At 44.0% G+C, this 288,358-nt stretch overlaps 4 protein-coding genes across 11 annotated transcripts; 1 reads left to right on the top strand and 3 right to left on the bottom strand.

Moving 5' to 3' along the window:
* Positions 1–77,038: 77,038 nt before the first annotated feature.
* GDF6 (growth differentiation factor 6) lies at positions 77,039–228,800 on the bottom strand. 3 transcript variants are annotated; one of them, XR_013926684.1, is made up of 3 exons: positions 194,130–228,800; positions 179,053–184,367; positions 77,039–170,865 (listed from the first exon to the last, which is right to left on the bottom strand). XR_013926684.1 is itself a non-coding variant. In XM_080378944.1 (3 exons), the coding sequence occupies exons 2-3, from the start codon at positions 194,464–194,466 to the stop codon at positions 183,505–183,507; spliced, it is 1,200 nt and encodes a 399-aa protein (XP_080235070.1). In that variant the 5' UTR covers positions 194,467–222,204; positions 222,913–228,800; the 3' UTR covers positions 177,339–183,504. The 3 variants fall into 3 exon arrangements, 2 of the variants coding, with proteins under 2 accessions (XP_080235070.1, XP_080235069.1); XM_080378944.1 differs by lacking the exon at positions 77,039–170,865 and having other exon boundaries at positions 177,339–184,367; positions 194,130–222,204; positions 222,913–228,800; XM_080378943.1 differs by lacking the exon at positions 77,039–170,865 and having other exon boundaries at positions 177,339–184,367.
* A 133-nt stretch (positions 228,801–228,933) lies between these two features.
* On the bottom strand, positions 228,934–233,696 carry UQCRB (ubiquinol-cytochrome c reductase binding protein). Its single transcript, XM_080378948.1, has 4 exons — positions 233,609–233,696; positions 232,277–232,348; positions 230,354–230,520; positions 228,934–229,175 (listed from the first exon to the last, which is right to left on the bottom strand). The coding sequence occupies exons 1-4, from the start codon at positions 233,625–233,627 to the stop codon at positions 229,098–229,100; spliced, it is 336 nt and encodes a 111-aa protein (XP_080235074.1). The 5' UTR covers positions 233,628–233,696; the 3' UTR covers positions 228,934–229,097.
* Positions 233,697–236,846: 3,150 nt separating this feature from the next.
* MTERF3 (mitochondrial transcription termination factor 3) lies at positions 236,847–251,515 on the bottom strand. Of its 5 annotated transcripts, none has more exons than XM_080378938.1 (8): positions 251,401–251,515; positions 250,530–250,872; positions 248,052–248,204; positions 246,854–247,043; positions 243,554–243,701; positions 242,230–242,301; positions 239,291–239,452; positions 236,847–237,083 (listed from the first exon to the last, which is right to left on the bottom strand). In XM_080378938.1, the coding sequence occupies exons 2-8, from the start codon at positions 250,846–250,848 to the stop codon at positions 236,889–236,891; spliced, it is 1,239 nt and encodes a 412-aa protein (XP_080235064.1). In that variant the 5' UTR covers positions 250,849–250,872; positions 251,401–251,515; the 3' UTR covers positions 236,847–236,888. The 5 variants fall into 5 exon arrangements, with proteins under 5 accessions (XP_080235064.1, XP_080235067.1, XP_080235065.1 ...); XM_080378941.1 differs by having other exon boundaries at positions 250,530–250,869; XM_080378939.1 differs by lacking the exon at positions 251,401–251,515 and adding an exon at positions 250,986–251,368.
* A 112-nt stretch (positions 251,516–251,627) lies between these two features.
* Positions 251,628–284,353, top strand: PTDSS1 (phosphatidylserine synthase 1). 2 transcript variants are annotated; one of them, XM_080378937.1, is made up of 13 exons: positions 251,628–251,949; positions 257,309–257,400; positions 258,975–259,019; positions 261,264–261,388; positions 264,889–265,047; positions 268,501–268,652; positions 270,609–270,750; positions 271,647–271,759; positions 273,276–273,341; positions 277,634–277,733; positions 278,882–278,950; positions 279,486–279,555; positions 280,906–284,353. In XM_080378937.1, exons 1-13 carry the CDS (start codon positions 251,771–251,773, stop codon positions 281,013–281,015), a joined length of 1,422 nt encoding a protein of 473 aa, XP_080235063.1. In that variant the 5' UTR covers positions 251,628–251,770; the 3' UTR covers positions 281,016–284,353. The 2 variants fall into 2 exon arrangements, with proteins under 2 accessions (XP_080235063.1, XP_080235062.1); XM_080378936.1 differs by having other exon boundaries at positions 280,903–284,353.
* The last annotated feature ends 4,005 nt before the right edge of the window (positions 284,354–288,358 follow it).

Below are 288,358 nucleotides of genomic sequence, written 5' to 3'. Positions count from 1 at the left end.
GGTCCCCTGTGCTTGGCTCTGCTGTATATTGGCTCCCGTGGGTCACCACAAGACCTGCTTGGAGGGGGAACTTTCCCATTGCAGGGAATTGTAGTCTGGCCAAAGGGGGTCTGTAGTTGGGAGGGAAGGAAGCATGGGCCACCTGAGTTAAAAACTGTCATAATGGAAAGTGCTGCTGCTGGGAAATCAGAATAAAGCTGTGCTGACCCCCTAGAAAAAGTTGCTTTTGTCAGCTCAACAGACCAGAATGCGTTGAAAATGCTGAAGCAGTTTAAAATGACTACTTTAGTATTTTTTTCCAGTTTCACTGATGGAGAACTGAAGTGTTTCATGACATAAAAATCCTTTGAAAGATCATTTAGACAGAATCAAAATAACCAGCCCTACTTAAAAACAAGTTGCCTTGGATTATACAGCAGACGATATAGTAGGCTCATATGTAATCCACCAGACCACAGCACATCCCAGGAAAGTCATTAAGTCTGAATCCTGTTTCCGTGGAAGTTGATAGCAAAACTCCCACTGATTTTGCTAGCAGCAAAAGTTCACCTCTTGGATGCAGCTTTTACATTCCTGTAAGGGTGAACAAACCCCTCGGTTTTAACCATGAAAAAGCAGGACCACACCAGCACAAGCAAAGGTTCTCTGTGAAACTTCCATTGCCAAGTGAAGAAATAGTGTAATTTACCATGCTGATGAGTGCTGCTCAAAGTGCATTCCCTGGTTAACGTGCAAAAGAAGATGGAATGAGCTGGTTTGTCTCCTCTGAAGCATTTGTTACAATTATTTTTCTTACAATATTCCAGGCAAAAGAATTTATATAGTCTTTTGCATTTAATTTCTCAGGTTCCTTTGAAACCTAAAGAGAACTTTTTGTAGAAGATAGTGGAATAGTGTTTTCCTTGTTCTGAGTAAATGATCAGCTTAAAGTTCCCATTAAACAACATTTGATGTAAAGTATAAGGCAGGACTTCAGCAATATTCTAAATAATAGACTTCTCTGAAACCATCTGCATGCATAAATAAAGCCATACTTAAGTGTTTGCATTTATCTGAGTTTTCACTTCCCAGATAATGAAATTACAGGGAAAGTATTGACATCACTTAAACCTTTAAAAATAATAACAACAACAATAACGATAATAATAATAAATTATTGTTAATAAATTAATAGCAAAAGAAGTAATAATAAACATACATAAATAAAAATAACAAACATAAAGCAACAGAAGCCAGGGACTTTTACTGAAAATCAAACTTTTATTTTATTGTAATGGAATCTGAAAGAAATTTCTAGCAATGCTTCATGTCTCTTTGGGAACTGTAATAATCACACCTCTTGGCATTTTAGCTAAATTCCAGCACATCACAGTCCCACCAAATTTTCTTTTTTTTGTGTGTGGCCACGTAGTAAACTAAGCTTTGTACACAGTACCGTTTTTCTGAAAAAAATGTAAGTACTGAATTGTCTGCTTTGGCATGAGAAGTTTGGGTAATTCAGGTTTCATACAAGGGTTTTCCAGCACCGTTTGGAGTTACTGTGGAGGTGTGAAGGGCTAACTAGAGCTGATTAAAATTGAAATGGTGTACAAACCTCTTTCTGGTTCTTGCACCCAGTGAATTCTAACCAAAATTAATTTCCTTAAGCCACAGGTATTAGGACAGAGATCAGATACTTTGACTTTAAAATAAGTTCATATGTTTTGAAAAAAAATCCCAACCAACTTTCCAAATTAAAGCTTAAAGAAAATGAGGTATTGCCATTCACATTTTCCAGCCTACTGTCTTCAATATGCAGTGCAGCACTTGAGGAAGCATGTGCTGGAATTACCTTAATTAGCTGGGAGTGGAGTGTATAAAACAGCAGGGATGCCTTTCTGCAGTGGTGCTGCCAATATGATACTCCACTCAACAATGTCAAGAGCTTTTTGTTTTTCTGGACAACAGGGCAGCAGATCTCATGAGAGTGAAATGGGCAGCGTCTTACCATTTGGCAACACTTCTAAAATTACTAGAGGAGTAGCCAGTACCAACAGACTCAGAGGTAGTACACATAGTGCCCAAGAAAACAACCGTGCTTGCTTTCTTCTGCATTTACAAGGTTAAAGAGTGGTGTGTTGTGAAGTACCACAGAAAATTATCGAAGAAAGGATAATGGTGGTCCAAGGGGAAATGGCATGTAAAGGGTAAATTCTTACACTTTCCTTCTAGATGTAAAATTTGGGAGATTTCAGAGTCAACAGTGAAGCAAGACACCCTTTCTGTCCTAGCTTCTGCTCTCCCGCTGCTCTTGAGGCCATGTGAGCCATTATTTAAATTCTCTCAAACCTCATGGTTAATTGCACTGTCATACTCTTGTCAAATCCTTCTGTCCCAAATTTGCCCCTGCTCAGAAACACTCACTAGTTCGAAACACCCCCATAGCACACATGCTGAGACAGGGCAAACCTGAGAATGAAACAAGTATTTTACACCTTATAGAGACTTTTCAAGGTCTTAAATCTCCATCCCTTCATCACAACCTAAGCTCTACAGGAAGTACAAGATCTAGAACTGTCATCACCCCTTTTTCATAGATAAAAAAATTACTCAAGTTGAAAAAATCAAGTCCCTCCATTTTCAAGATGGAAATCCACATCTCTTGAACACCAGCTTTCTGTAGGAGTAAAAAAACCCCACCTCACCTCTTTAAATAGATGACAACCTCCTTTCAAGTCTTTTCCAGGATGTCTTGGTTTGAGCACTCGTCTTCATAGGGCACAATTTAAAATGGCACTTACGATGTTTCATTTAATTTACTGTAGTTTCTGAGCTTCCTTGTTCAAAGACCTACAGGATACCTTATTTCATTTGAGTCCTGAATGAAAGCAAGCATTCAGAAGTAACCGATTTGTCTTCAGTTTACCTACCTGAAGTTCCTGAGATCCCAGCATACAGAGCTTTACTTAATCTGACACCCTGTCACTCTTTACAGGTATCTGGGTACGAAATAGTGCACTGGAGGGCAATGAAGAGCTGAGACATTCTTGTCTTCTTAACCAGCCACTTACTTGTAGAAATTAATATGGATGGGACTGTGTGATGGGAGGGGGAAGGGAAGACAATTTAACATTTGTATAAGGAGCATCAGAGCATACCGATGCCTCCTCTTGAAAATCTGAAATAAAAATTGTTATGTATTACATATGGCCAAAGAGACTGAGAATGTACACAAAATGTGGTATCAAGGCTGGGATGTCATGTGAAGGAGAGATGCCTCATTCCATGCTGCACTATGGGATTGCTGGAATAAAACAGTGGAAGTGAAAAGTGTGTGTGGGGGGGGGAACAGAAAAATGAGAGACATTCAGAAAGCAATACAATTCCTGGAATTAAAGTATTCTGGTAGTGAAAAGTGCAATGCTACTGTAGAAGAGAGCAAAAGAGAGATGTAGATGTGGAGATAAGGAGAACAGAATGGGGGAGATAGAAGCAAAACCCAGAGATGATCTGGTATAAGATTCAAGTCAATGTGGAGAGGTACATTCCCAGATACCTGCTAGCTAACAGCAAAAATATTTTTTCTCTATTCACAAAATACTATGTGAATAGACTCCAGGTCCAGGAGTGCAGAGGTCTGTTTGCCTCAACGCACACAGCTCCTGATCCTGCTTCCCTCTGTAGAATTCATCCTGCATGCTCCTGAAGGCAGACATAGAGCTGAAAATGCACAGGATCTCTGAAGTGATGCTCAAATGCCAAAGACAACAGCTTCTTAGACAATGTGGAGAGAGCTGGCAGTCATCACAGGTTTGAGATCTGAAGGTTACGTGCTTAGTGTGTTCCCCTGTGCTCATGGTCTATGGATACTCCTCAGACATCTTTAAATTTAATTTTCCTACCAACAGCTTGCATGTGTAATGTTTAAAATAGCATGAGAAAAGAAGAAAAAAAACCCCAAAGTCTTGCAGGTAAACTCAAGGTTGTGTTCTTGGACAATTAGGAATGCCTCCATCTCAGCTTGCGTCATCTCCTTCTGCAGTCTGGTACCCCCTCTCCTGTGTTTGGTATTTTCAGGCTGCAGAGGGCACAGAGGCAACGGTGAAGATTTTTTTTTTTTCTTGAAACTGATCTATTGCTTGTTAAGTCAATCCATCTCCAGAGGGACACAGCTACCAGTCAGTCTTCTAAAACTCCATGGATTAGCAACAGATGTTTTCTCAGTTGTACAATGGAAAACATTTTTTTTCTCTTCTGAAGGAAGCGACATGTTTCTCTGGACTTGGTACAGTCTGCAATGGTTTGGGTATGGTCTTCATCCACAATAGCTTTGGTGACAACACATATAATATAAGACAACAATCTTGCCTTCAGTTATTTAAGAGAAACCTGACTCCACTCCCGAGACAATATAACTCTGGCCAAAGGAAGTTCAGTTGGCTTCTTTCTCTGAAAAACAGACCACACAATTGTGATGGATGAAAGAGTAGCCAAAAAATTAAGAGATCATTTTCAGACAAATATCTTTTTTTTTTTTTCAAATACGGTATTTTTTCCCAGTTGTCCCACTCTTGCGATATGAACTACTGCATATGCTTCATGAAATTACCATCTACTGCTCAGCTGTTTATTTTTGTAATTACTGGATTTTATTTCATTTGTTTGCCTTTTGACCCGGTTTTGATTATGGAGTTTTAATGATCAAGGGATCTCTAGATTAGAGTCTCTTTAATGCAATGTGCTTGCCATAGAAAATTGAAGGAATTTTACTGACAGTATTGATACTGTGATTTATCCCCACAGTCAGACAAGTACTGAAGTTACTACCAAGAGTTTTTGATTCCTCTGCTACTTTTCCTCCCTATACTGTATTTTTTTATCAGATCACTTGGTTAAATTAATTTGAAGCTTGAAACCGAATCATGCGGTTTATTTTAAATTTTTTTAAAATCTACCAACTTGGATTTTTCCAGTAACTTCATACCTAAGTCAGGTTTGTTGACCCCTGTAGCTGCTTTCTCTTAAACAGTCTGCTGGATTGTACAATGCACATCTGAGCAAAATGTTAGACTTGAAATGACACCAAGTAGATTTTATTTCTGAAATGTCCTGGTATTCTAAATCACTCAGTGATTTGAAAGTCAATGGAATGAAGCTCAGGAGAAATGAGAGAACTAGATTTACTGTTAATTTGATATTTGGAAGTGACATTTCATTCTGCATGTGGATGCTGAAAAAGCTGCCAAAACCAGACTTTGCTAAAACATCATAATTACTGGTTCCTCTAATCCCCAAATACAACATTGTTTGATGAAAACAATATATTCTTCACTCCTTTCACTCCACCATCTATTGTTCCATACCAGTTATTTATAAAAGGAAATATCTGACTTTTTAAAATGGAATGAATAGTTGGGTTGCTATTTGATTAATTTCTTCTCCCTCTGCATTATCAGTCTTGATTTAAGCAGCAGGTCATTGTGTTCTGATTATCTCATGTTTTAACCAGTCAACTCCTTTTGCTTTGGCCCTTTCTCTATCAAAATGAACCTCACTTTTCTTCCCCCCGCCCTCCCTGCTGTAAGAACCTCTATACTTGTTACGCTGTAAAAGTGACCCTTGTCCTGTTTGGCATACTGAGAGGAGCCATGGGCTAGCTGAGGCATGTCTGGGTGCAGATGTCCATGGCCAGACATGGTGTCTTGGTTAGAAGTCATTCCAGGCTGAGAAGTTCAACAGGTCACCCCCTTCATTAAGAGACTCAGTGCTAACTGATAGCACTGTGTGACAAGAGCTCCTGCCCAAGATGAAAATTGGTTCCAATCGACTTCTGCAAGATATTAGTAAAGGTAGATAAAGGTAGGCATTCTCTTTCTCCAGCTACTATAAAAATAACAACAAGCAAAGTGTAGATAATACAAAATGTCAGGCAGGCTACCAGGAGGCACAATGTAGCTAGCCTTTGGCGGCCATGCTGCTGGATGGAGAGCACTGTGCGCTGTTGTGGGACACAGCTGTCTGCATTAGGTTTTGCTGTTGCACATACAAGACTTTCTCAGATAAGAGTGCTGACTTCCCTGTACCTCAATTGTAGTTCTTCTCAGAAGTTCTAACCTGCTCCTGAATTGCAGGTATCTAAGGATATGACTGCTGTCTGTGATCAGTGTTACCTGCCAGAGAAGCAAGATCGTGCTGATACCAACAGCAGTGTCCAGGATGTGCCCTTTCAGCCCTGTGTACCAGTAACCAAAGCTGCCTTCTGCTATGCTTCTACTCAGCAGTTCTGGCCATCACGGTCTCTGAAACCAGACAGGACATTGATTCATCCAGTTGGATTATACATGAACTTTTTCAGACTGAGGACCTTCACATTTTTGTCACATGCTCCAGACTATTCCCAGGCTCACTGGGTTTGTGTTCAACTGTGAAACAGTGCTTGGAAGCTGGAGGAACCCAAGCTTTGTATGCTCTTGGTGAAGGGCTTGGCAGGGCATGATTTGTAACAGCAGTATATTGTTCTTGCTTGGCTTTAAATCTTAGTACTGCACTTCCTCAAGCAACTATCTGACACCCCAGAGCTTGGGAGGAAGGATGATGGCCCTTGGACATCTGATGGCAGCTTTTGGTAGTGGTCGCTGAACAGAGCTGACTGCTGTCCACTTTGGACTCACCTGCCGTGAAGGCACTGCACTGGCACCACGCTTAGAGGCACTGGTGAGTGTGCTGGGCATTTGGTGTGTGGGATTTAACAATATCAGTTTTCCAGACGGCTTGATAAGGTTTTTAAGCCATACATTTCTTTCCAGAGTTCACTATTACAACAAACCTGTCTACCCTCTGCTAGTTAGGGCAGGCATTTTAGTGACAGCCAACATACACTGAAATCTGTCTGCATGCTCTGCTGTTGAAACTTCTCCTCCAGGTGTATTATTTTAATTATATAGCATTCAGGTTACTGTTACTGTTTGTTTAACTTCTTTGTAGCAGATCTGGTTATTTCCAAACCCGCTTGGAGCCTATTGTCATGCTTTTTTACTGCTTTTCCTCATCTGTTTAGGTTTAAGCACTCTGAATATGATAAAAAATTGTTTTATTTTCGTGTAAAACACCTTGGATACTGAATACAGCCCATATGGCAGTTTGAGGAAACAGCATCTCCCAAAGAGGGTGTTGAATGTGCACAAATATGTGCTTGTTTTTTACTAAGGGCACCTGCCAGAACCCTGCTGACACATCAAGCGTAAAAAAATATTTGGCATCAGTCATCTCCTCCAAAATTTCCTTGTAGATATTGGAAAATATTCTCTTTTATGTGTTTATTCAATTCTGCATGATATTTCCTGGTCCTCATGGCCACATCTATACTGGAAAAGTAAACATGGCATGGCATGTTCTCTAGTGTTGAGGCCAACTGGAATGGATATGACCTGAGTCCATGCTAGTAAATTTGCTGTCCCTCAAAACAGTGACAAGTTAGCAAGGATGAGCTCTAGAATGATTTAATCCACTTATAGAAACATAATTTGAAAGGACTAAATCTGAAATCAGATTGTGCCCTATCTAGCTGCCTTAGAGCATAAGAGAGGTGGCAAGACCAAGAAGTCGGTAGGTGATGGCAGGAGGAAAAAGAGAAGAATAATAAAGATGTTCATCTAAGTGGCATCTTCTCCTTCCTGAGGGCAGGGAAAATCCAAGCATCACCCCAAGCATGCTTCTGCTGCAGGCTTATGGAGGGCTGGCCAGCTCTGCTGAGGGAACGCTCAACTCCGCTCTTCACCATGTCGGTCTGCTGTGCCCCGCAGCAGAGCACAGAGACCCATGGAGAGGGACAGGCATCCTGAGGCAGGAGCTGGTGGCACAGAGGGAATATTTTGCATGCAAAAAAAAGGTGCCTTCTGCCCATTCTTGCTTGCCCCATGGTGCTGTGTGTTGGCTGGGTCTGCACTGTTGCCTGTTCAATAATGTGAAACAGGGTGGGCTGGGCCGTGGTGGTTTTGTGGAGGGGGAAGAAGGAAACAGAATCAAACAGGCTGTTGCAGGAACCTCACGCAGTAGCTGCTAAAGGAGGCAGCATTTGCAGACCAGCTGCAGGCTAGCAGGTGCTGGGGCTGATCAGTCTCCCGGACTCATCCCTGAGTGGATGTTGGGCAGAATTGGTTCCCTGGCTGGGAGTGGTACTGGGTTGGCAGTGCTGGAGCAAGCACAGGGTGGGTGTCAGGGAATTGTTTCTGCAGGTGCCTGCCAGGGCAGTGCCTTATCTGACCCACCCAGGGGTGCCACATGGGACCACCACCACCACTGACCGCAGCGCTGCCTGGGACTTTGGGGTGACCTCAGAGGGGACTGGGTGCTCCCGGCTTTGCCGGCTGTTCCCAGAAAGCCTCCCTGATGAAACCCAGGGCAGGTCATGAAAGAGTTAGGCATATTCTGAATATTCATTAGGTACCATCAGGTCCACATAGTGATACCAGGGACAATATAGGATATAGACAATCTGGGGAATAAGCAAATTCAGCTCTTGCATTAACCCTTGTATTTATTTATAGCTAAGGGAACTTTCTTAGGGCCTGTTCTGTGATGCTTTTTCATCCTTATTTTACAACATAATGTCCTAGAACTTTTCCTTGATTTTCTAAGTATTTTGTCCTTTGGTATCTTGGTGAGGCAAGAATTTGGCATATTTTTAAGCCACTGAAAGTCTCACCAAAACATAACACGTCGCATTTAGATTTGATAATTTGTTTAAGCTGAAAAAGTAAAGGGTTCTGTTGTCAGTCTGAGTGCAACATTTTGCAATTTTCTTTTGTTTTATTTTATCTAAAAATGTATTCAAACCTAAAGTGCAGTCAAAACATTTCATGTTAGAACAGAATTTGTTTTCAAGTAGAAGGTTTGATCTAAAACATTTGTTATAGGGTTTTTTTTAAAAGTAACCTTGAACACTTTATGCAAGACTGACTAGAATGTGAATAGGCATTGATTTAAACATTAACTTGTTTCATTTTGTTTCTCTTTTGTACCTCTTCTTGTCTAAAGCTTCCATACAGATATTTATGCATATTGTTGGCGATTGCCAAGTAAGAATGTAAAACTACACACAACTGAGTTATAGTTGTTATCTGAAATTGGCTCCTTCTAGCAGTAATCATTTAAGAGTTAATAGCGTCTGCTATATCTAGCCATGTGATTATTTGGTATAGCCCCAAATGATGATATTCTGCACTTACATCCAAGCTGCTGGACGAACCGTACCCATGCAAGAGCACACACCAAGCCCATTGCATACAAGCAGCTGAATCCTTACCTAAGACAAGACCCTGAAGCCCAGCTTTGGTTTTGCAGCATCCAAAAATGTTGTGGAGTCAGTTGTCAGCACACTCTGAGCAGTGGGGTGGGTGAGGCTACTCCCAGGTCCACTGCGCCAGTCCCCCATTTCAGGGTGGAATCTCCTTTGTGCCGAGTGTGGGGATGCTCCTGGACCATGGCCCCACTCGGGGCTGCCTGTGTGCTTTACACAAGCTGAGTCCTGCCCCAGGTGCAGGCTTCTGGGGGACCACACATGGTCCCCCAGGACAGACACCTGCTGCAGTGGTGTTTAAGGTGGCATATGTTGTGCAAACACTGGGGCTGGGAGCATCATCCAGGAGTGACCTGATGGTAACAGGCTTGAATGGCACAGCCTGGTGTGCCAGGCTGGGTCAGCACCAGGGCTGTCACACCTGAACCATGGTCTGACACAGGACAATGACATGCCCAGTCCTTCACTCCTTTCCTTATGCCATGCTTCTTTTTCCCATGCATATTACTCATGAGGAGACATCATCTGTCTCTGAATAATATATGGAGCAATTTCAGCCTGGTTGGCTTAATGAATTCTTCATGGAGACCAAAGATTTCTCATTGAAATCCATATTGTGTTTTACCTAGTAAATCACAGATAAAAGGTTCAATACTGAGCAACTATCAGTACTGTCAGCTTTCCCTGGCCTGGAGTAATGTGAAGCAGGAATTTAATCTTCTCCTGCAAGCATGAGCTCCTCTTCAGCCTCATTACCTCCATCGCAGGCCTCCAGAACAGGCTGGTGAGCTGCAGCATGGTCCGCAGGTCTCCGCCTGGGTGTCTTGTGTAACTGACAGCATTCACTGACTGACACTCGTTCCATAACCCTCTGCAACACATTCAGCTCTTCTGCTTTTCTAGGCCCTAGTTGCTTTGATGATTTAGTGTCCTTTGATTCTGGCCCCAGGCTTGGAAAAGTGAATGCTGCCAACCTGCTTGGAGCCTACAGGGTATTTTACAATTAATAGCATCGCTATTGTTTCCTCAAAGACCACTTGGTATTTTCAGACATTATCATTGCCATTGTTTCATTTCCTCTTTGTTTCCCCTAACAGCCTGTTTTGATTTAACTCTATGTGGCCAGGCATGTCATAGATTAAAACGAGTTGTGTATAATATTTGAGAAGTGCACAAACAATTTTCTGTATGTGGTTGCAGTTTGCACACTGATACTTTCTTTGCCTATTACTCTTGCTGAATTGCCGTCAGACTGCACCTGCGGACTGGTTCTAGCTGGAAACCTGCTTATTTGCACCTCAAAGTGCCTGGCAGCAAGCAAAAAACTGAGTTAGTCAGTGCTGGGGCGGATGGCTTTATTTTAGTGCTTTTTCTCAAAGGAAAATTGGCTTTGGTCTAAACATTTTCTGGGAACGTCTGCTTTTCGAAGGGACTTTTATTGAAGTTTATTTTTCCCAGTTTTCACCACCATTACTGCTCACTTTCCAACCAATATTAATCACCCCAGCAAAAAATACTGACCTCAGCTCTTGAAAGCGTACCCCCTTAGGTGTCTTCTTTATGAGCTACAAAAGTCTGCATGAGGTTACCCAAACATATGTTTGTGTATTTAACATCTTTCAAAACCTGGCAGATGTTACCCGCTCTATCGTGTTACAGTGCAGAGTTTTCAGGTGTAATTCCTACGTCTGGAAAACTCTCCCCTGCACGAAGTGTGAGTTTGCAGCAGGCTGATCCTTTGCTCGCATGATCTGGTGCTAATCTCTTGGCCCATGGCCATGAAGCTGGCCAGATCGTGGAACCCCCTTCTCAGAGATGTATTTATTATTCTGTTTCTTTAGTGAGGAATAATTAATAGGCTTTGGATACCAGCCATTTGAGTGAATTGACAGGACTGCAGGAAACAGGGATGAGTAACACTGGAGTGAGAAGTTCTTAGAAAGTGAAGTCCTCTTCTGCCTTGACATTATTTTGGTTGCTTATCGCTTCTTGATGCACAGAAATTGACTTCCAAGTTATGATGCTAATAAAGAACTGATTTCTTTATTTTATTAATTTTTTTGTGTGCCTCTAGCTCCCCTGGCTTTTCCTGAGCTTCCACCAGGGATTAATTTGGCCCAAAGCATCCACTCACAACTTCTATGGTTGCGGGGGTAGGCAGGCTTTCTGGCATGTGCTATGCCGAGTCATTACAAATCCGGACTCTGGGACACAGCTGTGCTGGGGCTGCTGCTCTCTCTCACAGACACTTCATGCAGCCTCAGGCTGCTGACGCTGCTTGCCTCCGCGCTGCATTTCCACCTTGCCTTCCCTCGCTGGGCAAAAACACAGTTATCGCTCTGCTTTTCTCCCTGCCTTTCTTCGGCACCAGCAGCACAGATTGCCAGGCTTCAGCTCCCTGCCACCCTTGTGCCCCGCAGGCAGGTGGCTGCCGGCAGTCCTGCCTTCTGCTCCGTCATATGCAGCCTTCATCTGGGGACATCCTGGAGGCTGCTTCTTATAAAGCAGATGATGGAGTTGAAAGCAGCACTGCATGCCTGACTAATGCTTCTGGGGTCCCAGGTCTTCCTTTGACAGCACTAATATACAAGGAAGAACAGCATTCTAGTTTCACGTGTCTAGTTTCTGAGGCGCTCCTTTCCTAACATAATTATTTTTTATCTGGTAATCCAGATAAAAGAAAGATCTGATGGTTAGAAATAAGCCGGAATTTGAGCAATCTGTTTGCAGTACTGGCAGTTCTAGATTTTTTTTAAAAAAACACCCCAAAACCCCAACACAGAAATGTTTACTGCTATAGTAAACCTCAGTAATTCTTTGAGAAACAAATACCCTTTCAGTTTCTATCAAAACATTTTTGCCACTGGAGGTGAAAGAGGAAGGGGATGATAAGGGAAAGGTATGGCACTACAGACATCGATCCTGCATTTGGAACTGGGGTAGAAGGGAATTAAAATGAAACAAATCCTAAATTGTCTTGGTCTGGGGGTTTACATTAGCAAAACCAAAAGTTCTTGCCAATTTTTAAAAAATTTGCAAGTCCCCAATTTTATCTTCTTTTTCTTTTGTAACTTTTCCATCATAAAGCCAAATTTTGGTGGTAGAAGATAGATTACAGTGTTTCCCCCAGATTTTCTCATATGTGTAGATACCTGGAATTTAGTCCTGAACAGTCATGATAACACCCTTTGGACCAAACTGTGGGTTGTGGCTTATGATCCCCCCCAAGCAGCGGGTGTTAGTCACCACTCTATATTTGCATGTGAATTACACCAAACACAATTTATGCTACTGCTTTCTGCAGAGGTTATAGAAAAGAAAGAGGTGGCAGTCTGTGAACGTCTCCACTCCTTTCCTTTCCAGGGCAGCTCTGGAAAGAGGTAGCATTTCCCTTAGCCAAGACTTGTATGTGCCACCCTGCTTGTCCCCATTCTGAGTCACTGTCGTGGTTTAACCCCAGCCGGCAACCCAGCCCCACGCTGCAGCTCGCTCACTGCCCCCTCACCAGAGGGGTGGGGAGGAGAATCGGAAAGGAATGTAAAACTCGAGGGTTGAGAGAATAACAATTTAATAGGTAAAGCAAAAGCTGTGCAGGCAAGCAAAGCACAACAAGGAATTCATTCACTGCTTCCCACGGGCAGGTGTTCGGCCATCCCCAGGAGAGCAGGGCTCCGTCACAACTAACGGTTACTCGGGAAGACGGACGCCACAATGCCATATGTCCCCCTCTTCCTTCTTCTTCCCTGCAGTTTATACACTCAGCATGATGTCCCCTGGTATGGAATACCTCTTTGGCTAGCTTGGGTCACCTGTCCTGGCCGTGTCCCCTCCCAATGTCCCATGCCCCTCCAGCCCTCTGGCTGGCAGGGCCCAAGGAACTGAAAAGTCCTTGATTCAGTATAAACATCACCCAGCAACAACTAAAAGCATCAGTGTGAGAACAATATTGATGGCACACTGATGCTTTTAGTTGTTGCTGGGTGATGTTTATACTAAATCAAGGACCAGCGACTGAGAAGAAAATTAACTCTATCGCAGCTGAAACCAGGACAGTCACTAAGCAGTGGTGTCCTTCATGCAGGCAGGACACTATTAAACCTTCTGTGGCATCAGTAGGCTTTGCTACAAAACATCTTCTCTTAAATCTGTACCTGGATTTGAAATTCCATGCCAGCTGCCGGAACTAGTACCTCCACTTTGTGTTTTCACTTGACAGGTCCTGACCTATAGATGTTTTCTCCTTGCAGTTTATATAGCTGCAACACATCTAAAAGCCAAGCAGCCCCTACTTTTTCATGTACTTTTCACAGTGTATTTTTCTGTAAGGATCCTGGAGGCTTCTCTGCAATGTATTTGCCTTATAACACTATTTCATTCTCTTTCCTTTTCTTCCATGGAAAAAAGCAGAAGGTCCATGCAGCCCCAGCATAAATACCCATGGCACCATGCATAGGGGCTGCCCACGTGCCATCCCCAGCAGAAAGTGGCAGGTTGCATGCAGAGCAGCATGTTCTGTTTTCCTCATTTCTGCTGTGTAGAGGTTCTTTAAACACAGCCTGTGCCTCCAGAGTAAAACCTAAGATATGTCAGGCTAAGTTAATTTGTGGGCTAGACAAGCTTAACCGTATCCCTGTAAGGGTTTTGCACAGAATGTACTGGTGTCTCCAGACTTGGAAAGAGTTCGCTTTTCTGAGTCAGGCAGTGGGAGCCAAATTCAGATGTGAATCTGAGTTCTCCAGTTCTGGAGGGAGTCTGAGTTGGTGTATTTTACACCTTCTTCCGCCTCCCCTTGTCCCAGGAGCGCATTACGCTGACCTAGCTTCCCTCAGATTTAGTTTTCATTTATGTTCACTGAGATGCACTCAGGCTCACATCCACCAGCCACGGTATAAATCCCCCGCTTTTACATGAGCCCTGAACCTGGCCATCCAAAGCTGCATTTAAGGAATTTAAGGAAGTCTTAAGGTAGTTAATCCCCCACCAAAGGGCTGAGAAAGAGGAATGGAGCAAGAAGAGCAGCTAATAGGAGAGCATAAGTTGAAAATTGCCTTCTCCTTTTCTTTGCCTCCTGGCTCAGTTGCTTCTGACTGCTGGTGAGTCAATATTATTACCTGGCCTAAGATATTAACCTAAGGTACTCCTAAGAAGTATTGTAAGTTTACATTTATAATATGGAGTAGGGGAACTTTCTGACGTATTTTTGGGACCCTTGGTCTTTTTTTTTTTTTTGGTCTTGTGTTGACAAGCACCAAAGACCCCAGCCAATCCAGAGATGCAGAGGACAGTTCAATGTGTGATCTCCTCCCACTGTCTGAGCTAGGATGGGCATGGGTTACACTTGGGCCCACAGCTTAGTCAGAGATTAGGTCTTTGTGTGTGCCATACTAACGTATGTATGCTAGTATGCATCTCATTATCAACAATGTATTTATTAACAGTTTTCTCATTATCGATGGTATTATCATAAATTTAATTATCAACGTATATGCTCTTGATATCCTGAAGACAACTATTTATGACTTCAGAAGGTGAGAGATCTATTGAAGAGCATCTTTACATCTAAAAAAGTGTACGTCATCAAGAACATACCTTAGTTCCTATCCAACAGTGGCTAAACTTTGAGGCAGCTTAAATATTTTGATTCACATCCCCTAATGCTATTACCACATACTCTGAATCTTAGTTCCTGTGTCTTCACAGTTGTGTAATAACATTGTTGTGAATGGAGAGAAGAGTTGGGGTCTATGTACCTCTTGGCAGATAGAGGCTTTACAGCACAGATGACAGAAACTGCTCTATATAACTTTTAAATAAGAAGGGTTTCAGTATTAAAGCTTTACTGCAAAAGTTAAAGCCGTTTAACTTTTTTTAATTTATTAATTGTATATGTATAAAATTATATGTATATAAAAATAATAATATATTTTTAAAATGTAAAAAAACACATTTAACAGAATGTTAAAGCTGTTTGCTGATGGTAACATTTGAAGAAATAATCCTGAAAAGGCTGCTCTTGCACTTTATGTGAGATACAGCATATCCAGCTTCAAACACTTTGCATTGTAGCTAGCATGTGCCAAGGTTGTTTTTTTCTAGTATACAATGTCACTGTAGGATATGTCTCATTGACATATTTGACATGAAAACAAAAGCCACTTAGAAAGCTTCACCATCAAAATTGTCAGTTATGGTCACATTTGCTTTGTTCACATTTTGGCTTAACTGTTTTGATGGAAAAGACCTTACCTTTTTTTAGGCAACGATTTTTCAGGAACACTGGTGGGCACGATGCTGACAAAGTCCTCAGGGAGACTAAGAATTGTACATATCTTGTGGAAAGGAACAAGTTATTTGCCTGGGACAGTTTTCCCATCCACAGCAAATTTGATTGGCTTTGGTGATACTCCAAACTACGATTACCTGTGGTGTTCTTACTCTGGATGAATAACTTCCCTCAGTTTCCTGAGCTGCTGAGCTGGTACTTTTTCATCAGCACTAAACACACATTGAAAAGAAAAGGAAATGAAACCATCATACTTTAGTTAATGAAATGTGCCAAGAATGAAAGTGGCATAACCTTAATCCTTCCTCATGACAAAGGGACAGTTTTTGCAAGTTATACATGATAAAAGTATCGTTTTTCATTGAGTGTTACTGTTAGAGATATAGAAAAGATTTTGTAAAGGGTGTGATTTATTTATATAGTAGAAACAACTTCTCCTTTGAAACACGAATTAAAGTCAAGGTTGTATGTGCTTGCATTTAGACCAATTTCTTTTATAACATCTTCTTCCATTGCTTGCCAAAGTGTAAGAGACAGAAGGCTCCATGAAGAAAACATCTCTCAGCATCAGCCAAATTAGGGAACACATACTTTGAAATGAAGGAAAGGTGATCTCTCAGAGTAGTTTATTCCATCAACAATTTCCAGCATTCTCGGGACATCTGTAAGTAGTGTAATCTCAATTTCCTTTTCCTCAGCACTTTATAAAATCAAACATATGTGAAGCGAGAAAGAGGAAAGATAACTGATCATGTTTAGGTGTGATTACACTACCGCTGTGATTTAACAATTGAGTTAGAACAGGGCTCTGGAAATGGTGAAGACAGTCAACTCTCTTTTTTCCCCTTGCTTTAATGATTACCTCCACCAAAGATCAAGAAAAAATACAGTTTCCCTTAGCAAACAGCAGGCCTGATTTTCTGACTTTGAATTAAACAAAAGGATGAAATTCATAATTCAGCTATTCATTCTTCTCTTCTGATACTTTTTTGTTCCTTCTCCTCATATTCTTCTCTCTTTTAATTCTATACAAAAGGAGGAACTGCTCTGAAAACAAAAACATTACCAATGGTTTTACCTTTCTTTGCTCTTTTGAATGTCAGAGGAAGGATTAATTTGACATTTAGACGAACATGGAAATCAGGTACACATTCTGCCCAGCTTTGTGTTCTGTGACAGGTCATTTAAACTTCTAATGCTTCAGTTTCCTTTGCACAGAGGTTGTGTAGAGTCCTCAACTTGGACTACTCAACTGATATATGTTTCAGTCATCTCTGTGAAGCTGCAAAGAAACCTGTGAAGACCAGGGTATACAACTGTCATAAGCTGATGTGTCCTTCTTCTCTGAAGGTGGAGGGATGTTGTTCACAGGTGAGGAAGACATGAGTTAATATTGTGTACATGTAAGAGACACTACCTAGTGGCATCTGCCCAAAGTAGGCTTTTTAAACTTGGGTGCAGAGCTGCTTCCCTGCAGAGCTTTGTCCCTGCCACCAAGCTCAGATTGCACAATTGCTGCTCACAGCCCTAAACCTTTCCTGGTCTGAGATGTTTAACTGTTCCTGAGGATGGATCCTACAAGTGAAACTCAGCTGGGTGGGCAGAAGGGACTGTCATCTCCTGCTCTCTTCCCTTTCCAACTCTTCCTTCTCATCACCCCCTTCCTACAGATACTGCTGCCCCATTGGGTTTGCTGTTGGGGCTCCTTTGGTATGTTTTCTAACCTGTGTTAATCCAAATCTGCCAGACTACCTAAAACACTTAAAGGAGTAGTGTTTGCTAACCTGGATGAATCAGATGAGGCCATGCCCTTGGGAGCAGATCAGCCGGCAGACTTGAGTGGGACAGGAAAGATAGATGGGAATCCTTTTATACCCCATAGCAGATTCTACTACATATTTTGTTGATTCCTCTTTTTTTCCTCGCAAATGGGAACTGTAGAAAGAAAATCACACTGAAACAATTGGTGGTTGGATAGATTCTACAGAAACAGGCAGTAAAATGAGTAGTTGTAGTATATAGACAAGAGGTCATTTACACCCAAAACTACCAAAGGCAAGACCAGAGCAAGTTAATCTATTTCGTATCATGGTCTGTCTCTAGCTGGTTAGCAGCATAGCTTTCTTGGTCATTTCAGCCTCTGTTCTTGGTTATCTTGGTATCCGAAAGTTTTCCATAGGAAGTGGACTGCATTTCCCCACATTTAAGGAAGATAAAAACTTCTGGGCCCGGAGAAGATCCCTAACCAGAAATCAACATCAGAACAAACACAGCTGAGACAAGTTGCTTACTGACATGAGTTAATGTATAGTCACTGCTAGCCTGAGCAAAATTCACATCAATGGCCTGGTGCGTCAGGTGTGATTCTGCAATGTGCATACTCAAAGGTTTCTCTGTTCCCATTATCCATTCATTGGAAAAGTGAACAAACTGATGAAAATACAGAAACAAGGTTTGGATCCTGCATGAGAGGGTGTTTTTTGCTCCCTCACATCACTTTTCTCCCTTCACAACAATGTGGTGCCTCAGCTCCATACAGCAAATTATATGCAGATGACAATAAATGGAGTTTAGTTGCTGCAGCTCTGGATGCCAGGTTCTTCCCTTGCAAGAAAGCTTAATGAGCTATTAAAGGGCAAGAGAAGCCACAGAGCCCCAGTACAGCTGAGTCTGGGATTGCTGCCAGCAGTGGAAGCTGTAGTTAGTTGAAAGCTAACTAATCTGTCCAGACTTCATGAACAGCAACAGGTTGGGGTCAGACTCCAGAGACTCTGAAGCCCAATGTGAATTGTGGGGTCTTGATGGTTTGTATTGTGGCTGATTGGTCAATGTGCCCCTGAGAGCAGGCTCACACATGCAGCAAGAAATGGGTCAAAGCCTCCCACACATCCCTGCATTATGCATCTTTGTAGGTCCTTTAATCTTTTGCATCTCTGCCAGCTTCCTACAGTGGAAAGAATGATGCATCATGCATCATACATTTATCATCACTCATGCTTATGAGTAAGTGCTCTCCCCCTGCCTGTTATCAAGCAGGAGTTCAATACTAGGGCTTGAGTCATACGGACTCCAGTTCCTCCCAACCTGTTTAAATATCCAGTTCCAAATTTGCAGACTGAGCAGCCCCATCTGCTAGAACAGCAGTTTGGTCCTATCAGACTGCCATGTTGGTCCGACATGCTCTGAGTGCATGCAGCAGTGCTATGAGATCCACTCTTTTCTACCTGCTCTTAGATGCGAACCATGGTTAGAACTGTTTTCCACCATGAAGGTTTAGATACAAGTTTTAAAACTTTTCTTTTATTTCTTTATGTCTGTATTTTTGCTGTCTTCTTAGGGTTCAGCAACTGACGCAGTCATCGGTCTCAGCCTTTAACTACATCTGAAGATCTTGCACAGGAACACAGGACAAGAGAATGTGCAAAGATTGCTTTATTCTTCTTGGACTCCTTGACCTTGAGTTGCTTGGCTGGTGGCCCTTTGCACAAGTTTGAGTGAATACTAGTCCAATGTGTGCCATAGGGCCATCATTTGAAGAAATGTGTACCATATTCAAGGGCTTTTCCAGAGTTCAAGGAAATTGCATCATCCCACTCCTTTGATAAGTAGGAAATTAACTGCTTTAAGTTGGTTCCTCTGTTACCAGATGGTGTCTCTTCTTCTGTGAGTCAGTCCTCCTGTGAGCAGGTAAGGCAGCGTTAATTTTGTTTGGCACTTATCAGCTCCAGACAACTGTAGTCTGCTGAAGAGAAGCATTTAGCTAAGATGAGTGGTCAGTTCAGGAGTACTGATAGTTTCATCTGATTGATATTTTCAACCACTAAAATGCAGAATATGACCCGTATAAAAATAGTTCAGATGCAAAAAAGGCACGATGACCCATGCAAAAAAGGCAGACGAGGAGTCACCTAAATTGCTTTTCATCGAACATCTTATGTAAGATGAGGAAATAGATCAAACTGGTAGACTTTAGTAACAGCATTTTCCAGTTTTCAATTGGTGCATCCTTGCTCTAACTCACAGGAGAAATATGTTCTCAGCTGGAATGTGCACGTATCCTTATCCTCTGTGGTACAGCTCATTCTTGTATGAAGGTTTTCATGCACAAGCTGGGAATGGTCAGACTGGAAAGCTTCCAAGTGTGACACAGTCCAGGTTTTTCTTGTGGTGTGTCACTCTTTTCATCCTTTTTGATTGTACTGCCTACTTTTTCTAATGCTTTAATGAAGAAGAAGAAAGTAAAGGAGGAATTTTGTAATTTTGATCATGTCGGAACAAAATGATTCACATTTTCAGAATTCCACTTTCCTCCCCCGCGTTATGTGGCTGAAACAATTTGCTGAATTCAATCCAAACTCCCAAATAGCTTCAGTTGTCCTGCATTTTTTGGCAAGTAAACTATTTGTCTAAAAATTTTTGTGCAGCTCTAAAATATATCTCAAAGTTCTCATAAATGAGATTTAAAACAGAACAGTTGCCACTGCCTTATCTGGGGGGAAAAAATGGCTGGCCACCTGTGGCTGTAAGCATCGTGGAGCAGGGACCCCAAAAGCTTTGATGTTAAAGATGGTACTTCAGTCAAACGCAACATAAATAACTACAGGCTCCTTACTTATGTGTACTTGAATTTTCACTGACTTCTGTCCTCACATCCTCCTAAGTTGTGGCATTGCACTTCTGAATATGCCCTGTTTTCCATCTCAGAGGAGACTTACCGAATTTTTGTTATGCATCCTCTCTCTAGGTTGTGCAATATGTAATTAAACAATGCCTTTTAGGTGGTTTGGGGTCCATGGGTAAAAAACAGAAGAGAAATTCAAACTGTTGCTCTCAGGAAGTTTATTACTTTGTGTTCATGATATACTAACTTTGTAGACTTGACTTACATAAGTAATTTCGCTTTTTGTAACATCTCTAACTAATCACAGTTGCAGTACAACAGATCCAAATTGGACAGATGTTTCTTAAAAATGAAATGTCCAAAGGCAATAGTGTTGAAGTTGCCAATGAAAAAACAAAGACATCTGTACTTTTTAGCTAAATTTGAAAGGTTTTTTATTCCTTCTCCTACGTTTCTGTAATTTTAGGTCATGTTAGAATCAGTCTGTGTTACTGATTTGTAAAGTCTATTGTCTAGTGGTGTCAAAAACAGAGAACAAAATCTGTTTGATTTGGTATCACTCTGTGAGCTTCACTATGCTTTCCAAATATTTCTTCTTGGGGTGACAATCTCTCATGGGCTGTTAGACCAGCAAAAGCAGATTTCCTGCACTTTCATGTGTCTATCAACTTAAAGCACAATCCCTGTGAATCTCTTTTTCTTTTCTAACACTGGTGTTTATGAGATTAAAAAGATTGATGTGCGGTAGCCATGCTAACCCAGCCTCTGTATCTTAGGGAGATTTTATGATGTAATACTTCTGCATCACATTGCTTGCTTGTTACTTTATGGGTAGTGGTGGTATTTTTCTGAGCAATAGATCTGATGAAATCCTAACAGTGGTGTGGTGATCATTTTTAATATGGTAAAAAGGTCCCAGCAAGAGCCATATTACCTACCAGGATCAGGTTATCTTCTACTTTCCTTTGTCCCACTCTGCAATCAGGCTGATGTACTGGAAAATTCAAGTGATTGGTAAGTGTGGTAAAAAAGGCTAAGTAGAACAAGCTGTAGTGGGAGAGAAAGGAAAACAGAAGGAATATTTTTCCCACTCTGTATACACTTAATTTATTTGGGAAGGTGTTTCACTGAATTCAGAGTTGCGAGCTGTCACCCCTACAGAACAGCTCATTACCTTGCGGAATAAGACAGACAGCCAGGGGACAGTTCTACTGCAATGTAAAACATAAATTCCATATAATAAATGAATATCTTTCTCTTTTTTCTACCCATTCTAAAAAGACTAAGCTGAAGTTTATGTTCAGATTTCCCAATAAGCTGGAAAACAGGCAGGCCATTTTTCAGTGGTAGCCTAGCACTTTTTCACTATCATTTTTTCAAACAACAGGTGTTTTATTTTCATGTGAACATGATGCAATTTGCTTTTTCAGAGTCTGCCTTCCAGTTGTGCAAAGTCTGTGGTTCTGGGCACATGCGGACAGAGGGGCGGGTGCCCTTGCTCACAGAAGTTGTTGGTTTCTTGTATTATCAAAGCACCCAGACTGCTGGCTGGCTGAACTGGTGGAAGCGAACTGCAGTTGACCTTAAAGTATTATTTTTTTTTAAAGGAATTTAATTAATATGTCTCACAGTATAAATAAAATACATAGGTATTAATACAGCTTACTCAATACAGACCTGAATTTGTTTCCCTTCTTAAAGCTTCAGATAAATTATCCACATTTTCAAATACACAGTAGGCTTTCAAACTATGGCACTAAGATACATAGGGTTAATTTTACACTAAGATTTCAGTTATCATTAATTTTTTCAAAGATGAGTTGCTATTATTATCATTCTTGTTTAAGAAATCTTTAGGGATTGTCAATCAGATGCTTGGGTATTTTATGAAATCTTTGAGAATGGAAGCAACTAGTATGCTGCCTTCAAAAACATTAATGGGGTTGGACACAAAATGGTCTTATTTTATTTAATGAAGACTTAATTATTCTTAGATTAAGTATTTTTTAGTTTGAGTATTGTCATTAGGATATATTTAAAACCTCAGCATATTGTATTATCAAATTAATGTTATAAGTAAATGAGGCTTTGTAAAGATAATAGTAATTAGTTCATGACTACCTTTTACATGATGGTCTAATGTTTAATGAGATTTTATTGCTAATTAATCTAGTGTGAAAATGGGAAGTAAGAAAACATCTTAGGACAGTTATTGACCTGCTTATCAGCTACAAGAAAAACCTGAGGAAATTAAAGTGCATTTAATAAGTGCCATGCTACAGTGAAGACCCCATAGGTCATGGCCTTGTTGGTGGAACATCATTGGCCCTTGCAATAGTTACTGTAAGAGGCCCCAGACTGAACTGGGTCCTGCCTCTTCTGCCAACACGGAGGAGCAGGAATCTGAATTTTCCTTTTTCTCCTCCTATGTTATTTAAAGCAATTTCATACGCTCAAATAAGAAAGGTGACTTTTTAGACTACATTGTCTCCATGCATTGTACTGCTTCCTTGGTAGGATAACATCTTTAATTCCACTGAAGTTACTCTGCATTTATATTTATGTGGTGAAAGGAGCCTTCAGCAGTTCAAAGTATAGTAAATGCTGCTCATTTCATGGTCTATTTTCCTAAGCTCTATAATCTGAGACACATAGGGAAGGGCTGAAATAGAAGAGACATTAAAAGAAAAAAACAAAACAAAACCCACTAATAAATTACTCATATACCTGTATATCCATGTTGGAGATATAGAGAGAGATATATATATGTACACACACATATACACATGTATATATGTATATGTGTATAAACATACACACACACACGTATAACCTTTTTCTACTAAAGTTAATAACCAATGATTTAGCTTTAGTACCCAGCCACTGGTGAAAGTCCTGTCTATACTTAAAGGTAAGACTAAAGCTACTTCCAACTTTCACCAGGGCTTAACAGGTGGGAGGGATGCAGGCTTAGGGTTTTAGTTTAGCTAATGCCATAATGTGCACAGAGACCATTTGTTAGATTTGAACCTAGAGTCCAATTCCCCAAATCGTCAGGATTCTGATCTGAAATTGTGGCTTAAGCTCCACTTGAACTGCTTCATCACAAATGTAGCATTCAGCAAAGAATTATTTTCAGGTAATATCAACACTATATGCAAACATGCGTCTTTCTTTGGCTACATTGCTATTCTTTGTGTTGTTTCCCATGACACTTTTTGTTGCTATTGCATAAGGCTTTCCAAAGAGTTAAATGGTAGTATGTTTACTTGAAACTGATAGAAAATTTCTTTCAGGGCTCAAAAAGCATTTTTGTGTTTCTAGAGTCTTTCAAAATATGATGGCCAGAATATTTAAAATATGTGTCCTTGTGGTGATGTCATCCTCAAGGGAAACATACTTCTGATATGAAGTATTCCCATTAGGAATCTTGGAGATCTTACATCTGTATTCTTAACCTCAAGAGGTTATCAAATGATAATACTTAATTGTAAAATGGGATGTCATCTAGTGGAGTGCTGGCAGGCATGTTGGCCAGTAGTTATAGGTCATTGCACAAATATTTGTAGAGGAAGTGAAGGCTTCATTTGGCCTTAATAATCAGACATGTTAGACAAATATTCATGAATTGAATAATGTTCAGCTTCAGGCAGAACCAGAGCCTTGCTGGTTGTTTTGGGGAGGACAGATATGCATGCACACCAGACGGCAGGAAAACCCAGTGGCTGTAGCAGATCTCCGGGACTGAAGCCTGCGACGTTATTCCTGATATAGCAGTGACCCTTAGCTGCTAAGCACCAGCTACACTATATTGTCATCTTGACTGTCAGACTCACCATCTTTAGGAAATACTGACTGTCCTGTGCAAGGATTTGGGAAGTAGGAGTCTGCAGAAGGAGCCTGGTGAGCATGGAAGCCCAGTGCAGAGGGAACCTTGGACTCATCCACCCTGAAAAAGCTAGAAAGGAGGGCCCATGGGTGCATCTCCTTCCCTTCCTCCCTTGGCTGAGAAAATCGGACCCTGCAGGGGCAGCTTTGCTTCCCCCCTAAGAGGACCTTCTTGTTTCTCCACAGCAGTGGCAGACAGGGTCTCCTGTTTGAGGAGGCAGTGCCTCCTCTCCTGTGGCTGCCCTGGCACCCAGACGTTGTCGTACCTGGCTAAGGAGGCAGCTGGCGATAAACCTCTGATGAGAAGTGTTTTGAAGTGTTGACTTTCATCAGGAATAGTCTCCAGTGGCTGACCCTTTCCTGCTCCTTCAGCCTGTGGTGAGGAGCACCCCACCTCAGCACATGTTTTTCTCCTAGCACTGTGAGCAGCGAGGCAGTGGCAGATGCTATAACTGAGCTGGCCACCAGCAGGGCTCAAGCACAGAAGGTCCCGCAAGAAAGTTAATCCAAATTAACCAGAGGTGCAAAGCGGATTTACCAGCTGTAATAAAGCAGTCATCTTCAGCTTTAGCTTAACTCCATTATGAGTGGAATTAAGCTATGCTGAAATCAGGTCACTTTAATTCTGAATAATAACATGCCCACAAGAGTTTGATGGGGTGTAACTAATCCGTTTAAAGCTAATTCAGATTCCAGGTTTGTCCCCCTGCAGACAAGGCTATGCTGTATCTCACAGTTACTCCAGCAGTAGGGCTGACTGCAGGGAGCGGGTTCCTGCCCCGATATACCCCCTGCCTCCCCTGTGCAACTGAGTGTGGATGGAGGGACTGTGAGGGGGGGGCTGACTGAACCCAGCCCTAAAGGTTGTTTTCCTGAAGAAGCAGGTAGGAGCACTCAGGCCTGCCAGTGGCACTGTCCTCAAGCAATGGGAAGCACCACGGAACACAATACAGCTGTGCTGGAAGAATGCAAGCCCATGCTGTGTGGCGGCTGTGGGCTTGGCCACAGAGCCGGCTCATTCCCCGCTCGTTGGGGGCGATGACGGCCCCAGTGCGAACAGGATCCCCAGGGTGGCACCAGAATTCATATTCCTGCAATGAGTTGCTTAGCAGAGATATCAGACTGGCTCCAATTTCTGTGTGGTGCCAGCAGCTGACTGCGGGTCAGGGCAGAGGGGCTTGCACGGAGGAATTCAGCGCCACATGAGCCAGCTCCCTGGAAGAGACTGTGACTGCTCTGGGTCCTGCAGCAGAGCTGTGATCATAAAGTGGCAGGGAATAGCCTAGTTCCTGGTCAAAAGTTGTTGGTGATGAGCTCCTTTAGCATTTGCTTAGCCCGTCCTCAACCCTCATCTTAATTTTAAGGTGCAAGAATTGCATGGTAGATGAGACCCATGACCTGCAGCACAGTGCCTGCGGTGCTGAGCGTGCTTGCTCTGCTGGCAGGCAGGTCTTGGAACTGATTTTTTTGTGCAGAGCAAGACTCACCCCTCTGGCTCTCATCTTTTTCCCTGGTGGTCAGTCCATGCCTGATACATTTGCAGCACAGTGCCGTGGCCTCTCTCCAGCTCCATGAGATGCAGCTGGGATGCCTGAGTTATTGTGTGTCATGCATAACAACTGCCACAGCAAGCTGTTGGGGAAAACCTCCACGTTGTAAGGACCTCTGCTTGGCAGCACATCCCTTGGGCAGCTCAGCACCATTATCCTTATTTACTTTGTGCTCTGCCTGCCCCAGACCTGCATAGCAATAAATATAGGAAGGAGGCAGTCCCAACTTTGTGCCAACCCTTTACATCAGACCAGAGTTTCTGAGCAGTGGAGTCTGGAGACCCAACTAGCTCAGCTTGAAGTAGCTTTCCCAGCTGAAATCTGTCTGTCAGAGAGACAGAAATAACTTCTGTGGGTCTGCAGCACATAGTGCTTGAGACATCTTCATGTCTTTGCTGTGCAGGCCACGTTGGAAGATTTCCTGGTGTCTTCAGCAATCTCTTCTGCACTGCCAGAGAGGTGCAGGTGTGGTCACTGTGGAAGTAACAGGCTTAGCCTTGGACCTCTGTGGGATTTTTCCCAATTCTGAGGATAACCTAGTGAATTATACATCTTCCTAATTGGCAGGTATCATTCAGATATCTTAGCTCTGGCTCTGCAGAGAAGGTGACGCACATAAGGGTTTAAGAGGTTGGATCTGAACCTCAGATTGTTAAACCTCATGTTGTTGCCTTAGCAAGACATTTCAGTAGACAGAATGAAGAAGAATATTTCTTACCTTAGCTAAATAAGTGTATTACATGTAAGAAATAAAGAGGCAGAAAATATGGTGGTGGTGGTATTTCAGAAAGTTTATTCATATGAATCTAGAAGAACATCCTTTCAAAATCCTAACTGTAAGGAATTTTCTCCATTCTTCTTCACTTCTGAGATGCACACATGTTTTTTCACCTTGCTCAACAGACACTGATACTCAACAACATGTAGAGACTTACCCATATGGACTGAGACAAAAACCTTAAATAAATCAATGTACAATTGTTTTTTATATTGTAGACTCTAAAAACCAGCAAAACTTTGAATTGTCAAGACAGCTAAGACATATCTGAGGCTGATGCATCCAAAAGAACATGTAATGACTCGAGCTTGAGCTTTTTATATCCATTAAGAATAGCTAAAATATGCCTCAGCATCAGATGCTATAAATCTCTGCTGGAAGAAGGCCACAGAAATCACAGGTGAGTCATTTCACTAGTTCTGCACTACCATGGATGCTGAAACATCCATGCAGGTAGCCAAACTGCCATGTACAATGAGAAATTGACACTTAGACATTCTCCCAGACATTGATTATCCATAGGATCAGAGCCCAGTCTGTCTGACAACCAGAGTAGACAAGATGTTCCTTCCCTTCTCCCACATGAGTTACGAAAGATGCAGGGAGTGTCCTCTTATTGGGCATTTCATTTATCTACAATACGCACAGTTAAAAATAACCCGTAAGTAGTATTGCTGATTGTTGCCATCCCAGATGTAATCACTTAATTACTAATGATAGTGATATCAATAACAACATTGGGAAATCTATTTGTATTGTTTTCTCAGACTGGGAAAAAGTACAGAATAATGATGAATGCTCAAGAAGATGTGAGATTTTGAATTATGTCATTAAAGATGCCTTGTACTGTAAATATGCCACTAAAGGAGACCTTCAGAATCTAATGGGTTTGCCACAAGGTTGTCCAGCCTTTCGAAGGCTGGGCTATTACATGCCAGGTTGCATTTATGGCAGTCCGTGCTGTAAATACCAGGTGGTAGAGAGCATGTGAGGAGCTGCTTGGCTCTTGGATCTGTATGTTGCACCGATCTTACTCTCTGTTATTCCCAGCCCCAGACAGGGCCAGCAAAGAAGGCAGAGCTGCCTGTTATGCCAGACTCCATCTGATGGACACCAATGGGGCTTTTCTGACCTAGATAGTAGGACCAGGAATCCCTGAAGAGCAGAATGTATTTTCTTGATATAGAAAAGCAATTTACACAAAAAGAAACCACTTCTGAAAAGCATAAAAGGGTCAGGTCAAATTTCTGTATCTGGTAAGTAACAAAAAATTAAAAAGTGTATTTGTAGTCATATTCAATAAACCACTAAATGGTCTGGATTTGTAGCTGAGAGCTTAAGAATCACTCACACACAACTTGACTGGTGTCATTGCCATTACTTTCCAGAGGACTTCACTCTAGAAACTTACTTTCTTTATTCATGTTCCTTTCAAAAATTATATTTACCCCTTTTTGAGTTTATGCAGCAGAGCAACCTGCAAGTTGTACGTTAAGGGTTTTTTTTCTACACATATATATTATTAAAATAATGAGTAAAAGTCTGGCATTGTTTGGTTCTTTGGAGAATCACTGAAAAATGCAAGGAGTGTTTACTGTGAGTTGTAATAATTAGAAGGGTTTGACTCTTCCGTTTTCAATAAAGTCTTCTCTTCAAGATGGTAAAAGTGAAGCTAAATGGGAATCAAACACTTTATTAATCCCTCAGTCACTGCATCTTCTAGCCTGGTTGGAAATTGAACATCTAAGATTAAAAAAAAAAAATAAAAAAAAGAATTTATTTAAAAATCTGAGCCAAACTAGCCTGAAGTCTTAAGACCCTACAAATAAAATGGACAGAAACAAGAAATGAACAGAAGTTCCTTCTTTCATCTTTAATTCACTAGTACAGACATCTTTATGTTTTGGAAAAGGGCCGTTATTGTGTCCAGATTGATTTGTTCGTCTCCAGTTGCAACTTTTGTGATAGGTAAGAAGCGATAGAATGTGGTTCACCTCTCTCTTCAGTTCAGATGTTACTGCCCCCATCTCACTCTCACCTATTCAGAGAAGGAATGTCACGTACAGCATGCTATTATTTTTTGTTCAAGTGAAAGGACATGTTATTTATAAAACATACTTACTTTTCCACACCTAAAGGGCAAAACTAAGCCTTTTGACTTTCCACCTTTCCAGATGTGAAATTCCAGATCAGACACCAACCTAGAACAACCTTTTTTATGGGCCATCTCTTCACCTCTCTTCCATTCCTTTTCGCTGCCAATAAATTGCATGAAAAGCACTTCTGGCTGTCTGAGGACTCTGTCTCAGAAAGAGTGTAGCAAGTCTTGAGTGGCCTTTGACTTCTCTGTGTTTCTTGGTACAGAAAGATTTAGCGTCAATAAGGAAACATAAGAAAAATTAACAGATAAACTTTTTTCTAATTTACAGGGCAGTCTGATAAAGGAGCAAGTCATACCTGATCAACCCCCCATTAGAAGAAACCAGGTCCCATTGACCCAAAGTTTCTAATTTGAGATTGGGAATAGTTCTACTTACACCTCAAGCATTTTTATGATGTTGAAAGTCTTGTTCTGTCAGCTTGCCCATGTTATGCTGTCTGGCAGTATAAATCAATCAGTCTCCTACCAAAATTCCCTTCGTCATCTGTGGACATCCTGCAGTGGGTGCTTCATGTTATGGTCAGCTTCAATGATATCAGAAATAGGCACAGGTTCTACATTCTGATACCAGAAATAACATGTTGGTAGGCACAAAACAGGCAACAGACTTCTAGTTTTTGTTGGTTTTTTGAAGGACATATATTATCTTCTTCCTCCTAGTTTATTCAGGTTCCTCCTCACAGATGCACGTTTCTTTGAAATCAGGAAAAATGAAATTAATTAATATTTTGCAAAATCATGTGGATTGATCATATTTACCTTTGTCCACCTTCCTTTCCCTTGTTCTTCCCCTGTGGTGGTGCATGCCCTTGTTCTGTGTGGCAGGCACTTTAGGACAGTAACATGATGTGTTCTGTGAACTCCCCAGAAAAGGGTGTCCTTGCATAAAAACAGCAAATGAAAACTAAGGGCTCCAGAATCTCCTGCTATTGCTGCCGTTGGTATCTTCACTTCAGAGTGTCTTGTTCTGTGGTGATTTCCACTGATTTCAGCTAAGAGCAGGCAGTTAGTTTTGATCACTAAAGACAGTGGACACTCCACGTTGTCCACCTTTCAAGGAAACATCTCATGGTGACACAATATGGAAAGTCTTTTGGAAATAGATTTACCTTGTTTCAAAGCCACAAAACACCCACAGTGGGAAGAGTGAAAAGCAAGTTCTGAATGTTGTTAAGTGTTGAGTATTGAAAAGTATTGAGTATGTTAAATAATGAAAGTTATTCAAACTTTGATCCATTGTAGGAAGAAGATTAAAACTCACAGCTAAGTGAGGAAACAGTGGTTGTGGGTGGAAAGAAAATATTTCAGGGTAATAGGAACAAGAAATGCCTGGGGAATGTTAAAAAACAGTGAAGGGAAGCCTTCCTCAAGTATCGGTACACCAAAGCATAGTCTGGGAAACAAGCAGGAAGAAGTAGGGTTCCATGTGTATTTACAAAGCAACAGCATCATTGGAATAACTTGGATGTGATGGGGCAGGCTTATATGATGGCAGTGCTACAACAGATAACAGCGTCTTCAGGAGAGACAGGGAAGATGAGGGTGGCTTGTTCTCTATGTGAAGGAGCAGTCTTAATATATGGAGCTCTTGTATGGGAAGGATGATAAGCTAGGTGAGATCTTGTGTGTCAGGGTCAGAAGAAAGTTAAGTGTGGATGGCATTGTGGTAGGCTTGTGTTACAGACCACCCGAACAGGGTGAGGATGTGGCTGAAGCCTCCTTTAAACAACTCTAGAAAGTCCTTGGATCAGAAACCCTGGTATTCATGGTGTATTTCAACCTCCTGACATTTTCTGGAGGAGCAGCCATGTGGGATGCAAACAGTCAAAGAGGTTTCTGGATGGGATCTTGGATAGCTTCTTCATAGAAGTATTCAATGGACCAGCCAGGGTTAGATCTGCTATTATAAACAAGGAAGCAATGGTTGGGAATGTGATTATTAGTGGCAACTGCTATTTCAGTACCTATGAAATAGTGGAGTTGGAGATCCTGAGGGGAGCAAGGAGGGAGAATAGTTGGGTACAGTCCTTTTAGGAAATGGGCAGATGGAATCCCATGGGAGCAGTTCGGAAGGTAAAGAGCTCGGGAAACATGGCAAGGACAAGAGAGAGCAGACAATAATGTTTTCAAAGAAATGGAAATATGTGAGTTTCCAATGGGGTAATAGGAGAAACTTTTTCCCGTGAGGACAACTGAGCAGGGGAACAAGTTGCTCAGAGAGAGGTTGTACAATCTCATCCTTGGAGGTTTTCAAGACCTGACTGAATAAAGGCCTGAGTAACCTAGGCTGACCTGAAAGCTGACCATGCTTGGAGCAACAGGTTGGGTTAAAAGCCCCATGAGGTCCCTTCACACCTGAATTACCCTGTAATGCTATGAACATGGTAGCAGTCTGGTGGAATCAGTTGGCTGTGAGAAGATCTAACATTAAAAATGTCAGGTCTGTTCACCCTGACTCCAAATATTCATCTTGATCCAGCTTTCTGGCAGAATAGCGGGATACAAATAATTCACTTTTATAGATGACATGTGGATCTTAAAAGCAAAGAGGTGGTAGGAAAGAATTGGTTGGACTTCTCTTATGGAGATTACAGGTGAAATTCAGCACTTGATTGATGGGTAGATACTGTGACCACTAGACTCTTCTCACAAGGGCTGTTGAAGGCAGTTTATACACACTACTCCAGGACAGGGTGAACCAGCTACCAGGGAGAAAACTGTATCTCTGGCTTTCACAGTATTATGTGTTCATATACCTGTTCATATGTGTTCACAATATTATGCGTTCATATACTGTTTCACAGTATTATGTGTTCATATACCTTCATTATCACTGTTAGCTTAGCAAGTGATTGTGTTATTAACCTGCAAACAATGGGTCAATGGGTTGAGAGTTTCAGTTCCAGACCATCTCACCATTGCATTTTTATATGTGGAGGTTTTTGGATCTTACAGTGACTCACCACCTGTAAAAGCAGACAACCTAATGGAAAAAAAGAGCAACCCTTAAAAATTTGTTTTTCTCCACAGCTCTGTGGCATGAAGAAAGGTTTTTTGTTCCATTAACTCTTTCCTCTGCCATCACAAAGACATTTTTAAAGCACAATTGGAGACAGGCTAAAGAAATTTGACGTGTTGTGTTTTTAAACGTCACACCAGCAAGCTAACAGTCAGTCTTCCCTGCTTGTTTGCTGGAGTCACATCCACAGTGAATTCAGCATCATCAGTGAAGCAGGGACAAATGATTCCTGAGCACTGAACTCAGACAAAGGCTGAGGTTAGGGGGTTGCTGATTTAAATTGTGTTGTTGAACACTCCCACTCTGGAGTTCTAGGGGGACTGGTGTCAAGCAGCAAGAGTCTAACAGGTGGAGATAAATAAATCTGAAAAGAAGAGAAAGGAACTTCTGAAAAAAACAGGCTTCTTAGCTTCTTCTTAGTGTCTCAACAGTGTGCAAGGCTACAGAGAAAAACTTGGAAAGAATAGGCAAAGATGGGGGCAAACAAAAGGTAGAATAAAGTACAACACAGTTATAACAAAAGTGGATCAAACCAGACTTCAGGTGATACCTTCTTCTGTGACATAATGCGTATCTAGAACAAGGAAAATGCATGTGATATGCTTGTTATCTGCTCCAAAACCACTAGGATGGAGATTCTTTTTTGTAAAAACATGTGGGTTTTTGTGCTAAATCTATAAAAACTCTTTAAGCAGAGAAGGTAATTGCTGGTGGTATTAAAACTGACTGGGAAGACAGAGTACATGAAGGATATTTTTTAACTGATCTTACAAAATGTTTTAATGAATTGCTTTAACACAGAGAGAAGTAAGTGTATTAATGGCACTTGCTGTTGATATCAAGCTGGGAAGCATCACCAGCTCAGAGGTCTGCAATAACAGCAAGAAGTTAAAATAACACAGTTCTCATGGTTATCTGCAAAGTGCAAGATTTTTCTGGTGTGTTAAGAGTTCACTACGATGAAACGACAGAAGGAAGATCAGGGAGTACTGGTCTGCTATAGGGTATCTGTGAGCCTTCACTGTGATACACATGAAAAAGGTTTATCTGATCTTAGGAGGTGCCAGGTATTTTCAGTAGTGAGAGGGAGCTGCTGGCAAAACTTCCTGCAAAGACTGCGTGCAAGTCCTCTCCAGCCAGAAGGGTTGCAATGGCTGGAGGAGAGAGTGCTTCTTGTGTGAAATGAGATTTGGACAGTTCAATCTCCTTAGCTCAGCAGAATGAAGCATGAGAAGGGATATAACTAATCCATAGAAATACATCACAGGAACGTCAAAGAAGGAAACACTGTCGGAGGACATTGTTCATGCAATAACAAGGGGGAATACACTGCATCCATATAAACACTGGGTGGAAATGAGAAGAAATTTCTCTGTAACAGGGATACGTTGGAACAGACATCCAAGCATAGTAACAGAGGCAGATGGCTGGTCTAGTTTTATATTTCAATAAATGTGCTTCTCAATCAGTGTTATGTGCTCAAGTTAGAGACGTACATAGATTAGTGGGTTTACAGAGATAATTGCCCGTGGTGGGTGCTTATAGAAGCCTTTCTGACCAGTTATGCCCCTTTCTGTCACCTCCTATTCTAAATAATTTAGAGCAGTGACATGGCATTTATTCTACCAGATTTCAAGTCAATGACCAAACTACAAGACAGGCTGCTGTAGCTGTAGGTATTTTCTTGTTTTCCATTGCTCTTCCTTTTCAATTCAGAAAGTCTTATTTTCCCCTCTTGTGAAAGAATAGAGAAAAATTAAAACTTCCACAGCAGCACAGGTGGGACTGTAAACCTGCTTCCTACCCTGAGAATTACTGCTGGTCTCAGAGCGCTTCCACTCCACCTGTTAATGGAATATGGGAACACTGCTTAATTACCTGGGGAGTGCTGCGTGACTGCCATTGCTGAGGTGGGACACTGGGGAACCACACACAGCACTGCTGACAGATTCTGTTGGGTTTTATCCAGCAACTCTCCCATCCTTTAGAACTAGTGTGCCTTGGATGATCCTTGCACATCACAGCCAACGAGCCACCTCGTTAAGGTCTGAATTTGTTCCAGTTGAAGCTTAGGGTAAAATTTTCACAGTGACCTTTAAAAGCTGGTAAGCTGATAAGAAAAATCTATAAGGCCTTATTCCAGAAAAGTATGTTTATCCTTTCAGTCAACAGCAGTATCTCATTCAATAACATGCAAGCTTTAGGAGCTTCCTACAAGTTTTTCTTTTTTTGTTGATGTGTGATTTTGTTTTGATCTCATTTTAAGTATCTTCTGGAAAATTTTGTAGTATAAACAGCAGAAAGAAAAAAAAAAGTCTTATCATCAGAATCAGGGAGAGTGAAAAATGAGATCTAGGGAACAGAAAATTAGACTGACTCTCTTTTACAAGATACTGAAGAATTTGTGAAAATGCACAGAAAGCTCTCACAACTTTCCACTGTCTGACCTACCAACTTAAACTTTCACTCATAGCTAGGCTCCGATTTCTGCAGATAATTAAGCTAACTGATTTCCCCAAAAAGATCAGCCAGCCCTAGGGAATGTGTAAGGCTCACAGTATTTCTAAAGCATTTTTTTAAAAATTAAAACTATTTTAAAATCTGTCCAATGAATTTAAGTGCCCACACAGTATTATGACTGCTTGGTAAATCCAGCTCCAGCTGTGCTGTTAACACCCTTTGCATCTGATTCTTCACTGCATCAGAGGGCACCACGATGAACTGCTCAAGTAAAAAAACTTGGTTTAGGTAAAGTATAAATTCCATCCGGGTTCCATGTCACAAAAAAATGTGTATAACTTTACGACTCTGATCTCTTTTGGTCCGACATTACCTACCACTGTGTGCCGTCCAAGACCGCGCTGTTGAGTTATGGCATTCTGTTACTGATGTTGGTCCAGGATTCCAGCTCAGCTATAAATTAGTCATCAGCGGAGAGTCATTATATTGAAATAATCCTGCAGGCATTCACCCTGTAACATCACTGGGAAATAAAAGTGTTTGCTGAAAGTCAATCTCCACTTTAAAATTTATAGTATCATTTCACTTTTTATATTCCTGTTAAAGGTGTGGATTATTATTTTTTTCTACATTCAAATGAATCTCTGCTGAGGCTAAAGCTGGCAAAATTTACGGCAATGGGTGCCTGACAGCAAATATTAACAGTAGCTAGAAAGCAGGAATAATTTGTTAGGAGTGAATCCGTGTCAGTCACAGATTTCCCCTGGAGAAACACAGCCTTTATATCAGCTATATATTTTTATTACACCCGATTTCAGTTTTCTTGTTAAAAGAAGGTCTTCTTAAGCCCTTGCATTTCTCCTGCTCCATTCCCCATGGTTCACAAGTACAATAGTCAATGTAAGCTACAATAAAAAGGTCATTTTCTTCTTTCAGCAACAGTAACACAAGTGGCTGCATTTCCTGATTCTGGATTAAGTTCAAGATTTCAAATACGACTGGGCTCGTTTCTGATTAGAAAGTTTGATATTTATCACAGACTTTCCTGTCTTCCATATCCAGTGTGAGTGAGATTGTAAAAAGGTAAACTGAAAGGAACCATTCTTTTATTCAGCAATTAACCCCATCTGAGTAAATAATACGGTGTTGTGCACTTGAGCTTTCGCTGTTATGCACTGAATTCAGAATTCAAAACGGCTTCAAAGCCGCGTTCGTGAAATGATGACAAGATGCTGCAGAAACAGCTTTTCATGTGGAATATAATGCAAGTATTGTGTTACATAGTACAGTAACAAATAGAGTATAGTTGTAATGATATAGCAGATAAAGTGTCTGGAAGTACTTACCTGAGGGAAACTCAATCTTATTTTACTTCAGGGCCTGAGGCTTATAAACACAGTGTATGGTCTTGAAACTTAAATATTAGAGGAATAATTTTATTCAGGGGTGGGAGGGTGGGGGGAGAAGGTAATGTTTCTTATTACAGACAAATAAAATCTTTGCCCAAATACAAGACAGAAATAGCCCAGATTCCTTCAGATGGTGTCTTACCTTGACTTTTTTTCTGCAGCAGGCCACAAAGTCTAAGAGAAGTAAGATAACGTTGCTAGCAGTGCTGGCAGCAGAATGGCACAGATGGGCACGAGATGCAGCAGAGAGACCCACAGCAAGGGGTGGATTGTGCACTCTGCCACGGGGCACACAGAGACGCCGGGGGGGTGGAAAAGGGGGTCCTGCCTGCGGGGAGGTCTCTAGGTCCTACCTGTGCATCCTCTGCCAGAGCCACAGCATCTGTGGGGGTACCCTCATGGCTGTAAATAACCTGCTTCAGGGTGTGGGGGCAGCTTAAACACAACACAGAGCAGCAGGAGTGGCAGCTCTGTCTATTGTAGTAAATAAAGCAGGACCAGGGTACAGACTCACAACTGCATGAATCATATGTGTGTGCATCCTGGAGTGGCTTTTGACCTGTTCTGTCCAGTCCTGTCCTGGGCACTGCCAGGGCATGGTTCAAGGCTCACACACCAGTGGCTGTTGCTGAGAGATGCTCTGGGCACAGCTGTTCTGTGCTGGGGGTGAGATGGAGCAGCCATATGGGGTGTGAGTGAAGATCACATGGGTGCTGCCCACCAAACACACTAACCTCACCGGGCTGGTTCATTTAATAACAGAAGTGAGGCTCGAGTGCCACCTTTTCCCTGTCCCTCTTGTGTCTGTATCAAGCCAGCCTGAAAGGAAAAAAAAAAAACAATTGAGAAAGTGCAAAAGCTGTTATACCTGCTTTGAGTCTGAAGAGAAGCAGAAAGGCACTGCTTGTTTATTTGGATATTTTCAGGATACCTCCACAACTGCATGCATTTATGAGACTGACAGAGCCTGACAGAAAACCCTGCTGGGATTTCTTCTGCAGCTTTCACAGACTCTGAGTCAGGCCCTGGGGTATCTCGGGGTGGTGTGTGTCTCTTGTGGCCCAACTGGGACTACTATGTTTCCCTCCACAGAAGAAGAAAGGACACCTACCCACAGCTTGGAACATTGTCCATGCAAGCAGAACATGCCCTGTCCCCTTGCACGCACAGGCAGCAGCTGGCCGTCTCCCGGGGCAGGCATCATCATGGCTGAGGGCTTTGATAGACCAACACCGGGCAATCCAACTGCAGGAGCAAAGACATAACAGCCCCAGCTGACTCTTACTCCCTTTCCTCCATGCTCTGCTGGGTTTTCCTCCCACCTGGTTGATCAGCAGATTGAAGCACACAGCTTAACAAAGCCACAGTTTTGTTGGCAGAGGCCACATGTGGGCTGCTGGAACTCAGGCTTACTGGGGAGGCTGTACCTGTGCAGGTTGATGGCCAGTGTTGTCTAGGATAGCTTTGGTCTCTGCATCAGTCGTATCATCCTTCTCCAGTCCTGGATGCTACCCGTGGAAAATATGCTAAACCACTTTGTCTGCAAACTGAACCCTTGGCACCTGAAACTTGGCACCTACACAGCAAGTTGAGCAGAATCAATGGATACTTTTCAAAATACAGGTATGGCATGCAAAGTTTTAGACATACAACTTGAATGGTTCACACTGTTTTGAAGTCTCCCATGCATATAGTTCCCTTAGAGACAGATATAGGAACATCTCAAAAAGGAAAGGGTGAGTTTGAGGACAGCATAGGAAGCCCAGCCAGGTGGAGCTGTGTAGGAATGTTCTGTGACCATTGTCACACCAGGATCCCCTGCAGACACTTGGAAGAGTTCTCCTGCTGTGCATTTATCAGCTTCACCCAGAACACTGATCTGGCATGCTGACCTCCTTTGGCTGAAGCAACAAAGCAGCTTCAAGGTAATTGAAATCATAGAATTGTTTAGGTTGGAAAAGACCCTTAAGATCATTGAGTCCAACCGTAAATCTAGCACTGCCAATCCCACCACTAAACCATGTGCCTAAGCATCACATCTATAGGTCTTTTAAATACCTCTAGGGATGGTGACTCCAGCACTTCCCTGGGCAGCCTGTTCCAATACTTGACAAACCTTTCAGTGAAGAAATTTTTCCTAATATCCAGTCTGAACTTCCCATGACACAACTTGAGGCAGTTTCCTCTTGTCCTGACATCCTGACCTGCTTTGGTTGAAAAACAAAGCAACTCCAAGGTAATTAGTATACACATGTGACACAGCTGTGGGACACCAAGCAGCTCCTGGCTTTAGGTTATCTGATGCTGCCAAGCTGCTTGCTGGATCTCTTTGAAGTGCTCTGGATCTCTCTGAAGGGAAGGAGAACTCTGGCAAAATGCACAAGCAGAAGAAGAGCAAGTTGTGAGGACCAGAGCATTGGTATGAGGAGTGGTGGGATTGCACTGGGCTTACAAACTACAAGGTACTAACTGTGATCTGCAGAGGCACGAAGGTATGACTGACCGTGCTTAGTTATCCAAGTATCTTCAGCATCACATGGCTTTTCTCAGAGAGGGAGTAATTTCTCAAGATGTTGATGTTTGGACTCGTCCTCATGTGTTTCACAGCTTTTGTTTCTCCTGAAGAGCTTTCTGCTTCCTCTGCCAACCACATAGGCCATCTGCTCACTTAGTCTGGGCTAGAGCTGGTCTGGGGTATCAAGGCTTTTAGAGGTTGCACCAGCTTAAGCATACATCATCATAAGCAGTCTGGGGCTAAGACCAAATTGCTATTAATTGAGTTCAAAGTAATTTGTTCTGGAGGAAAAGAATGTGATGCATTTCTTCTCTGTTATCTGATGCTTGATATATTGCATGAGTGACGGAAACGGCTGAATCACCTCGGTTACATTCCTCGTTTGTCTTTGCATAGAACAGTCTACCACCATAGATGTTTCAGACAACTGAATAGTCACTAGTTACAGGATTAAATATTCAGTGAAATATGTGTTTTTCCCCTCAAGTCATTTTCTGGTTTGAAATGTGAGGATTTCTACACCTGGTAGGATTAAGAAAAATATATGTAACAGAACTGTAAAGGTTCTTAATATCTGTGTATTTATCTGATCACATCTTTTAAGCCTGTTAAATCCTTGACATCTTTGCAGCGAAGCAATGTTAGATGTACTAAGTGCCTTAGAAATACCAAGAAAAAGACTGCACCACTTATTTGTGTATGGAATATTATGTCATGAATGGATCCAAGCAAATAAGTCAGAAAGAAAAACATACTCAACAAACACAGAAAGAGAAATTCCATTACCTCGGACTTCTTGTGAATTCATTTTTTCCCATTAATTTTTTTAAATAGTTTGTTTTAGTCTGTAAATTGAACATGAATTCAAGTGTTAAATCAGATTCCTTGTTTTTGATTTGTCATTCATCACATCAGGGTTTTTCCTTCCAGAAACATGCGTGATTTGACTTTGAACTTTCATTTCCTAAGATATTTTTCTATTAAGACTTAAGCACTACACTTTTTGTAATATACAGACAGAAAGGATTGAATGCAGCCAAAATAATTTAATGACATGTGATCAAATTATGAAGAGAGCATAAACTCTTTTCCCAGAGTTTCTTAGGATTTTGAAATATGGTTCCAGTTTGAAATGAAAAAAATCTGTGAGGGAAGGAAAATTCTCGGTAATTGAAACTTTTTAAAAATAAAATTAGAAGTTTTCACTTATTTTTAATTTGAAAAATATTTTAAATTGAAAAATAAGAAAGGATTCACTCAGAAAGTAGCAAACCAGTCACTTTTAGCATTCTTAGAACAATTTCTTCTTTTAATTCCTACCAAAAGTTTCAAGAAAGCTCAAACAGTTCCATGAAACCTTCCAGTTCTAACAGACCTTCATTTTCCCATGGAAACTGTGTCCATCCGTATTTCCTTAATAACCCTAACCTGACCAAGGATTCACAGGGAATTGCATTTTGTTATTTGATTTTGGGTAGCAGATAAGTCATGCTATGGTCTTTGCCACAGTCCATTGGTCTGAATCTGGTCAATCCACACATATAGTCTACAGTTGTAGTCAGTAATTATGCAGACTTGTCTCTGAACAGAAAATAAACACTACACTACTATTTTTTTTTTTTTTTTTTTTTTTGTCCAGGCAGCACAGAGCAGTTATTCTAGTGCTGACTTAGTGCTGTGATCAACTCTGGTCTGGAGGAATGAGAGCATTTTCATTCCATACTTGTTCTCTCCAGTGAAGTTATTGAAAAGGTGTTGGAGAGCGACTGTGAGCAATTCTCCAAAACCTGAATAAACATCACCAGGGTTTATTTCCTGCACTCCAGAGACAGCATGCCTGTGAGCCATCAGACAATAACAGCATTATCTCATTTTTGGATAAAAACAGGCTTCAAGGAAGGACTTCAATGAAAATTCAACACATCTAGCTATCAGTCCTTGAGCCACGCAGCCACTGGTATCTGGATCTGTTTTGCGACTTCACTTGATTTTGCAGAGAAGGACTCAGACCTCTCATCCTTCAAAAGTCCAGATGTGGAAATCACAGGTGTGCTTAACAAATAAATGTGTTTAAAACAGAAATATCAAAATAAGATCCTCTATGTATATGAAATAATTCTACCCAGATTTCCAAGGTGGTTTGGTTATTCTTTTATATGCTTACATTGTTGGCCAATATTTTACTTCCCTTTTATCACTTGTCCAACAGCTGCTGGGGACCCAGAGGAGGTGAAAATACAGAACTCCCAGGAGAACACCAGTAAAGCTGGCAGCAGAATGCCTTGCAGATGAAGGCATAGCACACTATGAAGGCTGGAAGCTGATGCTAAGTGAATTTGAAGTAGGAATAGGCTGAAAAGCTTTAGCAAAAGCAAGCAGAGAGGCACCTCAGTTCTGCACAGCGACAAATACACACACCCTTGCAGGGAGATGCTTGTGGGGAGGCAGAACGAGGGAAGACCTAGCTCTGCTCCCTACCAGAGCAGCCACTTGCTGTGTAAATTTAAGGAAATAGTTTCTCCTCTTTCACTTCACAGTATTTATCCCACTCTTTTGTAGAGACTCTGTGCTTCCCACCTTCCACTCACTGGATACAGCTTACAGCATCTGGCTGCAGTTCACCCTTTTGAGGACCAACCATGGCACAGATCAGCGTGGTGTGACTGCAGCAGTGGTCGGTACAGAAGTGCTGCCAGAGTGATGGTGACTACCACTGCACAGGCAGGTAGTTAACAAAATGACATGGGCTGCCTTCTGGTGCGGGAGTTTAGTTTTGGGGTTTGCATCCTTCCCGGAGGGCTGTTGTCTGACTCCTCTGAGGCAAAAACAGTGAACTGTGAGGTCGAGCTACAATAAATGAAATGTTAGGATTTTGAATGATTGGAGTCAGGGTTTATAAGGGGGTAAACCTCTTATCAGACAGTTTCAGCTGAACAAATTCCATAGGAGACAAAACTATTATGTGCACTGCCCCAGTCAGGGTGCATCCACCAGGCATACTGGTGAAATGTATGGATAGCCAATCAGTATTTTAGTGCTGTAATTTAAGTTCACATGAAAAAATGCCTATGCATTTTGAGGAAGAAATATGAGGAATATGTCTCTATCAGTACTGTAAGAATCCTCCCATTTTTTATGAGGTTACTTCTACATTCCCAGTGAACTGGAGAACTCATGTCATACTGAGAACACATCTGGTCAGAGACCCGTAGAATCATTAGGAAAAGTTAAAACATATATAACTTGTGCCAAGGAGTACCTCAGCATGTACAAATCACAGACTACTTGCCCAACTGGGGGTGTTGGCAAAGGAGTTTAGCAAGGTCCAGAAGTGAAATTTCCATATTTTCTGCAACTTTCTCTCATACTCAGTTCCACTGCTACTGCCACAAACACCCACACGGCTTTGGTGTGCTCTGATACAGCTGGTACTGAAACTGCGGAGTCTTTGCTGAAGTGAGCAGGAGGCTTGTTCTGTTTCACAGGGAGCTTCATGGAAAAAGGCAAGCACAGGCAGTGAGGTGGGAAGAAGCAGAAGTAGAGAATGCCTGGTGACAGGACAAGGGGCAAAGGGCACAAAGTGCAACACAGGAAGTTCCACCTGAATAGGAGGAAAGACTTCTTTACTTTGAGGGTGACAGAGCACTGGAACAGTCTGCCCAGAGAGGGTGTGGAGTCCTCTTTTCTGGAGACATTCAGCACCTGACTGGATGCGTTTCTGTGCAGCCTGCTCTAGGCGAACCTGCTTTAGCAGAGGGTTGGGCTAGATGATCTGCACACACCCCTTCCAACCCCCACCATGCTGCAATTCTGTTATTTGTGACTACAGACTTTGAAAAATACATTTTGTCATGGCTTCTTGTAACCACGGGGGCTTTTTTCGACTACGAGCATGTGAAACCACATTCACCCTCTTTTTGTGTTGGCTGTGGGACATCTCAGGCTTACTTGTATTTCTTTCAAACCACTTCTAGCTCGGTGTAAAACAGCTCACAATCTCTGCAAGGAAAAAGGGCATTTTTCCTCTCAGAGTCTAACTGGCAAACGTACAGTCTTCAGAGCTCATGGAGATGTTTTGCTTTCCCCTAAAGCACAATAGACCAACTGCAGCCAGCAGCGGGGAGGCAGAAGGGGCACACGTGCTTTGAGATGGTATTGAAGTTTCTCAGCCTAAACCTTGACTTCTTGCTCATCAGATTAATACTGATCCACAAACTGGGATTAGGTCAGGATTCCCACTTCTCAGCTTGGCAGAGGTGCTCTGGGAGGTGAGGGGTTTCCTCAAAGTTCCTGTGCTGGAGCTCTTTTGGCATATCTCATCTCTTGGGTTTCTAGATACTGGGAATCTCAACCTCACCTCTTTGCTTGCAGCTTTGCCTGTTAAGCTACCTGAAGAATGAAATTACCTAGTTTAATCAGTCTTTGATCCTAAAGAATAAGAAAGTATTTGTGACATCCTATAGCTTATGAAGAAGCAGAAGTCAGACTTGTTGATGTAATAATTCCTTTTGATCCAAAATCCCAATAAGAAAAATGTCAGGGGCTGCAGTTCCCCTCCTGTGTAAAGTCAGAGTCCCTGAAAAATATAATTCAAGGTATATGCTGTCAGCTGTGTGGAGCAGGGGGTTGCACAGAGCTGGATTGTCCCCCTGGGCTTAGAGAAGGGGATCCACATGCAGGTGTACCCTGGAGAGGAGTAGCAGGCTGAGCCAGTATCTCTGCCATAGCATTATTTCATTTCCAGCACTAAACGCACCCTCACTTTCTGGAGGACTGGGGAGGCAATAAGGACATCCCACTCTCCTCTGGACTTACATTTGCTCTCCTTTTCTACACCTCCACTGCCTTCCAGGTTGCAAATTGCACTGCCTTGCTCTCTTGCCATGCATTAGCCTCCTGTGCCTGGCTGGAAGGATGAATTTCTTACCAACTGCTTGGTCTTGTGACCATGCAAGGATCACAAAACCTTTCAATGCACATGAAGAAGGAAAAGACTTACAGGTTCTTCTCCAACACTTTATTTCCTAAAGCAGGGGGTGTCTGACCTGTAATCATAAATGCTGCTGACCCACCTGTCCTCTCTTGGTGCCAACCTTCAGATATTTGCACTTCACTGTTTGGTTTTATACCTTCCTGAGAGGTGCTCTACTAGGTAAGTCCTGTTTTACTCCAGCGTTCAATGCTCTTAGAGCTGTCCTCTTACAGATACGCAGCACTCTGCAACATGTTCAAGCTCATCACTATTACTTCCACGAAAGTGTCACCAGGGGACAATGAGGAGGGCTAAATCCTAGTTTGATACTTGCGTGGAAGTTGAATTTTGAGCTCATCCCTGGCCACTAGTGATTAAAAAGATCTAGCTGAAGGAACAATGATATAATGCTTTTCATTGTGACACTGGCAGGCCATTTGTAAAACAAGGATAATGATAATTCAACCTTTGCAATGCACACAGGGATCTTTGCATGAAATGCAATTTATACATACAAAGTATTTTTATTACTAGTAGAATATACAGTTCTGTCGAACGCTGGAGCAGACCATTCTTGTTTTCCTTCTGTGCTGATGGGGAATTGCTGACTCTGATGGCATTAGGATGAGTGATTATGATTTCAATGTGTTTGTTGCACACGTAAACTTAGAGTTAATGCTTGGCTTGGAAACAGGAGAACAGCCATGTCACAGACCTTGATTTTTGAAAAATGAAAGTAACATTTCATTTTCAAATTATGTTTGAAAGATACACTACAAACAATGGCAAGACTGAACATTTGCTTGTTGTTTTGTTATGGTTTGTCATAAAATGAACACAGAAACAGAATAATGGCAATAGGCAATGATAAATTCTTCCTCTGCAATGTGGGATCCAGGAGTGTTTCTCCTGCTGGGACGAAACTCAGATGTGCACCGTTTCCAGGCAATTCTGGCTAGTTCTGCAGAGGAAACCCAGGCTCGAAGTTGAGGGAGCTTCAAAATGCTCCAGGAGCATCCCAAAGCAACCTCTCAGGGGACCAAAGCTGCGGAGGACACCTGCCATGCAATACAGGTCCCGCCAATATGACCAAAGAGAAGCTGTATTTGCATTGCCTGGATTTGGCAAAAATTGCATATCGCTTGACTGAAAATATCATTATCTCGAATATAAAAGTATTAGTGTTTGGAACATTCCCAAGTGATCGTGCTTAATGACAAACCTTGGCAGTCTTTAGCAGACATAACATTTTAGCAGTGACCCTTCGCTGCTAGGACAGCATAATTAAAGAAACAAAGTTTGTGTATGATTTTTCTTGAATGTCATGAAAGAATTAGCTTTTGGTAAAGAAAAGTGTGCAAAAAGCAACACTTTCAGCTATTTCTTACCTGGAACCTGATTCTTCTCCCATGCAAGTTGATGGCAAAGCCCCGTTGACTTATATGGGAGCAGATGATGCACCAATTTATCCAGGCCACAGGAACTCAGTGTTGCTAGCATGAAGGAAATGGCAAGTTGTTGCTTATACAAACAGTCACATTTGGCCAAACAACGGACACAGGCTTACAGATTGTTTTAACGTCAAAACAAATTATGGTAATAATTAAAACCCACATCCCATGATAAATCACTGTTGGAGCTCCTTGCAAGAGCAGCAGAAATAGGAAAGAATTTTGCAGCCACTGAAAGGAATTCTGCTTCTACTTGGGGAAGAAATTACATTCTTCACAGATAGAGGAATGAAACACAGGCTTGGCAGGGAATAGCTAAGAGATAAAGATATTATGAGGTAACCAGGCAGTAATGCTTCAAAGGAATATTTTTTAAAAAATACATTATTTCCTTTTTATTGTGATTAAATGCTTGTAATAACAGGATTGTTTTAACCTTGCCAATATGCTGTCAGTGTCAATTTTATTTAAAAGAAGGAAATAAACCAAAAGCTATTATTACAAGGAATCCAAGCTGAAATGTTGACGCTTTATTGCTTATATGATTGTATTTAAAATTAAAGGTTGTATGTCAAAGTGAAATCCTGGCACACACTCACACATTTCATAAGAGCTTTTGGACTTGACATATGTACCCCTGTGACAATAATATCATCAAATAATGGAAATATTGTATATCTATTAGAGAATGGCAATTTAGTAACAAATTTATATAGACTTATTACAGATTGTCAGAAACAAGAATAATGGACATAGTACAAATCCAAAACATATGTTCCATGAAAGAGTATGTCCTTCCAGCATTTTTTAAAGCTATAAATTATCTATCACACTACCAATAAAATACTGTAGAGGTAAGGTCACTGACCCTGAAGCACTGACATTTGGTTCAAGATCCAACCCCTGCAGCTTAGCACTTCATCCAGATTTCCAAATGTGGAGGGGAACTCTTTTTTCCTTTTCCTGTGATGTTTTCCCACAGGCCACTCTGCTTGCTGATGTTTCCATGATAATATTCTTTGCATTCTGTCAATTTACATTTAGTAGCTCTACTACAGCAACAGGAAACTTTTAGATCATCTCCTCTGTGCATATGTACATGCGCTGTATATGCTCTGTGTCCTCATAAGGATTCACTTGGCTGGACCAGTGGAAAATTGCCCCACTCTCAGCTAGCTAAACATGACAGTCTGGGGGTAGTGGTGCCCCAGGTCCCGTCTTCATATGTGAGGGAGAGAACTGTATGGAATGGCTTTCCTTCAGAAAGGAAATAATTGTATATCTTTATATCTATATTATATGTAAATATATATATATATATCAGAATAAGGAGCAGAGTGGCCCAAGGGCTAGGCTCTGCACAGGGACCCAGGTCCGCCCGAGGCTGAACACCTACAAAAATGTTGCATCAATACCACGCAAGCAGGAGCAAGCAACGTACCCAATCAGCAAAGACAAGCAAAGTAAAAAATAATAACAATGGAAAAAAAGGGGTGGGAGGGGGAATAGAAAAGAAAGACACTAAAAGAAACTGCAAAAGTCTGAAAGCAATTTTTCATTAAATGCAGAAGAGGTTGTGGTAACTTTGCTACCATTGCTTTTTATTTGTGCTCATCTTGCTACTTCCTAGTTCTAGCCAAATCCACCTGTGACAGATTATGGATCACATTCTCAGGTGGAGGAAATCAGCCTAGCTCCATTGGGCCCAGATGGTGATACCACTCCCCGTAGCTGTTATTACCGTGCCATGTGCCAGTAGCGTGGTCAGCCAGCTCTGAGGCACAATAACTGCAAAATAGAAACTGCTGGTTTCAGCATACCCTCTGACTTTAAAAAAGTCCTGCTTTCCAAAGACTTGAGCCTTGCTGTTACAGTAACCCTGTTTGCTCCTCATTTCAAATATTTCTGCATTATGCATTACACTGGAACAACACTGGGCAAACAGGCTGTGAGTTGAATAAGAAACATAAACAAGGGAACAGAGAGGGAAGCATCCAGGATAATATTGCTTTGAGACTCTACAGTTAAGAGACTTTTCTGTACCTCACATGATATCAGTCTCTTTCCTCTCTCCAGGCTTCTTAGTTTACCGACAAGCCGGATGACCTATACTCTCAGAACTTCTTTGCATATGAGAATTGCAGAAGGGCACCCCGCACATTTTTTTCTACTCTGCTTGAATTTTTAAAAACCTCCCTGAAGCAGCTATTTGTGTGTGGAATCATGGATTTGCCATTCTTGCACTGGTACTGATCCATCACACTCAGTGCGATGAAGGAAAGCCCTTCCACCCCAGAAGCAGCTGTCAATTCGCATCTGAATGTGTGCCCCCTCCTGTTAGACAAAGCAAAACTGTCAACCCCATCCAGCTAGTTATTTACTCACAATGTTATGTAGTTTTCCTGTGGCTATAGATGGCCTCTTGTGGGAATGACTTGTTTTTTCCTCCTGACTGTTACTGCACGCGATTACTGCAGTTTGCGTTCCAGGTCAGGAATGCTCCAGGGGTAGCTCTGAGAACAGTTCTCCAGCTCGCTAACGGGATCATCACTTACATGCAAAATGCTCTGCAGAGATTTTGCTATTCCTTTATTTTTCCCTTCTTGGTTAAAATATGGGAACCTCTGATTAATGCAACCTTTGGAAGGTTTGTTTGGGGCAACTATAACTCTGCCAGAGAGGTGCCTCTTGAGGACTTTGGGAGCTGGACACATTCAGCTTTGTTTCTCATTCCTGAAGTCCAATTATTCACAAAGGCACCATTCGCACAGAGTTATGATACCCATCTGCACATTTTTCTTTCTTCGGGTGAAGGGGGAGAAACTTAGATGCGAGAAGCTGAAGGGAAGGTCAGAGACAGACACGGCGAAGAGGACTGAGATGAGTAAAGGCCCATCCATCCTTTGCACTGACCCCCTTTGTGCCACCTTGGCCCATGCTTGCTCCTGCTGGGTGACTTTTTTACCTTGACAGAACAGTAGAAAGAGGGATAAGTGTAATGCTGGCAAATTTATTTATAATTACTTGATTACTTCAAATTTTTCTTTCTTGTTGCTGGTTGTGCTATGAATGCAGATCATCTGTAACCATTTTTCTGAAGAAAAAAATCTTTTATTGTTATTTTATCTGGGAATATCCTCTCCATTTCATATTAGAACTAAATTCAGGTGGCTTAGTACAGCCTGGTTTGGTCTGATTTGAGCTGCCATGGAAGCCTTAGGATCATCTCAGGGGTTTGTAATTCAGATTACACAGAAGCAGATGTGCCTAAAGCCTTTCAGCAGATTCTGCGGGAGCTACAAATTGGGTAGTTTTGACACAAACAGTAAGCAAGCCAATATTTCTACATTTTTCATGACGAGTGGTCTCACAGTTGTTGGTGGGACAAGCTTACAGCTCTCAGTACAGTGGGATCAGTAGGAACTCAGCACCTCTGCAACAAGGGCACAAGAAGACAGACACTCAGGTCCTGGTCTTGCCCAGAGATTTCTTGATGAATAACAGGCAAACAGCTCATACATCCTAATGCATAGAAAATATTCATATAAATAAACCAGACCCATATATAGTGAAAAGGTTGATGAATAATTTTTGTCAATTGCAGCTCTCTCACGCTTGTTTTAGGTTTCAGCAGAGCTGCCAAAAATTCAGTCTTCACAGGAGTTCATGGGAACATTTTATTTGGTTTTGATCTGTGTGAGTTTCAACCCGGTAAACTTCTGAATACTTCAAAAATCACAGAATGAAATCTATTCAGAACTCTTGAACTCCACTCATTTTCCAAACTGAAGCTGACCCAAGCTGGAAATGTCATAAGTATGTTCATTCAGAGCTAGAAAATAACCCAGGCTCTTCTCAAAGCCTCTGGGGTCCAGCAGAACATCTTGATCATTGTGACCAAACTTTTTGGGCATGTTTAACCAAAGTTGTGGCCTAAAGCACTCTAAATAGTTTTAAGGTCGCCTGAAAAAAAAATTTAATTCCATAAGGTAGCTGTATTCCTCAGCAATGGCCTTCTGAAATGTTTTGGCAGTCTAGAAAGGGAATAATTATTCATTACTTAAATAAATCCTACTACTTTCTACTCCTACACTAAACACCTCCTGTGTGATGGGGAACAATTGGGTAAATCTTTTTCACTGTCTCATATACAGGCTGTTTAATTTTTCAAAATTTGATAAATTACAGGAGATATGTACTTTTTGTTAAGATTTCTCTTGGAGATTAAAAGATGCATTGATCCTGACTACCAGAGAAAATATTCTTCAAATCATTATTATTGTGTATAGCAGCGAAGATTTTTTTTGGTTTTAATAGCAAATCACTTGTTTGCCAACAATGCAATTTCAGAGCAACCAAAGTGATGTATGAATTGTGTAAAAAAAAGAAGTGTATGTGTTTGCATGTGTGTGTATGTGATAGAAATCTTAAAGCAGATCGCTGCAGTATCTGGATGGTTTCACTGTAATATCTCACTGATGAGAGCACTTGGTAAATTCTTTGCTATTAGACTCAGAAGTGTTTACATGGACATGAACTTTATTATGTGGATTGAAAACTGAATAAAAGATTGGAAACAAATGTTAATGGTAAACAGCAATACATTGAATTGGAGGGAAGTCTGCAGGGATTATAACTGTTCCTGATCTTATTTAATGACTTTATTTACACTATTAAAGGATTATTTTTTTTTAATTTAAAAGCCCAGCATGTTGAAGTAGTTAACAGCATTTTCTTAAATTGCTGGAGGTTGATAATGCATTACGAGCTGTCCCGTCCCTCTGTCTCAGGGATCAGTGCTGTTCTGCATGCATGCTTGCTACCGATTTCCCACTGCAAGCTGCTCCGTGCATGTGAAATTAATGGGACCTGAGAACTGAGAACCTTTATTATTTTTCTCCTTCCTGTATTTCTGCCCTGGGTGCTTGCTTAGTCTTCCTCACGTGTAGACAGGTGAAGACACAGAAATCCTTTCTCCAAAGGGACTTTCAAGGTTGGAAATACATGCAAGAAACAGCACAATTAGATTCAACTGAGAAAACAGCACAAACATATCTCGGCACAAATCATCCTACCCGCATAATCGGCAGGCAGGAAATATTTGGAAGTCATTGAATTTGTAAAGATTTAGGGAAGGTAATAGGTAACAAATCAGATATGACCTAGCAATAGCTTGTCACAGCAAAGGTGCAGTTGTGTTTGTGAATTGTGTACGCAGAGGCATCTTGTCAGTTCTCAAGGAGGTGATTTTCCCTCTGGAAGTGCTGCAAGAGGCTCTCTTCCAGGATAAGATGCTCAGCACAGTCCTGGCTTCCCTGGTTTGAGAGTCAAGTCCCTACCTACCTCAGCAACAAGCCAGAGACTTAACTGAGGTTATAGACAGAAACTGTAAAGTTTCAGAGAGCTAAATACATGTTTTAGCAAAGCAAAGACTACACATGATGGAGAGAGCTGAGGCAGAGAAGGATACGTGAAGCCACTTCAAACAACTGCAGTGCTTACTACAAAGTCACTCACTTTTTCAACTTGAATGCTCATCTCAATGCTTGGGATGTTTCTCTCTCCTCTCACACCTGTCCTGACCTCCTGGGCTTTGTTTCTTTATGGTGAAAGTGATTGCACCAGTATTCAGGGTAAAGGACTGGACTTCTTATGACATTACACCAGTTTCTGCCTGACTTACATTGGAATGGGATTTCTACTCATTGATCAATCTGGTCAGTGTTGGCCAAGAACTATGAATAAAGGGAGGTGGTAGGGGGGTGGGGTTGGAGGGGTGGGGGGTATTCCCTACTGTAACAAGAGAAAAGAAACAAATACATTCAGTCATACCGACACCATCCTGGAAAAGATCTGTGAGGTTTTGTTCTTCCTGCCAAAATAGTTACAAAGCTTGTGTTCTAGCCCATGCGGCTGGGTTGGAAATAGCAAATGCTGCACAAGTGCTATCTAAGATCTCTTAAAACCACAGGATTAGCAGCGATGTTTGGGCTGGCCCTGGACCCACGCTGAATGCACGGAGGAATGGAGCCCTTTATCACTGCTCAAGGGAGTCTAGTGGTTGCTGCCTAGGATCACAATGAAACCTTTGGAAAATCAGTGACAAGTGGAGTAAAAAGAGAAACGTCCTAGCAGTGAGGTCTCCTGGAATGATGCCTGAGGAGAAGCCATCAGATCTATCATTTGGTAAACTGTGAAAATCATTACACCCTTGGAAGTATCACAGAGGAAGGCAGTTTTTATTTCTAACCTATCCTCCCTAAGAGAAAGGAGACACCACAAATATCTTCCTTGTACTCTGCCAGGTGTCAGTGTGAGGGTGGATGGAGGGATGTGTTGAGGGTGTGCTGAAATAAAACATGCCCCAGCAGCCTTGGCTGTGGCTTCTTGTCTTTGCTAACCCACATTCCCTGTTTCTGCCATTTTGAAGAAGTCTGCCCTGGCAGGGGTGGGGTGAAGGTTACCTTTTCTTTCCTTTTACTACGCCTTTCACATGGACTTTCTACTGTTTACTCCCTAATGTGTCAATATTACATTTATAACATGTACTGCTAATATGGTAGATGAAGTTTACATAACTGTAAATATCACAAGTTTCATGTTCTTTCAACACGGATACTGAGTTAGCAATTTCCCACATATTCCAGCCTAGAGCTATGCATTTAAGATCAAATGCACATTGTGCTGCTAAGGTGTATGTCTAATATTAATATCATTGTGCATTTCCAAGCCAGTCTGTGACTGGAAATGGCAAGGACTGCATAAGAAGTAGATGCTGTCAATGATACATTGAAATTAATGTGTGAAGATCTGACCACAGAGAAATACCAGAGATTAAGATAAAAATCCAAGGAAACTGATAAGGACCCAACACACAGGTTTTTTAAGGAGTCCCAGTTATGGTTATTTTATGGATTTTCCTGGTGATAATCTCAAAAGTGTTGTAATACTGAAAATTGCCAATGTAATATGTGTGTGTGCATATATGTGTTGTATACTCTGGTCAAACCCAGGACTAGATGGCATTCAGCATTTCCTAACATCTAATTCTCTTTCTGCACTTAATATTTAAACTGCCGTGATCTCATGGGAAAGGAGTCCCCACATGAATATTTGGGCTGGACTGAGTCTCCTAACATCCTTGAACAGGCCAGAAGTGTTTTTCCAGCTCACAGTGACATGTTGGGGTGCTGATCTGACACTGAGAGCCATTCCAGAAGTTGCTGTGCAGTGTCGGTGACTTTCTCTTGTAACGCTGAGGTCCACAAGACAGCAGCCAGGAGTTTGGCATTGTCCTGTTTGGATTGGTATGTGTTGTGCTGTTCAAATCAGAGTAACCCCTGGAGCATTCAGAGGAGGTGGGATAAGGAGGTGGGTAAAAGAGACAGGCAAACGTTAGGAAAAATGTAATGTCATTGCTCCCCTTTGCAGGGGAAATCTAGGAACCAAAAGCTCATTTTCAGCAGAGTTTGGCATATGGTCTGTGTGGTTTCTTCAGACTCCTTTAAAATTCCAGCTAAAGAGACATTTTAGCTTTCAGAGTTAACCCCACCTGAAGGCAGCTGAAGACAGAAGGGCTAGATAACTCTGGAAAACAGGACTGTGGCAATTTGTCTGAGTTACATAGAAATTCTGAATTGCACCATGCGTATGTACCTGTATGCACTTGATCTGGGATATACGTGTTGCATTGCTTGTATATGACACAGCATGCTTCCATGGAGAAACTTTATCCGGCACACTTAGAACATTTGCAGTATCTCTTCAAATGCTCATCTCTGCAAAATGGTGCTGATTTAAATAAAGCATTTCAGTTACAAGAAATTACACTGCCAATTAAACTGCACTATTTTCCTCTACTGACTCTGAGAATATACATTACTTCAACAGTAAATACGGGTTTGAAAGTGTTTAAACAAATGTGCACTTCAGTTGAAAGCAGTTTGCGATAACTAGATTCAATAAAAAATTCTAATTGTAGGCCTCATGTTAAGTCCTGAAACACATTTTTTGGTCCCCATGTGCCTTGTTTCCAAGATGGTAGCACCTGGAAAAACATGCAGTTTGATTTTTGTAATAGATGTTGAGCTGTGACAGTCAGGACTGCACTGCACAGACTGCTTTAGAAGTAGTGGCAATATTGCTGCAGTTTAAGTGGATGTCTTTTATGCAAGGGAATAGGAACTTGTTGGGCTATGAAAAACACTGGCCTTACACAGTTTCCATGCAACAAAGTGAAGAAACTACAAGTGTCTCTCAATAGCCAAGCCAAAACTTTGGGAATATTGTGCCAGCAAAATGCTGTTTCTTTCCCTAAGCCTGCTTTTTACTAACTGTCCCTCCAGTTGCATCTATTGATTCCTTCAAGGAGAAGAATGGGAAAAACAGGGTAGTGCTTTTTAGTACCTTCCCAAGTCTGCTGCCATTCTTGCTGAAAAAAATGCAGTCCTTAAGGTGAATTGAAGTTTTAACAAGATTTGACTAATTTCCTCATGAAGATTGCCTTTTGCTTCACATCATTTCCTGTGGTGAAAATAATCTCAGTGGTCCGTGACCTCTGCTTCCTCATCACTCAAAGCTTAAAGCAAAATCAAGTACAAAATGTGAGAAGTTAATCCTTACATGTGTAGTATTTTCATGTTTGGTTTTGGGTTTGCTTTTTTTTTTTTTTGAGAACCATTCTGCATTATTGTGTTTGCTGCTTCTGGTGGCAGTAAAGGCAAATGAGATGAAACGAGAGATGTGCAGCTCCTTCATGAAGTGCAGGTGAGGGGCAATGCCCCTGCTGGGGCACAATGGGCCGTAGGAAGTTCACAAGCCATTCTTGCAGCAGTGAATCTGCAGCTGTCCTCTGCAGTAAATTAGTGCAATGTTCGTATTCTGTTTGCTTGCACAGCCCCTCTGCAACCAAACCACATGTGATAATTAAACCGGACAATTAATAAATGATGAGCATGGAGTGACTGGGGTCAGTGCTTAGCCATAAAAAACAAGAAGCACCAAAAGCGCTGAGAAAAACGAGCAGTAACAGGCAGACCCCAGGCAAGCTTTCCCACAAAGCTCTGCCAATATGCCTCAGCCCTGATTTATGGCACTCCCGCGGCTTCCCTCCGAGCCTCCTCTGCTCCAGAAACTGTCAGTGGTGTGAAACAGCTTTAGGAGTTTTTGCAGGTGGACTCTTCTCCGCTCAGGGCTGTACTCAAGTCTTACGTGTCTCTGGACTATAACATTAAAGGCAGAGCAGGGGGAAAGCAAACATGTCTCGCAGGAGCTGATCCTGCTCTCCGCTTTGCTACAGGCTTCCTGAGTGGGTCTGGATAAGCTTTGTCGTCTCGCTGTCTAAATTCCTTATCTGTATCCCGGGGACGGTAAGAGCAATATTACCTACCTGTTGCCTGGCAGGGAGTGTGCTGGTTAATTACTGAATGTTTATACAGTGGGGTCAGCAGAGAGAGTGCTATATGATAGCTAAATATTAGTATGAAATCACAGAAGATAACTGCACTATCCTCCCTCACACAGCATGGTGATATTTTATCTACTTGTTATTTCAGCCACATTCTCCAAAAGCTGAAAATACTTAGTGTCTGTTTAAAAGAAATATTTCAAAGAACACATGCTGGTTTGGGTTGTTTCCCACTGTGCATAGCACCTGCACACAACTGACACTGGTGAGCTCTTTGCTTTAATAGAAAAGGTAAAATGAAGTGTTACTTCTCTTTAGGCTCTGTTAAAGGGAACACTATTAAAAATACTTGTTCCCGAGCCAAGTTTCCCCCCCCTCTTTTTTTCTGCAGTTGTATCTGCTTTGGTGTACATCTGTGCCTGCATGCATTCCTCTTGTCTTTGTGCCCTGACAGATATCTCCCACCAGAGCCAAGAGAGGAAGGTTTATGAGACATGTGCCACTTCATTTTGGGAGGGGGAGAAAGGTTTTCATAAAAGATGGGGCCAGTTTCAGTTGTCATTACAACTGACGTAGTGAGTGCCTGCAGGCAGGGACGGCTGCGATGCAGCCAGGGTGGGTGACTCAGGGTTGATGGGTCCTAAGCTGACTGCACGGATCTAGAGGTGATAAACACTTTTTATCACACAGCTTGAAGCACTGTTCAGGGTGGAAAGCAGGGTGGCAGCAGGTCCTGCAGCGGTGTTTTCCTTGATGCCCCCAGCAGCATGCCAGCCACCCCGGCGTGGCAGCACCGGGGCAGTTTCCCCAAGCAGGGCAGTGCGTGTTGCAAGGTGCAGGAGGGCATGATGGCAAGACTGTCACGTCTCACTGGGGCTGGCACCTGGGCCTTGCAGCTGCCAGCTACAGTGTGGTGCTGCACAGACCATCCTGCTTCAGGGGCAAGGATTGCCTGAGGAGATTTTCTTCAAAAGCAAAGATCAAGGGAGACGGTGCTTTATTACTGACATGGGAAGGGGCTCACGGATCCAAACCAAATGCATGTAGCAACCCTTAGAGGTATAGAGCCTTGGGGGATAATATTACCAGCAAAACAGAGGGGACAAGACCAGGCTGTTTTCTGTCTTAGACACTAAGGGCATCTGGTGAAACAGCAGCTTGGAGACGTGTGGTGAGGGGAAGAAAGTGCTGCATGCAGTTGTTTGAAGAACTCATCACCACCTGCAGAAGAAAAGACAGGATGCTCTGCCCTACAGCTGATAGAAGTCAAGGAATTATAATATCAGACCAAAACTGTCCACGCTGGAGACACCATGTGGAAATGGTGTCCATGGGGGTTGGTTTGCCACTGATTCCCTGCCCCTGCCTGGCATTAATTCTGTGGAGAAAGCATGGAACAAAGTTTGGGAGTAAGTCTCCTTGGGATGATAGCTCTTCTCCTTATCTAGTGGGGGGAAGACTTAGTAGGACCCAGACATGCGGGGGCTTGTGGCATGGTACCAAGAAGAGCCCTAGTTTCCTCTTGGTGTTGGAGATCTGGCACCTGCAGGAAGGGCCTGGAAGGGTCTGTTAAGTTCTACAGCAGGTGTGGGCACAACAGGGGGTCCTGGTCCCTGTCAAGGTGGGGCTCACGCAGAACCCCTGGGGACAGACATCTTACTAACACATCCATGAGAAGTGCCACCAAACAGTGCCCCATCTCTCAAAAAATTTCATTTCCCACATGCACAGTCAGCCTGCTGGGTTCTCTACAAAGGACCTCCCAGAATACCTTATCTCCTGGAAAGTTTGCCTTCTCTCACTCATAAAAAGATGTTTTCTTCGAGTCTGGATGCATGTCAGCCTTCATTCAGACTTGGGTTTCTGCAATACCTCTGTCACTGGGGCAGCAGCCACTGCATACGCATGGCCTTTTGAAAATCAGTAGTGTCCTGAGTGCACTACTCCTATGCGGAAAGAAGGGCACAGCACTCCTCCTGGATCCATGTTGTCCTCCCAGGAGACAGGCTGGGGGCCACTGGGCACTGCTATGAATAAGAAGGCTGTGCCTACTGCCTGAGCCACAGGTTTTGGACTAATACATGATATCCGCAAGCAGACTGCTGAATCGACTCAGAAAGGTAGGCAGAGGAAGGCTAGGGACAGGTACCAGAAGAGATGTAGTACAGCCTTTCCACCAACACCCATCTGAGGTAGAAGATGAACCCCAGTTCCATCTTGCTCAGGTTCCTCGTGGTTGCTGGCTGCAATATTTACTGGTTTGAGCGGTCTCCAGAAGCAATGCTGAACTATAACAGATAAATGAATTCCAGGCAGTGCAGAAGCTGAGTTGGGCTCCCCAAGCATCCCCGTGTTGGGCGGACATTCCCAACTTCCTCCTTGTGATGGACCTCCATTCCCTTCCCTCCCTCCTCCCCCTCTCCCCTGCTGCCTGGTGGGACCTCTTGGCACACAGGCAAGGGACATAGAGCACTTCTGGCTGCTGTTTACACCCCTTGGAAGCGGCAGCTCTCAGCCTGATTTAGAACAGTGAATAAAGCCTGGGAAGTAGTAACTTGCCCACAGATGATCCGCAAAAAAGGGCTGCATTCCCCCAGCACACTCTGACCAGCATGCAGCAGTCTAGACCAGGCACAACAGTGTGTTTGAAAACATTACTGGCAATGCAGCATCCTGCTCCAGGCCACGTTTTTCTTATTTGTCTATTCACGGGAAGGTATAGGAGGTAGGAGTGAAACCACCTGAGCACATCAGAGTTGGGCTGCAGCCATCTGGCAAGGCTGGGTGTGTGATGTACGTGGGATTTGCAAAGACCAGAGGACAGAAGGCGGCAGTGATGGCAGTGGGAGCAATCTGGCCAAATGCTTTAGTTCATTGAACCAAGGAAGCCCTTAACCTGCCAGGGATTACCCCCACCTGTCATTAGCATACTTCTATATTCAGCCTGAAACATCACTAACCCTAAACAGCCATCCAAGTAGCTTCACATGAAGGAGGGATGGTCCTTGGTGAGACCCATGCTGGAATATTCTCCCCAGCTTTGCTGAGCACTTTTTAAAGAAGTTCTTAAAACCTGGCAAGCATAGAAAATCAGAGAAATTGCTGAAGGTCTGGGGAAAGATTCCTTACAGTGAGAAACCTGCAGAGATGGGTTGTCCAGTCTGTTAGTGGGGAGAAGGAACTACATTGCCCACCATGACAGCAGGCTGGAGTCAGTGGCCTTGGAGAGCCTGGGAGTGCTCTCCTCAGGGCTGAAGGTCATTAGAGCCAAGGTCTGAGAACGGCAGGCAGACTAAAACCAGCAGCAAAGGCACAGATATTCAAGCGGGAGGGATGTCTGGCTGCTCTGGCAAACAGACAATGCAAACGGGTGTTTCTTCTCCTGGTGCCCTTCAAGCAAATCAGATACACTTTGGAAATGTCTTTTTAACCATGCAAAGGTTGCTGGAACAGGTGTAATAGCAAAATTCAAAGGCTTGTGATATACAGAAACAGAACTAGATATGCTCGTAACTTTAATATACATAAAACTAAAAATGTAAAGAAATGCAACTCTCTCGAAGTCGAGGTACGTGAGAAACTTACAAAATGTGTCAGTCTAAGGCAATGTCTCACCTGAGGTTGTCTCTTTCTCCACAGAAAATGTATAATAACTTTGTACCTTTTTTGGTGAAGGATATTTTATTGAGGGATAAACTCAGTCATATTATCTAAGAGGTGCAGCAAGGTAGAAATACCTACACAGACTGTTACTACTAGTCAGCTGGCACAAGATAACTTACTTATTCATCATGCACATGACAGCAATGCTTGGTTGTGTTCCCCAGACATCTGTGGAAGGGTTCAACCCAGTCACCTGGGCTGGCAGAGCAAGGAGGCTGGCAGAAGAAACCTGCTGATGGTGCCGTCACCTCCCCTCTGCAAGCCCAAGGGTGGATTTGGCCAGACTGAACACCTTTGTGCCAGGACATATGCACCAGTTCAGGCCACGTCTCTGCCAAGAACATGAGCTGTGATCCTCTAAGATACTAGATAGTTTTCAAAACTGCTGCCATGGCATAAAAACCTGCCTTACCAGAACTGCTTCACTGAGCTCCAAAGAAGCCAAGAGCAAGTGTCTCCATCGCAACCAGGGATGCAGATCCACAGGACCCAGTGTCTAGGAGTAAATAAAACACAAAGCACACATAGAAAACACTTATCACAATAGCTACTTATAAAGTTTGTCTTGCATGTTCCAATAGAGAATTTTGCTCAGCTGTGAGTAGATGTGTATTAATGGCTGGATTTTACACGGCTAAGCTCAGACAGATCACAAATGTATTTTGGCAATGTAATCCACAAAGTAATACTTATGACAGAGTATTCACAATAACACTAATATTTCAAGAGGGCTTTAGAAAGAGTTGAGAATTACTAGTTGAGAATGAGAAATAAGATTTGATATTTAAATGTACAGGGACTTAAACATTTGGATGAGGAGGTAGGAGTAATACTGTGAAAGGTTTGGAAAGTTCAAAATGAAAGAATCCTGCAGTCAGCTTTTAGCAGGATACACTGAAATGAATTATGTACGCTCATGCAATTACAGCAATTTCTGTACATGTGCAGGAAGTCAAGCTGCTGCTTGTGTGCGCTTGTGGTCAGTTGCAGCTTTTGCTGGTAGCAAATTTTTTGATTGTTCTCAGTACCTCAAAGACACTGGTATGAACAACTTTATGGCTGCAGTGGAGTTACCTCTTAAGTAGCAATGAGATTATCAGTCCCAGCTAGGTTGAAGTCCATATGGATTAGATGGCATCAGTAGAGAATCTGATCACTAGCTGAACAGGCAAAATCTTTAAGCCCCAGTACAGAAGGCAAGTAGTGTCATCTTTTTGGAGATATGAAGGCTAGAAGTGGCTAGAGGGACAAGCCAGGATGAAGTCCAGCCACAGAGTCATAGGGCTAAGTTAAGATTAGAAGAGTTTATGTCAACAGAACTATGCAAATGGTAATGGTATTTTGAGATGTATTCATGGTTAGTAGCATGTAAAAGAAATTAACTTATCCTTTGAGATAATTGCCCTTAAAAACTAGAGAAACAGACCTCCAAAAAAGAGAAACTTTTATATATATATATTTTGAATTGGGTTTAACAAGCCTGAGCAACTGCTGCAAGACATATTATTCAAATCTTTGTCTGAAATTTCTGCTGTCTTGTTATTATAAGCACACACTTCTGTGTTGCCAGCAGATATTGTATGGAAAAGATTGACTAGCAAGCGCTTTCATGGAAATAATGAATGTTGCTGTGTCTGCAGCTACCCAGAAGAATTAGTGTATGTGTTACAGCCTGGATACATTCCACCTAAATTTAGGCAACTAGCCTGAAGTTTCTTAGTTAAGGGTTCAGCTTCACTAGTTGACCTCAGTTCCCAGTGAAGGGATGGATTATTCTAGAAAACAGTTTACCTAAAACTTGAATAGCTCTGAGCACATGGCTCTTTCTCACATACGTGAATGCAGGGGATCTCTGTGTAACTGAGCAGCAGGAAAATTTCCTGACTCACAGTGGGTCTGGTCCTTCAGTTGCCCACACCAGGGAATGGCTGTAACACACTTGTCTCCCTTCTGCATACCGGGAAGTGTCCCACAGCCATGGGTTGAACACCACCAGCATTTCTAACTTTGGGATCTTAGCCCAATACCTAACATGAGATGTAACGATGCTTCAGTGTCCCTTACTCCAAGAGCTACCTCCTTCCAGATCGGATCATCTTGGCACTTGTTCCAACTTAATTCACCTCATTACACGTTTGTATTTTGCTTCTTGTGGCCCCAGTAAAACCACCCACGGGCAGGTGGAGTGCCAAGAGGTATTCCCAGGTCTTGATTAGCAAATCATTTTGATTACAGATTAACATATAGGAAATTCTAAACACAGAAAATCTGCAAAAGAGCATTAGAAGTGAATTTCATCTAAAGAGGTTGCTCAGCTTGAACTATTCTCTTCCCTCTAGACTTTACAGTGCCAAGGTGAGCAGAGCCACACACCACAGACAAGAGGTCCTCAAGTGCAGCAGGAGAGGAATTCCATCCTAAACAAATACCTTCCCAGGGGCTTGTGAAAGATTAGAAGCCCTCAAGCTAGGCAGAGCTTGAAGGAGTGGCCTTTGGCTAGCTCTCACCATTGAGTTTTGAAGGAAGCAAGAGTGAAAATGAATGATGCCTCTACTGATAATCATAGGCAGGCGTTCACATCTGCAGGGACTAGGAAACGTGGGCATGGTACGTGTGATTAGGAAGAGGCAGCAATAAGCCAGCATGCATGGGTGGTCAGGGTACCATTGTAAATGCTTTAAAAGGATTCAGTAAGACAACAAAATAGAAACTGTAACTTTACTAGAGACGGCCAATATGGTTTTATGAAGTATGTGTCATACTTAGCTGAGTGACTGATTATTTTTCAAAGATATAGTTGCCACAGCAACTATGGAAAAGCAGGGATATTTTACAGGTTAATTTTCAAAGACATTCGGTAAAGTAATTTCTCAGAATATTAATGACTGTTTTGAAAATAGCCCATTCAGAAGAAAACTGGGTCAAAAGGGTAAGATTTTTTTGTAAATAATCCATTTGCTGGCTATTTTTGGGTACATACAGCTTCTCACAGTTCAGAAACGCAGCTTCACATTTTCAACTTGTTCATATTCTCTCTGAATATTGTGCAGGCATGTAGAGGAATGAAGCTGGGTTAATTAACATTGATAACATACAGCTGTGGGCTGGCTTCAGGGGCGGTGGGTTGGCAGATGTGGATAAGGTGCAGCTGTGGCTGGTTCTGTTAAGGGACTGGGCAGCCAGTGAAGAGGGAGCAGCCAAGGAAGAGAGAGGAGGAAGAAGCAAAGAGAAGAGAGAGAGAACGCCTGCCCTGGGTGAGGAAAGACTAGGAGCAGGCAGCAGAGGTACTGGCATGAAGAGTATGTTGGTATGTCATGGTAAAAGACCTTGTTGCAGCCGGCTAGCTTGGAGAGTGCTGCGACACAGGCACAGATATTTTACACAGCTAACGTCAACAGGAAAAGGAGAGAGGGTTTCAGAGTGTAATAATCAGGAGACACCCCAACTCTGGGTTTTGCTCCTGTGCTGAGATGAATCTGCCCACATTTCTCACATCCTGGTGCTCCCATTGCCTACAGTGTGTGAACACTAATTAGTCATCAGCTTCACTCTGTGGTGAAGTAATGCCCCCGGTAGGAAGCTGAGGTCCAAATGAGAAGTTGTGTTGAGCAGTACCCAAGTGAGATGGTCTTTGCTTGTGGTGCAGGCTTTTTCCCAGCTTTGAGAGATGGTACAGATGTGGCTTATGAGCCTCTGGGTCACTCCTTACAGTGAAACTTTGAGCTATAAGAATATAGCTCTACTGCAGAAATAATATGCAATTTCAGTATATATTATTTTTATTATATTCATTTTATATGAATATTATAACAAGTATATAATTTAACCTTGTGCTAAGTGGATATTTAAAGAAAGTGGTCAGTATGAAAATGAAAAAAATGAATCAAGACTATGGAATTTAATAACAGCCACTTTTCCTTGCTTTTACTTTGAACTTTGCCTTGAATGGTAGCCACTTTCCAAAGTACTGGGCAGAAAGTTTCCTTCCTGTCATTTATTTTATATCTGGTTTTCTAGTCTTAGAAAACTACAGATTTTTAATGTCCAATTCTATAATGATTCCCCACCTGACTGACATTTTACAATATTGGCTAGCAAGAAGTAGATCAGCTTTTTTGTTTTTATTAAAGAGTCTCTCTGTCAAATCAAGAAGAAAACCTTATGAAAGACTGTTGAATGGTAAAAGGCAGGAAAAGGGAAAATATAATCCCCCTTCTCTAAAATTCTAACAACATTTGGAAAATATTAGGAAATATAAAATTTGGAAATATTTTATAATGCTCCAGACCATGGGAAATAGGTGGATTTGGAACTGGTAAAAGCTAATGTAGCTCTCACAAATTACTCCAAATTTGTGACATATGATGATCTGGCCCAGAGGTAATAGCTTCTAAATAATATTTTTTCATATTTCTGTCTATGCTGATGAAGTCACTGCTCTGCGCCAAAGTATCAGTGTGTTTTGAAATGAATCCTTCACTTCAAGGGAGGATACATTCCTTGTTACATTAGCCCTCCAGATTCCCGTAAAGCATTACACTTTGCATTTCAAATTGAAGGGTGGATTCGGACACCACCTTTCTGCTTGCCATTTTATTTGACAAGCTGTGCCAGTCTATTATGCCGATCTGACAGAGTATCAAAATTATGAACAATAATTTTACAGACAGGACAGACTGTAATGTTTATTTAAAGAACCACTTCCAGAGATATACCCCTGGCTGGGAATTTCCCTGCTGTCGGTGCTGGGCTCCTTCCCAGCCTGCTGTGAGCCAGCTCTGTCCGAGATGGGAGGAGGAAGCACAAACCATCTGGCAAGGCAGCTTCTCCAGCAGAAGAGGCATTTTGAATGTAGGGGTTAGTGTAAGTACAGTTGCTGGGCAATCCTGGTCCTCTCACATCTACTACACGCTCAAGAAATGAGCAGAGAGGTAATTTTTTTGCAATGTGATTTGCATACCACACTGGTCTGTTGTGGGGGGAAATAAACTTCATTTCACATTTTCCTCTAGCTACTCGGTTAAAGCATTGTAAGTTTTTCCCATTTGCACCTGTGTTGCACAACTGCAGCAGAAATGCAGCTCTCCCACACCTGCCCCCACCTGCTCATGTCATTCTCCCCACTGCTTGCTGTGCTTCCATTTACCCTGGCGATCCCACCAGTGCTGGCTGTATTTACCAAGAGGCTGGATGTCCCTTATCTTCAAGCCTGTCAGAAATTGTTGGGTTTAGGTAAGTGCAAAAATCCAGGAGGAAAGGATTTGGGGAAAATGTAATAATATTGTAAACTGAAGTAGGGAAGCATTTACGTACATAATAAAACCTCCAAGTGGGAACAGTCAAGAAGTGCATCAGGTTGCCGGAGAGGCTGTGCAGTCTCCATTCTGGGAGGTGTCCAGACCCAGCTGTGGTGAAGCCCTGAGAAACCTGGTCTGAATATGGTGATCACCTTGCTTTGGCAAGGCCTTGGCAAACCAGGACCCTTTCCCACTTGAATTATTCTGTAATTACATGAGAATCTCTTGAAAGCCTGTGATAAATAATCAATAAAAATCACATTCTGCTCCTCAAAGGAGAGACTCCAGCACACACAGCCCTGAAGGCACTATGCCTGGGTGGCATGTAAACAAGTTTAGATAAAGTAATGATGGTTTCAAGGGTCTTTCCAAAGTTTCACGTATGCACCAGAAATCTAACAAGTCTGCTCTAAAAAGATGTTTTGCATTTGTGTGTGTTCTCTTTAGGTGCTATCTATTAATTAATATTAATGGGATAGCTGCTAAGACTGAGCACACATCGCTGGCTACACTTAAATCTTTTCACAACCATTATTTCTCACAGGCATACAGGCTAAGCATAGCAGAAGTTTGCCAATATTTCACAATATTCTTGTTCACACGATCAGGTAATGCAGTTAGACTACATCTAGACTAGTCATTTGAAAAGAGGTAGGAATTCTACCTTTAGCTTCTGAGGAGATACTAATCACTTCATTCTAAGCACGGACTACAGGCTGGAAGAGGGCACCATTTAATAACATAGGTTCAGAAATTTTGCAAATAGTACTAACAACATGCAGAGGGTGGGATGGGGAGAAATGATACCAAGGTCAGTAGTACAGAATCCATAGTCAGTTATTCAGCATTAAGTAGCCTGTGAAAGCTGGGAGCTTATGAAATAGATGTAACATCAGACAAGGACAATGTATTAGTTCCGTAATAATTACAATGCACTAAAGTAATAACAGCATGAAAAAGGTAAAGGTGAGGCATCTACAGGAGCGGTGTGAAATGCTGTTACGCTGCACAGGTGTCTGCAAGTCTTCATCTGAGAGGACACACACTGCTCGCCTGCATGATCAGGGATCATGCATTAAGACCAAAACAGGGGCAGAGGAGACCTGCTAAGAGGACAAAGACAGATAGCACAAGAGAAGTCTTAGAACATGTTTTTCAGACCATTAAAAAAAAAAACTGAAGGAGGATGGAAAATTGTTTATAAAGGGCCATAAGGTAGAAGGGAGAGAAGCTCATTTACATAATAGTCTGTACTGATTTGAGAATCAACGGCTATAAATTGGTGCTGAATGAACACAGAATTTGTAAACATAAATGGGCAGGTTGGTTATAGCCATGAAGGTGGGGAGGTTCTGGAAGAGCCCCTCTGTAGGTGTTGTGGGGGTGGCAGCTCAGGTGGATGTTGATAGGCTCATGGCGGGGTCCTAGAGGGAAATAACTCAGTGACTCATTCAGTCTCATGTTCCTGTTTTCTCCAAGTTAAAGATATCCCTTAGCTAAGATACTACCAAGTAACTGTAAAAATTGAGATGTTAGGATATTTAAATTCTACACTATGTTGTCAAAGTAAAGCTGCTGCTACGGCACCTAACCTAATTCATCCCTAGGGTAAATTCTTTGTTGCTGCTGGGCTGGTCTGTGGCTGCTGCTGCACGAGATCCAGCAGCTAAGGAATGACGCGAAGCTGAGGAGCAGTTCCCCCTGTAAGGCAGGTATAGTGGTACATCAAGCCCCTCACCCCCTCCAACAAAAAAAAACGCAGCACAGGGGATGCCACTGGGATAAGAGGCTCACATGGGCTTGACACTGCAGAAGCTCTGAGCTACAGAAAAAGCAGCAAGTGGCATGGATAAGAGTTACATATGTCAGCATGAGCCCTTGCTTAACACCTTGAGTAAAGCAGAAGCCAATGGCATCTAAGTGTTGCAAGCTCTGCTTTGTTTCTCTCTGGTTTCATGTTTCCCCTTAATGCCCACTGATCCTGTCCAGTGAAGCTAACCTAAGAGCAATTTGTGTTTATTCCTGTTGACACTGCTATACTTTAATTTTTATCTGTTCAGCTTTAACGTAATTTCTAGTACTTGCCATGTTAAAAGGGGTGGTTATCTCACATACTGATGTGAAAAAACATTTGAGAAATATAACTTGGTTTCAGTACTGTGTAGGGCTGTTTTAATGGGAGGAAGGAGGACACAGCAATACGGGCCTTCAGACATGAAAAGGGCTAGGACATAAATCTTTAGCTGTTACCGCGTAGACCTTAACCTGTGTTACAGAGTTCAGCTCATACCACTCTTTGTGAAACTTCACGTTTGAAATCTTTCAGACAGCACTTATACTCAGTGATGCCAGTGTAAATCTCTAGTAAATATATTTATTTCAGTGGATTTGCTTGTTCCACAGTGATACAGGAATATTTAAGATGACGTGAGATGTCTGTACAGACTTATGATACAGGTAATTCCGAGTAAACTATGCCACCTCTTCCTTCAGTAATTTTGAGATGACCTAAATGAACTGCCATTCTGAAAATGGTAAGCAAGGTTTGACAAAACCAGTTGAGATGACGCTGACTGCTGCAAATCCATCTAGCCAACACAGCTTGCTGTTTTGTATTTCACTCATCTGATTCCTCCACCCCCCACCTTCCTGCTTTTACTCACAGCCATTATGTTTCCCCTCACAAGTCAACTCTGATTTTGGTCTTATTTATGTTGTACTCATAACAGCTCAACTCTTGACTCCACGGTGAGATATGGCCATTCACACATTATGCAGCAGATCTATGGACCTCATGAAGTCCCAGTGGTATCTTGATAGCTGAAGAAAGAAAAGGAATTTTTAAATGTGCTTTCTCAGACAGCAAATCTTTTAAATTACCCAGACACAAACCCTCTGTGATTCAACAGGGTAACCGTTCCCCCTGCTCAATTTGGAAAGAAGAGTCTTCTGCAACACTCACGCCTGTTTGTTTTTGGGGTTTTTTTCTTCTTTTTTGCAGTTGTAGCATCCCACTTTATCTGTCAAGAGCCAACTTGTCAGTGATACAGTGACATTCCTGGAAAGCTGTAGGCAAAGGAAAGTCTGAGAGTTCTCTTTTGGCTGAGACACTACTCAAGCATCATGGTTCTACCACAGAAAGAGGACAAGAATTCAAAGCCAGGTGCCATTTTAAGGGTGAACATGTGGGTTTGGAAATAGAATTGCCCCTCTGGCTACGTGCTTACACTGCTGTAGATTTTCAAAGTCCTGAAGAAACTGAAGTTTTTGCTGGACTGGAAAGCTATACTGACTTATCAGCTGGGACAGGGACCATGTATCCAGGCTCAGTTAGGGGATTTGGTTTGCCAGGAGTGAACAGATTTTTCACTTTAACTTCAGGATGTGCAAAGGTACACTAGGTCTCCCTTACTAACAGAGTCACAACCACATATACAGTGGAAAGATTATTTTCAAAGCTTGATGGCATACAGTGGGTTGGTTTCTATCTGTGACTTGTTTCTAATGCTCAACTGCTGCATGAAAAGGAATACTCAGTCCTTAAAAGTGAAAAAAATATCCAACAAAGCCACCCAGCTCGTTTCATCATACAGATACTTGTTATCTACATCATCCCAGGATGCTGACTGCCAGTCTGAAACTTGGGCACGCTTCCTATGATAAACTTAAGACCAAAATGAAATGTGTAAGACTGGAAGTGACCTATGGGAAAAAAGACACAGCTATTCTAGGTATTTAAGTTCCTTTCTTCTTCCTGTTTCTTAAACTCAGCTCTTTAAAACATCCTATGTCACATATATTTGGAGAGCTGTTCTAAAGAGGACAAGGTAATATTACAGTAAGACAGACCAGGCTTTGCATTTTACCCTCAACCATTTTGCTTTCCCAATGAATATCATGGCTGAAAGGAATGTGGTTTTCTCCAAGAGCCATGTTCATTTTCAGGCCTTTGCTTTACTAATGCACACAGCTGCAACCAGTCCATCCCTTCATGTTTGTGCCTGCACTCAGGGATGCACCCTGAGGACTACTGGTCTTCTCGGGCAGGATCTTGTTTTGGGCAGCAGCTTCCGACTGCTTCTGTTCTTACTATGTAAAGAGGAGCTTAATTGCTACTTGCATTTAACACAAGTGAAAACTAATTTGCATGCCTAGGACTGGTCTCTAAAATTAGACCATATGTTTAACAACTGCCATTAGCTGTTTTCAGCAGAGTAATGGGGTAGTTGAGGCAAGGTCTGGAGAGGGAGAAACCATGTTACAGGGAAGGAAGGAGTGTCCTTGAGTGCCTCTACGTCCTATATTGACTAATTTATGGGTTATGCATGTTTAAGAGAGCGCTGCGCTGCTGGGAAGAGCAGGGCTGCATGTCCAGAGTAACAGTGGTGTCAGGGTGTGCTTCCCAGGACAAAGACCTGATGAGACTGTGGTGGGCTTTTCCAGCCCAGGGAACCAGATAGTGCCTGTGTGAGGGCAGCACCATGAGGATACATCCCCTCCACATGCACTTGTGGCCCCAGGGAGCTGGGAGCAAGCCTGCAGGGAACAGGGAATTTTTTGATCTGGGACCAGCTCTGATCCATAAGAAGGAAAGTTCAGTATTTTGGACCTGTTCTGGACTTCGTGCAGCCAGAAGGTTTTCTGAAGGGGGTAAAACTTGCCCTGGTGTTTTCCCTTTTTTTCCCTCTCAGGCCTTTGCATTGAAGAAGAGGCAATGAAAACTGATGGACATGGAGAAAGAAACAACCCCATGACCTCATGAAGGAAAATGTTATGTTGGTATCAGTCTCTGGGCTTTACTGCTTTGCTCTGCACAGCAGAGAAAACAACCTGCAGATCCCGTGCCCTGGGGAGTCCCCTTGCTTGGAGGCACAGTAGCGCAGGGGTCCCTTCGCTGTCACGAGCGCAGAGGGAGAAGTCTCCTTCGGCAGCAATCTGCTCTGCCAGTGCCAGAGGGGCGAGGAGCAGCTGTGCGAGGGATGCACAGACACCATTGTGTGGAGAGGTGGGAGAGGGGCCTCGGTCCATGCGGCAGAACACAGGCTCATGCACCCGTTACTGCTTCTTGATAAGTTATTCAGCTCAGCGGTGCCCCAGTAGCCGCCTGTCTGCACATTTCCAGTGCCCAGCTAATGCAATGTAAGTCAAGTTATCTTTGCTCACACTCAGAGATCTCTTGTAAGCAATCAGCTCTCCTTCCCTTTGCTCTGGGTTAGCAACACATCTGTCAGCAGCTCCTGCTGTTCAGCTGATGCGTGGTGACTTGCTAATCTGTGACTCTTGGGTGACTCCAACGGTCTCTGTGCAATGATGTTCATCCTGCTCCAGGAACCATGCGGCACAGAGGCAGCAGGGAGTAGCAAGCCAGACCTTAAATACAAGCACTTTCATTAGTTTATACATACAGATATGCAAATGCATTTATTTTTATGCTATATTTATACAGTATATCTATGCTTATGTATGTTTACACATGCTCACTCTGTGTGTACATATGTATGTATGTGTGTAGGCGTATGTAGAGATATATATGTACACCTGTATGGCACATGAACTAGGTGTTCAAATTCAGAGTATTTGGATTCAAAGCACTTGTGCTGGGGTTGAATTAGATGAGGATCAACAGCTTCGTGACTACCCCTTTGCCATAGGAATGAGAGCAGTGTTTGGCTAGAACAACTAGGGTTAACTAAGCTGACAGCTCCTCTGAGAAAATCTCAAGCCAAAGTCAAAAGGTAGTGGAGGGATGGAGGGGAAGATATATGAATGATTAAAGTATCTAAAAGGAAATCAGTAATTTTGAAACCCTGGACCTGGAAGCAATTAGTGGCTAGCTGGCAACTCGCAAGAATCAGTAAAAGAAGGATGCGATTTCTAATAACTCAAAAATAAAATCTGCTGATAGGTTAAGAAGGAGCTATAGGGGGAAAAAAGAGGTGAATAGGAAACTAAATCTGTTAACAATTATTGTCAGTGCCAACAGTGCCTTGGAAGAGTCACGTTTGTTCTACCACCTCCACCCGGCCAATTATAACAATATGTATTCACCAGGCTCTCATGACAGCAGCACCCACCAATCCCACTAGCGCTAAGGAGCTGCTGGCATTTGTTTTTATTTTAATTTATCACTCAGCTGTTTCGAATCACATAAAGCTAAAACTTGGCTTACGAGTTGTCAGTTCCAATGCTAATCTTTTGTGCTTACTGCATATGTGCCTGTGTGATATGTATATTTTCTGAATTGTAAAACTGCCATGGAAATTTCCCAGTCCATGTATGAAATCTCCTCTCCGGTCCTTTACTGTAAAGATTGGTCATGTTAAAGCTATTGACATATGTTTAGTCCCCAAACAGGAGCCTGTCAGATAATGCAAACTAGCTGGGATAGTTCACTATCCCTTTACACAAGTTTAACAAGGTAACGTGTAGCAGTTGGTCAGATTGTATGTGCGTAGCGTTGTCTTATGCAAAATGATGATATCCATGTGATTTCCTTAATTTCTCTAACCAGGTGATAAACAGCACAGGCATGTGAGAAATTACATTTATTTTTCACCTTTTGACCTCCTCACTTGTTCTCTGCCCACTAATCCATTTCTGCTGGGACCACTTCTGACATTACAAACCTTTGAGCGGCACTCAAACAGCCAATGCCTGAAAAAAGCCCTGTCACAGACATTTTCCTTCTTTCCTTTGTAAACATGGAGTTTCCCTTTTTATCCTCCTCCCTCAAATTACACTAGTCCAGAACAGAGACCAGTGGCAGGTACAGATGTTGTAGCTGGGGGTCTGGCTCATCAGCCAGAGCTGGATGTGCCCATTTGAGGTCCTTGGGTTGGGGTTACGGTTATTCTATATAAATGGTAAATATCTTGTGAAGTGCTTTCTCCAGAACATGGCAGAAACAAGATATATGGTGGCTTGCTCTGGTATAAATATTATGTTACAAAAATCACTCATGTCTTCAGTGCTTTGGAAGAATTTTGCTGGTTTTGGCCCAAATCCTGTAAAGTGCTCTGTATGGGCAAGAAGTCCTTCCTCGTGGACTAACTGAAAGACTGAAGCTGTATTTGGACTGTACAGTTGAAAGCATTCAGCTGCTTCTCAGCACTGATGAGTTGCTTTTCATTTACAACTAACTTAATTAAGCAAGTTCCATTGTAACTAATACACTGGGGATTTGCATCCTGTTTGCTCTAAGACATAAATGTGACCACACTGGGGTCTCAGAGCTCAGGGCAGAGCTAGGAATGAGCTGTGAGCCCCTGGTTTCTTTCTTCCAGTGTCATACCCTGAATCATTTGCATCCTGCCCAACTTAAGGCTGTTCATCTCTTGATCCTGATATACCTGTTCTAGGTGAACCGGCTTTGGCAGGGGGTTGAACTAGATGATCTCCAGAGGTCCCTTCCAACCCTGACCATTCTGTGATTCTGTGACAAGGGAATCATTGCAGTAATATGAACTTGCAACAAATCATTGCATGCTCTGCTAGGATGATGAGTAATTACAGTACGCTAGGTGCCAGTGTCATTGCAAGTGCCGGGTATGGTTTAGGTCCTGACCCCAGCAGGAGAGGCTTCTAAGAAAAGGCAACTGCTGCACAGTCCATATGCTGGTGGAGAAACTGCATGTATACGACTGGTGTGCAAGAGCTCAGAAGATTTTCCACCACCTGGACCTACACTACGTGCAGCAAACCCAGGTCCTCTCTCACACCCTGAGAGAGCCCAGATTCCGTATGACATCTGTTGTGAGCCGAGACCTTGGACTTCATGTACACTGAGGCTGACTTCACATCACACGTTGTGAGTCCGCACACACTACGGCCAAGAGGTACAGGACTCTGCCCATCTTGTGCCCAGGTGAATGTAATTTCTTAAATAAGCTGATAAACTCAAATATTTTATTCTGATACAACCAATATTTTTTTTATTATTTTGGGGAATCAATCTATACTGATCTGCATAGCACACGCACATGCTTTGAAAGGGTTTTTGAAAGAATCACACACCAATCACTCCTTCAGTAGCCCAAGTAAAAAAGCAGTACTAAACTAATTGCACCAACATTTCCCCACCCTTTTTTCCTCCACACTCCTTAGCAGCTTCTGGAATTAGATTCAAGCGTTCATTCTGGAACGTGGCTTCTCCTTTAAACTATAGGCTGCAGTTTTCTGTCTCCCTCAGCTGTTTCCACAGTAAGACCAGACCTTTCACCATGTACGGCTTCAGCCTCATCAGTTGTCACACTGACGTCTTTGTTCTTCAATTCTGTTCTCTGCCATTTTCCTGTAGAAATCCTGGAGAACAGTGGCTACACCTTGCATACATCCAGCTGATTTTCCCATGTTGCTTCTGTCTGAATGGTGGCATCTTACTCCCGCGGTTTCTGGGTTGGGGGTTGGGTTATGCCACAGGCAGCCCTAGCAGGGTGAGGCTGAGTCTACCTAACTCTTGTCATACAAAGGAGCAATATTTTTGTAAGGTGACCTGTTATAAGGATTTACTCATGCAGGCTCCCAACCAGAACAGCACCAATTCTTGTTACACTTAGGGGAAGTTTTCATGAGGCTGCAAAGTTACAGCATTTTCCTACCTACCTCTAGGTAGGAGCACATTAAGGGGAGGAAATACAGGCACTGACCTATAAGGGCTTTGTTTAGCTCTGATTTATTAAAGGTCGCTCAGCATGAAACAATTAAAAAAATAGCTCATGTCTGATAAGTGTATTTGGAATCTTGGAGGTACGTTAACCTAGCTGGACAGACATAATTTCTTTGGGTTTCAGGAATGCATTTAGGGCTGTACCACACATCAGTGCAATCTCAGTAAGTCCAAAAGTATTAAAGGGATGGCGATGCAGGAACTGTCAAAGGGAACAGTTCAGCAGCAGGTCGAGGCACCAAGAACCTGCAGAATACAAGCAAAAGGGTGAGATATTCACACCTTTCATTTCTTTTAACTGTGCAAATGTTCAAAACCCGCCTATAGCTCAAGATTTGGAAAAGAAGTTTTGGAAACCTGGACCAAACAGAGATTTCCTGTATGCTTGCACTGTGCAGGATAAAAGTGTGAGGTGCTGCCTGGCTCCCCAGGTGAGTGACTTGTGTTGCTGGAGCTTGTCAGAGCTTCAGGGGGGACTGCAGAGCCTGCTGGCCTTGTCCCCATGCTCCTCCGGCCAGCGCCGGGGCAGCCAGGGAGCGATGGTATCCCAGCCGAGTGGTTTCTCTCCCACGCTTCAGAGGGGAAGTATCAGATTGTCAGGCTCAGTCCGGTCAACACCGCGCTCCTGGGATAGTGCAGCCACACACTGTCCTTATTTGGGCTGGATTGCAGGGTTACGAGCCAGTCCTTGGACTTTTTTTGCCTTTTAACAAGTTTGTTTTGGTGAGAGGCTTTTTTTTCCCCTGTAAGGAAAAACCCCACAAATATTTTTAGAGCTGGTTAAATTATTTGTTATGAACAGATTGTCCAATGAATTCTGGCCTTTTTCTGAACATGAGTCAGTCACAACCTTACTTCAGTGGATGTATTAGTTATTCATAAATACTAAAGGAATAGTTTATGCAAAGGAACTTCAGTCTCCAGATTATTCCAGAACTGCTTTTCCTGGTCCAAGATTGTTTACCTAGTCTATGAAGCAGCGTAACTTCACTGTAAATAGTAAAAAAGTAGTTTAAACAGGTGAATAGCATCTAAAACAATCTGAAGGAACAGAATATCAAAACAAACTACTACTTGCGGTAAAAGCATGTTAACATTTGGCTTCAGATGTTTTGGCAGGTATGGCTGTGGTCATTGAAACTATTGCAAACACAGAGCAGATTCAGTCAACAAATCACATCAGGGAAAAAAGATTGGCATATGTAGACAAAAAAAGACTGAGTTGTGGGCTCAGCAAAGGACCTGGACACCCAAAGTTTCTCCAGGACAAGGGAGATTAACTTGGGTGCAGTGCGTGGACTCACTCTACATAATCTTGTTTGTGTTAGTTTTCTAGATCAGTGAAGTTTTCTACTTCCTTCTACCTAGATGGCTTGGTCTGAGCAGGTTGGTGCTTGCTTCTGCCATAACTTAATAAACTGGATCAGCAGTTAGGGTTAGGGTATGATTTAGGTTCCAAATAACTAGGTCTGGTACGCCGAGTTAACTGCTGGACCATGGCATGTCCTCAAGGTTATTATGAAGATGGGGCAACCCCTGGTATCAATACAGGCTGGGAGATGATGGGATTGAGAGCAGCCCTGTGGAGAAGGACATGGGGGTACTGGCAGATGAAAAACTGGACATGAGCTGGCAACATGCACTCACAGCCCAGAAAGCCAACCGTATCCTGGACCGTATCACAAGAAGTGTGGCCAGCAAGTTGAGGAAGGTAATTTTGCCCCTCTATTTGGCTCTGGTGAGCCTCCACCTGGAGTCCTGCGTCCAGCTCTGGGGTCCTCAGCACAGGAAAGACATGGACCTGATGGAGTGGGTCCAGAGGAGGGCCACAAAAATGATCAGAGGGATGAAACACTTCTCCTTGAAGAAAGGCTGAGAGGGATGGGGTTGTTCAGAATGAAGAAGAAAAGGCTCTGGTGAGACCTTTTTGCAGCCTTTCAATACTTAAAGGAGGCTTATAAGAAAGATGGGGACAGAGGGACAGACCTTTTAGCAGGGCCTGTTGCAATGAGACAAGGGGTAATGGGTTTAGACTAAAAGAGGGTAGATTTAGACTAGATACATAGAAGAAATTTTTTACAATGAGGGTGGTGAAGCAGTGGAACAGGTTGCCTAGAAAGGTGGTAGATGCCTCATCCCTGGAAACATTCAGGGTCAATCTGGATGGGGCTCTGAGCAACCTGGTCTAGTTGAAGATGTCCTTGTTCATTGCATGGGGTGGGGGTGGACTAGATGACCTTTAAAGGTCCCCTTCGACCCAAACTATTCCATGATTCTATGTCAGCAGGGGCAAGCACATGTGTTTTTACAAAGTGTTGGTGGGTTACAGTTAGAGCTACTGTTTGGGGCGTTGGGAGCTGCAGACCTATTTTATGTGCCAGAGCCTACATGGAGATGTGTGAGATACAGCAGTGACTCTATCTCCATCACCCATACTGCCAAAAATGCCAGTGGTCACCTTCGGCTAAAGCAGATTCCAGTAATCCCTACCGACCTCTGTCAGCAGAGACCTTGTAGAGACTGTAGGCTTTTGCAGTAAAAGTATTCCTTTGGTGCTTGGTGTCTCAAATCCTATTTTAATTCCTAATCCTGACCTTAGCCATCCCAGAAAGCCCTAGCAATTCAGTGAATCACACCGACCACTTCAGACTCCAGGACTGAAATGAGGTTTGTGAACACCCTACAATTAGCAATTACTTCAGCTTTTCAGATCCTGCTTTCATAAACGCTACACGCAAACTATTGCATTACCCACTTCAATTAACAAAAGTAAATCACAGTACCCCCTTTTGAAACTCCCTTCAGTGTAGCTCGGTGGAGCAGGTGAGATCCATCTACAGAGATAGCCATATTGCAAATATCCTCCAGCAATACTTCAGTTCAAATACTGGCAATAAGATTTGAAAGCAATACCTTTGAAAGCTACCCTCCAGCATGAACAAGGCATAGCTTCTAAGTGCTAATTAAATTACCTCATGTTTACTCTTTCAAACTGTTTTTCATTGCTTATTTTTAATCATATATTCTATAGAGGTTAAAAATCTGAAAGACAAATAACCTTTTATAAACCTAAATTTTTTTAAAAGATACTTGAAACCATATATTTTATACAGTTAAAAATAAAAAAAACCTTAGAATTATTTTTTTTTTATCCTAAAGTATTGTATAATAATTTATGGCTTGAATTTCATTGATTAAACTTGACTTACTAATTTATACATAGACTGTTCTTCCTTTCCAAGGAATTATATGTGGAGAATTTCAGCTAGGATTAAATTGTTTTACATGTTCTCATCTTCCTGTCCTGTATTCAATCAGACCTCATATTTCCCTCTCTCATGACTAAATATAATTTTCTTGGTAGGTTAGAGAAGGCAAACACTAAAGAAAGGTGGAAGAGGTGTAGGAGTGTGCCTTCATAATTTGGAGAAATAGCTGGGAAACTGGGTTTGATGAAGAAAAATACACTGGAAATAGGTTTAATCTTTAGGCCACCTAGTAGACATCAGAAACTGAAAGCATCAATCAATGTGCACCTAATTTTCCAATTAGGGAATGACCATATATGAATTATTATTAAATTTTAATAGCATTATAGCATCATTGATGCCCCTCAAACAGTGCCCTCAAGGCACACTGTCTTGCCCTAATCAGTTCAAGGGAACATAGTGAAAAGAAAGACAAGAAATATGGATGGCTAGTAAAAACGCTGAGCAAAACTCTTCATTATGTCAATTCTCCTCATATTTGGAGTCTGCCTAAACTAAAAAGCCTAAACTAGAAAAAAGAAGTCTCACCTTCTTGGGACCTGGGAGTTCAGCACTGAAATTATTGAAAAAGTAATGCAGTTACTGCAACATTTGGCCTTATATGAAGGTTTGCATTCCAGAAAACCTCAAATCTCCTCCTTTGGCAAGCCTTCTTGTCATATTGTTCAGCCCAGATGAGTGACAGCCTTCAACATTATGCTTAATTCCAGGACACTACTTGTTTTCTGCTTCCTTGTTTTCCTCCTCCGCAATGAGGCGCACGGCAGGCTACCCATGACAGCTCTCTGAGCTGAGCCCTTGCTTGCAACGTGTGGTATGTTCTTTTTCAGATAGATTATTCCTAATGCATATTTTCTCCTACCACTGTTAAACGTCTTTTTGCTAGAAACCATCCAGTAAAGCAGACCTGTAGCGTTTCAACTTACATGTTGGCATTTAATCATGTATCAGATAGCAATTTCATGTACCACATTGGCTAGTATTTCATCCTGCCAGAAATACATCGCCTGACTTCTCTAAACCAAGCAGATAGACACTTAATACTTACCATTTTATGTCTCACTTTAACAGGTACCAGTAACAGTCAGATCTTCAGTACTCCCTCGGCGATACCATTTGTGTATATCACAAGTGGGCAGACGCCAGAACAAAGATAGGTGTACAAGTCAAATTACCTGACATACCCGCAGCCTCTGACACGCTTATCTTATGACATATTTGCAGGTCTGAAATTCTGCTGAACCCACCGCTACACCAAATAAATCTTCAGCGTTGCAAGTAATATCATTACTACAGCACACAGATCTTGCTTAATACATTTAGAAATTTGTGTCTGACTGCTTTAAAGTAGGGTTTGGATGTTTTCCAGGTGACCCGTGTACATGCATATAAATGTATATGTCTCTTTAAAGAGTACCTTAGACCGTGAAGCTGACCAGAGAATCTGCGAAAATGTTAAATTTATTAAGAGTGGGTTGACTGCTCTCTTTAGCTATGTGAAACTTTTATGGATGATCCTTCAAGTCTGGCTGCTGGTTGGATTCCAGGTATTATATGTAGCTATGTATGGTTATAATAATACTGCTACGGGATTTGCTATAGGAGATATCGAGGAGGTGGTTGTGTATGATTGCACACACGTGTGTCAGGTCTGCAGCAGTACGGAGGGCCACAGCCAGGTCCAAATTCTGAACCAGTTCTCGGCCATAAACCTGCAACATCACAGATTCAAGGCAAAATACAATAAACTGGGAGACAGTGTTTAGGGTTTGTCTCATATGCCTTTAACGCTTTTGTCATTTCAATAATCTTAATGCACTTTAAAGTACTGAAATGTACTAAATCTCTTCAGACTGAAGGGTTTTACGAAGCAGACTAACATCAGTAGTCCCAGAGTATACCCCTGTGGAAGCAGCATGCAGAAGTCTTTCTGAGAACACAGCCATTGTGCAACAGCCTGGAAGGAAGCCATGCACTGGGTTAGGTTAAGACCTAAGGGCATCGTATATGCCTGGGAGTTATGGTGACTTAAGTAGAAAGACAGTACCAGAATCACCTCTCCCAAGATAATGCTGCTAACACCTGATTGCACAGACTCATTAAATCACAAAGGTGAAGAAAAAAACCCTAATAGTTTCTAATTTTCATTATTTATGTGAACCTCTGAATGCCTGGGTATGTTGTGGTAGGGCTTGAGTCAGGACTGTATATCTAGAATACTTATTTATGAATGCAAACTAAGATGCTATATTAAAAATACATTTCTTGGTCATAAAATACTTCATTTTACTTAGGGATCAAAGGGGTTCTTTTAGCCTGTATTCTAACTAACTGTAATGTTTAGGCAATTCTCATTTCTCCCCGTCTACTTGCTTTACTAAAATTGTGACATAATTTCAGTAATTTCTCGAAGAAGCACTTGAAAGTCATTATGTCACAGAGCAGAAGTTAAAAATATTTTGGTATTGCGAGGTACTGAAATGATATAGTGAAATCTCGTGAAAGGTTAATTTTTAAGTTCTGAAAAAATGGGCGATAATTGCCTAATTAACTGGAGTATAATAGAAAAAGTGAGACAATAACTTTCATTGTTGAAGTTCCTTGAAAGTCAAAATGTAAAAGTAAATAAATAAAATTTGAATTTAGATATTTTTTTCAGTAGGTAATGAAACAAAAAGTTCTCTTTGCTGTCAATAAAAAGACAATCTGAGAATGATTCTGTTCCTAGTTATACCAGGTCCCTCACTTGTGTTAGTTCTGATCTTCAAAATGTTAATGACAAGAGGCAAAAGTCTTGTGTTATGGGAAAAATTCCAGATTTGAGATTCAGATTTTATTGCCTAGCAGCATAATTTGTACAATAGAAACCTCCACTGGGTGCTTCTGGTGAACCTTCAGCAATTCCTCCCAGTTCTGATGTGAAGCATATCTATCTTCAAGCTCTAAGTGCTGGACACAAATTTCTGAAGAGTTGAATGTGGAAAGATACTCTACAGCTTAAACAACAAAGCTTGATTAATTGCGATCACATAGTGTAGATCTTTAGTAATAGCTTCACTGATCTTTACAAATAATTTAAGAAGACAGAAAAGAGGCAAAAAGTATGTCAGAAAGATTTTAGCTAACATTTTTTCCTCATGAAGTTACTAAATATACGTTACTAAAAGAAACTAAATGAAATAAAAAAAAAATACATGAAAATACTAAATATACTAAGTATATGTTACTAGAGCTTTCTGAGTTCAGAGATAATGTGTGGGGTTTGTGTCTTCTCAGAAGCATCTAGTGTCTCATACCCACCATACAAAGCAAAGCTGCTCCTACTCTGCTTCAGACCCCCTTCCCCCCCAGTTTTTTTGAACATACTGAGTACACTGGCCACAAAGTGAGAAAATTTTTAATTCTTCTTTTCCTGACTTGAATTCCCCTGACGCCTGTTTGTAGTGAAAACATGAAAAGGCAAACACACATTTTCCCTTAAGCAGGACTTGAAGTGAGGAGTGAACCAGGGTTACCCTTTGCACTGGAGTTTCATTTGCAGTTTCTGGGGGAGGCTGATATACCAGCACAGTGGTCCCGGGAAGGTGAGCTGGAGAGCCTCCACCTCTTGGACCCGAGTGAGCATGTCAGAACAACCGCAGTGTGTGGTCTGTGGTCTACGGTCTCCTCCCTGCTAACACGCACTAGTAAGATTGGGCTGCGCTCAAATGCTTTTTAAATAAGCTGTCACATAACTCGGAGGGACTTCACATACACTGGAGGACAGGACTGGCATTCTGGAAGGACTGGAGTTTGAGTCTGGAAAAGGTAGGAAGCTATCAAACATGTAGTATTTTAAGATGCTTTAAACAGGTAGCATTGTGAAATGCTTTTCATAATGCCAACCAGCTGCTGAAATGCCTCTGGGGAACAACTTGCTTGACAGCTCTTCTGCAGGAAAGGACCTTGCCTGCAGTGGATCGCAGGGTCCTTGCTAGTGGATCACGCACTGAGTGGGCACACTGGGTTGTGACGATCCGGTGCTGCACCCAGAAACACAAACAGTGACCACCATTACCAGGCTGCCTTTACCAGACTTTCTAACAAAGTCCTCTTTCTGCTACTCTCAGTTTTGGCAAAGCCTCTGCTGGACTGCTGCCTCCCATTGCAGTACCATGCTTCAAGGTTGATGTGGATTAACCAGGAACTCCATCCCGAGAAAGATCAAGTCTGGAAAACAGGACAGGAAAGGAAGACTCAGTAAGCTGGTGTTACTTGCCCTGAAGGAGGAAAGCTTGAGACTAAAATATGACAGCAAATATCAAAGATAAAAAAGGCTTCTGTCAACCACAAGGGAATAATTTCTTCTTTCTGTCTGTTGTGGTTGGGACAAGAAGTAATGGACTTAAATTGCAGCAAGAAAAGGTTTGGTTAGAGAGAACAAAATGTTTCTGTCGGCAAGGCAGTGAAGCCTTGTAACAGATTACTTGGGACGGCTACAGAACGTCTCTTGCTGGGGGCGATTTAAGGATATCCCAAACCAACATCCATCAGGATGACAAAGGTACGTATTTCTGCCTGTGTTGGAGCTTTGGACTGGAGTACATCCCCTCTGGAAGGCCTTTTCAAGCTTCTGAGTGTACCCAGGAGGGCGGAGACCTCTGTGTGAACACATTTGTCTGGGCTTTCCAGCTGTCTTCTGTGTTAGCTGTGGCACTGGGCAGGGAGCACTCCACTGTGCAATGCATAGGGCACTCGTGCTGGTCAGACTAGCCTTGGTCCCTCTAGCCCTTCTCCCAGACCTGTTTCTCAGTATTACTCTGCACAAATGCCTGAGTATGGAATTTCCATTGCAAACAAAGAGCCCCAGGGCTGAACTCCCAGCAGACAAAGCCAAGGAGTTGCTCTCGCTTCCTCCCTCCCCACAGCAGATGGACAAGTCTTCTGACCAGCAACATGGCCTTGGCATGTGAGATAGTGCATGCCTGCCATCCCATGACCCAGCCTGCCCTGTAAGAAAGATGAGATCTGAACCTTGGCATCCCTCAGCTGCAGAGAGAATTAAACCTTGAGCTCCCACTTGTCAGATGAACTCTCTAAACGCTGCACTAGATCACCAGGCCATTTTTACCCTCGGTAACTTGGATGGATTCAGATATGGACTATGACAATGTTTATTAAATATATAGCACTACATACAATCTCTGAAAGTGCCTTTCTTTCTTAGAATACTCTTCTATGAAGTAAACCTATATCACTTCCCACCTATATGAAAATAGACCTTTCAGAAGTTTTCCCAAGTTCCTTTTCTACCTGTGAACTGAGCGCACTGTGGCCAGGGCTAGGGGTCTGGCTTCGGTGCTTGCGGTTTCCCTTCTCCCCAGGCAGCCTGGGTTCTGCACCACCTAGCCTTGAAGGTTTGAGGGTAAGCAGCTTAGATGTCTAAATAATGTATGGATCAGCGTACAGGGCCTTTCATGTAGTCTCTGTTGCAGGCAACAGTAGCAGTCTAACGCAGGCATTCAGGAATTCTGGGTTTGCTCATGTCTGCTGCTTTGCTTGTTGCCTTTGTGTGATTGTGTGGGATTTTCCTTGGCAGAGCACGCCGTGTTAAAGATGATGTATGAGCGATGATGCAACTTCTTCAATCATTTGAAAAAAATCCCTGAAATTCTTGCCCTTATCTAGTATAGCACCCGATACGTTTCAGCAAAGAGCTCCTGGAAGAGGAGGGTAGGTTTGTAGCTGGGTGTTGGCGTGTTTCTGAGGGCAAGCATCCAAGGCAAGGCGTTCTTCCTCCCTGTGACTGCACAGAGCCGTGTCAAAGGAGCCCCTTAATTCTGGCCTCAGGTCAAGATGCCACTTAAATGCATACCTCAGTGTAACAAAATTCCTGGATTTTGTCCCAAATCTGGATGGAATAGTCATTTAATGCTAAAAACATGGTCATTAATATCAAGAAAGTTTATCTAGGAAGAAAGTTTATCTGGGAAGAATGTCCAGTCCTTCCATACATCCACATATTTCACTGTGGACATATTTCCTGGACCCAACACTTTCTTCTGTCAAGCTCCACTTCACTTCAGAAGTTAGTAACTATGAAAACCATCTACCTTTCCCCCAGCCTTTTTCACAAGGCAGGGAATTCCTAGGGCTATTTTTTTACTTGCTTTCCATTCTGACAGCATGATTTATGCCAATATTTTCACACTAAATAAGCCATGGGTCCAAATCCCACCCACCACTGCCAACGTGAAATGGTGTGAGTACAGGGGGAAATTAACCAGTGAGATGAGTAAACGGTGGCGATGCTCATGATGCTTTCACAAAGGCAAAACATGACTCTTGAGAGGACAACTGCATATCTGAAGTTGAAGTGTGCTGAGTAAAAAGACTCTTTTGAAACCATGCAACGCTTACTGCAAATATGGGGTGTGACACAGTAGCAAAGGTGATACAGGATCATCTTTTTCATGTCCAAAAAAAGTAGTGGTGACAAAAATATCTATCTTTTTAATATAATTAATGGTCTTTGTTCTTCTTTGTAGCTATGATTATTAAAATAAATCAGGTAAATTAAAAATGTTTTATTTGTATTGTTCACTGTTTGAAAGCAAGATACAGAAGAGAATGCAAGGGCAGAATAATAAAAAACCCTTTTGAAACCTAAATATGAGCACATGCAAGGTTTCTGCTGACTTGAGGTCAGCTAGTCAAAATCAGCCTTGCTATAAAGAAGCACAGGGGGTGGAGGGCATGTGTTTGAGAGCACATAATCTGATCTCCAACATTTTTTCATCTGAGAAATATGAAACTGGAACAAGTGACAACCTCCTGACAACAGATCCATCATACCACATTTGCAGTGTTATCAATGAAGAAGCGGGGTAAGAATGTTAATACATAACAGAAAGGACAAGGTAGGAAGTGAAACCTGTTTAGCATACCCATTACTAGCAAGTGTAATAGTTGGCTTAGTTTTAAACCCACAAATTTAGAAAAATGAGTCATGACAGTTTTAACAATGAACATAAAATGCCCTTTCATGGTAAGAGAAAATATTTAAAACACTTAGATACAGTAATGCAGTCTGTCATCTTGATTCTTAAGTTTTGCCGTGTAACTCAGACTTGCCTCTGGATGTACAAAGGCAGTGTCAGCCAGCTGGTCTGGATGGGAGCAGCAGGAGGCAGAGCCTCAGGGTTATAGCAGAGAAATGCGCTTCCAGTGAGCTGCAGCTTGCTCCAGTAAGGGAGCCTGAGGATCAGCCCCCAGTTCTGCATTGCATTTAGAATGCAGACCTTCCACTAGCACTCTGCTGATGCCCCTCACCGGTTCTATGCTGATTGATGGGCATGGGCTAATGATAATATCTGCTCCAAAGATGTCTGGAACCCCCGGATATATCTCAGCAGATCCACTCTTCTCTGGTTCAGTTTTGCTGTCTGAACCAAAGGCTCCTGTACCCCAGGAGATCCTGCTGCCTTCCTAGTTATGTCTGTTTTCATCTCCTTGAAGGGCCAAGTCTGCTCTAGGAATGATTTGGGGTTTTGGTGGCTCAAGGATAACAAAGGGTGGTCTGGACAAATGCTTCCACCTGAGATTCTAGGGGGCTGGAGGATTCACGGTTACAAGGATATCGCGGCTTACTGGCTTAGGAGGCTCTCAGAGAAGGTGTAGAAATGTTAGACACCAAATACCTGGATAAAAATCGGTGAGTGGCATGCTCCTTCCTTTTGTTGATTGGTATGTATGAGCTGTAGCATTATGCACAGGCAGAAAACAGTTGCTTCCACAGGCTTTTGTAGGTAGATCTGTATCACATAAATGTCACATTTGGGACATCAATGTCAGTCATAGACTGACACACCTCTCTGCACTTACCAACACATCTTGAATGTATGAAGCTCTGTGGTTCATGACAGTTCTTTAAAATATACCTTTTAAATTAGAAAAAATAAGAAATTAGTATAAAATTATTGTATGTAAGGTTTAAAGAAAATTACATTACTGACATAACCCAAAGGCTTTTCACAGGCAAATGTCAAAGCATTTTGCAACATGTAATTGTACCCATCGTTCTGTCTTCTGAATTCTTTTTCTAAAGAATCAGTTCAAGCCCTTATAATGTATTTATCGTGATTGATAATCAATACAAGATGACATCTTCAACGAGGAAAAAGCACTTCCCATCTGGTAGGAGGAGAGAAAATATACTGTTTGACTAAAAAATATCTTGTAGTCACTCCCATAGACATGTATGCAGTAAAACAGGAGAAAACACTTCCTAATGGAAATAAGAGCAGAATTCTGGGTAGAAGTGATTTCAAGTGCACACACCTCCAGCAAACATGTTCTTGATTTATAGAATATAGACCACATTTATTAATATTGCCAAGTGCAATAAATTGTGAGGGATTTCATGCCGATTTGTTAAATGTAGCATATTTTAAATAGCATTTAATGATATTTTTATTTATGCAAGGCTGAGTGAAATGGAGATCTGGTTCTCCTTTTGGCTGTGGCAGTCACAGCAAGAGTCGGAGGCATGCATACAAATCAACAGCAAAGAAACCACTGATGGGGTGCTTTCCTGCCTGAAGATGTGAATCTGTTCGTGCTCATAAGAGTCAAATTAAAGTAATAGCACATTGAAGTTTGGCCACAAGCACAGCTGCACTGTGAGTGCATTTTCGAGTTCTTGTTTACAGTTCAGAAATGATGCAGTGATATGCGGGAGGGCTTGTTGTAATCCAAGCTAGAGGTTCCCCAGGCTGAGCCAGACTGGGTAGCACCACAGCAGAAGAGAAAAATGAACAGGATTTAAAATATTTTTTTTCTTTCATTTGAAGAGCTGTGGCAACACTGGAGTTGTTGAAGGACTGCTGCTTTTCAGTATGTAAGATCCAGAAATTAACGAGAGTTTGTTAAGAATGTTTTATTTATTTATTTATTTATTAGTTTAAGAAAGAGAACTCTTTCCTTTGTTTTTTTTGAATGATGAAACACAAAAGCAGAGTTACAAACCCTCAAGGGTGCAGCAAGAATAACTCCAGATAAAACGTTATGTCAAACCTGGTTTTAGAATACATAAAAGCAGAGAAAGTTACATGAAAGATGTGTCTTGACTGTTTTCCATTGACATATTTTGAATTGCATACATACAAATAGATGTGAACTTCTTCAGAACATATTACATTCTACTGCGTGTGGCACATTTTACGTGGTGAAGTGTACTGCAAACCTACTACACAGCTGACAGCTCACAGAGTTACTGGCTGAACTCTCAAACAGATGCAATTTGACTGTGCTAGGGTAAATCTTGTGCCGAGTGGCTAGGAAAATCCAGCATTTTAGGGCCAATGTGGATGGAAACCCAGGTAGATCAGGCCTTGATTATGGAAAAGATTTTGCAATGGGCACAACCAGGAGACCACGCTTTATTTTCATGTCGAGCTCTGATGCAGATGGCATTTCCAAACCGAGCTGACAGTGGTAGATCTTTGCTAACCCGGCAGTTAGAAATGACCTCTCAGTTCAGTGATAAAACTGTGAAGCTGCAGTCACGTCCCAGCGAGATGGAACCACGTTTGCTGTTCTTATTTGAGTGCAGCTGCAGCTAGTATCCATAATTCAAACTAAGTGCTATTTAGGAGGGTGTTTGGAAACCCGATTAGTGTTCCAGCACTAAGATTTATTGTTTCCAGATTGGTGGAGACTTTTCTTTTATAGTTTTAATGATTTAGAGTAATTGAGAGAAAACATCAAGTGGAGAATTTAGTATTTTAAAATGTCTGGATAGAACAAGTAACAGAAGTCAAGTTTACTTGATTAAGCCTGACTTTGCAAGTTCACCTATTTACTGACTTTTCAAGTTCCTTTTTTGCAGTGTGACAATGGCTGCCCACATTTTCCTCAGGGGGCTCAAGGGTGTACCTCTCTGCAGAACGATTGATGAACTGGAACTTGGGAGGCTGGCTCATGATCTGGGCTGTCCTGGTGCCATGCCCACCTTTCACACACACCTCTCATCCAATTGTGGGCAAGCCATGAGGGGCAGGAGTCATCTCACCTCCTTTTACCCATCTAGAAGGTAGCCATGTAGTCTAAACTGGACACTAAAACAAGACAGGCACTTCCAAGCAAAGACTTTGAGCCATCCTCTGGTAGCTGTCTGAGACAGGCACAATCAGTCACTCTTGAAACAACTGCCACATGAGCCAAGTCTAACTTACGCCAGAATTTACTCTTCAAGATAGCCAAAGACCAAGCCTGAAAGTCTTGATTTTCCCATATGGAGCAAGATGACCAGCCATCTCCTGCACAGGTTAATCCACTCTTTGCTACAAAGACAGTGTCCTGTTCTTAAATTTTACAGCATCTGTGTCAAAGGGCTGTTGTAGCTTGGACCTCTAGACAGGATAAGCGAGTGTGAATGCAGATAGTAAGAATGAAAGTATTTGCTGAAAGTAAATTGTTTGGGTGAAAGGCATGCAAAATCAGGTGGCAGTTGCCAAATCTGTGTAGGCAATGCAAGGGCTTTGCTGAGGAGTTGGAAAAACATCTTGCCACACTTGTGGTCACGACATGGTGTTTAGTCAATGGAATGAGCCACGTTCCTCCACATGTGCTGTGGGTCCCAGAAAGAAAATTGGGAAAGGGGCTCCAGGTACAGATTTACAGATGATACAAACAGACATCCTGGTGAGTGTCCTCCCAGCAGTCAAACCCTCTGTGCATCTGCTGAGGGTAACATGTCCTGAGGAAGCAGAAGCCAGCAAACAGACATAAGGAAGAAAAGCTATTATATATTCCAAAACAAATAAACAGAGGTCTCTACTGCAGCCAGAAAGAAGAAACAAATAAAAGCAGATTCCCTTCTTTCTGTGATCTGTGCTTATTCAGGAAAGATGGAAAAAGATGGAAACATTAAAGGAGGCCAGTTTGGATCAAAATCTGGCTACACTGGAGATGAATTATAATTGCAAAATGTGTATTTCTGTGGTTCATTCCTTGCCCTCCTTGAAAACAATTTAGAAAGTAAATGTGTTGTAATTTCTAAAGAAGACAATGCAAGCAAAAGATGATTAGAAAAAATCACTGTTATTTTTTTCCACAGTGACCTTGGGCTGCAACGGTCAATGATATTGTATAAATATTTGTTTGTCAGATTAACATCTTCGGCTGATTTGCAGCCCCATCTGATAGTGGGGGAGAGGGAGTCTCAGCACACTCTCCAGCACTGTTTGCCCAGGAAACAAAGCCCTTTGTTCTGACCGGGATTATTCATTAGCAGATTGTGACTGCTGGCTGGTGTTTACCAGCCAAAGGCTTGAGAAGAGGATGTTATTGTGGGGCTAGGGTCCTGCATGAGAGCACAGAGGAGGGGTGGAGTGGCCAAGAGGTGGGTATAGGTCTTCATGATACTCTGTCTTGGTTTGCATGTGCACAGCTCTGACCAGCTTTGCCAAAATCTTTGCTCATGGGTATACCAGAGGTAGGTAGCACACCCACACTGTGCAAGCCAAATGCTTTTGAGCTGTCACCTCCATCTCTCGCGGTGGAGGTGCACCTGCAACTATTTGCTGGTTTATTTTCCAGGGTAAGTTGCCATCTTCCTAAGTAACACACAACTTCCCATTTGTGCTCTCTGCCTCGTGACGGAAACTTCAAGATAAAGGGGAGAAGACACAGCCCAGCACACAGAGCCCTCTCTGCCAGTACCTGCACATGGGAACACATACATGCACATCCACAGCAGCCACTCCCCACACATCTCTGCAAACAGAAACCCTTTGGCACAAGCTTTTATGAAAGCAAATAAAAAAGCTAAATCACACTTAAGCAAAGCGGCTTTAAGTGTTGAGACAGGGCTGGAACGAACCTTGCTGGGCTACTAAGTTGAGCCTCCTCAAGGTTACTGGCAACTACTTGTCATAACTCCTTTCTCAGCTTAAAAAAGATCAGTTTTGAAAGGCTACATTTATAACCATCCACTATGCCTGCTAGAAGTGCTTTCTAGAGCATCTTTCTTCTGTTCATACCACTAGCAATGGTCACAAATACTCTCTAGGATTTTTCAAACTCTGCTGAGGAGTTACTTGAAAGACAGTTACTTTAAATATGTTTTCTTACTTGACCAGATTGTATTTCCTCCTAGTCTTCATGCAAGATTCCCCACTGATTTTGCCTTCACTACTTCTGTAAAGACAACAGAATAGAGTATTTTAGGCTAGAAATAATCTTTCCTCTTTTTAGTAGTTCCTTTCCATTGCAGAAGAGACTTGTTCCTGTTGTGCTGGCTAGCAGTCATGCCAGCTGTAATTTCCCCTGGAAGCAAAACCACAGAAAAGCTCCCACCTCTATAGAGAAACTTTCTCTACTTACTTGCTAGCAGGGGAGATGCTTTTGACTTGCAAACAGAAATTGAAATGATCTCTTAGAACAGCTGTGTTGCGAGTAGTGAGGATGGCTCTCAGGAGAGGCTGGAGTATGAAGGGATGCTCAAGGTCTTTTAGGTGTGCTGCTTGGAAGGGGCTGCACCCCTCATACAATCTCACATTCCCGTAAATCTAGAAACAATGCTATTGCTGCAGACTCAATTTAGCTTAAATTCATATGCAGATTTCATTAGTTAGCCTAGCTAAAATGACCTGTTGGTAAATATTTCAAGGACTAGATCATAGTGGAAAGAATACTAAAGGCATATTTTGATTTTATAAAGCTGCCTAATTTTCCATCATTTAATGAGTATCTTCTTTATCTCACAACTTCTGTTGTTCATCAAGTAATTCATGACATTATTTACTGGGAAGTAATGGTACCATTTGCCAGAAAGCTAGTTTAATCTGCTATTCATTGTTTTCATCCATTATATAAAATCGACCTTTCATCTTTAGCATTGTGCCTTTCATGAAGCCTTGCCAGAGGAACAAGAAATCTATCTGATCAGACAGCTGTGAGGCATCCAATACAAGTAAAGGGTGGTGGTATCATCAACATCACATTCAGTGATAGATGAGTCCATTTCACAAAACTACAGAGCTAGTGCTGTTTGCACAGAGCCAACAGCATATAAATGAATGAGGGAGGCTCGTGTCCCGGCTTGGAGTTCATTTAGTTTGCTGTATATCTGAAAAGGGTGATGGGGAAACATTCAAGGACAGCGTAATGAAATCACACAAATCTGAAATTTGTCCTGCAGGGCTTGAATATGATTGCAGATAGGTATTGCCCCAGAAAATCTGCACAGTTGGGGACATCTCCACCTCCTTGGAAGAGCCCAAGTCAACAGACCAAACCATCCACTGCCCTTCTCTGAAGCAAGGGAAATCAGAGAAAGTAGGAGAAACTGCCAAATCAGCATGGCAGCTTTTATAATCATCTGACAAAGCAGGGCATTTGACTCCATTGCCTGGAGGGCAACGTGCTTCAAAAGGATGAGAGGGCAGGTTTTACTTTCCTTCTCTACTACAGCTAAATTCTTGTCAACGCATGAACCACAGTTTCCATGTGGCACGATGTAAGCATGAGCCTCTGTTGATAACTTGGCTTAGAAACAAAGCATGAGCAGAAGAAATGGCAGCACTGCAAAAAGGTTGACCTCAGCCCTGGCGAAGTCAGTGAAAGGCTCAGGGATTTCTGGACTGTGAATCCACCTCCATGTGGGCAGGCCTTCGTTAAGTCATCCAAGAACCTTGGCAGCTGTCTCATTAAGAGAGAACTTCATGGCTTTTACATTTTCCGTTGGTTTAGTTTAGTCTTTGTCTGAGCTAAACTAAATTTCAAATATTAACCATTTTCATTTCAGTCAGGAGTTTGAATTTTTCTGCAAATGGAGGAGCGTACTTGTCCCAGTTGCTGGAAATCAAAAGCTTGGGTTTAGCAGCAACTGCAAAAAATCCAAACCCCAAAAGGTAAGAAAACATTACAGTAAATGTGAATTGAGTTGTTAATCTTTTGAAAGATATTAGTGTATAGAAACAGGATTTGGCATGTCATCTGTCCTATAGACAGCTGCCACATCTATTCAACTACAGTAGACATAGCAAATAACTGGGTCGTTCATTGCTTGTCTTATGTTGGAGAAAAGATCTCTAGATCAGATTGCTGATACAAATCAGAAAATACTAGCCAGGTACCATCATTTTAATGTAGTTGTAACCTGCAGAGCCACATCCAGGTGTGAGTGACAGAGGGGCTGTGCAGCTGCATGGTCACTGCCTGCTCATATCACATGGAGCACGTATTACAGCAAGCAGGCACAACAGGGCTGGGAAGGGTGGGATAGTCTTATTAAGCCCTTTCCAGAGTGAAGTTATAAATAATTTTCTTGTAATTAGAAACAAAATCTGTCCTGCAATCAGACTGTATATTGCAATTGGCTCCAAGAGTTTATGAAGACACCTGCTGTCTCCACGATAAAGGCTTTCCAATATTTCTTTCTGGATAAACAGTACTGATGAAATATTAAGAATGCTCAAAGTCATGTTTTTCAGAAATTGCATGCATTTATTATTTCTAGTTTTGTTACGAGCCTAAGTAAACATTTCATTAGATCATAAGTGCACACCTCAGAACTTGATATTTTAATTTTCATTGGGAAATGCAAAATCATTATTTTTACAACTGACCAGAGAGATACAGTTCAATTATTACTGTTTGGGGAGCATTTTTTGTAATGTTGATTTCCTTACTGAAATCCCTGTAGCTATTTTCAGGAGGCATTTTCAGACTTTTAATTGAAGCAGGTTAGCTTTGTGTGGTATAAAGCACTTGCAATATAAACAGTATTTGGTCACAAAGTATAGCATGATGTGTGAAAATTTTGGAGGACTTTTAATTTTTAAATTTGGTTGGCCAGGTGAACTGCGTGTACAGTTATTGACTATTTGTACTTTGTACTCTATATACTTTAAGAAACCTTAATTAAAATATTTGCTCCATTTACTCCAGTTTGCATTTTCTGATTTTGTGTGCAAACATAATTCAGTTGAACAGTTCCCAACAAAAGAGTAAGGCAAGATGGCAGACACATGGAGCATGGCGTATGTTTTAAAATAACCTAAGGCTCTTAAAGAGTGTTGCTTTTGTTAAACAGTCATCCTTCCTGGTTTTAGGCTCACTGAGTGGTTAGTGCTTTAATACCTCTCCGTGTAGAAATATAGCATTGACTACAGATACATTAACAAGTATTGCTTTGCTCTGCTGTAATTTTCCAGGTCATCAGGAGAATTTTCCTATCCTGTGGATGACAGAACAGTAGTACTACTGCTACTGCATCAGTGTCGGATGCCAGCTGGCATAGGCTCTGTAAGTTATCTCTGGAGACAGAAGAAACTGAGGGCAATTCAGACTCCTGCTCTGACTCACCCTCTGAATCATGTGCTTTGACTAACCTGAGATCCATGAAATAAAAGGCAAATCCAGAAAGGTAAAAGGTGTGTATGTCAGGTCTCCATCAGCAAAAGATCTTGTGCAATCCAAACACATGGTGCCATATGGTGGTAAATGTGTCAATCAATGGAGCAGACAATAACAATCAATAAAGATCAAAGATCAACCAACCCTAAAGATCAAAGAAGAAAATCCTGAAAAGATCTGAAGTGAAATCCAAGTCCTCGTTCTCTTTGAAAAATGTACCTAAGTTTTGAACACAGCCACTGGGACCAAGTTTGGGACTAGAAAGTGGTAATACCTCAATGGTTTTGATCAGGTACCCGAGTACAGGAGGCTAGTGGTGTGGATTGTCTTTCTCTATTAATCTAGAGCTGGAATTATGTCTTTTGCCATGGCTGGTGGTGCCAGGACCAAGTATTTTTAAACCAAAAGCAGCATCTGAGTGAAAGCAGTGACTGCCACAAAGAGCTGGGACAGATCTGACTGCATGAGCATCTGGGACTTCAGAGATTCCTTCTCTGGAGCTTTTAGTCCAACCAGCTGCTTGCTTGAGTACGGCTACCGGAAAGCAATTCACAAGAATTTAGTTTGAGAAGCACGCGTTATCCCTGGTGCTAGGCAGAATAACACTTTCTTTACAGTCCTTTAGGACGTGGATCCAAGTGGAAATTGGCTCGACATCCCCTCAGATCACATAATGAATTATATTTTGAAACTGTCTTTAAAAACAAGCAAAACTACTCTGAGGGTGGGAGTACTTACAGACTCATACTTTAATATATTAATTACATTCATTTGTCATCACTTGAACCTAAATACCCTTGGACTTCATTAAAGTTGCCAGAATCCCATTCCCCTCTCACAGCTGAATGTCCAGAAGTCATCTATTTAAAGGAAAATGAAGTGAGAGACTTTTGGAGTCCCACAAGATTGTGGGGCAACAAAGGTGAAGAGGGGGAGTGACTGCAGTAGGACTTTGATGCACGAAATTACTGCAGGGCTGCAGAAACAGGAGCGGTAAAGTTAGGCTGAGATGCACTGTTAGTGCCTGCAGGAGAGCAGTGCCAGTCAGCGCTATGGGACCAGGGCAAAACTCGTGCCAGGTACCATGCATGGGACAACAGGTTCTTGCAATGCTGAAACTGTTGCACAGAGCACACATGCAAGATTCCTCATCAGCTTTTGTCAAATCATTTACCAGCTGACACACTACCTATGCCTATTCTTTCTCTGACCCCAGTATTTTCCACTTTTGGCCCTGTAAAAGTGTCTGATACTGGACTAACTTGCCATGTAGCTGCTGGGGAACCTACTCTGCCACTGTCCTTTAGCATATGAAAAAGTGGCCACCAAAGCCATTAGGCTATTAAATGCAGGCAAACTACTGCTTTGGCACTTAGTAAGTAAACCACCTGGGGTAAGCCCTTTCCCGTAGCTTTATTTGGAAGCTTTGCCCATGTTTGCCTGAAAGGGTCTGGGGCAAACACAAAGGATCTGGCTGTGTGCATGTGCGTCTGTGTTTCTCTCCTTGCCCCTACCCCTGGCACTGAAACTCAGCACACTGCTGGGAGGGCCCCACATGCGCTGATTTGGGTAAGGGGCTGTCCCACTCCCAGCGACATCACCCTCCTCTCACAGGCCACCTTGCTTCCCACCATACCCAGAAAATTTCCCAGGGCAGATCCCTTCTCATGTCTCCATGTCTTCAGCCTGGTAAACTCATGTTCCTCCGTAAGTCCAACAGCGCAATACCTACCAAATTTTTCTGAGCAGTGTTTATGGCTTTAGCACTGGCCTCAAGTACACAGACGGAGCTGGAAAGGCAAAACTGCGCGCCTGCGGATTTTCTGTAGGAGTTCATCAAGGCTTTGCAGAAGGGATAGCTCTGATAAGGACGTTTGCACATTGCTGCCTCTTGTACACATTGAAACGTGCTGTACGTACACGAGCCTCCAGCTTACAGAGAACCACCTTCTCAGCTCTTTTGTCTCTGTCCCTCTTTGTTTAGTCAAGTATCTAGCAAAGAGTGTCCCATAAATAGTCTGTGCACCATCGTGTTGCTCAGCTCATATTTTACTTATGCCATATTCATATTGCATATGTATCATCTTAATTGTTTCATAATGTTTATAAATTGGCCAGTATAATCAGCAATGCTGGATTGCATTAAGCAAAGTCTTTTTGACATATACTGAAATATTAGTTCCATATGATAACATCCATAAAATACAATCTAGATGCCAATGAGATTAGGAAAATGGGCTCTTTTCCACTTACCTAAATACTGGAAAGACACACAAGTTATTAGCTTTATAACAAACCAATGATCCCTTGAGGTTCTGGTGAAAGACTTAGGAAGCGGGTAAAAATAAGTAAGTAATATATAAAGAGACACAGTCTCACCTCCTACCCTTGCACACTCCTGATTACACAAACACACCCTCTGAAGAGCACTGAAACTTTCTGAGGTCAAGGCACAAAAGTCCCAGTGAAAAGCACCAGGTGCATTAACACTGTGGCTGTTCATCAGCGCCCGCATGAACTCTGCACTGGCATCCCCAGCCCAGGGTGGTCGCAGCTTCACGAGCTGCTCAGCTACACAGTTTTGCTGTATAATTCTGAATTTTCAAATATTCACTGAGGAGAGGGATTGGAGGCAATATGAAGGGGCAGAGTGGCAAGAAAAAAAATACCTTGTGCCTGATGCATCTGGTCCTGATGAAATGAAGTGCCCCTGGCCAAAACAAGCCTGAAAGACACAGGTACTGTTTGACACTCTCTCATTGCTCCTGATCCTCCCATGCGGATAGGGGAAGAACAGCTTCATGCCTCCCATGCACGCACACCAAGCAGCAGGTCTGGCTGGAAGGATTAAAAAGCAGATGAGATACAGTGGCAAAGTGCCCTGCTCACTGACTCATTCCTGTACCTCTCAGGGTGGCAAAATGACCCCTACCCACCAGACTTCATTTCTTCTATCCTGGGCAAGCACTCCTCTAACCATTACATAAGCTCATAACAAGATTAATAATTGAGAACTTTATAAATTATGATTGCTGAGGTTTCAGCTCTGGAACCCAAGGATCTTTCTGTGTATCCCCTCTGAAAGAGCCCAAACTGGCATTTCTTTGAAAGTTGCACGAGCTGGCTTGACCAGCAAGAGAATTCTACTATTGGTTTTGTTGAAAAAGTGAGATATTAATAGGTTTGGGTTATAAATACAAAATTGTACGAGCGCCTTCCTCCTAGTGGAAGAATGAGGCTGAGAAAATTCAGCTGGTGAACAAAAGTTATAAAAAGGAAGGCAGGGGAAAAGTCTGACTACTTGTAACAGATTTGTTGAGAAACATGTAAATTTCAGGAAACATTTTTAAAAATGAAGATTTTTCACTTCATTCAAAATAGATGATGCAGAAGAGAAATCGATTCCAGCCCCTTGGCTTTCCTACAATGACAGGAGTAAAAAGCTATTTTTGTCCTCAGTCTGCAGAAATGAGTCAGTGCATTCAAGGAATAGCTCTGCTGAGGCAGCCTGGGCCAGTTTCACATGGTTACCTCTTTAAGCAGAATTCATTGTTGTTCAAAAGTAACTATTATTCCAGTATTGAGTAACTGAGATCATAGGTTCACCTTGAAGGAAAATTCAGTTAGGAGAAACTAAATGCCACTTTTTTTTTCATTCTGGGCCATTTAGAGAAAATTGTGCAGTGTAAATATTGCATCTTCATGGGGATCTCAGGTTCTAGAATACATTCAGGACCAACTTCAATATTGACCCTTAGGCTGATTTTTTAAAAGTATAAATACACACCAGATAGAATTCAAGTCCCTCCATTCTAGCAAGAATAATTTCCTTTTAGATGAGAAATATAATTAGTGTTGCTAGCCCAGCTGGGCTCTCAAAATATGAGCTGCATATAGATAATTCTGTGAAAACACTACTGGAAATTCAAATACTTATCTAATCTTTACGTCTGGCAACCTACACTACATTACTGATTGTTGGTACCAGTGAAGCATAGTATAGCTTTTACTTCCAAAGGAAATTAAGCCAAGAAAAAGAGTGCCATTTAGTTCAGAGGAAAGATGTACATACATTTTTATACTTTAAATGACTCCATTTGAGAGCTTGGAAAATTAAAAGGGCACTTGGCCAAAAATAGCTCAATGTAATTCTACTGAATGCAGGCTAAATAAGGATCAGCCTTATCTAACTTCTCAGAGGTACATTAACCAGAGACACTGTATAAAGTTCCAAAACTATCATATGCCTAAAAGGGATTAGGGGATAACTAAAGTGAAGAAAACCAATTTATTCATAATGGGAAACAACAGGTCATAGAAACTAGTGCAAGATAGTTCCAAGAGAGAAAGCAAGAGCAAAACAAAAGTGGAGTCCATTTGTTTAAAGAGGGAAGAAATAGCTTTATGTTGAATCACTGGACAAAATGCTCTGGTTTAAGCTGAAACTATTTCCAGGTGTATAATTTACGTAGGGAAAGGCAATTCTAATAATCTGCTTTTAGTAAGGAACAAAAGGGAACTCGGATCCATTCCCTTACCACTAATAACCCACCAAGGGGGGGAGCCAAACATCACACGTTCATGTGTTTGGTCCCCCAGAGCAAGGCTGGAGGAGAACTTGGCTGGCACTGGAGCCCACCAGGTTGCTCTCATGCCTGCCCATTTCATTCTCACACCAGCGCCTCTGAATTGCTCTCCTTCCTTTAACCTGCAATCTCAGACTGCGTATGAGCTGTTCATTTGCCACAGGCTTCCTAACTTTACTAATTCTCTAGTGATTCCTCTTCTGGACAGAAGACAACAAGGTATTTTGTTGAGCTGTCTAAGATTCAGCTTTTGCAGGTAGGAGATTTTCCATGAAAAATACCAGTTTCTTTAATGCTTTTCTGTGCACTGATTTAATGTTCAGTTTCCACCTGGAGAAAATGATTACTTTGATACTGACAATGACAACTTGCTACTGTTCTTACATTTTCTTTGTGAAAGCCATGTTTGCCCCCAAAGGATCAAGATTTCACTTGCTTGGGCTTTTAGACTGACCCATCCCCATATGAGAAAACGATCTGGTTTAACTCAAAGAAATAATTAGGGAGCCATTTGCTGAGTTCCAACAAAATAGGGAAGCAAGGGAAGTGTGATAAGCATCACATTCCCTAATGCATAAACAGCACACTATTAAGTTTTTCTTTGTGAAAGGTCAGATATCAAAAGATAAAAGGATACTCTGTGGGCAAAAATGTTTAGTTTATGGGCAAAAAAGGGTCAAAATGAAGATTCAGAAACACTTTAGGAGGCATTACCGTATAGAATATGACTCCCAAGTATTGATAATAATTTATGTAGAAACAGCATGAAGTCACTAGGATTATCTTTTCAACCCTATCTGCAGTGTTATTCCCCATCCCTGTAGCACTGTGTGTTCACAAACTGTCTAACATGGCAGGTCTGTAAATTCAAAAAGTTTGGAAACATTTTATAAATTTTTCTTGTACAATGCATAAGTTGACAATCAAGAATTAATGTAATTTCTAATGATCAGAAATATAGCAAAAGTTGCACATGCAGCAGTGATTTTATTTAGAAAAAAATGCAAGCTTTAAAAGCAAAAGCACCTTTAGTATTTAGTCTGATCTATGTATGCATGTCTGAGAATTTCAAAGTATCATTTCAGAAAGCAAAAAACCCCTGGATAAACAAAGGTGTCTCTCGTATTAAGATGCTTTTATTTAAAGACTTCAAGATCCATCACGTGCCTAGGTCAGTGTTAGCAATTCCTTATAATCCCTTTTAAAAAATGTTTTCATTGGTTTCTTTTTTCATTGGTTGAATGTGCCTAGACTCAGTTTCCAACAAATGGATAATTCAGTATGAAAAATCACATCTCCACTTGGCAGTTGCAAACCATGTAGGTTTTGTTTAATCATGCCATGGTTACATTTGATCTTCTAGCTACAGCTCATATGCAATCATTTACCTGATCCCTATTTCTTTTTCACTGTATCAGTCAAATATTATTAGATATCATTTAATATTAGTTAACATGAAGTAGAAACTATAAAGAGGAAGGCGTTTTTCTCCTTGAAATGCATGAGAGATCTTCACTTCTGAACAGAATAGGAGGTTTCCCACTGTTTTTCATGAGGCAGAATTTAAACTTTTTTTATACATATGCAAAGGAGAGCAAGGTTGAGCTGCAGAGGAGAGCTCTACGAGGCCAGACATAGATTTGTGAGATCAAATGGTTACAGAATTTTGCCAACCATAGCAAATGCCATAACTGTGCGTTTCTTGTTATCCAAAGTCTTGATAGTCTCTGTTAACAGGATGCAACAGAGTTACAGCAGTGAAGAAATAACTTCAGTTTTTGGTGACTCCAAGTCCAACAGAAGACCAGTGAAGTAAGTGTGAAAGCAAGTGCAACCCTTTTGGACTACAGTGCTAACTGATACATTCAAAAGGCTTAGGAAGCATTTGGGGTTTTGATGCCAATGATGATACAAGCAGGCTTTGCTGGCTAAGAAGTCAGCTGAACACAAGATAGATAGATCCGATTGCGTTCCCATGGTTCTTCAACATATGACTAGAAGTATTCACAGGGCCGTCAAAAAAACTTGACTTCTTATATATAGAAATATATTCAGAGAAAGTTGCTTTCTCTGGAACAGTGACAATCAGTAACACTGAATCTGCAGTGACCTAAGGTTTTTCCTTAGCCAAATCTACCTGTTAATGGATCAGGCAAACTGTAACCTTGGGGTCACTGCAACATCCTCAATGTGCTTTACTAGACAGTGAAACCTAAGAGCTCCAGTAATTTTCGTTTTCATAAAAATGAAATTGAAATAATATTCTTTCAGAAATGTTTTTGATTCCTGTCTAGTCCAAAGGGACCTCAGCTGGTTGAGTGAATAATGCCCATTTGGCCTAGAGAGTGATATAGGCAATTAAGGAGAAGTGGAATGGAGCAGAAATCATGGATCCAGCTCCTGCCAAACCAATTAAAAGAAAAAGCAGACATCTGAGATTAACTTTAAATGGATCCCCTGACTTCAAAAAGAAAGATCTACTTCCTTTTGAAATTGCAAGACCTGTTTTAAAATCCCTTTTAAAATTTTTAAAGATGACATTTCAAATAGAAAATATTGTTCTGAAACCAAATGCTTAATTTCACAAATATCTCAACCAAATAAATCATTGTAATGTTCTCAAACCTATTCTTCCCTTTTTTTTTTTTTAATCCAACAGGAACTAAATTCAACCCAAACTCCCAAATAGCTGAGTACCTTCCTAATTTACTCTTAATTTAAAAATGGCTTCATTTTAACCCTAAATATTTTAGTGCTGTGTAAACAGGGAAGAAGGGAGTGATTGTTCTTCCTCCCTGCTCCACAGGGGGAAAGCAAGTGGCAGTGAATAACCTGCTTTTGCTGTTCCAGGGCCTGTGAAAAAGAGGTCTTTTCTCACTCGGTATAAATAGGCTCTGACCCCTCCTGGGAGGCTGGACTTTGCAGGGGTTCATTAGTTTATTGGTTGTGACCATACTTCTGGCTGATTAGGATTTGGATGCAACCTCCTACCACCACTCACCACTCACTAGATACATAATTTACAGTGCAGATGAAAGACAAGCCAAGAATATTCCTTCCTGGCACTCCTGAATTTACACAGGGTTTTCTGTTCATGGGAATAAAATTCCCTCCTCCTTTGGTGTCAGATCTCATGTGGAGCAGCTGCCTTGGCAGAAACACTCAGCCTCCTGGGCAACAGAGCAGAAGAGCAGTTGGAGACTCCAGGCAGGGATGAGGGGGGAACATCAGCCGCAGCCGTGTAGGATCACATTGTCATGGGACAGAGATCTACCAGGGAATCAAACCCAGCCCTTCACGAGGACAAGACGGTTGCCTGCACAGTGGACTCCAGAGGGCTTTCTTTGAGGTCTGCCTTCCTCTGTAGCCCTCTTCTCCACACGGTCAGAGGAACAGCTGGATGAACAGAGGCCAAAATTATGGGAAATCTGTAGGGAGACTGAGTCAGTTCAATGTGCACTGTTATCTGGCTTTCTTCAACACGTGCATTGAGCGAGCTCAGAATCTCTTTTGGTTATCTTGCACTGGTACAAGCTGTGGCCAAACATTACCTCCTTCAACTACAGGTGCCATGGGGGAAGGTATTGCCCTGCCAAGGTGCCCTTCATTGCTTACCTACTGGTGGCTGCTTCCCCTACAGGTCTGCCAGTGGATAGATTGGTTTGAGACCTAGGGCAAAACTAATACTCCAGCGAGTTCTGTGTGAGGCAACCTGCCTGCTTTTCCTAGAAGTAGGCATCAATGTTCTACCTCAAGCTGTTCCTCTTCCCAGGAGTAGTGAAGAACAGCCGAGCAGCAGCAGAGCCTCCAATGAGCAGTTGCCTACTGAGGGGATGTCTGTCCACGACGACAGAGATGCACAGAGAGGTGTGATCCAGCAGGGAGCTGAGGGGGGCTGGTTTCTCTCCTCTTCCTCACTGTCAGCCTTGATCCACTCAACTCTTCCACTACTGAGTGACGTGATCCCCATGCAGTGCCCAGCATCTCTCTCTGGTGCCACCACAGGCCTGCACAGCACCCTGTCACATCTCAGGTCCCATCCTGCAGCTCTAAGCAGGAGAGAAAGGAGCCCTATTCTGCACACCTGACTGCACACACCTGTATTCCTCTCTGCGCTTCATCCACCTGAGATTAAGCCACATATATTATCATTACTTAAAATATTATGACAATACTCAAACATGCTAGGGTCCCTGGGTGCCCATTGTAACTTTTGCCCTGTCATCATCCCTGGGCCCCACACAGCGGTCAGCTCTGGAAAGCTTTCAGGGACAAGCGAAAGCTGCATCAAGAGGACAGTACTACTCAGGAAATTGTTCATTTCTGCAGAGATCCTGTGAACTCCTGGTGCAGGAGTGGTACCAGATGGGAACACAGATACTCCAGCCCCACTGGTTCGGCTGCCAGCATCTGATGAGAAACCAAGGGTCTCAGTTGCAGTGGTAAGTGGGAGGAACTGATGGGAGGCAAACATGAAAAAACAGCTCCTTGCTATGCACATCTCCATTTGAAGTATCAAGCTGGATTCCAATCTCTGATTCATTTTTTTCCCCCCGTGTCTTCAGTCTGAAATTGTGCCTATAGAGGAGCATATGATAGTTCTTAAAATATACCCCAGAACAGAAATAGCTATGTTTCAGGTACACAACCTGCTTCTCAGATCTCATTAAATAAGTACTCCAAGAAAGTATAACAAGATGCTCAGGCAGCTAGCCTATCTGACAGCCTGTGCAAGGGGAAGGGCTGTATCCCGCCCTCAGCCACGGGAGAGGGGGGGAGGACAGAGAAGAAAAAGCCCACTCCATGCCAGTGGGAAAGGTTCCGCTTCACAGACTTGTTCTTATGTTACTTGTGTGGCAGGATAGCGTGTACTGCTGCTATCCTGCAGTAAATAGGTTTTTGACAGGTAGACTGCAAGCTATGCCTGTGAATGTGTGGTATCATGTATCTGCTCAGCGCCGCAGCTGACACCCACCGTGAGAAAGGGATCAAACCCTCTGCATTCAGGTGAGCTGAGGTGTCCCCTTCCCTTTTAAACTGGAAAACAGATCAGGTACCAGCACAGACCTACATCAAAAATTACCTCTTCCAGCTTTCAATCACATCATGATGTACCACTTCGGCATCTGATGGAGCCAGAGCTCAGGCACTCCCCTGCCTCCATCTTAGCTCTGAGCTATCCGTCATCATGAGTGCTCAGGGATTTTTATGGAATAGCTGAATATCATGTCAGAAGGGTGATGGAGAAGGGAAAGTGCTAAACCGAACGTGATGGACTGGCAGTCATCACAAAGGATTAATGTTGTAGTCAGAGTCCAACTCAGCTGGCCTCACATGAGGCACCAATTGTTGCAGCACAAACCAACCAGCCGGCTACAACAAGGCTTTTACCATCAGTCAGATTCTACTATCCATGCTGTTTCTCCTTCCTCCAGAGGTCAGACCACACTGCTGCTGCTCCTCCATCCAACCCCCTCTCCTACAATCCTCAGTGCTATTTAACTACTTAGTGGAACGAGCTACAGCTGCACATCATCCATGTCAATCAACCCACTGCCTTAATTCCTCTACAGATTACGGTCTCTAAAAGCAAGTTGTGTCTCATTATTAAAGCGGTTGTGTTGAGTGGGGACATGGTTTTCAGTAGAGTCAAAGTCTGAAAACTACTCTTGCAACATTTGAAATGGAAAAAGCCACCTTGTATAGGTCTCTTGGTCTTCCTTGTCCTCCAGTTCCCGTGGCTGTATACATTCATAGTGCCTGTCTCACAGCCAGCCCCGCACAGACCCATGGCAATGCTTAGGACCAACGCTGAATCACAAAGGAGGTGCTGAGCACTGCAGAAGCCTGGCTGCCAACCTGCAGGAGATTGACTTGCTGTTCTGGTATCTCTGGTGCTGCAAACCCTGTGAAAATACACATCAGAGGAGGAAAGGCAAAAGCAACAGATCAAAATTCAGTACAAGACAGTTGCTGGTGGTCCCTGTGGTCTCTGCCGATGTGAGGCTGAAAATGGCTTTTAGCAGGGGTTTTATTTTCTTAATGCTAGGAGGGCTACAGCTGAAAGCCACTACATTTAATATTAACATTGAGGCTAGAGGCTCCATATTGTAGTGATTAGTAGCAGGAACTTCAGAGACGGTAGCGTGCAAGCCAGAGGGAACATGCAGATTGGGTGTAAGGAGACTGCAAGAATCACAGGTCAGCTCTAAGTAATGGAATTTGGTTTTTTAAAATGCATTTCCTTTCTGGTTAGTTTCTGAAATACAAACAAAATCTCACAGGATTTAGGCTTTCTCCTTCCTTGGGTTTTGGCTCACGAAAGTCTTTTGCCTTCCTTGACTGGTCTAAATTGGATTATATACAATACATAATCCAAAGTGGGAAGCAATGTCAACCACATTGATGCTTTGGTTTTGCTTGTTTAAAAATTACATTTCCATTCTCAGGGTTCAGTTTACAGTCTTCTGTCATGCAAGTTTCCCCTTGTCTCCAGGGAACTATGTCTAAGTGAAGATGACACTTGAGAAACCTTGTAGGACTGGGCCTCTAGTTGCTTAGGTTTCTTGAGGAAAGTGGGCAAAATCCTAACTATTTAGCAGAAAAATATTTTTTTTCTCTTGTAAAAGAAAAATAGGCCAAAATAAACGTGCCAGTGTAAGTAAATTTTAGTGCTGATTTTTTATGCCAGAGCCAAACCCCAAGGAATTTGTGCAGAGAAAAGGGAAACAGAAAACATACAGACACAGGACCAGACTCAGATATCCTTCCTCACTCTATGAGTTCATACTTTGAATTAAAATTGCTGTTATGGAATATTTTTTATGAGGCAGGCAACAATGGTAAGAGGAATAGGCATGGTACCATACCTATAAATTTTCCTAGAAATAGATTCAGATGTCAGTTTTTGAAATTGTAATAATGGATGGTACATATAATACAGACTCAGCTGAGACTTTTTGGGGTAGTGGAGATTGCCATTGCTCCATCTATACTAACAGCATATTTTTTCAGTGGTTTGAGGCCTCATGCAAGAAGGGAAAATGTGTATTTTCCACTAAATTAGAGAGAAATGGGCTTGATGGATGGACTGTTAAATGGATAAGGAATTGGCTGGATGGACTCTTTCAAAGGGTTACAGTCAACAGCTTAATGTCCAAATGGAGACTGGCTACAAACAGTGTCCCTCAAGGGTCCATACTGGGACCAATACTATTTAATATCTTCATCAGTGACATAGACATTGGGATTGAGTGCACCTCAGAAAATTTGCAGATGACACCAAGCTGAGCTGTGTGGTAGACATGCCTGAGGGACAGGATGCCATCCAGAGGGACTTGGACAAGCTCGAGAAGTGGGCTTATCTGAACCTCATAAAGTTCAACAAGGCCAAGTGCAAGGTCCTACACCTGGGCTGAGACAAACCCCAGTATCAGTACAGGCTGGGGGATGAAGGGATTGACAGCAGCCCTGCAGCAAAGGACTTGGGGCTACTGGTGGATGAGAAACTACATGAGCTGGTAACGTGTGCTCACAGCCCAGAAAGCCAGGTATATCCTGGGCTGCATCAAAAGAAGTGTGGTCAGTAGGTCAAGGGAGGTGATTCTGCCCCTCTACTCAGCTCTGGTGAGCCCCCACCTGGAGTCCTTCGTCCAGCTCTGGAGACCTCAGCACAGGAAAGACAGGAACCTGTTGAATTGGATCCAGAGGAGGGCCACAAAAATGGTCAGAGGTGTGGAACACCTCGCCTGTGAAGAAATGCTGAGAGAGTTGGGGTTATTCATCCTGGAGAAGAGATGGCTCCAGGAAGACCTTTTTGCAGCCTTTCAATATATAAAGAGGATTTATAAGAAAGGCTAAGAATACTTTTTATTAAGGCCTGTAGTGACAGGACAAGGGATAATGATTTTAAACTGAAGGAGGGTAGATTTAGGTTGGTTATAAGACATTTTTTTAGAAATGAGCATGGTAAGACACTGGAACAAGTTGCCCAGAGATATTGTGGATGTCCCATCGTTGGAAGAGTTCAAGGTCAGGGTGGATGGGGCTCTGAGCAACCTGATCTAGTTGGAGATGCTCCTGCCTACTATTCTGTGAGTCTGTGAATCTATGATTCCACATTTCAGTGCAGAGATGAGCCAAAATCGCTCAGCTGCTGTGTAGCTCTAGAGATGCCTGAAGTTCATACATGCCTGACTTGGAAAACCTCAGGTTCTGTAGATGCCAAAACTTCCATCCCTATGAGTGCCCAGGGCTGCCCCTGTTTGCCAGATCTGAGCGTACCATATGTAAATACCACCCTCAGGTACCTGGGATGGTTCAAGCTACTTGACCTCCACTTCCATCAGAGGAAAAGGAACAGCAACTCTGTGAGATACCAGCCTGGTGAGCAGGAAACCTGCTTGGGCTGTGGAAAAGCCATGGTGAATAAGATCGAGGCATGTCCAAGAGGCATGGGAGCTGGAGGAGGACATGCATGCCTGAGCCTCAGGACCATGTCCTCAGATCCATTGAAGACATAATGGAGCAAGAGAAGAAACGTGACTTTGTGGCAGTGCTCTACTGCTTAGGGCATTTTCTGCAAAAATGAAGCAAAAGCATGTTACAAACCATGCGAAAGACTGTTTATGTGAAACAAAACGAGGGCTGTGTGCCTTGGTAGTGGTGCAGCATGACCCACCTCCCCACGCACTGACAGGAGGAAGGGACTCCTGCCAGCTCTGAAACAGAGGTTGTAACACCTTCCTGCAGGAGACTCAGGACGGCAGCTAACTCCTGGACAGCCACATGAAAGGGGCCAGATTTGTAACACACCTCTACCCTTCGTGTTTCCTCTTGGCCAACTCCTGGCAGCTATTTGCTGAGCAAGTAGATTTTAAAGCTGTTCCCCAAGCAGTGATCCTGGATCATACTGTGCAGCAGCCAGCTGTACGCAGAGCCTAGAGGTGTAAGAGGGACTGCACCTGGTGATGTGAGTCAAGGGCATGAACCATCCTGTTGTAAAAAGAAGTCAGCAGCGGTATGAGTTGAACCTCCACAAATCGATGGAGTCTTTAAACATCTGATCCTCCAAACTCATCAACGCTGCCAGTTAAGGCATTAGGCTTAATAAGACTGGTCATTAGACTTAATGTTAACAGTGCTGTAGGTTTTTTTACTTGAACAAATTACATGCTTCAAAATCACTGTGCTTGAATTGAAGATGTTAGTGATCTGGTGAACAACTAACTCTGTTACCACACCTGATCTCTCAAGATATAAGTTTAAACAGATGTAAGCTTCCTTTTCAAATGCTTTGCCTAAAGTTATAAATGGCCTCAACCATACTGTGCTTACCCCATTATCAGCTGCAGGGATTCTGTTTTGACACGTAACCACCATAGGCTGCATATGCTCATGTCAAATAATCCCTGCGGGCATTGCTGGGAGGTTAGTCACTCTCATGGATAATTGTTTTATAAACCCAAATGCCAAGTGTTGGTCTTGGATTTTTCTAACAAATTCAGAAAATCACAAATCTTTGTCAAATTATGGTTTGTACTAAATCTGAAGTGGTTTAATCAAGATGCCTTCATGGATTCAGCCACAAGCCACTTCAGGCCCCAGTTCTGGAGCTGGAGCTGTGGTTGTGGTCAGCAGGAGCTGGAGTCCCATTGGTATCAATTAAGCTGAAGTTGCTGCAGGCAGGCATGTGCTCAGAGAAAGTGGGAGAGGAGAAAACCGGCTGAGCAGAGCTTTGTTGCTCTCAGGGATTCCCCATCTACCTCAAGTGGCGCAGCAAGCAACCAGAAATACCCCCTCCCTCCCCTATATCAAAAGGAAGTCAGGTGGACAATCTTCTTCAAGGTGATGTACACAGCTAATTCAAAAAGTGACTTGGTAAAACTGGCTGTGGCAAAGATTCAGTGAGGACTGTCATGTGTGGAAAAGCTCAACAAATGCCTTTTGGTGACGAGGCTTGGAGCTGCGCATTGTCACCCCAACTCCTGAAAATGCAATACCCCATGCAAAAGCCCTCCTGGCTTCAGAGGAGGTGGTATTTTCCACAAATGTCTAAGCTCTGAAATGGGGTGGTAGAAGAATCTTTGCACAGAGGAAAAGCATAGCATCAGAGTGACAGAAAAAGGGTGAATCACCAAAGCCTGCACACCAGAAAACCAAGCAAAACAAACTTCTTTTTTTTTTCTTTTTTTTTTTAAATCAGACCAGTTCCATAACTGTTTGAGTTATATGCCTTGGCAAGGCTGCAACAGTGTTTACTCATGAGTATGTGGTTCCTGAGTTCAGCTGCAGCCTTCCAGCTGAGGATATATCCCGTGGCCAGCCGCATAACTGTGCTGGTGCCGAGGATGTAGGGACCCACATCCCTGGTTACTGGAGGAGGTGAGTCAGCCAGAGCTGCTGCAGCCAACTGTGCGAGGGCTCACCGAGGCGAGGGGCTGTACCGAGCCCAGGCTTATCCAGAAACAGAAATGCTGGAGACTAGTTCTCGTCTTCCACTTGTGAATTACCCCTGGACTTCACCATCCCAATAAGGCCTCCGAGAGCTGTGCTAGATGTCTTGGGACACTGCCATATGGAGATTTTGGTACAAGGTTCCCATGAACAAGAAGGCTTTTGGTGATAGTTAAAAATTACCTATTACCACTAAAGGCCAGATGTGTTGGTAAAGATGAGGGCAACAGGAAGGGACCTGAAACTACTGTTTGAGCTTTCTTCATGCACTATAGTGGAAAAAGAAGACACAAAGGCAATAGATCCCCCTCCGAGGCCATTTTAACACCGCCCACTGTGAGCATGGCTAGCATCTCTTTGCTAGTTTACTGAGAACTCACTGCAAGTGCCCTTCTAAATTTCCCAGTTTTGTTAATGTTTACTGAGTTGCCACAGTGCTCTCCATGACTTATACAGCTGTCGTCTTACACTCTGCTGGCTTTTCAAGGTTTTTGTGATCTTTCTCCACTCTTAATACAGCAGTGACATATTGTATGCAAATGACAGTGCCATGTGTTCTGTGTATCCTCAGTGTGTACAACCCAGCTAACAGATGTTTTTAAACCACAGGATACAATGTATATTCAGTTCATGCAAAAGAACCCTGCAATCATTCCTTGTTTTGATTCAGAAGTTGCTAGTGTTTGGATTGTGTAATTGCTGTTTTGGAAAGATCTCCCAACTACTAAATAGCTGGTATTACTGTGGGCAAGTAGGAAATGCCTAGATTACCTTCTTAGAATAGATGGCTAACAGTGACAGCATTAAAATAAAGTGAGGTCAATGGCACTGTAGACCAAGTATCTTGCAGTACACTTGATCAACTCTTAGTGTAAGTAACCCATATTTGCATCGCACTTCCAAAATAATGACTAAGGAATTTTTACCCTGCAGTTATTCAAGACATAAGAAGACAAGAAAGGCAAAGAGAACCTCCATGGAAAGCTAAAGAAAGGAATATAGCCTATGAGAAAGGAAAAGCAATTGCTGAATCAAGCAGAGACATCACTAGTTTCAAAGAAAGAAGAGGAAAAGTTACAGAAGGTGTCTGTAATGGAGTGCTTGTGACCATTTTGGACTTACAGATGCTGTGAGCTTGAAGAAGCTGACTCTGCATGACCACTGAGGCACACCACCAGTCCCTGCTCCCAAACATCTGTCCAGTGGATGCTGAAGTTCTGGCAGAGGACACTCCATACATCTGCTTTGTTCCATATAGGTGTGTGTATATCCCACACAGAGTGGAATATGCCTGTCAGAGGATAGATTTTCTGTCTGGGTTGCTGACTGCTGAACTGCCTTGCACCCCCCTGTTATCCCTTTGCTGACACCATCATGATTCATTAGTTTAGGATCCCTGAAAGTTAGCAGAAGGGGGCATCCCTGCATGAAGTATCCTGATTCATCCTGTAGAAGACCTATTGACTGTACATGTGGTTTGAGCATTAACTTAAGTGTTTAAGTTAATAACAGGCACAGGTTTGCTGTCAGAAAGAAAAGAGGTCTCAGTCCTCCCTTGAGCCTCTTAATCAGCTATCACAGGCTGGAGCATCCCCACCGGGTCTGTGCCAGCCACACACAAGTGTCTCTGTTGTGGTGTGTTGCTAAAGCAGGGGCTGGGCTCCAGCTGTTGGTTGGGGATTGGAGAAAGAGGAGGACCTGCACCCACCCCATAATGTAGAACTTGCATGTGAGCAGGCGGGGCTTCAGCCCCTCCACCTGTGTCATGGCTGCATGGCACAAGAAAGAATTCCTTAGGAAAAGGTGTACGCAATAGTGTACTGGAGGTTACCTGGTATGTATGAGCGCAGGGCAGATCAACAATTCAGCAGCAACTTTAATTCTAGTGTTTCCTAACTTTCAGATTCCTGACATTCCAGTGTTGATAGTGTTGTTCTAAACTATCTTACCTGCAGTACAGATACAGAGAAGATGCAGCTTTTATTCATATGGATGTGTAGTGTTCCAGAAAGAATACAAATTTCAGAGCAGTCAAATTGAACAGAGGAAACGTCAGGGGTTAATTTGATGGAAGAATGAGTCTCAGGGCAGCATGAATTCTGGCCTGGCTGAATTAATAGCCCATTTTGCCTTGGGTTGCTTTAACTTGGCAACTTAATCTATAAGAGTTTGCTATCCTATAAACATTTGTTCATCATTGTCTTTGAAAATGCATTTCTTCACTTCTAATTGGATTCAGTTTTATTGCTGTAAGAAAAAAACGCAACACTTAGCACCAGTCAAACAGAATTCATTTTCCAGTAACTCAGAGCACTCTCTTTGAAGGTGAGCTTGCTTTGCCAAATCTTTGAAGTCTGCCATATGTACCAATCCCGCTGCCAAATGCGGTGATGTGATTACAGACACACAGCTTTGGCAAATTTTCACTAAGACTTTGTCTTGATCAGAGATGTCTAAAGCTTGCCAGAAGCATGTAGAAACACGTAGACTGCTAATGGGTTGAGCTCCTAATAGGTGGACTGGGAATTATTTGAGAATACTATTTCCAAAGGAAGAAAAAGGATTCTTTTCATTCAGCCTTAAAATAGAAGAAGGCAACCCTGACAGAGCATGCTGATCCATCATATCTGGATTCTCACATCTTCTTCTTAAAGCTGGTTCTTCACCATCCTCCTGTTCCCGGTTAGTGTGGGGATGTTCCCAGGAAGCAGTTGTGACAGTGATGGTGTCAGGAAGAACTGCTTGCTAAATTCCCTCTTCATCTATATGGAAAAGCCCAAGTCCCCCGTGGATGTAACAGCTCAGATATTGGCTGTGAAAACATCATCTCTGGGTTTGGCTGGTTTTGAGATAGAATTTGCTAATTAACCAAAATTTACCTGAATAAAATCCAGTTGGTCAGTTGTCTTGAAGCTGTTCCAGAGAAAAGCATAAGCGGACTGTCCCAGGACTGAGGACCCCTGATGAAAAAGAAGCCCTCCCTAGCCCTGGCCAGGTTTCCCCAGCTGAGCCATCCTGTCTCTGAGCTTCAGTGCCAAGAGGTCCTGGTGTCTGCTGGTAAAATCCTGCCCATGCCAGGCCATAAATAGATGACACTTGAGTTTGGGGGATATCAGGCTGAACACAGTGGCTGCAGTCTGCCCTGCCTCAGTGTCCCTAATCGCAAATGAGACTGACGACACTTCTCAGGAGATAGGTGTGCTCGGGGTCCTCCCTGCTGGTATGACCTGCTGAGATATTTACACATGTGGTTAATTCTTTCACACCAAATCACACTTTAATACCAATGTCAAAGAAAAAAAAGAAAAAAAAAAACAAAAACATGTTAACTAGTACTTCAATTAATCTGTGAAAGGGACTACATTTTGTTATTACTGCGCAGATGCCACATGTAAAAGGAAGAAAACTGCTAGACTTCATGCACAAGGCAAGTGGTTAATTTTGGCCTTGTATTTCTAGTGGCATCTCCTGTCCAGCACAAATATTTCCCTTCTCAGGCTGGCTTATCCACCTCCTCTCTTAATTCCCTCAGGAAGAACAGCACAACTTTCTGCTGCAAGGTTTGCACCTCTCCTTGGCAGCCAAACCGGAGTAGAAGAAGATGTTTCTTCTGCCAATCTCCCCTCCTGCCTGGCAGGAAAATGAGGATGGATCCTGCCACCCGAGAGGCCCTGCAAGTGCAAGCACCAGCCCTGAGCAGGAAGTCACCCAAAGTGGCCAGCACACGTGCCAGATGGATGAGGCACAGCTTGAGTCACGGGCCTCGAGCTGAGGATTATTGCTCCAAAATGGGCATATGTCAGCAGTGCTCAAGAAACCCAAGCTCCATTCTGACCTGCTTACCTTGGAGCTGAGAGTCCTGATGTGCTGGATTATGGGAATTGCTCCTTACGGCTGCTGGAGCCTGGCAGGAATGAAAACGCAGCAGGAATTGCAGGTGCCTGTGCGGAGCCGGGCCAGCTCTCAGCAGCCCTGCAGAGCCGTCAGCGACAGCAAGGGCTGGCTGCATAGCCACTAATGCAATGTATCTTGGGGTGTCTCTCTCCAGATCCTAAGAGGATAAAGGAAAGGCAGGTGACCCAGTCTGGACACAGGAAAATACTACTTTTACTGTGTTGTCTCCTTGTTTATTTCCAGCTAATGGCCATTTTTTTTTTTTTTTTTTTTTTTGTATTTTCTCTAGTGCTGCAGTTTAAAAAGCTTGGACAGTTCTTGGGCCAAGTATGAGAAGTTAGGGCTGTTTCAGTCTTAGGAGGTGATCTCCGGCAGCATAGTCCTGGGCTTGCCCTCGTTCTCATTTGCTGGACATCTGAATTCAGGGTGAGGTTCCTACTAAAGTCTTCTATGGGGGTGCAATTCATTTCTTTGATTTCTGCCTGAAGTCTTATTCTGTGTGTCTGTATCCTTTTAAGGAGAGATTGCTAAAAAGGGGGTTTGCTGCAAAACCCAGCCCAGACAGCTTCTAGTTGGTGAGGTCCACGTGAACAGTGCTTCTGGCACAGGCGTCAGTCCCTTGTGTTGACTCCCAGGGAACCACTGGGAGATACCACCCAGGCCGTGAAGACCTTGCAGGGAATGCAAGGAGTTTTTTTCTTAGGCTATCTCAACTGAGCGACAAATGCAGCTCTTGACCAAGCAGAGTCCAGTTGTGGGACCTGGCCAGCTGTGCCACTGCTCCATTCTGCCCGTGTTCTGCAACCTGACACTGGGGCACATCCAGGTTTCAGACTGATACTGGGGTGGGTCAGGGCCCCGACTGAGCTGGTCCACCAGCTCAGACATGGCCTAACTTATCTTGGGGAACGGAAGTCAGGTGTGACACAAACGGTTTTTGAGGCTAAGCATCATTGCTAAGGAGAAGGTTTACATCTAAAGCTACAACAAGGTGTTTGATTAGTGTTAATGGCTGAAAGCTGACACTCCCTGTTGCTCACTCTGTGTTTCTGGGAGCACAAGTATACACAGGAGGCACGACCCTGCGTCCTGTCAGCTCTCCAGTCCACCAAGACGTTGAAGGATTTTCACTGGCTTGATACTCACCCATTGCCACCCACCTGTGTCAGCAGCCCCCAAGCAACTCTGCACGTGAGCTCCTCCCCAGGCTCAGGTTTACCAATAAAACCACCTATGCCGAGCACTTCATCTGCCATAAGGCTGCAAGAAAAGGCAGCACCAGAAAAAGAAACTAAATTGTTATCTTTCTGCTCTTCTGTTTCTCCTTTTAGATGATTTTTAGGACTTTTTACAATTTCAAGGAAATAAGACTGAGTCAAAAAACTAGATTCTGCTCTTGCCAGCTAACTTGTCTTTTCTCTTAGAATTGTCCTTTCAAAAGCCATCTGAATTACTCTCAAGCCAGGAGTTTTCCCAGGCATACTTTAGAGCTAAAAGGACAAAGAACAGTCCTTCCATTGCAAGCCTTATTTAGTCATTTACATGTGAGTTTTTGAATTGTTTTCCTTTCTTTTGCTATAGCATTAGTAAGAAATAGTTCACAGTGCTCATTATGGTGAAAGCAGACTGGTAATATTTTGACACAGAATCCAAGACCATTTTTAACCATCTGACACTGTTTTAACCATCCAACACTTGACTGTTCAAAACATGCAGCAGGATCCAGCATTGTGCAGCAATGAACTCTGAAGTTTTGGGTCAGATTGGGACAATTCGTCAAAGCAGATTATTTCGGTACCAGTTTTTCATATCAGACGGGGAGGGAAGACAGAAGAGGAAGATGAGAAAGCAGAGACTGTGATCCAACCTAGGTTAGCTTGCCCCAGTCCATCCTGTTTCCCAAAACACCGTCTGGACAGTGGGAGGTAGCTGAAGACCTCTGTGCTTCAAGCGTTAGTCCTGCCCTGTTCCTTCCTGACTGACTCCTGTCAGGACAGCAGGTCCTGGAAGGCTAGGAGCATTAGAGGCAATCTTCGTCAGGGTGTCTGGGACATTTCTGGCCTACCTAATCTTTGCAAAGGTGCAAGAGGGCAGAGCAGAACCTGTGCTCCCGCAGCACTATTGTAACTCACCCTCCATTCCAGACTGGTATTTGGCTGTGGGGCCCATAAAACCCAATACCTTTAATCTGAAAATGAGGCAGAGGCATTAAGCTGACACCTGAACAGCAACAAAACACAAACTGGTTCCCAGCAAACATTTCCAAATTAATTTTCAGTCAGCTGAGCCTCAAAAAATGCTGTGTTTGTCTTTCTGTACATTCAGTCATTTAAAATATTATAATAGGAGACACTTTTGGATTACAGCTCCTTTTGGAAGCAAATCAAACCTCTTTGCTATTTAAAAATAAATGCTGAATTGTTTCAAAGACATTAATAATATTATGTCCAGTGGAGATGTGCTACACTTTTTGAGATGCCTAGTTTGTACTGACAACAGTTCAAATATATTTATGTTGTCCCATCAAAAACTCTATAGTTTCGACTTTCAAGAGGATGTTTTTTAAACATCTTGGGTAAATGGAGAATTTGACTTTCTGCCCGGGACACCCTGAGAGCTGCTTCTTACAAAAAAAGGGGAGAAAAAAAGCAACTAATAGGATAATAAATCCCAAAATTTTTCTCTAAACAAGAGTTGTTTTAGTTAAACTAGCATTCACTTCATTTATAATAGCACCCTACGTTTCTTTGGGATATTGTATTTAATAAAAAAACTCTGGACTCATCCATCATTATACACACTTTACTGATTTCATTTCAAACATTGCTGACTAAAACTTCCATTTATCAAGCCTGTTTGCCTAGAAGTTGCAGGCTAATTTATTTTCACTTTGAAAGATTTGGTATCGTTGCGTTGCAGTGAACACAGTGTTTGTCAGATTCACACTGTGGCGATCGAGCCCTGGTGAAATCAGTGTGCCCATCCACCACATGTGAACACAAATTGCCATATCTTAGGAGCCACGAAAAGTCATGGAGGGAGCCTGAGTGGCCACTGGGTTGGAGGACGGATGATGCTTTGCACCGTACCATGCTGCAGCAGCTGCGGGCAGAGGCAGAGTATGGCTCTCAGGGGAGACAAGAATGCACAGGGAGAGACCAGAGAGTCTCAAATCTGGCATAAAAGGGTTGTAAGGAAGAAAACCAAGAACAGGTAAGTATTTGTAAGGATTATAGTACATTTTGAACCTTGCCAGTCCCATGCAAAAAGAAATTCTAAATACAACATTATAAGCCAGACTTGGCTAACCAGACCAACAAAGAGTAGGATGTTTTCCTGAGCTCAGAGATCTCTTGGACTAGCCTGAAAGATGTTTTACTTCTCCCATATGCAAATGTCGAATCATCCTTCACTGTTATCTGTACAACACGGTTTCTACAGCAGCAGACAAGATAAACTCCAGTGAGAAAACACATGAAAGGAAGAAGTTTCAGAAAACTTCCTCCAGGTTTGTTCCATCAAAAGCAGGACACAGGCCATAAAGAAATCCCTGCTTTTGGCAGCCCAGCAAGGGGAGCCTTGTGTTCCCTCCTCCCCACCATTCTGAGAAGAGAGCAAATGATGAGCAAAACCACAGCTATATCGGGATGGATGTAAGAGCAGGAACAGGGAGAGGCTGTATTGTTGCAACAAAGTAAGGGGTTAGCTGGTATACTGAAGGGGGTGTGATGTACGTGTTCAGCCCTTACCAATCCACTCAGCAGCATCTGGCTGGGTAGCCTTTGCAAGTCATCTACTGCAGGCTGAAAAACTTCAGTAATTTCATTGGACCCAGCACTGTAAAGAAAGGCTTTAATTGCATAAAGCCAGCATTAACTGAGTTATAACTCTGCCTCACCTCAAAATTATTACTTCTCATAGGTTTTTCCACACACACATTTGAATTAGGTTGACCGAACCATTTCAAACATCTTCTGAAAAGCAGAGGATGGTTACATATGAGAGGAAACCAGCGCAGCATTAATCAGGCTCTGCAGCTCTGCTTTGCCATTGGATTGCTGCATGTGATGGGGAGGAGGGGGGCTGCCAGAAAACTTTGTTAAAAAGTCATTCTTATCAACACCATCAGCCATTTATCAGGTTTCTGGTGTACCATATTCATCCAGAAGCTTGGTGTTCTTTTATTTTCTTTCATAAATTTCCAATCTGACAATTAGTTTATTGACTAACTCCTTGAACTGCTGGAAGTTTGCTTTCCTAAAATGCAGAGTCCTGACTTTACTCTTCACCTGACCCACATCCCTCAGGACTGCGAACTCCACTAGTGCATGATCACTGCAGCCCAGGCTGCCTCCAGTCTTGATGTCACCCATTAGCTCACTTGCATTGATGACCAACAGGTCCAGTATCACATTCCCTCTGGTAGGACTGTTTATTACCTGGCTTAAGAAGTTATCCTTAATGCACTCCAGGAGTCTCAGGCTGCTTTTCCAGCAGATGTTGGGGCTGTTCAAGTTCCCCAGCAGAAGGAGGGCCTATGAGTGTGGTGTTTCTTGTAGCTGGAGTAAGAAAGTTTCATCAATAGGCTCCTCTTGATCAGGAGGCCTGTAGTAGACACCAGCCACAAGGTTCCCTTTGTTGCTTCGGTCTCTAGTTCTTACCCTTCTTACCCATAAACTTTCAACCTGTTTGTAGCTATTCTTCAGATACCTCTTCACACTCTATCCATTTCTTAATGTAGAGGGCAACTCCTCCAACTCTCCTTCCTTGCCTGTCCCTTCTGAACACCAGTAGCCATCAATAGCCACACTTCAGTCATGGGATTCATTCCATAAAGTTTCAATAATGGCAGCTAGGTTGTAGCTTTCTAGTAGCATGGTGACCTCCAACACCTGTTTGCTGCCCGAGCTGCATGCATTGGTGTAAAGGCACCTCAGCTGGGCTGTTGGCCGTGTCACTGCAAGAGGAGCGATGTGGAGGAAGGTCAGTCTCCTTGCTCCAGTGCTTTGGGGTTTTAGGCACTTCTCCACAGCTCATGGATGCTTTCTGATGTAGGGAGGGAACAGGCAGACAAACAGGCCAACAAATGTCTGTCTTCAGAGGATGTTACCCAATACAGTTATTTTTCCCTCCTAAAATTTTTGCTAGAAAGTTTCACCCATGGAGGAAGAAAAGCACACAGCAAGTAGTGGATTTGAACAATCCAGTAGTTTCTTACACAGGTTGTTATGCAGCCTCTGATTAGCAGATTCTCATAGACACACACAGAGGACTGCAATCAGTGAGTACAGGGGGAAAAAAGCCAACAACAACTCTATTCCAAGGAAAAGAGTCTTTCCCCTTCTCAGTCAGCAGCTGGGATATGCACAGAATTGTGAAGCCCTATGCACAGGAGTAAGTATTAAGTATTACTTACTGTATTAAGCAGTATTAAGCACTTGGGGTTATGCTAAGTATCCATATCAGTGTGTAATCTTCCATTTTTTTCAAATTGCACTAATTTTGTGGCCTTGTGGCAGTGAGATGTAAAGATTAAAGATGCACAGAATTAAAAAGAAATTATTTTCCTGGCTTGGCTTTCAATATAATATAACAACAACTATATGTTTAATTTTTTGGCAACTTTCCTGGAGAACCTCTTTCTGTTTTGCTCAGTGACAAAAATAGACAAACAAGGGTACATGACTTACCTTTTTTTCTTTTCTCCCATCATCATTTACCCTTCTAGCAGGTGCCATTTTACTCTCTCTTTTTAATAACCAAATAGCCACAAACCTTTAAAATCTCTCTTTTCCTTCTGTTTCCATTACTCCTTTGGACTATGTCAGCCACCTGGCAGAAGAAGAAGTGACCAGAAGTGAATGTGAAATCCTACATTTTTGGTTTAGTTACGTTCTAATACTTCAGCATTATTTTTCATTACTTTCCTTCTGGGTCCTAATATTTTGTTTTCACTCCACACCTCTGCTGTCTGCTAAACTGAAGTGTTCATTGAGCTGTCCACAATGGTGCTAGGATATTTTGGGGGGGGGAGTAGTAGCTCTTGGTTTAGGATATTGTCATGGGTCTGAAAGGTTTAAGGTATTTGCCTCTAGCATGTGTTTGTATGTTATTCTGCCTCTGGCTGCCTTGAGTTTCATCTCCTAGTGAATTGACAGATTCTGTGGGTTCTCCCCAAATACCAGCCAACCTATATAAAACAACTGTAAGTTGCCAAGTTTGTCCTGTCACCTTTCTCCTTTTTCCAGGGCATTAATCAATCTGATGATAAATTGTATCAGCCCAGTTTAGCAAAGAGGTTAAATATATGCTTGTTTGTTCTGTTCAGAGGGATGCTTGAGTGCATGTCTGGCTCTGGGCCAATTCATACAGTGGGACTGAAGAATGTGCTTAAAGTTAAGCATATGCTTAATTGTTCTGCTGAACAGAAGTGGGGTGGGCCTTAATAGCACAGACACTTTTCGTGGTCCATCTTCCCACCATGTCAAAAACTTGATTCTTCTCTTTGTTTCATTGTTTCATATACATTTCCATAACAGTATCTTCATATTATTAGCAAGATTTCTAAATTTCCATAACAGTTTGTATGGCAAGTTTTCAACAATCTTCTCAAAAGAGATCTCCTCTAATCTTTACTTATTTCTAATCTTTATTTTGTCACTGAGAGCAGAGAAATACAGAGAATTCAGAGGTGAGCACAAGTGAAGCTGCAAGAAACAAACCTGAAAAATTGACAACAAGGAAGTTTGTTATTCAAACCACTCATATTTTAACTTTTTTTTTTAAGAACGTTTTTAGTTTCAGTTTTTAGTGAATGAATTTTAAAATTGATATTGGGATTTAAACTCCAAAAAGCAATGTAATTTTTTTAGAGAATTCTGAGCACACCAAGGCGTCCCCAGCTCTGCCAGAGCAGACTCAGCTGATACCCTGCAGCCCTTTCTAAGGTAAACTAACAAAGGAGATAGGAAAATGACCTCTTCAAGAGGGCTTTTTCTATGTATCTTTAGATTTTGCAAAGCCCCACAATAGCCTAACTCCAATTTCCATTTAATCCTTTGCCAACCAACGTACTTATTATTGAGAAGCTAACTGGTTTTTATCACCTCTCCCCAGCATATCTGTGAGATTGGAGAGTCATTATTTCTTAAAAGACACTAGTGTAAAGGCAGTGCTGTTGAGCTCCTTCTCTCAAGAGTGCCTGACTCTGTGGTTCCTATGCACACAAACACTCCTAGTTACGCTGGTGACAGCAGGCTCATCAGTGCCTGAGGTCAATAGCTCATGCAAGTCTTCTCTGCTAGATCAGTTTTGTCTGGTTTTCACCACCCTGTGATAGAATGACAGCAATGAAAGAAAATGGTTGCATACGCATGCTTACACCAGCCTTTCAGTCAAGCCTGGGAAGACTCTAGCTGGAGCCGTTTATTGTGCGTGTGACTTGGGCGTTTACATGGTCGTGACTGCAAAGCAGAAATGGTGATATTTTAGATATGGATTTTGTATGGGGGAGTTCCTCCCAAAAGCCAAAGAGTTGTATCAAGGGGAGCTGCTCAGAAAAGAGAGATTTCTACATCTGGCAATATTGAATTTCATATCTGTAAAGCAAAAATGATATTATGCACATAACAAAACATAAACACGTTGTAAAATGCATTCAGCCCAGATTCCAAACACATTGAACACTGCGTGATTTAATGACGGATAAACTCAGAAAAATATCCCAGTGGGGGGAACTGCAGACTCCAAAATGACAGCTGCTATCATTCCAAAACAAGTAATTGTTTAGAAATTAATATTTTTCATGATAAATTATTGAATTACATGAAAATCAGATGACTGCCTGCTGCCAAATTTGTTTTCAGTTTCACAAGACAGAATGGAATGCGCTGCAGACGGTGAGTGAAATCAAAAGCTGCTGGTCTTTTCCCACAAAGGGCTGATATTTTCCCCTTAGAAATTCCCAGTATCTCATAAACCTGCAAAATAGTGGTCCTGGGAAATGGTTATCTAGCTAGATATCCAAAATATTTTAGATATATAGGATTTCAGGGAATCTCTGCCTAATCTGAGCCAGTTGTAGTGTAAGTTGCTATTTCATATTCATCTTGCGTTGATTTCTAGTTCAAACCCACAGAGCCCCAGTATCTGTGAGAACCACTAGCTCTTGCAGTGGCTCGGCATAATTTTAACCATTGATTTTCTCCTTTTTTATTCTCTCTTCTTTGCATTTGAATCATTTGAAAGTACACTTTTTCTTTCTTTGTTTTGGTTTTGTCCAAGTTGGTAAGTCCTTGCCTTCCCCTGTGTTTTGAACAGAGGTGAAAATGACCTAAAGTGACAGTTTCAGCTGAATCACACCTTGACGTCTTTGCTGGAATAAAGCTTCCAACACAGCTAGACTGAGTTTTCTGGGAGCAAGATGGTCAAGACCACAGGGTCCAGCTGATCTTTAACAGCATTTTCAGTCTGCAAAGTCTCCAAGTTCTCAGGCATCTTGTCCATGCATAGTTAACACTGGTGGCACAAGCTTTCTGATGGGAGCAAAATGCCATGTGTAACCTATCTTGTCCCAGAAAGCCACTGGGGCAGCTGAGCCAAGTCCCATAATTGCAGCCTTGGCATCAGATCTGAATTTTTAAAGGCAGCACAATGGTATCACATTTCTTTACACAGCCTCACGTAGCTCCCTGACTGATGCAGCATCTGGTTCTTCATTGCATCCTGCTGTCAGGTAAGCCAAGTGACAATAAAGCCATGAGCATGTCCTTGTTTTCCCCCCGCTGTATTTGCCAACAGTCAAAATCACCATGGTTGCTACTGCAGACAGCATGATGAACAATAGAAAACCAGGTCAGGTAGTAATGGGAAATTAATGTAATATCCACAAGCTTACTACCAAGAGATCAAAAATCCCCATCTCTGACATCTAACTGGCATTCACAGAAGAAAAATCAAATGCACTGGAGGCTTTCAAATGTGCATGAGCGTGGTTGCGGATTCCTCCTAGCTTTAATGACCAAAAGCTGAGGTCTTTTAGCCACTTCTCTCCCCCTCCTTTTTCCCTTTTTACTTCTTTTTTCCCCATTTTTTTTCTACATTAAATTGCACGGAAGATCACTTTCTAGAGCATGGTCATGCCATAAGTGAATTCTGATGTTATTATGTCAGACCCTGGTGATACAAATCTTTTCACAATTCAAGCATTCACCACTTGAATAGTTTTTGATCAACGAGAGCTTGTATGTGATGACCTTGCCTGTCAGTTGCTTCTGGGTATAGCGTTCGGCTCCTTTTGATGTTTTTTTCTCAGAGCCATTTGAAAAGATCACCTTGTGATGAGCTTCAGATTTGGGTAAACCCACTGGCTTTCACTGATAAAGGCAGCGGGCCCCAAGCAAACAGATTCCTGCCAGACTGTGCAGTACAGGACTGGGTAAAGGGGGCTTAATTTCTTCATCGGGAAGTGAAGCACAGAAGTGGAGCGAGGTTTTTAGTCTTTCTGATCCATAGATAAGAGCCTCACAAAGCCTAGTCAAGGTTATCCACCTTGCATTATCAAGAAAAAGAGCATCTTCAGAGCCAGAGATAATCAGACCCAAGGATAACCTTAAAGCAAGTGATGACTAGAAGAAAGTCCTATTACTGAACTGCAGTGGGCCAGGGGCTGTAGGAGTTGTACGTTTCGCATTCGGATACTTTCACCTTTCCATGACGACACACGGTTCACTCCAGCCAGGTTGTGGAATGTTAATTTGTGCCTCATCAATATTAATGGACCAGGAATTATGACATGTTTTATATTATCATTCATTTAAAACAGATAGTTTAGATTTCAGCCACAAGCTAAAGTTTATATATATTGTATTTATTACAAACAACAGTGAACACTTAAGAGCCATTATTTTAAATCTAAATGACATTGTGTTTAGTATCCATTTCCTCCAGCTCTGAAATGTGCAGCCTGTGGAGTCTGTCATCTTTCCCTGGAGTTCTCCTGGATGTGAAGTGACAACTCCTCACAAGTTACCAGAAACAGGAGAAAATGCGGAGCCCCGCTCCGATGAACTGTTTTACATTACAAGGATTTACAATGAGCATCTGACAGAAGAAAAGCAATGGAGCTTGAGAAGGGAATATCATGCAATGAATTGTTAGCTATTATCAGCGTTGAAGAAACAGGGTGGGGATGATGGTATTTAAACAGAAAGCACAGGAGGAAACACACTGGACCAGTGAGTGAGCCCCTCGTGTACCAAAATTGAATGGTGCTTCTGAAAATCTTGCCAATGTCCATTATATAGACGATATTGCATCTGGAGACACAGCTTGTGCAAGGAGCAGCAGATGGCTATAGCAGCAGAGAGAAGGGACTCTGGTTCCTCTTCCACTCCCATCACCATCCATGGATAATTTCCAGGTGAGCCCATGCAGCAAAAAAGTGCTGCTGCTTCCCCAGCCTCTGCTGCACCATGGCTGAGTGCATGCAGGTGCAGAGGAGACCAAACCATCATGTCCTTGTGTGCTGGCAGAGAACCGTGTTTGCAGCCCTGGCACAGCCCCACCAGCCATGATCACCATCAGACTCCACGAGCAAAGGCATGAAGTGGGACACCATGTCTCCGTCCTGTCATCTCACTGCTACTTGCCTTTCCAGTAACAGAACACCTGGCTAAAAACTTCCAGCTTACCTGCTTGCCAAAACCCAGTCAACCTGCCTTCCACAGCCGATACTCTCTCCTCAAGGGCCATAGGTGCTACCAGGAGAGGAACATGTTACCTACCTCCACTTCACAGATGCCTGACCAGTGAAAACAAACCCTGAATTATCCTTAGTTTAATGACTTCTTTGAAGAAGGGCAGTAGTGGGTTGTCCCCACCAGTGCGGCAGAGCTCTTGTGCTAGGGAAGTTGAGCAGTCCTTGCCCCCTTGATGTTCACAATATGAAGAAGTGTAAATGAACTGCAATACAATAGGTCTCAGTATGCCTCTTCCAGTGGAAACACAGCAAGCAACTTAAAGAGTTTTCAGGTGCTTCATATTTTCATTTTCAGCTTTCTACACAAATAAAAAGGCTTAAATTATTATTCATTCTCCACTAGGAGTATAATTTTGACATTCAGAAATCTGATTTTGTGATCAGAAACACATGTAGAATAGCATTTAGAAGTCAGCAAAGACTCCAAGCATGATTTTATTGGGAGCTTGGGTATGCCCTTCAGAGTAATTGGGACGTGGAATGTGGAAGTAGTTTTTACAGGAAAATAGGGATAAGGCCTCCTGTAGCCAGCCTCAGGCAACAGAGCAAGTAAAATATCAAGAAGAATTCACATTCAGCTTGATAATAAGGTTTCTGAGCATGTTAATTAAATGAAGTCTCACGTCCCCAGCCCTGTTGTTTTAAACATTTTAAGACATTAACATTACACAATAGAAACATAATTTCCCCTCCCTCCAGATGCCTATACTCATTTGATTTTCCTAGCTATTAGCTTTAAACTTTCTATGAACGTGAAAACCTACTCCTTCACAGAGCTGTTGTATTTTTCCCTTTCATTCTTCCCCAATACTCATTTTGGGTACTAATTGGCAACAGTGGTTTTTAAAAAGAAATTCTTCAAATGGGACAGCTTTACTGTTTATCCTCTCCTGAGGCACCGTTTTCCCACAGCCCGGCTTTGAAAGAAAACAATGGGAAAATGGCATCTACTTGGTCCTGAGGGTCTGAACCTTCCCGGCTAGCAAGGAGGAGATTTAGAGCACGAGGTACAGCTGGAGGAAACCTCATAAATCACATCCCATCTTTCTGCTCTTTAAAGCACTGGTTTAACTGGGAGTAAGTTGCTAAAATCCTTTGGGGATGCAAGAATGCACACCTCCTTCCAACGATGGAGGCCCATGCAGCAGCTCAGGTGTGGACTGAGGGACGGTGACTCGCCAAGGGCAGTTGGGTGTATGGGTTGCGGGTATGCGTATCTGCTGGCAAAAAGCCCCCGTAGAAATGTGATAACTGGAGCTGTGCTGTGGTTATGTATCTACTGAGAAAAAGCTCTGCAGCTGGTGGGGAAGATACCAAGATCCCCTGCACTCAACCAATTTGCTCAGGTATTTCTCCAGAACGTGGACAAAGAGAACATCCTGAAGATCAAAGTCTGCAGATTCAGGGCTCATCTCAAAGCCAGTGGCTGAAAAGTCCCGCTACCAGTTTATGGCCAGGAAAACTTTTTACACATGGAATGATTTTGGAGACAGAGGAAAACCTTTCACTGGCAAAACCCACATCATCTTTGTTAAGATAAAAAAAAAAAACAAACAGTTTAAAGACTGTAAGCGTATATACTGTTCTGTCCTGAGTAGCCCAGAGTGTCTTGGTTCTCTCACAGGAACAAGATCATTCTAGTGATACACAGGCCAGGATTCCCATACTAGATTTAGTTGGGATAGAGTTAATTTTCTTCATTATAGCTTGTATAGGGCTATGTTTTGGATCTGTGATGAAAAAAACAGTGGTGATAACACAGGTATGTTTTAGTTATTGCTGAGAAATGCTTGCACAGCAAGTGTTCCTTGTTTTGCGCACTGCCTTGCCAGAGTGTAGGCTGGGGATCTGCAAGAAGTTGGAAGGGGACACAGCTGGGACAGCTGACCCAGCTGACCAAAGGGACATCCCGTACCATATGACATCATGCTCAGCAATAAAACTGGGAGTGTGGAGGTCAGCAGGGGCTGCTGTTGCTTGGGGACTGGTGAAGCATCAGCTGGTTGGTAGTGAGAAATTGATTTCTTTTGCATCACTTGTTTTTGGTGTTTGGGTTTGTGGGGTTTTTTTCCCCTCTCTCTGTCTTTGTTGATTTTTTCCTTCCTTTTTTTTATTAGACTGTCTTTATCTCAACCCATGAGTTTTCTCACTTTTACTCTTCTCCCCATACCACTGGGGGGATGGGGTTGTGGGGGTGAGCAAGCAGCTGTGTGATAATTAGCTGCCTGCCAGGGTTAAACCATGACAATCCCCAAAATTAAGCTACATTAATAAAAGAAGCCAGAAGCTTAACCATGAACCACGCTCTTTAGTTATCTGCAATCTTCAGTTGGTACCATTCTCCCTGGTACATATTTGGCCTGTGCTACCCTATTTTAGTGAGAAAGTATTTTTCTCTATGGGTGTGAGCCATTCCACATAGGATGACCTCAGAAGCAGAACCAGATCCCCTAGCCATGCTATTTGTTTCTGTAGTTTCAGCTACAGCTTCAGTCCTAGATTCATTTCCATCCCAGAGGGTGGGATCCCAAAAACTTCATTGTCACCTCCAACCCGTGAATGCTTCTGGAGCTCGCTTTTCTCTTAGCTATCCAAGGACCTGAGAAAAGAAACATTCAATAACTGAGATCAAGGGATCTCTCCTCCTAATTCTGTACTTTGTGCAGAAAACCTGGCCAAAGTTTCCCTCTGAGTGTTACACATGGCTAACATGAACCAAACTTTACACTGAACCATCTGTCTGTCCATAACTCTTGATGGCTTTTGTGCAGGCTCAGGACCTGAAGTGCCCATGGTCTGGCACTGATTTGTTGTGGTTCAAAAGTATTTTAAAGTATTAGCCCTGTATCCCTTCCCCAAAATCTTAATTATAAGAAGAGCCCTGTTTGCTTCATTTCTGAGCCAGCCCATACTGGAAGAACTACACCAAAGTTTTCAGGGGGGAATTGCTAGGAGCTTTTCAGGCATGTTTCAGATGAGATGCAGACATATTTTACTTCTGAATACTAATATGAATAAGATAGTTACATGGGAGGCCCTGTTCTCCCACTGAAGTCAGAACTAAAATCTTCCCTAATATATAAGGTTGCAGGTTTGATTTATACTTTATTTGGAATGGCTATGAAAGCCAGGTAGTGATCTGTCTCATTACGAATCAGGTCAGTAGCAAAACCCAGTTTCAGTCCCCTGGGTTTCAAATTTTTTCAATCCCCTCCTCAAATGGGCTTAAACTTTAACAGCCGGTCTGAAAGTGGTATGGGCTCACATGAGTAACTTTTTCCCAGCCTAGGTAAACTCTTCAAAGAGAGCTCAGCAGCAAGAGTCACACTTGCAGCATTCAAAAGGGTACTGAGTTCAGATATGAGGTGTGGAAAGTCATATTTCTGAGAGACTTGTTGCTAAAATAAGATGGGAACACACAGTTAATGATAATGCTGTCTTTAGAGGGATTGGAGAGTTTCTCACACAGTACACAGGACTACAGGCATAACCTTATTAGCATTTTTAAACCCATAAATCTGCTTGGTCTCAGTGAAAGGAAGGAGTAAATTCCTTCCACTGTGGTGGTAAATGTTTCATTAAATGGATAAGGAAAGCCAAAGCCCATTGACAGCTGGATCTGGTGATGGAGGCAATGGGCAGCAAGAAGGGCTTCTGCAGGCATTCCAACAGCAAAAGGAAGACTAGGGAAAAAGTAGGCTCAGTGCGGAATAGGTTAGGGAATATGGTGACAATGAACATGGAGAAAGCTGGAGTACTCAATGGTTTCTTCACCTTAGTCTTAACTGGTAAGACCACTCTTCAGGAATGCCAGGTTCCTGAGACAGTGGGAAAGTCTGGAGCAAAGAAGACTTATCCTCAGTGAAAGACAATCAAATTAAGGAGCACTGTAAGAAACGGAAGATACACACCCGTGGGATCTGATGGGATGCATCTGTGACTGGTAAGTGAGCTGGCTAATGTCTTTGCAAGGCCATTCTTTATTACCTTTGAAATACAGGGGAGATTCCTGCAGAGTGGAAAAGACCAAAATGTCACTACTATACTGAAGGGCAAAAAGGAGGATCCAGGGAACCACAGGCTAGTCATCCTCACCTCAGTCACCAGGAAGGTGATGGAGCAGTCCAAACATATGAAGGACAAGATGGTGATTTGGAGTCATCAGCACAGATTTACAAAGGGGTAATCCTGCCTGACTGTCCCAATAACCTTTTATGATGAGATGATTGGCTCATTGGATGAGAGGAGAGCAAAAGGTGTTGTTTGTCAACACTGTCTCCTGTAACACCCTTACAGACAAACAGATTAAGTATGAGCTAGATAAATGGTGGTCACTGAAAACAGGTTGAACTGTTGAGCTCAAAGTGTTATGGTTAGCAGCATAACGTCCAGCTGGAGGCCAGTCACTAGAGGTGTATCCCAGGATGAATACTGGGTTCTACACTCCTAAATATTTTCATTAGTGTCCTGGGTGATGGGGCAGAGTGCACCCACAGAAAATTGTCAGATGAGACAAAACTGGGAGGAGCGGCTGATAAACCAGACAGTTGTGCTGACATCCAGAGGGATCTGGACAGGCTCGAGAACTGGGCCAACAGGCATCTCAAATTCAAGAAGGAGAAATGCAAAGTCCTGCATCCAGGGGGCAATAACCCCCAGGCACCAGGAAGCACTGGAGGCTCACCCACTGGGAAGCATCTTTGTAGAAAAGGCCCTGAGAGTCTGAGTGTACACCAAGTTGACCATGAGCCAGCAAAGTGCCCTTGTGACAAATAAAGGCAAACAGCCTCCTGAGTGGTGTCAGAAAGCGTGTTGCCAGCAGGTTGAAGAAGTTGATCCTTCCCTTCTGCTCCACACTGATGAGACACATTTGGGTGGTGTGCCCAGGTCTGGACTCCCCAATACAACAGAGACACAGATGTATGGGAGCAGGTTCACTAAGGTGTTTAAGGAACTGGCTCATTTGTCATACAACAAGACACTGAGAGAGATGGCAAGTGTTTACCTTAGAGAAGAGAAGGCTCAGGGGGCATCTCATCAAAGCGACAGGACACAGCAGAGCTTTTCTATATTGCTTTTCTCACTTGGCACAGCATTGCACCGTTTGGAACAAGCCCTATATTATGGGTAGACTTTCTCTACTGAAAAGATACTGATTTTGGACAAAGAATACTTTGATTGTGCGGGAGTCCACGTGTATCTTCTCTATAAGTGTTTCTCGATATATAATTTGAGACACAAAGCCTAAGAATACAACAGAGAACATGATAATGCAGAATATGGAAAAAAGCTGTTGATTACCATTTGTATTTCTAGTCTCCTCACTTCAGGAGAATGCCAAAAGCAAACTCCAGCAATCATATCCAACTGCATTATTCCTCACAAGAGTTTCACAAACCAGATTAAGAATCATAGTTTATGTTGCTGCATAAAATTGCTAAAATTGTATAGAAATCTGTATTGTGGTTAATGCAAAAACTCCAAGCTTTCTTTTTTTTCCACTTTGCCTCTTTAAGCTACTGGGCAAGTTGATGCATGAGTAAATATTTCCTTCCTCTGAAACTGTGTAATATTAAATGCTGTGTTGTTGGTATAAAATATAAATTGGTCAGACAGATTATTATTCTGACAACAGCATACACAGTGGTGTTGTACATTGAATTCCAGTGTGTAATATGTTATAATGGTAATATGTTAATATGTAATGGGCACAAACTGAAAGACAGGAAAGTCCATTTAGATATAAGACAAGAACTTGTTTACTGTGAGGGTGGTTGAACACTGGCACAGATTGCCCAGAGGGTTCATGGAGTCTTTGTCCTTGGAGTTATTCAAAACCAAGGTGGACATAGCCCTGAGCAACCTGCTATAGCTGACCCTGTTTTGAGCACAGATTTTGACTAGATAATTGACAGATTTTGATTAAAGGAACTCCAGAGTTTCCTTTCAAGCTCAGCTATTTTGTGATTCCATTAAATGGAATAGTAGACTACAGCAATATCTGAAGGAAGGAGAGGTTACCTGCAAATCTGTGCTCCCATCACCCAGAGCCAGCTGTGTGCCAGGACCCAGGCTGCTTCCTGGGAGCTGAGGAACCTCAGAGTTTCTGAACTGCTATGGCTGGAAGTGCTCGGATGAGACCCAGGCACACACTGCCTTGGTTTCTGCGGAAAGGGACGTAGGACACAGTGCAAAACAAACCATGGCTTGACCCAGTGAGTGATCACTTGGAGTTAATGAAGGAACCAGATCACTGGGGACATCATAGCAGAGTGCAGATGCACCTACAGAGTCCTATCATATCCCTACAGCTCCAAAGATCCCTTCTGGACTGCTACAATTACCTGTGTGCCATTCAGCATAGCCCTATTAGATTTGGGGTGGGAACTGAAGATCAGAGTGAAAACTGTGCAGTTTCCCTTCCTGGAGGCTTTCAACTGCCTCAGACTGGATATGGTCTGATCTCAGAGTTGACCCTGTTTTCAGTAAAAAGTTGGTCTAGAGACCCTCTGAGGTGCCTTCCAGGAGTTACCCTGTAGTCCTAGAACAGTCCCTCTCACAATTCCCCGGGATGCTGGATGAATTGCAGAGGTACCCAGCAGTGTCCCCAGCTGATGCCCTGAGAAGTCAGCAGTATGTTCAAGCACCATGATGCTGGCACTCACCTCAGGTTTTCCTCTGGGCTTTGGGGCATGCTGGCAGTGACAGGGACAGCTACCCTGTGGGGAGTGAGACTGAAGGTCCAAGGACTAAACATTTGCTTTTTAGGAGCACTATTCATATCGAACTGCTAATTACTTGCTGGATTTGTGTTGCTCACCAAAGGGTGGGCACGTATGTAAGCCTCCACCCCAGGTCTGAGCACGGTGCTGCCCAGCAAGATCCATCTTGAGGAATGTTTCACCAAAGTGGTTGTCTCCTGCTGGCTTGTCTGGGCCTGCAAGGTGAGTCCTGCTGACCTGCTAGTACCCACAAAGGCCTGCCTGTGATTTTTTTTTTTTTTTTGTCTGGGAAAGTGACTTGCATTGTCTCATCTTATTTATTTATTTCTTCCAAATGAGCGTTTCACTTTCAGTTCTGGTCGTAAGTCAGAAAGGAAGCTTTTTAGCTTTTCCCACCAAAAAGCTTGGGCTGCGTTCCCTGGTGGACAACAGCAGATGGCTTTCTAAAGATTTAATCCATTTTAAATTAGTTTAATCGAAGTTATTATGTGAATCCTTCTCACCCCACAGCCTGCTCCGTTCTTTTACACAAGCAGATAGTGTTATGTGTTCAGAACAAGCCTCAGTAGAAGGTTATATTGATATAATCACCATTCTTCCTCCTAGGACTTCACCAGGAGCCAGAGCTTATGTGTTTTTTCCTCATTCAGAATTCCTCCTTAAACCCTCAAGAGTTTCGTGTGAACAAAATCAAGTCCCAAAGATTCTTAAGAAAGTAGTTTCATTTCCACATGCTTGTGTGTGTGTGTGTGTAATCAGAGCTTTTAAAATTGGTTTGAGATGCCGGACAAAATGTTCCTCACTAATAACTGGTCTTACACAGCAGAGGTTTCTTTTGAAGTACTAAGCATGGATACATGATCCTATTTAATGACAGCACTTTAAATTACAGGCCGGTTAATTCTATGTGAATTCTTCTCATCTGTTTCGTATTTCTCATACACATTACTGTAAAACAAGCTGTACTCATTTCTGTCAGTGAAACCACTGTCCTAATCTACCATTTTTCTTAGAATCTGATAATAATGGTTAACTTTACCTCAAGAGAAAAACCTACAGGCAAACATGTCACACATAGCACAGTTTGACTAAGAACAGATACATGCCACTGCTCATAAAGGGTAAACACTTAAGACATTTAACCCAGCTGAGCGGTACTAAATGGAAGGCAGTGGTCATCTGGCTTTTGAATCACCTAATTGACATGTCAGAAAATAAGCATTTTATTGACAGAAGGTGATTGCAGAGAAAAGTAATTTTTCATTTAAATGGCCAGATACTTCCCTTCCTCCTTCTCTTTGTATTTGTGGGGACACACACACACGTTTTGTTAAGAAAGCAAAACCACAGTGCCCCGACCATTTGTTACATTATTTTTGCCCACACAGCTACCTTCTGATAGTCATTTTCTTGACTGCAATCATCTGCAGAGGATTCCAGCACGGAATAGTTTCCAATTTATGTTTGCTCTCAATATTTCTAATTTTGGATGCCTTTTGAACCATGTTAGGATTCAACTATCCCTGCAGAAGCCACTTGGATCTCATGCAATGCAGTGGTAATTCTTGTGCAGAGAAATCACCCGGTCCTCAGCATAAACCAGGAGTAATTCCATTGGAGTTACTTTCAGGTAACCTTCCAGGTTCTCTTTGGTATCAGTTGCTGCTGGGTGATGGGGAGAAAAGGGGTTCAAAGCAGTAACTGATTCTTATGAAACCCCAGTCCCAAAAGCAGTTTCAGGACTATCCCAGTCAGAGGCTGTGAGGTTTGGTTTGGGCTGTATGCACCAGAGCTTCCTTCCTCAGCTCTCCTCAGCCATAGCAACACCCTCCTATCAGGATAGAAGGTAGAAGATAAATACACTCGAAAGCTGCTATCAGCCCTGCCAGGGTCTCCTCAAGGACCAGCTGCCGACACTGGGGACATGTGTCAACACTCTCCCTGTGCCAAAAAACCACTTGTCTGGATCTTTAGCCAGATTACCCTGAGGACAGGCAAGGTTGAGCACAAAGGGGGAAAGCCATCCCTGTGGGCTTCAGTGCTTGTCTCAGGACCCAGATTTACACCACATCATCCTGGACACTCAGACCTTTATCTGCTCAAAGGGGAAAGACAACCCACCAGAGACCATTAGGCAGGAGAATCTGGTCCATGGGTCCACTGCTGAAAGACAGGTGACCCTGTCTGCCATGGCGCTGCCTCCCCCACCACCAGGGTCTAGGGCAGCCCTGTATCTTGACAGGTCACCAGGCTTGCCAGATGTGGTCTCTGTTGCTTGCCCCACTTCAGGTGTCCATGCCACATGGGATACCTCCACCCATGGTGGCAACAACCATCCTTTGGAGGACAGCTAGATCCATGGTGAGCCAGACCTTTATTTTTGTGTCTCAGGAGCCTTTGGTGGCTGTCCATGGGAAGAGCACCATGGAGTGGCAGCTACCATGGGAGAAGGCTGAAAGTGAGGACAGGGCATGAATGTGATCTCAGAGAGGCACATCCCATTTTTGCCTGGGTGGAAGGTAGCTGGGGGACACTGGGGCAAGGCAGCTGAGGGAGCAGAGGCTGCCTGGCTGCAGCCCTCTGTGCAGCTCCTCTTCCCTGCCACAGCACAGCTCCAGCTGTTTATAAGCCCCTGGTTTATGAGGTTGAAGGCACAGAGATCTAAGTTTATACTGCTGGGAGGGCACTGTTCAGTGCAGTCAGCCTGAAGAGTCTCTCGCTGCGAAGATAAAGGACTGCTCACTCATACTCTGAGCCAAATTTTGCAGGTCTGGATCTGCACAGGGTCTTTCTTGAACAGTACTGGGAAGAGTCTCCACTGATAAGGAAAGGTAAACTGTGTTTTACCCTTCACATCTAGTCATGACGACCCAACACGACACCTCTGCTTTTGTGCCGTGGTTTAACGCCAGCTAGAAACTAAGCACCGCACAGCCACTCACTCACTCACACTCCCTGCCCAGTGGGAGGGGGAAGAGAATCAGGAAAAAGGTAAAACTTGTGGATTGAGATAAGAACAATTTAATAATGAAAATAAAACATTATAACAACAATAATAGTGACAACAACAGTTGTAATGAGAAAGAGAAAATAAAACCCAAGGGGAAAAAAACTAAGTGATGCACGCTACAATTGCTTACCACCTGCTGACCGATGCCCAGCCAGTCCCCCCGCAGCAATTGGCACCCCCTGGCTAACTCCCACCAGTTTATATACTGAGCATGATGATCTGTGGTATGGAACATCCCTGCGGCTAGTTCGGGTCAGCTGCCCTGGCTCTGCTCCCTCCCAGCTTCTCGTGCACCTCTCTGCTGACAAAGCATGGGGAACTTGAAAGGTCCTTAATTTACAATAAACATTACTTAGCGACAGCTAAAACATCAGTGTGTTATCAACATTACTCTTATACTAAATCCAAAATACAGCAATGTACCAGCTAATAAGAAGAAAATTAATTCTGTCCCAGCCAAACCCAGCGCATTGTGGAAGATGCAATGAAGATCAGCTAAAATGCTTTGCCACACCATAGAGCAAGCCCTGTCATTTGTGCGCTATCCAGATTGGGTCTGTGGCATTCATAACCTTTCTTGCCCCTGAAGTTCCTAAGACATCAATCAACTTTGGGCTTTTTTACTTTTATACACAAGGAAAATAAAATAATAGAACTCTACGCATGTTTATAGAGACCAAACTCATCCTTTGACTCCATAGGAAAATATTCTTAGAGATGAAATGTGAGATTTTTACATGTGTAGTATTAGACCACTGGTCCCACAAGCTTTGTTTAAAAGATGAAGAGGAGTTATTAGGGCTATCACCATTCTCCCTGCTCCTTGCAAGGCTTGTTTTATAATGTGCTGACTCAGAAAGGGACTTAAATATGTGCTCAGTGGGAATCAAGTGAGACAGTAGCCATGCTGGCTTCGGCACAGCAACTTATTTTCAGGATTAGGGTATTAAGCATGAGTTTTATTTTCAGAAGAAACATCCAATAATAGAAATGGCTGTCATTTTTCTATTCCCTTCGAATTCATCTAGCAAAAACAGAAATGTGATGAGTATCTGAACCAATTTCTATTTTAAGAAGCACTTAAGGAAGTTTTTCAGCTAGACAAAATACAAGGTTCAAGTCAGTGCCAAAGGCGTATGGACAAAGAAATAAACAATCATTGCCAAGGTAAAATGTTACCATATATAATAGAGGAAAAGCCCTTTAAAACATCAGCCTACTACTTATTACTAATATTCATTGTTAAGAATATAACACAGTTCTGCTAGGTGATTTACTCAGCAAATATCTAGATGATCACCCTGCCCTGGAGAGCTTTGACTCTACACGCTCTCAAGGTTTCCTCTGGAAACAATATATTTTCTGAACTGGACAGGGAGTTAGACTATTCATCCTCTTCCCACCCAACCATAATTCTTCTCCAAAATATGTTATAGTCACTCATAAGGAGAAACTTAAACAACAGGTATGTTGGACTGTCACCATAGCTATCTGTGTCCTGGAACAGGATCTCTCCTCAGGGCACTTCCTATGCAAATAGAGATCTGAACGAGCCCGGGGGGCTATAACGAGAGCTCTCAGAACAAAGATAAGTTGATTATGTGTTCCAGATTTGAAACCCCGCAATGACATCACGCCCCCACTTCCCAAGATCATTTGGTGTAACATCTGTGTGTAATGTTAGTGCGGTCTTGATAGTCACTGGAGCAAAATCTCAAGTAACATCTGTGGCCTCATTAAGAACCAGGCCTGTTTGCCTTCCTTTAAAAACTACTTTTGGCTTGTGTCACCCGCTGATTTGTGACTTGTGTCTGTACTCGCTCCATTCCCAGTGTTTTCAGTAAGTTGAAAAGTGTTCACCATCACTCAGCCCCATAGATTTCTGCCCCATCTCAGATCTCTTCTGACCTGAGCAAAAGTAGAAAGAAAGGCTTACTGACCCAAATCCAAAAGTGTGTGATTTCTACAGTTGTTCTAGAATATCTCTGCTTGCATTTCAGTCCCATATGTAGCAGGGAAAAACAGCCTGGGCAGTGTTTTCCTGGAACTAATTATACCAAATTCTCAGAGGCATCTGGGGATCTAATTCCCATTGATTTCCCAGGATGTCTAAAGCTCTTTGTGAATGTATGTCTCTCAATCTAAGGATGAACATCTATTCTTTTATTACCAGTCCTCCGGGAGATGTCCAACAGGAACCATAGGTTTTGCTCACTTACGAACTGGCAAGCATCAAGGCATCTCGTTCAGTTTCACTCATTACTTTCAAATAAATCACACTTTTCTCTAAAAGTCGGCTCCATTCAAAGAGGTCTTGTGTCTAAACACCCAAATGGCTCATCCTTACCTTGTCTCCTGTAAAATATTTCCACTGCATTTTCAGGAGACAGAGCTAGATGATTATGACTCCGTGTCATGGACTGTCCCCTCTATTTCCACCTTTGCCTTCCCCACCACAGGCAACACATATCTCCAGTTCTCTACCCGATGCTATGTCCCTACACGCCAGCCAAACACAGAGTATGAAAACCCAGGCTTGTTAATAATTTTCCAGTATCTTCCCTTTCTTTGCTTTTTCCATCTGACGACTGTTGGAGCTTCCAGTGTGGCCCACGCTTGGAGCCTGGGATAGAAATAAATGCTGATTGGGAACCTCCAGGTGACTAGCACCAGCCCCCTGTGTCTCACCAGAACAAAAGGCATCTTAAATATCTCTGCCTATGCAGGCTTCTGAAATGAGAGGGTTAGACCTGGTAATTTCTCAAAACATTAATTCAGTGTACAGCTAGGAAGAGGTTTGTATCTGATACTACATGGCATAGCAGGACAGTGTATTTGCATGTGTCATATAGACACAGGTTTGGGCACAGATTCCTTATCAGAAATATAATCATGTAGGGAGAGGAAAATGTCTTTTATTAGAAGAAATTAAATAATCTGAAACCAAACATGTTTTCACCTACCCTCATGTTCAGGTGCTTCTGTTATTAGTTAACCACCGTTTCTGCCAGTTTATTTCAATCTGCCAGAGTATTTAAAACTACACCTCACACACCACTGTACAGGGTCACAGGCAGCCCTGCCCCAGGCTCTGGATGGGGACATTAGGCTCCCCAAAAATGGGGAACAAGACTCATGTGAGGGATGCAGCAACAGTGGAGATGAATCTTCACTGTATCTCTGGTGTCAGTCAGATGGAAACCAAGGCAGTGCATGGGGAAGGTACCTGTGCTGCAGCAGACAGGCAAAAACCTTCTGCCCCTTTCCTCCTTTCCACCCTCCCTCAAGAAAATCTAAGCCTGTATCACAGGCTTGGCACGAAACCTGGGCCTGATTTTCAGCCTGTTAATACGTAACACGGCCCTCTTGATACCTCACTGAAATCAAAGGCAACGGTTGCTTAGACATGTTAGAAATTACCTATGGTGCAAGCAAGTCTTTTAAAAACTATACACTTTGTGTAGTACATCCCATATACACAGCCCACTGTCCAGTATTCCCAAAGATGATCATCCTTGAAAAGAAAGCAAGCTCTGCAAAATACTGTCTATATACACAACATAAGGAAAAAATGGGTTATTCCGTTAAAGGGATAGTCTGCCTTCACTGTAGCTGGTCATATGAAATCTGGGAACCAAGTGGCAGGCATCCAGAAATATATTGGGAGATTTAATCCTGTTTGTGAAAAAAATCCACTGAAGATAGAATGCAGTATCAGAGGTAATTCAAATTATGCAGAATTAAGCTATTTCAAATCCCATTGTGAGGAACAACTCCAGAAACACTGCATTATTGCTATTCCAACCTGTGTGATTTCAATAAGCATTGTCAGTATGTCAACAACAGACTTGTCCCTGATTTCTTATGTCTCAGTATTGGTTCAGAGTCTGAATAACATATTTAGAGGGGTTGGTAAACATAGATTCATAGAATCACACAATCATTTGTTGCTATTTCCAACACAGGCCAGGATGCTGTGGGCCCCCTTGCCCCCCCGGGCACACTGCTGGCTCCTGCCCAGCCGGCCGTCACCCAGCTCCCCCAGGGCCTTCTCCCCCAGGCAGCTTCCCAGCCGCTCTGCCCCAGCCTGCAGCGCTGCCTGGGGCTGCTGTGACCCGAGGGCAGGGCCCGGCACTGAGCCTGGTTGAACCTCCTACAGCTGGGCTCGGCCCATCGGTCCAGCCTGCCCAGATCCCTCTGCAGAGCCTCCTGCCCCCCAGCAGAGCAACACTCCCCCCCAACTTAGTGTCACCTGCAAACTCACTGAGGGTGCACTTGATCCCCTTGTCCAGATTGTCGATAAAGATATTAAACAGGACTGCACCCAGAACTGAGCCCTGGGGAACAGCACTTGTGACCAGCCACCGACTGGACGTAACTCCATCCACCACCACTCTTCGGGCTCGGCCAGCCAGCCAGCTCTCAGCATAGAGTGCACCCATCCCAGCCATGAGCAGCCCGTTTCTCCAGGAGAATGCTTTGGGAGACAGTATCAAAGGCTTAACTAAGGTCCAGGTAGGCAACATCCACAGCCTGTCCCTCATCCACTAGGCAGGTCATCTTGTCACAGAAGGAGATCAGGTCAGTCCAGCAGGACCTGCCTTTCATAACCCCATGCTGGCTGGGCCTGATCCTCAGTTGTCCTGCACATGCTGTGATGGCGCTCAGGATGACCTGCTCCACAACCTTCCCTGGCACCGGGGTCAGGCTGACAGGCCTGTAGCTCTCCCCAATTCCTCCTTCCAGCCCTTCTTCTAGATGGGTATCATGTTGGCTGACCTCCCGTCTTCTGGGACCTCTCCAGTTACCCAGGACTGTTGACAAATGATGGAGAGCGGCTTGGCAAGCTCCTTCACCAGCTCCCTCAGTACCCTTGAGTGGTTACCACCCGGCCCCATAGACTTGTGTGTGTCCAAGGGGAGCAGCAGGTAGCTGACTGTTTCCTCCTGGACTTTTGGGACTTCATTCTGCTTCTCGTCCCCATCTTCCAGCTCAGGGGGCTGAGTAGCCTGAGGGTAACATGAAAGGGGAAGACTTGGTCCAGCATGGAGTTTGCACTGGATCCCCGCAAGTAGGCACCTGGCAGCTGAGCCCAGCTCCCTGCCACCAGGGCCTCTGAGAATGGGTCAGTTTCAGGTTTGGTTTTATAAAAAATGCCCAACACATTATCTTGACTTTCAACATGCCTGCTCTAAACCAAGCACATCAGGCTTTATAATCAGCTTTGTTAGCTGGATTGGAGAACACGCTGCGGTGGGGGGCAGGTCTGGACAAGAAGCCAAATTAAGCAAAACAAGTAGGAACTTCGTAATTTCTGGGAAAAATCCCATTAGACAATTTTTCCCACTTTTTGTGGAGCTAGTGCAGAATTCTCACTCCATGTAGTGAGTTATGAACTACACTAGTTTGGTGAGCGTGCTGGCACGGAGCTGCAGAATCAGCTAGTTTTTCACTTTTGAAGTGACTACTGACTAATTTCTAAAAATGTCCACTTGGAGCATGTAATAAGCACGTAGAAAGGAGTTCTTCTTTCCAGGCCCGTGGAAATGTTTACTCTCCCTTTTCTGCCTAAAATAAAAATTATAGAGCAAGTTCCTGGCTGGTGAAGTTCAGTGTGACACCTTTGAATTTTTTGGCATTTTTCCACCTTCTGCCAACTGAGAACCTGGGCACCCTCAGCTTTTCAGCCAAGTCACCAGCATCAGGAGGCAAAAGAGCGTGGTTCCCAGCTACCAACTGCAAACATTTCTGAGCTGTTCTCGTTAAAAAGCAAGCTGCCTTAAAAAGATGAAAAACAGGCTGTTACTTATGGTTTCAGCCTGCAAATAGGAGCGTGTGGCCACAAGACTCCACACAGGAAAACTCAATTCCGAAATCTGGACCTGATAATGCAATTAATAAATAAATACATCTACAGTATATAGTTGGTCAAATTATTAGTTCCAGCAAACCGGTATCAGAATTATAAAATTCCTCTCAAACTCCAGTAACACATATTCATATATACACATGGATCTACTTGTGTAGAGTTTAGATAAATAAATACCTACCATTTAGAGCAATGAAACCCCAAACAGTTTAAACCTATACATTTCCAGGGAATTCCTGAAGTTCCTATTAGAATAATATATTTTCTCGCCTGTGGGATAGATAGAAACTAAAATTCTATGCCTATGCAATATACAGGCAAATAGACACATGTATGGGTGTGTTTATCGCACATGATCTTCTTAAGACATTTTGTTTCATATATTGTATACAGTTACGCACTGATTATACCTTAAAAGAACATAATGCTGCAAAGCCAATGAGCTAAAGGTTAAGAAATGCTAGAATTAAGAACTCCACTGGAAAAAAAAAAAAAAAAAAAAAAAAAAGATTGTCCAGCATTAAAAAACCTCATTATTTCAAATATTTATCCCACTTTGGAACAACAGCAACAAGAAGACATTTCCTATCACTGGACTTTCTTGCAGGCTGGGAATACTGGCTTCTCATTAGCTTTTGCCAAACATTTCACTTGCCAGAAGGAGAGCATGCAAAAGCAAAATCCAAAGGTCTAGAGAAAATAGGTGCTCTAGTGTGTAGGAGACACTTCACTATCTTCATCCTTCCTGCCTCCTCAGTCTGGGTTTGCTCCAGCCCCCGCTTCCGAACCACCCACCAGAATGAATTCTGTCCAGCTGCTCGTTCCCACTCTCCAATGTCTATGTTCCTCTCTGCCAGTTTTGCATCACCACCACCACCCCTCCAGGCGTCTGCTGGGGCATTAACTGGGAGGCACTGGAAGCACGAGAGAGATGCTTTCTGCTTTCCATGCCATCCCTGGGGTCACAGCAAGCACCAGGACCTGAAGAAACAGTTTCAGGAAAAGCCCTACTCAGTCCCTACCTGCTCGAGCTGAGCTGTGCTCAGGGCAGGCAGAACATTTGGGGTAACAGCCACCAAACTTTAGGCAAAACCTACTGAGATGTGACAAAGTGAACTTTTTCAGGAGCTCACAGCTTCATCAAATTTGACTACCTTTTCATGGGAACAGGAAAAGGCACATTCTGAACCCTTAGGCCATTTTCAGACACAAGGGCCAAACACAACAGTGGTAGAGTCCATCCAGGAGTGGGCAATAAAGCTTCTCTTGGTTTTAACATGAGCAAAGACTGTTATTTTTCTTTCTTGTAACTCAATATATATTGTTATATATGTATATATATATATATATATAATTCAACATGTCACGGGAACTCCAGCCCAAACATTTAGGTTCAGTTCAGTTGTGTGTGGAAGACAAACTTAGGTGGGAAATCTTTAAGTGGAAATCACACCAACTCTTCCTAGGAAAACGTGTAGATGTCCCGCACTACTGCCTGATGGAAAAAGACTGAGGAAGAATTTAAGAAGAAATTTGTGATCAACTGTATGATATACTTAGAAATAGTAACAACAGGTAGTAACTGACTATGCCTGGAGACTGTAGGAAGGGGCCTTGTCTCTGCATGCAGCAGGCATCTGGTCCTGCTTGTGTGTGTGCTCTTGAGTGACTCCTAGTGCTCCATCAGTCTTCAGCCAGGACCTGGGACACCAGTTCCTCCTTCCCACCTGGGGGCTCAGCAGTCCTTCTCATCCAGCAGCACAACCCCTCGCTCAGTGTGCCCCACTCGGTCCCTACCTCTTCACGCCACCCACCTAGCCCACATCCACTCTCTTAAGAGGGGCAGAGTTGCTGTCAATTAGAAGGCAAAAAGAGCTGAGAACGGAAAAGATCCTCTTTTCTCTGTAACAGCATCTCAGCACAGCAATGCCAATGTGGAGAGACAAGTCTCCTCTCACCAAAGCTGCAAATACGGGGCTCCCAGAGGGTGCTATGAGTGTAAAGAGATTAAACCTTGCCCTTTGGGCATGGCCAGGCTATGTGCATCTAGGTATGGTGAACATTAGCAAAAAAAGAAAGCAGAGGAAAGAAGTATTTGAATTTTTCAGTCCAGTGGAACTTACCACAATGCTCTATGACTTTGTGGCTCAGGTACTCTATCAATCCCAAGGAGGTGCTGTGGGAAGGGGGAATTTATTTGGGTGACAGCAACCCTAGGAGGCATCACCAAGGTTTTCAGGAAAGAGCTTGATTTGGGTATTCTGCTGATGGACTTTGCTGTAGTGATGCACACTGAAGTCAATTGGACAGTGTCTGATTTACTGCAACAAGGAGACGAGATCTTGCCTCAGGGGCTATAGGCTAAACAGTGGTAATGGGGTTGGCTTCCATCTTACACCACAAAAAAGATCAAGAGATGAGGAGACATTACACTCCTCGGGTATGACAAGCAAACTCAGCCTCGAGCAACAGCGGGGTGAGAGAGGCATGGCGGGGAAACAGCAGGGACTGGTCATCATGGAGGAGCACCCTCAGTGGATATCCCAGCCTGCACAGTGCAATTGAAAAAGGCAGGAAGGCCTGGATCAGAAACAACAGCTGAAAACGCAGGGGTTTAACTACTGGTTTCTGCAGGAAGAGGGAAGAGGATGGCTGTGGTTACAGTTTGATAGTCTCGTAACGGCCTGCCACTTTCTCAAATAACACGGAGTGTGCTCCGTCAAGCAGGAGCCACCGAGCACCTGCTTACCCCACGCCCCGCATCGGGAGGCTTGGCTGAACATAAACATGCAGGTGAAGAGGTTGAGATGATGAAAGACAATAGACTGTTACTAGGGACTTAATGGTGTTGTAAAGGAGATAAATGTCTTTGAAGTAGCACCCTTAAAACATGTGACCTTTGGGCTGACCTTTCCTTTCAGATTATGGTATGTAGATTGTTTTATACTGGCCAGTGCAAACAAAGCAAGCAGAGCCAGCATTTCAGCCCCTGTGCTAGGAAAGTACTTGGACATCATATCCACCTAGATAGCCCATTGTTTACTTTAGCTTACCAAGAGTAAAACTCTGCCATAATTACTGCCTTTCAAGACACATCTCACACACTCCAAATAAAGGAAGTTTATTATTTCCACCTGAATTCCATTAATAAGACTAAATCCTGAAGGATGAGAGCCAAACCCAAATCATCCCTCCAGCGAGCGTAGGCTTTCTCTGTGCTAGAAAAGCACTGTTATGATTGCATGTCGCTCCAGCGGGACTGTCCGGAGGATGTATGCCCTACTAAGTATTGTATTCACCAGCAAGGGACATGACTGAGATGGATCTGAAGGGTTCACCACTGCAAACAGCAGAGATGCTGGAAGCACAGTGCGTGAGGCTGTGATTGAGGCTACGAGAAGATAAGCAGAGCTTATCCATTTCTCTTTTTCCAGCTGGGAGTATGCCAGCATGAATTAGCACTTTTTCTATGTACCATCACAGCACTGATTTATGCTATTTAGGCGGCAAGCTGTTCTAGCCACTGGCAATCTTTCTGTTCTGTGTTTGCATGGTGCTTGGCATAATGGTGCTCCAAGCCATGACTGGAGCCAAACACATAATAAATAAGGGTAAGAAGAAAGCTGCAAACGTTATTTGAAAGGTTGCATCCTCCCAGTCTTTGCTCCTTTATACCACTGAGAAAAACCAGAAAACTGGGAGTTTTTCTGAATCCAGACACAGGCAGCTATCTCAGGTCTGCAGAGGTGAAGGCAAGCACTGCTGGGTGAGGAGAGAACAAATAATGGCAAGTGAGGACCCTCACCCATTTTAGCCCCCCTGTAAAACAACCAAGTCAGCCTTAAATAAAAAGGTCTGAAAATCTAAGCCAGCCTAGAGCTGTCTGCCCGGGTGGATGGGGCACCGCACGTGCAAGCAGTTGCTGGTGCTTGGAGAAACAGGGCTGCTCTGTGCTGTCCCACACACAGCTTGTGGGGCACTGCTAGGGACAGTGCCGGGACAGTGGATGAAAATGGGACACCTGGTGGGCTGGGCAAGTGGTGGTGCACCCACAGCAGCCGCAGAGCAGGCACCCATGGCACATCTTGTAAGCATCATAAGTGTTGTGGAGAATGGGGCTTATAGCCCTGGGCACCAAAGTCTGATCTGCTGCTGTGCCTCTTGCCCTAGTTGTCGTCACATGTCCCACAAGCAACTCCCAGCATCTCTGACCCCGCTCCTGGAGCTATGCGATGAGGCATGAACTCCTGCACCTATTTGCAGCCACATGAATGCAAAACTCGAGAACGCGCCCCGTGAGTAAGTGCCGCTCGAGCCAGGGAGCTTCCTGAAATAATATTCTACATTGTTGTCCCACCTTCCTTGCCGGGGCTGAGGACGTGTTACAGCCTGCTCCATCCAGCTGGCCTGGGGTCATGCAGGGCCCTGGGGCAGGGCAGCCCCGCAGGGGAGACTGCGGGTGTCTCTGTGTCTTTGCCATCTTTCATTCAGCCCTGATTTTGTGGTCACTCAGTGGGCTGCAGAAGAGCCTCAGCACCAGGGCAATTCTGGTTACCCCCTTTAGAAAAACTCCTGTGTTTCCAGTTGGGTGAATCAAAGGGAAGGTGATGGGTAGGGCCCCCACGTGGGTCCAACCTCAAAACCTTTTGAAGGGAGTAGAAAAGCAACTGTTTAATTACAAATGGACTTTGGTGTTAAATTAGAGCCTGATCTAAGTAAAGGAAATCTAACAGCTTTCTATGAAAGAAATAAGGGTGCTACACGGATTTGTGTGTCCCAAGGAATAGATCTGTAATTATTGCGTGATGGGCATGGGGGAGTTCTAAGCTAGATTTTATTTTCTCAAGGCTTGCCATTTAAATACGTCTGAGCTGCAAACAGTCAGAGGTTAGGGGAGTGCTTGGAATATGGCACCACATCTGCTTCCCTATATTTACGCTGTTCTCTAAACTGTTGCTTTGGGATACAGAGTTGGGATATCGAGATGAATCTTTGCTTTAGTGAGCTTATCTACTCTTGGGTACTTATAATAAATACGTCCTAAGTCTGCATGTCATGGATTTCAAATGGGTTTGGGTGGGACTTTGGTTTGGTTTGTGCTTTAACTAGCTTCAATCTTAAGTATGCAGCAAAGCCAGTGGTATTTGCCCATGATGCAAACTCCACCAACAGACAGAACTTGTTACCGCTTTTAACTTTCGCTATCACCGGAAAGTTTGCTCTGTTTGTGCCATAGTTGGAATCAGAGGCGGGGTGAGCATGGGGAGTGAGTGGGGGGCAGACAGGCATCCTTCAAGGAGGGCACCTGGGCTGGGGTATTTGCTCCTCCAGAACACAAACAGAGCTCAGCACTGGCATGTTTTTGACTCTGTGCCACAAGCATTTGCTCTCCACAGTGCTTTCTTAATTTGGCTAAATGGTATTTATCCCCTCCTTGGGAGAGACGGCTGAGACTCCAGGCAGTTTGATTTATACCAGTTGTTCAATTTGTGACAACTGCTGTCAACAGTTGTTCATTTTAATTACTGTTCTTGGGCCCAGATGTCTCAAAGATGAGCTCAGTGCCACATAAATACAATAAATACAGATAATATTAGCAACTCAGCTTCCTTTCTAGGGGAGGAGTGTGGAGCAACCGATGGCCCTTTCTTCCCAACATGTCTCCCCTGCCTGCCCGTCTTCAGCACAGCACTGGAGGGAGCGGTGGAAAGGCGACGTGGATTGCCTTCCCCTCCTCTTTGCCGGTGCACTGCTCATCACCCATGCTTTCATGCTAAAATCACATCTTGACTTGTTCACAGTGTGGGTATGTATCTCTACCCAGACCACCCCAGAGCAAGCCTTCTGGCCTCCACGGCAGAGGTGCACCTGGTACTCCAGGCTTTTGGTTCAAACAGGAGCCAAGGCAGAGATGGCAGAACTTTCTGCCCATCTCTGTTCTCCACAGTATTACCAGAGATCATCATACCAAAAGGGAAACTACAATTCTAAAAACTTCTTAGTAAAACCACCTTCCCAAGGCCTTTGCTCCCTAGCTGAATATACAGCTTGCTATATAGACGGGCTGTTTCACAACAGCTTCAGTGGCTCCCCTGACCCCAGCTGCAGCAATAGCACATGGGCTTGGAGAAGTGGCCTTAAGGTGATTATTAGTCCCAGTTCATGGCTCACCGTCATTTGTGCTGGATGCCCCATCACTCCTACAGGCTGCAGTTCAGTGCTTTTTGGGAAAGGTCACAGGGATGGGGACTTTGGCAAAACTCAAGAGGGATAAACACAACCTTACATCCCTCCCCAGCTGTGGAAAGGCTCATCCCATCCCTCTTCCTCCAGGGTAGTGGATGTTATTCACTAAAACTTGCATAAAAATGTATCAAAAGCCACAACTTGGTTTCCAGTGCCTGGACATAATTAATCAGCAATATGGGTAATTTAAAGTCATTATTCTAATTCTAAGCTCAAATTAGGAATCCTACCAAGAGCATCAAGCCACTTAGGCAGCATTAAAACCTCAGCATATTATGAACAAGGTTGTTTCCCTTGTGAAACCTGTTGTCTGTTAATGGAGGGTCCTGTTTGTTCCTTGGCGCTTCCTTAATTTTCTGCCATTGACTCACGCTAATGAATTTTCCAGTGTAATTGCAGAAAGCACATCAGACAGCTCCTGCCTCCAGCAATTCCCTCCCCTTGCTCGAGGCTGCACCGCCAGGCAGCAGGGGCTTTCCCTGCGCCTGGCTGCCCACCGGCTCAGGGGCAGCCCCCGGCAGCCCGCCGGGCAGTGCAGCCCACCCCCCAGGCAGGGCACACACCCCCGTAGCCCCCCGGGCAGCCCTTTGGGCGCACGAAAGCTGCCAGGCAGCCCCTGCAGCACGGGATAAATGAAAGCATGAAGTCCATCTGAAGAAATCCAGTTGCGTTGGGAGCCCGTATTGACCCCAGGCACTTTTTGGCAGGGTTGGTGGCACTTCCCATCCTAGGTGGCCGGGGCTGGGCTCGGAGATGGCATGCGGCTCCCCATGGGTGATAACCATCCTGCATCCCTTCCCCCAGCCCTCCCACCTCACCACCATCAGTGCACACATTCAGCAGATAAAACCTGGAATGTGACACCCCAGGGTGCTGGGCCAGCTGGAGGCGGGAGGACAGAGCCGGGGGTGCGTTATGATGCTTGTAATCGCGCTGGACACATACGGTTATATTTAAGTGCTGGATGTCTGCTGGCTGAGGAGGCTGAGGCAAGACTGGACTTGATTAGACATAATGACAAAAATGGACCAACTGTTGCTGAGAAAGCCTCTGCAGCAAAGTATTAGCTCTTTGTATTGAGATATTACTGTCTGAGGCTTCACTGCTTTCAACTCCCCATCGTTATCTTTACAGACTTCCACTGCACTTTAAATAGGTTCCCAAGTTCAGCTTTTTGCCCTCGGCCATAAATTTCACATACTAAATATTTTCATCTGCTGTGGAACACACCACGCTGTGGAACTTGTTACCTTATGGAAAATAAGTACGACTTAAAACCAGGACACATTTCTGAAAATGTTTTTTTAAAGTATAACCCTTTTCACCCTAACAATGCCAAAAAATGGCATTTTTGTTTTACAGTGTCTGAGTTAATGTATACTTTTTTATATCTTTGATTATACAATGAGTGTTGACTATACCCCTCCACATCTAAACCTAATGGATAAAAAACCTAACACATTTAAATCAATATTCAAATATATATTTAATTTATTTACTTGCCAATAAAAGATGCAATAAATGCAATTATTTTGGGGGGGTTCATTTAATGTAATGTTTTTGTACATGATTGCATTTATCTGCTTGTGTTCATACCCAAATAATACACGAATGTATTTTCTGTTGTGATTAAATAAACTTCTATATTGTCTCTAATATGCTGGAGTTATTCTGTTTGCTGAAAGTTACCAGAAAAAAGTGGATTTCCATGCAAAATTTTATACAGAACTAAATAATCCTATGTTATATGAATAGCTATAATGTGCAACTTAATTCTTTGATCAAATTAATGGAGTTTTTACTTTATAGTGACCCTGAGAGTCTTGCCTTTATTGGTGACTGTAGTAGCTTTTCATCTTTATGCTTTAGCTGAAAACCTGCTGAGGACTCTGTACCTCCACAGCTGAGCTTCCTTAGATTTATGGAGGCAGAGGTAGAACAGGCAAGAAGGAACATGCCTGTATCTAATGGCTAGGGGACTTCACTGAGGGATTTTACATGAAACAGTAGCTGGATAAAAACCAGTGATAGAAACATAGAATCACAGAATCATTTAGCTTTGAAGATACCTCTGGAGGTCATCTAGTCCAACCCCTGCTCAAAGCAGGACGAACTTCAAAGTGAAATCCAGCCTCAAGTTAGATCAGGTAGTGCAGGGTCATAACCAGCTGAGGTATGAATATCTCCATGGACAGAGATGCTCTTGGGTGCAGACACCAGGGCAGCCCCCATCCAGCTGAGTACCCTACAAAAGTCATGCTTTTCGCTCAGTCGCCTACCAGCCCTGTGATCCCTGGCTGTGCAACGCTGCAGTTTCTACAGGGACCTACAGGCCAGAGAGAGATGAGGGTACTTGCCTGAAATGTGGGAATGTGGTTTAAAATCCCCTCAGGCAGAGGAAGCCTCAAACCCTTCCTTGAATGGTGGTCCATCTGCTGTGGCCAGAAATGCCGCCGACCACAGGCTTTCTTGTATTATTGATTCAAGTCCTGTGTCTGTTGCTAAAAGCATACGGATGCTGCTTCATCCCCTTCCAGCAGCTGTACCCACTCAGGGAAGCACCCCAGCCCTGTCCCTGCCCCTATCCCTGCCTGGGGGCCCTCGCAGGCCAATGCTGCTTCTTCCCATGGGCTTTTCACATCACTTTGCCAGCGGGTCTCTGCAGCAGGCTTGGACTGGTGCAGGCAAGGCAAAAGGCCCCCACTCAGAAGGGGCTGCTCCTCTCTATTTCTCAGTCAAAAAGATGGTCCCTCTGATTTTAATCACTGAGGAAGGGGGCTCAGCCAGCAGCGGGAATGCTTTGGGACAAGAGGGCTTTGGCTGCTGGGTTTGGGGATGGACCCCCACTCAGCTCGCGACGCCTGCTGGAGAGTGTGCTGCCCTCCAAGCAGGGGAGACAACAGGGTCCAGCCATGGTCCTGGGGCACTTCTAGGGGAAAGCAGTGGTGTAGGCCCAGGGGAACCAGATATCTCCTTACAACCCCACCACCGCCATCTGCTCAGAGCAGGTTCCACTCTGGGGGTAAAGAGCAGCCAGCAGCTTCCACCCCTGCTCCAGCAGCGGAGCCAGAGCAGCGCAGCCAGCTCCTCAGTCCAATGGACTCGTGCAGTAGCAGGGCTTTAATTAGAGGAGATGACGCTGGAGTGACTTTGGTCCTCTCAGCCGTACCTCCAATAAGCAACACCTACTGGGCCACCAGGATAATCCCATTAATTTTGAGAGGTCTCCTCATATTTGCACAAGACCGATCCTGCTGTGAGCGCTGCTCCCATCATTGCTATATGGAGTTTGGCTTTCAGCATCTGGTGGGCCTAAATTGCCCCCATCGCTCTTGTGGCTAAGGCTAGAACAGCCTCAGGGCCGCTGAACAGCCTCACAAGGTGGCCAAGGAGCCTCCGTCCCTCTTGTCATGGCTGTGAGTGGAAGGTGCTGAACCTTGCACCAGGCACACACAAAAGATCATTATCCTTTGAAATGTTATTACACTGTAAAACATTACTAACCGCAAGCTCTTAAAAAAGGTAGCATATTATATCACCTTTACTTTTACATGTTGCTTTGCTTAATTTACTACTTGGTTTAGAGCAAGTCTTTGGGAAAAAAAATCACAGAAATAACTTCCAAATGTCCATATCTGTTGCAATACTACCCTTAAAATGCCCATTAACACCTTTCACTTGTCACTCAGGATCTCAGGGTCACACTTCTGGTACGAATACTGTTTAGAAACCAGCGGGATTACTGCTTATGCATCTTAAAAAAGAATTAGAAGGCAGTCAATAGAGAAAACAGGTTCACTAAGAGACTTGCAGAATGCAAAATATTTTTAATGTTTGAAAATTTTTGTTCAATATTTGTTTGAATATTTTTATTTGAATATTCAATATTTGTTTGAATAGTTTTAAAGTTTGACCATCACATAATCCTGTGCCCTACCCAGATCCTGATGCTGGCAGCAGTATTTGCTGGACTGACCTTCCCTCTACAGACCCCACAGTAGCCAAGGCTGGAGCACCTATGCAAGTCTTTTTTCCCCCCTACATTTTTCCCACATTTTCCACAATGAGTGGTGGGACCACAATTGTCCCCACAATGACTTGTACATGCCCACCTGATATGGATCTTCACACCTTCTCTTGCTCCGATCTACACCCCCTACCTCTGCATCAGGCAGAAGTCAGGTCCTGGCTTGGCCAACCTGACACCTTCCCCTGCAGCTCAGGTTTTGTCCTGTGGCATTTAACTGGTGCCTGAGCACAGAGCAAAGGCACATCTAGGGCCAGGCCCATGTCCTCCTCCCGCACAGTCACCCGCTTTGGATATCAGCACTGTTGTGATGGTGGTGGAGAACAAGACTCCAGGCAGACAAAGGTAGACTCCAGGGAGAGACAAAGTAGGTGGTTCCCGCAGCTGCCCCCAATGTCAGCAAGCATGACTGCACATGCACTGTGCTCCCTCTGAGGAGAGGGCCCCAAGGGGTAATGTTATGTAGGTGTTTTACAGGTATTAGGTACAATTACAGAGGTATACACCATATTATATATTATAATTATAATTTGCTATGTTACTTATATGTAAATATGCATTTATATGAATACATGCCTGTATGCATAGAAAGTGTAATTGTTAAATAGCTAATACTGTGTAGGTATGTAATATTACACATATTCTTGTGGAGGTGACAGGGACTGAGCCAGGTCTTTCTGAACCTGGCCCATATTCTTCTCGTCGTGCCTCAGCCCAGCAGAGTTGCTCAGGCCACGATCCTGCTGTTAGGAATTGATCTGCAGGGTTCATTCATAAGAGAAGGCAGAGCCTTTGCAGAAAGAAACACTCTCCTGGGGCACGGAGTGGTGCCTTTCTCTTCTGCGGGATCGCAGGCTAGAGGCTAGGCTTTTTGTGCCTGGCTACAGGGTAATTTTCCTGTGGGACACCTCAGAAGGTGCTTCAGTTGGTCAGAGATGGGCAGATGTGCTCCTTGCCACCTAGGGCATTGTGCAAGCCCCTGCTTTTGGGTTTGGGTTGGGTTGGGCTGGGTTTTGGGTGTTTTTTTGTTTGGGTTTTTTTTGCATCTGCTTGTGTGGAGTTGTTGGGATGCCCCATAGGGAAGAAATCAGTGAAACAGAATGAAGGTTCTCCTGTGTACAACTGGTTTTATTTATGCTTGAACTTCCAACAGTGGTAGCTGAAATGGCGTTGAGGTGGTCCCCATCTCGGAAGCTGGGGCTGGCAAGGCAGTGCTCAGTCCCGGGAGGGCTTGACCCAGGGTCTGCATTGGACCAGGTAGGGATGAAGGGAGAGAGCAAACCACCCCAGCACCCTCGTCCCACAGAGAAACCCCACAACGTCCCTTCAAAGCCTGTGCAGTGGTCACAGTCACACAAATAGTGTGCACAATAGCACCATCTGGTGACTTCGGCCATCGGATTGGATTTCCATGGCACCATATTACCCAGGGGACAACCTCCCCTCCAGCGCTGGGCTGCCGTGCTCCATACTGTCTTCAGCCATAAAATCAATGGCTTCAGTTCTTCTGCAGAATAAAAAATAGCAGACATGACAGATTCTTTCAAAACCACTCCCGCCAAAATCCCACCTTGTTGCTGGTACGACCCAGTATTTTAACACTCCCATGCTTCAGTAAATTTGGGTTTACATTCCTTTTTTCAGGTATTTGTTAGGTATTTGGCACATAAGGCACTACCTACCAAATGCTAGGAGAGCTCTCACAGCCCAGTTATGAAACGAAGCATTTTTCTGGCTTTCTTGGAGGTTTGTTTCCTATTCCTTGGAGGCAATGCATCTCTGCACTAACACACATTTCTTCAGGTCAATGATCACACCCTGATCATGCTCCACTGCTTCTTCTACTGCCACTAACACAATATTTCCAAAAAAAATCCTCCACTCAAGAGCAGGCTTTGTGGGAAGCCAACCACGCTGCCATCCTTCTTGGCTGGCACATATAAAAGGCTTGAAACAAGCAGTAAGAAGGCAGAAACACAGCCCAGCATTACCGTGAAGTACAGGTGCCCAAAGCATGTCCTGTTTCCTCTGCCTTGACTTTCTTTTCCTTGTTGCAGGAGAAAACAAGCAGTGATAAGAAAGCACTTTTTCATGCTTCAGAGAGGATTCCCAGGCTCTTGGTTGGATTGAGGCAGCACTGAGGTACAGCATAACCACATGAGCCTAGAAAACCTCCCTTGCTCCACATTTCACTGTAACCAAAGAAGAAGAGATTATATGTACAGATTCCTCTTTTCCACCAGCTGAGAGAGAGATGCTTCCTTATGGCTCTCTCCACAACTTGCCTCTCCTTTGCTCCCTGCCCGTGCCTGCACGTCACACCACAGCCGTGCCAGTGACAAAGGTGCCCCATGTGCCCCTTCCACCGCGCCCTGAAAACACCTCGCAACTTTTTGCCCTGAGACAGCTGGCTTGTGGACACAGAGCTGCTGGAGTCCCTAGCAATGCACCTTTCCCCAAGCAGTGCAAAAGGCAAGCCAGCTCCAGACTTTAAGCAACCTTTAGAGCTTTGGCCAGCTCTCTGTGTGGTTGGTCTGTGCCACAGGAGGAAATTCATGGGCACTCCCACTGTGGTGTATCCACTCTATACCGTCCTTGCAATCTCATCTTACAAGGATGTCTAATATTATAAAGTCAAGTCATCATTATGATTAAAAACATTACTGAGTACCTGCTCAGCTATTCTGAAACACCATCAGGTGCAACTGAAATGGTGCCGTGTTTCCTTTGTGATGAATGAAACATGTTTTGAGATCTGTCTTCTCTGCTGTTTTTACCTTTACCTAGAGTCTGATTGCCGGAGCAGAAGGATTTGCAAGAAATCAGCCAGCAATTAATGCCAAGCTGCAGAGTTTCCCATCTGATTATATATGCTGGATGTGATCAAAGGGCAGGGACATTCTTCATGACCAGTTTGTTGTCTCTGTGTTTTTGGGATGCACTGATCCCCTGAAGACCTCACTCACCACATACACAGTGCAGATCAGTGTCACCAATTTAGGGTTACTCTGGCCTCTTGCCAGAAATCCTCAGACAGAAATCTGTGCCTTCTTCTCACAGCTGTGATTTTGTCCTGTGCTGAACCATCCATGGACAAGCAGGCTACATCTGTTCTAGCAAACTAAACATAGCTGAGGCAGAGCTCCAGCACCAGCACATGGGGACCCATATCGATCTTTGTCAGCACAGGGCTGGCTGGGCCCCGCACCCTTTCCCAGGCCTGGAAGCTTTCCCCTTCTCTGACTATGCTGTGAACAAGGCTAGAATTCTCACAGTTTAATGTGAAAAAAATATTTTAAAATTATGGTGATTTTCATTTTGTGAACTTTAATTCTGAAGCAGTAAGATCTTCACTGGACTTCTTATGGGTGAGTGCACAAATGCCTTCCAGTTGTGCATTTTATTAAATAATTCTTCCTTGTAAGTGCCACTGTAATCTAAGTTGCAAGATGAAGTGTGCATCCTATTTGGCTATAGTAGCAGCAAGCCTCCACTGCAGAAAAAAATTCCCTGGGTGTCTGTTTTTGTCAACTTATTTTATATGAGTCATTAAACGAGTTTCACATTCATTGTTCGTTAGTAGGTAAGGCAATCATTCAAATGCATTTATTTTCTTGTATAATATTTTAAAATGAGATCACTTATGTATTTTGCCTGTAAAACAGCTGTTGCTTTGCAACATTTAAATGACCCATGCAGAATTGTACATAGCACCAGTAGTGTCAAACACCCTGGGCAAATTGCACTCCAGCGATGGCTAATAAAGGCAATTATCTAACACCTCCGTTTTGCATAACATATTGAAAGACCCAGCAAAATCAACAGAAAGACTCATTTTGACTTCAGCCGCATTGTGGTTCTCTGTACGAGTCCTACGGTTGTGAGAAAAATTCTTCACAGCTTTTTAATACCCCTGTCCCCAAGTACTTTTGTGAGTTTGGTAGTGCTGTTATCTCCATTTCACTGACAATATTTGGATGCATGGCAGGGTTAAGGGCAAAGAGCTAAGATCCATAAAACCCCTGGTTTGATGACAAAATACCAAGCATGGTCCACTTCACTTTTAGGTTTTGTCTGCTGGAGGTGGAATGCAGAGCCAGCAGCGGGTGCCCAGCCCGGTCCTCTGCAGCATGCTGAGGAGGAAGGGCACTTCAGGGAGAGACCCCAAACCATCAGCACTTTCCACTGCAGCTGGCCAGTGGGGAAAGCTGGAAATAAAGCCATCTCCATAAACCCATTCTCCCCACATAGGCATCATGCCCAGGTGCACTTTACCAGCATCCTCTCCTGCAGGGAAGACTGCTAAGAGGGGCAAGAAAGAACACCTGGCTGTGAAATATTATCTGATTCAGCCCCCCTGTATTTCCTAAGTGTGTGCTTCTTTTCAAAGTCTGAGGAAAAGTCAGCTTTTCACTGGGAAAAAAAGCCTGAGAAGGTGCTCTTGGTGATGGTGGTCAATAGACAGATGAGTGGTAAGATGTCTCCCCCAAATGCCTCCTGGCTTGGAGCTTACCTCTTCCTGCAAGGACTCAAACTGCAGCAGTTTCCAGAGAGAAAAGACAAGCAACACCAGCCCCTCCTGCCAAAACTGCTCCACTTGGCAAGGAGTCATTAAAGATCATTTGGACCACAGGGAGAGAGCAAGCAAGAGTGCTCCCAACCTCTGAACTCAATCGCTTGCCCAGAGCGGGACACCAGTGGTCTCATTCTTGCTCCAGCATGTATTTGTGTAGTTCCTGAAATGGCTATTTAACATACAACAATTAACTGGTCATCAGAGCACCACTGTGAACCTCCTTCTCTGGCCAAACTCCTGCAGAGCACCACATCAGACACAGACAGAGCTGGCTCAACGCCCCCGGGCCACATAGCTAGAAGAACATCCAGTTTAGGAGAGGTGCTGAGTTTTTGTAGGCTGCCAAATGGAGGTGCTCCTCAACAGGCAGTGCAGTTTCAGGCACCTCAGGGCTAGGCAGGCTGTACAGAGGGGTCACAGTTTTGGAATTAGGCCAAGAGGTCTTTACACAGCATTAACAATGCTCTGAGATCTTTGGCATCAGGATTTCAAGCCCAAGGCAGTGGCTTAGGGAGGCAACAGCCTGACACAGCCGAGCGCTGTACTGGCCACCAGTGCATGAGCAGCTCCACGGAACCACACCAACACTGCTGTCTCCTCCCAAACCTCTGCCAGACCCTCGTTTCTCAAGTCAAGCCCAGTCCCTCAGCCCCAGGTCCCTCACCATTTCCGTGCCCTGTTTGAAGAAGGCTGCACAGCAATGACATGTCTGGAGGAAGCCCTAAACGAGAACCTCTGGCCTCGTCCCCTACCTCTCCCTACAGCTGGGGGACCTCTGTAAGCAGACCGCCTGTCCCACTCTTACTGCCTGAAGCCACCATGGCAGCCAGGGAGGGATATCCCACCTCTTCCAGCCCATGCTGAAGCTCAAGCCCAAGTGCCTCAGTAGAAGAGGTCAGTGACCATACAGGTACCTCTGGCAGCAATGAATGGTCTCCCTACCCCAGACAGCAAATTTCACTGTATGCTGTCATTAGCACAGTGCCAGTGCTATGGAAATCAAGACAGAAAGTGTGCCTGCTAGGGCTGCCCCATCACCAGCTGGAGTCGGTAATACATTGGTCTAAGGAGGCTAATTCATGATGTGATTCAAACAAGAGCTAAACACTTTATTAAATCTTCTCTGTCAAAATAATGTCTCTAAGGGTGTTTTTTCCTTTGCAGAAAAGTGGGTCTAGAAAATAAATGGAGCTTAAATGCATATTTTCTGCCCTATTTTTGTCTGCCATTTTTGATAAGACATTTCAGCGGTGGTAGGTAACAACAGAGGCATGACACCCGTGGGTTCCAGTGCCCCGGCCAGGCTAGAGCCTACCCCTGTGCCCATCATGGCTCTGACCATTTCCCAGTCCCACACACACTGTTGCCCTCATTTCTAGCCTCCCTTCTCCATGATGCTTCCTTCCCTTCACTGCTGGACCCTGCCTCTCTGCCCTGCCCTCGGGCAGCAGAGACACAACTGCTGAACAGGAGTCAGTGAAACCCTGCCCCAGGTCCTCTCATCGTCTTGTCACACCTTGTTTGTTATCTGCTTCACCTCCTGCTGGCCTCCATGGGGCTCACAGGGCTGCTGTGATCCTGCCTCAGAGGAGATGCAGGTTTTTGGAGGATTTTTTGCTAAAGTGTATTTGATAGCATGGCTGTTTTGGAGGAAAGGGTGCAGAGCAGAAAAGTCCATATTTGACTGCATGCTTTCTAGTTTGTTTTGTGAGTCTGACAGAAAGAATATCTAAAAGGGACCGCAGAAATCAGTCACGAGAAGTAGAAGAAGACAGGACACCAGCAGAACAATTTTGAGGAGCACTGGAAGGAAATGCGAGATGTAGAGAGGAAGACATTTTTTTGGTGCAAGCAAGATGGTCCTCATTGTGGAATCACTGATGAACATGTACGAATGGTTCGATGTGAGACACACAACCCTGGAAGTATATTCACCTTCATACATTCCTCTGACCTTCTTCAAGGACTCTGAAAGGCAAGAATTGTCTCCCCCTATCCCTGTGTGCTAGGAGAGCTGTGGCTCAGCTAAAAGCCTGAACGGAGGCTCAGCCATCAAATCCTATCTTGTCTTTACACTTTGCTCTTAAACAAATGGATAAGCAGAAGTTTGTTTCATGACAAGAAGCAGCTTTCAGCTCATTTGTTCTTGCATGCAGAACTGATGTGGGTAAAGTGCTCTGGTTTAACTGCACTTTCTCCTTACCATACCATACAGGACTGCTGATCCCAGCACAACTGGTCCATCCACAGTCCAAGAAAGACCAAAAAGAGCTGATGGCAGGACACTCCTGGTGGGGTTCTCAGCTTATTTAAATGCACACCTCCTTGGAGCCAAAACAGGCAGATACATAGTCCTTAAAGTTGGCAACAAGACCCACCTCATCCTTGAGATTTGGGCAGGGAGGACATGGAGTGGTTGCTGGGGTGGTGGCATGCAGCAACCTGAGCTTTGAGGGCAGCCTGATGTGTCTGTGGCCCGGACTGGAGCAAGGGGATTGCCTCCTGCTGCTCAGGTTTTATTCTGGGAGAAGAGCTGATGGGTGTGCTCCTGCTGGTACACTGTGGCTGCATTTTTGGTGTGTGCCAAGGGCCCTGCATAGCTCTGCTCTTTTTTCTACTTTTGTTATTTTTTTTCTTCTTTTTTGTTTTGTTTTGGATGGGTGGGGTTTCAGGGTTTTTTCCCCTTCCCTTCCCTTCCCTTCCCTTCCCTTCCCTTCCCTTCCCTTCCCTTCCCTTCCCTTCCCTTCCCTTCCCTTCCCTTCCCTTCCCTTCCCTTCCCTTCCCTTCCCTTCCCTTCCCTTCCCTTCCCTTCCCTTCCCTTCCCTTCCCTTCCCTTCCCTTTTTTTGCCTTTTCATGTATCTAAGAGAAAAGTTTTCAAAAGAAGCTGAAAACTGAAGCAGGGAAATGATGCAAAGCAGAAAGTTCACAGAAAAATCAGGGCAATGATGAAGACTTGATTGAGTGAGAACCCATGACCAAGTAAAGGATTTTACCCCCGAGTTACACCTGAGTTTCACACCCGAGTTACCTCTGCAACAGCAGAGGTTTGTCTGAGGGAAGGAGGCAGCCTGGTTTCCCCAGCAAGGAGGCTGCAGCAGGGGCAGAGCCATCTCTCCTGGCACTGGGTGTCCCCAGGGCGCAGCCTGTCCCCCCCAGCAGCACCTCAGGAAGGTCCGAGGTGCCTTTCCCAGGAGCAGAAATTCTAGATCCTAGCCGTGGAACAGGGGCAAAGGGACAGAGGAGAAAGGCTTGTCCATGAGAAGATAGAAACGGGTCGCTTCTCTTTATGTTTCTGCTCCCGCAAGAGTGTCTAGTGAAAAATACTGGGTTACACTAAGCGCTCACCTTTTCTGTAGCTATTAACAGAAAAAGCAAATTCTTGGGGTTTGCTTGCAAACCAAAGTGAGTTCTTTTACACTGCACATTTTTGACTAGTCAGGAAAATGTAGCTTTTATCTAACGAACATCCCCCACTCCCCACCCCCCACCCCACCCCGTGTGCTGTACATACCTTCTGAATCCCAGACAACTCACAGATATATGTACAAAGATGAAGGTAAAATAGTCATTACCTACATGGCTAGGGGGCATCTGATGTAAAGTGCATTCCCTGGGTTTTGGCTTATGGTTTGTAAAAGAGTGCAGAACACTTTCATCTCCCCTTTCAGCCCATCTGTGGCTTCAGCTGACAGGACAAAATGCAGCATAACAGAGCCAGACAATAAACTATTGTACAGTGGAACAGGAAGCAACAGGTAATGTTTAGAGGAATTAAATTATTTTTAGATCTGATACTGATAATCAGTCGAAGCGAGGGGTATCCAGTGCAAGTTTATCCAATGTTTTTTAAAAACTGTGAGCACTCAAGAAGCAGATAAAGTGCAGTATAAATGAACCATTCATGAACTCCGAGTCTTCCTTGCCTGCATACAAAGCACATGAGAGCAGACCTTGTTGCCTCTTATCCTGGACTTTTTTTAATTAACAGTTGTAAGCCATTCTTGCACAGTATGTCTGATACCGGGGAGAGAGCTTTATGCCTTTTGCAGAGGAACAGAGAACATATTAACATGAAATTCCTGGAAGTACAGAAAAGTACTGGATATCATTCCATCTTCAAATATCTGAATTTCATCCAAATGATAATGTGAAACCTTCATATGATATTCATCTATTAAAAACTGAGGCACTGCAAGTCAGGCCGATGCACAGCTATTTAAAACAGCTGCTAGAGCAATGCTTATTTAATTAAGCTAAGCTTTGTGACAACCTAGATGCCTGTGGACTGGTTCCCATCCAAAGCCATGCCACTTCTCAAGAGTGGCCACTGGAGTGATCCAAACAAATATGAACCAGAGCTCCCATCACCTGTTCTAGGCAAAAAAATGCTGGAATAACAAGAGTGTCGGCTGGTGCAGCACTCTGCTCTTATGGTGTATGTTTACGTAGGAAATACCTGGGTTCTGCAACCCTCTCCACAGGTCTGCTTGGCAGGACCCCTTCTCTGCAAGGCTGTGCCGGGCCCTGTCACCGGCCAGGCAGCTGGAGGGGAAGCAGCACCGATGCTTCCTTTCTAAGAGGGCAGGGGAAAGAAAGAAAGCAGGCTCCCCCCCTTATCTGGTAGAAGCAATAAAGCCCCTTCTACAGCTGTCAGGATGACCCAAGGAGATCTACCAGACAGCATCAGCTCAATCCTGTTTTCTGTCCCAAAGCCAAACAGTTGACACGTCAAAACCTTGCTGCCAATGCCTGCATCAGCCCAAGTCTCCGTGGGGGCTGATCCTGAAAGGTGCTGAGCATCCCCAAACAGAAGGCTAGAAACCTTTTTGTACTGACAACAAAATGCATTAGAAATTATTATTTGCAGTAAGTGGGGCACAAAATCAACTGCCATTTCCATTGCTGCTGTTTCCACTGTTGCTCTGCAGCGTTTGCATTTCATGTACATTTATTTTCTACGGGGTGGTGCTTATCTGAGGTGCCCTGTCATCCACTCAAGGCAAAGCATTAACCTGGAACTATGTAACCAGACATTGGCTGGTGTGAGGAGCAGCTCCAGCATCTTTTCCTCACATAGCTCAAAACAGCTATTGCAAATAAGGGAAATATTTGTGTGTGTGTGCTGTTTTCAGCTGGCCTGGCTCTAAAATATTATCAGTGCATGTATGTGGAGGATGTGGAGGAAGTTTGTCAGAACTGATCTTATGCTGTTTGGGAATCTGAGAAACGAGGGGAAATCAGGGAGAATTTTTAACAGATGCAGACTGAAAACAAAGGGTATTTTTTTATAAGAATGCAGAGAAAAAATCAATTATTTTCTGAGGATCTCTTGTGCAATGTCTGAAGGCATCCAAGTGTAAGACAACGAGTTTTAATTCTACTTCAAGTGAAAATCTTGACTCAAACTTTAACATGGAGCTGCTACCGACATCTTCATTTTATAACATGTAAAGCACACATGCAACCACAGAGCTATTAATTTCCATGCACAGAAACTTTTGAAGGCACAACACCAGCTGCTTAAATATGTCTATAATTATTCACGCATTAACACCTACTGAATTAGCAGCATTAGCACCTACTGAATCATCTTGTACACATTTAAATAAATTAAGGCTGGGATTTGGTGGCCCTGGCCCAGGAGGCTGTTGTTGCTGGGGTTACGGATGTGGTGCTGCTTGACCTACCAGGCCTGCAAAGGAGGTGAAAGATGTTGCAAATGCCTTCTTAAAAAAGTCTGCCCTCTAATCGGTGGCAGTGGTGTAACCCCTCAGATGACAGTGGTTGGCACAGGAATTCACTCCCTCTGATTCCTTGGTTTTGTTTCAATTGAGGAAGATTCTTACTGCCTTTTTTTTTTTTTTTCCTCCTGCACTCTTCTTACTAGGCCCCATTAGGAAACTCACATTTCTCCATCTGTCTCAGAGCTTATTTTATGTGGAAATATTTCAAAACTCACGCAGCTCTTGTTCAGTCCCATGCAATTGAAAGAAGTTCAAAGTTGGGCAGGGCACCAAGTCAGCAGACATTAATAACATTACTTGCAACCATTCAAAACCTGTCATTTGTTAAGTCTGTCCCTCTCTCATTCCAGCAGGCATAAATCATGTGTATAAATGAGCTCCTATCCACAAAGGAGAGCTGATTTTAACATCTAAGGCTGCGCTGTCACCATCAGGAATTCTTTCTTTTTTTCACTGTTTTTATTTTTGAGTCCAAAACCAGAAGGGAGGCGACTCAATGCAAATACACCTCAGAAGCGTGTTGGCAAAAGGAGATAAGCAATTTCTGCATGAAAACCTCAGACCTCCGCAGCCCTTCCCACTCAGATCCCACATACACATGCAGCACAGCAGAAGCATCCTCCACATCCCACCATCAGCACCTGCATCAGCCCGGCAGGGAGAGGGGCTGCCCAAGGGAGGGCAGTGGGTGTCCGCGCTGCCCCAGCAATGACGGGGCTCTGGAGGGACCATCCACCCCCACAGCCTCTTCTGCTCTTGGCAACTGCTCTTCTGGCACTGAAATGTCTGTGTCTGGTGGTGTCCTTCTGCAAAAGTCTCACCAGACCCAAAGAGACAGCAAATCTTCACATCACCACACAAAATTGTCATGGGGATGGGGGTTGCAGGAGTCACAGGAGAGGTTCCCACCCACCAGGCAGCCCCTCGTCCCTTCCCTCACCCGCCTCCTGCAGGCACCAACCTGCTGCTTCCTATGAGATAGCCTCCCAGGCACTGTGGACTGACCTCACAAACTGGAACACAAGAAATTTGACTTAATAAGAGAAAAACTCTTTTACAGTGAGGGCGGTCAAGCACCAGCACAGGCTGACCAGAGGCGTTGTAAAGTCCCATCCTTGGAGATACTCAAAGCCTGACTGGGCACGGGCCTGGGCGACCTGCTGCAGCTGACCTTGCTTGAGCAGGGTTGGACCAGACAATCTCCAGAGGTGCCTGCCTCAGTTACTTTGTCACACTGTAACTGTGCCTTCCAGCTACCCTCAGACACTGTCTTACTGCTGTTGCTCCCACCTCTAATGCAACGTTTCACCTCTAGTCCAAACCATCCTGCTGTGGCCAGAAAATGTCCTCTACTGTACTGTGAGGCAACATCCCTAAGAGCACATTTCCCCAGGCAGGAGTGCCTGCTGTCCTGCAGGTCACGGGAAGAGAGGAACCATCCTTCCCTTTTCATGCATTTGTGTATACTCCAACCCCTTGCTCACCTCTGGTGCCCACAGCTAGAGCCTGGAGTCCAGGCACCAGCACGACCTGGTGCCCAGGGCTGTGCACAGCTACAGCTCTGCAGCACTCCTGTTTTCCCTCACAGCCTCTGAGCAGCACATATGGTTGCAGACAGATCATGGCAAGTGCTGTCCTAACCACAAGCTTCCTGCCAGGAGAAATGTAGTGACTAGGAAATCATGGGTTTCTGGGACAAACCATTGCAAAGCAGCTCTTAGAGCCTACTTGAGTCTTTTATACACCAGTAGGTCTGAATCACTCTGCCTGGCCACTTGAAAGGCACTTCAAACTGCCCTTTTTGTTCATACTCTCAGCCATGAATTTGGGGATTTGAATTTTTTCTTGATCTGCAAAATCACCTAAGCATGATTTTTGCTTCAGCAAGTATTGTGGACTCTCCCTCCTTACAGATATTCTTTTTTATGTCATTGGAGCTAGGCAAGCTGACTTCTCAGAGCTCTAGTTAAAGTGCTAAAAAACATCCTATTTATCACAGTACAACTGAGGTACTATATGACGACTGTGACATCCAGCATCCTTCTCAGAGCCATAATGCACCCTCCGGAGTCCTCACTTCAGGTTCATTCAGTTACAAGTTGCTTGAGGTCCTTCCTTTTAGCAGAAAATCTCCACATGGAATATAACAATTACGTTACCAAGAACCTCAGCAAAGCCTTTGCAAACTAAAAGTTATGCACCTGGGCAGCTTCCCAAAGCGGGCTAATGCTTTGTAGATGCTGCCTTCAACAATTTCCTATCTAAGGCTTGTCCCTTTGCCTTTTTGGGAAACTTCCAGACACTGGTCTCATTTTTTTTGCAAAGCCTCCAGCTCATATTTTATGCCCTCTTTTAATTCCTTCTCTCATGTCTCCCCAGCTGCTCCAAGTCCTAATCCCAACTGCAAAGTCCATGGGTCTTGTTTTAAACCTCATCTATGATTTCTTCAGGTCTTTTCCTAACTCCAGCCAAACCATTTAGATATCTCCATCATTTGGTTCTTCTCAGTTCAATAAGACCACCAGCTCACAGTCCCTTTGCCAGGATTGCTTTTCTGCCTGACTCCATGGTTTTGCTTCCCAACCCACGCAGCACTGGGAGGTCTCCTGCTCATTTCTGTTAAGAAAAGTAGATGGCAGAATCAGGGATTTCATGGATATAATCCCACTCAGTTACAAAAATAAAAAGAGAAAACATGTTCTACAAATACCTTTGGATTCAAAGTGGCAAGATACAATTTCTTAGTTATTACTAGCCCCATTCCCAGTATGCTACTCCCGTCTCCCTCAGGATCACATTACAAACACTTCCCTCTGGCTGTCTAGCTGCACTTTCTGACTACTTTTCTGGTGATCTGGCTTCATTTTTCATGTCATCATTCTACCACAGGTAACACCCGGTCACTGGTTACCTGCCCCCAGTGAAACCTCTCCACCCACACAGCTTCCCTCCCACAAGCCCTGCCTGCTGCCTATTGTTCCATCAATTAATTTTTTTTATTCTGCTTATTACATACTTACAATGAACTTCATTTCTTAGAAGTAATGTATGGGATGATTCGTGGGTTTTGTGTTATGAGTAAGCCTAGGAAGTGTCCCTGGGTGACCAGTACCTTTGCTATCAAACAGCTGTACCCAAGATGACTTCTTTCCTACCACGCCAAAAAGGGAGAACTGAAGGACACTCCTACTCAAAGGTAGCAGTGGTGTCATTGCCTTTTCTCAGCCATTTAGCCTTTTCTACCCCCACTTCCTTTCTGAAGTTCTCAGGTCCCTGAAATGGAATTAATATGTGGCCAGAAGTAACTGAGACAAGGGATAGAGATACAGAGGAGAGGAGGTGCGAGGATGGAGTCACCAATCATTGTTGATGATGTCCATGCCAGCTTTCAAAGGAATCTTCTATCCCGGCTTTTGTGGCTATGGGCTGTGTTTGGCCAGTCTGGGTCCAGCCAGTCCTGGGGCATGGCATGGCTGGGGGGAGTGCAATGGGGATGGCACTTGCTTCTCAGGGGCAGACTGTCAGGTGCTGGGATAACAAGGGCACCTTCCATGAGAAACCACTTCAGCTGAGCCACCCTGTGCCCACCACCCTCAAGGGTCACCTAATGATGCTTCTTGTCACGATCTGCAGCAGAGTTTGGGCTTGCGCTTGCTTGGGTCTACCTTGGGCAGCAGCACCAGCTCCCAGCTCTTCACCCAGGCTATATACATGCAATCCCGGAGTCTCAAATCAGGCTCTGTCCTCCCCATCCTCCTACTGCCTTCCACCAAGGTGGGACCCCAAATCCATGCCCTACACTTGTCCCACTCACTGTCCCTGGAAGGTAGGAGCACACCTCACCTTACCCCCCACCTCCTGATGACTGTACTCTGTGCTTTAGCTTCTGAATTCAATCAGTCCTTCTCCTCAGCCTAATATATAAATACCTGCAAAGGTCAAGGCAGCAGCACCAGCTCTGGACTCTGTCAAGGCACCAGCTTTCACTGGAGATAAAAGACACCTGCCCCACAGCATCTGTAAAAGCCCGTATCAGAGCTAGCAGCATCCGTTGCCCCTGGCTCTGGATATGCTGCTTTGAAGTGATTTGGGGTCAATGAGGGACCAGTTTGGGACACCCTGCTTCCCAGCAACCTATTTGCAAGTCTTTCAAAGATCTTCCCATAGCCAGATGTACATAGTTTTTACAATACCTGCATTTTTGCTTTACCCTATACCCCGTTCCTACAATCCCAAAAGATTAAAAGTTGACTGCTACTGTCCAGTGAAACCAGAAGCTGACTGCAGACCAGTGAGAAGCCAGTTTTTTCTTTTCTTCTGAGCCATCAGGAACAAAGCATTGAGTTTTGCATGGCTGCGAGAGTACCAGAGAAACAGTATCAGATGCATACAGATCTTAAACACCCCTCTTCCATCCACCCAGAGCAGAGACCAGGAGGAACAATAAAAAGCGCTGTAGAAATATTTAAGCTATAGCTCAGCTCTGCGCTGACTTACGGGACAGTTGCCCGTGTTGCTTCTCTGCAGGGGCCTGTGAAACGTTGCCTGTAGCAGCCAAGCAGGCTGATAAAACCCTGTCCGTTCCTGCAGGGTTGGAAGGACTCAGCACAGCGCTTCTCGCAGCCAGCCAGCACCACAACTCCATATTGACATTGGCAGGGCTGCATGGGTCCTTCAGAGGGAAACTGGTGACATCATGCAGCCTTCATCCTTCCACAGTGACCCACATCAAAGGCAATTTAATCACTGCCCAGAGGAATGGACATTCTGTAACACACAATGAATCACGTTTTGAAGTCCTTGGAGGTCAGACACAGCTCCTGGCAAACCCAGAGGAGGAAGATGATGTGGATGACAACCCTTTACAGTAGATCCCAGAGGGACTGCTACTCTGATGGTGAAGTAGCCCCCTCAAAGGGTTAGCCCTTGCATGCTGTAATGGCTGGTTAACATGGGGTTATCAGTAGCTCTGTGAGGACACTGATACACACACACATCCTGGCTATCCCAAGTGTTAACACAGCTCAAGAAGAGACTCTTACTGTAAATATTCTTGGTCAGAAATTATTAGGACAGTTAAATCAGTTGAAGATCCAAGTGTTCTCATGTAGCTGAGCACAGCTTGGTATCACAGTGATGCTCTATGCTGCCTTTCCAGTCCTGTGAATCCAGGTCTGCTGGGCAAAAGCATGGTCTTTTAGACACGCTTTCCATCAGCAGCCGGCTTCCCTTGCTTGCCTTGCTTCAGCAGTACTTCTGCACCAGCAAGGGTATGATGGAGGTCCATCCCTTGCCTGGGCCCATCATGCTGCAAAGATGAGACTTTAGAGGTTGTATGCTGCAGTCAGTGCATATCTAAATGGTTATCAGCATCTTGTAGCAAGTCCACCTGGCAAAGCCAGAAGATTTGGCCTAGCAGCTTTAAAAGAGGTAAGGAAACCAAAGACTTTGGCCAGATATAGCCACAAAAGCTCATGACATCTTCATGTTTTTGTTAATAAAGAACACGTCTCTGAAAGGTTATCTAGCACTGATCAAGTTAAAGGTTGCTGTATCCCTGCTCTAGAAGATCAACGGTATAATGTCTAACTGTATCTCAAGGCTAACTTGAAGTTACATATGGCCATTTACATACCATTCAGTTCTGACCACTTTTACATATATGAACTTTTACTGAAATGTTTAGACATGCACACACCCATATATATACATATACAAATAATGTATTCTTTATGGTTGGATAGCAAAAAAATATAAATTAAAATGTTAAGAAACTCCCTGGTATTTCTAGATCTGTAAAATATTAATTAAAAAATTGCAAAATGTCCAAAATATGCAGGGGAATATAGTATCCCTAAAATTCAGTCTTATTACTCACTACTAGCTAGGCCTGTTCAGAAAACCAGAACTCTATGTCGTGCAAAACATGAAGGTTATCGTATTACATTTCTCTGTAGAATGAAATCAAAATACTACCTTGTCCATGAAAGTTTTCGTGAAAAAACAGACTCACAGGACATCTGGTGGCCCCACAGGGTGACCTGGACTCTCTAGCTTGGCTGAGGGACTTGGATCTCAGTCTCTGGTATCCCAGGCTCTTTCCAAGGAAGGCGAAATTCCTTCTGTATGTGACGAATTTACTCAGCAGCTTCATTTAGGTACTGCTGTGTTTTAGCAAAATGTTCCACAATGGTATTTTTCGACAAATCTGTGATTTTGTGAAGCATTTCACAAGGCTTTTAAGCCTTGTTCAGCTGGACTGCAAATGCTTTATTCTGGTTAGTTCTTTAGATGAACTCATTGGAGTCACACTTTTTCTGTCCATGGGTACCACCTCCACATCTACTTTAGTACATCTCTGGGAGGAAAGATCATAAACACAAGAAAGACGCAATGGGAGTTTCTGGACGTCTGAATTCAATTGAACGTGTGTGGGAATCTCTTAGGTTCCAAGTGGATCTGCTTGCTGGTGCAACTAGCTCTCTCAGGTCCAACCTCTGCAAGGCCAAGGAGACGGTTCATTGGCCATGCACTGCCACCGTGGACCTCCAAGCCCCACCAGCTGAAGGCGCTCAGCATCTGACAAAATGTTAAGTTGCAGGTACTTCGATATTTTGTACATAGTAAAAAGCAGGACATTTATGAACAGCTGCTTTGGGGGACAGAGGTGTGTGGAGACCTTTGGGTTTTTTGGGTTTTGTTTGGGTTTTTTTTTTGTGAGTATATTGCAGCTGCTGGCAGGTCTCTGTTCACAGTTGACAAAGGAGCAGAGGAAAACAGAGGTCGTTGCTTACAGAGGGGAGGAGGCCTGTGTCTGCATCTGCAAGGGATTGGGAATCCAGAGATTATTCACCACAGCTGCAGGCTTCATCATGGGCAACTTCAGCAGAAAGAGTTTTCCTACTTGCCAAAAAGATCATCTCAGAGTGTTTAGCTGTCCCTAGCTGTACAGAGCAAAGCAGAAATGTCATGATTTCTTTGATCAACAGTTCAAAGGATTACTCGAAATGCTGAGGTTGCTTGCAGACTCATTTTGAGCTGAACCTAGAGAAGACGGTAAGGGCAGAGCTTGTCCAGAAGTGATAGCTACCATGTGGTGATCTGCTCTCCTAACAAGCTTCCAGACAGAAAAGTGAGGATTTTCTCTAAAAACCAGCCAAGTCACAGCTCCCCTAAGTCAAGTGAGAGAGCTTCCATTTGCATAAACCTCTTTGGAAGTCCTTCTGTGTGTGAAGAGGGTTTTTTCCTGGTCTGAATCTGACCAAATAAGAGCATTGCAATTGCTGAACAGACTCACTCAAATTCCTCTGGCCATCTCAAAGGCAAAGCTGTTTGTTTGAGAGGAGCTAGGACAGATTTCTCATTGACATCACTTTTCTGGCTGTGACAGGAAACCACAACGTCTTTATTGTTCAGGTGTTTAATGCAGTCAGAGCAGTCAGTAATAAAAAATAATGACTCTGTGTATGTATCACAGACCAAAATCCAGTGATATGCAATCCTGTGCAGTCCTCAGGCTCCCTCCATGCGCTGTTGTCAGTCATGCACCTCTGCTGTGCAATTCTAAAATACAACTTTTTTTCTATGAAATGTAACTGCCTGCAGCTTTTCCTGAAGACAGCTGGAAGATTTCTTCTGTTTACCGTGGGGTTCACCTCTCTAAGGACCTCCACAAAAAGTGGAACATTGCAAAACAAGAGTACAGGACTATGCTGCCTCCAGGGACTCCAAATCACACCTACCTGCTGCCTTCACTGAAGTACCTTCTCAGAGCTCCTGTCTTTTACTACCACTGCTAGTGGGAACCCTCCCAACCTTTCTTCTTTGCCGTGTGATTTAGCTAGCTTTTTTAGAAAGGCAGGTTTGCAAACAGTTGTACTTCTGAGGGCATGCTTGCACTCCTGGTTAGACCTAGACCTAGTCCTAAGGCCTGCAGACAATACTATCCATATTGCAAGACCGGATCTACTGTGGGACTGGCCCCACAGTACCTCTGTCACTAGCCCCCTTGGACATGCCCTGGGCAATGACCAGCACTGTGCCAGGAAGCCCTCTGCAGTCATGGAAAACCACCTTAGCTCCCTTTTGGAGATACACCGAGTAGGATGTATGTTCACATTAAGAAAGATGTAATTGCCTCAGCACTGGTGTTTAGGGCTACTGGGCTGTTTGAGATGCTCCAGCCAGTCCCACCTGACCCCAAGCAGCTGGAGAGTACAGCTTCCCATAAAGCCTCTCCCCATCAACCACCAGCAGATGCCTTAGTGTGTCAGGACCTCTCAAATGGCACCAGACACCTACAGCTGGGAAACTGCACTGAGCAGGTTGGTGCCTTCCCTAGGAAACTCCCAAGGGGTTGGGTAGATCACACGTCTAAATGCTTAAATAGCAACCCATGGGTTAAGGCTAGGCTACTCCTTTTCTAAAATGGTTTGGAAGAGATTTTGTTGTCTGACTTGATTTGTAAATACAGACAGTAGTCAGTGCATCAGCTTACGTGTATTTTGTTCTCTGTCTGTGTGTCCATCAGTGAGTGTGTGCATACCAGTCCCAGCCCACGGATGACACTCAACGAGCACCAAAAGCAGGTGAAGAAACTGCAGATGGCTTGGCTTTAGATCTAGATCCCAGTTCCTTCAAAATCAAGAGGTGTTGGGATCTGAGTTTTTGCAGCAGACAGAGCCCTGCAAACCTCCGCTTCACCCGCTGCCCTCCGCCGCTCCCACCATGGAGCGGCAGAGGAAAGCAGGCAAAGCTGACTTTGCCAACTGGGCACAACCATGCACGAGGGGAAAATTCCTCCCTGGTCTCTGCAGGGGAGTTCATGTGTATGCTGGTGCAAGAGGTCTGCTTACCTCAATCTTTGCTTGCCCAGCTCCAAGTGTAATTAATTGACATAAAATTATCCAGCCATTTTTCAAATCCTGACACATTATTTGAATCAGTGACCTCCTGTAGCACCAAATTCCACAGGTTGACTACATACTGTGTGAAGTAATATTTCTATCCATTTACTAGCCATTAATTTCTGGCCTTTGGGAAATCTGAAATATGTATGATCATGTGAAGGATCTTGAGCCATTCATAGTTGTATGTTGTGCGAAACACATTTGCTCGTTTAACTAATTCCCAAGCTCATTTGGCCCTGACGAGCACCAGGCAAGACAAATCAGCACAAAAAGCGAGAGGAATAGCAAGAAGCAAGCTGCCAGCTGTTAGATGAGCAAATGGGGAGCTACAGAGATTCCCAGAGCCAAATTCTTATCTTATTTATGCTAGCATAAATCTAAAGTAACTGCACTGAATTATTCTGGATTTGCCCTTCTGTAAAAGAGATCAGAATCTGACACTCGCCTTGGAAACTTCTTTCCTCCGATTTCCATTCTTCCTAGAAACAGAATGAGACAGAATTGTGCCACAGCTTTTTCAAATATTTCTTTACAGAAAAGGATCAAATAACCAACGGTTCTGAGGAAAAAAAACAACAAAAACACCAAACTTGCAAAACTTTCAATAATCAAAAGAAATCTCACAGTTTTACAAATCCAGAGGCTTCAATGCCAAGAGAACTAGCCATAATTAATTTTTTAAATATTATTTGCCTCTTTGGCCCCTACAACTATTTGCTTTAAAGTCCAGTTGCGGGTCTCAGTTCACCCTAGCTGTGGAGCTGGATTTGATGAGTGGGAAACACAAAAAGAGAGCAGGAATGGAAATGTTGCAGATGAAAGGGAAAGAGTTGCAAGCAGGTTTGAATGTGTACTGTAATTCAAGAGCCCCCTTTGCTTTTTTCCCTCTTCTCATTGTCCCTTGCAATCGTATCACAAGGCTGCTGCGAGAGAGAATCAAAACACAAATGTTGCAAAAGAAATATGGAACGAGCTGTAGTGCTGGCTTATGTAATAACATGTTGTTACAAACCAGACTGTCCTGAAAAGAATATTACTGCTTCCCTCATTTCTAGTAAAGCCCCCAGCTTCATTTTTCTGACACATACTGTTTTATTGCCAGGGTGTTTTATGCAATATGTGCCTGACTTGCAAAAGTAGTTCTGAAACGTTTCTTAAAATGATTACCTTGCAAAACATTCTGGGACATTCAATTGAAATGGCATCACCCTGTTTTAAAACATTGCAGTGTTAAATAAACTTGACCTGTAGCACCAAAGTACTCATTTTTCTCCAGCTACGTCATACCCTTGAAATGCATATGTACGTATATAACACCCTGACTTCTCCAGCTGAAAGACAAATGCAAGCCCCCATTTACAAATAGTGATGTTCCCACCTTCCCTCTTGTCACAGAGACTAATGGAGGAAGGGGCTCTAAGAAAGAAGTGGCTTGATCTTAATTACAAATGGAAAATGAGGTTGAAGGAGACAGGTATTCCAAGCATACGCTCCCACATCTGCAGCTACAGAGCCCTCCCTGCCTGCAGCCCCCGGCTGGCACTCGGCTCTGCCCGCTGGTGACCAGGGACAGGGAGGGCAGGAGTTGGGTAGGGTGTCACACCGGGACGTGTGGTCAGAGCATCCCTGGGGCCGTGGAGGTCTCAAGCTGCCTGCCAGGAGCCAAGCTACAGCCCTCACAAAGCTTGGCAGGGCACAGTCCCTCACCTCTGCCCCCTCTGCAGACCCTGCTGGCCGGCCCTCCTTCAGTGCGCTTTTTTGGGTGTCAGAACTAAAAGAAGAGGAAGGCGCAGCTCAGCGCAGTTACCCAAATCACATAACTGTGCTGTGACGACCAATAAAACTATTAGCTTCTGGCATCAAGCCAAGAATCCATTAATGACAGACTGGTATCTTTCCAGGAATGTAAAATGTTTTACTAAATAAACATTAAAAGCAGGAAGCATTCAACTTCTGTCACTAAGTAAAACTCCATTGTGATTCTGTCCCAGGGAGGAATAGCCAGGAGGTGAGCAAGAAAACTTTATTTCACTGATAAAAAAACTACTTAGTACCAGGAGGAGCTGGTGAGATGTGTTTTATAGTGCCTTACAAAGTGTGATGAATGAAGCTCGATGCTTTCATGGGATCAACACGCTGATTATATAGAAGGGAAAGGCAGGCAGCAGTCTGTGCAGGCAGAAGGCTCCATCATCCAGGATGATGCCCAGAAATCAGCTCACCAGATCTTGCAACTTTTTCTGGCTATACAAGCAGAACTGAGCATGAATGAAAGTAGAAAGTTTGCTAAAAGTCCATTAGGCTGTTTTTTCTTTTTTTTGTGTGGGTTGTTTTTTTTTTTCATTGGAGGATCACATGTGCTTGTAATGTTACACATGGGAAACAGAATGAAAAAAATATACAACTTAACATTCCCTTCCCTCAGCACATGAAATCAAATACCGGATGGCCTGTATCAAGGTCCTCCCAGTGCTAAAGTGCGAGATCTCCATTTGAGGACAGAAATGACTGTTCTTTAAGCCAGCTGTCCACTCTGGACCCCAAAGAAGGTCCATGCCAAAGGCAGAGCACTGTGGCATCACTGTGCTCTTATTTGAAGTTTTCCAGTGAAAGAGACTGGAAATTGGAAATATGGAGTTTTCAACAGTTCACAAGGAGGCAACTTACCGCCACATACCTGAGGCACAAAAGGAATCCATCTCCTGGAATTCATAAGGAAAAGAGAAAGCATGGTTAGATGGCTACTTCCTACAGGTTATGCAATTGGAAGGATTATGGTGTATGGCAGGTGGAACGCAGGGTAGATATTAATAGGGCCAAGAGGAGACTTAAACGGTGGGCAGCTAAAGAGAAAAATACACAGCAAGAAATTTTAAAGACTATCAGTGGCAACACACTTGCAAGAAAACCTGTGGCTCTTCTAAACTCATGCGGAGCCAAAGTCATCGCAGGGAAGTCAAAAAATATGTATATGTTGTCAGCTACAGCACTGCGTAGAGGTAAGAGAGCTCCAAGTGTGTTGTGATGGCCCGTGCAAGCTAATAGCACCCTTCTTGGAAAAAGAGTAGGATTTCCCACACCAGTTGAAGTCTGTGGTGGCAATACCAAGTGTAGTCTCAGTGCTGGCCAGGGGACACCCAGCTTCAGGAGTCCCACCAAGTGCTTCATACCCTGTGCAGCCCTGTCTGCATAGAGCCTGCGGAGCAGAGTTTCTCTTGCCCTGCAGCCTGGGACACAAGCTGTCTGTCTGACAGCAGGTGCCCCAGATGTATGCAGCCTCTTCCATCCAGGTCTGCCGCAGAGAAAGGACGTCTTTGGTAAGCTCAGAGCCCCAAACTCTTAAATTCTCAGTCGAGATCTGAAACTACTCCTGCAGCCTTGACAAAGTCTTCTAAATCATCTTTTTACACCAAGTGATAGCGTCTTGGTCTTCCCATGCAAACCTGAAATTAGAGACTGCATAGAAAATGATCTGAGGTTGAAGCAGGTGGATATGGTCTCACCAGCAGGCTGTGTATGAAAGCCACCTCCAGCACACTTCCACCCAGCCTCCAAAGCCAGCCCAAGAGCCTGTCTGAGGAATGTACTCAAGACACAAGAAGGCAGAAGGAGCTACTCTGCTAAGGGGGAATGCAGACTGCCATCCCCAAAGGCAGCTTGCTGCTGCCAGGAGCAAGGGGAGGAGCTGCTGCTGAGCACAGGTTGAGAGGCAGTGGCTTGGGTGGCTATTTGCAAGGGGACAGGGAGGAAAAGACCCAGAGGGGGAGCAGCGCATAGTCTAGATCAAGTCCTGTGGCTATTGAGATGGGACCATCCAGAGCTAGAGAGCGCTACAAGGTGCAGATCACTTTGGTGCTCTTTAGGCTAGGGGCAGAGGTTAGCTGAATGCTGACATTCAGTGCTTGAAATTTTGCTCCCCCATTTGCTATCTGCTGGCTTTTACACAGGATGCTCATCTGCACAGACGTGTACCTGTTGGCTTGACTACAGCTACATCTATGAGGGAAGAACACAGTTTAGAGCCAGATCCTCAGCTGCGGTAAATCAAGCAGCTGTGGACTCAGGCCAGCAGAGACCATGCATGAGATCTCCCAGTTTCTCCTCTCAAACTGTTACATTAAACTAAACATAAGATTCAGTAGCTCCCTATCTTTACCTTGTTTTTGCATCTGACATTTTGTCCGACTTCGCATGCCAGGGTAAATACAAGAAAGACGATCATCGCATCCAAATTGTGAATGACTCACCCGCTCAGACAACTACCTCTGTAAGGAAATACAGGGATAGTTTTCACCTCTCACTGTTTTAAGAAAGCAGAAGCATAATCCATGTGGTCTTGCACAGACATCATCCCTGGAGGAAGATCTTTATAACTCTATGCCCCAGCACGTGGGATCTAAGAGCCAGCCCTGCAGGTACAAGGGACTTTGGGCAGCCCTGCCCAGGAACCCTCTTTCTTGAAGCTCAGCAGTGAAGAGGTGTGCTACCCCAGCTGCCCGCATGGGACTACCTGATGCTGGCATGGATAAGCCAAGACCCAGCAGTCCCCCTCTCTCTGGGGCTTCTGCAGGACACCACTGTTCCCTGTGTCACTTCCAGCCACCTGAAGGCTGCTGCCACTTGTTTGGTAATTTTTGCAGGGCTCGGTGGGCTCTGTGAGGTTGGGAGGAGGTGCATTGCTGCTGCCCTTTCCATGAGCGCACCGGCGTGGAAGGGGTTGTTATACAGCTTGTTCCAGCAACATGGAAGGATCCCCTGGCACCAGGGGCACCCTCCTCTGGTCAAGCAAACCAAATAGCAAGGTGCTTTGCATAAGTAGACAGGGGCGTCGAGTAGCCTTTGCAGCATTGGAGGTCTCATACCTGGGAACTGGAGAGGAGCCGTGAGTGCTCCGGCACACCGCGACCTGGGAACGAACACAGCCACCCCGTGAGGGCAGCCTGCCACCTGCTGTGCCCAGGAGGGCACCCCACACCCCAGCCCCTTCCTCTGGGACTGGTTAAACTGGCTTTTATGCTCTTTTGAGAGCTCCTCAGGTGTGTTACATGAAGAACACCACCTCTATATGAGGCTCACAGCCAGGATCAGACCCCTTGGCTCAGAGTCCTTCTGGACCCCTCCTTCAGTGAGGAAAAGGTTGCAGATGAAAAAGATCCTGCTTTTTTCCCCCAACAGCTTACAAATGGTACAGAAGCATGTATTGGCCTGGACTTCCTAACTCCATGGAAATAACTCCTGCGTACAGCCCATCTAATAAACAGATGAGCAATGGCTGTGGCATCCGAAGGTAACCAGCGGCTTGCTGCTCTGCAGCACTCAGGGGAGGCTCTTTGGTTTTCACATCTGGGCCAAACTTACATTTGTGTGACCTTTCAAAATCAGGGAAACTTTCTGTGAAATACACAGGCAGCCAAATATTCAGGTCTTCAGAGTTACTGTGGGCCATTATTTACTTCTCACAAACACACAGCACAAGTCTGGCTTGCATGTCAACTCTTACGTTAATGTACTTTGTCCATCATTAAAGAGCAATACTGCCTTCCTCCAAAAGCATAGTCAGAGCCCATTTTTGGTAGGAATAGATATCCAGCTGCATCATCCTAGGCTATTGACCAAGGCTTTCCTATAGCATCTACTTGCCCTAATTCCAGATAGTCCTTTCCCTATAAAAGCAGCTCTTCTCCCTGTCACCACACCACTGAGCACTATTCCACCACAATATGGGTTGCAGAAATCAAAGCTTGTGTTTCTTAATTGGGTCAATAACAGCACATTTTCTCCACCCACCACACTTACTTCCCCACCTGGGGCAGGTGACCTGCCCCCCGCCCCCCCCTGCCCTGCAGTGGGCCATAGGAAGACTTGTCACCGATTGAGCCTCACACAGACCTTCAGACAGGACTTGTCCTCTGGGCTTCGCCACAGCCCCATGTTTCACCTCCTGGGAACCCTTCTCCAGGTGAAAGGTTTCATGCTTGGTGCTAAAAGGTTAAAATTGTTTAAGATCTCTTAACTTCATTAACTCCAAGGAACAATTCCAACACCAGTTGTTGCTGGCTGATTTTGTGGATGCCCAGTTTTAAGGGAGCATGACACACAAAGTGCCCTGAGCATCAGAGCTGCTAAGAATCCAGTATTTTTTAAAGTGTATTTCAAGCTGGGGACACAGAAGCAGAAGACCCTAGAATCACTTTTGTGCCTGGCCTCAGTTACTCAGGGTTGTGCATAGCTGCAAGCACTCAGAGTTAACCCTTAGTTGTGTAGTAGCCTTTGGACAGCTTCCAGCAGCCATTTTATTCCCAGGGTTACTTCACCGCCAGGTGAGGACAGATGCTTACACCACACTTTCCAACCAAGACTGCTCTTCCTCATCAGTTGCTTTCCTCACTTCCAAGCAGATGCTGTTTGCAGAGCTCAGACCTGCTTTGTTCTTCTGGCACATGAGCCATGATCTTCACACGGAGCACGTGCCGCCTCAAAAGAGTGAAGCACTTGCCTCCTTCCAGCTTCTTCTCATCCCAAATGGGCAGCAGAGATCTCTGTAGGGTCAGGGGACTGGGAAGGGCTGGGAAACGGACACAACAATGAGCTCTCTGAACTCCTACTGCCGGAGCAAGAGCTTCTTGCAGTGACTAGACATACTGGAGAACCATCACTGCCTCCACCAGCTACCCCAGGGCCCCCATGGAGAGCCCATAGGCACTGCCCAGGGGCGCACCTGAGCCAAACCCAAAGCAGAGTGTTCATTACACTTAATGACAAAAGCTGTGCCTTTTCTACTCACTCGGTGTTTCTGACCAGCACCATCCCTCACACACCACTGAGCACCATCACCGCTTTTGTGTTCTGATTTGATCACAAATATCCAGAACTGGGGCTGTGCTGCTGAGCCACTGCTGCTCACTTAAGTGACATGATAACCTCTCTCCTCCCAGCACAAATAACAGCAAATCCAAAGCATGAGAACTCTGCAATTTCATTTCTACCTGTTCTCTTTTACGTTTTCTTTGAATTTTAATTTAATTTTAAAATTTAATCTATTAATTAAATTAATCTACTTCAATAAAATTAACATTTTAAAATCTACTGGGTTTGCTGCCTGTGGAACCCAAGCTTTTTCATAGTTGTGCACAAAGGGGACAGGAATGTAACCACATTTAATCTGTTGCAAATTGCAACCTGTAATGACAGAAAACATGTTGCAATTTCCACACTCTCCATGCAGGACAAAGCCTGTCTTTGTTTTGCTGTTTTCAGTCCTTATTGCAGCGTGAAAAACCTTTTAGAAATATTCAGTATAATTATAGCATTTGCCACATGAAGATACATCACAGGCTATCTGCAAGAGGGAAATACCAAGCTGCTCCAGAGGTTTCTGCCACTGGAGCCACCTATGCCTTCCCTCAGGTCACGTACATATTTCTCTGTTTCCCACAGCCTTCTAGAAGGAATCTCTTTGAATCTGTGAAAACAAGGGATGGGTTGCACCGTGCAAGTTGCGTCAGGTTGGGTCAAGCAGGAGCCATCAGCGTGCTCAGGAAAAGCCAGTGTGGCTGAGCGTGGTGCCTGGGTTTGTTGTTCAGGCACGCCAGGAAGGTGTGCTCGGTGCAGGAAGACAGTCCCTGCTCCCAGGGCCACCGCCGATTCCTGGGGAGCTCCACGGTGCACCAGGGACCAGCACATGCACCTGCACCCAGTTCCTGCAGTGCTGAGACTGCTGGGTCTCAGAGCATCCCAGCTGCCCCAGCAGCTCCTGATGCAGAGGGGAACAGTCACTGATTTTGCAGGAAAAAATAAAAAACAAAACCACGCTGGGATGAGGAGGGTTACTAAATGGCTGAGTTTTTAATGAAATGAAAATGCTCACTTTGTTTATGAAAAATAACTTCAAGTCTTTAGGGCTTTGTCTTTTCTTATTTTGCTTGGCGTTCAATATTGAAAAAACAGAGAAGGCAGACACAAAAAGTCACAGAAAGTGGTATTTTACCTCCATCCTCACAAAAGCTTCTTTAATATCGACAGTGAAATTTTTTCAGTTATGTTTTTCCCACATAAAAATCCCTTTTATTCTTCTTAGCAAGCTGTCTTTTCCAGTGCAAGGGAAGAGCTTTGCATCATAAAAATTCTAGCCATTTTTACATAAAAATGAGAAAGCAAAAAAGGCATTTGGGAAAACACATGTTTTGCACAGCAGTGACAGCCTCCACCTTCACTATCAGCATTTTGCCAGGTTAGTTTTGGGTGGTGGGGTGAATTGAACTAGCAGGATTTCAAGGGCGCAGTGCTCCTGAAGAAAATGCAATTTTTGTAGCTATGAGAGTGCTGAGAGACTTGGGATCTGGGAGTAGGAAGGGGTGACTAACATGGAAAAAGCCACAACTGGGAAAAGGAGAGGCAGGAGGAACGAGTAGATGCCATCATCTCTGAGGGAGCTGAGGGACTGTGCCCTGAGAAACCACAACATCCAGACCAGTAAGTGGCTGTACAAGGTCTTGAAAGTAAAACACAAAAGGAACAGAGTCTGCAAAAGAAAAAGCAGAGGGAAGGGTGTGAGAGGGGAGCGTTGTTAGCCTGAAGAAAGGAGAGGGATGGTTATTTACTAGCTGTGCTTGGCTGGGACAGAGCAGAGCAGCGTCAGAGCCCGGATGGGTGCAAGGGAGCAGAGCAGGTGATCAGCAGGCAGGGAACGGCAGTGTTGAAAAGGATGGATCACTTCAGAGCAATGGTTTATACTTGCTTCATTATTTAAAAGTAGGCTGAGGCAGGTAATTATTCATGAGTCTGACCACGAGGTATTTAGCAGTTGAACCACAGAAGAAACTGCACACACAGCCCACCTCTGCCTGGCAGGAGGCATAAGTTGATGATAAATACAGCTTAAGTCACTTACACCTCACCTGTCCATGGGCCTGTTTTCCTTGAGGAATAGGTCTGCTGCATACAGCTTGGCTCCCACCAGCTTAGGGATGCTGTGAAATGATGCCCCCACCTTGTGAGGCCATACAGGCACCAGGCAGAACTGCAGCCCCTCCGCCCTAAGACACCCATCGCTCCCATCTGGCTGCTCACTGCGGTGTCCCAGTGAGGCTGAGCAAGATGTGGGCTGAGGGTGGGACCTGCACCCTGGGGTATCCCCAGACCCCACGAGTCAGGGGCTGGTGCCTGGAAAAAGTGCTGTACCCTGAGACAGCTTGGGCTTTGTTTCCACTGAGGGTGGGAAAGCAGAAGGCATAGTCGTGCCAGCCCATGGTCACAGAAGTGCAAAGTGGTCCAGCCTGTCAGCATGTGTTGGCTTCTCAACATGTGCTTGGGGGTGCAGAGCTCAGTGATAGCTTTTTTTTCAGTTGTACTTTGCCTGTTGTGACAACAGGAGGATTAATTTTGAACAGCACTATGAAACCAGTGAGATAGATCTAAGTATCAGCTGATACTCGACACCAGGAATTACCTGTCTTTTTTGTCTTCTCACTGTTCTGGTAGAAGCCTACCAGAATGCAGGACACATGTTTTCCAACTCAATAGCATGTATCCAGCTGGAGAAATGTGTTTCCCTGAATTATGGCCATATGCCATATAACCCACTTCAACATATCATATCATGTTCCATCTGCACAGAATTTGACAGTGCATAAAACAATCTGCTTTGAATTTGAATACATATACTTCCTCGCACAAAACAAAACCCTCTCCCTAGGCTAAGAGTCTAAATACCCTGGAGTTTCTCGTGAAGCATGCGCCACAAGCAGTAAAGACCAGAGACAAAGCTGCAGGGAGGAGGCATTAGCACTGGGCTGTGCCATCTGAAACAAATTCCACCTTTGCACTGAGCAGCTTGTTCTGGTGGGTGCTGAGAGTGGACAGAGCAGAACCCAGATAATGTTTTTATCACATTATCGTTCTGCAGTTGCTAGTGTATGAAGCACTAGGACTACCAAGCTGTACAAAGCATGATATGTATGAGTACATCGTCTGGGCTTTCTCTAAGCTGCTCTAGCCCTTCCACATCTGTAACACTGAAATACTTAAAAGGCAGCTTAGCAATTTCTAATAGTATGGTGGCACTCAGATGTATAGAAAAATTCAGAAAGTTTTCATGAATGAGAAGACAGCTTCTCCTCACACAGGCTAACCACAATAACAAGTCAATTGGGCAACACAGAGTGGTTTTTTGTTGTTTTTCAAGAAAATGTGAATGCTTTCAATTTGTTTGCCACACTTCTAATGGCCCCAGGGTGATCCCGTGTGCCTCACCCCCTCAGGTATTCATCCTCTCCTAAGGGGGCCCATTCCTCTTTAGGAAGAACTGTGAAGTCAGAAATACTCAAGAAGTCATTAAATGATGAACACTTCTTCATTTCCTCTTCCTCTCTCAAAGCCTTTCAGCCAGACATGCTGTAGCTGTTTTACGTTTGATGGCTCTGCTGCCTGTTTTGTCAGTGATTAATTTGTTTGCATTGCCTCCCAGTAGTCCAGCCTTTGGCAGAGGTACATCCCAGGTTAAATAGGTTTTTAGACTCTAGTCTAAAAGAACAAAAAGTAAGAGCAGCTGCATGATAGAGAAGGGTCAGTACAACTTCAGCACTGTTAATGAAAAGAGTTTGATTGTAGGGTATTGACAAAAAGGGACAGGAGTATGTTTTACAGAATTCCAGTTCTGGATGACTGTAGTAATTTATTTCACTCTAAAATAACAGAACAAAGTAACTAACATTTGGGAGCCTGTGGCATACTGGATACTGATCTTCGCTAGTCAAAGACATATGTGAAGGGATTGATTAGCAAGTACACTGCATTCAGTTCACAGCTGTGCCGAGGGTCTGCAGAAACATCTAAGAACCACTTCTCCTTGGGTCTGCAGGGTTTCTGGTTCAAGATGGACCTGAGCTTTCCATTGCTTTTATCTGGCTGGTCACAGTAAGGTCCAAAACTCCTCTCCGGAGATGCTCATCCGAACCAGTATGAATAGTAAATGACAAACAAAACAGCAATGCCAGATTAAAACTTTTGAGGACACAAACCCCAGTCTCTGAAAAGTATTTGCGAGCCAGCTGCAGGACACAGCAGCACTGGCTGAAGAATATCTGCTGGGAAGTAGAGATAGCTGGGTTTAGGCAGATTGAGGTCTGGGACTTTTTTAGCCAGTATCGGCATCAACAGCAGATCGTGCCTGGTGAATTCGCAGAAGCCCTTCAAAACAGCACATTGTTGTCATGCCATGAGCCATTGTCTGGTTTATGATGGCAACAAGAGACTCTCATCCAGTGCAGGACTCCACCAGAGTGGGAGCAAACAAAGGGTCTCTCTCATACGGCAGCATTCAGCTGGCTGTATTAAACAGAATGCCTTATATAAAGTTATGGGAGACATTTATTCCACTCTGCTCAGTACTAATGACATCCCAGCAGGAGCACTGTTCAGTTTAGGTGCCACAATAGGCACCGCAATAAATCCCCCTTTTCCCATTTTAAGAGCAAAATTCAGGCCTGTATTTCTCAAGGGAGTTAATTGCAAATGAATGCGTAACAGTTTTTAGGAGTACCATGGCATCCAATTCTCCTCGGTCTCAGGCCGTTTATGATGAAAAGACCTCAGGCACTGTGGGACTGCAGAGAGTGGTCATGCACTGAGCCCCTGCGAGCTCCACTCCTTCCTCTCCTGATGGCAAGGGACCAAGCAAGGTCCAGCCTGCTAGGCATCTCTGAAAATATTTCTTGGAGCATAGAGAGGAAAAAGGCAAAGGACTGCTGGTCTGTGGACCATGAGCTGCCCAGTCATGTCCAGGTATATTTAGGTCCCAGGCCCCGTCAGTCAGTCTGTAGTCAGCAGACCACCAACGGTCCAGAAGACATCAGAAAATGATGTGCAAGAGCATGATCCCTAACACTGGAAACAGAATTTTATGTGAGCCCTCATCGGTCCAAAGCACTATGCAGTATTTCTGACATCTAATATCCCAGTCATTATATTCTGGAATATCCTGGGCAACAGCATCGTTTATTACTCCATATTCAGAATTCATTCCACTATAAAGCCCAGATTCTTTCTTGCAGAATCATTATCTAGTCAGATTTGTATATTATGCTTGAGGTTATCTATCCTTAAGTGTAATGTTTTGCGCTTATTGCTATTACATTTCAGTGCACTAATGTCAGACTGCCTCTTTTATGTATCAAGACTATTTGGAAACCCATTTTCTTAAGTGCTTGGGTTACATTTCACTCTTATCAAAGAAGAACATTAGACTAGTTGGATATGATTTGTTCTGGATAAATTCACATTGGATGTTTTAATCACATTATCATTCTGCAGTTGCTAGTATATGAAGAGCTTGGATTTTCTGCAGTATTTCTCAGAGTACTTGAGATATCTGAGACAGGTTGGCTGATGTGTAATTCTTGGTGCCTTAGTTCTGTGTATTCTTCAATGCATTTGTTATTATTTCAGAAACGACTTCCCACTCTGAGTACATGTACTTTATTCAAATGTTCCTTCACTTCTTTTCTGTGGCCTGGATTTTGATTCCTTTGCTAGCTCTGAGTGTGTTCGGCCTCTTGTATCAGGTGTCCCCTACTCGCATAGAAGGTGTTTCACACTTCAGCCTGCTCTGTTGTTTGGCCTTTGGTCACCATCCCCATGGAGTGATAAACCTTTTCCTTCTTTTCTTCTTGTTTCTTTTTCTGGTCCCTTTTGCGTTCTTTATACTCCAGCCCTTCTCTTTTACTTCTCCTAGCACAGTGTCTTAGATCACCTTTTGTATGATGGGTTTTTGCTGTCAGATAATCAAGAAGCTCATGATTCAGACTCCTTGATTTCTTCCAATGCTGTCCTCCTTGCCAGTGGTATAGCTTCCTACCAGACCTTTAAATAAGGAGTTCTTCCAAAATGCCTGTTTCCTTAAGCTCCTTTCTCCTTTTGGCTCCTCCCTGCAGAACCTTCCCTATCAATTCCCCAACCTGAGGAAATCTGCCTCACAGGAGTCATTTTGTCTTGTTCTCCTCCAATCAAGCCTTCTTTTCCACAGACACATGAGCTCCAATTGCCTTCTAGCAAGTTTCTCTTCATTAGTCGTATCTATCATAGCTTATCTGGCCACATCTCCTGTAACTGCCTCCACTCTTTGAAAGAAAAAGTTGTCCCAACACATTCCAAAAACTTGAGGAAGTCGGTGCTGTGCTGTTGGGTTTTGGGTTGTGGGTTGTTTGTTGGGGGTTTTTTTGGTCCTTACAGCAGATAAGTGGTTAAATAAAAAATCCTGAATTATTACTACCTCATATCCTCAGAACACTCCCAGTAGTTGCTAAAAAAAAGGTGACATCGACCTCCTCCTCTTTAAGTAATCTTTAGTAGAGCTTTACAGTTCGTCTCTATTTTATCTCCAACAGCTCTGTCTCTCCCCTCTTTCTGGCCTTCTACACATTCCTAATATACCAGATAATACTCTTCCCTTTTTTCCTGCCTGTCCTTCCTACACAAATAATACTCTCTCTGCTAATATTGAAGTGCTGCAATTTATTCCACTGAGCCTATGTGATGCTGATTAAACTGTAGCCTTTGTTGTGTCCCAAAACTTCTAGTTCTTCCTGTTTATTCTCCATACTCTTAGCATTAGTGTAAAGACATCTCAGATGTTTGGCAGTTTGCCCTTACGTTATCCCTTTTGTTCTTCTATGGCCCTTCTGCAATTTCCCACTTCCACTGCAGAAATGAGTTGTCAACCAGACCTCCAGTTTTCTTATTCACCTGAGGTCTTTCCTGCCCACCCAGTTGGAAACTGGTGTCCTAGGAGTCTTCTCACTCATTCTTCTCCAGTAATAAAATTCTCACATTCTGAAAACCAACATTTTTTCACTGATTAAACAATGCTCTATAGGATGGAGATTCTCCTAAGGGTCTTCCTAAAATATAGCGCAGAAAGTTGTTAGTAGAAAAGTGGTCTTATGGGATAAGAGTCCCCAGTCTGATTTCAGACTTCTCGGTTCCAGAGAGAGGGTTGACAGCCCTCACAGTTTAAACAAACGCCAGTTTTGTCAAAATGCTAGCGCATGGGGAAATACAAGGTCCCATACTCTGCATCAGGCTGACATACAAAATTATCTCTGGTTAAAACCTTGGGAGAACCCTTTCTAATTCCCAGCAGTACCATACACTAAATTTTAACGTATATTAACCAAGACAGTGGTAGTTTTCAAGGCTGCAGTCATCGAGGAATAGGAAGATGACGAGCGAAGCACAGATAATATGTTGATTCTCCTCCCTCACAATTATGAACAGCTGGAACATCCTCAGTTTACAACGGGTCTGACACTGCAAAGAAACAAGAACAAATATTTGGAAATCTAATCATATAATAGAGCTGAACGCTGACAAGAGGACGCTGCTCTAAGGGAGTATAGTCCTTTATAGCCCATGGCTGCTATGTGAGAGAACAAATTACATGCTATTGAAATCTGGTGTCCTGCTGCCCAACCTCTGAATGATTGACAAGGGTGAAGTTCAGTCACTCAACTTCCTCAAAGCTTCAGATGTGCTTCTGAAGCAAAGATTAAGAGGTTATGAAGAAAGAGGTTTCATATAATGTGATCAACTCTGTCCCTCAGCTAACATTTGAGGTTAAACACTGAGGTGTTAAAAATAAACATGCTTATTTTATACATTTCTGTAAACAGACCAAACTCTCATCTACATGGAGATAATGAAGAGGAAGACTGGATCTACTCTTCATGGGGGATTTCCAGCATTTTCCCCTGAACACCATTTTCAAAAATACACCCGTCCCATAAATCAATGTAAGAGGGAGTCTGTGGTGCAAAAAGAAGCAGTACTGAAAAAGCAAGGGGTTAAGCCCCGTGCTAATTTTTTCATTTGCATTCTCAGAACTTAATTGTTCCGATACATATCTATGCTTCAAAGATGAGCCAGTGGTGTTCTTGTGTTTGAGCAACACAGCCAGTGCGATGGATGAATCGTGTAACATCTGCTGATACATATCACACCATCAGCCAGAGCTACTCCAGCTGTCTTCTGTCGGCTGGTGTCTATTCCCACTAATTCATAGATTCTGCTCCCTCTTCTGGCCAGCAACATAATAAAAGAAATCATCTCCCCTTTTTAAATATGATTTTGAGCATGGGGAGTTGAGAAATGGAAAAGAAAATTTGTATTACTTTGGCAGGACAAAGAGATCCAAGCTGTGCATCCACTGAATTTCCATATTTGGATTTCTCTGTAACAAAGGCTTGCAGTATTTGTGGTAAAAGCTGAGAAAATAATTACTACTGGGTTTTGTTCAGGTTAGTTCTTAGGAGGGGGGTGGGAGAGAGAAAGGGAGGTCCAAGGAAGGAAAGACCATCGCTCAGCTTTGATGTATCTTTTCACTTCTTCTTGGCACCACACTGCTCCTTCTCCATTTTGTGCAAAATAATATTGCAGACCTAAAAAAGGAAATGAGCAGAGATTCCATCTTTACGAATAGCAGACTTGCCAAAATGGGCTCAGATAATGTTATATTAGCTATAGCATCCAGAGCACATGCTCAGAAAGGCCAGTGTTTCCTCTCTTTTACTAAGTAAAATCCAAAAGGTTTGCCTCCAAAGCAAATACTGCAAATTCTGACTATTTTGCCTTCATTTGGGTCCTCTCACTTCCCTTGGAGGTTAACAAGCAGAGACCAGACACTTGGGACAAAGGGCTTTCAAACCTTTTCTGGCCATCAAAGATGTCACCAAAAATCCAGCTAATGTAGGATGAGGTACCCACTGTTCTACACTGTACATCCGAGATAGAAAAATCTTCACTGTTTCCTCTTTGAGAACAGATTTCTTAGGCCTCTCACAGTTGAACTTTGTCTGGTGAAGCTCCCCAAAGCCAAGCCCGAGGCGGAGCAGAAAGGACAGCTCAGGGCAGTACAGCTTGCTACCACACGTGCGATGCACGGGCTTGCAACAGAAGCCATACTGGTTTTTACACAGAAAGGAAATTGCATTGAAAATCTCAGTGTACGGTTTTAGCCAAGGCATTGTGTGTACACATGATAATTCATTCGCTCGCTAGACAGCAGAATAAAGAGATGATTCATTCAGCCTTCGCTGTCTGTGAATTTTGTGACATTTCAGATTTGTACGTGTTCATTTCCAGTTGACGGCATCTTGCGCTACCTCAATTACCTTTCCTCAGAGAGCCTACTGCAGCCTGTTGGGCATCATTTGCCAGTGCTTCCCTTCCCAAAGACAGCGAGAGCTTGATACACAGCAGAAGACTGAACCGGTGTGGTCGGAGCAGCAATGGAAGTTCACACCGTTCAGAGCTGCAAACAGTGAACCCGGCTTTAAAACTAAAGCTCTTTTTAAAGCTGCGATTTCCGAATCTACTATTAGTCATTAACTTGAAACACTATTAAGTACTAAAAAGAAATATTCCTCTGGCAGCTGTACCAACTCTAAGGCTTGACTCCTCAACAGGTCTCTCAGCTGTTGCTATTCAAACACTTGAGCCCGATTCTGCACTCCTTTGTTCAAGCACCAGTCCGAGGGGGTGAAAGTTGGCCAGAGAAAAACATGTGTGATCAGATCTTGTGATATGGTGAAAAAATTCCACTTCCCATCAAAAGAACCTTGTTTTCAAACACATTCCACCAGGTGAGCAGCTCTTTCAGCCCTTCTGCATATAAGATGAGCCTTGCTTCTTTTTTTCCGAGAGCGGAGCTCACAGCCCCCACGCTGCCTGCCACCACCTTATCTGCACGCCTCGCTGCGAGAGAGGAGGGGGATCCTTCTCTTACTGAAAGAGCTACTCATTGAATAGGTCTTCATTATCTAAGAGACAGCCAGGAAATATTTAATAAATATATTACCCATTGTATCAAAATAAATATCATTTATAAAACATTCATTGCCTTTAGCTCATCACCATCATACAGTGTATATAAATGTGCCCAGTACAGATGAGATTTACAAAGGTTTGCCTGAATTTTTCCCCTTAACGCATTCTCCCACTTACAGTAATCATCGCATAAAACGCATGAAAACATAACGCAGCTTTATGCCACCGGCATACACCACAGATGAAACTAAAGATCTCGTAAGGGTACAAAAAGTCTTCAGCTAGGAGGAATGGCTTTAGGTGCACCTTAAAGTGGCACTCGCTCCAACTCAGCTCTGCAGCATTTTAGAACTGGAGCCAATGTTTACTTGAGAACTCAGAATTACTTAACTAAATAATAGAACATATAAAAAGCAAGCTGGCTTTTTGGGAAAAAAAAACGTTTAATAATACAGTAATAGTTGTAGTATCGTCCAGTAAAGGTGTATTGTAAAAATGCTCTGAATATTAATTTACCTCAGATAACTTTAGAGTTGTAAATACTTGCATTATAGTGAGGTAGACAATAAAAAAAAAAAAGTTCTTTTCTCCATTATTAGCACAGAATTTAAATCTTGTAATAATATCTTAAGGAAATGATAAGTAAGGATGAAATATCTAATTAATGCTTAATTCTGTACAACTCAAATATAAACTTTTAAAAATATTAGAAATTATAACATTTCGAGTGCATATAATGTTTTGTACATTAAAAAAAAGAAATGCATGTTGTTCATCTCCATTTTGCACTTTTCAGTCTGTTTAAATAAACAAATATTTACAACTTTTATATGAACAACAGTGCATCCAAAGCAAAATGTGCATTTTAAATTATTGCTCCTGGTCGAGTCTTTTTATTAGCATTTTATATTATTATTCTCTTCTCTTTTTTAAATTTTTTTTTCCGCCAGTTTGTAGCTCTGTGAAACCAGATAAGCCAACAATTCTAGAAATCAGCGGGGAAAAGCCTGAAACTATGAGCAACATAGTTACATTAAGAAAGGGCTAGGCGTGCTTCGAAGTGCACTTCCCTCAGGTGAAGCCACAGCTGAGACCAAAGGTGGGAAAGAAACAGGAATCTTACACAAAACGCCTTTTTCCAGCACATTTGCGTATAATACTGCTGCAGGTCGCGGGGGCCGCCGAGCTCGAGCTATCTAAAGGTCTGGCCACAGCATCCTCACACCGTCCGTGCCATCCCAAGGAGTTTCCTTCCCCAACCCCCCAGGTTGCGCTTTGCCGTAACACTTCGCTCTTCACAGTTTTTCGCTGCTGTCTTAAAATGAAACCTAACTGGTAATTACAATTTTGAGCAATTATCTTTTTTTTTTCCCTCGCTCTCTTTTTTTTTTTTTCCTTTAGGGATGGGGGGCCGCAGGCTATTTCTGGCCGGTAAGCTTGCAGGAATGTGGAAGAGAGAGGGCAGGAACGCAGCGGCCCCCTTGAGAGCGACCTCCGAGCCGGAGCCGAGCCTGCTCCCTCCCTGCCCCGGCTCCGTTTGCACCCGGTGAATTGCCGTCACCTTTGGCGGGGGGAGGGGGCACCGACCGCCAGATCAACCGCGGGGCAGGGAAGGGGAGCGGGGTCGGGACCCGGCGGGCCCTCGACGCCCGCCCCGCCCGCTCGCCCGTCCCCGGCCCCCGCCGCCCCGCCGGGCCCCGCCGGGCCCCTCCGCCCCAGCCGCGCTCCGGGCGGGCCCCGCCGCCGCCGGCGCATCCTCCGCCTGACGCAGCTCCGGCTGCCGCCGAGGGCCGTCGCGCCCGCTACCTGCAGCCGCAGGACTCCACCACCATGTCCTCGTACTGCTTGTACACCACGTTGTTGCCCGCGTCGATGTAGAGGATGCTGATGGGAGTCAATTTGGTGGGGACGCAGCAGCTGGGCGGCGTGGAGCCGGGGTCCATGGAGTTCATGAGGGTCTGGATGATGGCGTGGTTCGTGGGCTCCAGGTGGGAGCGCAGGGGGAAGTCGCAGACCCCCTCGCAGTGGTGGGCCTCGTACTCCAGCGGGGCGATAATCCAGTCGTCCCAGCCCAGCTCCTTGAAGTTGACGTGCAGCGGCTTCTTGCTGCAGCGCAGGCGGGACTTCTTGCCGTGCCGCTTGCCGTGCCGGCTGGCGAAGGCGGTGCGCCGCTGGCGCCGGGGCGGCGGGCGGTGGGCGGCGGGCGGCGACGGGGCGCCCAGCTCGGCGCGCAGCTCCCCGAGGAGGCTCCGCCGCCGGGCGCGGGTGAAGACCACCAGCAGCGCCCGCTCCTGCGGCGGCCGCGTCCGGCGCCCGAAGCCCAGGCCCCGCAGGTCCTGCCAGCGCGGCGGCCCGCGGCCCGCCGAGGCGCGCAGCTCCAGGCACAGCCGCCTCCAGGGCCGCCGCTCCCGCAGGCCCTGCCGCACGTCGAAGACCTCCCAGCCGGCGGCCGGGGCCGCCCGCGGGTCCAGGGCGCGGGAGTCCAGCGGCCGCGGCGAGAGGCAGGGGAAGAGCTGCATGTGCAGCGGGGCGGCGGGCGGCGGGCGGCCGCGGGGGGCCCGGCGGAACAGCCGCAGCTCGGCCCCCACCAGCTCCTCCGTCTCCGAGAGGGTCGACACATCAAACACGTACTGCTGCCGCCTCAAGGGAGCGGGCGAGAGATCGTCTGCGAGATAAAAAATAATTACAGTCAGTTGCGCTCAGGGGGATCTGCCGAGAGGGTTCCGAGGCGGGGAAGGGCGGCCAGGGCCGCCGGCTGCCCGGGCAGGGCCCTCCGGGCCACCCCCGCACCGGGACCGGGACCGGGCTGGGCCCGGGGCAGGGCGGGGAGAAGGGTAGGAGAGGGGAGGGGAGGGAAGGGAAAGGGAAAGGGAAAGGGAAAGGGAAGGGAGAATAGAAGAAGAAGGGGAAGAAGAGGGAGAGGAAAGAGAGGAACTATGGGAGGACCCGCACCAGGCAGGACTCTGTTCTCTCGCACCAGACAGCCCCTGCTCCAGCACATCCCCTGCCCTACAGCCCTGCCGGCAGCGCGGGACTGGCAGTGCTTGTGTGCTCGTGTACATTGCGCATACATCTACACGTCTATATTCTCCTCCAAGAGAAAAACCTGGACTTCTTTTTTGACACATTGATGTACGAAGTGCAGCGCAGAAAGCAAACCAGATTCCCCTGAGCTGCTTTCCAATAAAATGTTTACAACCCAGCAAATACAAAAATTCCCAAAGCCCCTGGGTTTCCCCAGAAGCTAGTAAAGCTTGTGTAGATTTCAATAGTAAAAGTGTCACTGGAGCCTCTGTTCAGCAGCCCCTCGTCGCTTTTCCAAGCTCAGCCCGCTCCAGGGGTAGAAACAGAGACTAAAGAAATACACAGCTCCGTTATTTATTGATATCAAAGGTCATTGCGATTCCTAATCAGTGTATTTCACAACCTTGGCTCTACCTGACAGGTCTGGGGGAACCTCCTGGGGGGCAAGAGGGGCAGGGGATGATTTATGCAAACCGAGACCCTCAGGCGCGCCACGGCAATGTAAAAATCAATGCGGATTAACGTGCCGTTAATCGGTGCGGATTAGTGTACTCGAAGGTCGCCCCGCGTCGCCGCGCGTTCCTCCAGACGCCGACATGGAGGTGGAGCGTGGAGTGCAGCAGGGACAGAGGGAAATGCTGGGAAAAAGACCTGCCCCGCAGCCAGGCATAGGAGCCCACGGCGGCGCCTGTGGACGGCCAGCGCATCCCTCCTGCCCCGCCGGGAGCCGCCGTGGGAGGCCCCGCCGCCCACCCGCGGCTGCGGAGCTGAGTGCCCGCCGGGCACTGCTCTCCTGCCCTGCCCCCGGGGCGGGGGGGCCGGGGCACGGCCCTGGGCCCCCGCCTGGCCGCGGCGTGGCACGGCAGGTCGGCCGGGCAGGGGGAGCTCACGGGCCGGGGCCGCCCCCGCCCTGGCCGCGCTGCGCGCTGGGGGGGCGCGGTGCTAAAATGGTCAGACCCTTCAGGCGTCCCGGGGAATTTGGACCTCGGGCTGCCGCATCCCGGACCCCGCCTCCCGCTTCAGGCTCGGCGGTTTCCCCGCGGGGAGGCTGCTCCTTCCCGCAGCGAGGAGCTCGCAGAAGGGAGCGAGGGGCAGCCCGCACGGCCGCGCATCCTTCTCGGGGCGGGGAGGGGGGAGAGAGGAAAGTCTGCAAAAAACACACATAGCCCGACAAATGCCGTCACAGCCCCAGGTGACGACAACAGCTGCTCTATCGAGGTGCTGAAACAAAAAATGAAATCCAGCGGGAGCTGCCTACAGAGGCGCTGGACGGTGTCGGCAGCGCTTCAAGGACGGGGCAGGATGTGGCCCATGGATCACTTGTGGATTTGGGGGTGGTTTTTCTCCCTTTCATGGGTTTGGGCGGGCGGGGCCGGGGGCTGAGGTGCACCTGGGTTGCGGGAGAAGGAATGTCCAGCAACTCGGGAGAGCTCTGGGGCCATTCAAGGGGGTCTCGGGCAGAACTGGGGGCTTCAGACAGGAGGGGACATGCATCCCTTGGGCAAAGAACAGGAGAATCCCCTTCCGCCTTCGCCTTCTCTTCCTCTCCTTTGGCTTTCCCTGGGCCCAGCATCTGCCAGATGCCCTGGCATCCTCCGACACGGCGCAGAGGGGTCTCCTGGCCCTGCCGAGCTGCCTCCCGCCTTCCACCGGCTCCAGCTACCATCGAGAAAACCAGCTCAGCGCCTTCCCCTGCCCCTACCCCCCCCGGCTTTAGGGTGTGCGCAGGGCCGGGCCTGGGCACAGCTCAGCTTTGAAGCCATCTCTCTGCTTGGGGTGTTGTTGTTGGCGGTGTCAGGCTTGGTTTCAAAGGAAAATGATCGTCCCTGTTTGGTACTCCCTGTCGCGATGGAGTGGAGGGGTAGCGCTGCTTCCAGCCCGCTATCCCTCCGCAGCACAGACTCCCACCTCCTCCCCGTCCGATTCCTGGCCGGTGCCCTGGCCTTGGGGGCCCCCGCGTCCCTGCCGTGGTGCAGGAGCAGGTAGCGCTGCCATGCCGCCCGGGCTTTCGGAGGAAGAGGGGGCAGCCGTTTCCCGGGAGGTGGGGGGACACAGAGGTGACAGCGCGCTGCTCGCCCCCGCCCCCGGGAGCCGCCCCCCCGCCCACCCCCGCAGGCGGGCGGCCGCGGCGCGGGCAATCGGCCCCTTCGGGGGTGACATCCAGGCGTGCGTGTTGAACGGGAGGGAAGAGGGGAGAGGAGGAATTCCCTACGGATCCCCGCTGCTGAAAGCGGTTTATAAAGGCTCCGCAGACCCTGCCATGCGGCGGGGGCGGGAGGGAAGCCAGCTCCGTTCCTGCGGGTGTGAGTGGCTTGCTCGGGGGGGCGCCTAAAACGCGCTCCCCAGCAGCATCCTTTGAAGCCCCTGCTTGGCGGAGGTCGAACGCGTTGCACGGCCGCTCTGGCTGGCTGGCGGGCATGGCAGGCTGGGGGACACGGCCGAGTGGCAGAGAAATGTGCCCCCCGGGCAAGCGGGTCTCCGAGCCGGGCTTAGGCAGCACCGACTCTGCGCTGGAAAACTCCCCGTGGCTGATGCAGCTGCCGGCTGCCGCTCCTCTCCCCGAAAGGGACAGAGCTGCCGGTTGTTTCAAATAAGCAGCTTTGAATCCGATCAGATAAACGCTATTTATTCACTCTTGTAACCTAATAATTCCAGATGAATACATAATCCTAAACCAGGACTGGCTCGCTCCCAGCGCAGTCGAAAGGGTGGGAAAAGCGGCGGAGGGCGGGGAGGGGAAGCGGTACCGCCGGAGCCTCCACAAACCAGGGGGAGACGGGTCTGGTTTGGGGACCCTTTGTTCGAGACAAGCTACCGCCTTCCCAGCACACAAAGAGCGGCAGTAGCTACGGCGTGGGGACACCCTGGCTGTCCCCGTCCCTCCGTATGAGGAGCACACACGGATCGGGGCTTGTCCTCTCCAGTTTTCCTTTAAGCCCAGGTTGCGGCTGGGGGGAAAGCCGGGGTTTCTAACAGCCAGCCCCACATCTGCCTCTTCCCCGGGCCGGTCCAGGCTGACGTTACCGTTATTCCCGTTACCGAAATACTTGGAGACAGCAGCAAAGTCATCTCGCATCCATCCGGGCTGGGCAAAGCTACAGTGCAGAAAACGCAGCGCAGAAGTGTGTTTGTATTTGTAACGTTAATTTAGATGAATGTTAGTTACGCAGTAAGTATTAGTTTTATTTCGACTCTCCGTTGTTTATTTTTTTCGGGCGAAGATAGTATATCGGGAGCAGGGAGGAGGGGGAGAAGAAGGGAGGAGATTCAGCTGTGCCAGCGGTGGGGAACGAGAGCAGCCCCGCTCCGCTCTGCCCTTCCCAAAGCGGCCGGGCAGCCGGCGTGCCCCGCGTTCCGGCGGGGCAGCCGGGGCGGGACAGGAAGGGACGGGACGGGACGGCTGCGCCGGGGCCCTGCCGCCTCCCCCCCGCCGCCTTTCTCCGCTATGCTGTGGCGGAGGTTTTATCATCTCCAAGGTTAAATGAATGCTGGGGTTGGGACTCTTGCTTTAACTCCCTGTGTTGCCTCTCCCGCTGCCCGGCTTCACTTTCTCGCCGGCAGCCTGGGCTTTAAGGCGAGCCGGGGGTTAACGCAGGCTACACAAAGTTTCCCTTTTCATGGCAGATCAGGTACCGGGCTCCCAGCCAACTCATCAGGGCTCAGATCTTAACTTTACATCACTGCAAATTATACCCAAACCACATTCAAGAAGTATTTTCCCATTCCCAAATTCTCTTTCAAGCCATATTTAAATTCGCAAACCAAAAGCACATTTGCAGTTTAAAGACCCTTTGCAGGCGCTCGCTCAACAATAATCTGGATATTAAAACATATATCCCCCCTAATTGCGCGGGGCTGCCCACACGTTGTCTGCAGAGTCGCAAGGCTGACAGGTATTTCTTTCGGAGCATTACCCGAGCTGTGGAAGCAAGGGGCCGGCTCTCCATGTGTGGTATTTCTCCGGGTTTCAATTCCGCATATCCCAGCGCCTGCCTCGCCGTGGTTTTTTATTACACCGGGTGATTAGATTTAAATGTTTCGTTCGCTTCGCTATCGAGTAACCGGGAGAGACCACACCTTCCTCGGACGAGATCCCAATCCTGCCAAAACCCCAGCGAAGCCGATGGAGGGCTGTTTCTATTTCCCTTCCCCCCCCCACCCCACCCCCCCGGAGCGGGGAGGCACCTGGCTGCGATAAACCTTTGATCAGGGTTGTACCGTACCTGCGCCGGGAAGGCTGCCCGCCCCCGTCCCGCTGCCCGCCACCTCCCCGGTTCCCACGGGCGACGCTCGGCCCTTGGGCGCAGGGGGACCACCCGACGGCCGCGGGGCATCCCGCGGGGCTCCGGGACCCTCGTCTGTCGGTATCGCCCCGGGAGATGCTCCAAGGAGGAGGGGGGCTTCCTGGGGGGCCTTCTACCTGCTGTAACAGGCATTAACCAAGCCCCCTTCCCTCTCCCCGTTTGCGGCGCTTTCGCCACCCGAACTACTTCGATCGAGGAGAAATGATTCCTTCGAAATTATTCGTGTTGAGAAAATCGGACTGAATTATTCCCAGCGTTCGGAGCTAAGAAAAGGAGCGATGGGACGGTTCGGAGGGTATTTCTGGGCGATATATGTTGAAGCGCCGGGATACAGCAGCACAACATACAGACCTGGCCACAGCCAGCAAGGACTGAAACGTCCCGTTTCGCTCATAAACCAGACCAGGCACGGAAGGACGCCCAGTCTCGACTCTAGCCTGCCCTGAAATCGCAAGGAAAGCAGCATTTCTACGATCGGCGGCTTTTTTGCTATAGGACTACGAACCGGGGAGCAAAATGAGGAGAACGAGGCGTCCCCCTGTCGTGCCCAAGCGCCGGGCTGGCCCCGGACTGCCCCGGTTTTTCTCCCCGGGGACCGCTCGGTTCCCTGTTGGGGCCAGCCCAGTCTGCTGCACAGCATCGCCCCGAGGGCGATGGGAAATAAACAGCTCCGAAGCGCAGAGCTCGGTCCTACCGTCCTCAAATAAAAATAAATAAATATTAAAAAAAAAAAAAAATGAAACGCGGCCTCTTAGTAAACCCCGCGGGAGGAGGGGGGGGGAGAGCTCCTGGATTTAAAAATTACAAATTAAAAAATCAGGTTCGGGTCCGAAATGAGCCACCGTAATGGCTTGAAAGGTTTTAATTACGCCTGCCCGTTAGCAGGGCGGCTCCGCGACCGCGCAGCGCCCCGCCAAGCTACCTGTGCTGCGGAGCGGCCACGGGAGCTGCGTGTCCCAGCGCTTGCGGGCTCTGCTTGCCCCAGACCGCCCTCCCCATCCCCTCGCGCTGCTGCGCGCAAGCCCCCGCGCCTTCGCACAAAGAAACAAACAAAAAAAATGCAAATAAAAAAAACCCAAATGATTTTCAACGGGGAGAGCGGAGCGGCGCGGCCGCGGCTTCCGAGGGGACGGCCGCTGCCTGCTCCGCCCGCGCCCCGGCCCCGCTCCGCTCCCTCCGGCAGCGCGGGGGGCAACAAACCAAGCCCGCAAGCACCCCCAGGCGCAGGCAGCGCGGTGCCGCAGCCCGCTCTGCACCGCAGCCCGCTCCGCACCGCCTGCCCCCGCACTCCGGCTCCGCGGGCGCGCAGGCTGGGCCGGGCCGGGCCGGGCCGCCCGCTCCTTCCCCGGGCGCACGGCGGCGATGAGAAGCGGCTGCTCGCTGCCGCGCTGCGGCCGTCTGGTCTGCATTAGTGTTTTTATAGGGGGCTCAAACAAATCGAATACAAGGTCACCAAATAATTAACAGTTGTGAATTCCCTCCTTCCCCATTAAAATACTTCCCTGCTTATATTTCATTTTCCTTCTGCCAACGATAACACTGCCTGGGCAAAGGCGCTGCGCAGATTACGCTATACTGCAGCTTTCGGTCCACCCAGAAACCCGCTGTTTTGCATAAACATGTTGCACTAGATGAACCTCAAGTGGGATTTACGCTTTTTCTTCTGCCACATGCACAGCCGGGCCATTTCCAGTTTCTGCACACGGGATCCCCCTTTCGTCCTGCTCCCTCTCTTTCACCCCCCTCCCGACCCTAATGGCAAGAGCAAAACAACGACGGTCGGACCCCTGCCCATTTGAAGCGGCTGCCTCTCAACTGGGACACAAAACTGCACAAAGAAAACGGGGAGAGAAACAGGAGACGGTCTCGATCCATTCCGATTTCCCCGTCCCTTAGGCGCGGAGCTCAGCAGTTCGCACGCCCGAGCCCGGCCGCGGTGCCGCGGCTGCGGGCAACGCTGCAGCCGCAGAAGGGAAAAGCGAGGTGAACCCGCGGCAGCCGGCCCTTGTGGCATTCCCTTCCCACGGGAGATCTCTTTGAAAATCGCGCTCCCTCGCACCCCGGCTATCTCTTTTTTTGTTTTCGGTTTGTTCCGAGCCGTGCCGCCTTTATCGCTGGCTGTGGATTTGCTTGTTTATAGCTCCCTTCTCAAGCTCCCTCCCGCTCTCTCTCTCTCTCTCTCTTCCCCCTGCCTGGTGGACTCCTTGCAGCTCCTAATTGTCCTGCCTTACTGTGGAGCTCCAATGCTGGGGGTCCCGAGGCCAGCGAGAGCACCATCTGCGTTTTAATGAGTTACTTCATGTGCCAACAGTAATTTTCCTGCATTCAGCTAGGTCCTGTCTGATCTTGCGACCGTAACAAGGGGGAGCGAGTGGGGGGCGGGAGGGGGTGGAGAAGGGAATAGCAAACCCTTTCCCCCCTTTCTGCGCTCTTTTTCTACCGCGGGTGTGTGTGTTTATGTATGTATGTATATATATAAGGCAGTAGTGTGGCTTTCCTCCCTCCCGAGCTACCCCGAAAGCGATCTTATTAGCTTCAAGCGGGAAGGTAGGAATCGAGGCGAAGAGGAGCGGTGGCCGGGTGTCCGCACCGCAGCGCTGTGCCCCGCTCAGCTGCGCAGGGCGGGGGGCGGGCTGGCTTCGGGGCTGCTGCGGGCAGGAGCCAAGCCGAGCTGCCCTGCTGGCGGGGGGCTTTCACGGGCACGCAGCACCGCAGCCCACGCCGTGCGGGGAGGGCATTTCTCGGCAGGACTAAAAGCTGCTTCGAGCTCCTCTCTGGGCTGCTGCCCCCCCAAAATCTTGCGATGAAGGATGCCGTTGCGGGCAGGAAGGACGGCCACCGCCGTCTCCCCCAGAGCTGCCGCTTAGGTGAAGAGCAGCCCATCTAATTGGGTCAATTTGGGCGGCTATATTGTCCGCAAATGAATTGACAGAACCTCCCCCCCCCCGCTTTCACTGAGCAAAGACTGTTCATCATCAGCACAACTCCAGCTCGCCAATTAACTGGGCTAGGAGCCCACGGGGGAGGTGGGCAGTAAAATAGCTACCACTTCAGAGGAACGGAAGCTCTCTTGAAGTTTTTTGGTGATGTGCCATTGGCTGGTCCGCTTCATTATGGGAGACTAGACAATATTTGATATGTTATGACATGAACACTCAATTAGATCACTGAGTTGAAATACTCCAATCAGTGGCTTGATGCTAAGCAACCCTCAGAAGGTCCAGCAGAAGGTCACAGCCTGTGACACATCAAATCAAAATCAATGGGGAAAAGTGAGCTTTTCCTTAATCAAACCAGGACTCCTGTTAGCAAATCACTTCCCCCGGAGTAGAATCTCCCATGCAGCGAGATGAGCTAAATTTGTTAAATTAACTGTCTTTCTTCTGGTTATCAAGAATAAGATGATCTTGAGCGCGGCTCTGTTTCCCCGCGGCTCGCAGAATTAGCACCCCGTTCCCTCTCCGGCGGGAAAGCGGGCCGGCTCCTTGCTAAACGGCTGAACTTTTCGAACCCGTATTTCATATAAAGCGGGTCCTCTTCCCGCCCCCCCCCCCCCCCCTTCGAACGGCGACGAAGAAAACAACCCCCGCAAGGCGAAGGTGGAAAGCAAAACCCCGCGTCCCCTCTCCCCTCGGAAACGCCTGGGCGCTTCCACGCACCCTCCCGAGCCCCGAGGGGCGCGACGGGCACCGGGGAGGGAGGGGAAGAGCCCCGCCAACCGCCCCCGCGGGGGAGGACCCCGGAGCCGCTGCCGGCTCGGGGCGGCGGGGGGCTGGTTGGGGTTGCGGCTGGGGTGCGGGTTGGGGACCGAGCGGCTCCCGTAGCTCCAGGAGGAAGCCGTGGGGTTTTCCCGGCGCGGCATTTTGCCCTAAAACGGGTGGGAAGCGGGGAGGTCGGCGTGCCCGCCCCGCTCCCGGCAGCGGCGGGGGGCCGCTGCCAGCCGCCGGCAGGTACACGGGCAGGGTCCCGAGCGGGGGGGGGGGGGGGGGGGGGGGCGCGGGCAGAGGGGAGGATCTTCAGATCTGGGAGGGGAGAAGGAAAGAATGCACAACCTTCATTAAGAACCTGTTAACTGCTCTGTCCTTAACGGCTCAGAAACCAGGGTAACGACAAATAAAAATAATTTTAAATTACGGGGCGTTTTGAGGGAAGGGAAATCGCCGAGAAACCTCCATCCCACTGCCTCGGGTATGGGGGGTAAAACAACGAGCGAGAAGCAAACCAGGGCCCCGGCCGGGTCTGCGGGTCGCCGCGGGGCTCCCCGCGGCGCCGGTGCCGCCCCGGGAGAGCGGGGGCAAGGGCTGGGGCCCGGCTGGCCCCGGGCGCTGCCGCGGGCCCGTCCGCCGCGCTCCCCGCCGCCGGGCAGCCCCGGGGCCCGGCCCGGGGTGGGTGAGGACCGGCCCCGCAGCGGACGGCGAGCCCGGGCCGCCCCGCGCCGAGCCCCGGCGCCGGGAGTTACCTGGGCTTGGGGCTGCCTCCCGCAAGCGGAGCCGGCGGCGCCCCGGCGCTTTCAAACGGGGCCGGTGCTCCTCCAGGTAACCCCGGTAAAGCGACCCTAGGCGAGAGCAGCCCCAAGCAGCAGAGGTTTGCCCTCGGTCAGTTTGAACTTTCTATTGGCCTTACAGCCGCGGCGGTAAGAGCGAGCTTTTCCCCGGCAGGCGGAAAGAAACCAAAGGGCGGCTTGTGGGTGTGTTTTTGGTTGGTTTTTTTTTCCTTTTTTGTGTTCCCCCCCCCCCCCCCCAAGGTTGCATTGACACCCGAAACGCTCCTGCAAAGCTATGGCGTGTTGCCCACCACCCCGTGACGATTCGGGGAGGAACACGCGTGTTTCCCGCACGCAGCACTTACGGCTGCTGTGGTCCGGGTTTCGCAGCTGGCTTGAAAAGAAAACAACGCGATCCTCAATTTACCGAAAGATCCACTTTTCTGCAATACCGGGGCGGGGTGGGGGGAGCGCGGAAGCACCAGTGACCGATCCCCCCCCCAGCGCCAGGCTCCGCGGCACGGCAGCCTCGCACCGCGCAGCGCCGCGGGAAGGGGCGCCCGCAGCCCCGGGGGACGGTGAGGGGCGAGGGGGCGCGGGGAGCGTCAGAACTTACCTCGTCCCCTGTCTACAAAACTAGTGATGGTGTTGGCAGACTTGGACGACTGGAAAAAGCTGGCGTTGATGCCCAGTTTCTCCGCGATGGAGTAAGTCCTGAACAGAGACAGCATGTACTCGTGGGGTTCCGCCCGTGGGAGCGCCCGGCCCGCGGCGTGTCCCCCTTGCCGCGGGCGGGTCTCCCGTGGGGACCGCGGCACCCTGCGGCCCCGTCCGCCCTTGGAGGAGGCGGCGAGCTCCGAGGCGGCGGGGAGGGAAGCCGGGAGGCAGCAAGGTAAATCCCAGAGGAGGCTGGCGAGCAAGGCGGCGGAGAGCAGGGCCCGGCGTGCATTCATAGCGAGAGGCGGCGGCGGTGGGGAGGAAGAGGAGGGCGGCCCGACGTGCGGCTCCGGCGGCCCACGGAGCGGCGCGGGGACTGCGCGGCGGCGTGGCGCGGAGCGGGGACTGCACCCGGGCGGGCTCGGCCCGGAGCAGCCCGCCCCGCCCCGTGGGTACCGCCCCGACGCGGACCGCCCCGTGGGGGCACCCAGCCCGCCCCCGCAGGGCGGTCCGCGGCGGGGCGGGACACCCCGCGGCCGGGCGCTTGGGGGTCCCCTGGCTCCCTGCTCGCCGGGGACTCCACGCGGGAAGCGGACGGCAGGGGAGGGATGCTGCGCGTCTTGCTGCCACCCTTCGGGTACCGCTTCTCATCGACCCGCCAATGCTTTGGTGTGCCCAGGTGCCTCTTGGGTGCTGCCGTTTCGGATGCGGGCAGACTGGTGCGATGCTAATGATCTTCCTCGAGGCTCTCTGTATTCCCATGGCTGTGTGCCCGAGAGCTTGGCGTGAAGCAGGAGTCTCTCAAGAACGAGAATCTGGTGGAAAGTGGGGGACTTGTCATCTTGGGATGCGCCAGGGCCCACCTAGCGGGCAGCCGCGAGGCAGGCCCTGCCAGCTGCCAGAGAGGGAAGGGCAAGCACAGGGGTGCAGAGTCAGAGACAGTTTTTCTTTCAAAATCTGCACAGCCATCAAGAGGGGACCAGCCTGAGAAGAGCACGGTGCCAGGCTGGGGCCTGGGACAATGCAGCGCTGGGCAGGCAGCACTGGCAAATTAAGCAGGGCAGCCTGGGGCAGGCAGGAAAGCCTCCTCAAAGCACAGGTCATGTAGGAGACAACAGTGGAGCATAAGCAGGAGGATTCACCCCTGCCTTTTCTTTTGGATTTTTAGACGTGCATCCTCTAGTAGAAGACTGGTGTCAGCTCTCCAAATGGTTTCATCCAGCCATCAGATAGATAGAACCCTAGATAAGGGTTCACAGCCATGGAAAAAGCATGGTAACAAGCTTGTGTTACCCTACCTGTCCAGTTTCCTCCCTGATTCTTCCTGACCTCCTTCTCATCCTCCTTCCTGAACCATGGCAGTGCTGCCGTTGATAGCCACAAGCCACCCTCCTTTTCCCCACATTGCTTTCCTTTGCCCTGTGTTTGTGACAGTGCTGAGCTCCTGTCCCATCCTGTCCTGTCCTGTTCTCTCCTCTCCTTTCCTCTCCCACTCTCCCATTCTCCACTTCTTCCTCTCTCTCCTATCTGCCTCAGCTCTGCCACTGATGGATTTTCCTCTAGCAAGAGATGCTGCAGCCTGAGGGTTGTGTTTGGCAGTGAAAGCTCAGTCTATAGCAAATAAAGGAAATCTGGCTTTCACCCCATGCTGAATCCGACATCTCTGATACACTCCTCCATCAGCAGCTGTTCTTCATGATCCATGCAGTCATACATGGACTTTCTTGTCTTTTTCTTTCCCCTTCTCATTTTCTACCTAGAGAGGGCAACTCATGCCTGGGCTTTTGGCACAAGTGCAACGCACTCTGTGGGATGAGGCAGACCCAGCCAGGCAACACGGAACAGGCATCTAGCCTGGCCAGTCCCAGTTTGTCTGTAGGGAGCTCAGTGCCACGGTGCTCCCCAGCTCTTGTCCCTAGGCAGCCATTTGAATGTGACCATGTCGATGGGGGGACACATCGCTTGGATTAGCGAACAGGGCCCATCGTTGTCTTCACTTCTTTTTAGTAGGACAGATGTACTGTGAGGTCCTGGCAGATGAACTGTGAAGAAACAGAGCTACAAAAGAGTATCAGTGGCAGTGCAGAAGTGAGGCAAGTGTCCTGCAAAACCAGTGCCCACTTTGTTCCATCCTGGTTTTTTTACCCCTTTTTCTTTATTGTGCTTTCACTCCTCCTGCCTATCTCCTGGCTTTACAGCTGCCCTGCTGACCGTTTCTCTCCCTTTTCATCAGCTGCTTTCTGCTCTGGGACCTTCGCCCCCTCCTCCTGCCCCTTCAGCTTCACTTTTCTGATCCCTTACTTCTGTTACTTCTACTCCCGTTTGCCACTCCCATCCTTTCTGCTCTGTACTTAGCATTTTGACTATTTTTTCTTGCCATGACCCAGTTCCTTCCGGAGCCTTATCATCACTTTTTTTGTTTCCTTCTGCCCCTTTTGTGCCCTCTTCACTTATTCCACGCTCCTGCCTGCTATCTCCAATCAGCTGCCCAGCTCCAGTTTCTTCTCCGCCAACTTCTGCCCAACCCTAGTCCCCCAGGCTCTTTCTTTTCTCTCCTGCTGCATTTCATTGTCCTATTTTTCTTTTCTGATATTGTTTCCACTTCCCACATCCCCTCCTTGCAGTCCCCAGTGCTGCTGCTGCACGGCTGCCCTTTCCCACTCCCACCCCGCTGGTTTCCAGGGTCCCCTCGCTGCTCCTGGAGTGTCTGTTCCCTTCCTGCCTTTGTCTCTCGGTCTGTCTCTCCTCTTCCCTCTTTGTTCTCGGCTTTTTCCTCCCTTGGCCTCCTCCTCTCCCAAGGGAAGGTGGTTTCATACTAATGCAAAGCTGCAAGGGTCGAGTGGTCTTGAGAGCAACTTCCATCAGCCCGATTTCATTTCTACCTGCTGCTTTTGCACGTTTTAATGCATTCTCTCAAATGGACTCGGACGGCTGTCTTCCACCCTCACTTCTTTATTGCGAGGGGCCTGTCTGGAAGCCCTCTGCAGCCAACGGGGGTCCTTCCCCTAGCTCCAGTGACCTTTCAGGCAGTGCAGAGGCTGGGAGAGGCACGTGCACTGTTGTTATTACCCCAAGACAGTAACGCTCATCAGATGATAGCATACACAGGTCATAACAGCCATAGAGTAGGCAGTGGTGCTCTCCTGTCTTTCTTGCAGCATTAGGCTCTGTTGCTCGGGGTGTCCCTTTGCCATTTTGGAAGACAATGCCATTGTTCAAAACAGATAATTGCCAGAACAGTCACTCAAAGGAACAGAGAAGACAGAGCGTAAGGAACTAAGAAGATGTAGCAATCTTGGTGCCTTATGCAGCTACTCAGTCAGATCACTGTGAGGGACTCGAACATATCAAACCATCTTAAGAAGTTTTGGGTTTGACTGGCATTGAGAAAACCACGTGAGACCAGACTCAGGAGCTGCAGGCAGGAGCAGGCACCTTGTGGGGCAGCATGAGAATGAATCAGCGCCTGTGAAACAATTGGGATCCCAGCTTCGGAGCTCGGCAAAGGATGTAATAACGGCAGCAACAATAAGAAGAATAAAATAATAACAGCCACCAGAAAAGAAGAATAGCATTTTTTAAAATTATTTCCTTTCCGGTTTTCCCAACAATAAAAGCTGGCCAGATTTCAGTTTATAATTGCATTATAAATATTTTGTGACAATTTTTTAATTTCAAATGCATTTCTCCAAACTAAAGCCACTTTGAGACTGCAAAACTACAATTTAATTAATTTCCTTGCACTAGTACAGATAGTTTCCACATCTTTCAAATTTTTTCCTTTCTGTGAATTTGCTATTCTGGGAAAAGGAAAAACATCAGAGGCAAATTTGAAAGCCAGGAGACAGACAAAATCAAATGTAATTTTTTTTTTCCCCTGGAAGTTTAATGGAAATTTATCTTGTTATAACAATAAAATGAGCACCAATGTTGAGGACTGGTACCAGAGGTTAAAATTCATCCCTGCACAAGTGGTCAAGCCAAGGCCTAAGCATCACTCATCTCACCTCTGGTTTGTGGTCTTTCAGAAGACTTCCCGTGGTGCATAAGTGGCGTTAGTACAGAGCTGATCAGTTTGTAGACAGTTCCTCTTAGTACCTTTTATTTTTTTTAAAGCTAAGTTTTGGGTTATTATAACATGAATGATCCATTGTAGGGTTTTTATTTCTGCAAACCAAAATCATGCTCTATTATGATAACTAGAAAATGTACCCACTCAAAGTGTGGTCTTCTTCACCCTTTACCACAAAGAGGTTTGAAAAGGCTGTGGTCACACCACAAAATCGGGGGTAGGGATTTGTACTGGCAGAGCAGTTAGCACGATGTTTTCTGAAATGCCCGTGTACCCATATGTGCTGGTTTTCAGCAAAACACCAACCTCCACAAGCCCAGGCTTTGATAATGGGACTTGTCTTTCAAAGACCCGAGATCTGAGGCATTAAACTCCCATTGCTTTTAGCTTCAACATTTTTAGCACCTCTGCTTCCTTGCTGCAGTGCTCCGTATGAGCAGCGATATTTGTTTTCAGAAGGTAGATTCTGACCCAGCAGTTTCTTCCCCTTCCCCAGATGGGCCCTCCCTCATAGGTAACACGCCAGCTTCTCCCCCTGCCTCCCTCCTGGCTGGGCTGTCCTGCTCTTGGCTGAGAGCATCTTCAGGGAGAGAGCACCAAGCTCCCTTCTCTGCTGCCTGCATCCTGGCTTGTTGCATTAACCAAATACTTATTTTTCCTTTTTTGATTAATACAGCAAACTATCTTTTTTTTTTTTTTTTTCCTCAGCATATTCGTTTCAGCCTGCCTGCTCTCCAAACTGTTAACATAAACCTCAAAGGTCTGAGCGGACCGAGAAACTTGATTGTCAAAACTATGCCATGCGAGCTAACAGGAGGTGAGGGAGCATACTGAAATAAAGAGGGCTGCTTTAGGAGAGTCCGAACCAGCTGTCGCATTGTGGTCCTCCAAGGAAGGCTCTGTTTCACTTTCCAAGCATCCCACAAGGGATCTGTGCCTGTCCCAGCACCCCACAGCCCGCAGGGCTCTTCCAGGCGAGTGTCCTGCACTCCAGCTCAGTGGAGGTTTGTGCAGCCCCACAGCGTGGGGACAGGCTTTCCCATTTCTCTTCCTTTTTCTCTTGCTTTCTACAGTCAGTCTTTTCAGAAGAAAAGTCGGGAGAAGTAGTGGGGCTAACCCTAAGCGCCACTGTTGCTTTTTACAGCTTTTTATTTTGCCACGAACCAGTGGCAACGTTGCTTCTCTGCAAGCTCTCTGCATTTTTGTCACTGTCTTAGATTAGAACCATATTGTCTCTCACTCACAGTTAAAAACTTAATATATAGGCACGAAGAGTAAAGCCACTCCTGCATTCTTGGTGCGTCAAAACACATCCTGACACTGGGGAAACAAACTGCAGCATATAGAGCAGGAGAAGGGGAAGAGGTTTGCAAGAGCGGTTCTGCTTTCATTTGCTCTGGCGTAGAAAATTAAAATGATGTAGGAAATTGTCTTTCCTGTTTAGGATAGATTTGGTTTTGAAAAATTACTGCTAACTTTGTAAACATTAAAATAGAAGCAATAAAGATGTGAAATTTCACACAGGGGATCTACAATGTTTGTATAATTATAAGCATATGGTTACTTTACATGAGGTCTCTGTTATACTTTTATTTACTAGTGCTTGGGGAAAACAGAGGTTCTCGAATTCAGTGTTTATTTACATGTACAGGGAACGTCACAGTCCCCGTTAACCTGTCATAATCTGTATTTCTGTCTCGGAGCTCCAGCTATATAAACCGAACTGCCAGTTACGCTATCATTTCTAATTTGTTCAGCTACACTGCTAACTCAGACAGTTTCTGTCGTTTCTAAATAATGTATATCCTGCTGCCGGTGGCAGGATGGGAACTGCTTACTGCCTCGGCGCCTGCTCATTTCAGCTCTTGGGGGGCTAAAAGTGAAAGGCTGTTGCTTTGATGCAGTTTTCTCTTTTCTGAGGAGTTTGGTGGCACTTTAATTTATTGTTTTCTTTTTAGTCTGACTTTCCGCTAGGCTGCAAACCCAGCCCCGGAGGATACTCGGCATTTTTTCTTTGGTGCAGAGTATCCACAGATCCTAATTTTGTAGGACACAAAAGGACCTCAGCCCCAGCAGGATCCAGCCCTCCATTTATGGGCTGAATTGTACTGTTTGTTGTCTTTAATACTTAGTGGCCATATGTTTAGGACTGCTCTCTGCTTCAGTGTAGTGAGTGCAGGAGCTCATACGTGCATAGTAACTTCTGATCTTAGAAAAAACGTGGACCGATTTGCAGACATTTATTGCACTTTTACATTCTACATATGGATACTTACAGTTTCAATAAGCTAGATTTAACTGTTGGTTTTGTTTTTTCTGGAGTGTGAGTACCTCAGCACAGGCTTCCAGCTTTGGCTGCACTCAGGCTGGTGCTGTGAAACGATGCTCATTGTCACGAATGATCACGACCACACGTTCTGCCTGGAGAGGGACAGGGACATACGGTGGACTCCTTTTTAAAAAAGATGAAGGAGTCCTTACAAAGTGCTGCTTCATCACAGTTTGCCCTATATGCGTGAAAGAATTTATTTATATCTTTTTATTTTACAATTCTTTTCTTGCTCCTCTCACTTCCCTTGCTTCCCTCTCATTAATTCAGCACTGCATGGGCACTTTGAGCATTGGCATCTGGGTTTTCTTGCAGGCCCTGAGATGATTTTAGGTGTCTCAGTTGCTGTCCTGTTACGAGTGTTGGGATGCAGGCAAACAGTTTACCTGAGACACGGAAGATGTGAGTACCAATCTTATCCATACTCACACTACCTCAGGAGTTTCACTCTATCTTTCCTTGCTGCTGTTTCTGCCTCATTCCTTGTTTCATCTGTGAACTCTTCAGGACAGAGGCTACTTCCCACCATGCTACTGCTATTTAATTCTTTTCTTGGTAGGGAAAATTTAATTTTTCTTTATTCAGTTCAAAGCAGTCTGCCAGTGCCAGCTCTGATGAGCCCACTGGGTGTTGTTTACTGCCTTCCTGGGTAAGGACCTGCAGCTGTTTCCCCTAAAGAAACCCTTTAGGAGCAGCACAGGAGTCTTGCTGCATACAGACACAAACCAGGGGCTGCCAACTGAGCAGCCTCTGGCAAAGGAAACCAACTCCTGGGAAGTACAAAATTCATTTTGACCTTTGTCAATGCTTTGGTGTTGGAAGGAGCCGTGCTGCAACAGTCTCCAGGCTGGGGACATTCCCTGATCTGCAGAGATCATGCCTGAAGATGGTGGCAGGGGAAGGGGAGGCACAGATCGAATCGTGTGATGGTGACAGCTGTCATGTTAATTCTACCTTTCCCCCCCTCTTCTGTTTTTTCCTGGGTTTACTGAGGAGGGAGTGAAATGCATAAAAGGGAAGAGGATCGAGTAACAAGAGGAAAAGACAGGCTGGCAGTGGTTTTATATCAAAAGGTTAGCTGTCAGCTGGATCTTCCCTACTAAACAGAGGGGCACCCTCAGTGCGAATTCAACTCCGTCTCAGAAAACATCCCCAAGTGCTCCAAGTGTTCTTTTTCCTCTGTATTTCCATTTTTGCTGTTTAAAATGTCTGTAATTTTAAAAAGCTGCTTTTCCTATTCCTGGTACAGTGTGAGATACAGGCACAGCAAAGGGAAGCTGCTGACTTTCCCCAGGGAAACGGTTAAAGTATTTCTCCAAGGGGCAGTGCTGCAGCACACAGCCCAGTGCCACAGCACTCAGCCCCACTCCGAGCTGGCTGCCAGGTTGAGCTTCTCTGGCACAAAGACCAGCGATGCCCTGACCTGAGTCAGCCATGGTATCCACATCCTTTCTCGATCCCAAATTAACTCCGTTGTTTTGCTGAGTAAAAGATGATTAAACAAGTAGTAAGATGTTATCATTAGAGGCTTCCTATTAAATTATGACTATAAATACTGGTAAAGGGAGGATAAGGCTTCCTCAAGCTAAGCATGTTAGCAGCTAATGTTTCTTTAAACATTGTCCACAAAATGCATTGGCTGACCAGAATGTTTATCAGTGCTACCTCTTAGGAAACTGAACGGGATTAACTTCAGTTCCTCTGACTGCTTTATATTTAGTGCAGTAATGTGGCCACCTTTTACATAAAACTGCATCATTAAACAGATTCCCCAAATGATTTTCAAAACCACAAAGGCAAAAAAGACTAATACAATAGAATGCTGAGGCTGAAAAAGAAGCATTCACCACCCAGAGCACAGCAAAATCCTTTCACCTATAGCATATTTTGATTCCTTTGCAGCTTCATCATAATTCTGGATTCCTTTATTTGAAATGCTTGTTCTGGAATTAATTAAATCAGCTGGTCCAGTCCTTGAGCTATTAATGTGTACACTTACTCTTCCTTAATGTAAAGTTGGGGGGGGTGTGTGTGCGGTTCTATATACAGGAGCAATGGTAACAAGCCAGAGCGACACCAGCATGCCATAGCAAATAAAGAACTCTAAAGCAGAAGTGGGCATTGCTCCTCCCTGCTGATGCCAATGCTGCCCTGGCACAGGGAATCACACTCCTGCCCTCCTACCACTACATGTGCATGGCTGCTGGTGTGGGCAAATGCCAGAAAGGCAGAAGGGAAAAGGAAGCAACAGCAGACTGAAAATATAAATGTATTAAAAAATTTAAAAGCATAAATCGTGGGCATTACTTTTATCATGGGTATTTTATCTGTGCCAACTGAGTAGCAAAAAAATCCTTTAGGAAAGCCACACTGAAACTGAGCAAACAGTGTAGATAACAGCCCCCACGCTCACTGCGGATGAAACAGAGAATGAATGTGCAATACTTTGGGAGGTGCTGGTTTGCCTCTGAATTTCCAAAGTCCAGAGAGATTTATTCATTTTGGGCCTGAGCCCAAAGCCATTTGCAGGCAAGGGGAGTCTTGGCTGGGGCAAAGGGTCGACCTTTTTATGGCAGGGCTGGTCTATGGTGATCAGAAAAGAGCGGCTCCCATTCAGCCTGCACCTCCTTCACACGGGGAAATGCGCAAATGTTGCTCTCACTGACGTTAATGGGAATTATGGTTGCAATTTAACTTCCTTTCGTGCCAAGGTATCCCACAGGTAATGGCCCGGGTGTGTGTACAAGAATTAGTTCTTAAACCTGCATGCATTTCTCCTTTTTATAAAAGAAGACCAGGCACTCTGTAACTGCTGAGAACAGGCGGTCTGAAAGGTGTTTTATTAACTAGAGTTGGGGAAGAAAATGAAACTGAAAAGAATACGACTGCATATTAAACTACATGAAGTGGTCATGACAACTGGGGATCTCAGTATCATAAAATTTTAACAGCTGGATGCAATCAATGGGGATTTTCCATTTTTCTTTTTTGTTAAGCTTAAGAAAGAGAGAGGGGACAAAAAAAGAAAAAGAAAAGCTTCATTTTGCTCGAGCAAGCTCTTTATCCAGCTCAGCTTTCTTTGCTTAATATCAGAAGTTGCCTTTACTTCTCTATAAATCTCAGCACTGCCTGTGCTCGGCTGATGCTGTCCCTTTTCCGGAGCAGGGATTCCACAGCAGGAGGTGTTCAATATGCCCAACAGCAGCATGACAAGGAATGGAAATCAGAGAAATCAGAGAAATACTATAGGGAGACTTCCCCAGCGTGTATACAATTTTCAGAACTTGCCAAATAATTAATCGACATAAAATTTTGCCTCAAAATTCATCAAGACTCATTTGTGCCTGAAATCCCACTGTAGCTCTTCAGTGAAAAGACTACATTCCAAGGTGAGTAGAATAGAAACACTTTACTGTTCTGCTGAGCATCTTCCTTTTCATCATATGTAATCACAGCCCAGGCTTTCCCTTTTATACATTTCTTTTGCTCTAGCACTGCTTCCTTCTTGGTAATGTCAACACTTGCTTTGAGGTAGCTGAAGAAATATTTCGCAGATTGAGCTTTATCAGAACTATAGAAAGGAAAAGCGTTGGAGAGCAAAAGAGAGCATTACAAAAATAATGTAATGGGCTTCTCACCAAAAAAATAAATGCATATGTTTAGAAAACAAATCCAGAATTGTATATAAGTTACTGGAATCATATTCCTTGATAGGTCCATTGAGGACTGCCTTATTCATTCAGAGTGTAATGGGATATTATTCATCATAAATAAGTTTGATAGTTCTCAGTCTGACTTGTATGTCTTTGCTCAGGCAGCTTTACAAACAAGCATGTTTCCTCAGTTTGTTGTTATTTCCATGCCTGTTAAACTGCAAACCAACTCCAAACTTCTGACTTCACCTTCCAGTGGTTACATGTGAATGTCTGTTTATTAAAATAACTTCATTTTTCATTTACCAGTGCCTCATGATGCCTACAACAGCATCCACACATCTGAAGAAAATCTGCTGCTCTCACTGCATTTTCAGCCCATCCAAACCCCACTTGTCTGTGAAGTCACAGGTTTTCCAGAGCAGAGGCTGGGTTCTGGATGAACTCCTAAGCTCCAGTTTTGAGAACTGTTGATGGGCCTTGCCTATTCCGAGGGACTCAGCACTGCACACTCATACAGGGCTCAAAGCAAGGCAGGACGGAGCACTGAAGCTGCAAAAAGAGCAGATGTCAGCCTGGGGAGTTTTCACCTTCAGTCTCCCAATTCCTTCAACGGGTTGCCCTAAATCTAGTTTTCAATGTTTCTCCCACAAAAGTCATTCCGAAACACCTGTAGGAGGGCCAAAATAAACATCATCAGATGGTGACTGGAAAATGTCATGGGCTGCCCTTTGCCCAGGTGCCCAGGGAGCGAGCGGAGCACATCACAGGGAGACCTGGCAGTGCCCGTAGCAGTGAGCTGTGGAGAAAAATCACTGGTGGCAATGAAATGCTGGCTGGACTCGGTGACTGCTGAGAGCTGGGGCAGGGATCTGGTCCGCAGATGTGGGGGAACATGTCTGGGCAGTGATGGACTGCCGAATCGTGTGCTTGGTTCAGTACCGAATGCCTCTGAGCTGAAGTGAGCCGTGGGCAGGCGGGGGCTCAGAGCCAGCGGCACAGCATACAGCGATCAGCGGGAAGGGCGATGAAACACACTCGCCTATAGACGACGAGCTCGTAGCAGGACCAAACCACAGCAGCTGAACTAGCTGATGTGCTTTAGAGGCGAGTGCGAGGCACCGGGCAGTGAGAGGCGTTGTTCTTCTGTTCCGAGAGAACTCGCTGCCTCAGAGCTCCTCGGGAAAACAAGCCACGGGGCCTTTCCAGGCCTCCCGCGAACCAACAGAACCCGGGCGAGGAACGCGGGCAGCCCGTGAAGAAACCCTCCTGGGGGTGTGTTCGACTGAAAACAGGGGACATACTCGCACCTGACTAAACCGCCGGAGTGCCGCTGCCGCCGGCGGGGTGGCGCTGACCGGGAACTGCCCCGCAGCGCCGAGCCGGCCCTTCGCCCTCAGGGCCGCGGCCTCCCCCGCACCGAGGGGTGCGCAGGCTCGGGGGGGCGGGACGGGACACACGGCGCGGCGGCACTCCCCGACCTCCTCCTCGCCCTCCCGCTTACAGACGGCCCGGTGTGCCCCGGCCCCGCCGGGAGACCGGCCCCCGGAGGGCAGGGCCGGCCCCTTCCCCGCCGCCGGCCGCTGCCGGCGCCGCCGCTTTCCTCCCGTTCCCGCCGCCCGCGGCTGGCGCGGGGGCGGCCGTGCCGTGCCCGGGGCGACGGCGCCACCTGGCGGCCACAGCGACCCGCGCCGCCGCGTCCGGTCCCGGGGCGGCGGGGGGACCCCGCGGAGCCTCCGGCCCCCCCAGCGGTGCGTTTTCCCTCGTGTGAGTCCGCGTCTGACAGAGGCACAGACGGGGACATCGTCCGGAGGGGGGCAGCCCCCCCGGTCTTCCCGAGGACGGTTCGCTTAATTTTGTTCCGGTGTCTAGGGGTGCGGCTGCACCGCTGCAGCGCCCCGACATCACGACAAGCTCCGACCTCGTGTCTGTGTCCCTTTGTTCCGCGCGCTCCTCGCTGTGTCCCCTTGTTCCTGCGCTCCTTTCTGTGCTCGAAGCTGCGGCCCGCAGGCCGATTTTCCATCCGATGCTTGCCTCGCGCGCTGCAAGCATTCAGCAGGGATGACAGCAGAGCATCCGAGGGGAGGAAACCAGGAGGTAAAGGTTGAAACTGTGGGCATCCAGCCTGGAAATCACACAAGCTGTTTGTGGCGCAGGGGAATGATGAGGTTAATTGAAAGTTATTGTTCTACACCTAGCATAAGTTCTGAAGTAGTGAAAAGGCTGAGGAAAAGCAGCTCGGCATGTGCTGGTTCGTGGGCGTTGTCAACCTGATGGGTGCAACCGCTGTCCAGCAAATTCCTGTGGCCTTTGCTGCAGGTGCGTTTGCAAGGAAAACCCAAACTTTCTGAGGATTCATGCTTTGTTGCATCTCCTCAAAGGACAGCTTATAAACTCTGCGAGAGCTCTACCTGAGATTACAGGCGCACAAAGGTACGCTGAAAAATGCTACAGCCAATGCTTGAGCTTCAGGAGCGATTCTGCAATGCGTGCAGACCTGAAACCCATGAGCACATATTCTCATGAGGCTCTCCTGGAGCCAAAACCCTGCCCCATGTGTCACTTACCGGTGTTAGCAACACTACTCGTGTTCCCAAAGTACTCTTCATTAATGATATCACATTTACACTCGTTTTTGTCACCCCTGCTAGGTAGCAATGACTTCCAGCAAACCACCAAGAGGCTGACACCTCGGACAAGTACAGTGAGGTCTAACGGAGCCTGTCTGTCTGCAGGAACCATGAGATATACGGGCTTAGCATCCCAGCGGTCTGTGAGGTGACATGTATGGCTCTGCACCTCCACTCACACGGCCAGGTCTCGGGTGCAGAGGTGAGGTTCGTCTGTGGCACCTGAGCCCTGCAGGTCTCTGTTTCCCAGACTTCGGAAAGATTTCTTCCTGGTGTAGAATGGTCTTTTAATGATTTTCCTTTTCTAACATTCATGTACATTTTGTCCTTTCAACTTACTGATAAATGCAGCAGCCTGCTTTCCATTTTCACAATGTGTTTTGCCCATGACATCAGATGTCAAGAGTTGCAGAGGCACTTGGAAAGCTCTCAGCATACATGCGCTGCCCCAGACCACACCTTCTCCTTGAGGAATTCCCAGGCTTTCAACTTGAGTCTGTGATCTCTGTAAACTCTTGTCTGTGATATCTGAATGTTTGTAATACTTCTCATTGTTCAGGATCTAGCACCGTCCAAGTGCATGGGGTGGCTTGCCATTCACCAGCAGATATGTGCCAGGCTTCCTCCAGCAAATCTTCCTCACCTTCCCGAGCTCTCCTGCACATGCTGGCAGGCTGTCAAGGAGAGCTGGGGGGCAGAAAATCATGGCCCCCTCAGCAGTCAATAGAAAACTTTCCAGTGGCTTTTGCTGAATCCATGCCATGCCTTTCATGTGGACATCTCGCCCCCCACAGTGCTTGGGCAGCATCCCAGCTTGGCCCGGATGAGGACTTTGGCTTCTCCTTGTTGTAAGCTGCATCTATGTGTGGTGGATGCTGCCGTGGCCAGGTGGAGAGCACAGGGCTCGCTTGGTGCTGGTGTCCTGCTGTGTCAGCCACTGGCCACCTCTTTTAGATCCAAACAGCTGCAAGGCTGTGGACCCTGAAGGAGACTGTAGATGAGAACAGAAAGGCATTGCTTTTAAGCATACTTGCTCTGGGCATGAGAAAGATTAAGTCTTCAAATTGTGCCTGGACTACTCAGTGCTCCCTAAGCTTTGGAGCAAGAAAAGGGAGAGCTTGTGAGTTCCAGTGAAAGAAAAAAACCTCACGGTACATAAATAACATTTAAGACTAATGGAGCTGTAAGAACAATAATTGCAGAACTACATGCTGGTGAATTTTTATCACACAGTAATACATATGGTAACAGCAAAGAGAGTCTCTGATTTCTTTGCTTAATCATATGAAGTACCACACATTTATAAAAGCAACCATTCCTATTCTGTTATGCTGTTCAGAATATGTTTGAAAAGCACATTAAAGTGTGGAGAAGTGTCCAAAAAAGTTGGATTGGTCTGGTTTATGACTGACAGGAAAGGCCAAGCAATTATCTGAACTCCTGATGGGACAATTTTGTTCAGATGTATTTCGGGGTCAGGAGGCAAGGATTTCATCAGAGAGAGTTCTTCAGCTTATGAAACGTACAATGTGTCCAAAACAAGGTCTGAAGTTGATTAGACATAAGAATTCAAAAGGAAATGATTTACATGACAGCCCTGGATGTATCGTCCTCTCAGTAAGATCTGACCTCGCAAGGCTGAGATAACTTACTTATGAAATAGGACTTGTGGACCCAGCTAGGAGATTCTTTTTTTTTTTTTTTTTTTCATTATAATACTTTGCAGGGAGTTAGTATATAAATCTTCATGAACCAGGTGAAAATACAGGAACAGTTACTCAGCTGGTGTAAATCAGCATATCTCCACCAACTGTGCTGGTTTACATCAGCACAAAACCAGGGCTGTGGTTTCTAGATGGGCTGAAAAGCTTTGCTGCATTTGGATGCTATTTGTCGGGTGCTTTGAAAGAGGCGTTTTTGGGCATTTTTGCTCCATTTCTAAGTAACTACCATGGACAAATGACAGGTTGCCATTTTTTTTGTCCACAAATTTTAGTGGAGCTCCTGTAAAATGATGCCAGTGTGATTGTGTTCAGCACCCAAGTCGCCCAAGCTGTCCAGGCTGCCCAGGTGGTACCGGTGTCTTTCCCTCTGATGCAGCACACACCACACGCTTGTACAGCTTTCTCACAACCACTGGGCTCATGGGGTCTGCTCGGGAACAGATGCCAATGCCAAAGGAGATGGCTCCCTTGTCACTCTGGGCTTTGCCACGATGACCACACTGGGGGCATGTGCACTAGTAGGCAGCAAGAGGACAGTGCAGCATTTCCCTCTTCTTTATCACCTGGAAGCCACGCAGTCTGAGCGCCTTCACAGGGCAAGATCACATAGAAAGTATTAAAAAAAATACATTTTCCTGCATTTTCTCCTTTTCCTTCTTTTTCCTGTTACTTTTTTTTTTTTTTCTTTTGTATTGCAGTAGACATAGCAGCCTGTTTGCAAGTATTTTATCCTTGGTGCATTTCAATGTTGTTTATTTCTACGCCTTTTGCATTTTTGTCTTCAAATTCTGGCATGCACATAGAGCTTGCTGTGAAAGATGGAGAATGGATATTTTAAAATTCAAACAGGTTCACTTTTGCAAGCTTTCTTCTTACAGGTGAGATTCCTTTCTCACACCTTCTTAGAGGGCTTTGCAAAGGTCCCTCATGCTTTTAGCAAGACAGGCTTGATGTCTCTGGAAGATTTATTATGAGTCACAACTTAATCAAGGAACTAAGAAAGATTCATTTTTCATGCAACTTGTACAGCATCATCACCTGAGAGACTCGGCGCTAGTAAATCTTGTTGGCATACTGTGAAGGGTGATCCCAAATTTTTGAAGACTCCCCAAATGCAAGCTGAAGGGATACACTGCTTTATGTCTCCTTCCAAGCCGAAAAGAAATATGTTTGGGAAATAAGCCCTTTAGATGGTAATTTAATTTGGGGCAGATGTGCCCAACAGCTATGATATCATCCTAAAGCAGGTCTTTTCTCCTTCTCCGCTCCCCCCTGCCCAGCTTTACAGGAAAAGATATGGAACATAAAGGGATTTATCAGGTGTCTTATCATAAATGTGCTTTATATCCTGAAGTGCGTCTGTGAGCTGGTTCTCATAGGTAAAAACAGCTGTTAGCTCTGAATCAGGACAAATAAACAGAAGAAAAAAAAAAAAGAAAAAGGTTGTGCACAGGAAAGGAAGAATTTCCAGCAATCATATATGCTGTGGGAAAGAAGACTAAAATCAAATATACGTCTCATTTGCCTTTAAGCACGTGATTTCTTTTGCTGTCTGAACCATAGGTGAATTTGCTTTCATCTGAAAGTGGATTCAGCAGCAAGCAGTGCTGCTTGCAGTGAACCTGGAGAGACTGTCTTTGGCTGGTAAATCAGGCTCCGTTCGCTTAATCATCGGCAGCACCGCCCAGGCAGCCAAGGCAGGTGTAAAGTAATGCTGCCTGTTGTGGTGGTCTCAGCTCTCTGAACCCCCTCCCCCCCAAAAAAAAACTCCCACCCACCACCAAATTAATTTAACACCAATTAACGATTACCATCATGCCTGAGGCATCCCTCAGGATGGCAGAAGTTAGGTACCAGGGACCTGGGAAGTGCTCAGTGAATGTAGATACCTCCTGGGAGAAGACAACCCTGGACACTAAATCACAGCCTAGGATATAGGTGGATTTTCAAGTCTGAAGTCACAATTTAGTTGATTTTTAGGTGGCCTCGGTCTTACCCCAGAAGAATTATATTAGAAGGAAGAAACAAGGAGCTTTGAGGTGTAGCAGGAATAAAGGGATTTTGTAGCATGCTTTTGTAGGTGTAGCATGCAAGGCATTTTGTCTTCATTTTCTATAGGTGTATTGGGAAGCGTGGAAGTCCCGTAGTCTTTTCTCAGAGGTTTTTTTATGTGAAGCTTTTTTTTTTTTTCTTTTTATGTGAAGATCTTTAGATTTTTCACAGAGCAGTAATGTCCAGTCTTTTTGCAAAAAGTGAAGAGATCTCTTGGCATGGGCAGCTTGCAGGGCAGAACATGTAAGGCACCCTACCACTTCAGCCAGTGCTTGTGCCCCACCACATGGAACATGCTTTCATCACATGATGGACAACCCCTGTGCTTTCAGCACCCAAACCCCACATGTTTTGTTGGGTAAGGGGGACAAGTGCCTACCCTGAGGAGAAAGGCTGCTGGGACAAGGAGTACTGCTTATCACTGTGTGGCACTTGCTAGGAGAACAAGATGGCCCATGCTGGTGCTAAGAGGCTGGGGGAAGCTCTTCATGTCCATAAAAGCATACATAGCTGCGCAAATGAACAAAGAGGAAGAAAAAATGCTAAATGCAAAAACCCCAAACCTAACTGCAATACTCGCTCGTTTTGCTCTTTAAACATATGAAGCCAGCAGTGCTCACGGTGAATGCCAGGAGTATGAAAAGGCTGATGAAGGGTGAGCGCCAGCAGTCCCAGCCTTTCACACTCATTGCTGCTGAATCATACATAACTGCACATAACTCCACATCGCCCCATTTGGGGCTGTGCGAGTCGTTGCCAAGACAGTGACATCTTCGGGCTTTCAGAGTGTGGAGAGCTGCACTGACCATTCTGAGGGAGATGGGGGGGCAGGATTTAGCCAAGCACGACAGAAATATGTGTATCTGGGAAAAAAAAAAAGAAGAGATCAGGATAAAATTATTTTTTACTGCAGCCATTTAGGTCTTGGCTTTGTGGAAACTGTTTCAAGCCCTTCCTTAGGCGGGTCAGCAGGCCAATTCCAATGATAAATACAAAACTCTGAGATCATTATTCCCTTCTTGGATTTTAACTGATTAAAAGCTCCATTCTGTTTGGCTGGGATGCAGTCCAAAGCCCAGTGACCACCCTGCTGCAGCAAAATGCTGAATTAGGGTATTCTTGAAAACCTAAAACATCACTTATGCTTTTCCTGATAGGAAACAGATAAAAGTCCATGGTGACTCTGTCTTGAATCGTTCGTGCCCTTGCAGTCGTCTTCCTCCAGGCTTGATAAAATCCTCTTGCAGTTGGAGGGTGTAGCAGTTGGGGCACTTGGTGCCGGTGGAGTTTTTTGGGCTGGGATTTCATCTCCTTGAAGGCAGGGGAAGGCTGGCTGCTGACCAGGCAGCGTGTGGGCAAGGCTGCTCGAAGCCCTGCCGCGGGCTGGGGTTGTGTGGCTGCCTGAGCAGTGGCTAGGACACCCCTCTCCGTGCTTTTTGAAAAATTGTGGTCACCAAAATCTGGGTTGACCGCATCGTCTTCACTGGTGTTAGCATCATTGGCTGGATCTTGGTTAATGTTTTGCTTCCACAGGTTTTATTCTGGGGCATGAGTTCAGTGCATTTTCTGAACAGTCTGAAACACTGACTTCCAGTGGTCATGTATGTTCAGGCTGGAATATTTCAACATTAAACTCCACCTTACTTTGGATTTTAAGTGAGGATGAGCATTTCAGGACAAGAAGAAACTCAAGCCCCTTAAACCTATCCACCTCCACTGCAGTAGGTGAAACTTGCTTTCCACAAGAATTCCCAAGCATATTATGGCAAATTTCCCCAACCTTTCTGCAGCTGCATTGGCAGGGGTCCAGCAGGCTAAAGGCAGTATCAAATTGAATGTAAAGGTGCAATATACATAGCCCAGAGCTACCAGCACAAAAGGGTCTGCCCTGGATCCTGTAGCTGCAGAGGCCTCCATAGCACCCAACGCACACCCGGCCCTGGGCAACCAAAATGTATATTAAAAATTATTTATCTCTTCCCTTACGATGAACAGCAATGTCCTGTCACTCCTGGAGGATCTTCTTCAAGCTCGTGCCTTAGGAGCACAGCCAGCCTTCTCCTGTGCTCTCCCAGGAGGACGTTTCTCCTCCCTCTGGGGGATCCTCCACTGAAGGAGGTTTCCCCAAGCCATGGTCATCTTTTTTGGTCTGGATAAAACAATGTCTCTTCATTTTCTTAACTCCCTGTGAGGGCTACATGTAAATGTTAATCCTGTCTTGAATCAAGGAGAATTCTTTTTGCTTTGAAATGGCATCAGTATGACATCCCTCGACCTTTCTGGGGCTGCAGGTGCTGCTGCTCTCACTGCGGGCTGCTGGAGATTTGGGTTTTGGGTTGGAGGGGGCTATAGATGAACCTAGGTGTGAATGCAGGATGAGGGAAGCAGCCTTTAGGATAGGCTGCTGCCTGTGTGGGATGCTGCCTTGCTCTCCTCCCTTCCCTTCTTAGCTGTTTCCTTGGGTGCTTGGTCGTAGCATTACAGACTCACAACCATTGCAGACCCCGGCATTTCTCAGCAGTAAGAAACATTGTACTTAGTGATGGTTATAATGTGGTTTTTTACAGGTTTAAAATAGCAATTGCCAAAAATTTCCCTGACTCCAACTGATGCTTTGCAACTGGTTGGGCAGGAGTCCTCCTCACAGCCTGGCACAGGATGGCCAAGGTAAAACTGGTTTGGAGGAACAAGGGTGTTTCCTTTCTCTTGGCGACAGGCAGGGAGCAGCAACAGACACCTTGACTAGAGTGGGGCATTTATTTGGATGCCTCCCCCATGACTTCTTAGAAGGCCAGCTAAGGAAATACAGGCCAGATGGAATCATTAATCAGTGGGTGCACAAGTGGTTGAAAAACACGCTGAACTTATCACAGTTTGCCATCAAACTGAAAATTCATTTTTAATGGGGTCACCCAGGGTCTGTCCAGGGCCTGTTTCTGTTTGATATTTTCATTAGTAACTTGGATAATGGAATAAAGTATGCTTATAAAATCGGCCCATCACACTAAGCCAGGAGGATTGCGAGCATATTGGGGCCCAGGATTAAAAGTCAAAATAGCTATGAAAAATCAGAGAGGTTTTCCAGAATCAACAAATGGAACCAAAGAGAGACACGTGCAAAATGCAAGGAGGTCAAAAGAACTTGTATTGAAACAGGGGGGTAGCTGACCAGATGGCAGAAGAGACCTGGCAGTAAGCACAGACCGGGTGATCACAGCAACATCCACGACTGTACCCATGGGGATGGGAAAGCCAAGGGCCGGGTGGTAACTTCACGGCACTGGGAACTTCTCAGCTCAAGTGCTGCGTCCAGCACTGTGCATCACCTTTTAAGAAAGATATAGATGAAAAAGAAAGCCCTGAGAGACCAACAAGGGTGTTAGGAGGTTTATAAAACCTGACCTGTGCAGAGAGGTTGAGCGATTTTGGGGCTGTTTAGTCTAGTGAAGAGAAGACGGATGGGTCTGCAGGGAGCAGATAACAGCCTTCAAAGATTGCTGTAAAGAGGATGAAAATATGTTGCCTTGACATCCACTGAGAGTGGGACAAGGAGTAATAGGTTTAACTGGAAGGGAGATTTAGATTAGATATTAGGACAAACTTCTCAACTATAATCAAAGATAAGCTCAGGAGCAGGCTATTTTGTGGGCTGGGGAAGCACAGTCATTAGAGGTTTTTAAGAACAAATTAGATGAACATCTGTCAGAGACAATCTGTTACATCTTGTCTCACCTCAGTGCCAGGGAATAAGCCACTTGGCCCTACCTTGCTAGGGTTGCTTTATCTTTCCCTGCAGTGATTTCCTGGAGTTTTGCAGGAGCTTAGGGAGCTGTGTCAATATCTCTTGGTCTACTGCTCAGGAAGCTGAACAGCTCTGGCAGAAGGAAAACACAAACATCTACCTGGGACATAAGTAACACGAGCACGTTGTGGCTGGTACTTACACAGGCATTAGCCACAGCTGCATGTCTTTGCTTATAGACCAAGACATTGCAGAACTCCACTTAAATTCAAGCTATCCTTGAGCTTCCTCACTCACTTGGATCCTTCCTTAACACATCTCCTAAGGCACCTGAGGGCAGTGATGAAGTTCTTCTCTCAAGCCTTATTCCTGATGTTTAAGTAGGTTTGGTACCCAGAGGAGGCTCTCACAGGAGCCATCTAACACCATAGTACTGAGGTTATAAATTCAGTCTCCACAGCATAGTTCCTAATTAAAATGCTAAAAAGTAAAACATCAAAGTTGCAAACGGCGAAGGCAACCATACTGCATTGTACATCAAACCGGTTGTACACTGGTAATTCATTGTCTTCCTCTTTCTCTACCTTTTTTCAGTGTGATAGAGCCTGTGATAAAATGTGCTTTAAAAAGCAGATGGTTAAACAAGATGTTCCATCTGCTTACTATTATAGCTTCTGCCCCAAGCTGTGAATCAGTGCCTCTTCACTGCAACAGCCCAGGATTATTGGAGCATATAGGTTTGTGTTCTAGGAAACAGTAAAAAATGTCTACTCAGTGATAAATAGTTGCTTCTTCTTTAGAAGCACTTGTTATCACCTCCTCATACCGAATATTTTTAGTACTAGCAAAGTATCTTCTTTTCAGCTCCCTTGAGGCATCTGCTCTCCATATGGCAGACTTGCCTCTGCTTCTACAGCCTGTTTCTGGGAAGGAGACTCCTGATATGACAAATTGGAATTATTTCCAGGTCTTCAAACACTTCACTAGTTCCTGACTCATGTAATTGAGCCTAACAAATTCTGCACAACTGTACATGTTTTAATCCCTCTTGCCTACCTAATTTTTGTCATATTGCTTCCGCTGTCAGCAACCTGCCCTTAAAACATCGACACAAGGCTGTCGGTGGCAGAGGGTCTCTTAGGAGCCAGAGCTGGTGCTGAGCCCACCCAGGGTACATCAAGCCTCTGAGCCATCCTGCTCCTCTGCTCCTTGAAGGAAACCTGCTGGAAGCAGTATGGTCACCCCATCCCGGCTGTGATGGTGGGGCCGCTGGCACAGGAGCACAGCTCCTTCGAGCATCCATGCCATCTCCTTAGCAGTGCGGATCATGTAGGAAAAGTGCAGCCATCCCACTGCTATGGGCCACGCTGTTTGCTTTCTGTGGTTTCTAAGCCCCGTTTTTTGGAGTGAAAGCTCCTTCTGCAATCACACAGAAAAGGGACAGCATTTTTTTTCCCCTTTGGTTTGGCAGCGAATGCCAGAGGATGGATCAAGAGCTAAAAAATAATCACTCGTGTTTGTGTGTTGTGTGTATATCTATAGTTACCCTCTTATTCCCCATTGTAACCTGTGATATATGCATACTCTCTGACCTCACACTATAAAACACATGCACTACTCAAATATATTTCCTCATGTCTTACTCTAGGAGCTGTCAGTTTGAATTCTTCTAGAAGCTGTTACAGTACAAAGAGACACAAAGCTCTGTCAAGTAACTCGTTCTGTACAACAACATGATATTGCAAGTAACAGCAGAGGAAAACCACACAGTTGATACTTTAAGGGCAAGACCTTGATAGAAAATCAGTGGACAGCACTGAGTACTGATACCTCTGACTGGTAATGTTTGCATATTTTAATAACACTCAGAGCACTCATTCTCCTTCCATGCTTACAGAAATCAGGGAAGTGCCACGTCAGCTGATGGGAAGAGATCTGTGTGTGTGGGGAGGAGCAGCACCAACGCCCTGTGGAGCTGCAGAGAAGCGGGGAGTGCTCCATGTCAGTGGACCCCGCATCGTGCTGGCTCCCCAGCACATTGCCAGTCTTAAGTTATACCAAATGAGCTGTAATTTTGTCTTGAAAATCTAATGCTTTAAACTATCCACAAGGTATTTTTTCTAAGATCTATAGCTAAAACTCCAAGGATATAATATGTGGCCATGAGAAATGCACCTAGCCATACTATCTTTTCTACAGTACATATTAAAACCTTCTTAATTGGAAATAAAAGAAGTCAATTGTTTGGAAGCTGAGTGCCACATACAAAGTACCTAGAGACAAGAAAAGTACTGCAGATCCTATTGAAAATACTGGGGACAAAGTAAAAGCAGAGTAATTCAGGTGAAAAATAAAATCTGAGGTGAAAAACCTTCAATGTTTTTCTTAAGTTTTTCGTTAGTGAGAAACTGACCTACCTGTCATTTTATGCTTTAAGTAAGATATATGGAACAAAGATTTTCTTTCTTGCAAATTAAAATAATATGTGGAGTTGTTTTTTTGAGAAAGCTCAGAAATCTGTGTTTTATGGAGATGGAAATAAACTTTGCATATGAAGCGGTAGATAGGGCACATTCAGCAAGCATGTTATCGCTTAGCTTCTGCATATAAGACAGTTTCTGTGGCTAAACGATATGAAATGTTTCAGTAATTCATTGCATCATTAAGGACATAAAGGGCACAAATGTGTCAAACTGAGTATGCTGTTTTGTCTCAACTTTTCCTACATCCAAGGTTACAGCAGGACAGTTCAGTGGCATGTTCCCAAACACTGAACCATTGCCAACATTTTCTTAATGGGATTAAACTGTGCCTTGTTACTGTACAAAGACATATTTTAAGTACACTTGGCCATTTATTTGATGTATGATTCTCTTTGGCTGAATTATTATTCTGTGTTTATGAATAGTAAAGTCTTTATTCCATTACTTGCTGTAATTCGTCTCCTAAAATTTCTCTAATTAGTGATAGAGCTATTAAAAGAATGGAGAAGCAAGATGGGACATTTAGAAGTTTTTCCCTTCTGTGTGTATCTCTATACATAATTGAATAAATACGAGAAGTACAGCATCTTGATGTACGTACAATTAAAGAAGAAATTGAATTGATGAACAACTGTCTGGAGGGACTATCCTGAGATGACACCTTGCCTTGAAGAACCTGAAGGAGGGCTTCAGAGAAAATAGAGCAGCAATACTAACCACAGCTAAAACAAGGCACGGGCTGGCCAGGGACAGGGCTCAGAGGCTGAGATGGGGATAGGGAGGGGACTTCTGCCAAGCTGGGCCTCTGGTATCGTTCTGCCACAGGCAACGCAGTGGCAGGGACCATCGCTCCAAGTCATCCTTGGGCTGGCATACAGGTGGCAGCCACAGTCACAGCAGATTGAATACACTGAAAATATTTCTGGTGGCTGCAAATTCTAAATTAAGCTGCAACTAAAAGGTAGTTTTCCCTCCCTTGAAGCTGGCCAGACAAATGCCTACAGCACATGCAGGCTGACCAGGCTCCTTTCCCTGCAGCTCACCTCTCTCTCATGGAAGCAGCAGCTCAGCCTCCCAGCCCAGCACAGCACCGGCAGGTTTCCCTTGCTCTGCTGAGCAGCCGGCACCAGTCCTGGCACCGGGACCCTGTGCCTTGTACGAGCGGAGCAGAAGCACACACTGCTGCAAAGACTGTTTTCAAGGTCTCAGATGAAACAGTTTGTTGATGGCTGCTTTTGAGCCCCTGCAACAACAGTTTGCAGACAGAGGGGACCATTCCATGCTCCACCACTCCACCGTGGTAGCTGGCATCTCGTCCTCAAGTCAGGACCAGCACCTGGCCTGGGCAGAAATACCCAGCCTGATGCAGGAGCCAGCGAGTCCTTGTGACGAGGACACTGGGAACTTTGATCAGGCTGAGCAAATCACGCCAGCGCTTCCTGTTGCAGAGGTGGGGAGGAAAACAGAAGGTTGTAATTACAGAGTCACACAGAATCACAGAATGGTCGGGGTTGGAAGAGGCCTCTGGAGTTTGTCTAGCCCAGCCCCCTGCTAAAGCAGGCTCACCTACAGCAGGTTGCACAGAATTGCATCCAGGCGAGTTTTGAATGTCTCTGGAGAAGGAGACTCCACACCCTCTCTGGGCAGCCTGTTCCAAGGCTCTGTCACCCTCAAAGTAAATAAGTCCTTCCTCATATACAGGTGGTACCTCCCGTGTTGCTGTTTGTGCCTGTTGCCCCTTGTCCTGTCGCTGGGCACCACTGAGCAGAGCCCAGCCCTGTCCTCTTGACACTCACCCTTAGGATATTGGTAGACATTATACTTACTATATGTAGATGTCATCTCCAGGCAGGTGACACCCATGCGGGACCCCAGACAGCAGCACTGGAGACCTCTGCGTGACCACAGCAGGTGAGTTGCTACATAGCAGCAGCATGATAAAGCCTAAAATAGATGGACTCTGTATTAACACAGACACAAACTCTTACTGCAGAGTTGTTAATCATCATAAAATGTGTTCTACAATAACTTTTGAGAGCTCAACACTTACTACAAACATATCACGGCCAGGACTCTGCACCGCTTGGTCCCTGCAATTGTTTAGCAGTTGAAGACCTTCACCTGCTTAAACATTGATTTATTGAAGACTTGATTCTGATCTTATTTCACAGCTATGTAATTCCGCTGCTATGACGTTATTCCAAATGACTATAAAATACAATGCATAAATGTGGAAAAATTAGGAGTATTGCCAAAAGGTGCATGGGGAGAACATTCATGTATTTTTTATTTTGATGCTGAAGACCACAAGCCTGATTCTCCCTTCTTGAAGACTGGTAGAAATCAGGAAGAGTATATTGCAGTTATGCTGGTAAGTATGAGAGGATGATTAAGACAATGACTTACATCACAGGTCAATGTTTTCTGTCTTTCATTTTACTCTAAAAATCTTTCAATTTCTGTGTATAATCACAAAGGGTGAGCACTGGTGACTATGCTTTATAATGAAGCAGGGTCGCTCAGCTCCTTCCCACAAAGGATCCGAGACAACAGTACCAAGGTCTGCACTGCTAACAAGGACTGCACCACTTCCAGCGCAAAAGCTGCCTTTGGTAGAATTAAAACAAATTTATGGCAAAAATTAAAACATTTATATTTTAACATCTCCAGACTTTATTAGGTGTTCTTTATACAGTCATCTGGTATGTTTAAAGAGTGAGCAATCATATAAAAGGAAATATGGTCATAACTGATTGAAGTAATAAAACCCTGAAACTAAATAACATCTCATAACTCATTACACAGCATATATTAGATTTCATTACATCAGTATATGACTTAGTAGTAAATTCTCCTGTTGGTCATAAACCTCTAAAGTGTTGTCATCCTGAAAAATGAAATTAAAAAAGAGAAAAAGACAATGCCAGGACGCTCTGGCGGTGCTCGTACGGTTACAGCACAGCCCCACCTTGCGTCAGGGTGAGCTGGCCTTGATGGGCGGTGCTGGGGGTGGGTGACATGCTTCTCCCCACCGCTGCCATCGTGTCCAGGACAAAACTGCCCCTCAGCTTGGGGGACTGGTGTTGCCAGGGGTTCATTTTTGTGTAGCTGACCTGCTGCTGAGCTCGTCACCCTTGTGTGCTGATGAAGCCATGTCTGCCTGGCACTGGGCAGCTCCTGCAAGGGTGACGGGTGAGTGCACTCTCCTGGTGCAGGGTTATAGAAGACAGAGCCGTGGGCTGGGTGCCTGTGTTCCCTCTGCTGCGGCACCCGGGAGCATTAGCTGCTGGGGCTGTCACCCACTGCCTCGGCAGGGCACATGGAGGGCTCGCTGCCCACCCGTCCTCCTCACCCTCTGTCAGAGGCCATGTCACCACGGTGGCATGGCATCATTTCCAGTATTCACCAGTCGCCATTCACAGCCTGACTGCTGCGAGCTAGCAAACACAAGCTGGTCGCTCTGCCACATGCCCTGGGCCATGGAGAGCTGGATGGACACCCACCCCAGCTACTCGCCACTTGGAGAGAGGGCAAATGGCCCAGATAGATGGCATGGCTGGAGCCCAGTGGGACTGTGAGCTGGGGCTGTCAGAAGGGATGTTGGAGGAGCAGCTCACCAACCCATGTTACCCCATGGAAACCCCAGCATAGGGGTTTTGCAAAATCCCTGCTCTTTCTGAGGGTGAAACATCTCCCAACACTTGGGCTGCTGAGTCCCAAAGGCTCTTCAGGGTGCTGGTGCCTTCCAGTGTCCTTCAACAGGCTGAGCAGAGGGTCACTTGTGGCCTGAGCATGCCCAGCTCAGGGGTGTGAGGAGGTAGCACCCACCCTCGGGGAGGCGAGGAGCTGGGGCTCATTCCCGACACAAGCTCACCAGGCGTCTTGCTCCCCGTGCCCGCAGCTCCTCTGTGCTATGAGCAGTGAATGCTTCAGGAAAACTGCACAAATACGGACCTTTGAGCAGGGACAGACTCTGTTTGAGCCATGCAGCCGCAGAGCCAGGGGCTTGCTCCACATCTCCTTGCAGCCCCCGGAATCTTGAACTCTTGTAGCGCTGTGGCACAGCACCAATGTATCTCCCTGATGAGGAAAGGCTGAGGGAGCTGGGCCTGCTCAGCCTGGGGAAGGGGAGGCTGAGAGGGATCTTGTCAATGCGTACAAATCCCTGAAGGACGAGTGTCAGGAGGACGGGCCGGGCTCTTTTCAGTGGTGCCCAGCGACGGGACACAGGCACAAACTGCAACTCAGGAGGTTCCACCTGAACAGGAGGAAAAAATTCTTTCCTTTGAGGGTGGCAGAGCATTGGAACAGGCTTCCCAGAGAGGGTGTGGAGTCCTCTTCTCTGGAGAAGAAAAAACCTCTCCCCTGCCTCCTTGGGATCTCAAAACCCGTCTGGACGTGACTCTGTGCAACCTGCTGTAGGTGAAGCTGCTTGAGCAGGGGCTTGGACTAGATGAGCTCCAGAGGCCACTTCCAACCCTGACCATTCTGTGGTTCTGTGACACCTCACTTGGAGCTCCCTCCTCCAGCAGCACAGCCCAAGTCTGGGCAGGGGACCAGCCCAGGGGCTGGGTAAGTTGCTTCCCCCCAGGGCTGGCAAAGCTGCAGCTTTGCCCCAGGTCCCCTTTCTTGTTTGAGTGTTAGGGTTGGCATCTCCTGCCTCAGGACCAGATGGGCTTCTGCTAGTGAGGTGGGTGGTGGGTCCCTCACTGCAGGCTGGGAGATGCTGCTGACATGATTTCTGAGCAGCCCTACATCACCCCACAGCAAGCCCCTTGCCGAGGTCTTCCCCCCCACCACGCAGGACACCACAGCTCAGGCACAAGGTAGGCTCTGGGACTTGTTCACGACACTGGCCTGGCAAAGCCAGGCATAAGCAGAGGCTGCTGTGGCTCTGAGTGGCAGCTATGAGCAGCGTATCTTCTCTTCAATTCCCCAAAAAGGTTTTTGCATTTTTTTATTTTGAGAACCAACCTCCCCTCCTCCATTTGACAGTTTATAATTACCCAGAGCAACTGATCAACAACTGTGCCATTTGCAACATCTGGGAGATCTTAAGGCAGATCCCAGTCCAAGCTGCACTGATGTAATTGTTTTGCTGGGTGAAGGATGATAACTCTCTCCACGTGTGTTTATACTCCTTCAAAATAATCCAATGGTTTTTTTGAAGCTCACTTATGTCAACACGTGCTTTATTGTGTCTTATGTGTTTTTACAGAGCTGGGTGGAAGCGGCTGGAGAAGTCCCCTTTCGAAGCATACCTCCTCATGTTCTTTTTGAAGTAGCCTGTTCAATCACTATAAAGTATCATGGCTTTAATAGCTGTTTTGGAGGTGTCCAGCCACACCCCTGTGTTTGATATACATATGAAAAGGTAAGTATAAAAATTCATGAAAAAGATCTCCCAAAGCTCCAGGGGTGGAGGTGGCTGCATTCCTCCTTTCCACGAGAAACAGCAAGAGCCCGCGATCAAAGAACAAGGCTGTGCACAGCCAGGCACCCTGTACCCCAAGCTCTGCACCAAGAACCAGCTCTGGGAAATAGCTGCAAACCTACAAGTTGTCCTGCAGAAGATGTTGCTCCCAGCAGGAGCTGTCCTCAAGACCTGGGCAACAGATGGGGTGGATAATGATGCTCTTTGGAGTAAGCCAGGTGAACCTGGGCTACCATGTGCAAACATTAAACTACAGATCTGAACATCTAATCTGTCATAATTACATCACCGGTCTTATAATGGGAATAGCAGCCTCTGTAAGACAGCTGTACTTCTGAAAGGAAATACTCTTTGTTACTTTTTCCCTGGAATTTCTTTCTTTTTTTTTTTTTTTCTGTGGGGGGTTAGGGTTTTTTTTTTATTTGTTTGAGATTTTTTTAAAGAAAAATAAAGGATCTCTGGCTGCTACCAGTGCAGACCCACGTCCTGACTTTGCCCTGCTACAATGCAAGTGCTCCTAGGCAGGGATGACTGCCTCCATAAAGCTCCAAAATGCTGATCTCACCCCTTCTCTGGTACCTCGGCTTTTGCAACACGCAGAATAGAGCTGAGCCAAACCTCACCTGGCAGCAGAATACATTTTGCTTTTTATCAGAGCCACCTCTACACTGCTGTGACAGTCTCGTGAGTTCCAGCAGGCAGGCTGGGTGCCGAGCGTCGCTGGAGGCCTGCTTATACACTGATGGAAAATTAAAGGAGTTTTCTTCCATCTTCTTCAGAGTGAGAGACTACAGCTGAGAAACATTTAGGACATGGAGAATTTTTAGTTAATTGAAGTAAACCAAACATATCTAGCTGCTTTTACGACTATTTCATAATAGTATCTTTTTAAGCTAATACTCCACCAGGGAACACAACTTGCAGACAAAAAAACCCTCTGAAGTGCCTTGAAGAGAACTGAGCTTTGGACTCTGAACTTTCCTGCTTATAAACAATCATTTCAATCTGCTGGGCCGCAGCGGGAGTATGAGGCTTCATAAAAGGGCTTAGGTGTTGTAATACTGAGCGCAGCAGTGTTTAACTCCACATCTTGCTATCCAGACTCCCCATGCAATCCAGAAGATTTAGACACAAAGAACCAGATCCACACAGGCCAGTGGGGAACCGCTTTAGGAACCACTGAGGAGAGCACAGCCCAGCTGTGCTGAGGTACCTCTTTCTGATCAGGTTTCAAGCCCCAGATCCCTTCCCAGTGCAGGAACTGAAGCAGCACACTCTCATAAAACAGCAACAATTCCAGCACTTGCTTAGGGTTTGCAAGAAAAAGATCCAGTGTTCCCCTTCTGCCACAAAGATGTGAGCACCCCAAACCCAGACCTGCCCTGCAGCTGCTGGGGCATCCTCTTGAAGCTGTTTTGGCTTTCACGGAAAGAAATAGATGAGGTTGGGCCAGAGGAGATGGGTACTTAGGTTGCATCCAGGCACTCTGGAAGGACAAGGACAGCTTGGGCTCCACTCACGATCTGGTTCAATGGAAAGTACTTAAATATTCTTTAAGGAAAAATTAAAAATCAGCGAGTGCCATGAACTTGGGGTTCCCAAAGTTTGGACACCTTAGGATGCACAGGTGTCACCCTCTGCAGTGGCCTGCAAAGCACCCTGGCCTTTGCCAAACCACCATATACCTCTCCTCAACATCCTACTCAGCAGTCCCATTTCCCAAAATGGGTTCAAGCACAAGTTTTTCTTTCTCCCCCTTCCCAGTGGCCATCTTTGGTCTGCACATAAACTCCCCAACCTCACCTCATCCTCCTCACCACGTACTCACCCAAGCAGGCAAAGGGGACTGAGGTCAATTTATTTTCCTTACACTTCTTCCAAATCCTTGCACGTGGTTTCCTAACCTTGGGTCTACCCCAATCCCTCACCCGCCCTGTGCTCCTTGCTTGAGCCCTTGGCTTATCTCCTTGGTCCACTTGCCAGGGCTGGCTTGGGTACTGCAGGAGAGAGCTGAGCAGAGCAGAAGCTGTGAGTAAAGACAATCAGCTGGTGGACGGTAATTGCCCGAGCAGGCAAGTGCCTCTAGGCAAGTAGTCAGCCATTGCCTTTCTTTTGAAGCAGCTTGTAAAGCAGCCTAGAAAGCAGTTCTAACCAACCTACTCAAGTCACACTCTTTCTTGGTGGAGTTAATTACACCTTTCAAAGCAGAACCGAGTCAGCCAAAGGGACTAACAGCTCCATGTGCACTCCAGAAAAGACGTTAATTAGAGAAATAAAACATTTGCAGAGAAGGGAACGGTGAATCCACACGTTTTTGTGAAGAAAAAGTGAGCCCACAACCTGCTGGCGTAAGCTAGCATCAAATCACCAGCAAGGTGAAGGAGCTGAGGGCTCCTTCTCCAGGCATGCCTGAGAACACCCACCTGGCCAGGGGATGCAGCAACGCACAGGATTTCTGGCACCCTGGGGCATCAGACCAACCTGGCATCTAGTCTCAGCACCACCAGCGCTGAGGTCCCTGGGCAAACCAGGAACTATTTGACACCGAAGGACTTATAAAACTGCACTGAAGGAAGCTTGGAGCTCCACGTGGCCTGCAAAGGAGTTTGAGGAAACAGAGTTCTGGGATCAGGCCTAGGTTTTCAAGGGTACTTACATGCTAAGCCAAATTGTTTACAATGGAGATAGTTGCCTACAGATTTTCCAAAGTCTTAGCCCTTTGGGCCTTAGACCAGCTAAAAGAGGTGAAGAGAAGTGCAGTCACTCAAGGCATATTCAGGCAAGCCGCACAGCAGGTGGGACACGGAGCTCCAGCCCTGGTCTCACCCTGGAGCAGTGGTGGCTGGGGTTGCCTCTGCCTCTTCTGTGCTGCAAGGGCAGCTCTCACCCGGGCCAAAATTTCAGTCCACGAAAACTGACCGCAAGGGCGCAGCAGTGGTGTGGGGAAATCCTGAAGATAATCTCTGACCTTTGCTATCTAGAGAGAAAATGCTTCAAGTAGGAACGTGTTTACCATATTAATGCTAAAACAGTTCCATTATAATCAAAAGCATGACGTTTCATCAAAATTCTTATGAAATTTATATCTGCTGTAGTTCTCCTTCACATGGAAGTTGGATGTAAAACAAGCATATGTTTCTTGTTACAGTGCTGAAAAAAATCCATTGTTTCTGGGTTGACCCATTCAAAATTTAAAATAATGTCTGCCATAACAAACATGATCTTCAGCAATCAAAATGTATTCTTATATTTCACTATTTAATAAAAGAACTTCCAAGTGAAGGGCAGATTTGCTTAAAAGCGATGAAAATTAATTCAACCTAAAACTGTCATCAAACTGCAGGATTAGCAATACCAGCTCAGACCCTCTTAACTTGACACACGTGATTTAGATGTGCCGAAGATGTTGTGAACAAACTACAAGATGACCTCAGTAATGTATGGAATCTGTATAGAATTTACATCCAAAAAACTACATTAATGAAGATGAAGGTTTCAAAGTCAAGCTAGGAAGTGCCAGAGGCACCATTGCCTTCCACATGGTGCTATGACCTTAAATTGCAGTTTTGCATTCTTCACAGTACCACCCTTTCTCTTATTCAGGATTATTTTCAATCCTTCTCAGTGCATGGCTCAGCCTGGCTTTCTTGCAAGTCTGTACAGGCCACAAATGTTACCAGCTTCTTTATAAGGATTTCTGCACTTACCATCAGAGAAATAAGGACTGTGAGGTCTTTTTCACATCTAGGAGAATCCCCGTGAGATTTGGTCCTGGCACTGCACCGTGGTCCTGTAGCATCCATTGTGTGTATGGATGAATACTGACACTTTCACGCAGGATTTTCTGAAAAGATCTACTGAACCTAGAGATGTGATTGCTCTGCACTTCTGCAGATGTAGCCCCAAACACCACGTATTAAGTATTTAGCAAAATAGTTTGTGCAAACCAGGTGTCTTGTTCAGTGTTAAAGAACCACCTTATGACAGCAGCCAAAAGAAAACAGTTCTCCAAACCACAGTGTTCCTTCTTTCGTCATCAGACCAACTTTTCACCTGTGGCAATTTGACCCCCTTTACTGTTATCAAGCTTTTCCTTAAAATGAGGCAGTTTTGCACATAGCAAGCTCATGGCTGCATGGTCCTGGATCGTTCACAGAGCAGCACTGAGCCTGCACAAGTGCAGGATCGCACAGACAGCTGCACAGGTGGCATGGAAGCATTACAAGGAAATTGCAGATCTGAAAATCCCTAATTTTGCAAGTCCATTCCTTCCCTTCCCAGATATTTTAAAGGATAAACGCAAGAATTCAAAAATGGGAATCACACTGACCCTCCAGCTTGCCACCAGCAGGATTCAGATCTTTCATACAAGAAAACTCCTGTTTCTTCTAGCTACAGATTAATGACAGTTCACTGTACACAGAGCGGAACATTAGAGGTTGAAACGTGAGATGTCTTCCAAATTACTCATCCATTAGCCAGCAGCACAAGCACCCAAACCTCACATCACATATTCTAGAAAGAGTTTATATTCTTTAACACAAAGCTGCTACAGATCCTGGTTCCCAGGCAACAGATATCCCTCTTAGACTCGCCACCTTCCTCCGTTTCTCACTGTTTCTAGATTCTCCTAAATGTCTCAAAGTATACACACCCATCTCTGCCAAAAAACAACAAATACATTTTCCTTACTAATATCATTCTAAGATACAATTAAAAAGTATTCAGTGAACTCTTTCAAAATACTTCAACAGGAGACTACTGCACATCATGGGAACTTACAAGTTAAAAAAGATCGATCCAAACCAGAAGCATCTGAAAACACACCTAAACAAAAGCTGTCAAACCACCTCAGCCTCAATGAACAGGCAAGCTCTTAACATGGCTTCCTCTTCTCAACTTTAACTCCTATCAAGATCACTTGGAAACACTCATTAACTTGTACTACTGTCCTCCGACTCTTAAAATGTTAAATTTGAGTGTAAAGAGGTCAGTGATTTCAGGTGTGTTAGGCCAATTGGAACATGGCTGCTTTGCACTCTACTCAAAAGGCCAGCCTATTTTTAAGTGCCTGATGCCAACAAAACCTTTTCTCTAAGTCAGGTATTTTTTGAGAGACTTTTGAGCCACATTAATCTTAATCCAAACCTACGGTCAAATAAGCAGATGCTGTCCTTCTACAAAATCCTAGCTTTTGTAGGAGTTTGACCAGCTATGCTTTTCAAATGCTACTTCTGTTAAATAATTAAATATTCTAATATTATTATTATAACAGATAGCAAAATAGTTCTAATTCCATTAGAAAAATTCAGTATTCTAATAATTCCACAAATTCGAGTGCAAAAAATTCAGGTCCTATTTGTCTCTTGGAAGAAAATCAGAAAGTTCTCAAAAATACTTCATATTATATATGCTTCAATCATAAGGTTTTACTATCAGAGACGAAACAAACCTCACATTCTTAGCATAATCTCCCCACAGACTTCTAAGGAGTATCGGTGTTGCAGATATTTTTGCAGCATTTTGTTTTACTGCATCAGGCTGTGAAGTTTTGAAATATGTATCTTACCCAGGGATCACTGTGTCTATCCTATAGCTGTAAGCAACTGAAGCAAGCAGGTGATGAGCAATGCTAAAAGACCTTCCATTCTGACTTCTGATCCAGTACTGTACTTATCTGGTCATACCAATTCAAAACTGCAGATGTTTGCTCCATATTCATGCAACTTTTTTTTCTACACTGCTCTAGCTTTTGGTCAGTGTATTCTTGCATTTGGCAGACAAGTATGCATATCAAAAACTAAAAAACAAACCTTGGGGCTATTGCACCAGATTGTGTGCTTCACACAGACGGCTATACGATCGGCTTCAAATTTCACATGTAATACCAAAATCTGTCTCAAATTAACACTACCATTAAGTTACAGAAGACTAAACTGAAGTTCTTCAGCCAGCAAGGGCTGGTATTTTCTGGACACAACTGAATTCGTTGTTTTTAAGCAGAGCCTTAATTCCATGTGTATCTCTAATATCAGGAAGGCTGGTAGATTAAAATACTTTATACCAATCACTGTAAACAACAACATGCTTAGGCAATGAAAAAAATATATGGGAATTATTTTGTTGGAAGCACATCAGCATACCACTTTACCCTTTAAAAGGATAAAAAGTCTCAAGATGCTCACATGGGACAGTCATTATGGTTTATATGAAAATAGTCTTTTAAGGATTAACAATGTACATGGTATAAAAAGCTAGTGAAACATTCCCCAATTTTGTGATTAAGGAATCATCCATATTTTCCATTGTTGTAATACGTATGTGCTTAGATGCACAGGATATTACATTCTGCTGTCTCATGATACCATGGTAACATCAAGCACTGACCCAGTATTGTTGTCTCCAGGGAGAAGTGATAAAGGAAATAAGCAACCCCTTTTTAATTTAACAGAGCAACTAGCACCAACAGCCTTGCATGTTTCTTACCTAACCCTACAACCACAGAGAACAGCTGTACTATGAGAAGTGTAAGAATCAAAAAGCTGGAATGAAGACTGCATACCACTAAAGTAACATGTAATGTATATGCTCATAGGAAAGATCTGAACATTAGCTTGTTAACATTTACAAAGAACTCTTCCAAGTAGATTTTATACTTTGACATGTTTATTTTAGTTGGATGAACAGATTCAGTGAACAAGCTGAAACTGTATTCCTCAGCCTCACATTTGCCTCCCTGTAGACTTCTATAACCAAATGTTGAAAAACATCAGAAATACGTGGATATTTGCATGAAGTAGTTGAATAGTTATTTCTTGTTCCATGCTTCTCTTTCAAGTCTTTCACGGATTACTTCTTTTAGGTATGGTTCAAGATAATGCTGATCCTGAAAAAGAAAAGAATATATTTAAACTTACAGGGAGGTCCAGAAACACCTCAAGCCATTCCTACAGACTACTTGTCTCTCATTCCTCTTCAGATTTGACTAAATCCCAACCTAACAAGAAAAATTTAAAAAATCAAACATTACTTATTCTAAAAATGTCAATTTTGTACCCGCCAAGTCTGCAATGACAAGTTCTTTATTGCAGCAACCACTAATTCTTAATGCCTTGCCAACATTCACAAGCAAAGTGATGCTTCCAGCTATACCTTTAGAAACAATGTTATTTTGGCAGATACCCAAACGTACAAGATCCACTTAATTAGTTCAAAGTCCAACTAAAATACCCTGGAAAAACTAATTTTGAACTTAACTTCTAAACAACACCGTAAACTTGGATTTGATGGAACACCTTGACCATGTTTAACACTTACAAACCAAACTGCTGCTTAAGAAGCTATGCAACCAGTTATTTAATGCAGCAGTTACTTAAATATAACTAATAAGGCTATGAGAAACAGCCTCTGCTTATACAGAGAAACACAATAACCTTACACTATCCTACAATCAGAAGTTTAGCGATAAGATTCCTCTCTACCTGGTAATTTGGAGAAAGCTAAGATGGATAATAATGCAAAGTCTGTGAATGAATCCACTACAAAAAAAACCCCAGTTACATCTGAAAAGGAAGGTGTAGTTTATTTTTCAAATTACCAAGACGACACTTGTTTTAATGCAAGATTTTGTTTTAAATTGTTCTTCCTTGGCATCTTCATTAATAAAAGCTGTAGCTTAAGATTTTCTATACAATTCAGAAATTCATCAGAGCAGCAAGAGACCTTTTACAAGAAGTTCTAAGATAGTTACTAGTTACAGTGTATTCTTTAGCTGACAGCTTAGAAGTATTTTGTCCAAATACGAACAACATGCTATGGCTCTAAGCTGTAGTTTAAAGCTTCTGTTATCTTGAGAAAAATTTTGTAGTTTCCACTGAAAAACAGGTATTTTTAAACAGTGATCAACAGCTGTATTTTCCACAGGTAGCCTACAAGATACACGCTCATTTACTCATTACAAAGAAATGTAAGCATGTAACATGTCTTCAGAGACTGAAAGTCCCAAAGACCAGTCATAGCAGTACCATTTAAGACCTCCACCGTGGAAACACTCTGTACACATACCTCTTCATACTTCACCCACTGGTCTTTTGGAAGGATCTGATGTTTCAGGCTTAAGTCAAGTGCTCGCTTTATGCGAAACATTCTTTCATTGTAAAGATGTTCTGGAAGTCTCTTCAGTGCTTCTTTTACATCATCATCTTCATACAGTGTATCATCTCGCATTAATCCTATGCCAAGAAGATTTTACCATATCACTGAATAAATGTTCTTAAGTAAGATTTAAGATTGACATAGTTTTTTTATATGTAACATGGGCAAAACAATTCCAATGGTAAATTACGAAGAAAACTCAAACCAATCCAGAAACAGAGAACCACTAACTGCTCACAAAGAACAAACTAAACTCTAGCTTTCACATACTCTGTTTATTTGGGTTTACTCCTTTTCTTAAGGAGGAACAGGGAAATGGGCATTTAACTCAATGCGTTTCATAAGAGTATAGATATACAAAACAGTAACTATTCTGGATTTGAGAGGTGAACTTAAGCTCACCTAATTTTGTATCTGTATTTAAGGTGACTGTCTAGGTAAAAGCTTTAAGAGCTCTGAATCCATCAGTCAACCACACATGTAATTACTTCAGTACTGAAGAACTTATCTCTAAACTTCACTGTGCATAATGACTAGATCTGCACTGACTATATTCAGCTACAGAAACGTGAAGCTAGGTGTTTGTGCACAAGCTGGTTCCCTCCCATGCCTCCCCAAATCAGAAGCTAAATCCAGGAGAAGTACCTGGTCTTCTCCAAGCCAAGAACACCCTCACACTGTCTGTGGAACAAAGGATTCCTGAAGTTCAACCAACACTGCTTTAAGTTTCAGTATTAGCAACACGGGACAAAATGTTAGTTTTGTAGCATTCCAAGATTGATACAGATTACCAGAGTATGCCTACTGACTTATGGTTGAAGGTTTTTATCTCATGTGACCGAGTTGGCAGGAGTCTTCCAATAAAAAAGAAATTTAGAGCCACACATTCTTGAATTCAGTTTTGTAATTTATTTCAAAGGCACAGGGAGCGTAGCTGCTGGTTTAATCACTAGATTAAATTCAGTGTTTCTCCTCAGTTTTCAGTTGCATTCTCAGAAAAGCATCAAAAAGCATTAATGTCTTTAAGAATTTCAGCACACATAAGAAGAGCTAAGTAAACACTGCATCTCTGGAGAAAATACCTAAGCTTATTCCTTTACAGCTGTCTTGCAATTTTTTTTCTAACTTCCCCAGGGCACGTATGTTAACTTCCTTTAAATGATTTGCTCTCATTGTGGTCAGCAGCAAATTACAGCCTCTGAATATTCAGTTTCTCTTGTCATTCAAGAACATCTACATAGTTGAAACAAACTTGGTAACAACTCCAAACAAATTGAACACAATACCATCAAGGCCACCTCCTCTACTTAAGGAAATGGTATTTTTACACCTACTTCACCATTGCACAGGTCAGAGAGACATCAAGTGAAGTTACAAGGGCAAAACTAACTAAATCCCTTTCTGCACTTTGTATACTTTGCTTAAGTATTGCAGACAGATTGACTGCTATCAGTGGGAACCTCTCCAGCTTCAAGGGCAACCTTTGGGTTAGAAGATACTGGCCAGTGAAAGTGACATGGTGGGAAAGGATAAACCATCAAGCTTTCAGGACTGCTTTCTGAAAGATTTTTCAACTGCTCCAGCTTAACCTTAGCTGTTTAAAGTTATTTCATTGAAAACAAGAGCAAACACTGTAGTAACAGAAAAGTCACTCATTCACTACTAGGTAGCAAGCCTACTGACTGAAGCTATCGTTAACTTTTCCCCCACAAAAGTAGCAGATAATTTTGATCAAAAAGACTTATGCTAAGCTGCACATACATAGACCAGTTATAAACTAGTTTGATGATTATTGCATTTGCAGGGCTTTTAAAAACTCAATGGAATACTTACCAAGTTTGTTGAATCCAGCTGCATTATAATACCACTTGCGAATTCTGTCTAACAACCGACCACCTCCTGCAACTGAAGGTGGCCATCATCAGTTGCAAAGCAGTATAAAATTCAACATTTACACACTACTATGACAGCACACAAATATTTGCTGACCTCCTTCACATGCAGTAATGCAACACTACATTAAGTCTGAATCTGAGTACATGTGACTTGGCCTCTCTGCTTTTTAATATCCCTTACAGACACTGAAAAGGTAGACCATGTGCTTGCTATGTACAATGAGATCTCTGTTTCGCTAAATTTGGATATTAGACTGCTTTACGACTTTGAGCAATGTTAACAGTTCATTGTTAAAGACAGGACCAACACTTAGGCTCCACAACCCTTACTTGATCTAAAAACATGTTCTAAGTAAAGCAAAACCATCATGCTTTTCAAATACTTTATTTGAGTTCCAGTGCTCTCACTATGGGTTCATGCAATTTCAAGGCCAGCATATTACTATGCTGTTAACCTTCTGCTCTCCTCTCCAGTTACTTAAATACTATTCCAGAGCTTCCTTTTCCAAAGAGCTCCCAAAGTCAATTGGAAAGTCAACACTGAAATCTCAAAAAAAAAAAAAAAAAAAAAAGGTAATTCAGACTTCAAAAAAACCCCAACAACATACCACGAGTAGAAGGTTCATCTTTCCTTAATTTTGATTTTGGATAGCAAAGGTGTTTTGACATGTAATCAAATACAACGCAGTACCAAACACCACTGAAGTAACTCAACAAGGGGTCTAGAAATCCAGAAACAGCACAGTACGGGCAATGCAGCCAGGGCAAGCTATCTTTCATGGCTTTAAGTCAGTTGCCTTACTAAGTCACCCCATAAAGCCAGTGTTACACGTGACACCAGTATGCCATTAGCCCAGTACCTCACCAGGCCTTATTCCTTCGTGCTTTAAAACTTGAGAAGGAGCCACAGACCAGCTAAGCCTGGAGTCTGTACCCGGACAGGGCAGCGATCCCCGAGCCCCTCCGGAGCAGCCCAGGGGCTCCTCCCGTGCTCCCCAGCACCCCCTGCCCCGCTGCTCCCAGAACACCTCCGTACGGGAGCTGGGCTCCCTGCGCTGAGGCCCGTGCCGCGGGAGCCCGCCGCCAGGGCCATACCGGCAGCAGACTAGCTGTCCCTGTCAAGGGCACACGGCGCGCACCGTCCTGCGGCTCCCCCACCCCCCGTCACGGCCCGCCTCGTCTCCCGGCGCGGGAGCGGGCGAGCCCAGCGCCGCAAGCGCGCCAGGCACGGCCCCGCACGGCCGCCCCCGACCGCGCACCGCCGCCTCACCGGACGCCCTCGCCGCCATGTCGACCTCGGCGCGGCGCGCTGCCTTGCGGGTAACCCGCCGCTCCCCGGGGCGGGGCGGGCCCGCCAATGCCGCCTCAGCGCTGGCGCATGCGCCCCGCCGGGCGGGGGCAAGGGGCGGAGCCGAACGGCGGCCCAGGGAGGCGCCCAACGTGCTCTCCGCCTCCGCTCGCCCGGTGCCTTCTCCAGGCGGGTGGCGAACATCCCTGAAGACGGGGACCGCCTCACCGGTGTCCGCCGCGGCAGCCTGCCCCTGCTTCGACCCCCCGCTAGGCCGCCTTCTGGCGCGGCAGCCGTCGTGACCACCGGGCTGCGCTGGGGCACCTGCCCGCGGGCGGGAAGAGGACGGAGAGGCCAAGGCGGGCGCGGTGAGGCCTGTGACTTACGATGGTTTTAAATAATGCTTACGGTGCTGGAGGACCGGTAATTAAGACAAAATTAATCATCGCTTACTCAGAACGAGGAGCACAAGGAGGCTTCCTCACAGTGTGCGTGCGCCGCAGCTGCTCCGCAAACTGGCTGCGACTCCCTGGGCCGCTGTTAGCCCGAGCTGCGGCCACCGGTGCCCAGTCTCAGCTGCACGGCTGCGGCTGCAGTGAACAAGCACTGGTTCCAGTGTAAGGTAATCCAGCTGTCAGTCAAGGCAGCTGGACTGGTATAACTGGGTGTTGTGAAGAACCTTCAGACCCCAAACCTGCAAACAGAGGGGTAAAGGTGAATGCCAGCTAAAAATGTGTTGTAAATCACAGTAAACAAAACACCAAGTCATCAATCACAGAATGAAGCAGAAACCTCTCTGCCCCGGTATCTGCAGCTGCCAGGTGAGCGCCTCTGTCTTCTAATGCACAGCTCACTGCCCCTCCCCAGCAATTCCTTCAGAAATGAACCACCGTGTTTTCAAAGAAATGAAATAAATATGTGGAATTATTCTAGAAATCCTGCTACAGTAAGCAATTTCAGTCAGAAAAGCATGTATGTGGCTGGATGCGATATGCAAGCAAACAGCACAGCTCAAACTGCATGTCAGCAGACTGCAAAGAGTCTGTGCTGTATTGTACACAGGAAGCCTCAATTAATCAACACTATCAATCGAAGGCTGCTAGCCCTGATCAAGAACAAAGGCTACAATGAGTTTGTTAATTCTAGGCTAAACATTTCTATTAAAGATTTTTTTTTCCATCCTAAAGCCAAAAAGTATTTGGCATGATCCTCAGAAAGTTCTATCCTCTCTCCCCTTTCTTTTTAGCACTCTCCATAAAGTCTTTTGCTTCCTTTCTTCATGGTATTTCTGGGAAGCTATTTTGGCATAAGATCACAGATTTAACATTTCAAAGAAACTGGTTCAGCTCTGGCAATGATCATTTTTACATTTAAAAATACTAAAGGAATTAAAAGCTCAAAGTTTGAGACATTCAAAATACATCCATTCTATAATAAAATTTATATTATAATGGTTTTTCACATTATAATATAGATTGTGATAAGGACAGCGGAGTAAACCTGCAAAACCAAACTATTTACTTTGGCATTATGAACTCACATACTTTCTATTAACGTTAATTTTTACTTTAAGTATTTTTACTAGATTGAAGATCATAGTTTGTTATTAGCATTTAATACAGTCAAAATCTAAATAAGCATATTGAATTAGACTTAGATAATTTTTATTTAAAAGGAGGGAATGGGGGAAAGTGTTTAGCTATCACATTCTAGCCACCACTTTAGATGAAATTTGTTATGCTTCTCCACCAAGAACAGCCTCCTTAATAGAGGATTTCAAGTCATCTTCCCAGGCCAACAGAGTGGGAAACACAAGAACAATAGATAAAAGAGAGCATCTCAGATATATATTTCAGGCAATGAATGTGGCTTTTTACTGTGTTTCAGGTGAAGATGCCCCAGTATATTATTTTGCACCCTGCTTGTTCTGACAACACTCCTTTTCATGGGTGTTGTAATTCAAATTCCAAATTTTTACTTTGGATAAAAGACCCAAGTCATAATCCAGAGATCACTAGTATTCTCATTCTTTAAATGCCTCTTTAACCTTACTTTACTTCCCACCTATTAGGGGAATTTAACCTTTTGAATTTTATTCTATCATCTACATACAAATTGGTATTTTATGCTCCAGCTCTGAGCTTTGAAAACATTGAGGCTTTTTCATTAAATAAGCTTAAATCCAAATGAAAACATCTGGATTTCAGTTTCCAGAACCGTTTTAACTGAAAGAATGGAAACTTCTGAACAATGAACGATCAGACAGTTTGTATTTGCATTTAGTCAGTTTCTTCACTTTGCCCAAATACGCTGTGAAGCATTTGGTAATTCTCTATTAACACGATTTGTTTATTCATAGAATTAGGTACTTTTAATACTCCCACGATTCCTAATGTTAGCATTAACATCAGTTATAACTGAGCAAGGTAACTCTGTCAAGTATATATTACAGCCTCTTTTCATTGCTTACTTGTCTACTGAAGCTATACAAATCTCATTGGGCTGGGGAAAAATTGCTTCCTGACTCTCAACCAGGGGAAGAGAAAAGTGACTTAAAATAAGCTCCTCCTAGATTTCAGAGACAGGTATAATTTTATTTTATTTCTGTAATTTGCTTAGATTCAGTTTGCTGATTTTCTTTGCTATTTCAAACCAAGTTTCACTCCACAGCTTTTAGAATATTAACTTCAGCAGCCAACTTCACACCTTGTAACTTGCTGGAAAATGCCTTTATATATGAGGGGCTTCACATATGTAATGGTGTGCTTTCCACTGCACAAGGAAAAGAGTAACATTATTAGCTCTTCAGATAAAAGCAGGTAAACACATCACTTCTTCGCTACCACATTACCTTGTTATTCTAACTTTTGGGTGGGAGGCAGGGAGGGAGGGAGAGGGGAGAAGACAGAGGGCAAGATAGGGAATAAGTCACTAGCCTGTTTTTCCATCTCCCAAACCTCTGAAAATATTGAAAGAAAATAAAAAAAATCCACTTTAGTGTGCTGCATCATTCACTCCAAATTAAGCTAGCAATAAATTACAAGGACTGCATCAGCAAATCAACATACATATTTCAGGAGGACTGAGTGAATATTTTTAAGTCACCATAAAGAATATTACTATGAGCCTTTAAATCCTACAAATGTTTCATAAGCAACAACTTCTTAAACCAGTAATTAAGAAGTTAGGAGACCATAAAGGGGAGCAGTTTCATAAAATATGGTTTTTTTATAACTTTATTCCTTTTTACATGTGTTACTAATTAAAGTGTTTTTAAGAATTTTTCAAAGTCCTGTATAGAAGCTTTGGCAATCTCTGTGCAGAACACCTCATCGGGCAAGGATACTAGCTTGTCCAAAGAGATGTAGCTGGGTTGTGCTGGGTCATACTGGGCTCTTCCCAAGAATGTAAGAAACATATGTCTCTCTTTGATTCGTAATAGCTTTGAGTTGAAAACCTGAGAAAGAAAGAGAAGAAACTTTTAGGTTGTCTTAATTTCAGACACTGATAAATCTAACATAAGAGCTATTTTTTAGACAAACTGAAGATCTAGAAAGAAAATAGTCTGCATCTTTTCTTCTTATTTATGTTAAACACTAGGTAGGTTACATTTACATATAAATTACCTAAATTCTAAATAAATGCTTTAATACAATATGCTGACATACGTACCCAAGGGAAAATCAGGGAGTGATACAACTCTCAAGCATGTTCTTTTTTTTTTTTTGTGTTTATATATAATTACACTACTTCTCTGTAATCACAGCCAAGTAGAGGGGAGACATTCAGAAACAGGGAGGAAGAATAAGCATTTTCCCCTATGCTATCAGAAGCCTTTATTTATATAGCCAGATTCAGATGTGCACCGTTTTAAAGAAGAAATGAACAGGTGAACACATGGCATAATACAAATAAGTGAACTGCATAGTGGCTGTGGCTCCTGTCCTAACACAAAAGCCAAAAGGCACAGCGCAGTGGTTCAAAACAACCACTTATCTTCTGCTGCACAGCAATGCCTACCTTTGAAGATGCTTGTCACAGTAAGTTCTAGACAGTCAAAGGCGAAAACAATGGTAGGAGAAACATGAAAGAAATCAGTGGAACATCTACAAAGAGAGATAAGTAGGGAAGACAAGATGCACAGTTAAGTCTCAAAAGTAGAGATCTCACTCTGCATTTCTGAGCAGTATAATGGAAGAAAGAGACACCGCCTTAGAGAAGACAATGGTGAAAACATGAATGCTAGCGCAATGAAAGCGAGCAGATTTACTAAAAAGAAGAGACTACACTACTGAAAGGATTTCATGAGAATGTAAACTAATTTGAACTAGGACAGAAAGCAAAACTACTGTTCCTCCTCTGCCTTCCTTGAATTTTAAGAGGGAGCTAGCTGACAGGAAGGATGGTTACAGCAGCAGCTGTAACGTCAGAAAGAATTTGACACAAAAGTCCTGTATGCCTCATTTTCAGCACTGCTGTCATTCAAGACAGAAGCAAAACCAGGAGGAGACAAGCATGCATTTGTGAATGCACAAGTTAATACATATAAGTTGCACTAGCCATATGCTGGAACTCATAGTTTTTGAGGATGGAATAGAAAAACAGAGAAGAGAGAGGATGACTGCACCAAGAACAAGGAATAGAGGAAACTCTCCACTTACCCTTCCAAACAAAGAGAAGGGAAATAACGAGGTGAACCACCACAAAGCCAACAATAAGACAATTGAGAAGGAAGTGAGCCAGACTTCTGGTCACTTGCAGGTCAGGGAGGGCAAAAGTGACACATGGATTGGAGTTATAGCAAGTATCCTTAAGATATATTAAATAGCAAGATAAGTAATCAAAATCCCAAAGAGTAGTTTTATTTCCCCATATAATTTTGACTTTTTAGCCAGGTAGATTGGAGATTCCCTACTACACTTGCTTTAGGAAGAAAATTACTGTAGTTCAGAAGTTGTGTTTTCTTTTTCTCCTTGTAAGAAGCTAGTGTGATTGCATGTCAGCATTGGATGAAGTGACTAGTGCTTTCAAATTTTAATTAGTAAGGAAATAACCACAATGAGGAGACAGAAAAGAACAAAATAGTCATCAAGAAACATCTATTTTCACTCCTTTGATTTTTTAGCTATTGCCATAGCAATAGGAAGACTGATGAGAATCTGATTTCCTAATGGACAGAACTTCTTTTACCTTTAAACAGTATTTTCAGGTCCTAGAATCTACAAAAATTGGTTTTTTAACTAGAAAAATCTGAAAGAAATGTTTATATATATTGTCTAATGAACAGATGTCCTGCATGATCGGTCTTCCCTTGTGTGTCTTAGCTTTAGGTAAGATTTCAGGACAAGGAATCCCTAAGCAGGCAGTAATCTCTCTTGCATGAATCCAGAAGACATAAGCCATGACTATTTCTGTTGAAGACTTAAAAATTCACAAGACTGGGAGTGGTGGTGTCACATGTGCCAGCAGAAAAGGGCATTTCCACACTGGAATCCTCAATGATTGCTGAACTGCTAATAAAAGTTATCCCAAGTAGAGTGAAAGCCACAGACAAGTTGAAGAATTCAAACGTCCTGCATACAGCAAGGCTCCATCTTCAGCACCAAACTAGTGACACAGCTGTGCAAAGAGCACCTACTATTTATTCCCAGATTAATAGCTCACCTGAGGAAAGCGAGTAAGCATGTGGTGGGGAATGCCCATTATGTTGTGTAAGTAGTCAAATGTCTGTTTGAGTCTCTTTTTACTTGCAGTTAAAATCTTGGGGGTTTTAAACACAATCTGTTGAATTTCATTACGTTGAAAACCAAGTTCAATCTGACAAACCTGAAAAAGAGCACAATTTTATCTTCAAAAGTTAGCTACAGCAAAATCAGCTTATTTTAACGTGCCACTGAAATAAACTAATGCAAAATTATTCTCCCCTTTGTGACACAGCAACAACAATACAACCCACAGTAATATCTGCCACTTATTTATCATTCTGGATTAAAGTATAATTTGTTTCTAGAGTATCCCTGAAGTAAAGATGAATTCCATGATTACTATGTGTTTTTCAGCTTGTCTGAGATATGAACAAAAATGCTGTGCCTCAGTATGCATGGCAGTTACAAGCATAAAAATTCTCTTCTAAAGAGTTTTTTATCAGTTTCAATACTGAGCTGTCAAAAGGGACTGACTTTCTAGCTGTGGAGCTGAGCTGTTGAGCTCTCTAAAACACGACAATTAAATAGCTACTGACTACTTTTGTTAACAGGTTATTTCTTTTGCTAATGTTTCCAAGTTATATTTTTATATTAGGGAGTATAATTTCAGTACTGTAGTCTTCAAATTAAGTCTGTTGAACCTGAAAGAGATGTGTAGAATATGCTGTGTATTCAATTTCTTTTACCATTGGTTAATATCTAACATAAGATGTCTTTTTCCAGAGACTGCCTTGACTTCAGTTAAGGTTTCCCCAAAGGAAAACAAAACACATTTTTTCAACAAAATCATGAGCACTCCTCCCAAAGTGCAGAATGGCAAGCAGTTCACTGAGTTCTTGAGAAAGGAATTCAGCATACAAGAGTGTCTGGTAACTCAGCCATTTCTTCTATCCTCCAGTGACATTTACAAGCAGCTTGTTTTCAGTCACAAAGCAGGTGTGCTTGCCAGTCAGCATAACCAGACTTTCAAATCTAACTCGGGTACTTCTTCAGTTGGCAAAAAGGTGGTGCTTTTTTTTTTCCCCCAGTTTGATATGCCAAGACTGCAGCTCTTTTCCAAAGCTGCCTGGCAAATACAATGGGAAAGGCTTAGAATCTAAGCGTTGAAGCTACATTAGGGCTTTCAGATCCTTGCAAGGAATTCTTTCCAGAGGTGACTATAATCAGGTCTTTTGACTCCTGGTTCTTCCTTATCTGCTTTATAAATAATTTACATATCACAGGACATACTAATCAACTAAGACAGCATTCAAGTATGAAGAAATGTGTTTGCTCTTTAGTGGTATCATCCATGGATTTGACTTGGTCGAGGTAAGTTACTGCATTAATATACTCAACGTGAGTAAGACCTGATGTTAAATCAGTGGACTCGTATAGCTGGCCCCACTGTAGAGGTAATTATGGCAAGAATCTTGAACTTTTCTAGTTTGTGAAATGGATCAGCTCTCTGGACATGAACAGTGAGTTCAAGTTTAAGTTGCTTTGACTGCACTCGGTATGACAGCAAACATTCAGTAACACTGTAGACCACGTATGCTAATATCCTTACCATGTAAGCCCCAGCAATATTCAACATACTCTGCATGATTCCCACAACAGGCAGTGACAATGCAAGCTTTCCAGTTTTACCACATCAGCTAATCTCTAACTGTTTGATGAAACCTTCAGAGGATGGAATAAGCCATCCTTCTGCTCACTCAGTCCATAATTGTTATCTTTTGACAACCAGTATCAACAGCAGCACTTGTTTCGAACAGCCCACTCAGAATGAGGGATAGCACCACATCAGTTCTGGGCTGCTGGTATATGGTTTCATTTTCCAAGGGTTTCACCACCAGCTTAGGACACACAGGTCTGAACCCAGATTCTGAATCTGAGACACCCAACCTCCTGAAAGGCCGGAGCTTCTACTTATCAGTAGGTTCTAATAGTGAGGATCAAAAAATTCTTCCTCTCTCTCTAGAACACTAAAAATAAGAATGCTACACTACAAACTTTTTGGTAGATAGACGAGATATTCACATAGAACTGAGGATCTTAAAAACACATTCATTACAGTATACTGAATCTCCCTAGCCCGTGGAAACAATGTTCATTAAAAAGAAAGCACTATTAATTGGAACGGTCTGCTACTTTCCAGTCTCCTCCCTTACCACACACATTTCAGACTGCAAGATTCCCAGTGTTTAATAGTTTCAGAGCAGTAAGTCTTTCTGAAAATTACATACTTTAATTCATAGTTATGTGTTATAGGATAATGGGATTTCTGAAATTGTTACACTACATCATGCTGTTTGGCTTAGATGGCTTTACAGCACAATAATTAAACCAATACACAGTTACATTTTCAAAAGGGAAAGGAGTCCCTGTGGTTTTGAAGTTATTTACCCAACAGTTGTTAATAACGACCATCTGCTATCAGACAATAGGTGTCAAATGCACATTTTGGCAGACCAGCTACCTGCCAAGAGGAAAATAATCAACTGCACATTTCTTGCTCCTAAATCCTCATGGACAATCCAAGTTAGCAAAAACCCGTAATAATTAAGGGGGGGGGGGGGGGGGCTGGGGGGGAAAGCAGGAGCAGGCCCTATTTTTCACTCGTCATAAAGAAATGGGTAACAATTTGTGTCATCAGGTAGCAGGAAGGGACCCAGATGAAGTTTCTAACCTCCATCAGGGTAGCAAGGAGTGTAAGATACTGCTCCACGTATGCTATAAGCTTGCAAGCTATAGAGGAAAAGAAATGAACAAAATCCTCAGTTATTTTATATCTCCACTAATATTACTGCATTAAATTCTCTCTGTGCAGGACTCTCCTCCAGGAATTTTATCTTCTGACAACTCTTAAACTACGTGGATACACAATGCACTTTTAATATCTATTAATAAGCTCACCTGAAGATTTTCTTTTACGGGCTCTAATTTGCCAGTCAGTAGCCTTGGAAGACGAATTACCAGATCCTTTGTCTACAATTAAGGAAAACACAACCCAAAAAAGATTACCGAGAGCTTGTTTGTAAATCCATTTGTGAAAGAAAGATAGAGATCTCAAACCTTTTTTTCCCTAGTTGGAAGAGGGATGCACTTTCATTTTATCTCTACCCCAAAAGTGAGTTGGCATGAAGCAGCAGTATATTAAGATGCAAAAAGTTACTCAAATATGTTTGGAAAATAAAAAATAACATAGCTATTTATACAACAGACAGAAAAAGGGAGTGAAAACATATATCAAAAGCAGTATGCATGCTCAAGTGCCCAATCCCCCTTCAGTGCTCAAGTTATTTCTTCCCACCTTTAAAAAAAAAGTAAACAAAACACTACCTGATAAAAGGCTATGAAAAGATTTTTTTAGCTGCAGTGGAATTTGTCTACCTCAGGATCTGATTAGACCACAGTATTATGGCAATACAAGAAATTACTCCACATTCCCTAAGCCATGTGATTACTTGTAATCCACCCAGAGTATAAGGCAGTAACTGAATCCTTTTCCAGTGAGATTTCTTGCCTCAAGCACGGAAAGGCTAGCAACAGGCACTGTGACAGCTACAACTGTTAAGCTAATAGAAGTCAATAGAAGCACACCAGATTCCACTTGGAACTTGGCATTTATTGCAGTCCCCAACTACTGCAGGAAACAATTTACGCTGCCCACTTAATCCAAGGAAGTCTAGCTACTATCTCCTCTGAAGATCCTGAAATGTGGTGCTAAATATCTGCTAAGCATGTAATGTGGTAAGCACCCATGAGCAAACCCAGGGGTTACTCTTGGTGAGCTGAGCATGATTTGGCATTTAGTTTGATATGGTATTCGCAGATTAGACCATTTTTCACTGATGAGTTAAGTATGTTACAGTATCTTGAAAAGATGAAGAGAGCCAATTTATTTTCTATAATTTAGAAAAGCTGCTTGCTGTTTCAGGAATGGATTCAGTCCTCTGATCCACCTGAGATAATAAAACTGGACACACACATGCTTGTTTGACAATAACCTGTAGCAGATCATCTTCAAGATCTGTACTTCAGGACTCTGAATGTTAGATGTCCATATTACTTCTACAGAGAGTTAAAAATCACGTTATCCTCCTGTAACCCTCTGTGATTCCATCAATAATGTCACTAATGTTTGTGGATAACCTCTAAACACTTAAAGTATTCATGTTCCAAGGCCTTACAGTTGCCACTAACAAAATACCTAAAGACTTCAGTGTATAGTCTTTACCTTTTTTACACTGAGACCAAGTTCATTTTTGAAGAAACCCAGTCTGTTATCCAGTCTTTCCACAGAAAACAACAGCAAATATGGAGCTCTTGAGACCATCTGAGCAATTTCTGCCTTACCAAATTTTTTTGATTTTAGGTAAGCCACTCTAGAAAGAGAACAAAAACAAAATAAAATCCAGTGATGAAAATTTTATTGCCTCCATTTATTCAGTACTTGCTTAAATTCCTCAGTGATATCTTATAAATGGACAGATGTTCTAGCATTAACATGCAGCCCTGCCAAAAATAATTAGGGGGAAATCTGCAGTTATCGTAAAAGCAAAATACCATCCCTTCCAATTAATTAGAAGTAAAATAAACCTCAGAGCAGAATGTCAATACTGAAGACAGATTTTAATTCCTTCCAGCTGTACTTAAGCAGATAACTATGTTAACCTACGTTTAACTACCAGCCTGTCTCCTAGATTGCAAACACATTAATAGATCATCATAGGGTATAGACAAGAATATATATACAGCCTTTTGCTATTTTAATGAATTCCATTTCTACTGCTGAAAGAATGGAGTACCATACCTCATACATCCCTGTTTTGCCAATAGCACTGGAGTAGAAGTATCATACAACAATGCTATCTGTAGAGACATTGTCCAAAAAGACATTTCTAAATCAACTGAAGTTACTTTTGTTACAATAGGTCCCTACTTTTAGTCACTGGTCCATGGATTTAGTTACAAAACATCTGGTTGTCAGAAAGGAGAAGGAGCTGAATAAAGTTTTTATGTTTAACAGAGCTTACTTTCTTTTCCCAAATGTTGTTGAATTCAGTGAAAGTGAAATCCTATTTCAAGTACTACTTGCAGCAGATTATTACCATGGCTCCCAGAAAAAGGAATGGGGAGGAAATACAGCACAAGAAATAGACACATGATTAACCCCTGTGCCACCATTTACAAAAAACCTTGAAGTACAATTTGAAGAGATTTCCTTGTGTTATAAATGAGCATATACAAAAGTATTTGCTGTCAAATGAACTTACAGCATACAAGAACTGTTTTTATCTGGCAGTAATTAAGATATAAATAGAATGCAGAATATTCTGCAGAAGCAGATACTCAGCAAAAGACAGGCTGTGTGTTAAATCATGTCTTGTGGAAACAAAAATAAAAATACCTTCCAGTCACTACAACCTCCCTCCCTTTCCACAAACCGTTAAAAATTAAGTCACCACAAGCCAAAAACCTCCACACAGAAGATCTAAGAACAAGCTCTAAAGGACCAATTGCTAGCTGAGCAGGCACCCCAACACAGAAGGTAGGAGCCCAGGCTCCAGACAATGCTGGTGGGAAGTGGCTGCAGGAGCCTCAGCGATGAGAGGTTAGGAGAGGGAGAAATGCAGAACACTACTATAAACAACTGGCCCTTTAAAAATTATCCCATTGTGTTTTGGATGCTGCAGCTTGGCTATGCTATACCTCTTCCATTCATTTTTTCAAGGGCACAACTGCCAAGCATCCCAGAAACATAGCTAAATGAACAGATTAAAAATAAAACCTTTTGGTTGTTAACAGAAAACAAGTGGAGGGGTGTCAGGACAAGTCATTAAGATACACACCCAAAGCATTTCTTCACATCCTGGAAAGTTAAGAAGCTTAAAAGACAGACAGCAAGATTGTAACAACCTGGCTCTAGAAACTGGTATAGTGAAGAAACACAATCATCCAACCTGACCAAAGTTTGAGATAAATTTGTGAGCGTTGGCACCAAGGTTAGCCCTCACCCTACTACAGGGGTCAACAATTCTATGTAGCATGTTAACAGTTTTAAGTCATCATTAACAATACCATAAAACAAAGCATCTGGTGCAGCTGCAGTACAGACACTGATTTGCAACTGTCAGAATTGTTATGTATTATGGAATGTTTTGACTTTTACAGTGTTTATCTGAAGTCAAATGCCAAATCTATTGAAATTTGTGTTTTGTTTCCTGGCAACATGGAATCCACAGCAATAAGACATTCCAGAGTGATGTAACCAATACCATGTCCATCTGCACCGAAGTGTTTATGCGAAGGTGATACTCCGCTTTCAAAAGACAGCTATCTGAGACACATTCACTTCACAGCCTGCCATAAACCCTCTGCAGTACACTTACTTTAAAGCTTGCAGGAAAGCATTCACTGGTGCCAGCGATAAACTTACTGAAAAATCAAGCTGCAGAAAATTAAGAAATCTGATTGTCCTGTTCAGCCCTTACTTCACTAACCAGGCAGTGCTACAGGACAGTCACTGAAAAGCTGTTCGGACTTCACAGAGAGTTTGAATGTTTACCATAGCAATACCCACTGTCTTTAGAAGCGTATAAGGAACTCTGACATCTAGACGCAAAGTGACTGCTGAAAAATGACACAGGTTCTTTTTGGTTATTGTTTCTGAGAAGCCACTTACTGAGCTGAAGGATGGATAAGCAAAGGAGAAAGAAGAAGTGTCAGGTCTATGTTAGACATAAGTCTACTAACGTGCCTGTTTCCAAAAAGCCTTATTTTCAGATTTCTGTCTTGGACAGCTACTATGTGCAAAAACCAAGACAATAGACTTTTTTTTCTGGAATTTTTAAATACCAAGATGTTCTGAGTTCATTACGAAGTATGTACACACAGACACAAGTTGTTCTGTAGAATTAATGCAAGCCTGTCTGGAGTAATTTTAAGAATAGAAGTCCATTTTATGGACTGAGGAACACTGTAAAGCCATACAAGTGTGAACGCACACAGAAATTAACTCATTGTAGTCTTGTGCTCAGTCTGAGCTGGACAATGGGGAAAAAAATGTCACCTTCTGCTGCTGTTAGATGTAAATACAGAAGAGATCTGATCTGCTTCATTTATTGCAGAATTCACAATGTATGGGTAGACATATCATCTAGGACAGCAGTTCCAAAGCACGACTGAAAAGGTTAATATTGTTCTACAAATTCAGGTGAAGCCTCAGGGACTAACATTTTGAATCTAAGCTGACACACGTAAAGCAAGTGGCCCAGGATGGCAAGCTGATTCCTCTGCAGCAGACAGACAGGGATGAGCAGTAAAATTTGTTAATGGTCAGTTTTCAGGGTGTTGACTTGACTTGCAATACCACCACATGTTAATCCTGACTGAAGGGAAGGCACAGGAACATGGAGCCAGGAACTGAGTGAGAAAGGACACAACAGCGACACAGGCTGACACAAGGTTAAGCCAACTGGGAAATTAGATCTTCAAGCCAAGAGAATTACACCCTGCTGCAATTTGAAAGGCTTGCCTGGTTTCTAAAGCTTCAAGATCTTCAGCAAGGATGTATGGATTTTTGGTCAGGAATGGTCCCAGCTGATTGTCTTCTACACCCACATCCTTAAGAAACAGAAGTATTTTTCTTACATCTTTTTCAAAGTCCAAGGTCAGTAGGAGTTGACCTGCCTTTTGACGTTTCTCCACTTGGAATAGGTTAACTCCTACAACAAATAGAATTAGAAATTGTTTTAATTAAACACAGATCCTACTTCCTATAAATGTTTCACAAAGGCATGTTGAAATTTACAGGACTACTCCTTTTTGCACTGATTTAGCATACTTTAATTGCTCAACACAGCAAGGTCAAAACACCTTGTATATTGTGGAAAGATTCCAGATAAAACAAGCAGTTATTATAGACACTTTTGCAGAGTTTATTTTTTGAAGGAAGACATTTGCAGTGAATCTTGCATGTGAGGAATCAAGAACATTAGCATGTGCCACATGTAGAGATGTACTCTTGGTACACAGAAGTGTACGAGGAATTCCCAACTCCATTATACAAGGGAACAGGACAATTCCACAGTGAAGTGCCTTTGGATACTGGCTCACACGTAGCAACTGGTTACTACATGGGGTCAGATCTCCCCCTCTCAAATGTTTATTTCTCCAACCTCCTTCTAGTGTTCCTTGCACTTTTGGGAAACAAGGAGGTGGCCAGCAACCTTGAACTCTGCTATCCCTGCACAGTTCAAGTGCTTTTTGATATGAAGTAAAGTGCATTCTATCCTTTCCTTCTTACCTCTCCAGTTTAATGTGAGCAACTTCTAAGTTTCTGCACAGCAACGACTCTCCTTCCTTCCTTTCAAGGATGGAGAGCTGCAATTTCTTCTGCACCAAATTAACGGACCCTTAACCAGCCCAAAAGAAGAAAGACCAATCAAGTTACACAAAGTGCTCCACACCTCCAGAAGCTTGGGAGATGCCTCTTTCTAACATCCACAGCACTACAGGACTAAAGGTAGCCAGCTTTGTCTTCAGTATGGCATTACTAGTGAGTCATACAGTCCCCTCTCTTTTTCCATTTACCCTGGATAACGTTCTGCTGCTTTTAGTCATTGGTCAATGTTCCTATTTTCAAGTTTACAAGGCAACCAGTAAGATCGAAACACAAATTATAGACTCTCCAAAGCTCTAGACATAGGCAAACCACATGAAATCACACATACCTAGGTGGACAAGTTTCGCTAGGGTTTCCGAGTGATCAACATAATCTTGGAGTGTGGAAGACTGAAGGGGAAGAAGTGGTTCTGCAATGATCTGTACAGCTTCTTCCTCAGAAATCTCTTCCAAAGCAGATGAAGGTGGGATGTCATCCCAATCTAAGAAACAAACATAGAAGACCGAAACACATTTTATGAAAGACAAACCTGCTTCCACCAAATGCGATACAGATCTCTTAAAATCCATTTCAAAATGCAAGAACATTGTGCATGAGATGAACAGTCAATCTATTATTATTTGAAAACATAGATTCTACTCCCAGTTTTTGTCTTTATTCCATTTCCTCATCACTGACCATCAACTCTTGCTCATGTGGCCAAATCTGAGCATAGTACCCAGCAAGCCTGCCCTCGGCTTACTGCCTTGATCACTGCTGACAACAGCTCACATCACCATCTTGAAAAAGATTTGTCTTTCATATCTTCACCAATGCATTCTTGCCTGATCATATCCAGATCAAAGGCTACTGCAGAGATTATTTTTCATAACCTAACAAGCCCACTACTTTGTGCCTCTTCTGAACCTCATCCTAAACTGCAACTGTTTTTAGCTTTCAAGGTATTTCACAGCCAACTCTAAACAAGCTATCATGTCTTATCCATTACAGAATGGCTGCTGACTGCCACCACCTCTAACAGCTAAAGAAATCAAGCTCCATTTCCTGCTCATTAAGGCTTCCAAGTGAACATCATTATACTTGTTTTCCCTTAAGTGTTCCAAGTCACTAAGCTCAGCATCTTTAAAAAGTATTTCTCTAAACCAGGGGTCCTCAAACTACAGCCCATGGGCCGGATACAGCCCCCCAGGGTCCTCAATCTGGCCCCCAGTATTTACAGACCCCCCCTGCCCCTGCCCCACCAGGGGTTGGGGGGGGGGTGAACCAAGCAGCCGCAGATGACTGCCTGCCACTTCATTCGCACGTTGGCCCCCTGTTTAAAAAGTTTGAGGACCCCAGCTCTAAACTGATTATTTTTCCATTGACAGGAGCTCACAGCAGCTAGATCAAGATTACTGTTTGCAGGCTGGCAGCTAGCATCCATCTCAATTATCAAACTGATTACTGATCAAGAGGCCTAATTATAAACTCTTCACGATGGGGATTTTCTGTGCCCTGCACCTTCTCACAGCGGCTCCCTAGAGACTAGGGTAACACTCTTCCATGTCAAGAAAATAAAGCCACACCAGAACTACCAAGACTGATTCCAAAGTAAGTATGATGATCCTAATGTTCTAGGAAGAGTTCCATCAACTAACACAATAGCTGTTGAAGGTCTTGTTTCTTTTTCTCAAAGCCTCAGAAACAAAAGCACAGTAAAACATTTTTAGCAACACTCACACCTTAAACAGTAATAACTCTCTAGGAATCTGTTCCTTCAACTTGTTTTGGACTGAACCAATATACACCAAGGTCCATTCTGGAAGCATAGATGCCCTTTTTTTTGCCACTTCTAAGTTCTTTAGACCTCCTATCAGGAACAACAACAAAAAAAAGTTAGCAATTATGTTTATTCCATTGTAGACACTGCCAACCAGGAAAAATGCTACACACGCACATATATACAACAGTAAGTCTGCTGGCAGATAAAAATCAGGCACATAGATAAACTGCACCGCAGGTGCAGACACATACGAGCTGGCTGACCTGTCAGTTCTGGTGCAGCACTGTTTCCAGAACCAGCTGCACAAACATACAGATCTCAGTTGCAGCTCTGAGCCACCCCAAAAATCAGCTCTGTAGGTTCCAAGTTGGCTGGGTTCAAAGTAGAATCTGAACATACAAGACTGCTTAGTAATCCAGAGCAAGTTTCCTCAGCATACCAGAATTATTTTCAGAGGGTTGTATTTTTTTTTAATCGTCACTTAGATATGAAAGTAAAGTGAGGCAATCTCCTTCGGACAACACCACCAAAGCAACCTTGTATCCATCTCCTTTCCTCAGGAGATAGTTGGATGAGCAGGCTTCACACTGCTGCCTCCTGTTGTTCATCCCTGATCATTCAAACGGCTGTGTTGTGGGAGCTGCTTCAGGGGCGGCCTCCCCACCCTTACTCAAAAAAAACCCAAACCCAAACGCAACCAAAACGGACAAATAAAACCCTTTATTTTGTACTGGCACATCTATAAGAGAAAGGCAAATGCTCAGCTGCTGCTGGTAGAGTTAGGGAAAGAAAAGCCTTTCAAACAGCAGCTCCAGACTGACATTTTCTACCTAAAATGTTTTATCTTTATCTTGACTTAAAAGTATTCTTTATACGCTAGAGTGACTGCAGGAATTCTGCATTAACTATGAGGCTAAACCCAAGTGAAACTCAAGAACTTCAGCTAAATATTTTAGATAAGCAGGTCAAAATGGGAGACCCAAGAGTGATACCGAAGGCATGATTTGGAGATTTGGGAGAAATGGTACCCTTAAGGCCTCTTACCTTCATAAAGTACTTTTGCATTTAGATCAGGTAATGTTTCTACTTTTGCTTGTTCCTGTTTTGCCGGTGAAGGCAAGTTACTTTCAGAATGAAAGCAGCCATCCTTGGCACTGTCTGGCGGAGAACAGCTTCCTACAGATACATGCCTGTACGCCTGCAATCTCCACAGAACGGCATTTCTAGAGGGCAGCAGAGCCTGAGGGGCACACTCACGACCCGGTTGTGTGGTGCTGCTGCAGCTCCTCAGCCTCCGAGGAAAGTCAGCTGCACGGGCCGTTTTCAGCAGGCAACACCAACGGGAGACCTGCCGCAAAGCCATCTTCCACCTCAGCACAGCACCCTGCTGGGAAACAAAAAGGCTGAGGAGTCACCCAGGCGCAGCCTCACCTCGCCCGCAGGGCTGGGAGCAGGAGCGTTAATTCCAGCTGGCATTACGCGCAACAAAGCGCCAAGTACCTGCTCTGGGGCTTTAAATACGAGGTAAACGGAGGAGGCCTAACTGAGGAGAGGAGCCGGCTCTGAACGCCACTGCCCGCTGCCCTGTACGCCTGCCGCTCCCTCTGGCGCACAGGGGAAGCCCAGTTGGGGTCTAAACCCACTCAGAGGGACGGGGCGCTCCGCGTACAGCGGTCACCTCACACCCCGCCACCGGGCGGGCGGGGGACCGGGCCGCGCCGCGCCCGCCGCCCCTCGCAGGCCGCCTCGGACCGGCAGCCCCCACGCTGCGTGCCTGAGCGTGTCCCGCTCCACACGCGGAAGCCCGGCCCCCGGGAGGGCGAGCGCGGCCGCCCCACAAGGCAACCCTGGCCCTGGCCCTGGCCCCGGCCCCCCCCCAAAGCAGCGCCGGCAGCAGGGCCTGCTAACGCCTCACCTGCCTCGCGTTACCCCTGCCCCAACTCGGGTGAGACCATTCGCGAGAAGGGAGGGGGGGGAGACAGGCAGAAAAGGGACCTTTCCACCGTTTGCTCGAAGGGGGCGGTGTGGCTCCGCCTCCTTCCCCCCCCCCCCCCCCCCCGCTCCGTTCCTTCCTCCCTCCCTCACCGCGTGGGCGCGGGGCGCCGCGGGAGCGGCAGGGCGAGCTCCGCCCCTCGGCGAGGCGGGCGCGGCGCCGCTCCTTTCCTCGCCTCTCAGCGGCGGCGCCTCCTCAGCGGGAGGCGGCGCGGGCGGCCGGGTGGGTTCGGGCCGGGCCGCGCCGCCCCGGGAGCACCAGAGCTGCGGTGAGGCAAGGGGAAGGGGGCGAGATGGCGTCGTGCGTGGGGAGCCGGACCCTGAGTAAGGACGACGTGAACTACCGCCTGCACTTCCGTATGATCAACGAGCAGCAGGTGGAGGACATCACGCTGGAGTTTTTCTACCGGCCGCACACCATCACCCTTCTCAGCTTCACCATCCTCAGCCTCATGGCCTTCGCCTTCACCAGGTGCGCGGCCCCCGGCGCCGCCGCGGGGACCCCCCGCCCCGCCCCTGGGTGCTGGTGGCGCCGCGGCCGCGCGTACCCGGCCCCGGGACGAAGGGGGGTCCTGGGGAGGGGGCCGGGGCTGGGGCCGGTCCTGGGGAGGGGGCCGGGGCTGGGGCCGGTCCCGGGGGCGAGGGCGGGCGGCGCGGCCCCGGCGGGGGGGTTCCAGCCGGGGGCGGGGGACCCGGTGTCGGGCTGTGGCTCGCCGCAGGCTGGGCCGGCGGGGGCGGTGCACGGCGCGGGGGCTGGGGGCGCCCCGCCGGGGGGCCTGCGCTCGGAGAGCGGCTGTCCGCCCCTGCGGCGTTTCCCGGGAACTTGTTGATCGTTTTGAGGCTCTCCGTTAAAAGTCTTTACCAAAACGTGCGTTCCAGGCAGCTGCCAAAACCGGCATTTGTTAGGCTATCGAGCAATGACATCACTCAAGGAGATGATTTACCAGGCGTTCAGCGGACGGCGGTGACTGCTCTGTGTCACCGTCCTTAGGTGGCCGGTCACGGGCAGGCTCGGGCCCCGGTGCCGGTGTGCCACGCCACGTCCCTTCCCCACCGCAGGCACGGCGCTGTTGACTTCGTCACTGCAGTCATTCATGGAAATAAAGCTAAGAACGGACACGGTTATTTTCAGGAGCCTTATTTGGAAACAAAGGGTATAGGGGTGCACTCTGAAGGGTGCCTGGCAGTATATTTTGAAGTTGCACGTACTTTTTCTTTGCCTCCTACCGAATGGGGCTGCAAAAATGTTAATGTAATCCTCCTTTAGGCTAGACCTTGCAGTCTCTGGGCAAACAGTGATTCTTGAGAGGTTTTGGCTGAGCTGTGCCTCTTATTTTGGGCTCATTTGCAATTTTGTGGCACTGTATGTATGCAGTCACAGGTTTCAGTAGCCTTGTTGATTAAACACTGTATTTGACAGAAGAACATCATTTGTCCCTAGGCCTGCTATATAGTTCAGTGTGTAATCTGTCTTGTTCTAAGAATCCAGATGTATAGTTTTTATCAGATACAAAAATAATGGTCAAGCCTGGGTTGAGCTGAAAGAGGAGCATAAGAAAACAAAATAGTGTAGCTGCAAATGGTCTGAGGTGTGCCTTTTCCTGTTGCAACTTGTGTACAGCCCCAAGGAATATATTTTTGGTGAACACATCCATTGTTCTACTTAGATCTTGTTACCTAAGCTAAGGTAGAATGTCCCAGGGGTCCCTTCTTAATTCTTAAATTGGAGACATGCTCCTGTGCTTTGGTATGGTGTTTAATTAGAGACCTTTGCTGCAAGTGCTCCTCTTGTCTCCCCTTGCCCGATCATTTTTCTCACTACAGGGTTAATTTAGGTCAAACTTGTGAGTTACTAAGGGATTCTTATCCAGACATCATTCTGGAGGATTCTTGGAACTGATTGCTTGCCTTTGGGGAAGGAAGGAAATTTTGCTGTCATTCCATTCAAGCAGAGGATAAGCCAAGCAGCAATTTCAGAACTATGGAGTCTTCTAGGCCCCAAGAATACTGCTTCGCTTCCAGGATGTTTGCGTTTTTCCAAGAGGACCACAAACTTTCCTTTCCATGTGACTTGCTAGCTTTCTAACTTCAGCTTCTTCATTTTCTTCTCCTTCTGTCTCTGTTCTGCCTCACTTCCTGTATTGTGAAGTTAAATATCCATTGACTTCTCTTTAACTCTTATTTCTCTTCTTCTCAGGTTGTGGAAACTATTCTGATTTTGTTTTCTCTTCCCTCCCCTCTGCGCCCCACCCCCCCCACCCCCCCCCCCCCCCCCTCTGCAATTTCCAGCTATTACAGGAGTTTCTTAAATCTCCTGGATGATACCAGAGTCCTGCCTCCGTTGCCTCCTTTGGGACACTACCTAAGCCATATGTACTCTTTGAGAAACTGGTGGGAGGAGATAGTTCCCCACATGCTTACAGTATGTGCTCTCAGATGTGGTCGTCTTATTCCCATCAGTTTATCACCTTGAGCCTCTAGTAACTGTGTTCATATTTCCACCTCCTGAGCACAAGGTGCTTTAGACTTCCCAGTAAGGTGTGACAAGTGATTCTTTGCTTCCCCTGTGCTGTCAATTGTTCCGTAGCTCTCCTGGTCAATTTATTTAAGCAAGGGATTTTCTGTGATACTTTCATACTGGTGTTGTTAAGTCGAATTTATACTTTCAGGAACTTCAGCATAGGCAGAGGAAATTCTGGCTTCCCTTAAAGTCTTTCTTGTCTCTTCTGAACTGGTTTATGTCAGAAGTATGTGGAGGTTCAGACAAACTTAGAAAATGCTTTTCCCTTGGCTATACTAAGCCGTAACGGGGCTCTCCCTTAGGATAACTGAGAGCAGCTGATACTGTCATTGAGCTGACAGATAAGGGTGAAGCTGAACTTCAGATAGCGATAATCTTCAGGCAGCAATAATAATAATCCAGAAAAAGAAAGGTGAGTGTGTTTATCTTTTTCAGTTTTAAAGTGGGGAGTAGAGGGTATTCGGTTTTTTAAAGCACATCCTTCTAGTGCTTCTGACAATGGCTGCAGCTGCCTTGGTGATTTCCTGCTGAATGAGCCAGATACAGGCTCCTCTGCTTCCAGGCTGCATCTTAAGAGTGCAGGTGCGGAGCGGCTCTAGTTTTGCCTGACCTCTTCTTTCCTAGAGAGAGGGATGTGGCCTTCTTTGAGACCAGAGGCAACCAGCAGGAGGGCAGGCAGGGGCTGGAGGGATTATTTTGTGGAGCATGGCAGCATGGCTGAGGAAGGTGACAGATTGGTATCTTTTGGTGTGAAGTTGCAGGGGTTTATGGAAGCAGAAGACCTGTGAGGATGTAGGCTGTTGTCTTTCACATCTCTTGATTAATGTAGTTGATTAAACTAGGTTATTGTGCATTTAGGTTTGGTTTGGGGAGTTCACAGAAGATTTTTTTTTTTCCCTACACATGCTCTGAATTTATTGTCCTAGCTGTTTTTTCCTCAGTTGAATAGCCTCATTTTTTTCCTTCATGATGTAATAACTTACTAGTTTACGTTTTTGTAATGTGCCAGTGTAATGTAGTGCTCTGGAGAAGAGCAGGAGAGAGAAAAATGTTACACAGTTATGCGCTCTGCTTTTTATTATTTCTTCTCCAAAAAGCCACAGAATTGAAAAATGCACTGGTAAAGTAGGTTAAAATTGACAGAATTTTCATCTGTCCTCCCACACAAGTGTTAGAAACCTTGGTTTTGCTGCATGAATGCTCATATTTCAAAATCAGCATCAAAGTTCCTAGGGCTGAGTGAGGAGATGATTTAGCACATTTTCCTGATTGCAGCTTGTTGTGATTGTGTCTTTCCTTCCAGTTATTTTGCTTCCCTGTTTCTCTTGGCATTCCCCAAAATAGTTCTTCCAGGCAAACGCTGTAATTTTTATCCTAACTAGTGCACAATAGCAAGTCTCTTGCTCCCACCTGTTTTTACCTGCTTCTGGCAAGAAGATTGGCTGTCTATTCCTTTTGAAGGGTACCGGCAAGCAAAACTGAAATGCCTCTACCAGTCATTTGGAAGGAAGTGTGGTTTAGCAGTGTGTACATCTTTGTTGATTTGGGGGGGGAGGTGGTGCCAACATGACTAGGATAGATTTCTTGCAGGTGAGTAGTACTCAGAATCCTGATATGCAAAGGTGAGGACCCTTCAGCCCAGTTGTTACAACAATAAAGTGATGTGATCACAGTGTCTTTCACTTTCTTGGTCGTGCTGAATTGTGCAGTGATGTGACTCTAGTAATCTGTTCTCTTTTCAAAAATAAAAATAAATTCCTCCACTTGGTGGCACCCATGACAGCATGTGTGTGTGTTGTTTGCATATGTTAAACCAGGAATATGGATTTGCTGTCTGAGCCATTGGAGCCTGAGACTGGCTAGGATGGCAAGAGGCTCTTGAGATTGCCAAGGGAGCCAGAGTTAAGCTCTGGAATCTGGCATTTGTAGCTGGTATAAAGTGTTAGCCTGTGCAGCATGGATGCCGGAAAATGACTGGTAAATCTGGACTGCGCTGGTTTAAAAAAAATGCTGTGGGGAGTCCCTAAGGCCTGGGGAGAAACCATTAATGTTTAATGTACTTTTTCCTGCCATACGGTTGAATTAACACAGTGCTTAAATGCCTCACAATGATGAAAGTCTGCTGTGGAGCTGTTAAGGCTCAATTTTGAGGGAAAGGGAAATCATTTGGCAAAGTGAGAAATATTTTTGTAACTGCAGCAAATATCTAGTGTGGAGCGCATTTATGCTGTCACAGATTCTTTGCTGAACCATCCAGAAATGTGACAGATATTTTGCCAGGAAGAGTTTTATCTCTCTAAAGTTTCCTGGGAATTTTTTGGTATCATGGGTTGGGAATGAAAGAATATATTTAAATAGATAAACTGATCTGAAGTACATAAAAATTACCCAGATAATAAAACTTGAATTTCAGTTGTAGTGGGTGATACGTTATGAAATATTAGCTGTGCATATTATGATAGTCTGAGGTTTGTTTCTATTTGTGTCAGTGAAGTCTTCTAGAAGCTGGCTGCTGGTTAAAAGATTTGAGTGGTTTTTTTTTCGTTAATCTTGCTGTTGAACACTATATTCTATTTGTCTGAAAAGAAACAAATTCTCAGTCAAGTGCTTGCCTTAGCATTCCAAACTGAATTCTAAAGTCTCTTCTGGCCTTAATATGACAGTAGCACAAATAATACCTGGTATTTTATTCAGAGCTTTGGCTTAATGGTTCTAAAAGAGAGTTTATATTTTTCCTTTGTTCTTCAGTTGTTCTGTCTCTCATATACACAGATTCTAAGCTGTGTAATCATTATTTCCAAAGACTGATTGTAATCATTATTTCCACCCTCTGTGCTCTCCTCAGGCATTTGGCATTGGGAACAGGCTGAGGGGAGTGAAGGGGATTACAAACAGCACCAAAACAGCAGTGGGAAACCTAGGAATTTCATCCAGGCTTCCAGAGTCTTTGGTCTAGGTCTCTGCTGTGTAGAAGTACTTTTGATGATGTTTCTGTGAACATTAAATCAGGAAGATTTTTTTTCGCCTTGTGTTAAACTTAGTCATTGCTTCTGCATTGACTTCTAACAATGCTTATGGCTCATATTTATTGATTGTGTGTTTGACTCTATTGTGAGGAAGGGATACCCAGAAGTGCAGTGAAAATCATTCAGTGCAGTTACTATCTTGACTTGTTATATAACCAGCATGCTTATTTCCTATACTTAATTTCCATGTGGTCTTTATTTAAATAATAATAATAATATATCTTCAGAGCCTTTCAACTTTATCCCTATAATGTTCTTTAACACTTTGATGTCTGTCTCTTCAGGGATGATTCTGTCCCAGAGGATAACATTTGGAGGGGTATCCTCTCTGTGATTTTCTTCTTTCTAATCATCAGTGTTCTAGCATTTCCTAATGGTGAGTGAGATTTATACTGTTTATACTTCACTTTTTGTAACATGAATTTCTTTTTATTGCCACTATATTTATTTTGATTTTTATTAAAGTACCAAATTTTTTAATGTATTTGTTTTTACTCTTTTGAGCTCCTTTATGTTAAGGGACAGTCTGAAAATGGGTTTCATTTTGTTTGCATATTTCATTCATGACAAAAAGCAGTCATACTGAGCGGAGATAGCTGTAAAATGCAAGTTATTTATAGCTTGTCTGTATCTAACAAGGAAGTCAGATTCTCAAAATCAGTGTCTATTTGCAGGTGCACAGTTGCAGCTCAGATTGGTAAATAATGATGCTGCCAGATCCTTAAACAATGTTTAAAAGGGGTCTGCCTCAGTGTGTTTTAACAGAAGTGTCACTCTACAAATTCTCAGAGAAATAAGACCCTACATAAATCGCCTTAGCAGAAGCTAGTGATAATTAGAAATGTTCTAAGTAACATTATGATGTAAACCCACAGTTGCTCAGTAGAAGGTTAAGTTGGACAAAAATTCTGGTAATTGTGTGAGGAGCAGAAGGTGCATCAAGGTAGAAACGTTTGTGTGACAATTCTGTGGAGGAAATCCTGTCTTCCTGTTTTGTTTGGTTGGTTTTTTAATGAATTTTTATTTACTTATTTTAAATTTTTGCTTATTGCTGTCAGCAAGAGCATAATTGTTGGGTCAAGTCTAAAGTGTGTGAGGATTGGCAGTGTTCAGGAAAAAACAGGGATTGTGCTCAGGATAGCTTTGTACTTCAGAGTTGGGATGTGTTTTTCTTATATTTTAAAAGTCATTAATCCATACCGTTCACAAAGTGTTCCCTGAAAAACTGAATGCCAGAGAAAAATGACCTTTATGCATACCATGGTGAAAGAGCAGTCTGCAGTGTGTGCTGAAAATATTTGTTCAGCCACTTCTTGCTACCTCCATGTATGATTCATGTTTAGAGGCTTTCCAGTTTCATCACGCTTGCCTCCTTTGGTCCTTATGTTAACTGAGAGGGTTTTAATCTAATAAAGTCAGTTTATTCACTGGCTCTAAAGTAATGCTGACACCGGTAAAAAGCATAGTTATCTTAGTTTTTGTCAGATATATGATACTCAGTTTTAGGAGGCCTGCTTGCTAACATTTCATGGCCATCTGATGGCTAAGCACCATGGTTCTTTGCTAACACAGAGAAATTTGTATTTAATTACTTCATTGGGAGCAAGCCATGTGTGAGCTGTGGTCTAGAAAGCAGATCAAGAGATCCTCAGGTGACACCTGAGAGATATGGTGTCTGCTGAGCAAAATGCACACTAGTCTTCTAGAAACAGCTCTGTATTAATAAAGGAAAATTTTGTCTACACCCTACTAACTGGTAGTCTCCTTTTCCTCTCTGAAATCTGCTGGTACTTTTTTTTTTAACATAGCCCCAACTTTTGGGTATATTACATAGTTTGATGGAGAACTGATCCATGATCATGCCAAATCCTCATATGAGATATACTGAAAAATAGATTATGTGGTTTTTCTTGACTCTGTTCTAATAAGCTTTTTGTTTACTGTCCACAGGACCCTTTACACGTCCCCACCCTGCGCTATGGAGAATGGTTTTTGGTAAGTTTAAGTTGTATCTCTGACTTTTTTAGAGCTTCTGCAGGACAACAGTTTTAACTTTCAGATGGTTGGAATTGTCATGAAACACAATTGTGCATCAAACTTCCGTGAATGCTTCTTCCCTCCCACTTCTGAGCAGTGAGTTATAATCTGTTCTTAGTTAAGTTTGGGGATGTCATTGTAGTTACTCTGTATCAGGATGGTGTAAATTAGATTACCAGAACCGGAATCATTTGTTTTGATACTCTGTTTTAGTCCCATTTTGTGTTTGTGCTTCCTGATCTAATCCCTCCCACCTCTTCCTAGTGCTATCTCTTCTCACCCCAAAAAGGTTTGGCGTTTTTACAGCTACTGCATATACTATCTGACTTCTAACTAAATCCAATCTAGTAGGGTGCTTCTTTTCACTATTGGCAAAATATGCTATTACTTTAAATCTTTATTAAATTGTATCATTGTATAGCTTAACATACGTTTATTGATATTCTTGACATATACTCATATTCTTAACTTACAATTCCAGCAAAAATACCTGTCAATGTTAGTTGAATTTATAGATTGGAAAACAATTCTATTAACTACAGAACTAACTGAATGAAATTCTGCTCCTTAAACATCTAAATTACATGACAAAAACATGAGGAATTTTATTTGGAAGTAATTCAGAGTTCACAGAGCATATCTTTGTCTGTAAATGTGCTTAAAATCTATCAGGTACATTTGATTTAAAAGCTGATCGGTTTCTTTTTAAGGGGACTGAATGTTTCTCTCTCCTGCCACCTTATGTAGCTAAAAATAAGTAGCCTCCCAAAGTAGACGATTACTCATCTGTTGACATTGAAAGGGTACTGCTGATTAGGTAGTACTCATTAAACAATCCTGCTCCTTATGAAGTTTGGGAAGCATGGTGCTACTGCTTATTTCAGGTTTCAGCAAATGTAAAGTAAAAAGTCAGTCTCAATATTGACACTGCCAGAACTTGATCCCCTGTACTTTCGGGAAAAGGCTGCACACACAATCAAGAGCAACATTTTCCCCCATGTAATTCTGCTACTTCTGGCATGGCTCATTTAGCTGCACTTGAGGTCTCAGACCTGTTCAGTAGATGAAAGGCAGTAGTAGTGTGTCCTCAACATTTCAGTATGCACCCTTGCCTGCAGGCTGCACTACTTGTAGTAGTGTGGCATCTGTTTACCTGGTATGTTTTTATATGTACTGCAGAGGACAATATATATATGCTTTCTGATCATGTGTGTGTACTTGAATGGAAGTTGTTCTCTAGCATATACTGGGGATTAATACCATGTGAGTTCTGGTTATAGCTTAAAATATCTTTTTAGAATTGCTGTAGTTTATTTTGGATGGCAGATACTAAGTCATAAATTTTTCTGCCTTCCAAGACATTGCTTCAGGATACAAATAAGTTTGAGTGCTAGACTATGGAAAAGGTGTTGGTGTTTATACGCCTCTTCAAATGCAGTCTTAGATATCTGTGAACTCATGAATAATGTAAAGATATGCTCCCAACAGTAATTTCAACTACCCACAGATCTACACCTAGGACTCTTAACTTCTTACAAGTTTTTCCTTTTTTTAAAAAAAATGCATATTCAGGCATTGGGAAGCAAGAGGCAGTAGTCCCAAATTCAAGTGTTTCATAACTTACAACAATGTGAAGTAATTATTATCGTTATCTTTAAAAGCTTTAAGGAGCAGAATTTCCAACTCACAAAAGTAACTCAGACATGCATTAGTTTGTTTATAACTGTTCTTTATGGCCAGCATAGCTCAAAATTGCCAGGTAGGATTATTAAATTGATTTTTGTCTTGGAATCCGCATATAGGCTTAGGGAGCTGCATTAGTGAGACCAAGAATACTTAAAGCAAAGGAACAGAGCTAATCCAATCCTGGGATCCTAGTGCATCTCTTACTAAAGAGCTTCCTGTTCACAGCCATGTACTACTCATGTCTAAACTGATTAAACTGATCTTGTTTCGCTTGGGTTCATGCAGTTGAGCATATATTCTATCAGTTGAAACAGGAGGGGATATGAAGTGCTGAGCGCTCAGAGATCACTGTCTGACTTGTGTCTCTTAAGCTTTTTTGCATGTAGCCACTATATGTAGAAAACTTTTTGTGCAAACTGGGCATGTGTAGACCAATAGTATGAAAGCAGCTTTTTGGACTCTCTCTGCCCCAAGTTTTGTGAGCGAACATGATCTTAAAGCTGAGTCTTTTTGCAGGTCTCAGTGTGCTCTATTTTCTGTTCCTGGTGTTCGTGCTCTTCCTTAACTTTGAGCAGGTAAAAGCCGTGATGTACTGGCTGGATCCTAATCTTCGATATGCCACAAGGGAAGCAGATATTATGGTATGTATCCATGGCACTTTATTGGACGTTTTGGCTACTTCAGGCATGTTTTATGTGAGCGGGAAGAGATAAATCTGCATTTGCTGGCATGAGCAGTGCAAGTTTGTGCCTATGCTTGACAGAGTCAACGAGCCTTTTGTATCAACTCTATTTATTTACATTGAAATCAGTTGGTGTGCAAAACAAGTCTTCTCTGTATTTTTTTTTTTCTAAAGCAGATATTCAGATGAGCATGCAGTTGGGAGTGTGAGATACGTTTGCACTGGGGTGTCTTTGGATTCCTTTAAATAATAGATATGAGCCTGGATACTGAAAATAGACTTAGCAAGGTGGTATCTAAATGAGGCCTTGATGGTGTGACCCAGATCAGTATTTTTGATGCCACAGTGCTGCACTCGGAGAACTTTGGTTGTGCCTTATTGCTCTGAGCTTAGTACATGACTGGCTTGTGTCCTGGTTTCAGCTGGAATGGACCTTATTATCTTCTTAGGAGCTAGTGCAGTGTTGTGGCTTGGCTTTGATGTGAGACTTTTCAGTTCCTCAGGCCTCGCCAGCAAAAAGGCTGGAGGGGCACAAGGAACTGGGAGAGGACACAGCCAGGTCAGCTGACCCAAACTAGCCGAAGAGGAATTCCATACCATGGGATATCATGCTTGGTATATATACCTGGGGAGTTGGCCAGCAGGTGGTTGCTTGGGGACTGGCAAGGCATTGGTCAGCAGGTAGTGAGCAGTGGCATTGTACATCACGTGTTCCTTTCTTCCTTTCCCTCTGGATTTTATTGTTTTCATTATAACTGTTATTGTCATCATTGTTATTATTATTGTTTCAATTATTAAATTTTTCTTATCTCAACCCTTTTTTACATCCCTTTCCAACTCTTGTCCCCATCCCTCTGGGTGAGGGGGGGAGTGAGCAAGCGGCCGTGTGATACTTAATTACCAGCTAGGGTTAAACCACAACACATGCTTCTGAATATGTGGAAATCTGGATACAACAGCTGCAGGGCTCTGCTGCTTTTCAGTCACCCAGCTAAGCACTAGTGTTATTACCATTGGGAAATTACTTCCATAGACCATGATCTGGAGTGGCGTGGAAAGCCAGGCTTGTTCTTCTGCCTTTTGAGCAGCTTGCAGAGTTTTGAATACAGAAAATGTTCCCCTTCAGGAGGGCACACTAGCATAGGGACTTGAAGTAGTAAAAGGAAGCCTGGGAGAAGTATGTGAGCTATGTTGGGAGGCAGGCAGAAGAGGGTGTGAGCAGTTGAGCACCAAGCAGAAGAGGGGTACTGGGTGGAGAGGCAAGAATTGCAGGTCTTGTCCTCTTCACTTACCGTATCAAATTCCTGCCTGCCACCAGACCAGCATGCTTCCTTGCCCTTGGTTTTGTGCATCTGTGCACCATGGTCACCTGTTGTATATAGTAGGTGCTGTTATTGCACTTGTGCCTCAAGAGTGAGGAAATATGGAGATAGCAATTTACTGCGTATGCAAACTACTGCACAGCACCTAATCAGCAGTGGCTGCAAGGTCCTGCCCTGTAGCACGTAAAAAGGAATGGAAATCTTTACAGTAAGCTTACCTTAGCTGATTGCTAGTGAGGGCTACATATAGGCTCCTTACCGGGAAAACTCTGGATGCTTCTGGTGTTGCACCTCAGCTGATCAGCAGTATCTGTTGTGCAACTGCAGCATCTAGAGTAGGGCTGTGACTTTCTGTTTTGCAGGAGACGGTGCGGTGGTGGTGAGGCATGGGCAGCCTGCTGTTAGGGTGGTGGGAGGACACATTGCTAAATGGAGCATGAGCATGGGGGTTAGTGATGTTGCCGAGCAACAAAGGGGAGCTGAGCTGAGTTGTCTGTTGGCAAGTCAGATTCACCTGGCTCTCCTGTCCTTTAAGTTAGAAATAAGTAGATTCAAGTCAGGGGAGGACTAGTATTACTACTGGCACAGAACCACAGTGCCGCAGATTCCCTGACTGTAGCAGTCAGTGAATACTTTGTACTACTTTGTAATCCTGATACTATCACTTAAAGTTGGAGTAAATTTTTAAAGTGTAACTATAATGAAGTCTGCAGCTTGGCCTTTTGTGCAGGGCTGGCAAAGTTGCTTGAGTATAAGAGAAAGTTCAACACATTTCAGTGTATGACTGGCAGAGTTGCAGCTGGAAAGGTGAGATAGAGGGTCAAAACCCCCAGAAGAAATGAAAAAACCAAGAGCCCTGGGAAAAAAAGCTTAGTTTTGGAGTAACCTCATTGTGTTCACTCATCATAAAGTTTCAGATATCATGGTGTGGCTAGCAGCCTGCACCTTCCATTCTGTGCTTCTCATTCACAGAGGCGGTGCACCTTTCCCTGAATAACAAGCAGCAATGGCATGTGTGAGAAGCAGTACTTCAGGGAGCACCAGCAGTAAGGGTTACTTGTAGTTTCATAGTGGGACTTAACTGCCTGCTGATAGAAGTATTTGTATGAAATTGTGCATTCTTCTTTTTATGGAGACTGGGATTTAAATCTTTCTCTGCCATCCCCTTTTCAACTTGATCACAGTTCATTTGTGTGGGATTAGCAAAGCAATAGTTCTGGCCTGAAAGAGAATCCTTTCTTAATTCAACAGCACCGAGCAGTGCTGTGTGGTCACCTGCAGGTGGCAATGTATGTTTTAGGAGGGATGGACAGCAGACATTTTTTAAAATGTGTTTCCAGTGGGGAATAGTTGTTTGTGCTCAGTGACAAGGCAGAGCCCCACAGATGCAGCCTTCTGTTAGCATACAGATTTTTTTGTTGTTATTGGGCAGTGATATCTAGCAAATAACTTTGCTATGCAAATTGATGAGAGAACACATTTCTTTTGTTATTGATGACTAGAATATTAATTCATGTTCTTAAGGAATCTGCTACTCATCTGTGACAAAACAGTTACGAGTTCCCTTTGATTTGTTTCCTTTTTAAAAATTATTATTATTTTTAATCCAGCCCTGTGATCGAACTTTCTCAATAGGGTTGTGTTCTGGGAAATTGCTTTTGTGGGGAAAACAAGGCACAAAAGATAATCAAATGAACATTAGGATGATGTCACAGACTGGTGAGGATTAGCCATGATGAGCCACAGCGTGAAAATGGGGAAAGCTGGTTATTTTAGATCAAGACCCCAAGGAAAAGCAAATAACTATTTTCTGAAGTGTTTGCTGGTTTCATTATTACTGATTTTATTGCTTCTACTGTTCCTCTGTCACATAAGAAATACGTGCTACTTCAGGCACCAAGGTCTATCCTGTCTTCTGTTAAATTAGAGCTGTACTGTGATGACACTGAGTCTTAATCCTGAAAGTTTTCCTGCAGACTTTAGAAGGACAAGAAAGTGGAATAATGCTTATTTTAATATCCTTGTAATTTCAGGCTTGTTGTACTGGATAGAAAGAAGTTTCTTCACACTAGTGTTTCTGAAGTTGTCTGTTGATTGAAGTTTTTTGTTGGTTTTATTTATTAATTTTCGTTAACAGGAGTATGCTGTGAACTGCCATGTGATCACCTGGGAGAGAATCCTCAGCCACTTTGATATATTTGCTTTTGGGCATTTCTGGGGCTGGGCTATGAAGGCTTTGCTGATCCGTAGCTATGGGCTGTGCTGGACTATTAGCATCACCTGGGAGCTCACTGAGGTAAGCCATCCATCTAAGTGTGTGAGACTGGAATTGTTCTTAGGGGGAGGTGTGAACATTACTAGAAGGCTGACTCACTAGTTCTCAGTATAGATTTACATTTGAAGCCTTATAAACCAGATGCTGAGCAATTGATGCTGTTAGTGGACAGCAGCAAGCTGGGGTTTAGGTAAGTGACTTACTACTACTTGAATAGGAGGGAGATCTAGACCAGCCTATTGGTGCCATCCATAGTTAGTTTTTTGGCTGTTATGGGAGTCAGCACTCATGCTACTTCAGATGTTGACCAATATTCCCTGGTTCAGGGCAGTTGTTCTTGTTTTTCACCTTGGAACATCTGTGATCTACTGTCATGATCCCCTTACCCCATATGCAACATTATTACATGTTATGTATAGTGTGCATACTGTACAGCAACTAGGAATTGAGGGATCCCTGAGGAAGGTGTGAGGACACATGAGGAGAAGTCTATATGGAATGGCAAGACACCATTCAGTGTGATGTTTTCTGTTGTGAGCTGTTCTTTTGTTAAATTGTACCCCACAAACCTAGTTTATTCATATTCACTGACAAAAAAAATGATTTTTTTTTAACTAGACCTAGATCTAAGCTAGTTCACATGCAGTGTAGTTCCCTGCACCATGGTTTGAAGGACCACTGGCTTACTATCTAGCTTTACCACAGTTCTCCTAAGCACATGCGTAAGTCATTTGACTGCTGGCACTTTCAAATCCTGTTTTGGAAAAAAAATACAGGTGCTTGACTTGATTCAGTCAACTGACTGTTGCTTGGGCTGCTGGTCTTTATTGTTAGATCTGTTTTAAGGATTCAGGCTGATTAATTGTCTCTGTAAATGCTTTCATTTGCATGTAACCTAGAGCTTGATTAGTAGAATGTGTGTCACCTAAAATCCAAGGATGTGTTTCTATAAAAATGAGTTCAATTTCATTGTATTCTTTGATTGGACAATTCAGACAAAGTATCCAATTTTTATCAGCTTTGGGACAGCATAGTCTAACCTGTCACACTTAACATACTAAGTGTATTTATAAACACCTGAATTTAGTCTTTAAAATTATGTTTTTCTGTAGAACTTGCTGTCAGATGAGCCAAGCATTCTCAGGACAAGGCATGTATAATTCAAAAACATAAATAAGGATTTAGTTGTCTGAAATTAAACTTCTGGGTTTGAAAATACTAGTGCCATGGGTTCCTTTTTAAAACATGGTTTTTATTCTGTGTCATTGAAGGATATGTGGTTTTCTAAGCTATTTTGAAACTGCGTAAGATTGGGATTCTGCAAGTATCCATCCACAAAAAACAACTTTGCTAGTTATTGTACTATTTTTTTCTGGCTGGAAAAGAATAAATTTGAATTTGTTTCACACAGCCTCTTATCGTTCAGTTGATCATCACACAACCATCATCTTCAATTTGACACCACATGGGGTGTCTAGTATTCCCTATTGCTGAAAGGCAGGTTATTGCAACAGACAGTGTGTTGGGTAAAGTTCAACATATAGAGAGGTTATCACCACTCAAATGGATTTTTAATGAACTAGTTAATTCAGGAGAGTCATTAGAAACCTACAGAAGTTATCAGGGCAGTTACACAGGGATTCAGCTGTGCATCTCCTATTAGCATTAATGGATTTCAGCTGGCTCCCCGTTCTGAAATGGGACACTTGGCTCATGCTCCGTACTATTGGATTAAAGTTGAGATGCAGGCAGACCTTGGTGTCTCATTCTGAGAAAATAGCTAACACCTTAGAGATGGTCTGGCTAACACCTATGCTCTGTTTTTTTTGCCTTATTATCTGCAAGTTCTGGTGTCTTTTGCTGGATTATTGCAGATTGAGATTCATAGTTTAGTGCCCCTTTCAGGTTAAATAATTTAAAACATGAAAGGGAAACTAGCAGGATAACGAGCAACATTGTGTAGCTTGGGTCCTGAAGAGGAACAAATTTTCTTTTCTACAGGTTGAAATTCCCATAGCCTTGTCAAAGAAAAACAAATTGTCTTGATTTACTTTTGCAAGAGTTTTCAAAGGAACTGTCGTCGTCATTATCGGTCACTGTAATTTATTATAAATGGACCGTTATTCATTCTTGCTGTATACAGAAAACATTCTTCTTGTTCCTTTTCCCCTATCTTATTTTTTTTCAATACTTTATTTATACATCTGTAAACAAAGGACACTTTATTACAAAATCATACCAATAATCTTCCACAGACACAGTTCCACTGACAAAAATTGTACTGTTTTTGTAGAGGTGAGAATATTCCTGTTTGCTGTGTGTTTTCTTAAGCATCTCCTTGAGTATTCCAAAGGGACTGCTTAACACATAGCTGTTCCAGTCCACAGCTAACTTTTTCAGTCTATTTTTTGGTTTGCTGTGATTTTTCTTGTAGAATAGAGATACAATTATTTTCTCTTAAAGGTGGATGAGAGGTGCTGAATCTTATCTCTCAGTAAATTATGCTTATGTCTTGCCTTAACTCTGGCCAGTTATTCTTCACTCTATCGAAAGTGTAAAGTCACCAAATGTATATGTAAATACATTTAATTGCCTCGTAGTGGTCTTCAGTTCAGCTGAGTATTCAGAAAGGAACAGATTGCTTCAGAGGTAAATGATTTATGCGCTTTTCAAAGGGAAATCTTGAAGGGACTGAGTATGTTTTGATATATATCAAGATGGTGTCAGCTTTTCAGTCTGATGTTGGTTTGTTTCTGGTCTATTTTCCACTATCTTCATCATAAAAGTAACTTCAACATTAGTGCTTAGCAGAGACCAAGCAGGAGGAGAGAGTGGAATATTGTCTTAACTTCCTGAGCCATTCTGGATCAAGTACAGCAGCAAAGCTTGCAGTGTGTGAAATATTGGTGAACTCTTAATTAATCTCTTTACGGTCACTAAATTTCCTAAAAGTCATAAATGAAAGAGTTTTGAAATAGAACAAGTCTTAAGTCCTGAACTCCAGAATTCATTAGTACTGACAGTTGTTACAAGTGCATCTGTGGTACTTAGTTCACCTTGTTGCTGGTTTAGAAAACTTACTTCTGTTAAACTGTTTAGCAAAAGTAAATTTGTTTTGCTTTTTTTTTTGTAAGCGCAAAACACCTTTCGTCCAAGAAATGCAGCGTTTCTGCTTGTTTCATGCATTTCTATGAATGTTCTGTGTATCGTCTTTTAAGAGGCCAAGAGCTGCATGATATCCTTATACACAGCATAGCCCCAACGGGGAATGGTGAGAAGGAAACCTCTAATGTGTGGCTCTGTCCAAGGCCTCCTGAGTTAATGGAAGGATGCCCATCAAATTTCAGTGGTTGTAGCTCATGTCCTTCAAGTGTGACATATACTGAAAAGCTGATTTTTGAATGTGTACTTAAAAAGTGAATTTATGAATTCTGTGCTGTTCCTCATCCAGAATCTTTTTGCTGTATTCTGTAGCTCTTCTTCATGCACCTTCTGCCTAATTTTGCTGAATGCTGGTGGGATCAAGTCATTTTGGACATCCTGCTTTGTAACGGGGGTGGCATCTGGTTGGGCATGGTAGTTTGTCGTTTCTTGGAGATGAGGACCTATCACTGGGCAAGCTTCAAGTAGGTCTAAATTAAACCTTGATAAACATTGTTTGTTATAATATTGAATTAATTTCCTTGGGAAATAGACCGCATTTTTGCATATGTAAAATGCATATAGTTTAGAATTAGCATGCAATCTGCACCTGCTAACAATGCTGTAAATTTATTTTAAATGTTAAAAATCCATCTTATAGTAATGCTACCATACAGCATATATTTGTAAATATGATTAGGTGTATATATAATTTTCCTTTGCAATCTTAAGTTATAAGCATTGATGCCAAATGAAAATATACAGTAGTAAAGCTATTTGCATTTTTGGTGTATTTTGTACAAGTAAAACTTTGAAGAAGGCAGTAAAGAAAATTGTAATTGTTTTCTCATTATATAATGTTTTTAAACTAGATTTGGGCTGTCCTTGGTGAGGCATTAGTGTAGCAATCTGTCAGCACTAGTTGTAATTGCAGAGGAGTCAGGCTGATTGTACCTGTACCGTGAATTGCCTTACCCCATTGCTGACCCATTGCAAAATAAAGTAATGTTTGTTGTGTAAAAGGGCAACAGCTTGTGGCATAGCACATGTCAGTTCCTAACTATCCAGGTATGGTTTCTTCCATAGTTTTTTGCCCCTCTCCAGCCTTCTTCCCTGCCAGTTGGTGGCAAGCCATGGTTATCTGCACATTACCGGTGGTATAGATGAAACAGGATTAAGTACAATGAATTGGCAAAGAATATTGCCTTGAGAGATGGAAAAGGAGCTCAAATATTGACTGCAAATTTGTACCTTGTGTGAACTTCTGTACTACTTTCATTTCTTACTCACAAATTTATTAATTGCTCTGAGGACCATCCAGCCTTTAGTCTCAATTCAATTGCTCTGCATTTCAGTTCATGAGGAATAATAAGCATTGTAGAGTTGATGGCCCTTCTGTTTTTAGAGAGCTGACTGAAAGCTAAAACAGCAGGGTATTTATGGCAAGACTAGTCTTTACTATCATTGTGAAGTGATTTTTCCTCATGTTTTTAAATGCATGAGTAGATTTTTCTGGACCTCTACTATGAAGAGGAGCTGCACAAAATGAGAAGCTTTTGCTTGTGCCCTTTTGTTTCCTTTTTCTTTTTTAATTGAATAAACACAGAGCTTAAAGATTAGAAGATTCCCCCTAACCTAAGATCCCATAAACCTAAATAAACACAACTACCAGAAATATTAAATCTGAATCTCCTTTGTCCAGAAGGGCTGGGGAAATAACAGGATGAAACCAGACTTCTAGCCCTGCTAGTCTTCCTTCAAAAAAGGAAACTCTTGCGTTTCTCCTTTGGATGCTGTTGCTCATCTGAACTAATGTTATCAAAAGCAAGAACCAGTAATGTTCTTGTCGGATGAACCTCTACTCACATCCCATTTCAAAAGGGAATTTAAAAGCCTTCTAGCTTTTAACAGCGCTATCCCATCTCTCCAGAAGATTCACGTGTATCTAATATCAGAACAGCAAGGGTTGTGTGAACTGGAAGTGCAGTATTTTCAAACCTGTGGAGCCAGCCCTTATACAATTAATGAATAATGAACCTGATAGATTCTTGAATTATTGATGTCAGCGAGCTCTAGAATGAGTCTTTGGGACAAGAGCAGTGGCAGCACTGACTAGGAAGAAATACCATCTAGGTTTTCCAAGGGGGCTGCAGAATCGCAGTCCTTTTTTTCTTCCTTCATGCAGAGTTATAGATCTATTTTGTAGTTAATTACTGACTGAGGATAGAGGAGGGTGGACTTTATAGCAGAACGTGCCCTGACTGAAATGCTTAGTAGATTATACTGCTAAATTCACCTGTGTGGTGCACAGTTGTGCCTGTGAAGATCTCTGCTGTCCAGCGAAAAAGAGTGATCGTTCTGCAACATCAGTAACATGGCTATTGCTTTTTTGTTTTCCTTGCATATTCCTTGTATTTACTTCAGCGATTCTCTTTTTCTAGGGACATTCACACGACTACAGGAAAAATCAAAAGAGCTGTATTACAGTTCACCCCTGCCAGCTGGACCTATGTCCGCTGGTTTGACCCTAAGTCTTCATTTCAAAGAGTGGCTGGAATCTACCTTTTCATGATCATTTGGCAGGTAAGAAATAAATTCTGTGAAATCAAAGCTGCCATCAGCTCAGTTACTTAATGGCTGTTTGGCTAGAAGGTATTCTAATGTGATGTATGTCCGTCATTGAAATACACAGTTAAATGCATTGATAGTACGGAATTGGTCAGGGCATTGTTTGTGGGAGTTACATGATAGTTCAGGAGTGTAATTACAGAATCTGTAGAAAAACCCAAATGTTACAGATTGCTGTACTGGACATCAGATTGCTCTTTGCAATTGATACAGTTTTAAAAACTGGTAGACAGTGAGGTTTTGGGTGGGGTGGGGGTGTTTGGCGTTTTGGTGTTTTGTTTTTTTTTTTTCTTCCTCTCTTTCCATTGACTGGATGGATCACTGATACTCAGAATTTTGACCTTGATCCAGCAAGACTCCATAATATGTCCCCACCACTTAGGTACTTAAGTCTGCCAGTGTTTGCATGATTAACTAAAAACTTGTTTTTTTTAATTTGCAGAATTTAGTTTGTAAAAGGAGAACCAGAACTGTTTGATATGTTTTTTTTTTTCTTTGAAACGTATGCTATCTTCTATCAAATTTGCCCCAGTCATTCATACCACGTTCAGGTTATGCAAGTTATCAGAAGACCTCTGCAGTGTGTTATTAGTGTCTGATTGCTTAATGGGTTTCTGGAAAGAGAGCAAATACTTTCATAGAGATGTCTAGAGAGTATTGTTTGTTTTACTTGTCCTAGAGCAGGAATCTTAGACTCTTTTAATCCTCAATCTAACCAGCAGAGCTATAGTAGAGAATAGTTTTCCTTTGGTGTTTTAGTTTCCATATTAATCTTTGCACATTTTCAAGTGTCGTAACTCATTAAGTTATGCAAATTGAATGCTATTAACTAACTTTTTTTTTTTTCTTAGCTGACTGAGTTGAATACATTCTTTTTGAAACATATCTTTGTGTTCCAAGCAAGCCATCCTTTAAGCTGGGGGAGAATCCTTTTCATAGGAATCATTACAGCACCCACTGTAAGGTAATTTTGTTGCCATGTTTTTCTTTCTTCAATTTAAAGTAACTTGACTTCTAGGCACCCAAGGACTGCCTACAGTTTGTGAGTAAGTACAGTGCATTTCAAGAAATCTATGCTTTTGCCACCATGACAAGCAAAACAATCACCACTTCAATAAAGTATATTTTCTGACAAATAAACTAATAAGGTAAAATGTGTTTAAACACCTGCATGTCCATAGGGATGCAGAACCAGTCTGTTCCATCTTCTATTGGTATAGCATCTCCCTGTTCTGTGAGTTAGCTGCATATGTTGTTCTGAAGGATTGTATCCGAAAGTGTCCAAGTTGATGAGTCAGGTGCTCAAAAAAGTATAATGAGGAAAACCAGAGCTGCTGGTTTTTCTGAGCTGCTTATTTTGTTTGTCTACAGGAAATATTAGTATGTTAAAAGATAGAGCATTGCCATGTTCTGAGTAACAAAACAGTATATATGCAGTGTTAATAGTTGTACAGATACATTAACCTGCTTTTAGTCTTGCACACTATTTCACATTTCACATTGTTAGCAGAGTTCTCTTACTTTTTTTTTTTTCATGTGACAGCTGGAGATAGACAGAATGCATGCAGTTCTGAAGTTAGAGGCAGGGAATTTCCCATTCATGAGTGAAGTGATGTTACCTGGGACAGTTAAATGGCAGCCGTGCATAGGTTTATTCCTAAAATACAGCTGTTAGTGTCTCAGGTTAAGTGCAGTGATTTCACACTGTTGATTAAATCACCTTAAACGTTCTATTAGCTCCTGTATCAGTGAGGTTTTAAGTATTTTTATGGCACTTGCCAACTTGTAGATGTCTTTATTCTTAAACAATCCGTGTATAGTTGGATTAATAACACTTCCCCATCTGTTGGTGGAGATCGGAGACAAAGACAGAAAAAGAACTTCAGTTCCACTTTGGAATTCCCCTCTGTAAACTTAACATTTAGGAGCATGAAGAACACAGCAGAATGGTCTCCAGGCTGTTTTAAAAATAGTGAGAATTTCTACTCTGTTCTTAAAGGGAAAACATGCCAGTGGTTAGAGCACTCACCCAGGACATGAAATAGCCATATTCAGCTTTCTTCAAGATTCAAACCCACATCTCTCAAGAAAATGCAAATGTCAAAGAATTAAATACAAACTGTGGAAGAAGTGGAGTTTTTCAAATTCTTTCAAAGCTGTTGCACTTTGCCTAAAAGAATTGGAGATTCAGTGGAGAGGCAGGAGACAAAACATAGCTTTGTTAGCCTACTAGTTTGAGTACTTTCCCAGTCCTTGCTCTCAGGATTTTCTGTGTTGTTTCAAGCTATTTGATCTATGTGATAATCTGTCCTACTAGAATTGAAGCCATCTGTTAGACATCCAGCAGGATTGCATGTGGCTTTGACCATCAGCACTTCATTTTCAGTATAGATACGTTTGTAACATAAACTTGTTTTCTAAATGTAAATGCTCTGGGGACTTTCAACTTCACTGATGAATTTTCTTGTTTCCCTTCTCAGGCAATACTATGCATACCTCACAGATACACAGTGCAAAAGGGTGGGAACCCAGTGCTGGGTGTTTGGGTAAGTGTTCTTGCTGCATTCATGAAGCACTTGGACAAGTGTTAAGTATGAGTCCAGCACAGGAACAGCTTTGCATGAAGCCAGTCCTTGTTATGTATTGTTTTAGGTGTAAAGAACAGTATGGAGAGATTTTCTTTCTTTCTCCTGCGTGCCCCCCCCCCACCCCCCCCCCCCAGTTTAGAGGAAAGGAAAATTCTGGATTTGGAGGTAGAACATAGGAAGTGATGGAATGAGTAGGGAGAAGAACAGAAGGAAGAACTAGAAACTGCTGGGTAAAGCTAGGCTCCTTCAAGGTAGTATTGGCCTTGCTGCCCATTGTCTCAGTCAGGTGAGAAGGCCAAAGCTTTTGCCTCTGCTGCTTGCCTGTCATCGGAGCAATGTTTGCCTGGCCATCAAGGTGGGCATTACTGCTGTTAGTGGAATCGCAGCAGAAGACAGTGAAACAAGCTATGGTTATCAAATATTTCTATGCTGCCCTCAAAGAGAGAAAGGAATATCACTGTGAACAATGATTACCTTGTCTACAATCTCTTTCAATATATTTCTTGGAGGAGACCTTTAAATTGCAGGATTGCTTCTGGTGAGAACTTCCTTCTCTAGGTGGCTTGACTGAAACGTACCGTTCTGGAAACCTTAAGCATTTGCTATTGTAGTGTTGTAAAAGCTGCTTGTAAATAAGCAGCGTAGTAGTGTCTCTTGATTTATGACTTGGAAGCTTACAAATGGAAAACAATAGACGATCCTAAATCCCATCTTAAAGAAAAAAATATGTATTTTAAGAAACTATTCAAGAAGCTAATTTCTGGTGGCAATGATTTTAAATTAAAACAGCCGCTTCATTCTCTTTGTCAAGATTAAGGTATATCTTATTTTCAAATTGTCTGAACCATTCTCATGTTTAATAGAAGAATCTTTTACTGTTTTAAATTGGAATAGCATTTCAATGAGCTGTAAAATACTGAGATCTAATTTAGAGTGTGCTCTGGCAAACTTATCTCACCTTTACTGTTAGTCTTAAGGATGTTACAGAGTTTTAGGAACAGTGCTGGGCTGGAAGGCATGTTTCCAGGTGCTCTTACAGCACTGTAAAGAATGCCCCTTTCTCAGCATTTTATTGAGATAAGAGCAGAGCATGCTGCAGTGTAATTGAAGAGATTTCTACTGTTGTTTTAAATGTACCCTGGAGAACAAGATACAAGTCTCCTTGGGTGTTGCTGGGCTTAAGTATTCACCTCTTTCACTGGCTTACCACCTTCCTGGATGGGTCTGTTACTGTCTTCAACTCAGGACTGTAACATCCAATGGACACACAAAAGGTAGTAACTCTGTTCTTGTTTAGTTTTACTGGTACTGAGTAGGAGTAGGTAACATTTTCTGTAAGCCTAAACTTCCTTACTGAGGGAGGACCCCCTCCTCGAAACACGCATTATGATTCTTAGAAGGTGTCTGCAACATACACAGGTCCTTAAAAAGGATTATTTTAATGATCGTGGCAGAGTAACCTGTCTTTCTGGGTTTGGTATGGAAGGTGCTTTAGTACTGAAGGTAACTAATTTATCACACAGTTAATATAACTACTTAATTTACAATTAGAATCGAAGAACCTTTCTCTGTGCATAAACGTTTTAATAGTTAAAAATAAACTCTATTAGTATTTTGGAGACAGCCATTTGAATACAGACACGTTACTGAAACCTGTATTTAAATTAATGGGGAATTGAGATGCTTATATGAAAAAGGATATTTGCTCAACTATAGATGGTAATTTTAGAGTTATAGAAGACACATTTTAAAGAGTTCTGTAATTTTGGGGGAAGAATTTTCAAGTTCTGCATTACAAAGAAAGAAAGATGACCTTGTTTCATCCATATTAAACATATTATTTTGCAAACTGAAGAGAAATATGATGCTGAATGTTTGCCTTCTGGCTCTGAAAAATTGTTGAGGGTTGTAGAAACCATCATCTTGGGTTTGAAGTTCTCACTGAACACATTGATGTCATATATGTCAATATATATATGCTTAAAGATCTCTTTACAACTGCATAACAAGAACTGCAATAGAATATTCAACAGTCCGATCTAATAATGGGGAATGTGCATGGACTAAGTTCTTCTTGATGCTGCTTACTTCTGTAATTGCTAGAAAAACCAGAGCAACGCTAGGATTTCCTTTTATTTGTTGGAAAAACAGGACTCTTCAGGTAATTTAACAATCCAGAATATAATTTCTGAAGCAATTAAAAGCAAGTATATAGAATATTCATATCTGTGGTGATCAAGACATACTTCTAAAGGCACAAATTTAATTTGTAATGGTCTGACCATGGGAATAGTTAAAATTAGTGCCTTGCATTAGTGTGGAATTGTGTTCTCTAACTTGAAATATACTGTACCATCACTCTTAGTAGATGGACAGTAAGTGAGATAAGGCATGAAGAAGGCCAGTGCAACAGCTCTGCTGGAAATTGCACCATTTTCATTAAGATGAAGCCTTTCAAAGAGGAATATCATAGGATGTTACAAGACTATTTTGATTGAATAAAAACTTGTAGTGTCTTTAGTTCTATAGAGTGTTCTCATCACCCTTCAGTAGGACACTAACACCTTTCACTGTTGGTATTCTTTTATTTTTTGGTTTACAACTTTAACTGTAATAGCTGTCCTATTGTGCAACACACTTAACCCAAGTATTCTTGACAAGAATAATGGAAAGAATGTATAAATGCAGCACAAACAGCTGTATAATTTTTCTGAGTCCTTGTTGAAAATAGCCTGTTGTTTTGTTTATACCTTTGAGTATATCACTCAAAGATATACTCAAAGATATTTTGTTTCCTGATAGTGGTCTTTCTGTTCCCACTGCTGTAGCTCAGTTTAACTATTTGGTTTTTTTTAAATCTGAAGCTGGATCAGTAAGAATAATATAAAATGAAGAAAGAAAAATAGTTGGTCACCCAACAGAGTAACACTGCTCTGAAATTTTTATTAATATGCACCTCATTCATTTGCAGTATTGGTCAGTTAGGCGTTAATTCCACAGTTCTTACGTTTTGGCCCCACTCACCATGTTGCAAGTCACATGGTACAGAGAAAGCTGTAATTTGTTATTTGCACCAGGACCATCTCCATAATACCAGTTGTTAAGTTATGCACACATCTTTCCTTACTCTTTCACGGAGGGAGCTGGATCCTGTCTGTCAGGCAGTAGAGCCATTTTTGGCAGCTTCCTGGTTGTGGAGAGTGTGGGTAGGGAACGTGTCCTGCAGGGTCAAGCTTGGGAGACCAAACCACTTGACCTGATGTTAAGTGTGCCTTGCGCACATTTGAGGGAGAATTTTCATGCGTGTGCTCATATGTACAACCTCAAAGTCACCGTTGAACAAGTTAAGTACTAAACTTTTATAAATTTAATAGTTTTCGTCATGATTTGCTTCAGCTTGAGAAGAGTCAATTGTCTACACTTTTGCCGCACCAGTCACATTTCTACACTTGTATTTGCTAAAAATATGTAATTTTGTGTCCAGGACCTATACAAACTATGTTTTCATGGCAAGTGATGGAAACTTTGGATTCATAACCCCTTGTTCCACACCAAGTGGTGGACAAGCCTCCATAGCTTTGAGCCTGAAAAGATGTAGACATGTGGTAATGGGGAGAGAGCTGAAGATACTTGTTTTGATTCCTGTAATGCCAGAGAGGAAAGCGAATACTGCAGTTTTTCCTCTCGGTTTCTTCAGAAATCCTCAGATACTGTAGTGTGGATCAGAGTTTGCACATCAACCAGGGCAAAGGCATGGATTCTTAGAGAATTGGAAATGCTGTTTCATGTTAATATTCTCATTAAATTCCATCTGAAGCAAGCAAAGTAGCCTGTTTAGAATTGTAGTAAACTCGCATCCAGTAGAGAAATCCCCAAAACACAGTTCTAGTTCACCCAACAGGGAGTCAGTTGGTTGTTCAGAAAAGAAATTTATATCTGGTGAAGGCTGAAGCACAGCGGTAAGTATAAACAGAAATTCTCTGCTATTGGCACAAACCCTTCCTTGTTCCCTGGACAAGCAAAGGCTCACAGAATTGTGAACTGCCAGTCAATCACTATTTGTATGCTGTTTATGCTGAAGAAAAGTATAGCAAGAAAAATTAATTTCAGTTAATGGTGGTGTTGGGGGGAGGTGTGTGCTCAGTAGTGCTTGTTTAGAGCAGGCAGTCTGGGGTCTGGGTTGTGAACATGTGAGTTAAATCCTTAGTGTTTGTAACTGCTTCCCCCCCGCCCCTTTCATTTACCCACAGGGTTATTGCTTTCCTTGAAGCTATTGTGTGCATAAAGTTTGGACAGGATCTTTTTTCCAAAACACAAATACTGTATGTTGTGTTTTGGCTTCTCTGTGTGGTAAGTGAGATTTCTCATGTGAAACATAAAGCATGGCAAAAGCATTGAAAACATCTAAATAGCTTCCTCTCTGGAACATTGGCAGCAGGGGATCATTGTTGGGGAGTGCTGGTGAAGAGCGTTGCGCATGTCCTAGGAAAAGCAAATGCTAGACCATTTAGAACACACTTTGAAGGGACTAGGATAACTTTTTTTCTTGACATCGCAGAGTATAGCCACAGTACCAGTACTTAACATGAAACAAACACAAGTTATAGGGCACTTTATGAGAGAAAAAATGTCAGCTCGAGGCTAACTTTGGCAGTGCTTGCTATAGTGCCCACTGGAAAGGAACAGGAGTTAATGAATAGCATTAATAAGTAATGCATGTTGATTCACACTAAAGTCTTACAAGTACATAAACAAGCCTGCTTTGTCAGGCAAATCATTCTCACTCAGCCCGCAACTTTGTACTTCAGTGTGATTATTGCAAGTGCAGCATGAAATGCCCATTTTGTAACAGTAAATGGATATTTGTCTTGCCAGGCTTGTAACTCTGATGCCAAACACATTTTTAATGGTCAGTGAAAAATAAGGCATTTATAATGGGCTGACAGATAAATACTTCTTCCTTCTAGTTGGGAACACAGTTTGAGCAGGTGATAGGAAGACAGCATTTATTGTTCTTCTATTTAGCATGATGATTTTATTCCTGAAGCTTCAGAGGAGAAAAGTATTGAATTGCTTCCCAGATCAGAGCACCACAAAACCGAACATGTAACCTAGCCTGAAGCATGGGACAGGGAGAAGGGGAATTTGTTTTTCTGCCAGAGTGAGTGTTCCTGATAATGTACCTACAAGGGCTTACCAACTGCCTTTGAATGACGACTGTACAGGATGAGGACAAAAATCGTATTGACAGTGTATCCTGCATGTACAAGAATGATCTGTGTGTGTTGTCATGCTCCCATTGAGAACTGGTCTGCATACCCTATGGTGGCAGAATGTATGTGTACCTTGAAGCATGAGTCTTGCTCATCCTGACAAAAGATGCAGAGAGAAACAGAGCGTGAAAGTCTCCGAATGTGGAATCTCATTCTTGGACCTTGAACAAGCAAGGAATTTGGGAAAGTTTTACACATTTTTTCTTTCTCTTCTTCCTTATTTAGGCCTTTACAACTTTCCTGTGTTTATATGGTATGGTTTGGTATGCAGAATACTATGGCCACCGGGAAAAGGTACTTTATTAAGAAGCCTGTTTTTGTTTTATACAAGAATTAAAACTGCAAAGCTCCTAAATATTAGAATTCTTTACCAGAGCTAATATAAATGGGGGTGAAGGGGGGGATGGTCCAGAGTCTAACTGAAGTCAATAGAAAGAACTCTGAATTCAGCAGGCCTTGGACAGATCCCAAATTACGCTGTGGTTTCTAAAGAATGCTGTCTTCTTAGTTACTCAAAATGAGGCTGTAATTTTAGCAAAGCATTCAGGGATGAATGGTTAGCTAATGTTCCCATTGTACAGGTGGAATGCTAGGGGAATATTAAGAATACTTGGTTACACAACAGATCACGTGGCAAGTGGTGAGTTCTTATTGTGTCATCTATGTTGTACCTTTCTAACAAGGAAGGGAAAAGTCCTAAGTACTAGCTGAAAGTTTTATGAGGACTTCTGCCACAGTTTAAATTTTTAAGTATACTTGTGAACAGGAGAAGTGCTGATCACAAGAACCACCAGCATCCCAATGACGTGTGTCCTTTTTGGTTTTGCAGACTTTATCAGAAAGTGAAGACAGCCCATACAGTCCAGATGCTTCCTGGCTTCATTCTAAATTCAGCAGAGGTATTGGCACTTTTGCTCCTATATTCTTGAAGTGGTAGCATTAAGGCTCAACACGAGGAAATGAGGCTTGAGAAACTTACCTTGCAGACAGCTGATCTTATTTAAACATCTCTTCGGGAGCTATACAGATAAATCAACTGCAAAGCTATTTTGCTTTACCACCTTTTTTTTTTTTTCTTCTACCTCTCGGAAATTTATTTAACTTTTAATTAAGCAGCTGAATTTTTCTGCCATTATTCCAGGCCATTCTTGTACACTTAGGGCATTATGCATTTCATAACTCTAGTGGACAGATTTTCTCTCTGAACATTGCATGTTTTATGTGAAACGTATGAATGTGAATTGTGCTTTTATTCCTGCTTATTAAGAAACAATCAGGAATGTGCCTGGACCTTGTATTCTTACTGATGCTTGCCTAGTCAATGTAGTGCTGATAAACAGCTTTCTCAGACCTAAGCAACAGCAGCCTCCTTCTCTGACTCCATTTCTCCTTACACTAGAGGTCAGTTAAGCTACCTGCCTCCTCCATTAACTCTTTAATGTGGTCTTGCTTATTGAACAAATATCAAGATTCATACCTGGAAGTTATCTCTGTCAGAGTTTATGCTCCAGGTGTTTGTATCATTAAAGATACTTGGTTTTTTTCATATACTTGAAAAGTACCTACAGCAGAACTGCTTTATATTCATGATTTTTCTGGATGCTGATATTAATTTATTCTCCGTTTAGTAGATTTTGGAGGGTGGTTATATTCTGGAGAAAATTTGCTTGCATTCAAAATGTTTTTCCTATTTATAGCTACTGGAGAAATCTGGCTAAGCAAATCTTTCTCTTGACTTTCTGATACTTAAGTAATTGCAAACTTCAGCCTCTTTCATGTTTTGCTCTTGAATTCTTGTTTCAGTCCCCATTATCATCCTTTGCTTTCTCAATCAAACATGGTCTGTCATCTGAAAGACTGAAAGCAAGAAATGTATTCTTACAAGGATCTGTGACCTCACTTCCATAGTTCTTAATTGCTGATAGTAGTACCTGCCAGTCATAAAAATAAACATAAAAATGTTTAATTATTGATGTCATTTTAAATGGGGGATGTTTCACTAGTATATTCTTTTATAGCAAACTTATGAATTTTTTGGAGGAGGAAGAATTTTGCAGAAGTTTAAGAATTGCATTTTTTTTTAAAAAAATAGGCCACTAGATGGAGTACAAGTATCAACCAGTTCGTATTAGCCTGAAATAATTCATACTGTAAATGCTGTAGCTCTAGAAAGCCTTACTGTCTTTTAGACAAGAGTTTGATAATGTCAAATATATATATGCAGTAAAAAAATATTTATTTCTCAGCAGGTGCTGACAATAGTCCACCAAAACATTCAGTCAATAGTGAAAGCCATTCATCTAGAAGGAGGAATCGGCACTCCAAATCAAAAGTAACAAATGGAATCGGCAAGAAATGAACGGTCTCTGAAGATATCTACGGTGTGATCAGAGGTGACAAAGAAAATCAGACCTGGCTCTGAATTTCCAAATGGAAGATTGATTTTTTTAAATTTAAAAGGTAAAAAAAGGAGGTGTTGAAGATAAGGATGACAAAGGTGGAACCGACAGTGTAGTGCAAATCATTGCCTGCTGACACTTGCCATTCACTGATTTAAATATAGTTTCTTCAGCATGTGGCACCAAAAGCTAATGAAGAGTATGCTGGAAAGAAAAGTAATTTTGTCATAGCAGGTACACCCTGTTTTGTGTTCAGGTGTTGCAAGTGCATTTTTAGTATCTTAGTTGAGGACATAAACACAAAGGCTAGTAAACTGATAATCAGTTGGCATAGTTGGTTGGATTCTTTGGTTTTGTTTTGTTTTGCTGTGTCTTTGTTGTTTTCTAGAAAAGTATACAATCCTTTGACTAAAAGCAACTCTGCCCTTCTTTATCAGTCTCACAACTAAACTTTTCCATACAACAGTTAGTAAATATTTAATATTTCCATAGTTGTATCCATCTGCTTGCTTTTATGTAAAGTCTTTTTAGACTTTACCTGGTGACAGGGTTTTACCAGTGAAGAAACGGGTCCAGGTTTCCTGTAAAGGATGTGAAAACTGATCTTCGAACATGGTTTTTCTGTTCTGCTGTTGTCCTTCTGCTTGATTGTTACACATTTGATTTCTTTAGGTTTTTAAAATACTTAAATGAAAACGTGTTGTAAAGTGGTGGGCCATGCTTCTTGCCCTCAGACAGATATGTCATTCAGGGTTTTTTCTTCCTTTACTGCAGTGTGTTTTGCATCTTCATGTCATTTTTTTCACTTGTCACATCCCTTCTAATTTGCTTCAACCTCAGCTGGAACCAGAAATTCCAGTGTCTTCAGACTGATGTCAGAAACTGCTTTGAAGGCTCTGATGTCCTACTAAGCCTGGTGATAAGGCAGTTTTTTTGCTGAAGCTGAGTTGTGTACCACTTCCATAAACATTATCTGTGAAGGCTTGCTGTAGTCTTTGGTGTTCAAGGGGAAGCATGATATTACTGTGATATACCCCATTGTTCTGGTAATTCTTATCATGCAGTCAGATACCCAACATCAAAGTCATTCTTGCAGGTTTTGTGGTAGGTTTTTTTTGTGGGGTTTTCTTTTTTTTGGTGTGTGTGTATTTATTTTTTATTAAATGTATTAATTCTGGCATCTAGCAAAGTGGATAATTCTCCAGCAGTGAATGTAATGATTAAGTCAAGAGGTAAACAATCAAGAGCAATCAGTTCCTGTATTAAGTTATCAAAATGTTTTTGTGCCAATTAGATTTTGGAATTCATGGGGTTCAGAGGGGTAGATAGCTTAAGCAAGGATAAGTAATACCCTTTAGTTTCTTAGTCTTCACAAGAAAATGGGATTTCCTTTTTCTTTGAATAATGTTACTGTGATTTGCTACAGGCTAAGTACTAAAAAAAAAATAATGCAGCAGAGACTTGATAGAGTGTATGATACTGTAAATAGAAAAAAGTATCCTGTGTACTCCATTAATTCCTGTGTGCCACAGATTATCAATTTTTTCAATGCACTAAAGTGTTGCTGCTGAACTCCTCAGAGGCCCTTCGTTTCCCATCTTTTCAATCAAACCTGAAGTGTAGAACATGGGAAGTAACATAGTAGAACCTTTTACGTCATCATTGCTACAGTGACATTAAATGTTACATGAGAAAAAGTGTTAGAAAGACTTTCAGGCTTTCTTACAACTACTTAGTTTTCATTCTAGAACAATTCCATGTATCGCCTCTTTATTCGTAATGTACCACATTTTGATGAATGTATTTGTAGATTTCTTTGGATACTGAGACTTGTTACGTTTTTATTTTATTGGTTAATAACTCAGTCTGTGTAAGACTAAAGAATGGCATTGTAAATTTTCTATTGATTCAATACCAAAGCAAGAGATTGGAAGTCTAATTGCTTAGATATTTTAAGTACTGTGGTTTTCAAAGAGGAGTCTGTTTTGTACTTGCAAGGTATATGCACACCAACTATATATACAAAGCTTACATGTGTAAGCAGATGCTGAAGTCCAATATCTACTTGCCTGTGGGGACGGGGACAAGGACACATTTTGTAAATGCAGACTTGGTGCTCACACTGCTGAACTGCACCCTAAAAATATTGGAAAGGTAAATAAGAAGTGTCATCTTGTTAGAAGCCAACTTCTGTATACTGTTACAACAGTTTGGCCTTGAAGAAATGTTGTTTGACAACACCTTTAAAAATATTTCCCATAAAGTCTTTTTACTACTTTGATTTTTTTTGTGTGTGTATTTGGTTGGGGTTTTTTTGTTTGGTTTTGTTGGGCATTTTTGTTTGTTTGGTTTGGTTTTTACTACTTTAAAAGAGGGATGGCTAGGGAGAGGGGAAACTTAAGTAAACTATTCAAATGCTGCTTGGAAAATGGCACTTTGTGTCCTCTGTCAACAGTTCTGGCTGGAATTCATGTGTGTTCTCTCAAGTCCTCCACTGACTGACAAGTGTATTTTCAGCCCCATTGTTTTGGACGTAAAGCTTTGCGCTGGCAGGCATTGGAAGGTGCTTTTGATCACTGCTGTAAAATTAGTGATCTCAATACTATTATTTACTGTGTTATTGCTGATTTCTATATGTGTGTAACACCTACAATGACAAATCACTGAGCTGTTTAGCAACAAGCATCTATGTATGAGTTTTGCTGCTTGAACAGTATTTTGTAAGAGTCACGGATGCACTGTCCTGTTTTTAACTACTTGTTCCGTCACAGCCTCTCATTCCTGCTTTCCTGCTTCTGATGTTCTTGCCTTTCTCTGTGCTCTAGTCCTCTCCCCTGCTGTTACGGAGAGATCTGAATTGGCCTTCCAGAGGCTGTCCATCAGTGATGTCAGTCATTGAAGGGAGGCTAATTCAGGGCAGCATGGTGTAAGCGGAGGGTAGTGGCAAGAACTTTAAATAGTGGATTAAATAAAAACAAAGTTTAAAAATGCAGGTATACAGCGAACCAGAACTAGCCTTGAGTACTAGATTCCAGTATTAAAGTTGCTGCATAGATCATACACAGCATCTGGCTATATATTTGGAGTGTGATTTCAACCAGTGCTTTTGTTACTCTTCTGTGAAGATCATCATTTGGTGTTCCAGCAGTTAAAACTTCAATATTTTTTACTTTCTTTTCACAAAAGGATGCAGATGTTACCTTGTATTTAATAGTTTTTGAATAGAGTTGCTCTATTGTATTGATTGCAAAGTATTGTATTTTGCAATAACTCAGTAAATCAACCCATGTCACCAGTATGTGTGTTTGTCTGTCCATGCAAGGCATAGGAAATGATTACATACTGCCTTTAGAAGCTATTACATTTTATTCTATGTAATTGCATGCTGACAAATGCAGTGGTTCCCGAGCAGCCTACAGTGCACGCTAAGGTTTTGCTGTAATTTATTATTCAGAGCAGCAGATCTGATAATATGACCAGTTGTTATGCCTTCTGAAGTTTCCCTAGTACACAGGGTAAGTTTTACTTTAATTATTCTTGTTGGAATTGTTTTACTATTGGATGGGAGAACTGAATTGCAGGATGGTCTCATGACAGACCTTCAAAGGAGAAATGAGGCCTCTACAGAAGAGCCGTGGGACAGGCTATCAGCAAATAAACTTCTGCCAGTATAAAGATGTCATTGAGTACCAGAAACACTTTGCTTTGGCTTCTACTGCTACCATAGTCTCCACAACAACAGTTTCCAGTTGTTTTTACACCTAAAACCTGTTGTGAGCTGTTTATTGCTTCTCTGCTGCTGGCAGTAGCCTGATGCCTAGCGTGTAAAGAAGCCTGGCTTTTCCTTTCTTCCTCAGTTCCTTCTCTCTACAGGCATTGAATACTGGAACTTTCTGCCTTGCTGGGAAGGGCTCTTCTTCAGCATGATTTGCCTATTTGAATTCTGATTTATAGAGAACCCATAAATTCTGAAATTGTAGTAAAATTTGGAATAGCTGGGACTTCAGCTTGTTCATCTTCTGGGAAGAACAGCTAAGAGGAAAGTGGTGAGTTGGTAAATCTTTTCTGAAGGCTGGGAAAATACCTAATTAATTTATAAGAGCCACCTCTCTCACAGGATGCTGCTTACTACATTGGAGAAGGCTTTTTAATGTCTTCATTCTGATCAATTAAAGTATTAAAAATACTGGGAAAAACACCTGAAATATTGGAAGAAACTTCCTTTAAGAAGCAACACTTGAAAAATGTGCTCCTTTGTAAGCACGGGGCTCCACTGCTTTTGGAGGATCACTCTCTACTTTGTGCCTTGGTCGTTGCCGTTGCAGGTAGAGCTGTAATCGTCGGGGTCAGGGTAGGGTTAGATGAGCCAGATGGCTTTATTTCCGCTCGGTTGTCCTGTGGCACAACTTGCACGCTGTTTTGATAACATGATTTGGCACAGACTGGGAGCTGGAGCCAAAAGCTGGCACGGTACTGATTGATAAAGGTGTTGGTGGCCATGCCTGCTCTTATGTCTCAGTGTTCACGTTCAGCTGTACCCTGCTAACGTGCCTGTAGGCCTAAGCACTGCCCTCCTGTTTTCCCACTGGTATTTCTCCATCTGACCGTGCTGGAGCATTGTAAGGACTATGTGCTCAGGGGCTGGGGTTTAACCAGGTGTTTCTGAGCTGATTTTAAGCCTCCTAGGCAGTACTCTTGTCTCCCTCTCCCTCCAGGTCTGTCCTGCCTTCTTATCTACCCATTGCTACAGCGTAACTTTGTTTTCTGGACCCCTGGCAGGGCCTGGTCTTACTTGAGCAAATGAAGGTAGTTCCCTAAAGGAGGAGTTGCGCAATTGGGTGGAAATGTGATTTGGACAAACACACACCCTGCATTACTTCGCTTTTGCTTTTTTAGAAGGCTGGTCAGGAATTGAAAGCATACATTGTTACTCAAAGAAAGCAGGACTAGAAAGCCCCAAACCCTTCGTACGGTGGGGCTGAAAGCACAAGGACAACCCGACTGCTAGCCTGGGCCCACCAAGGTGCCTGGTCTCTCACGTGGGTGCCTGCTCAGTCGCCTGTCAGCGCTGTGCCTGTGGTGCAGGTGTGCCTCAGGTGCTGCCTCCTGTGCTGCTTTCGGGTACACCAGCCCCCTCTGAAGCCAGCTGATGTTTAAGCTCTGCCTGCTCCCGGCTCTTTCTGGAGTCAGGGATAACTCTTCACACTTCTTGGCACATCTGGGTCCGGGAGGGCTTGACCATTGAAAGTGTGATGATAGATAGTGAGCTTTCTCACATTTTATATGGTACCAATCAAGCCAATAAGCTGCCTGTATGTGAGAGTTTGTGCATAAACCACCAGGTTGGCTCTAGAAACCCAGTTTGGGTCTGGAAGAAGTACTGTTACACGTGTTTTCTGTTTTCTGGAGGATTCCAGGCCTGCTGTTGCATTTGGCAGTGTCCAGTTTGCTATACATCTGCAGAACATCGTGAAGAACAGATCCTGCACAAGTCTTCTTTAGTGTGTTTTTCAACTTGCTGTTCACTCTGGACAGCTGTTAGCAAAATGTATCAAGTTCCCTCGTACTCTAAAGATGAGTCCAAGTCATGGTTTTTCTCAAAAGACTTCGGAAATTTTGGAGATTAATTTTTATTTCCAGCTCCTTCCTGTGTCTTTAATTTGGTCTGTATCTTTTTGTGTTTCCATCATCTCTCAGTAAAAGACCAGAATTGGTCTCTCATGCTTGGACTTTGCTCCTCTCACAAAGGAGCAGTTCTGTCCTCAACAGTCTGAATTACGTTACGGTACGACCAAGTGAGTTTTTACTTCAATTCAGAAAAAAAGGAAGTCTGGGAAAGAATGTAAATTGTAAACATTGAATTCCTATAATCAGCAACAATGTAAGTGCCAGACTGTACTAAGCATACACATGGGTTTAATTTTCATAGTTTTCATGGATCTCAGTTTGCAAATGATCATGAAATGACTGGATGGCTTATTTAATGTTTTTTAGAGTAGGGAAATTTACAGCAGTAGCATTCCTATGGCTGTGATCCAAAGTATGTTCTACAACTGCTGTGCCTTCCAGTTCAGTGTTATTGGTGGTTCTTGCTTAAAAAAATGCACAAAATACTTGTGTGTATGTATGTATATATATATATATATGTATACATCTGCCAGAAGAAATTTCTCACCAAAATGCTCAGGGCCTGGTTGAGTGTAGTCTTTGTGATAGTGACTGCTGTGTGCCTGGCCATTTAGAAGCCTCCAAGTCTATGTACCTCTATAATATCCAGAACAATTGGGCATTACTCCAGTGGCAGCCCCTAGGTGATGCTGTGACACAAACACACGCACAACGTGACCTGGATTTTCACATGTTGCTTCTAATTTTGGGCTACTGGCTTCAGCCACCCTGGCTTGGTTTTAAAGACTTTGTGACTTGTAATTACATGTGCTGTACACACAGGGCTGCAAAGTGCCCGTGTTGTCAAACTTGCTACAGAACAATCAAAGCAAAATAAAATCAAATGACTAGTTTTGAGGAGGCTTTTAATTAAAATGTTAAATGATAGCTCTAGTCTTTGGCGAGCAAGAGCGAGAGACTTCTATTTTAGCTTTTACAAAACACACAGACTACCAGTTTGTTGTCCAAGTACCTTCCCCATTTGAAGGGAGCACTACTCTCCCCAGAGATCTTTGGGATGAAGCTCTGGGCAGGGTTCTTTTGGCTTTCCTTCTGTTCCCGCTGCCCTTTGTGTAGGGCGTTGGGGTGGGACGACGTGACCGCTGTTTGAAAAGGTGGTTTGGGTTTTGCTCCTAGGAACTCAGCCGGACCTGGCCACGGTCCCCAGTGCTGCCTGCTCACCTGAGTTTCTGGCTGTAGCAACGAAGCTGTGAGTTTATCTGCTTGCTTACATGAGCCTGTCCCTCATCCCTGCTGTCCCATTTGGGAAAGGAAAGGGAAGGGAAGCCGCTGTGTGCGCATTATTATTGATGTCTTTACGTTGCTCGGAGTTTGGGATGGCTTAGTATATTTCAGCAAGCAATCAGAACTTCATATTATCTTCAAAGAATTCCTATTTTTCCATTAAGAGCCACTGAGCATTTTTTCTAAAGATTTGGTAAATCCTGTTAGTCACAAACCTCAACAGGGCACCCACAATTGCTATGACTTCTACCTGTTAATGCTAAGAGATTCCTGTTGGCTTGGGGAAAAAACCTTTGTTTAACTTGTCTGTGGTCAGCTGAAAGAAGAAAACACAGCGCTCATTCCTTGCGGGAGGGAACACAGTGTCCTTGCTCTTCTCAGTTTGGTTCTG

The sequence above is a fragment of the Falco punctatus genome (genome assembly GCF_963210335.1).
Source record: "Falco punctatus genome assembly, chromosome: 3".
Lineage (NCBI taxonomy): Eukaryota > Metazoa > Chordata > Aves > Falconiformes > Falconidae > Falco > Falco punctatus.
Note: the sequence above shows the minus strand (reverse complement) of the source record. Positions and strands in the feature narration are given on the sequence as shown.

Coding starts and splice junctions, on each gene's coding strand:
- GDF6 (XM_080378943.1), bottom strand. CDS start 194,466: ATGAATGCACGCCGGGCCCTGCTCTCCGCCGCCTTGCTCGCCAGCCTC. Junction 184,368..194,129: donor TTTTGTAGACAGGGGACGAG/GTAAGTTCTGAC, acceptor TTTATCTCGCAG/ACGATCTCTCGCCCGCTCCC.
- MTERF3 (XM_080378938.1), bottom strand. CDS start 250,848: ATGGCTTTGCGGCAGGTCTCCCGTTGGTGTTGCCTGCTGAAAACGGCC. Junction 248,205..250,529: donor TGCAAAAGTACTTTATGAAG/GTAAGAGGCCTT, acceptor TTTGTTTCTTAG/ATTGGGATGACATCCCACCT. Junction 242,302..243,553: donor TTGGTCTCAGTGTAAAAAAG/GTAAAGACTATA, acceptor CCTTAATTGTAG/ACAAAGGATCTGGTAATTCG.
- PTDSS1 (XM_080378936.1), top strand. CDS start 251,771: ATGGCGTCGTGCGTGGGGAGCCGGACCCTGAGTAAGGACGACGTGAAC. Junction 261,389..264,888: donor CAAGGGAAGCAGATATTATG/GTATGTATCCAT, acceptor TTTCGTTAACAG/GAGTATGCTGTGAACTGCCA. Junction 277,734..278,881: donor TGTTTTGGCTTCTCTGTGTG/GTAAGTGAGATT, acceptor TTCCTTATTTAG/GCCTTTACAACTTTCCTGTG.
- UQCRB (XM_080378948.1), bottom strand. Junction 230,521..232,276: donor AGCTGGATTCAACAAACTTG/GTAAGTATTCCA, acceptor TTCTTGGCATAG/GATTAATGCGAGATGATACA. Junction 229,176..230,353: donor AGTGGGTGAAGTATGAAGAG/GTATGTGTACAG, acceptor TTTCTTTTTCAG/GATCAGCATTATCTTGAACC.